Source organism: Cervus canadensis, chromosome 8, assembly GCF_019320065.1.
Source record: "Cervus canadensis isolate Bull #8, Minnesota chromosome 8, ASM1932006v1, whole genome shotgun sequence".
Classification (NCBI taxonomy): domain Eukaryota; kingdom Metazoa; phylum Chordata; class Mammalia; order Artiodactyla; family Cervidae; genus Cervus; species Cervus canadensis.
Window position 1 is genome coordinate 85252751 of NC_057393.1, and position 288358 is coordinate 85541108.

Sequence of the window (288358 nt, forward strand, 5' to 3'; positions counted from 1 at the left end):
TCCCGTATGAGATTCAGTTCCATGTTCGTGGAGAATTTACCACGTAGGAAGCCTGTGGTGGTCATAGAAAAGAAACTAGTGTTGATGCCTCAAACGCCAGGGGAAAAAAATTTAACGTGCTGAATCGTAAGGCAGAATGAAAGTAAACGCAGTAATAGAAAAAGGAAATTCCATAGACATGTTAATTTCTAACAGTTTTCTCATGTATCAAGAGTTGTGAAGATCAAATGCTGCTGCTGCTAAGTCGCTTTAGTCGTGTCCGACTCTGTGCGACCCCATAGACGGCAGCCCACCAGGCTCCTCCGGCCATGGGGTTTTCCAGGCAAGAGTACTGGAGTGGGGTGCTATTGCCTTCTCCGGAAGACCAAATGAGATGACGGATATATAAACGTTTCCCCGTCGCGGAGTCTGGTACATGATTAAAGCGTATCATGTCCACAGTATAGTTATTGCTTTTAAAAGGCCTTTATTCCAACCAAAGTGAAACTGAATAACACTTCAGGGAGGTAGCCTTCAAGCTGAATGTCAAAATTAAACAATTTCAACACATAGAGATGCCCCTTATGAAGCTGTAAAAACTGCTTTTGTTGATTAATGAAAGGACATAGGTTAAGAAACCTTGTTCCAAAAACAAACTTTCAGAAGCTTTGTTGTATGAAATCACATCAGTAATCATGGAATATCGTATGTCTGCCTGGCAGAGCTGAGTCCTGGGGATCATTCTGACACTTTGCCAACCCAGGCATACTGCTTCAAATAAGGTATTTTCAAATGTAACATTCCACTTTTAACTTTATATTAATAGTTTTCGAGAACACATGACCTTGGAGTCAACTTCATAGCTCAGTCTTGAGCCTGCTTAATTCTTATCTACACTCCACCAAATTCTATGCTATGTCTGCTTCTGCCTGTTTTCCCCCCTCCCCTTTTTGTGAGTTAAACTCCTCCAATTCCTCTGGTGTGTGGTTTCCCTTATTTCAGCAACTTAATAAATTTTGTTAGACTACAGGTTTGACACAGATGACTTTATCAGATAGGCTTTATCACTGTTTATTTTGATTAAGCCTCCTGCACCCATGAAGGTTGGAGGACACCATTGACCCCAATTTAGACAAAAACTGAAGCAGAATAAAGATAAGTTATTTACTGACATTCATCTGTGTCCTGAGAAGAGCTGTGCCCTTTTTAAACTTGAGAGTTTTAAGTTATCTTTTGGTAGAGAATGACCACAGTTTTTGAAAATTATTGGCATCCACCAAATTCAAACCAGCCCCATGGATATAGAAGCATGCATATTCCTTTTCTTTGTAAAATATTTCCTGTCTCCACTGAGCTGCGACAATAGTTGGCTGGTTTTGCCTAGAATGAAAGAATGACATGTCTCTGCCTTCAGTCCCTTTCTCTAGACAGTGACCCTATACACTGCTCCCTCAACCATGTTATCTTTTTGAAATGTTTTCTCTGCTAAATTTTCCCCTGAAAGAGATCTCTACATTCTGTCTCTCATTCCTCACCCTCCTCTCACTTTAATCCTTTTTAGCCTGGCCTTCTGGCTGCTCTTTTCCCTCCAGTTCTTCCACAGCTATCTTTCAAATATCAACACTAACTTCAGGTCGTCAAGGTGATTTTTTAGTCCTCATATCCCTTGATTTCTCAATAGAATAGATTGATACAGTTACTTACCCACCTTTGCTGTATAAATCATATTTAAAGCACTGTATCAAAAAAGCGCAAACTTAAAATATAAAATCTTTGCAATGCAATTCATTTTGAGTGTCATCATTCATGCATCAAGTCAGCAAGTGCCAGTTCTGCACCAAGCACTATTTTTAGACACTCCAGGTCTAGCAGAGAAAAAGAGATGCAATGTTCCAGTCCTGGGGAAAAAAATGCATGTCTTAATGATATGAGGCAAATGACACATAAATAAAAAGAATAAGACAATTTCAGATTGTGTGAGGTGCAATTTAAAAAAAAAATAGATGGTTCAATGATAATGTTAGCAACCAAAAGTAGGAAAGGAAGAGGAGGATAACTTTCAAGGTGACATTTGAACTGACAAATGCAAGATAAGAAGGATCAAACAAGGTAAAAAAAGAAAAAATAATCTGAAAGATCCTTCTAGTTCTATAGGATAACAGGAGTGGGAGGCAGGGTTGAGGGAGGGTTAAGAGGGTCATTCACGGGGAATTTCCTTGTGGTCAATGGTTAGGACTTGGTGCTTTCACTGCCGGAGCCTGGGTTACATCTCATGATGGAGAACTAAGATCTTGCAAGCTGCACGGCCAAAAAAAAAAAGGGGGGGGGGGGAGGAGGAGTCACTTATGGGCTATTGTAGTCATTTCATCTAGGGCACAAAAGGAAATGGTGGCTTAAGCCAGAAAAGTTGAAGCAGACTGGAAGACTGTGGAGTCACAGCTACTGAGAAGTCATATAAGATGAGAAGACAGAACTATTCACTAGATTTCACAAAATAAATGTCAGTGTCACTGACAAGAGCAGTTTTGGTAGAGTAGTGGCCTCAGAAGCCAGACTGCAGTGGAAAGGAGGTTGAGTGAGCACAGTTCAATGACCATTCAAAGAAGAGACCTTCTAATTGCCTACTGATTGAACATTTTTCCGTTAATATCCTATTGGGTATCTCTGCTGCACTATAGCAATACTATAATGGTTCACTTCTTGAAACCACATAGTTTCTTTCCAGTGGTTATTTTTTCCTTTTTCTTTTCTTTGTTGATGTTGTTTCTATTGTTGACAGGGAGTGAAAAGTCACTTTGGAAATCTGATGACAGCTATCCACATACGTGTAAATTTTGCATATAGTTTCAGGGAGTTAATTAATCCTTTGAAGATTGTTAATGGGCCCCAGAGAAGACCATAGAGTGCAGATTAAGAATGTCAACTAGCTGTTCTCTTCTTCCTTCATGGTTTCCTCATTCCATTAACTGCTCCCTCCTTGATAACTGTCCTTATGGTACATACTCTCTCAGTGACTACATCTACTTTCTTGATCTTTTTATTGGGACCATGATACCTATTTTACTTTCAAAAAAAAATGACTGAACTAAAGTTGATTTACAATGTTAATTTCTGTGTACGGCAAAGTGATTCACTTCTACACACACACACATATATATATACATTCTTTTTCGTATTCTTTCCCATTATGGTTTATCACAGGATATTGAACATAGTTCCCTGTGCTAGACAGTAGGACTTTGTTGTTTATCAGTTCTGCATATAATAGTTTGCATCTGCTAATCCCAAACTCCCAATCCAGCCCTCTACCAGCTTCCCTTCTCCTTGGCAACCACAAGTCTGTTCAGTCCGTGGATCTGTTTCTATGCTGTAGACAAGTTCATTTGTGTCATTTTAGATTCCACATATGTGATATCATACAGAATTTATCTTTCTCTTTCTGACTTACTTCACTTAGTATGATAATCTATAGACCCATCCACGTTGCTGTAAATACATGGTCCATTCTTTTTATGACTGAGTAGTATTCCATTGTGTATATATGCCACATTTTCTATACCCATTCATCCGTTGATTCACACTTAGGTTGCTTCCATGTCTTGGCTATTGAAAACAGTGCTGCCATGAACACTGGGTGAATGTAGCTTTTTTCCTTTCTTTTTTTGGCCATGCCACAAGCCTTGTGGGATCTTAGTTCCCTGACCAGGGGCTGAACCCTGCTACAGCAGTGAAGTACCAAGTCCTAATCACTGCATGCCAGGAAATTCCGAACATTTAGTTTTTGAGGAACCTCTGTACTGTTTTGCATATTGGCTACACCAGTTTACAATCCCACCAAGAGTAGATGAGTTCCCCTTTCTCCACAGCTTCTCTAGCATCTATTATTTGGAGATTTTAATGATGGCCATTCTGCCCAGAGTGAGGTACCTCACTGTAGTTTCGATTTGCATTTCCCTAATAATTAGCGCTGTTTTATGTACCTGCCGGCTATCTATATGCATGACACCTACTTTAGTACAGAAGCCCCTTAGAGTTGTGGGGTAACTTAAGAGAAAATCAAGATCAGTTAAACCCACTCAATAGCCATAGATTTATTTGATTTCACAGTGTCTAACTGGACACCATAGGAGTTGAGGCTGTAAGTAATTGCTCATAAGGACATCCTGAAAAAGATTTTTATAAGAAAAATAAAATAAAAGGCTAGTACTTTTCCTGTAACATTTTACAATCTTCTTCCATATCTGTCTTCCTCACAGCTCTATCACAAGGAAGTCAGATTTCCACTGGGAACTTCACAGTGGCAGATGTGTACCATGCAAAGTTCCCTCCAGCCTTCTTCCTTCCTTCCTTCCTTTGGTACCTCCTAACATGCAGCTTCTCATCCTAGCAAGTAGTTGTGAAGGTTAATTTTATATGTCCTCTTGGCTAGGCCATTGGACCCAGATATTTCTTCTAACACCAGTCTCCATTTTGCTGTGAAGGTATGTCTTAGATGAGACCAACTGTTAAATCAGTACACTCTGAGTCAAGGAGATTGCCCTCCATAATGTGGGTGAGCCTCACCCAATCTGTTGAAGAACTTATGTGATGAAAACTAAGCTCCCTCATGTGTGCATGCTAAGCTGCGTCAGTCAAGTCTGACTCTTTGCAACACTATAGAGGTAACCCACCAGGCTCCTCTTCTATGGTATTCTCCAGGAAAGAATACTGGAGTGGGTTGTGATGTCCTCCTCCAGGCGATCTTCCCAACCCAGGGATCGAACCCGTGTCTCTTATGTCTTCTGCATTGGCAGGTGGGCCCTTTACTACTAGTGCTACCTGGGAAGCCCCCTCAAAGAAAAGAGAATTCTGTTTTCCCTGAAACACATGGCCATGCAACATGGGGAAAATATCAGGGCTCTTTTCATAAGGAAGAATTGAGTAATGACTGTTGAGTAGATAAACAACAACTCTGCCATAGATTCAATTCAGTGTCTTCTCAAATCTCTCCAATGATATTACTTACAGATTATGGTTTGTCTTATTTTGTTTTAAGGTGTTTTCTGCTTCCTTAATTGTTCCTGTTTCCTCTAAATTAAGTTTTTCTGTGTTTTTCTTGTTCTGTTTTTGCTTGTTTTTTTTTTTTTTTTTGGCTGCAGACTACAGCATATGGGATCTTAGTTCCCCACCCAGGTATTGAACCTGCATACCCTGCATTGCAAGGCAGATTCTTAACTACTGGACCACCAGAAAAGTCCCTTTCTTTTTTTTTATCTTGGTCTTTCTCTGTCATACTTCAGGTATTCTATAAATACGTAGGCCTTTCTGATTGTCCATTTATGTTTTAGATAGAATGAGGCAGGAGGAATGCTAAGCATGAACTAATGGGAACTCAGCTTATGCAGGCAGAGCTGGCTGGCTGACTAGTTAAGTTTCAATGTCATGTGAGTGGGAAGAGAGCAGCCATCATGCTCCAGGAAGGCTACCAAATGCCAGGACAGAAGAATGTAGCTCTTTGGCATCAATACCTTCCCTATTTACTCAAATTCTTCCTATAAACTTAACTTGTAGTTCTCTAAAAAGATAAACATCTGACAGTGATGATGTAGTTTGCCCACTGGAGTATAACAAAGAGGTAGTGTAAGGGGATATACCCTTCAATTTACAGACTATCAGTTAATTTCTGTTTTCGTCCACATTTATCACTCCAGCAAGTACAGAGCTGTTCCAGTTAGTTTCCTGCTACCACAATCTTAGTAGCTTAAAACAACATCTATTTATTATATAGAGTTCTGGAGAAGCCCATCACTTCTCAAGGTCTCAGCAGGGCTATGTTCCCTTCTGGAGACTCCAAGGGAGAAACTGCTTCCTTGCCTTTAGTTTCTAGGAGCTGCCTGCATTCTGTGGCTTATGGTCCCCTTCTTCCATATCCAGCGGTGGGAGGGGAGATCGGGATGGGGAATACGTGTAAATCTATTGCTGATTCATGTCAATGTATGACAAAACCCACTGAAAAACTAAATAAATTAATTAAAAAAAAACAACAACAAAAAAACAAAGTTAGAAATGATGGGTTCAGTCCTTCTTATCACACCACTCTGTCTTTGGTTCCAACCTCACATCTCATTCTCTGATTCTCCTCTTCTTCCTCCTCCTTCCACTTTGAAGAAACTTGTAGTTACTGATGGGTCCACCTGAATAATTCAGGATAATCTCCCTATTTTGAGGTCATCACTTACCAACAAAAATTTCTCTCCAAACTTATTGCTCCTTTGCCATATAACCTAAAATATTAATCATTTCTGGGGGTGAGGATGTGAACATCACTGGGGGGAGGGACCCTTATTCTGCCAAGCACTTCTGGTTCTCCTGAGCCTGCTGGGTCCACAACCCCTTCTCTACATAGCCTTAGCTCGGACCATATCCCCACAGCTTTCATCAGTCAGCAGACTTTCTGCTTTCTGTTTTCCACATATTTTTTTTTAAATTTCTCATCCATTAATAAAGTCCTTCCATTATCAATGGTATTTTGATATTTTAGTCTTTATATTCTCTTCCTTTCCTTTCGGTATTCTCCCAAGAGGGAGAAAAGATAACCATATACTCAGTCCAGCATCTTGAAAAGGATGAATGTTCTTTTGGAACTTCCTTTTTCAGGGCTAGAAGAAAATTTAATCTCGGTCAGTGTTGGCACCTCCTTACCTCTCATAGTTAGAGCAGCTTCTAGGAGATTTAAGAGGTGCCTGAGGGCATCTCGACTCCAGGCATCATAGACACCATTGGTTGGTTTATTGTTGAAGCCCATAATGATCCCTCAAAGCCTGGCACCTTTCTGCTGCCTGTCACAGGAAGAGAGGGGAAATGTTACTGTCTAGTTCATCTTCTGTGAAGTATTGTTTACCTACTTGAATACCATCCCATTACATGGGAACTTCTGGCTTTTTGTTCCCTTCCCAGCAATCTCTCCTCTCTCCTCTATTCTGTTTGCCCTTATAGTCTCTGCTCCTTTCCTTTGTGTCTCCCTCCAGTACACCTAGCCTGATCTCTTTAACAGGCTCAGGTTGTAGAAAAATTAATTCAGAAAGGGAAGTGTCTTACAAGAGACTTCTTTTAGCTTTATCACCATAATATTTCCCTGAGGCAAGAAAGCACAAAGTGGCTTGAATACCTTTCTACAACTAAAGATGAAAAAATAGAGGAAAATGGTGGTCCAGTGGTTAAGGCTCCATAGGTTTGATCCCTGGTCAGGGAACTAAGATCCCACATACCACACAACGTGGCTAAAAAAAAAAAAAAAAAGAGGGAGAAAAAAAATCTTAAAAATTAGTTTGCTACTATACATACATACTATACAGTTGGTTTTGCCAGAGTAAATCACTGAAGTGTGATTTAATCAATTACCTGTTGCTACTCAGTCGCTGAGTCGTGTCTGACTCTTCACCATCCCATGGGCTGTAGCACGCTGGGCTTTCCTGTCCCTCACCCTCCTTGAGTTTGCCCAAGTTCATGTCCGTTGAGTTGGTGGTGCCATCCAACTGACTCATCCTCTGTTGCCCTCTTCTCCTTCTGCCTTCAATCCTTCCCAGCATCAGGGTCTTTTCCAATGAATCCACTGTTCACATCAGGTGGCCAAAGTACTGGAGCTTCAGCTTCATCATCAGTCCTTCTAAAGAGTATGCAGGGTTGATTTCCTTCCAGATTGACTGGTTTGGTCTCCCTGCTTTCCAAGGGACTCTCAAGAGTCTTCTGCAGAACCACAGTTCAGCACTCTGGCTTCTTTCTTGTCCAGCTCTCACATCCGCATATGACTACTGGAAAGACCCTGACTATATGGACCTTTGTTGGCAAAGTGATGTCTTTGCTTTTTAGTACACTGTCTAGGTTTGTTATAGGTTTCCTGCCAAAAAGCAATCATCTTCTAATCTCATGGCTGCAGTCACCATTGGCAGTGATTTTGGAGCCCAAGAAGAGGAAATCGCTCACTGCTTCCACCTTTTCTCCTTCTATTTGCCATGAAGTGATGGGACCGGATGACATGATGCTAGTTTTTTTAATATTGAATTTTAAACTGGTTTTTTCACTCTCCTCCTTCACCCTCATCAAGAGGTTCTTTGGTTCCTCTTCGCTTTCTGTCATTAGGGTGGTATCATCCGCATATCTGAGGTTGTTGATATTTCTCCCAGCGATCTTGATTTGAGCTTGTAACTCAACCAGCCTGGCCTTTCACATGATGTGCTCTGGTATAAATAAACAGGAAAACAATAAACAGCCTTGTTATACTCCTTTCTCAATCCTGAACCAGTCAGTCGTTTCATACAGGGTTCTAACTCTTGCTTCTTGTCCCGCACACATGTTTCTTAGGAGACAGTTCAGATGGTCTGGTATTCCCATCTCTGTAAGAGTTATCCACAGTTTCTTATGATCCACAAAGTCAAAGTCTTTAGTGCAGTCAATGAAACTGAAGTAGATGATTTTCTGGAATTCCCTTGCTTTCTCTGTGATCCAGAAAATGTTGGCCATTTTATCTCTGGTTCCTCTGCCTTTTCTAAACTCAGCCTGAACACCTGAAAGTTGTCGGTTCATATAATGCTGAAGCATAACTTGGAGGATTTTGAGCATAACCTTACTAGCGTGGGCGATGACTGCAATTGTCCAGAGGTCTGAACGTTCTTTCATACTGTCCTTCTTGGGAATTGGAATGAGGATTGACCTCTTCCAGTCCTATGGAACAAATGTACCATACGACTCAGCTGAGTATTTAACTTTCTTAGTTGGCTTGGGTTGCTGTAATAAAATACACAGATTGAGTGGATTTTAAAACAGATATATATATTTTTTTCTCACAGCATATTTTTTTTCCCTCTGGAATCTGAAATTCCAGAAAAACATCTACTTCTGTTTCATTGACTATGCTACAGCCTTTGACTGTGGATCATAACAAACTGTGGATGACTCTCAGAGAGAAGGGGATACCAGGCGGTCTGGTTCCTGGTGACAGCTCTCTTCCTGGTTTGCGGTGGCTGCCTTCTTTGTGTGTCCTCGCATGGTGTAAAGAGAAGAGGGCTCTCTGAGTCTCTTCTTATAAGAAAATTAATTCAACTGGATCAGATCCTCACCCTTACGACCTCATTTAGCCTTAATTACTTACATGAAGATCCTATCTCTAAATACAGAAATACTGAGGGTTGAGGCTTAAACATATAAATTTGGGGGGGACACAACCTTTCAGCCCATAATATTACCCAAGAGAAACGAAAATACACATCCACAGAAAAACTCATACACAAATGTTCATAGCAGCATTACTTATAAAAACCAAAAGTAAAAATAACTTAAAGGTCCACCAACTGATGAATAGATAAGACAAAATATGGTATTTTCATACAATAAACTAATTCAGGCTTAAAAACGATTGAAGTTATGGTATAGTATGGATGAATCTTGAAAACATTACGCTAAGTGAAAGCAGCCAGTCACAAAAGGTCATATAGTGTATGATTCCATTTATATGAAACATGCAGAACAGGCAACTCTATAGACACAAAAAGTAGATTAGTGGCTGCCTGCCTAGTGTGGACATTGGGGCTTCCCTGGTGGCTCAGACGGTAAAGAATCCGCCTGCAATGTGGGAGACCTAGGTTCAGTCCCTAGGTTGGGAAGATCTCCTGGAGGAGGGCATGCAACGCACTCCAGTATTCTTGCCTGGAGAATCCCTATGGACAGAGGAGCCTGGCAGGCTATACAGTCCATGGAGTCGCAAAGCGTCGGACACGACTGAACAACTAAGCATTGCACAGAGTGGGCGTTAAGGACGGAGACAGGGAAATGGGGAGAGAATGCTAATAGTGATGGAGGTTTCCTTTAGGGGAAGCAAAAATGTTATAAAATTAGATTGTGGTGACGGTTGCTTAACCCCATGAATATGCTGCTGCTGCTGCTAAGTCGCTTCAGTCGTGTCCGACTCTGTGCGACCCCACAGACAGCAGCCCACCAGGCTCCCCCGTCCCTGGGATTCTCCAGGCAAGAATACTGGAGTGGGTTGCCATATCCTTCTCCAAAGCATGAAAGTGAAAAGTGAAAGCAAAGTCGCTCAGTCGTGTCCGGCTTGTAGCGACCCCACGGACTGCAGCCTACCAGCCTCCTCCGTCCACAGGATTGTCCAGGGAAGAATACTTGAGTGGGATGCCATTGCCTTCTCCGATGAATATACTAAAACCCACTGAATTGTATACTTTAAAAAATTTGTGACGTGTGAATCAATACAGCTGTTTCCAAAAAACAGGAGTAGCAGTGCCCAGGAACCAGTGCTGACCCCCTTCTTTTCCTTATTCACACACTATCCGTAGGTGGTGAGCTTATTCAATCCTATGACTTCATGTCAGTGGCTCACAAATCCAGCTTCCAGCCTTTCTTGATCTCTTCTCTGAACCCTATCTAAGTCTGTGCCTGCAGATACCTTCTTGACATCTCTCTAGGATATCTCATAGCCATCTCTAATTCCCCTCTAAAAGTTGTTTCTCCCCTGCCTTTCTAAATCTATGATATTACTATTTAATAGCTTAAAAAAAATCTAGCAGTCATCCTTGATTCCTCTTTTTATTAACTCTATTTTGTACCCACCAGTGATTCCTATCAGCTCCACTTTGAAAATCGTCTCCAGCTGAACCTCTTCACATTGTGTCCTGTGCTATAATCCTTGTTTCAGCTACCATCACCTCTCATGGGATATTCTAACACCCTCCTTATAGGTCTCTTCACCTCTTCTCCTTGCCCTCTATAAACCCATCCTCTACTCAGATGCCAGAACAATCTTTCATAAAGGTAAATTAAATCCAGTTACTCCCTTTCTTGAAACCTTCCACTGGCTTCCCAATTGTACTTAATTAAAGCCCCAAATCCTTACTCAAGTGCTTTCCTACCTTGAGATCTTTGGATTCCTTTTGCTTTGATTGCTGTTCACCAGGATTGTGGTATAGCCTTTTTTTTTGTTTTTTTTTTTTAATCACTCAGAGCTTAACTTACATCTGCTTCCTCAGAGAGGTCATCCTTTAACACCGAATGCTAAGTAGCCACCTTTGAAAAATTATCTGCTTAAGACTTTCCGATAGTTCTTGCTTATTGCTTTTGACTTAAAAAATGTTCAATATTTGAATATATAATACAGCCCCAAGCTTCAAAAGTCAAAAGCAGTCAATAGGTGTACAGTGAAAAGTCACTCTTGCTACTCTGATTTTCAGTCTCTGTCCCTCAGTTCCTACCCTAGAGATAATCTATGCAAATACTTTTCCTTTATTCCATTTTCACACAGTTGGTAACTTACTATAGTCTCTTAAACAACCTTGTGTTTTCTTTTCTCTTCCTATACCTTGGAAGGTTTAGTTGCTCAGTCATGTCCAATTCTTTGAGACCCCATGGACTGTAGCCCACCAGGCTCTCTGCCCATGGGATTCTCCAGGCAAGAATATTGGATTGAGTTGCCATTTCCTTCTCCAGGAGATCTTCCTGACCCAGGGATGGAACCCGGGTCTCCTGCATTGCAGGCAGATTCTTTACCATTGGAGCCACCAGGGAAACCCCCATAAGCTGGAGATCTGTCTAATTTAAGAACAAAGGGGACATATTGGGAGGATACTGGATAGCTCACAGTGTAACAGGTGGGTTGGAGCACCAGGCTCAGGTTTAGGACAAAGAACCAAGATAGAACTAGAAGAAGATAGAACCAAGAACTGGAACAAGACAGAACAAGAACTGGACAAGAACCAAAACAGCAGGTACTATTTAGTTGCTTGGTCAGATTCCTAGCAGGTGAGTGAACTCCAGCAGTTTTTTCCACTCAAGAATGGAGACAAAAAAAAAAAAAAAAGAATGGAGACAGAATCCAGCTGGTTAGGATTAGGTCATGTTCAATTCAGTTCAGTTGCTCAGTCACGTCTGACTCTTTGCGACCCCATGGATTGCAGCATGCCAGGCTTCCCTGTCCATCACCAACTCCTGGAGCTTGCTCAAACTCATGTCCATTAAGTTGGTGATGCCATCCAACCATCTCATCCTCTGTTGTCCCCTTCTCCTCCTGCCTTCAATCTTTCCTAGCATCAGGGTCTTCACCAATGAGTCAGTTCTTCGAATTAGGTGGCCAAAGTATTGACGTTTTGGCTTCAGCATCAGTCTGTCCAATGAATATTAAGGACTGATTTCCTTTACGGTTGACTGGTTTGATCTCAATCAAATGGTCATGCATCACCTTTCAACTATAGCTAGGCAGTGAGCAGAAGGAGACAGCAACCTCCTAAGATCCTTTGGCTTCCATATTCGAAGGCAGGGTACCTTGGCTGTAAACAGCTGGCAAGACATAATTCCCCAAAATGAAACAGGAATATGATCAGGTACAATTAGGATAGGAGAATGGCTAATTAACAACAAAGGTGCCCCTGGTAGCAGCTTATGATTTGACACACATAACAGTCCAACATGCTTCCCTGGTGACTCAGTGGTCCTAAGTCTAATCCTGCCCACAATACAGGATATGGGTCCAGTCCCTGGGTTGGGAAGATCACCTGGAGGAGGAAATGGCAACCTACTCCAGTATTCTGGCCAGGGCAATCCCAAGGACAGAGAAGCCTGGCAGGCTACAGTCTGTGGGGTCACAGAGTCAGACATGTTTGAGCACACAACAGTGTTAACAAAAATAACCTAGGTCAAAAGTAGAGGCCCAGGATAATTTTCCTTTAAAGGAGATGGTATAGTATTCAAGTTGGAGAAACACTGTTACATATCTCTTTTAAAGAAATGTTTTCCTGCTGCCCCCCAGAGGAGTCAGCACCTCACTCGCTATAGGAGAGCAATGGGTCTGCTGAGAGTAACAAAAGGACTTTATTGAGTCAATCATACGCCGTTTAGTGGCTATTTATTAACTTAATTAATGACCACGTTTAAGCTTCGCTTTAGAGGATCTCTACTAAGTACTTCGCTAAGGCCATCCTCTGACTCATTTTTTATCTGAATGGTGGGAGTGGCTTGTTTCATCTATTGGCATTTTTAATTAGTATAAAGACATTTTGATTTGGAACAAAAATCTTCAGTTAGGCTTTCAGGGATAGAGCAGATTTAATGGGTGGCAGGGGGACATTTCAGAAACAAGTATATGAGTACAAGGATGAAGGTGGGAATGTGTTTAATGTTAGTAGGCAAGAATGAACAGTCAGGCTTAACTGAAGTGAAGGGATAGTGGGAGATAAGATGAGAAACAGATCATAGGGAGCTTTGACTGTGAAACTAAAGTGTTTATTCTATAAGGAAGTGATTTATGAACAGAGGCACAAAATGAAAGCAAATTAAGATTACTTTGGCAGTTGTGTGCAACATGGACTGAAAGAAGAGGGGATTCCAGTAAAACAAGCTGGCAACATTAATTATCCGTATATGCTACGATGATACTCCAAGGCAAGAGGAAATTATTGGTTTGATCTTTTGTTTGTTGCAGCATTCACTAGCTAAATGATACACCTGTCTCAGTCATGTAACACAGTAAACTGCACTAAATTCTCCCAACGACGTCCTCATTAAATTGATAATCATAGGTGACTTGTGGCCTCAATAAATTGAGAATTTCTCCTAAATAACAGTCTTTATGGTGCTGAATCCTTAGTTCCTTCTGAACTATCAGCAATTATACTCAAATTTTTTCTAAGCTTTATAAGTGTCTAAAATTGTGCATTTTATACCTTTACTGCTAAGTCATGTAGTGAATGTTATTTTATTTTTGTTCATCTCAATTCAGAGCTTTGCAAAATTAAATGGCCAAGTTTCAAGATGCAATAAATTGAACAAACTTTAAAAAATCACACTTTCAGGACTTCCTTGTTGGTTCAGTGGTTGCGAGTCCATGCTCCCACTTTAGGGGAGCACGGGTTCTATCCCTGGTAGGGGAACTAAGATCTCACATGTTGCACAGTGCAGCCAAAAAAGAAAAGAAAAAAATTACACTTCCATGTCTGTTATCAAATCACAAATGCATGTTCATAAAATGTATTAGAAAATTTGTTAGTTTGTCTCCTGGAATAGCTAGTTTGCCTTGTTTCAATAATCTTCTGCTTCATTTTCAGGTTCTTTTGGTTTTGTCTAACTCTTTGTGGTTAATTGACTTAATCTGTCAACTTCAATAAATCCTTTATTTCTTGTAAAATATGGACAGCTGTTAGAATTTACTAAAGCTAAATCTCTTTACATTTTTACTTTTCAAATATTTAACTATTCCAAATTTACACTTCCTACTATGTGACTTCACGTTTTGTTGAGATTTATAAATTACTTTGGCAGCTTACCATTAGTACTACTTTGCCCATTGAGATCTAAATATCTTCATTATACCAATTTTCCAATCTTCAGATATATTTTTGTGTACAGTAAGAAATAGAGAGCAAAGGTAATAAACTGGTCATTCTCCTAAAGCAGAGTGCTTTATATGTGCATGCCATGGCAGGTAGTACTGCAAATGCTTCCCAGATATCTCTATGACAAGATGCCCATTAAACATTCTACACAATTAACTTTAACTAATGGGCTAATATTGAAATTTCTATTTCTATTGAAAACTCTAATGGGTTAAACCTTTGCTTATTGCACTATTACAGCATCTACCCAGAGTATTGTAAAATTCTGCCATACAACTGTAAGGTCCAATATATTCAATCACATAAAACCTGAGGTTGCATTATTCTAAGACTTAATCAAATAACTTAATCAAATAATAACAGTAAGTTTGCAGTTAGCCAAACTGGAGGTGGTGGGAGCTTAGGGAGCCAAATGCCAATTGTATTATGTCTGAGTTCATATTATTATGGGGTTCATCATCATGAGTTATTTTCTGTAGTCCAACCAACAGATATCAGCCCTGCATGAATGGCAATAAAGGTTGTTGTAAGTGCCATAGTGAAAATGAAAAGGAAGTGAAAACGCAGAGCTAGAAAAGAGACATCTCAAAGGACAAGTCTTGGGAGGACTTGGCAAGGCTAAGGAGGCAAGGCTAAGGAATAAATCAAAGATACTACTGGATCACTTTAAGAATGACAATAGTGGACTTGCCTGGTGAGTCAGTTGTTAAGATTCTGCACTTACACTGCAGGTGGCCTGAGTTCAATTCTTGGTCGGGGAACTAAGGCCAAAAAGCGGGGGTAGGGTGGGGGGTGAGGGTATTAAAAAAAAAAATGACAATGGTGACAGAAAAGGCAGAGGTAGAAGCAGTTTCATTCCATCATTTTGGTTGGTAAAGGGATAAGAAGGGAGGTCTAAGTTGATTTTAAATATGTTGATTTCAAGCTAACAGAAAACTCAGATGAATAGGTACTTTAAAAATATAGGACTTGAATATAAGGTCAGGGTTCTGACACAATGGTAATTATGGACAGAACTGAAAGTAAACAGTCTAGAAATGCTTTCAGAAGGAAAAACATTCAGTAAGAATCATTAGAGGAAGAATTAGAAGTAGAAGAACCACATTAACATAAAAGCTAACATTTGAAGTTTATAGTATCTTTTCACATACATATTTAATGGAACCCTTGAGAGGTGGGAGTTTCAAGTTGATTTATTCATTCATAAATATTTATTAAGTGCTACTGAGAATAGGAGGGCGAATCAGTCACAGTTCTTGCCCTTAATGAGTTTCTAATCCAATGGGAGAAGCAGACATGTAAAGTAATTAGGGGCTCTGATTCCAACACTAACAATACTGTTTAGTAATTGGCTATTTACTTTCCAGTCTCCATTACAGGAAAATCACATGAGGCTAAGCGATAGTATGTGTCACTCTTCTATCTCCAAAGCCTAACAAAAGATCTAACTCATAGGCACTCAAGAAATATTCTAAATGAACTGAATGAAAAACAGGAGTATCTCAACAATGATGAGCATTATTTTCTGGCAGAGAATGTGTGTGGGGAGAGTAAAATATTAGAAAATATGGGTAAAGTTGGCTGGAGAGATCAGATTTTGGAAAACCTTATATGCCAAGGAATTTATAGATGGCAGTATTGGGGATTCAGAGAATTTAATACATGGGAATGATACAATCACATTTGTGTTTTGGAAAGACAGCTTCGGAGTGTACTGGATAGACTAGAGTGGGTAGAGGTTATAGGAAGGGAACTGTTTAGTACTTTAATACAATGGATCAGTGCTTTCTAAACTTAAAACATATTTACGTGTGCATACAGAATGGGAAGCCAACAGAAGAGCAAAGTGCTTTGATCTGTATTCAAGGCCCTGGCTCTGTTCAGTAAATGCTCCAGGAGAAAAACATAAAACAGGGGGTATCTAGTAGAAACTTCACAAATGGACATTTTCTTCTTTCTTTCCTCTCAGTATCATGTTTAAAAAAGAGCCAATGGATAAATCTTGAGGATATAAAGTAGGGAATGAAACAGGCCCTCAAGAGACAGAAAAGGAGGGAATGAAGAACAGGAGAGCTTGTTTGGCTGAGGGCAGGAGGACAAACAACTTCTCTTGAGATGAAGGCAGACTATTTGAAGACATACCTGAACTAGTACAGTGGAGGCAAGTCAAGAAGAGTTTATATTTAAATGGGAGAACGCAGAAGCTGGGGTGCTAGACTGAGATTTTAAATCTTCATCAGGATTAGATGGAAAATAAAAGGGCTCTTGAGGCTTTAATATATTCACTTGCAATGGCTGCAATAGTGGTTTTGAAAACATCCTCCTAGTAGCACTAGGCAACATGGGAAGGGCAAAGCATGAGAACCTTGGATTCATCCTAGGAACTGGCAGGATAGGCAGGGCCTAAAGAAAGGAGGAAGGTGATTGAAGAAAGCTCTTGAAAAGGTCCCTGAAGTGAATGACTACAAAGTATAGGTTAGGAAGAGAAGTCGTCAACTCAGGAAGCTGACAGTGAGAAGAACTGATGTATTTAAAACCTTGCTGAGATCAGAAAGTCATTTCTGTCAACCTAACTAGCCTTCATTCTTTTGCTTTTGCCAACAAATAAAGTCAATTTCGTTTTCTTGTGTTAACCATCTTGACTACAGTTCAAGTGAAAAAAATTTTTGATTATTTAATACACAACTCTTTGCCAAGCATTTCTGTCACACTGAAAAGCAAGATAAAAATGACAAAAGAATCATGAGTTGTACCAGGCCAAAATTAATTTGATTAGGTAAGGAATAACCTACCTAAGCAATCTTTATACTTACAGGTAATTTGTCGATACAGTTAGCATTAGATCTTTCTGAGTAATCCAGTTTAAGTTATAGGTTCATAAAAATAAAGTTCAAACATCTGTAGGGTAGCACAAATATGATTTTCAGAAGAGGCTTCCTTGGATCAATTAAAATGGAAGATTCAAATTTTAAGTTAGTAAAGGCAATACCCAACTTTTTCAAAAAAAGACTTAGGTTGAGTGCTTTGGTGAGTCTCTTTCACACAAGTATATGGTAATTTGACCTGACATAACATATTGCACAACAAATCAAGCAAAATGTAATGTTACTGAGAAAGACAAACTTTGGGATGTCAGTGACACCTCTTACTACAGAAACTAGAGTCTCTTTTTCTTCATAGCTCTTGGGCCACAAGATTGCTCCAGGAGCTTAGGGTTTAAAATGAAACAAAGGGATAGTCATGGTTAAAGCACTATAAAGCTAATTGTGCCTGAGTCTAGCCTTTGAATACTCTGGCTCTCAGGTTAACTCTTTTCTTTCCTTTAATCATAGAGATTAAAGATGCCTACTTCCTTTTTCCATTCAAGCAACTGATTGCCTTGTGGCGGGGCAGGCGGGGGTGGCGGGGAGGGGGTTAGTGATGTGTGTGGGAAGGAAAAGGTCAGTTCCCCCAGCTTTTCACTTGAGGTGAGCCAACAACTCTTTTATGGTTTTTACTACAAGGAAAGGTTTAAAGACTCCTTCCTAAAATACTTTCTGCATGTACCTTTTCTTTTTTCCCAAATGGAAAGACACCGCTATAACCAGACACTAGTTTTGAGGCGGGAGTTATATTAGGGCTTCCCTGTTGGCTCAGTGGGAAGGAATCTGCTTGCAACGCAGGAAATGCAGGAGACTCAGGTTTGATCCCTGGGTCAGGAAGATCCCTTGAAGAGGAAATGGCAAGCCACTCCAGTATTCTTGCCTGGAAAATTTCATGGGCAGAGAAGCCTGGCAGGCTACAACCCCTAGACTTGCAAAGAGTCAAGACATGACAGAGCACTGAGCACGTGTCTGTGTAGCAAGTTACATTAGAAGGAAAAAGGTATCTGGGCTAGTGTGTAAACTTCATTCAGTGAAGACTCCTTGGTTAAAACAGCAGAATTTGCTGGATAGGGAGGAAGGAAAAAACGAGTTGAAACAAAGGGCCAGAATGCTGACTCTCACGGTCAGCTTCTGCATGGAAGTAAGGGAATTTCCAGGGAGGAGAATGAGTTATTCTAAGCAATGACATTTAGGAAGAAAGAAGAGTTCCTGTGATCTTTGGGCCAGTGAGCTATAGAAACTGGTCCCAAGTAGTTGATGGCTCAGAAATGGGGTAGATGAATTGTGAACTGCCCATGTAGTACAGTTAGGAAGTATGTGGATAAAAGTTCCTGGAAGCTGAAGTCTTCTTTTATTGACAGAATCTACACATGTGAGGCAGAGTTGGCCACAAGGTCCCAACATAGCACATTCTGACATTCAAATTAGACTTATTTAAATGTGGCTCCTTTTGATTCCTACAACTTTGTACTATGATGATTATCTGTACATAGGGATTCTAAATTGAAACAACTTTACTCACATAGTCATCATCACTCAATTTTTGGAGACTAACAGCTTGGTCCAATTTTTTTAAAAGGTAATAGGCTAAAAGACAAAAAAAGTCAACTAAGTATCAGGCCTAGTCGAGAATGGCTTAACATTACTCATTCTCTTCTTTGAACATTTTACTCAAGTGTTTTATTAGAGCTACTAGCTCGGGGTTCCCACCACGAGCATCAATTTGTTTATAGGCTTTAGATTCAAGCTCTTTAAGAGTATTCCGAGTGTATTCGAAGGAACCTACATTCTCAAGGTAATGTACACAGTATTTTTTAATATCTATGTTTTCGGTTCTCTGGCGCAAGATATTCTGCACCTGGGTGCTTTCCGGCCTCGACCAGATAGCATGAATAGTAGGGAATGAGAACTTTCCCTCTGTTAGATCTTCACAAAAGCTTTTGTTTTCACTGTATTCTTTGGAGTGTAGATTAGCGTAATCATCCCTGATTTGGAAAAAGAGCCCAAGTGTATCAAGTAGTGGTTTTAAATCTTCTTTGTAATCAGAGAACAACTGCATGAGACCTACTGCTAATCCAAATAGTCCACCTGTCTTTTGCAGCACCATTGCTTTATATTCTTCTTCAGTGGGACAAGTGTAATTATCCCTCCAGTAGATATCTAGGCCTTGTCCCTGATGGAGTTCTAAAAGCTGGCGGGTAAAGAGCTTTACTGCATCCGGGTGATCGAGGGTTAAGACTTTCTCTAGGCCAAGAAAATATACATAATTTGCAGAATTGATGACAGATGGAATTCCATAGATACTGTGTGCCACTGGAAAGCCACGTCGGAGTTTTGAGTTGTCTTCAATATCATCGATGAGTAAACTGGCATTATGCAACATTTCTGTCACTTCAATGATGATCTAGTAAAAAATACAATTGGAAAATTTCATTTTATTTGAATTATTCAACAGAGCTTATCAATACTTATTATATAACAGATTATCAGTGTCAGGTATCTTAGTTTTTGCAATTAATTACTATCTAGAGACCTCAATAGAAATAGTGTATGATCATTAAACTGAGTTAAGAGCTAAGAGTATTTTTACATCTATCTATTAATTTCTTGGGATTAAGAATGAGGTTAGAGAAACTTTCCTGGTGGTCCAGTGGTTAAGAATATTTCAATTCAGGATACGTGTGCTCAGTTCCTGGTCAGGGAACTAGGATCCCACATGATGCGGGGCAACTAAGCCTATGCCACAACTGGAGAGACCACATTCTGCAGCAAAGATGCTGTGTGCCACAACCAAGACCCGATGCACCCAAAAATAAATAAATACTAAAAAAAAATGGAAGTTATAATCGCCTAAATACCTGTAGCTTGTCTTCTGGAACTTTTAGCCAATGATTAAACGCCTGTGAAAGTTTGGTTCTTACTTGTTTACCTGCATTTAAAGAATACAATTTGGCAATAAATTAATACTTTAATTATAAGAAACACATTCACAAACTTCTAAAACTAGTAAGACTTGATAAATCCAGCCCCACCAATCCATTACCTACTATAGAGCTTAACTTCTACTGCTGGGTCCCTACTGCCAAAACTCATATCCTAAAGACACATAACCTTTTAAAATTAAGGCAGGTGAAAGAGATTTATAGTACTCCAGTGGCCCATCACTGAGCCCACTCCTTTCATCTTAACTTATATCAACAATTTTGAAATGGAATGACTTTTAAGGAATTATGATCTAATTCATTCCTTTCTTGAAAAGGGAGACAGTCTAGTTAGTGGCAGTTAATTAGCCTATTTCACAGACTACAGGTATTTATTTAATTGAAATATAGTGGATTTATAATGTGTTACCTTTCTACTGTACTGCAAAGTGATTATTATACATATATATATTCTCTTTTTTAATATTCTTTTCCATTATGGTTTATCATAGGATACTGAATATAGTTCCCTGAGCTATATACCAGGACCTTGTTGTTTATCCATCCCTTACATAACTATAGGTATTTCTAAGTAAAGGTACTTTGCTACTGAATTACCTTATAAAATGACCTCTTAAAATTATCTACCTTTCCTTTAAGATTTTAGAGACTGGACAGCTCTGTTTCTTTTCAAGCAAAAAGTAAGATTACCATCCCATGAAGTATTCTTTTTTAACATCTTGAACTTAGTCAAAAGTTAATTTCTTTATTTTGACTAGGGCCTTTAGTTTTTCAATATTATCTTTTTCTTTTTCTTTCACACGCATTTTATTCAAAACTCTTTCTCACCAGTGTCCCCAGGTAAGAACTGATGCTAGGCAAGGACTTTCTTAACCTTTACTCAAATTCCATTCTGAAATGTATCACTTCCCATTGGGCTCAAATCTGATCAAACTCTGAAAGTCAAGACCCCTGATAGCTCTCTTTTCTGCATTCTTTGATATGTATAATAGGGCAACAGCATATTAAAAAGCTGAGACATCACTTTGCCCACAAAGGTCCACATAGTCAAAGCTATGGTTCCTCCAGCAGTCATGCACGGATGTGAGAGTTGTACCACAAAGAAGGCCGAACGCCCAAGAACTGATGCTCCAGAACTGTGGTAGTGGAGAAGACTCCCGAGAGTCCCCCGAACTGTAAGGAAATCAAAGCAGTTCAGTTCAGGCACTCAGTCGTGTCCGACTCTTTGGACCACAGCACACCAGGCCTCCCTGTCCATCAAGTCGGTGATGTCATCCAACCATCTCATCCTCTGTCCTCCTTTTCTCCTCCTGCTCTCAATCTTTCCCAGCATCAGGGTCTTTTCCAATGAGTCAGCTCATGGCATCAGGTGGCCAAAGTACTGGAGTTTCAGCTTCAACATCAGTCCTTCCAATGAACACCCAGGACTGATCTCCTTTAGGATGGAGTGGTTGGATCTCCTTGCAGTCCAAGGGACTCTCAAGAGTCTTCTCCAACACCACAGCTCAAAAGCATCAATTCTACGGTGCTCAGCCTTCTCCATACTCCAAATCCCACATCCGTACATGACCACTGGAAAAACCATAACCTCGACTAGACGGACCCTCGTTGGCAAAGTAACATCTCTGCCCCGCCAATATGCTGTCTAGGTTGGTCAAAACTTTCCTTCCAAGGAGTATGAATCTTTTAATTTCATGGCTGGAGTCACCATCTGCAATGATTTTGGAGCCCAGAAAATAAAGTCAGCCACTGTTTCCACTGTTTCCCCATCTATTTGCCATGAAGTGATGGGACCGGATGCCATGATCTTAGCTTTCTGAATGTTGAGCTTTAAGCCAACTTCTTCACTCTCCTCTTTCACTTTCATCAAGAGGCTCTTTAGTTCTTCACTTTTATCTTTTTCTTACACAGAAAGCTCAAGAGAGGTCTTTGGTTAATAGTCACCTGTAGAAGCTGTTTAGCCCAGATATAAAGGAATGGTAGCTAAAAACCACAATCAGTTCATTTAATGAAAATGTTCTATGAGCTTCCTGCTAAAGTGAATGGACAGTAACATCCTAATTTCAGATTAGGCTTCAGGGAAATAGTTACATAAAAAGTTTCAGTAAACAAAACAGTATTTTCTGAGTCCTATCTGTTTTTCTCTGCACCAATCATCCAAACAAGTGGATACATACACCCTCATCACATACCCAAATGGAAAAAAGTTTCACTTTCTGTGAGAAGTCTAAAAGGGAAGGCTCTCTTAGAGTTCTGGAAGTAGTATCCTCTATTAACCCTTAAGGTGAACATGGTCTGAGTAGCAATTATACCCCTAACTTCTGATGTATTTTCCAGTTTGACAAAGGTCAATCTGGGCTACAACGAGAATGCACAATTGTGCAAAGAAACTTGATCACTTTAAAAAACCAAGCTTCAAAAAAAAAGAAAAACAAAACAAAACAAAACAAAAACAACAACCAAGCTTCATTTTCATTAGAAAATGAACAGAGCAATGTACAGTCACATTTCTGCTTTCATTTCAGAATGTATTTGGAAAACAGTCAAATGAAGGGCTTAATTTACACATACTCAAGTTTTGTTTTCAGGTTTTAATATTACAATAATGACTATTTCCTCTTTAAGACCATAACATTACTGACTCCCTTTCTGCACGCTTACTTCTTCCTCAGCTTCCAACCGCAAAGGCCTGGGGACCTACACTTCTGCACAGGTAAATAAACAAATATAAATACAAGTCATTCTATTAATACTTCACTAATTTCAGAAATCCTAATGTCAACAATTATTATTACAACCTTTTATTAGTAAGAGTAAGGTTACAATAAGTGGTCTCACCCACCTTTAAGTCACTTTAGTAACTCTGAAGCTCTCTGTGAAAAATACTTTATGCATAACATAGTTTCCTATTTCTTTAGGAAAATCTTTTCAGATTATATTCTACCATGAATGCAAGAGTGTATTTGATTAAAAAAAAAAGACAGGATAGCTCAGTTCAGCTCAGTTCAGTCGCTCAGTCATATCCGACTCTTTGCAACCCCATGAATCACAGCACGCCAGGCATCCCTGTCCATCACCAACTCCCGGAGTTTACTCAAACTCATGTCCATCGAGTCGGTGATGCCATCCAGCCATCTCATCCTCTGTCGTCCCCTTCTCTTCCTGCCCTCAATCCCTCCTAGCATCAGGGTCTTTTCCAATGAGTCAACTCTTTGCATGAGATGGCCAAAGTACTGGAGTTTCAGCTTCAGCATCAGTCCTTCCAGTGAACACACAGGACTGATCGCCTTTAGGATGGACTGGTTGGATCTCCTTGCAGTCCAAGGGACTCTCAAGAGTCTTCTCCAACACCACAGTTCAAAGGCATCAATTCTTCGGTGCTCAGCTTTCTTCACAGTCCAGCTCTCACATCCATAAATGACCACTGGAAAAACCATAGCCTTGACTACTTACTTTGTTGGCAAAGTAATGTCTCTGCTTTTTAATATGCTGTCTAGGTTGGTCATAACTTTCCTTCCAAGGAGTAAGCGTTTTTTAATTTCACAGCTGCAATCACCATCTGCAGTTATTTTGGAGCCCCAAAAAATAAAGTCTGACACTGCTTCCACTGTCTCCCCATCTATTTGCCATGAAGTGATGGGACCAGATGCCATGATATTAGTTTTCGGAATGTTGAGCTTTAAGCCAACTTTTTCACTCTCCTCTTTCACCTTCATCAAGAGGCTTTTTAGTTCCTCTTCACTTTCTGCCATAAGGGTGGTGTCATCTGCATATCTGAGGTTATTGATACTTCTCCCGGCAATCTTGATTCCAGTTTGTGCTTCTTCCAGCCCAGCGTTTCTCATGATGTACTCTGCATATAAGTTAAATAAGCAGGGTGACAATATACAGCCTTGACGTACTCCTTTTCCTATTTGGAACCAGTCTGTTGTTCCATGTCCAGTTCTAACTGTTGCTTCCTGACCTGCATACAGGTTTCTCAAGAGGTGGGTCATGTGGTCTGGTATTCCCATCTCTTCCAGAATTTTCCACAGGTTATTGTGATCCACATAGTCAAAGGCTTTGGCATAGTCAATAAAGCAGAAAGATGTTTTTCTGGAACTCTCTTGCTTTTTTGATGATCCAGCCGATATTGGCAATTTGATCTCTGATTCCTCTGTCTTTTCTAAAACCAGCTTGAACATCGTTGGAAGTTCACAGTTCACGGGATAGCTGTGAGTCTTAAATGAGTCTTAAATATGTTATCTAAAGGCCTAAAACATTTCTTCTGAATAATGAGGATTAAAACAAAGCTACTGAAGTAGTTCATTAGGTAGATAAGCATTATTATTAAAATGTAATTACAGGCAGTTCTTGCTTTGTACAGTAGTGGAGTGGGAGACACTGGGTGATGCTAGTTAAGATTCTTATCATCACTGATAACTGGCATATTTTACGGTAGCCCAGTTCCAACCAGTGTTTGCCAGCTTATAACAAAATAAGCCCAGCAACAGGCGGGGAGAGTTCAGGAGCAACAGTGTGACCTTTCTCAAATCGAGACCCTAACATAAGTGAAGCTACTGGCAGCTGAATAAATGTCACCCAAAAGCAGGCTCTTGGCTTTTTCTTGAACAGTTGGCAATGTTCCCTTGCTTTCTCCACTTGTCTCTCCCCCATGCTTCTGAAGCATTGACATTAGCAAGTGTGTCTCCATTACGGTCTGCTAGAGTAGAAATATCACTCATCACGATGGTTTCCAAGGTGGAGGTAGAGCTACCACTCTTCTGGCTTAGGACAACCACACTTACCCTCCCCCGGCTCATAAAGAATAGAAATGCCCTAATTCCCACTGAGGTATGCTCATCAAGAAAAGTGTGCGCTTTATTCATTTTAAAATGTTTATTTATTTTTGGCTGTGCCGGGTCTTTGTTGCTGCGTGAGCTGTTCTCCAGTTGTGGTGAGTGGGGGCTACTCTAGTTATGGTGTGCGGGCTTCTCACTGTGTTGACCCCTCCTGCTGCTGAGCATGGGCTCTCGGCCACGAGGGCTTCAGGAGCTGCAGTTACAGCACAGGCTCAATGGTTCTGGCACATGGGCTTAGCTGCTCTGCGGCAGTCAGTTATCTTCCTAGATCAGGGATCGAGCCCACATCTCCTGCACTGGCAAGTGGATTCTTTACCACTGAGCACCAGGGAAGCCCAAGTGTGCACTCTGGAACAGAAATAAAAAGTCTTAACTGTGACTAAGTTGAGGTCATCACTACACTATAGCTGAGACACAGTGTGAGCTAAATACATCTTCCTATGGTTGTCAACTTATCACCTTATTTTTTTTTTGGCCACACTGCACGGCTTGTGGGATGTCAGGGAGTAAACCCAGGGCCTTGGCAGTGAAAGTGCAGAATCCCAACGGCGGGATTGCCAGGGAATTCCCAACTTTTCACCTGTGAGTAACTGGTTTGAATTTTTATTGAGAAGCCACATTTATCAAATGCATACATTTTTACTTGCTACTATCACTTCTCAGAAAAGCTAAGGAAAAAAAATTAGCAAAATAAAACACACACATATATATGATTAAGCCGTGTCCAAGTGACTCATCTTTGTAGAGGAATAATTTAGGTTATGGTTCCAAGTAATGTGCTTTGAATGTTTTGCTATTTGTCTCTTACAGGAAGTAGTAGTGTAAGAAATGCTGTCTGGGGTTTCCCTGGTGGTCTGTGGCCAAGGATCCATCTCGCCATGCAGGGAATACTGGTTCAGTCCTTCGTCGGGCAAGATTCCACATGCCATGGAGCAACTAAACTCATATGAGGGCCACAACTGCTGAGCTTGTTCATCTAGAGTCTGTGCTCTGCAACAAGAGAAGCCACTGCAGTCAGAGGCCTGCACCTCACAGAGGCCCTGCTCGTTGCAACTGGAGAAAGCCCACGTGCTGCAACGAGGACCCACCACAGGCAAAAAATAAAAAGTTAAGTGTAGCTTTTTGTTGTCATACAAATTGGCATAACACCCCCTAATATCAAAACAGTAGGGAATAAAAATGTGTCGCATCCATAAAGGATAAAATTTCTAATGAGATACTCAAATGTTTTAAGTATTTTTATTTTTAGTTATGTTATAAAATTGGATATTTTTAAAGAGGTGCCTTAAAAACGTCCCTTTTAAGAAAAAAAAATTGTAAAAGTTTATAATTATTTTCCTTATATGTATCTCCTTAAATAGAAAGTCTCAAGAGCTGACAATTCTAACCTTTTCTGTATGTTAATATTTAAATGACCACTACTCTATATAAATGACCCTATATGTATTATGACTAAACTATTACCTGGTAACTGAAGTAAGTACTTGTAAGGTTCTAGAAGAATTCGTTGGACCGTTTCTTGAGTCTTCTCCATTGTTTTTAAATTTCAAAGCTGATCTGTAAAAAAGGAGAATCATAAAGATGAAGTAATTCAGTATCAAAAGTGGGAAGGAGTTTGTATTTCAAGATGTTTTAGTAAACTTTCAGTTGGGTTTTAAGTGAAAATTCTACACCTATGAAACCTTAAAAACAAAACCATAGAATTAGATACTTCTATATTTGACTGATCATATAAATTAGAAAACATACTTTTTTTCCCAAGAGCATTAAAATGAGTATGTTTTATACATGTGACCCTTAAACAACACTGGGGTTTGAGGCACCAACACCCTCCCCTCTGCAGTTGAAAATCTTGAGTGCTATCAATACTTCACAGTTGAACCTCAGTATCCCTGGTTCTGCATGCACAGATTCAAGTCTAACCACAAATCACGTAATACTGTAGTATATATTATAAAAAGAAATATGAGCATAAGTGGAATCTGAGCAGTTCAAACTCACATTGTTCAAGGGTCACATTATATTTAAAACATAAGGAGAATATAAGGAGAAAATTCTTTTATGCATTTTCTTCACAATCCATTTTAGACACTCTGATTAAGACATGCACTAACGAGCGCAATTACAAAAGAAGTCTTTCAAAAATTAGTTAATTTATTAATTTTGGCTGTGCTGGGTCTTCGCTGTTGTGCGTGGACTTTCTCTAGTTGTGCCAAGTGGGGGATACTCTTCCTTGGTACATGGCTTCTCACTGTGGGGGCTTCTCTTGTTGTGGAGGACAGGCCTCAGGGCATGTGGGTTTAGTTGTGGTGCATGGGCTGTTGCCCTCTGGCATGTGTGATCGTCTTGGACCAGGGATGGAATCAGTGTCCCCTGCACTGGTGGGCAGATTCTTATCCACGTACCACCAGGGAAGTCCCTTGAGTGCAATTATATTAAAAATATTCCCCGGAGGAGACTTATTATTCTGAATTTTATATTTACTTCAATATTTCCTAAAAATGCACTCACAATTTTATTGGAATCCTCCTTTACTGTTCAATCTCCACCAGCTCTTTATAAATATCTATTGCTACTTTTGTCCTCTTATTAGGAATTTTCATTTCTGTTTTTGTTTTTTTCTGTTTCTTTTCTTTGGGCGGGGAAGTCTTCATTTTTAATCTGGACATTTCAGAAGGTTTCTCACCTTTGTCTACCTTCGTTTCTTGGGACAATGATTTGGTCCCAAGGATCATGCTAAAGGATTGAAAGGTGTGTTTTCTGTAGTCTACTCTTAAATATCTAGGTGAAATGATCATAAAAATCTGCACTTCCCAAAGGACATCCTTTTAGCAATATGAATCCAAAGAGAAAACTTCCACACAGAAAACTGCTACATCTGCTTTGAACAACAATTAATGTTAAGTATGTCCCAAGGCAAAAAAAGTTCAGAAAATACTTTGAAATAATCCAAATACCAGTTTGGTAACCTGATGTGTGCTAAGTCATGTCTGATTCTCTTGACCCCACGGACTGCAGCCGGCCAGTCCACGGAATTTTCCAGGCAGGTATACTGGAGTGGGTTGCCATTTCTTTCTCCAGGGGATCTTGCCTACCCAGGGTCTGACCCTGTCTCCTGCATCTCCTGCATCGGCAGGCTGATTCTTTACCCCTGTATCACCTGGAAGTAATCTAATAACACCTATACTGTTTAAAGTCTGACAAAGATTATCTTATTCTTAAGAGATTAAAAAAGAAGATGATACGCAGGAAGAATAATCACTTAGGTAAAAGATTACTGAACAGAATTAAAAGTAGAATTTTAAAAATGTACCACATATATGTATTTTAACCAATTTTATTTAAATAAAATACTTTATTTAAACCAATATTTTATTTAAACCAATTAGTAGCCATCTCTTCTCAACTAGGTTGAAAACAAAAATTCTGTTTTATCTTTTTTGCAGCCTCCAGAACACATAATTTAAAAATCAACATGGACTTCCCTGGTGGTCCAGTAGTTAAGAAACCATACTTCCAATGCAGGGGATAGGGTCTGGATTTCTGGTTGGGGAACTAAAATCCCACATGCCATGCGGTGTGGCCAAAAGAAAAAAAAAACCTGTAAGACCAACTTTGAATAATTCTGTTTTGTTTCTGTCTAGTTTAGTAGCAACTATACACTGCTGGATAGATATCAGAGCTAACCTGTTTCAATTCTGTGGGTTTTGGTTTCTTCAACTTAAAATATCAGTTATGAATCTTTAAAAAAATCCTTTCCTTTGATCATTCAAGAAAGTTTAAGAATACTCACCAAACAAATAAGTCAATTAATGTTCCTTCCCTGGTGGCTCAGCCGGTAAAGCATCTGCCTACAATGTGAGAGACCCGGGTTCAATCCCTGGGTTTGGGAAGATCTCCTGGAGAAGGAAATGGCAACCCACTCCAGTGGTCTTGCCTGGAAAATCCCATGGACGGAGGAACCTGGTAGGCTACAGTCTATGGGGTTGCAAAGAGTCAGACACGCCTGAGCGACTTCACTTTTCCCAAAAAACGTTTATTTGAAAGTATTCTCAACAGTGGGAAAACATAGAAGCCTCAATTTTTCTAGGTCCTGAAAACCAGTCTGTTTCTTGTCTTGTGTAGTTTAACTGTTGCTACCCTACAACCCTGTGGCAATACTTATTACAGTGGCAATACTCTGACTGACCTTTTTCTTTACCCAAAAGACTGCAATTTATCACACCTAGAAATTTTAGCTGTCACATAGGAGACCTGAATATAAAGAGGCATTACTGTGTTACATGAACTCTACTAATTTTTAAAATATTTTATTGATGTACAGTTCATTACAATCTTGTGCCTAATTTACTTTCAGAGTGAACAACCACCACAGAATGCCTCTGTTCAGAGTCCAAAACTACTCATTTTCACAACTGGGAAGCTGCCTTAAATTTGTTCAAACAATATATGATGAATATTAATTAACAAAATCAAATTCTCTTCTCCCTGGAGACAATAACCCCCAGGTTGGACTCCCTGGTACCTGTCCCTCTCATCTAGTCCTCTACTCTTCACCCTGTGACCTTTTCTAAATTCAAATCTGGTCCTATCTCCTCTCGGATTGGGAACCTTAGACGTTATCCCACAGCTCTTAAACAAGAACAAAACTCCCTAACAAAGCGTGTCACGTTCGGACAGTCAAACCCCCAGCTCTCCAGCCTCAGTTCTTCATATTTTAAAAAGCTCCCCGCTGGCACAAGGCTTCCCAACATGATACCGTTTCTGTCTGGAATGTTCTTTCCTTAGTTAACTCCTGGTAAACCTTCTGCTCTCAGCTCGATCTTCACTTGCTCGGGAAAGCCTTCCCTCATTTCCTTAAAGCAAATTCCCTATTTCCAATTCTCATATCACCGTGACACTCTCTTTCGTAGCAATCACACCTGTTGCAATTTCACACTGACGTGTGTGTCCATCCTAGTTAATGCTCCTGTCTTATGCTCCGATTCAGGAAGGCAGGGGCCATACCAGTTTTTTCACATGGTAGGCGCTCAAATATGTGAAATGAACGACGGAACCAACGGCAAGTGCCTTCCAACGCGTTAGAGGTTAAACTCAAGGCACACTCCCGCATTGAAAAGTGAAAATATGCAAAGTGTTTTTTTTTTTTTCTTTTCTTTAAAGGGAAGGATCTGGTTTCAGTATTGCCAAATCGACATACAAATATAAGGGCGGCTGCGGAGCGCAGAGCGCATCCGTCCAAACTCCGGGAGATGACGGATGGGTCTGAAGAAAACTGCCGGAGAGATACAGGGAGGAAATTTAAATAACTTCGAGTCAGATTTTTAACACAGGCTTGGCAGAAGAGCTTCAGACGTCGACTCCCCTAGCACAGGGTCGGTGAGGTGCCTGCTTCCTCCCCGCCCACAGGGCCCCTTCCGTCCTGCTGGGTCCCTTGCGGCTCCTCCCCTTCTCCAGCCAAAGGATGGAAAATTCATACACAATCCGGTTCAGCATCCGGGTCCTCACCCTCCTTTCTTTCTTCCGTCTCAGCTCCGCCTCCCAGCCTCCCCCACCCACCTCCCCATCCGGGTTCCCCCCCAGCCGCCACCACAGCCACTCACAGTTCGAGGATGATATCACAACTTTCACGCCGCGGGTCCGGGACTAAGCTGTACCCAGTATCAGCTTCCCACCTTATAGTTCAGAGTAAGGATCCCTCCGATGCCTACATGAATACTTCCCCCTATTTCATCGCAGAACTCTCCGCCCTCCTCGGCCACCGGCGACACCGCATTACTCGGTGCAATAAAATGCGCCATCCCGGTCACACTGCGCAGGCGTCGTTGCCGCCTCCCCTCTGCTTTGTTGCTCCTCCCCCTTTCGTTTCCCCCCCGCCCGTTTCACGGAGGCGCGGGGCATTGCGGGTCTTGCAGTTCTCTGCGGGAGAGGCCTCGCGCATTGGCCCGAAAGGCTGGACTACATTTCCCGGGGAGCTTTGAGGCGTAACTTTCTGTTTCCATAGAACTGGTGGGAAAATGGCGTCGTTGTTTGTATCGCGGGGACCAATAGGAACAGGGTATAGGCGGGTTCTAAAGAAGCCTAACCAATCCGAGGTCGACTAAGTAGCCATCCGGGAAAGAGGTAGGGGAGGGGGAAAAAAGTCTAGGGGAGGGGAGAAAGGAGGGAAGGGGGGGACTTGGGGTGGGGGGGGAAGCGATGTTTGCCCGTCAGTCGAGTCCGGAGTGAGGAGCTCGGGCGCCGGAGCGGAGGGAGACTTTTCAGCTTAAGCTTGCCGCTGCCACGGCCACCGCTTGGACTTTTGCTCGGAGGGAGCCGCAGAGGGTCTGACGCCGCCGTCCTCTGGAGGGCAGCGCGACTGGGGGCCCAGACCTCCAGTCGGGGAGAGATTTTTCGTCGTCCCCCCTCCCCCCAGCGAGGGAGCCCGAGCGGCCGCCAAACAAAGGTACCAGTCGCCGCCGCGGGAGGAGGAGGAGCCGGAGCTTCAGCCTCAGCAACCGCTGGACCCGCCGCCCTTCTTCCCCCATCTCTCCCCCGGGCCTGCTGGTTTTGGGGGGGAGCAGGGGAGGGGACTCTGGACGTGCCGGGGTCGGAGCTCGCCTCCGAGGAAGGTAGGGACATTTTCTGAGGCTTTCGCGGTCTCGTAAGGGGGTCTTTAAGGGAGTCACTGGGCCCGGCCGAGGAGCCGGGGGAAGGTCGCCCTGGTGGTCTCCCCGGGCACCGAAATTCGGGGCCTCGGCCTCCGTGGAGCTCCCCCCGCCCCCCGCAGTTGCCGAGTCCGAGTCGCCCCCCAGCCTGGCGGCCGCACACTCAGCGCTTTAGCGTCCCTCGGCCGCGGTGGGGGGCCCGGGTCGGTGGGGGAGCTCTGTCGCCTCCTGGCCCCTCGGCGCTCTCGCCGTCCCCTCGGATCCCGCTCCCACTTGTCGGGTGTCCGTCTCGGAGCGGGACGTGAGCTGAGGCTCTGCGGCGGGTCGGTGCAGCTCGCGGCCCTCCGGACCTCCCGGCCCATCCGCCGCCCCTGCTGTGCTCCCCCAGGCCCGGCTCACGCCCGCTTGGACTTGGGGTGCGCGGCCCTTTCGAGGGGGAGCTGCCGGAACGGCGCGGAGGCCCTCGGGCAGGAGGGCGGCCGGCCCCGCGCCGGCCCCCAGGCTTGTTGTGAGTTTCTTCTCTGACAGAAATGGCGTCATTGTCGGAGACGGGAAACTCCGTCGGGTCCCGACAATGGGGACGGGAAGCTGTCGAGCTGTGTAGGTGGCAGGGTTTGCGGGGATGGCGGGGCCAGAGGGGACCCTGGATCGGCGTTTGGTGGTTTGGGGGCTGACGCCTCCTTGAGTCCCTTTTCGGCGTGCAGGCTTCGCTGGAGTCCCTCCGCCTCCGCCAGTGCAGAGGGGTGCCCGTGATGTTGACGGGGTGTCTTTTGTTTCTTCTCCAGGTGCAGGTGAATCTGGTATTTTCGGGGAGTTCGCGGCCCCAGGATCATCATGAAGGTAAGATCACCTCCAGAAGACGAGCCTCGGGGGCTAGAGAATCTAGGAAGTGGGGGCTTTGATCGAGTTCGGGTAGGGGGCCCCTCCGAGTTTTCCCGAGGAAGGTGTGTGTGGTGGCTTGGGGCCCAAGCTCGTCCCCGGAGACGACGAGGGTCAGCTGGTGTGGTTATCGGTGGGCTTTTCTGTGGAGTCGGAGCCGGTTATAGGATATCTCGCTGAGGATGATTTTTCCCTTGTAGAACCTCTCTTTTTGCGGGGAATGAGAGAAATAGCTGCGTGAATTTAAGTGTTTTAAAAAGCAGGTCAAGTAATCTGACTCTAGGAACTGAACTGTATTGTGGTTCTATCGGTTACACTGATGAAAGAACATCTCATTTATTGTGTGAACAGTATTGTGAATTTTTAACAGAAGACCTCCTTGCTTAGGGAAGTTAAATATAATCTTAATTGAAAGATTTTTTGAAGAGAATGTTGGTGATCTTTACATAATTCAGAGATAGCAGTTTTTCCTTGTATTTCCGGGGATTTAGGATTATATGGTGTGTTTTCCTCTGCTGATCCATTAGGTCTATAAGTTATCAGATGCTGTATTGCATTGTGATAAAACCTATGGCCAGGTTCTTTTTAAATGTAAACATGTTAACTGAACGGAGGATATTGTCTAAAAGAGTACAGTTTGCTTAAATGGTTGAAGAAATTATAGTCATAAACTTAGTACAGATTGTTTTTTCACTTTAGAGAATATGTGATTGAATGTTGTCATATTTTTTAACGCACTTTAGGATGAAAAGCCTTAGATATCTGAAATGTTCAGATTCAACTGGTGGAACTTAGAGACTTGCAGGTATTTTTCATCCACTACAAATTCAGAAGAGCTTGAAAAGAGTAGAGGGTTTTCACAAGGATAGAAATGCAACAGTTAGTATGTTAAAATGTAAATGACATCTACTTTTGACAGTCCTTTGAATTATGTTTTTAAAATTTTAATTCTCTTCAGAATCAGGACCACTTTTATAGTACTGCATCCAAATTAAGATTTGCAGTACTTGTTCATGGTAGAAAGTGAAAGCCATGACTACTTAAATATTTATCAGTTATACAAAGTAGTTAAATTCAGTCCAGTTATTTTTTTTTAGGTTTTTTTTTCTTTTTGAGTTTGAGGTGCTATAAACTCCTACATGAAATAGTTTAAATCTGCTGAATTACTATTTCACCTTCATATAAATAAAAAAACAATCAGTGATGTTTCAGAAATGAATCCCTTTTGTTAATCACAGATGCTAGCTCGGTCACCTTCTGTCTGACCTGTGTGAAACAGTGACAAGTAAATTTTTTAGAAAAAATTATGTTTTTGGCATTGGACAGCAATTTCTGTAGAAAAGTGTTGGGTTGAATGATTTAAGTTTATAGAGTGAATAATAACAGGAGTTAGTTTGGAATAAATGTTGTAGTCTGTCAAAGTTTCCAGTGGCGTGCCTGGCACATCTAGGGTACTATGTTAATTTTTGGTTAAAGGAAATGTAGTAAGTTGAAGGTCTTTTAGATTTTCTTTTACTCTCTTCCTTTCATTTTCTTTTTTTTTTTTAACCTGTTAAAAAAATGAAAGTACGTTGGAAACTTCAGCTTGAAAGTTTCATAGTATTAGGCAAATGCAATTTTTTGGTGTTATTTTAGAACTACTCATTTTAAAGATTCAGCATTTCCATTATTACTGCCTATAAAGTTACTAGTAATGTTAAAAGGAAAGAATTGTTAAAATAATCTTCTAATTTTATACAAGAACTGTTTTTATCAGTACAATAAGTCCTGTCTTTGGGACTCTACTAGTAATCATAAGTTCTAAAAACTTAGCTTATTTCTTTCAACTTAAAAAGTTGAGAGGCTGCTCATGATTGGTATTTGCTTTAACAAAATTGTAATTCAGAAAGTATGTGGTATTGATTATATTAGACTTTAGATTTTTTCTTATGTGTGTTCCCAGTCTCTATATTGTAATGACAACTAAGCCATGGAAGGATTTAGGCCAATTATCAGATCTCCCAAAGAAATTTGTACTTTGTAGCAAGCTTTTAAATTTGTATTATTTGTCCTCCTAGTCACAGATTTAAATTTTATTAAGTGACAGCATATTGAGGTAACTGAAAAAGTGTGTAGTAATACACTTTTTTGGTTGTTGCTTTAAAGTCCCAAGGCAAGAAAAAAATAGACCCATCATTTTAAATGTTGTATGTTTTAGAAGCAATTTTCCTGTAGTACTAACTTTAAGAATTTATTTAAATAAATAAAGTCTCTTTACCATATCTCGTGGTTCTGCCCGGTGTGTTTTTGAGAAATATGGCTATAGTATAAAAGCGGTTTTGTGCTTTAACATAGATCATGACATTGGTGTTACATTGGGTTTACTTTTCATACTTGTGATAAACCTTTCAATGTCATTGATAGCACATTGTGAGGAAATGATAGATTATTGAAGTCTGTAAATAATTCTAAGACTTAATTATGTCAGATAGATTTTCTGTTTTTTTCTAAATTTTTAATTTTTTTTTGCTTTATTTCCTGCATGTTATTAACATTTCTCTTTACACTGCAGTAAATTTTCAAGTGGAAATGAAACAGAGTAGACATTTCAGAATCTTTAGGGGATAAGTGATTCAGATGGTTGTGCTTAGGATCTGGGGAGATAGACTTTTTCAGATGTACCATTCTCTCCTCAGTAATCACTGTCTGAGACCACATAAAAATAATGGATTGATTGCACGTCCCTTTTGAAATATCCTTTGTTTGTGTGAGTGTTCTTAGTCCCTCTCTCCCCACCCCACCCTTCTCCTTTCCTCTCTTTGGCTCCTTCTCTCCCTCCCTCTTGCCCTTCTACCTTTTCTTCCTCTCTGGTTTTTTTCCCTTCCTCCCTCTCCCCATCTACCCTTTTCTCTCTCCCCGTTTTATAAATCATTCAATTAACAACAACCTCTTCCATGTGTCAGGGAGTTTGACATGAAGGTAAATAACATTGTCAGTCCTGTTCTCAAGGAGCTCATAATTTAGTTGAAGATACAGAAAAAAAATAAAGCAAACAGTACATATTGAATTATACAAGTATTTTTTGCTGTACAGTATTTGTGATAAGTGTGATGGGAGGACAGAAGAGGACATCTAAAGCAGAGAGCCATGGAAAGTTCTCTGGTGGACTTGGCATCTAAGCTGAAAGTTAAGGCTTTCGCTAGGTAAGAAGAGTAGAAAAGAGTGTTTCAGAGAGGGAACAACATACTGGAAAATAAAGGAAAAAAACAAGATGATGTATCTGGAAACTGAGTAGTTCACTGTGGCTGAGGTTAACATAAAGTGTGATGTATTTGGGGTAGGAATAGGATGGGCAGTGATGGGAGATGAAAGTAAGTCAGGGAGCTGAAAAATTTCTGGAAAGCTACATGGAACCACTGAAGGTAAGGATACTGGGTTTATACTGTAGAGAGATCACTTTGGTGGTGTTACAGTGAAATATCTAAAGGGAAATCCGAATGGAAAATCTGGAAATTCCAGGTGATAAGTCAAAGTGAGACGTGAATAAGGAGCTGATTCATGGGAGACTTAGTTTCAGGTGATAAATCAAAGAAAGAAGTGAATAAGGAGCTAATTCCATGGGAGTAGAACAGAGGGAATAGATCTGAAATATTCAGGAAGTAAAATTGAGGACTAGTAACTCACCCTGGGATAGAAGGAAGATGGAGGTTTCTGTCTTGGAGCATGAGATAGATGTTATTTTATTCTGAATTAGGCTGTGACTGGAGTAAACATGAATAAGGTTTTGAGTATTCAGGGGACCTATAGGAGGTCCGAATCCAAGTGGACTTAACTAATTATTAAGAGTAAGGGAAAAAAAAAAAAAAAGAGTAAGGGAGCAGGTAGAATGAAATCGGAGGCTTGGTTAATCCAGTGTGAACGTCAACCTCATAGTTAATATTTATGGTATTTCAGGGTACTTGGACCCATATTACAGCAAATGTATTTTGTGCTATAAACTTGTGATCTTTTTGATGAATAGATAATTTTGTAAAACACTGACTTGTTTTCTGTCAAATTTCTAATCCTTTGCTTATGGTAATTTTTTAAAATGTGGTACATATATCATGAAAGAATGTGTTTTTGCTAACTTACCTTGTAAATTCAGTCACTGAGGAGATACCATGTGTCTTGTTTATACTAGATGTGACTGTCGGTATTGAGGATACAGCAGTAAACAAAACAAGAATTCTTAAGCCTTGTGGACTTTACTGTCTACAGTTGATGCTTGACCTGCACTTATACATGGGTTTTTGATAAATACATGTATATGTAGTGTAAATGTATTTCTTCTTTCTTATGATCTTAATAATAATTCCTTTTCTCTGGCTTACTTTATTGTAAGAATACAGTGTAAAATACATATACAAAATATGTGTTTATCGACTTTGTATGTTATTGGTAAGGCTTTTGGTTAACTTTGAACTATTAGTGGTTAAATGTGGGGGGAGTCTGAAGTTATACATGGATTTTCCACTGCATGGGGAGAGTGGGGCCCCTAACCTTTGTGGTGTTCAAGGGTCAACTGTATTAGGGTGGATAGACACCAAACCAAAAGAAAAAAGTGGTAAGTTCTATGAAGGGAGATGAGGCAAAATCAGGATAAAAGGGTAGAGTAACCGAGAGTGTGACTTTAGGTTAGATTGTTTGATCTTGCAATGTTTAAGGAGCAGGAAGGTGTCCTTTAGGGCTGAAGTGGGAGGAGATGAGGCTTGAGAGCTCAGGAGGGCCAGAAAAATGTAGGGCGGTGTAGGCCATGGTAAAGACTTAAAGTCTGAGTGTGCTAGGAAGTCACTGAAGAGTCTCAAGCCAGAGAGTGAAGTGATTGAGTAGGGAGTCAGCTGCAGGGGAGTGGGCGTGGAAGTAGGGAGGTGAGTTGCAAGTCAGTTTGATGAGAGATGGAGGTAGACTAGGGGTGGGAAATGGTTGTATTGAAGGTGGGGATATAGGAGTGTAATGAATTGGGCATGAGCTTTCTGCTTGCTGCTGTTTATAGATGACTAACCCTCCCATCCCCAGTCCCTTTAAAAAGATCTTTTTGCTGTGATTTGTTGGAGAATAGATTCTTGGAACTGAGTACAGCCAAGGAGCCATTCCCAACCCTTTGTTGTTGTTCAGTCACTCAGTCGTGTCCGACTCTTTGCGACTCCATGACTGGAGCACGCCAGGCTTCCCTGTCCTTCACTGTCTCCCAGAGTTTGCTCAAACTCATGTCCATGGAATCGGTGATGCCATCCAACCATCTCATCCTCTGTCACCTGTTCTCTTCCTGCCCTCAGTCTTTCTCAGCATCAGGTCTTTTCCAGTGATTTGGCTCTGTGCATCAGGTGGCCAAAGTATTGAGGCTCCCAACTCTCAGCCTCCCATCGTTAGTGGGCAGTGAACATTGAACTGAGCCGTCCTTTCTGTTATTTTGTTTTGCTTCTGAATTTTAGGAAATGAGGTAAAATTCACCCTTTAAGAAGGTATTTATTTATAAGTTTTGTTAGGCCAGGTCTCAGTTGCAGCATTGCAAGGTCTTCAGTTGCAGCGTGCCGTATCTAGTCCCTGACCAGGGATTGAACCCAGGCCTCCTGCACTGGTAATGCAATCTTAACCTCAGGAGCACCAGGGAAGTCCCGAAACTCATCCTTCTACAGTATACAATTCAGTACCTTCCACAGACTGTTTCCGTCACTACTGTCTTAACTCCAGAACATTTTCATCTTCCCCAGAGAGACCTGTTATCCGTTAGTAGTCACTCTTTCTTCTCCCTTCCCTCCATCCTTCCTCTGGCAATCACTAATCTACTTCCTGTCTTTAAGAATTTGCCTATTCTTGACATTTTCTAGCAATGGAGTCATTTAATACGTGACCTTTTGTGTCTGACTTGTTTCACCTATCATAATATTCTCAGAATTCATTCATTTTGGTATATGTCAATATTTCATTCCTTTTAATTGCTGAATAATATTCCATTTCCCTGGATAGATCACATTTTGCTGCTTCATTTATTTCTACTTTTGCCTATTATGAATAATGTTGGTGTTAACATTTGTTTCAGACTTGTGTGTGAACATACATTTTCCATTTTGGGGGTTCTTAGGAGTGGACCTTTCAGTTTTCAGAGTAGTGATACTACCTCTGGTAACCCTATTGAGAGCTGAGTGTTTTGTGTTGTAGAAAGTGGCCACTAAAGAGTTGGCCATTTAAAAAATTCACTCAACATTTATTGAATCCTTGCATGCTAGTCTCCAGTCTAGCCATTTAGGATATATCCAGCGAACAAAACAGGTAGAAAGTCCTGGCCCTGTGGATCTTACCTTTTAAGATGAGGTGAGGGGCAGACAAGTAAGAATAAACATAATAAATCAATTATCTAATTTGTTAGGTGGTCAGTAGTAGAGAAATACGAGGGGAGCTTGGTAAGGAGGACAGGGAATATGAAGTGGATAGGTTGTAGCTTGAAGTCAGGTGGTCAGGTAGGGTTCATTGAGAAGATGTGTGTGTGAATACTTGACAGAAGGATGTAAGGGAGTTAGTTAGTCATGTGGCCTCAAAGGCAGCTGGGTGTGTTCGGTGACCTGCACAGAGGCCGGGGAGCTGGAGTGGATGAAGGAAGGAAGGAGATCAGAAGTGGATGGGGTCAGACAGGTAAAGGGGGTGCACGCTGGGGATGGAGCACATCAGAGCTGATCACCTGGGCCCTTGAAGGCCTTTGTAAAGATTTTAACTTTCACTCTGATAGAAATAGGGAGCAGTTGTGGGTTTTGAACAGAAGAATGATGCAGTCTCATTAGAGAGTGGCCAATTTTCCTTATATTTTAAAGGATCACTAACTGCTGTGTTAAAAACAGGCTGTGGGCAAGTCTACAAGATGGAAACCGACCAGTTAAAAGCTCTAGTCATAAAGAATGGTGGCTGCCCCAATGAGGGAGGTGTGGAGTGGTCAGCTTCTAGGTGTGGTTTGAAGATGGAGTCGAAAGAAGTTCTTGTTGGATTGAATGTAGAGGAAGGTCAAGGAGGGTACCAAGATGTTGTAGATGAATAACTGGAAAACTGGGATTTTATGAGGAAATTAGGGCTGCATAATTTTTGGAAATAAACAATTATATTGAATACGTTTATAAAATATATTTTACATTTGTGGGAAGTGCTGACTGGTATATTGCTTGGTGAAATATGACTAAACTCAAAATATGGATATGCTGTATGGTGGACCCTTGAGTAACATGGGTTTGAACTGCTTGGGTCCACTTACACAAGAAGTTTTTTCAACAAATAATACAGTCATACTATACAGTGCATGGGTAGCTGAATCAAAGAATGTGGGTCTGCAGATACAGAAGGCAGCCTGTAAAGTTATATCAGGATTTTCAGCTGTCCCTCCAGTCCCCCCACCAGTGTTGCTTAAGAGTCGACTCTATTAGGTTTTTAGTTACAAATACTTGAAAACTTTGCCGACTTCCCTTTCTGATGAGTTGTGTACAAACAGGACTGCTGGTGCCTTCATTAGGTGTTACAGGACAAGGGTGTTGCTGCCTCACGCGGAGCAGGCTCTCTGTTCTGTGGGAGATGACACGAGCAGTCATCTGTGGGGCAGAATTATTTAAATATTGCAGGTTCTAGAAGGTGTGGATTTTGATAAGGCACATATTACAAGTAGGATTACTTAAAATTTTTTATTGATACCTAAGTGCAGAGCATTACTTTTTAGCTTGTGACTTACTTTGAATACAGGAGACAAAAGAAAATACTAAAAAAAGTCTGTTTCTTTCAGAAAAAGAAAGGAAAAAGAAACTTTTGGGACTTCTTTACACCTAGTGGACATTAAATGAAACATGAACTGTAAATAACAAGCTTTTGTTCCCAAGATGACTGAAATATTTTCATTTAATTACTTTACATGAAAATAAGTCAGTATATTTGTTACCTCTTAAACTGCTAATTAGTATGTTTAATTTTAAGAGAGAGCTTTTGTTAAATAAATTGAGGAGTGCAGGAAATCTTAATGGTCACATTTCCCATGGAAGATAATGTGTTTCTAGAAATTTGATAATTTTCATACTAAAATTGGAGACAGCATTCAAGTTTGGGGAGGAAAAGTGAGTTTAAATAAGTATGTAAAGTTTAGCAGAAAGTAAAAGACAAATCTACTAGGGTCAGTTCACAGAGACAGAGAAACCAAACTTCCTGTTCACCTCACATACTAACAATCATGTTTTAGGTTGGTTAATAGGACTAAGGGACAAAATAAAAGAGGCAGAAAAGAAGTTTTAAAACAACGCTTGGCTTAATGAGGATAATATCTAACTGTGAGTAACTAGATGTACTGAGTGTTAGGACAGTTGAAGATAAAGCTACAATTCTGCATTACTCTGCCTGCTGTATCTTTCCAGCTTAACACTGGTGTCGGCAGTCTGGTGGGCAGTCTGGTAGTAGACACGTTGATTCTTTGCGGCAATTACTGTCATTTGAAGGAAGAAAATCTTTACAGAAAGTAATTTAGCTGTCACTTGAGAGAATAATAATTAGTGCATAGTCTTTTACTATTGAAATGTGTCAGAAAACAGTCTATATGGGACAGTGAGATAGATACTTTATGTAGACTTTTCTTACTTAAGCCATTTTTTTCCCCTTAATTTATAGATGGGTTTTTGGCAGTGTGACTTAACTCTAGGAAATCTGAAGTCCTATGTCAAGGTTTTGACAAACAATGGACTGCTGTCTCCTAATTTGATAATCTTGCAGGGCATGCTTGCATAGAAGAGTGTCACTGGTAACTTTTAGTAAGTTTCACTTAAAGTCACACTAATTTCTTATCATTTTCTTTAATAGCAGAAATGAAGATTATAAGTCGTCAAATCTTAGACCAAATGGCATTTAAAGAAAAGACTCACCTTATACTGATAGTAAAAGTTATACTTGAAAATGACTATGAAAGCCACCTTTTTTTAGTGTAAGTGCCCAGGAAATAGTGTAGCTTAGTGATTAAGAGCATATGGCTTGGAAAGAGAGAGGTCTTGTTCCCAGGCCTGTCTTTCTGTGTTCTGGCTGTTGAAGTTTGGGGAAAGTTATTTATTTTTGAAGTGAAAGTAAACATCAGATTCATTTTCTTGCAAAGTGGGGTGGTAACATTGATAGTTACCTTACAAGGTTGTGTAAGTACTAAACGAAATAACATTTAACTTAAACTGTACGTGTTCTGAGTAGTCAGTGCGTGGTAGCTGCATTATTCTGGTAAAGGCTGTCACTTCTTTTATAAATGGGTAGAGTGAGGGTTCTTTCATTGAGACTGCTTGGGATTAAATTGGGACTCTCATGCTTGCCAAGTTGTGGGCAGTTTTCTTTAACTTTCTAGGAAGGCTGGTGTCCTTGTCTTAGATGAGGAACGGTGGTAGCGCTTACCTCATGGGGCTGTTAGGGGTGACTCAGTGTAATAACAGGATCTACTCCATAGTAAGTTCTCACTAAATTGGAGCTGTTATTGTTAGTTCATGGAAAGAATGTGTAAATGCTTATGAGTTTAAATGCTTTGGGGGTGATAGAGTGACTCTAGTCTCTTTTAACTTAAAGGTTGATTTGGAAGTTGGGGGAAGAAGTTATAGTTTTGTGATTAAGATTGAAGCCTGTTATTACTGCCTTTGTGAAATCCTTAAAAAGACTGTTCAAGGGAAAGTGAAAACCAGATTTCTTTATTCCAAGAACTCTGCCTCCATTTCAGACCTTTATTTATTCTAGCCCTTCCTGATGCAGAATCTTCTCTTAGTAAATACTGGCCCTCTCTTCTAATTTGCTGCTGGCTTGCCTAGGTGGGATTCTTTCAAGGGAAAAGTAAATTTTACTTCCAAGCCTAGAGGTTTTTTGTTGGATTAGGTGAGCCACTGGAGATGTTCATTTTCTAGGCAAGCATCCACATCCAGCCTTGCTTATATAGGGAAACGTCTTTTTCCTTCTCACGATCTGATCTGATCACTGTTCGGATGTGGCGGTTAGTCACCTGAAGCTGCTCTGCCGTGGCAGAGCTGTGGGGGTGGGGTGTACGAGGCCTGGGGCCCTGCCAAGCCTGAGTCTGTCTCTGCCCGGGAGAGTAAAAGGAAAACTGAACAGGCTCAACGACAAAGAGCTACTATTGCTGTCAGAGTTTAAATGAGGCAGCTTGGCTTTTACCTCTTTGGGAGTTTTAAAAAATTTAGCTTTTTATATTTTCAGTTTTATCTTGCTAAGTGTATCTCATCCAAGGTCCCATTTCATTTTTTTTAATCTGAATATCCTTGTTGAAAGTTGTTCAGTGATTTCTTTTTTTCTTGTCTGGGCTGCTTGGCTTGTGGCATCTTAGTTCCCGGTCCCGGGATTGAACCCTGACCTCCTGCAGTGAAAACGCAGAGTCCTAACCACTGGACTAAGAGGGCAGCCCTAAGTTCAGTGATTTTTTAAAAAAGCTGTTCAGTGTCAGAGGGCCTCACACTTAGTAAGTCAGCTAATTTTGCTTTGCCTCAATTTGGAGAAATACTTTTCTAAACTAATCTGTCCTGTTCCTAGCAAAATTAAAGAATTTTTTTTTTGTTAAGTATAAAAGCAGTTGCAGTTTGCTGTAAATGTTAAAAAATTACAGAAAATGTGTACAGTGAATAGTAAAAGTCATTACCTTCTTCCTGTTGGTAACTTGATTTAAAAGTTTGGGGTATATTCTTCCGTAACTTTTTCCTTGCACGTATAAACTTATATATGAGTATTTTTTGATATGTATGGTTTTACAAAAATGGGCTTATACTTTGCATATTGTTCTGTGGCTGTTTTTACATCTTCCTATATCAGTTTATAACAGGTCTATGTCATTCTTTTTTGATGCCCTCAGAAACATTTTATTTGTGTTCAGTATGCTATCTTCTCTACTACCAAATGATTTACTTAGGGCAGTGCCATGTTTCGTTCGCTTTGCGTTAATGGCAGAGAAGTGTAGGCCCTGCTTAGCGGTGTTTAGCACTCAGACGTGCAGTGCATGCGTGCTCGGTTGTGTCCAAGTCTTTGCGACCCCATGGCCTGCAGCTGGCCAGTCCCCTCTGCCCAAGGGACTTTCCAGGCAGCAGTACTGGAGTGGCTTGCCACTTTCTCCTCCAGAGGGTCTTCCTGACTCAGGTTTCGAACCTTCGTCTCTTGCATTGGCAGATGGGTTCTTTAACGTTGAGCCGCCTGGGAAGCCCAAGGACTCAGTAGGTGTTATTAATTTATTTGAGTATCTAGTACTACGAGGTGGTGAATAGACCCAGTCATCTGTAACATTTATGATACTCTCTCATAACTCTATAGATTATTATTACAGCTACTGTTAGTGAAATCTGATTGCATGAGATTGCTCTTAAAAGGTAAGCCGTGGGAGGTAGTGAGGGAACATCCCGTCCTATATGGCTGTTTCTGAAGAAGCTAATGTTGTTCTTGGGATCTCTAGTAGCGTTTATTAGAAAGGTTACTTTGGGACAGACCACTCTAGGTAATGACCCCAGCAGATGCTTAGTCAGAACATGTGGTTTGTATAGTATTTTTTTTTTTAAGCACTATAGTTAGGTTTTTAAATGGCACATTACGTCTGTAAAATTTCTTAATCATTAGTTATTTTTTACAACATCCCTTTGAGGCAGGTCAGCAGCATTTTTCCTTTTATATGGTTGAAGAAGCAGATGCAAAGATGTTGAGTGATTTGCCCACGGGCACACTAAACTTATGGCAGAATCTGTTCTTCTGTTAGTAAACTGAACCATGCTGCTTTCTGCTAGGTGTGTGTGAGTTATAAAGGTGTTATCATTTTGTGACCTTTTGATGAGTTTATGTAATAGCAAGTATAGCTTAGAAACCATTTCTTACTTTGATCGAAAGGAACAGTTTTCAGGCTAAAACTTAATTTGCATTATGATATTAAATATTTTAGGGAAATTTATCCTATTCTCTTAAATGTAGAAGAAATTATATGAAAATATATTAAAATGAACTACAGTGGACTTAGTTTTTCTGGGAGAGCCTAGTCTAGCTTGAAATTGTAAGTAAGAGGAAAATAGTGTGGGCTTGAAGATATTTTAAAGTAGGAGAAAAATGAATTGTCAGGTTATATTTTCATGAGTAATTTGAGTTGAAACACTATGGCTCATAGAGTCAGAAGAGATTTTTAAAGATCATTTGGACCTGTGGATTTAGATCCCAACTCTCCTGCCATGTAACAGCATGGAAGGTTGTCTAGGCTAAAAAAGTGTCCTACATCTTCCTTACTCATGCCCACCCAAAAACAGTATCTATAATTTTGGTAGCATTCCTTAAGTTATAAGTTCGCTTGTCTGAAATATCCTCTATTTACTTGTTAGGACTTGATTCTATTGTTCCATAAATTGCTGGTGTATTTTTATTTTATTTTATTTTTTTTTGCTGGTGTATTTTTAAAAAATATTAAAAAATTCAGAATTAATTCCTATGTATTTTTTTTTTTAAGATGTCAAGAAACTATTATGTAAGAGTTTACAAGTTGAATTTTGAAGCATTGAACAAGACAGAGGAAACAATCACTGCTAAATTTTACTTCTACTACCTGTGTTGTTCACAAACTTTAGCAAATTCTTGCAGAATGGTGACAGATTTAGGCTGTATTTGTTTCATATTGCTGCTGTAACAAGTTGCTAAATATTTAGTGACTTAAAACAACACAGAGTTATTATTTTATAGTTCTGTATGTCAGAAATCTGAACTGGGTCTCACTGAACTGAATTCCTTCCTTGGTCTCTCCGGGAGAATGTTCCTTGCTATCTCCAGCCTCTGGGGGCTGTACACATACTATTGGTTGTGTTGGCGCCTCTATCTTCTAAGCCAGCAGCTAATATCTTCAAATCTCTCTGGCTTTGACACTACTTCTACTCCCCTCTTTCATTTATATTAGGGCCCTTGTGATCTCATTGGGCCCATTCAGATAATCCAGGATAATCTTCCCATTTCAACGTCAGTTGGTTAGTAACCTTAATTCTGTCTGCAACCTTAATTCCCTCTTGCTATTTAACAGCAGTTTCACAGATTCAGGGAATTAGGATACAGACATTTTTGGGGAGGCCATTATTCTGCCTACTACAGACTTCTTAGTTCAGCAGGATCTATTTAACCTTTTAGGCTGTCCCATGAAATGAGATTAATATTTACTGTTTGCTACAAGGAAATTTTATGGAAATGGAAATTATATGCCATTGCAGACAGACCATGCATAGAATACACTCAGAAATATTAACTGATGCTTTCTGGTTGGTCTTTTGTATTATGTAGATGCTTAACTTGTGGATAGGTCGTCTCCACGGTAAGCAGTGAGTGGGCTTGGTAAACTCCAATCTGAATACCTGGAGTTACACTTGGCCTCTGGAAGCAGAACAGGGTGTCAGTGACTCACAGGCTTTCCAGAGAATGAGCCTTCCCTACTGTTGTTTACATTTAATTTGACTTTTATAAAGGCAGGCTTTTGTCTTAGAATTCAGCTTTTCCAGACCTTTGTTTGTTGAGGATAGTGTTAATTTATAGCATAGGGTTGAAAAAAAGATGAATGCTTAACTGTAATTTGTTTTATGGTTTGAAGCTGTTTCAGTCTCAAAGATACAACACATTTTTTTAAGCAGTATGCTTTTCTACTTGCTAGGATTTTTCAAAGAAAGTTATGACAATAATTAATGGAGAGGCCTTGAGTAATTGTAGTTTTAAATCTCAGCTCCTGGTGATTGATTGTTTTGTATGTGCCAACTTGATATTCTTTTTTGAAGTTAAACTTGAATAATTGCTGTGTTTAGTGTTGTCATTTCCTGAATTTTCTTTTGAGTCTTCCAGCTCTCAAAACTGTAGTGCTGTGAGGCAGGATTCGCAGAGCGGAGTAGTAGATAGTGGGAATGGCTGTTAGAAAACCATTTCTAAAGTCGAAGGGAATTTTAAGGGTAGATATGTCATCTCTGTTATTTCTGTCTCCAGGTTAAAATTTGAGTTACATTTATCTAGGGGCTCCCCTGGTAGCTCGGCTGGTAAAGAATCCTGCAGTTCAGGAGATCCTGGTGCAATTCCTGGGTTGGGAAGAAGGGTTCCTTGAAGAAGGGATAGGCTACCTACTCCATTATACTTGGGCCTCCCTGATGTCTCAGCTGGTAAAGAAGCCACCTGCAATGTGGGCGACCTGGGTTCGATCCCTGGGTGGGGAAGATCCCCTGGAGGAGAGCATGGCAACCCACTCCAGTATTCTTGCCTGGAGAATCCCCATGGACAGAGGGGCCTAGTGGGCTGCAGTCCATGGGGCTGCAAAGAGTTGGACACGACTGAGTGAGCACACAGCACAGCTCTAGAATGAACATAACAAAACATTCCTGTGTGATCATTCACTAGGTTATCTTGTAGATATAGATGGAAAGAGGAATCCACTGATTGTCTTATTGCAAATATGTTTCAAGGAAGAAATTGAAATTTTCTCAGTTCTGTGGTAGGAATAAGTTGGTTTTTCTCTGCATTGCATTATCATGTATTTCTTTGCACACATAGCTGCTGATTGAGTATGATTTAAGTTAGAATGTGTCTAAAGATATGAGTTGTAACCAGTCATTTGGTTCTTCTAGCATTAGAGGATCCTCTGATTCTAACTAACCCTTCTATCCTTTGTCCTCTTGTTATCCTCTACATAGTTCTAGCAGTGTCCTCATCACACTCTAATGACAGACAGGCAGTAAATCCTGGGCAATTATTTATTTTCATACATGCATCAGTACAAAATAACTTGCACAAAGTTCTGTCCGCCCTGAGTTGTAAATTTATTCTCTCAAAGTTTCTATTTTACACATAGCAACTATTTCTGTTTTATAAATATCGAATAGTGTTTTTTAGAATGTAGATAAATGAATGATTTGAGTTTGGTAGCACATATGGTACTATATTCAAATTATCTAGCTTTTTAAAAATTAAGTGTCAGCACCTCATTTTAATGAAGGTGATAAATTCAAGCACCACCCTTCATTCTCAGACGTCATTACAGGTGTGTTAGAAGCAAACAAGCACGTGTTTCAGGATGTGCTGTTGCCTGCCTCACCACCCTCATGATGGAGTAGCAGTGGAATGGAGTTGTTAGGTTTAAATTCGGCACTGCCCCTTAACTAGTTGCAAGACCTTTGGCAGTTATGAAAAGTGGGGAGAACAGTATTTGTTCCAGACACATCATACATTTAAGAACTGTGAGGGACTCTCAAGACTTCTCCTGGTCCTAAAAGAAGCCTTAGACTCCTTTGCAAGCTAAGGCTTTAGGCAGCTACCACCTATGGATAAGAATTATGAATTCAATCTGGTGTAGACCTGCCTCCTTACTTGAATCTCTTGACTCATAATCCAGTGTTCCTTTCCATTATATTGTAGAGAACTGCTCTACTGAGAAAATAACTCCTTGATGTGTTAGTGTCTGATGTTAATTTTTGACGAGACTGAACTCTCAGGATTTGTTATCGTTATTAGGATATTAAACTTGGAAATTTTAAAAACAGAGTTTATCCCCTTGAAGAACACTAAAAGCTTCTTATGTATATAAACTTGGATTAAGTTCAAACTTTAAGATGTACAATGAGAGACTTACAAGACTGCGGTTTTCAATGAATGAAATGCCTCTGTGTGTGGATCCAAGCCAGCTTTCTTGGTAAGTATGAACAGTGTGGTTTAGTTCCCCATCTCCATGCGCGTCCAGTTACAACTCAAATTGCCTTTATTGCATATTAGCTCAATTAAGTGTTGATGAAACAAATACAGGGTCCTAATTAAGCACAATGAAGATCTTACATTAGTGAAGCAGTGTATTACCTAAGCGCAGATCTGCTAAACAAATATTTAACCAGTCCAGTGGATAGGCACAGTGACCATCATGTAGGTAGTAATTTACATGCATGTTTAATATGATGTAGTAATTGGCATTTGGATTAATATAAATATGTTATTTGAAACAGTATTTTTATTTTTTGGAAAATTGAATGATATTCAATCTGGGGACTCTAATAAAAACAAGATTGTTAGAGATGAATACACTTGAGGGTAGCAAGCACACTGGTGATACACAGCTTTAAAACTTTATTACGGAAACTTAAAACATGCTAAAATGAGGTTCAGTCAGTTTTCCCCTCCTCAGCCTCAGCCGTTGTCAACGTTTTGCCATTCTTGTTTTTGCCTTTGTACTCTGCTGCTCCTTCTCTCCGCTCCCCATCACACATGGGATTTTACAGCAAATTCCAAGTATCATTTCACAGATATCTTTATCCAAACATAGGTACAATGCTGTTGTCACAACTAATAATATTAACAGTTTCCTAATGCTGTCCTATAGTTAGAAATTTTCAGATTTCTCTGTTTCCAAAATGTTTTTCACAGTTGGATTGTTTGCATTAGGTTCCAGATAAACTTCTTATGTTGCAATTGAAAGTTATGTCTCTTAAGCCGAGTCATTTATTCTGTAAAGTCTCCTCCCTTTTCATGCCTTACATTTGATGAAGGATCCATGTCATTTAATCTTTCTTTCATTCTTTGTTTGGCTCATTGCATCTTTTTGATTTTGTTTAACCCCTAACTTTCCTGTAAGCTGGTCATTAGTTCTAGAGGCTTTTTTAGTGAACATTCTTCATAGTAGGTGCGGCATTCTCTCTACTGCGTATCATCAGGATACTGGGTTGATTCACTGTTACTAACGCTGTGATTGGTCGGTGATTTTAGGTGTTGTCAGTCTTATCTGGCTACTATAAACATCCTGTCAGCTTTCACCCAGTGACTTTAGTCCCTACTAGTGATTGTTGCCTGCTCCATTGTATAAGGATTACAAAATAGTTTTTTAATTATATCACTCCTACTACATTTATTAGTTGAAATTCTTTATATTTAGTGACTCTGCAATACAGAAATGCAGAATAAATGATCATTTCCCCCTGACTTTGCTGGTGTTTAGAATAATAGGTTGGTGCTACAGGAACCTCTTAAAATGACCAATGAAGTATTTTGTTTGTTTTTGTTTAGTTGTTTTAGTGTCATGGATTTTTGTGTATTATTTGTGTGTTCACCCATTGTAGTTGCTGTTGGTGATACTTTTAGTTGTCTCATCTTTGGGCGTTTGGGGTCTCTTCAAATGGACTCCTATGTTCTTTTGATAACTTCATTACTTTCTGTCACAAGGAATCTCAGGTTCATTTTGTACATTTCTTGTCTCAGACTTGGAATCAGATGTTTGTTTAGGAAGCCCTGGTTTCTTCAAGCAAGAAACGGTTTTTAGAAATCACAGTCAGGATATTAGGGGCATTACTTGCTACTGGTTTTGTTATTGCTTTTAGATATTTTTAGTGCTTAGGCTCAGGAAATGATTGTTTTTTGTTTGTTTTTAAAGAGGAGAAATAGATTACTTTTACTGATATTTCCAATTTCCATAAAAATTACAGACTTTAAATATATATATATTTTATTTATTTACTTTTGATTAGGAAAGTTATGACCAACCTAGATAGCATATTGAAAAGCAGAGACATTACTTTGCCAACAAAGGTCCGTCTGGTCAAGGCTATGGTTTTTCCAGTGGTCATGTATGGATGTGAGAGTTGGACTATAAAGAAAGCTGAGCGCCGAAGAATTGATGCTTTTTGAACTGTGGTGTTGGAGAAGACTCTTGAGAGTCCCTTGGACTGCAAGGAGATCCAACCAGTCCATCCTAAAGGACATCAGTCCTGGGTGTTCATTGGAAGGACTGATGCTGAAGCTCCAGTCCTTTGGCCACCTCATGCGAAGAGTTGACTCATTGGAAAGGACCCTGATGCTGGGAGGGATTGGGGGCAGGAAGAGAAGGGGACGACAGAGGATGAGATGGCTGGATGGCATCACCGACTCACTGGGCATGAGTTTGAGTAAACTCCGGGAGTTTGTGATGGACAGGGAGGCCTGGCGTGCTGCGATTCACGGGGTAGCAAAGAGTCGGACACGACTGAGCGACTGAACTGAACTGATGTTGGGTTTTTGTTGCTGTACAGGCTTTTTTCTCTAGTTCTGGCCAACAGGGGCTGCTGTACTGGGGCCAAGTGGGGTGTTGGGCTTCTCATTGCAATGTCTTCTTTTGTTGTGGGGCGTGGGCTCTAGGCTGTGTGGGCTTAGTAGCTGTGACTCCTGGGCAGCAGAGCACGGGCTCAGCAGTTGTGGCTCATGGACTTTGTTGCTCCAGAGCATGTGGCATTTTCCTGGGCCAGGAATTGAACCCACATCTCTGCATTGGCAGGTGGATTCTTTTTTTTTTTAATTCATCTGTATTTGTTACAGAATGTGACTTGAGCACTGAGCCACCAGGGAAGCCCCAGACTTTTGATTTTGACTTATTTTATGTTTGTATCTTTTTATTTTATGCTGAAAATCCTTTATGCTAAAAATATTCCTAACAATTTAAGCATATATTGCATATAACATGTATACATTTTTTTTACATGTATACATTTTGAAATAATACCAGTCTTACTAGTCATAAGAAGACTAATTAATGCAACTTAAGATTCATTTATGTTATTTTTGTCCTTAGGCTATATTACTCCACTAGGAATATAAGAACAGAATACTTACTTTAAATTGGCTTGAAATAATTGTTCCTATGTGCTTATCCTGCCAACTTGAAAAACAGGTCATTTACTTCATTTTGCTTTTGCTGTTTCAGGAATACTCTAATTTTTCCTTATTAATTTTTTGATATAAAATATTTACATTGTTTCAAAATGCTAGGGGTATTTTTTTAAAAGATGCTGCTGTTTGACACATCATAATTCTCCCCATATTCTATCACTAACTAAAGAAATGTATTGTTTTATCGTACGTTTTAAAATTTAATGTCTGCTTGTATGAGTTTTTAAGGTTCAAATTTAAAAGTCCAGTGTAAATTTCCCAAGTCATCAGATGGCTGCTAGATGGCAGTAAATAGTTCTTGTTTATATATTGCTTCTTAGAATTTCCAGTGTTTTACTGGATTTTGTCATGAGAAGGCAAATGGATATATAATTGCTTAAAAGTTGTGATTGTGATGTTTCCAGATAATCAGTAGATAATTCAACCCCTCCCTCCCTAGTCAAGTAACAACTATTTAAAGATGTTTTACAGGCTGATGTATTGAAATCACAACATAGATTCAAACTTTTAGATTATGTGGCTTAAATTTGCCAGACTGGGTACTTTCCTATCGGAAGAGAAAGAAGAAATCTTACCCCAAAAGTTTTTTGTATGTATAATTTTGCTGAATTCCTAGCTGCCATGGAAATAGATGTTAAAATGAGCTCTTGAGTAGGTAGGTGGTGACAAAACTGGCTGTGCTGGGCTGCTGGACTGTATTTGGCCCTGTCTCCTCGCGCCCTTCCTCTGGGTCTTGTTTGTTTTTTCAGGATCTGTGCTTTTTAGAATATTCTGTGTGCTGGCTTACATAAGTTCCATGAGTGGTTTGCTTTTGCTTACATTGGTACTATTTAGATAAGTAAGATATTTTATCTCATAGGTTATTGAATTGGCTTGTTTTGTTTTTTTTTAATGTAAATTCTTACTGATTTACTATGGTTAAGGGGTATAGAGACTGGTATATTGATGGTGTTGGGTTTTTTTTTTTTAATTTTAAACAGTTTTATTGAAGTAGGCACATTAGGTGTTAATGCTTCTTGGAAAAGGTCTGGAAGGACCTGTATCAAGTTGTTAATGTTGGTGGGAGTAAAGAAAATGTTTAGTGTCTACTTCGTATTGTTAAAATGTTTGATTTTTTTTTTAATCAAATGTGTACTGCTTCATTAACTGTAAAAATTTTCCACTTCCAAAAAATTTGTTAATGATCAGTAATACAAATGTATAAAAATCTGAGGAAAAGTAGAAATCCTCTGTTATTGCATATATTTATTTATTTGGCCTTGACTCTGACAGTGAATTGTGTAATGTTGGTCCTTAGTTACTGTACTTAGATAACAAGGCTGACATTGCTTACGTCACAGTGTTGTCATGAGGTTAATGGGATAATATTACTGAAGCATAATGCCCGGCACATGAGGAGTGAGCAGAGGAGTCTTCGTAGATGCTCTGTAGGTCTTAGGAGGGATGGAGCTGTGTACATATGAGGAGTGTATTGTGGAATCTTACAAGAACTTTGTCTTCATTTGAACTAACAGCCTTCTCTTGGCACTTCAACTTTTCTTCCCTGTATGTATGTTCCCAGAGGACTCATTTCCAGTTTTTCTGCCCAAGAGAGATTTTGGGTCCACTTTGTACCTATTGTGTTACTGTTACCTACAAATAGGTATATTCATTTATCTTGCTCAGTAAAATGTAAGAAGTCAGAATTCAGGTTTTATAGGTATCCTTGATGAATTGACCTCCTCAATATCAAACTGGGTCGTGTGATTTTAAAAAAGGATTTTTTGGTTTGTTTCTTCCAGATGTCACTGTAGATATAACCTGGGAAGTTTGGAATTTTCAAGAGCCTTTGTCTATACGTAAATCAACAGCTTTAGAAATGAATGTTTGGAACCACTCCCAGAATATTAAGGATATGAGGTTTTTGTAGGCATATGTCTACAAACACTTCACAAAAGCAGACTCTTGGAGATAATTAGGATGACTGCAAAACTATATTGCATGTAATATGTAATGAAATATAGAAACATATAACTTATTTGGGGATATAATATTCATATTGTTGAAGTCCAAATATCTATTTTTTTCATTTAATTTTCCTAATGGTTAAAACACTTACATGGCTGATAAGTTTTTAAAAATATATAAAGTGATATAGTAAAAAAAACTTGCATCCCATCTTTTCCCTCCATTTTTTGAATTTCCTTTTTTCTGCTATTGTTTATCATGCATCATCATCATTCCAGTATTTCCTATGCAGAGAAAAACACACACAGACTTGCCTTCTCATTCCTCTCTCTCTTCTTGCTTTTTACCTTCAGTTTTTAAATCATACATACTATTCTGCACTTTTCAGTTTTGTCACTTAACACATTTGGGAAATGTTTCTCTACCAGTACATAGAGAGTGCCCTCATTCATGTGTTCCCTTATCACTTTTTTGAGGTATAATTTTTACACCAAAAAAGTAAACCATTATAGATGTAAAAACCAATGATTTTGAAATAAATGCATGGGGTTATGTGTTCATCACCACAGTCCAGTTTTAGAACATTTTTATCACCCCTAAAAAGTTACTTCCTGCCCACGTGCAGTCATTGCTTACTCCCATCTTTAGCCTCTTTAACCACTCTTTAAGAAAAAAGTCCGAAATGCAGTATTTGGATGCAATCTCAAAATGACAGAATGATCTCTGTTCATTTCTAAGGCAAACCATTCAATATCACGGTAATACAAGTCTATGCCCTGACCAGTAATGCTGAAGAAGCTGAAGTTGAATGGTTCTATGAAGACCTACAAGACCTGCTAGAACTAACACCCAAAAAAGATGTCCTTTTCATTATAAGGGCCTGGAATGCAAAAGTAGGAAGTCAAGAAACACCTGGAGTCAGTGGCAGATTTGGCCTTGGAGTACGGAATGAAGCAGGGCAAAGGCTAACAGAGTTCTGCCAAGAGAACGCACTGGTCATAGCAGACACCCTCTTCCAACAACACAGAAGAAGACTCTACACATGGACATCACCAGATGGTCAACACCAAAATTAGATTGATTATATTCTTTGCAGCCAAAGATGGAGAAGCTCTATACAGTCAGCAAAAACAAGACCGGGAGCTGACTGTGGCTCAGATCATGAACTCCTTATTGCAAATTCAGACTGAAATTGAAGAACTGGGGAAAACCACTAGACCATTCAGGTATGACCTAAATCAAATCCCTTATGATTATACAGTGGAAGTGAGAAATAGATTTAAGGGACTAGATCTGATAGACAGAGTGCCTGATGAACTATGGACAGAGGTTTGGGACATTGTACACGAGACAGGGAGCAAGACCATCCCCAAGAAAAAGAAATGCAAAAAAGCAAAATGGCTGTCTGAGGAGGCCTTACAAATAGCTGTGAAAAGAAGGGAAGCGAAAAGCAAAGGAGAAAAGGAAAGAGATTCCCATTTGAATGCAGAGTTCCAAAGAATAGCAAGGAGAGATAAGAAAGCCTTCCTCATTGATCAGTGCAAAGAAATAGAGGAAAACAAGAGAATGGGAAAGACTAGAGATCTCTTCAAGAAAATTAGAGATACCAAGGGAACATTCATGCAAAGATGGCTCAATAAAGGACAGAGATGGTATGGACCTAACAGAAGCAGAAGATATTAAGAAGAGGTGGCAAGAATACACAGAAGAACTGTACAAAAAAGATGTTCACAACCCAGATAATCGCAAAGGTGTGATCACTCACACTCAACTAGAGCCTGACATCCTTGCATGTGAAGTGAAGTGGGCCTTAGGAAGCATCACTACGATCAAAGCTATTGGAAGTGATGGAATTCCAGTTGAACTATTTCAAATCCTGAAAGATGATGCTGTGAAAGTGCTGCACTCAATATATCAGCAAATTTGGAAAACTCGGTAGTGGCCACAGGACTGGAAAAGGTCAGTTTTCATTCCAATCCCTAAGAAAGGCAATCCCAAAGAATGCTCAAACTACCGCACAGTTACACTCACCTCACACGCTAGTCAAGTAATGCTCGAAATTCTCCAAGCCAGGCTTCAGCAATATGTGAACCATGAACTTCCAGATGTTCAAGCTGGATTTAGAAAAGGCAGAGGAACCAGAGATCAAATTGTCAACATCTGCTGGATCATTGAAAAAGCAAGAGAGTTCCAGAAAAATATCTATTTCTCCTTTATTGACTATGCCAAAGCCCTTGACTGTGTGGATCACAATAAACTGTGGAAAATTCTGAAAGAGATGGGAATACCAGACCACCTGACCTGCCTCTTGAGAAACCTATATGCAGGTCAGGAAGCAACAGTTAGAACTGGACATGTAACAACAGACTGGTTCCAAATAGGAAAAGGAGTACGTCAAGGCTGTATATTGTCACCCTGCTTATTTAACTTATATGCAGAGTACATCATGAGAAACGCTGGCCTAGAGGAAGCACAAGCTGGAATCAAGATTGCTGGAAGAAATATCAGTAACCTCAGATATGCAGATGGCAGAAAGTGAAGAAGAACTAAAGAGCCTCTTGATGAAAGTGAAAGAGGAGAGTGAAAAAGTTGGCTTAAAGCTTAATTCAGATGTCTTAATTCAGAAAATTAAGATCATGGCGTCCAGTCCTATCACTTCATGGCAAATACATGGGGAAACAGTGGAAACAGTGGCTGACTTTATTTTTCTGGGCTCCAAAATCATTGCAGATGGTGATTGTAGAAATGAAATTAAAAGATACTTGCTCCTTGGAAGAAAAGTTATGACCAACCTAGACAGCATATTAAAAAGCAGAGACATAACTTTGCCAACAAAGGTCTGTCTAGTCAAGGCTGTGGTTTTTCCAGTGGTCATGTGTGGATGTGAGAGTTGGGACTATAAAGAAAGCTAAGCACTGAAGAATTGATGCTTTTGAACTGTGGTGTTGGAGAAGACTCTTGAGAGTCCCTTGAACTGCAAGGAGATCCACCCAGTCCATCCTAAAGGAGATCAGTCCTGGGTGTTCATTAGAGGGACTGATGTTGAAGCTGAAACTCCAATAGTTTGGCCACCTGATCCGGAGAGCTGACTCATCGGAAAAGACCCTGATGCTGGGAAAGATTGAGGGCAGGAGGAGAAGGGACGACGGAGTATGAAATGGTTTGATGGCGTCACTGACACAATGGACATGGGTTTGGGTGGACTCCTGGAGTTGGTGATGGATAGGGAGGCCTGGCGTGCTGTGGTTCATGGGGTCGCAAACAGTTGGACACGACTGAGTGACTGGACTGAACTATGGCCTCAGGTAACTCTGGAGCTCCACACTTGTTTTTGCCAGCTCTGTGCTAGTCAGTTTTATGGATGTGATGTAGCTTTTTAAAACCACTCCCCTGTATTTGGATGTTTGGGTTGCTGTTGACCTTTTGCTTTTACAAACAGTTCTGAGATAAGGTAACTTTGTACATGCATTATTTCATACCTGTGCAAGAGTGTGTATAGGATAAGTTTCCAGGAGTTGGGTTACTGATTTAAAGGGTGTATATACATTTTTTATTTTGATAATTATTGCAGGTTTTCCCATGTATAGGTTATACAGACTTATATTCTCCCCTGCAGCATAATTGTTTGTTTTCCCAAACATTACCATCCAAGTATGTTACTAGATTTCTGAACTTCTGCCAGTCTGCTATGGGAGAATGGTATCTTGGAGTCATTTTATTTGCATTTCTCTTATGAATGACTTTAATCTTCTTTTTATACGTTTAAGGGCCATTTACTTGTATTTATTTTTATGTCAACTCTCTCTTCTTATAATATGTTCATTTTTCTGTTGAGTAGTTAGTCCTTTTAAAAGTGACTCATTTCTAGGTGTTCTTTAAAATCAGAGATTAACTCTTTGTAGAGATAAGAATTATAATCCTTTTATTTATTTATTTATTTTTTTAATTATTACATCAATGTGCATTTAATTGCTTAGTTGTTAGTTATGTAAAACTGAATTCTTGAACAAACTTAATCCTTTTAGAGTTTGTCATTTGTGTTTCGATTTGCTTGCTCTGTGTAGTTTTTGTTTGTCATGTAGTTTTTTATTGCTAAATTTATCAATATTTCCTTTTATAGCTTCTGAACTTTGAGTTTATTAATTATTTAAAGTAAGGCCTATATTGAATATCCTTCCAAGGTCATTAACTCATCATGAGTTTGAATTAAGTTAGAGATTTAGCCAGATCTTCTGACTTGCATCTGTGACAAATACCTTTGAACATGGCATCTGACAGGTATACAAGTATATCTGTTGGATAAATTTTGGTTTATATTCTTGGGCCTGTGGATATGCATGTTTTTTAAAATTTTGACAGTTACCATCACACTGAATACATGTTTTTTCCAAGACCATTAAGACACATAATTGCAAATAAGTGGTGAGGAAATTAATGGTGGTTTGTGTTCAAGGTGCCAGATTGTGAAACTCCTGCAGTACTACTAGAAAAGCGGTGGTCAAAAATAGAATGTGACAGTGTGAAATTGTTAGTTGCTCAGTCATGTCTGACTCTTTGCCACCTTATGGACTGACTGTAGCCCATCAGGCTCCTCTGTGCATTGGATTCTCCAGGCCAGAATACTGGAGTGGGTTGCCATGCCCTCTTCCAGGGGATCGTGTTGGACTAGTGTCTCTTACATCACCTGCATTGGCAGGCAGGTTCTTTACCACTAGTGCCACCTGGGAAGCCACCCAGAATAGTATACTAGGCTGTAAATAATAATCTCTTTTCATTATGTATTGATCTGCAAGGCAACAGAATTAAATTTCAGAAATTCTTGAAGAATTTCCATTATCTCTTAAAGTACCAGTTGCGCATCGTCCTTCCTGCCATTTGCCCCGGAGCGCCACTTGCACGGGTGCAGGAGGAAGCACGTGCTAACCACGCTTATTGCGGCCGGTTTGTGACAGTGACAAACTGGACACCACCTGCGTCACTAGTGGAAAAGGGGACCCTGGCACATCCCTGCAGTGATCACACCACAAAAGTGATTTGATAGTGTTTACTGATTGGAAAGATCGCCAGCGCGTTTTTTCTGTGAAAGAGACAAATTTGAAAGGCAATGTGTTAAATATAGTACCAATTATGAAAAATATTTTCACAGAAATCCTATATATGGACACACAGGCATGTATATAAATGGAAAATTCTGGATAAAATCTGGAAAGACATATCCCCAAATGATAAAAATGATTACCAGTGGGAAGTGGTTTGGGATTGTGTATGGTAATTTAGAACTCTCTTTAAAGTTTTATCATTTATACAAGGATAAGATATTCATAGATTGTGTAACTAAAAGCTAATTTTACGCATACTTTGGCAATAAAAGTATGTTGTATTGTACATGTATCCTTATAAATGCAGAGTAAGGGGCCTGGAAGGATATTATGAATAGAAGACAGTAGTCGTATTGATGAGGGATGTAAGAAGAGGAATGAAGAAAAACTGCGTGTACTTTTGTGTACTTCTGAATTTTCATAAAGCAAATGATGAATTCATGTATTAATGTCTGTGATGGAAAAAGGACTAAATTCTTTGATACCAAGAATGCATATGAGAATATGATTTCCTTTTGTCAGGCTCATTTAGTAGTTCTTAATGAAAATACTAGCTGCTAGTTGAATCACTAGGTAGAAAATAAAGATATATGTTACTAGTTTGCTGATTTATTTATTTGATGTGTTTTCATCACTTTAGGGCAAATACAAGAATAAAAATGAGTAAACCTTTTCCCGTATGCCATCATGAATACTAGTTGTTTCTAACGTCATGCAGGATGGTAAATACAGAGTTGTTCTCTTCAGTTATATCCTCTGAAATTTTCTTTTCTTCTCCCCTTTTCTTCCACAACTTCTCCTACAGTCTGGATATCTCTCTAGTTCGGTTTTCTTTATTTACTGGCCCAGGATCAGATCTATTCTTATGAAATGGGAATTAGCAGTGATGTTTCCAGTCAGTCCTTCTTTCTCTATCTACTTTATATTTCGTTCCAGCTTATGGCAAGAAATACCTGGAGTAACAGGCAAATTTGGCCTTGGAGTACAAAATGAAACAGGGCAAAGGCTAACAGAGTTTTGCCAAGAGAATGCACTGGTCATAACAGACACCTTCTTCCAACAACACAAGAGAAGACTCTACACATGGACATCACCAGATGGTCAATACCGAAATCAGATTGATTATGTTCTTTGCAGCCAAAGATGGAGAAGCTCTATACAGTTAGGAAAAACAAGACGGGGAGCTGACTGTGGCTCAGATCATGAACTCCTTATTGCCAAATTCAGACTGAAATTGAAGAAACTGGGGAAAACCACTTGACCATTCAGGTATGACCTAAATCAAATCCCTTAAAATTATACACTGGAAGTAACAAATAGATTAAAGGGATTAGACCTGATAGAGTGCCTGAAGAACTGTGGAGACAGAGTTTTGTGACATTGTACAGGAGGCAGGGATCAAGACCATCCTCATGGAAAAGAAATGCAAAATGGCTGTCTGAGGAGGCCTTACAAATAGCTGTGAAAAGAAGAGAAGTGAAAGGCAAAGGAGAAAAGGAAAGATATACCCATTCGAATGCAGAGTTCCAAAGAATATCGAGGAGAGATAAAAAAGCCTTCTTCAGTGATCAATGCAAAGAAATGGAGGAAGACAATAGAATGGGAAAGACTAGAGATCTCTTCAGGAAAGTTAGAGATACCAAGGGAACATTTCATGCAAAGAAATGATATGGGCCTAACAGAAGCAGAAGATATTAAGAAGAGATGGCAAGAATACATGGAAGAAATGTACAAAAAAGATCTTCACGACCCAGATAATCACAATGGTGTGATTTCTCACCGAAAGCCAGACATCTTGGAATGTGAAGGCAAATGGGCCTTAGGAAGCATCACTACAAACAAAGCTAGTGGAGGTGATGGAATTCCAGTTGAGCTATTTCAAATCCTGAAAGATGATGCTGTGAAAGTGCTGCACTCAATATGCCAGCAAATTTGGAAAACTCGGCAGTGGACACAGGACTGGAAAGGGTCAATTTTCATTCCAGTCCCAAAGAAAGGCAATGCCAAAGAATGCTCAAACTACCACACAATTGCACTCATCTCACACACTAGCAATGTAATACTCAAAATTCTCCAAGCCAGGCTTCAACAGTACGTGAACTGTGAACTTCCAGATGTTCAAGCTGGATTTAGAAAAGGCAAAGGGACCAGAGATCAAATTGTCAACATCTGTTGGATCATCGAAAAAGCAAGAGAATTCCAGGAAAACATCTACTTCTGCTTTATTGACTATGCCAAAGCCTTTGACTGTGTGGGTCACAACAAACGGTGGAAGATTCTTAAAGAAATGGGAATACCAGACCACCTGATCTGCCTCTTGAGAAATCCGTTTGCAGGTCAAGAAGCAACAGTGAGAACTGGACATGGAACAACAGACTGGTTCCAAATCGGAAAAGAAGTACGTCAAGGCTGTTTATTGTCACTCTACCTTTTTAACTTATATGGAGAGTACATCATGAGAAATGCTGGGCTGGATGAAGCACAAGCTGGAATCAAGATTGCCGGGAGAAATATCAGTAACCTCAGATATGCAGATGACACCACACTTATGGTAGAAAGCGAAGAACTGAAGAGCTCTTGATGAAGGTGAAAGAGGAGAGTGAAAAGGTTGGCTTAAGACTCAACATTCAGAAAACTAAGACAATGGCATGTGGTCCCATCACTTCATGGCAAATAGTTGGGGAAACAGTGAGAAACTTTATTTGTTTGAGCTCCAAAATCACTGCAGATGGTGACTACAGGCATGAAATTAAAAAACGCTTGCTCCTTGGAAGAAAAGTTATGACCAACCTAAGACAGCATATTAAAAAGCAGAGACGTTACTTTGCCAACAAAGGTCCATCTAGTCAAGGCTATGATTTTTCCAGTGGTCATGTATGGATGTGAGAGTTGGACCATAAAGAAAGCTAAGCACTGAAGAATTGATGCTTTTGAACTGTGGTGTTGGAGAAGACTCTTGGGAGTCCCTTGAACTGCAAGCAGATCTAACCAGTCCATCCTAAAGGAGACTGGTCCTGAGTGTTCATTGGAAGGACTGATGTTGAAGCTGAAACTCCAATACTTTGGCCACCTGATGCGAAGAGCTGACTCATTGGAAAAGACCCTGATGCTGGGAGGGATTGGGGGCAGGAGGAGAAGGGGGATGACAGAGGATGAGATGGTTGGATGGCATCACCGACTCAACGGACGTGAGTTTGAATTAACTCTGGGAGTTGGTGATGGACAGGGAGGCCTGGCGTGCTGCAGTCCATGGGGTCACAAAGAGTCAGACACGACTGAGCGACTGAACTGAACTGAATGGTCTTTCGATTCTGTGTTGTGTTCTTCTAGTCCATTTTCCACATGGCAGCCACAGTGATCTAAGACCTAAATCAGATTATGTCAATCCTATGCAAAAAATTTTGTAATGGTTCTGTTGCTTTCAGGTCTTGCTTGTCCGTTGGTGGTCAAAATGCTTCTCTATATGATCATTAATAATTACAACTTCTGTATTGCCACATTTCACCTGCACTCCAGCTCTCCAGACTGTATTTCTCATTTCAGACTGTCTGAACATCTTGGTTCCTTTTCCTTGACCACCTTCCCTGATACCCTAAGACTGATTCATCTCCCTTTATACAGAACGAGTCATCTATGTGCTGTAATTGCTCACTTGGTTAACTGATGCCTCCACTAGACTTCACCTCAGATTGTGAACCCCGTTCCTATACAGTTCCTGCATATTATCAGCTTTAGGTCAAATATGTGAATCAGTGAATGGTTAATCTTATTATGCATGCCCCTCTCAGCCGTTTTCTTCTTACCCTTGTCTTGTTCTTTCTCTAGCTAGCAATAGAGGGAGTAGAGGAAATTAGGAAAGGGGCAGAGGTAAAAGGAAACTTAGGAAAAGAGAAGGAAAGTTTGCTGCTGGGTTCTTGTATTCTATACCTAATCCTTTTTTTCCCTCACAATCCAAGGATAAAATAATCTATTATCATTATTACAAAGAATGGACAGTTGCTATTTCAGTTTCAGATTTCTGGGCAAGTGATGTGGTTTTTAGTTTGAAAACTAAAAAGGCAATATACGTATGCTGAAATATTAAGAGAAATTGTGCTGATGCCTGCCATTTACTTTAAATTCCCTGACCGAGAATTCCAGCATCTGCTGCAGGTGAGTCAGGTTCTGATACATGGTCTCTTTCTTCAAACCCGGTTAGCATGCTTTGTAATTTATATTAAAGGCTGACATGATGTACTGGGTAAAAGGAGCTGAGGCCTTTAATAGGTGGGTTTATGTTTATTGTATAAAAGCTAAACTGTGTTTACTTTTGGCATAGCTGTAGATGTCAGGCTAAAATTTCCTTTGGTGTCCTTGCTTTTGTCTTTGGGTTTTCCTAGAGATTTCATAAGTGAGTTTGATATATGCAGTTCTTTCATTTGTAATGTGCTGTTACTATGCAGGAGTTCTACAGATATCAGCCAAGGTGTCGGGGGAGGAGACGCGTTCCATAGCCCTGTGATCAGGTCTCATTCTTTGGTGCACTGGTGTCCCTTGGCTATGACCTTAGGTGCTTCTCCTTAGATGAGACTGGAAGGCTTGAGGGGGCTGGAGTTGGGTATTTTACTTACCCAGGTGAGTTAGGCTCTGGTAAAACCCAAATAGATTAGGCTCTGATCATTTCTCTTGAGGGCAAGTTTTGTTAAGAATAGAATGCTTTGGACATGTTTCAAAACGGGTAAAAAAGTTCTGTCTCTCTCCCTGCCAGAGCATCAGGCAGATTTTTCTCTGATCTTCTCTGTGAGAACCTCATTCCTCTGTGAGTCCTCATTTCAAGTGCCTGAAAGCGTGGGGGCTCCCTGCATACTGAGTCCCCTTGGAGGTTTTCACTCTGACGATGCCCACAGTGGGCCTGCAGCACTCCCATCACCGACACCTGACGAGCTCCCCAGGGGTCTCTTTGCCGGCACTCCTGCCCCTCTGATAAATGGTGGTTTTCTGTATTTGCCTGTGTGTCTCTCCAGCTTTGGGCGCAGTGGTTGCTTCTGTCACTTCGGTTCTCTAATGGGTCTGAGAAGACTTGCTATTTAGTTTGGTTTTTTTCTTGTGGGAATGGGAGTGATGACTACTGATCTCCTTACAGGCTAGATGGGAAACTGCAAGTCTTTAGCCATTTTCTTTAAATATGAGTGGTTCACAGATAGGTGGAGGGATGGTGGAAAGATATATCATGAAGTAAGTAGAGTAAAAAAAACACTGGTGGGAGAATCTGTGTGCTCTGACCAACAAAAGGTAAGACCAATACAGAACATTGTCTAGAAACTCAGAAAAGCCTTTATATTTGAGCAGAACTTTGTCAAATGAATAGGAGTTTCCGGATGGAAAACTAGAAGGCGGGATGCTCCAGGGTCAGATAACACCGCGGCCAGAGGCCCTCTGCACTGGGAGAATTGGAAGTGGTGAAAGCCTGGCATGACTGGAGCACAGGGCCTGTTCCTGCCCGATTCTTGCTTCGGAATATTTGATTAGAATTACACTTCCCAGTACCCACACCTCTCTAGTTCCTTGCTTCAGGGCCAGTACTTGCAGTTGGAGTGCTCATCTTTTACTTTGGTCTAACCCTCAGCCGTGCATCTTGGTGTGGGGTTTTCATTATGAAAAAAAATGTTCCAGGGGTTTTATAATACAGTATAAAAGACTTTCAAACTATTTTTGAACACAAATTTTGTGTAACAGCCCCATATATACATGCATAAACAATGGAAACACACATTTCACAAAATCATAATTATGCCATGTTTATTTCACTCTGGTATTTTCTGATCTTTTCTACTTCATCTTTACAGTGAGGACCCACCAGATTCCATTCACAGTCCGTTAAGAGGGTTTGACTCATAGTTTGAAAATCACTTGTGTAAGGAAATCTTGATACATCAGGTAGTACTCAGAATGAGAACTTTCATCTTCTGCCAGAATTATCCCCCAATTTTTTATTCAATTGTAAATGGTATCATTTTAAGATTTTAGTTTCTGATTGTTTTGTATATAGGAATACAATTGATTTAGCTATGTTGATTATGAACCCTGTGATCTTGCTAAAACCACTTATTATTAGTTCCATGGGTTTTTTCTGTAGATTATCATTTCTGTTTTAAATGTTTCATAGACTTCACCACTGAAGCTCTTTGGGTGTAGTTTCCTTTGTGAGAAAGTTTTACACTGCAGATTGAATTTTTAAAATAGATCATCTGTTTCAGTTTTCATTTCTTACCGAGTGTGCTGCTGTTACAGTTTCTGTCTTTCAAGGGATTTGTTCATTTTCTCTAAATTTTTGAATTTACTGACATGAAACTGATCATAATATTCCTTATTATCCTTTTAATGTTTGTACACTCTGTAGTGATATCACTTCCTTTATTCCTGATAATGGTAACTTGCATCTTTCCTCTTTTTTTCATGATCCATTTGTCTAGATTAGCAGTTTTGTTGATCTCAAGAAGTCAGATTTTGTTTCTTGATTTTCTCTATTTTTCTATTTTCGTTAATATTCATGTTAACTTTTATATCTTCTACTTACTTCTGCTTTAATTTGTTGTTTTCTTCCTAGTTTCGTAAGGTACAAGTTGAAGGTCATTGATTTGAAAAGTTCCTTTTTTTATGTACCTGTTTAGTGCTATAAATATACGCCTAAGTGCTGCTTTAGCAATGTCCCACACTTTGCAGTGTGTTGTGTTTTTGTTTTCATTCTGTTCAGAATACTTTTTAATTTTCCTTTTTATTTCTTCTTATACTCATGGGTTATTTTGACACATGTTACTAAATTTCCAAATGCTTGTAGACTTTTCAGAGATCTTTCTGTTACTGGTTTCTAAATTAATTCCATTTTGGTCATACTTTGTGTAACTTAAATGCTTTCAAACTTATTTGATAGTTAATTGTGACTCAGAATGTATTCATGGTAAATGTTTTGTGTGCGTTTGAAGAGAATGTATATTTTCTTTGTGTTGGATTCAGGTTGAGTTTATTGATAGCGTTATTTACTTTTGCTTGGGATTTGTTGAACTTCTTGGATCTCTACCTACATTTATAGTTTTCGTTTAGTTTGGAAACAATTTGGCTATGATTTCTTGAAAAATTCTTTATTTTTTTTCTCTTTCTTTAGGGACTCCAGCAACATGTTTGTTAGACTTTTGAAAGTTGTGCGGCACCTTCCTCATGCTCTTCTCATTTTTTGCAGAGAGGTGGGGGTTCTTTTTTCTTTATATTTTGAATAGTTTCTGTTACCGTGTCTTCAAGTTCACTGATCTTTTCCTCATCTAGTGTTTTTTAATCTCAGACTTTGTAGTTTTCATATCTAGAAGTTTGAGTCCTTTAAAAATAGTTTCCATTGTCTCTGTTTGACTTTTTGAACATTTGGAATACACTTAAAAGTAATTGATGCCTTAGGTGCTAATTCTGACGTTTGTGACAGTTCTGGATCAGTGGATCATGTTTCCCTACCTCTTATGCCTTTTAATCTTTGATCGGATGCCAGATATTGTGAATTTTGCCATGTTGGGTACTGGATATTTCTACAGTTCTATAAATCTTCCTGGACTTTTTCTTAGGATATAGTTAAGTTACTTGGATACTGTTTGATCTTTTGGGATCTTGCTTTTAAAATGTGTTAGGCAGGTCAGGAGCTCAGACAAGGGTTATTTAATTATTCTCTGCTACTAAGATAAGATGTTGGGTACACTACCCAGTGTCCCATAAATTATGAGTCTTTTTAGTCTGGCTGGCAGGAACAAACACTTTTTTTGGCTCCATGCAAACACCAGGCACTGTTCCATCTAATCCTTTCTGGTGGTTCTTTGCATGGCCTTGGTTGGTTTCCTCCTGTGCATGTGCTGGTAAGTCCTCTGCTGAATTGTTGAGGGCGACTCTTTGCCATTTCCAGGATGCTCTTTCTGTGCAGCATTCTCCTTCCTGGTAGTCTGTTTTATGAATTCTGGCTACTTTGGTCTCCCTAGACTCTTATCTCTGCTTCTTCAAAGAAATCTTAGACTTTTGCCTCAGTTCCCTCTCATTGTTCCATGGCCTGCTAGCTCCCAGGGCAGTAAAGTAAAAAAGTGAAAGTCGCTCAGTCGTGTCTGACGCCTTGTGATCCAGGCCAGAATACTGGATTGGGTAGCCGTTCCCTTCTCCAGGGTATCTTCCCAGCCCAGGGATTGAACCCAGGTCTCCTGCATTGAAGGCAGATTCTACCGTCTGAGCCACCAGGGAGACTTTTACTCACCTTATTTGTTTTTTCTGTCTTTTGAAGAATCTCTGTCCTTTTTTGCCTGAGGTTCAGTGACTTGAAAGCAGTGTGTTTAAAGAATTTTGTTTGTTTTTTGTGTTAGGCCGGAGAGTGAATCTGGTTGCTTGTTACTCCATTTTGGCTGAAAGAGGAGACTAATAAGTTCTTTAAAAGAAAATATCTTATACATTAAAAAAAAAAAAAATCAGTAAGTCAGGATTCCAGAAACCACAGAAATGGTGCATCAAAATTTATGCCGAGTGCCCGTTGAAGAAATTATCAGTTTAGGGTATTCTATTTGTGGGATTGGGGCTGATAATATTAAGTTTGTGAGTTAGACAAAAGATCAGGTTGTCATTAAGAGTTTCATTCCTTTATCTTTTTATTCCTCTGTTTACTTGTACCTTCTTTTACATTATCTCATTGAGACTATGGAAACATTTAGGTTAGTGTCATAAATGTTACTTTAGTATTTTATGCTGATTATAGTTAATAGAAGGTTTGCATTTTTTGGTAATAATTTGAATAGCTGACAGAGGATGAGATGGTTGGATGACATCCCCGACTTGATGGACATGAGTTTGAATAAGCTCCGGGAGTTGGTGATGGACAGGGAAGCCTGGCGTGCTGCAGTCCATGGGGTTGCAAAGAGTTGGACACGACAGAGGACTGAACTGTACTGTACTGAATAGCTGTATTACTTGAGGATACTGTAAAACTTAGGTTTTGGGGCACTTTTGGGAAAAGTGAGTGACTTCTAGATACTCAGTACATTTTGTACCTTTTGCTAACGTCAGGCCTTAAAATTTTTGACTGGAACTCTTAAAAAATGTCTTGGTATTTCAGTATTGTCTAAAAGATTGTTGTAAACTTAATTTAACCCTATTCTTGATGATAGTGACTGTACTATTGATAAACCTTCGTGCCCACTTAAATCTGAGATGTAAGAGTAAATACAGTAGTATTTATACATTGCCTGTTCTCTGGTTAACCAAATATAGCATTTTAATCTTTGTGGAAGAAGTGTAATTACTTTCTTTTGATAACCAGGGTAATAACAAATGGGCCTGTTGACAATAGGGCTAATGACAGTAGGTTATGCAGTAAATAGGGAAATTTTGGCAAAGTTAAGGTAAAAACCAAGTTGAGGTGAAAATGTAAGTCATTTACAATTAAATCACTTAGTATTTAGTTAAAATAATGAGCAATAGTCACATTATATTTTTAAAGATATTCTTGTCATGTAAGTATGAAGAGGTGAGAAAGTCAGTGAAATAACTAATTGAATTTCACTATCAGATCAGTTTATTACATTGCACCTTAAGATGATTTTACATTGTACTTGGAGATAGAGTGTTAGGCCTTATAGTATTAATGGGGGATTCATTTAAAATACGGGATTAATTTCATTTCCTTAGAGTCTAACTTAATTTTTTTTTAAGAAAGTACAGTGTTGACAAGAAAATGCATAATTGATAACCTTAAATTAAACATTAAATACTAAAGTTTGATGTTTATAACTATAATAAAATAAACATTTCACTTGGTTTCTGGTTATTATAAAAATCTCAAAGAAAATATGGAAAATTTAGAAAAGTAGACAGAAAAAAGATTACTCATAATTCAGACATTGTAGAGATAACTGCTATTAACATGTAATTATATCCTTTTAAGCCTTTACCTGTGTTTGTGTCTGTGTGTATTTAGAATGGTTGTTAGTAATAATTTTTCTTTTAACCATTTTCAACGGTGACTCCTAAATGAGTAGATAATTTTAATTTATATATTAGTTATAGATAAATTTTCAAATGTTGGTAGATTGTTATTACCTGATAGCACAGAATGACATTGAGTAAAAATCTGAATTTAAGCTCTGATTAGCTGTGACCTTAAAACCACTTAAAGTTCTGCCTCTGTCTGCTTTATTATATCAGTGGGTAATAGTAATTTTCCTATTTGCCTACATAAAGAAAGTGAAAGCATTAGTCATCCAGTCATGTCTGACTCTTTGTGACCCCATGGACTGTCGCCCGCCAGGTTCCTCTATCCATGGAATTTTCCAGGCCAGCATACTAGAGTGGGTAGCCATTTCCTTCTTCAGGGGTTCTTTTCAACCCAGGGATCGAACCAGGTCTCCTGCATTGCAGGCAGATTCTTTACTGTCTGAGGCATCAGGGAAGCTGACGTTTGCCTACAGAGGTTTTGTTTTTGTTTTTTGATGGAAATAAAAGTGCTTTTAAAAGATGTGTTGTCAAATGTGTTATTTTGTTATAATATTGAATAATATCTAGGTAGTAAATATTTCTATATCTGGTTAAATCTGATTAACTTTGAGGTTTTCTTGTTCTCTCCCTTTCTCCCATTTTAATTAGGTAATCTTTTTGAAAAACCATGCCAAAATAGAAATTCGTAGACTTTTTAAAGTCTCTTGGAAGCACAAGCTTTACTGTGTCTATGTATGTATCTATCTAAAAATACGTTCATATATGTGTATATACATACACACACACACACACACATGTATATATATAGGTATATCTATATATTTGTAAAAATTCTGTCTTTAATTGCAGGGTTTTCAGAGACCTACAGAAACACTTTTGTGACTTTCAGGATAACTATCCCTGTATATAAAGTAGTCTTCATCCATTGTTTACAGCATCTTTGTTTACCTGCTTGTGCTTCCAAAATCTGACACATCCATTGAACTAATTTTCTGTTGACTAAATTTACATACTGTTATCCCAAAGTCTAAAGAGCAGAAGGTTGCTGTTTGCTGGTTGTATCCTCTGGAGTAATCTAGAGCAAAATACTACCTTCTGTGAGTTAGAGACAGCAATGAGGGATAAAATCAGTGCAGAGCTAAAGTAAGGTCTTAGATTTACTAGACCTTGTTAAAAAAATCTTCGTTTGTTGAGAATATGAATACGTAAAGTCAGGGATGTGAGCAGTTTCACGTGATGTCACGGTGTTAAGGGCAGACCCTTGTTAAGTACCATTATGCTTTACGTAGTGATTGTGTTTTTGATGACTTTAATTCCTAACATGCCACAAATTCTAGTATTTCAGTGTTTGTCTTTATTTTATACTAGATCCCCTTTCCTCAATTGTGTATATCTATCCCAAGGCTATTATTTTACCCGAATAGGAAAGTTTTTTTTTTGTGTGTGTGAGGCAAGAATATATATTTTAAAAGGCATTGTAAACTGCAGTGCATTGGGAAAATAGAAGATAATTTATCTTCAGTAAATAGTAAAACTCAATAAATGGTTTTTCACCTTAAGTTTCTGATATATGTGGCACAGAGAATCTGCAGTTCCCATGTCAGCTTTACTAGGAATACACACAATATCTAGCTTTATTTTCATCTTGAAGTCTGCACATAAAACCTTCTGGACTTCCCTGGTTGTAATGCCAGTGACTTCTTCAAATCCTGCCTGCTCAGGCAGGTTCATTGGGTACCGAATTAAAGGTTTGTTGACACCTAGAAACAGAGGTTTGGGAATACTGGAGGTCAGGTCTGTCATCCCAGTCCCTCTCCAACTGCCATTACTACTGCTTGAAATTTCATTTTTACAAACTTGAGGCCCCGTGTGCCATGCCACCACCACTTCCCCCAAATAGGAAAGTTTTAAGGATCATTTTTGTGCCTGAGAATTATTCCCTTATTGACAATATTGATACATAGCAGGATTAGTAATATATTACTTTCTCTTCATTTATGTCTAGCTCTAATATTTAAAACATTTCTCCTTGGTCTTTAAATGATAGAAAGAAAAGATGTGTTAGATATCAGCCAGCTTTCCTAGAGTTGCTGACCGCTGAATTAAATATAAGAAACTCCTGCTTGCCTTGTGGCATGCTGTATAGGGTTGTCTTGGTGAGAAGTAGTCTGGTGGCAAGTTATCCCTTCAGTCTGTAGAGTCTGTGACTTTTTATTCTGGGCCCACATTTTATATTATTAATGCATCAAGTAAGAATAATATAAACATGGCAGATTTGTTGGTCTGGTCAGTGTTTTTAACCCTGTTACGTGACTGTCAGAGAACTCTGAATTGAAGTAAGAGTGTATTGGAAATCCTCAAGGCCACCCTCAGGTTTGGTAATTGGTTGAGAGAACTCACAGGACTTGGTGTATAGTTGTACTTAGGCTTAAGGATACAAAGCGTAATCAGCAAAAGGAAAGGATGCTTGGGGCGAAGTGTTGGGGAAGCCAGGTACAGGCTTCCAGTCCAGTAGTCACAGGACGCAGGTAATTCTTCTAGCAGTGAATTGTGCCAACATATCGCAACTGTTGCCAACGGGAAAGCTTGTTGGAGACACAGCACCTAGGTTTTTTTACCGGGGACTAGTCACTTAAAAAGCCCATACCGGGCACATACTGGAATCAAAGCAGATGTTTAGCACAAACTATTGTTTGTACATACTGTTTAGGTGCAGTGAGCCACTCTTATCAATTAATTGTGAGAACCGTCTGGAAATTCAGGTTCCCACAACCTCCCAGATGCCATCCAAGGGCCAACCTTGAAAGTAGGCCAAAAATAGCAGTCAGGCCTGCTGTATTAACTTTTCATAGAGATGTCTTAACTTTCACTTTTCTTAGCCTTTTCTTTTTACATTGATAACTTCATCTCAGTTTCTGATTTCTTCACTAGAATCTTCTTAAGCCATTTGTCTATACTCTGCTATTTGTTTATTGTTTGGTCACGCCATGCCATGCAGCACATGGGACCTTAGTTCCCAACAGAGGGATAACACCCATGCCCCCTGCAGTGGAAGGAGGGAGACTTAGCCACTGGACCACCAGCGAAGCCCTGATGTTATATTATTTTAAATGCATATTTACATTGCGTCATTTCATTCTGTGTCTGTGTTAGCTGTTTTTTTTTTTTTTTTTTTCATTATCACCATCATGGCATCTCTCAAGTCTTTAAAGTGTTAGTTCCTCAGTTGTGTCTGACTTTTTGTGACCCTGTGGACTGTAGCCCGCCAGGCTCCTCTGTCCATGGAATTCTGCAGGCAAGAATAGTGGAGTGGGTAGCCATTTCCTTCTCCAGGGATTCTTCCTGATCCAGGGATCGAATCTGGATATCCTGCATTGCAGGTGGAGTCTTTACCACTGAGCTGCCTGGGAAGCCCCAAGTCTTTAAATGGTAGCTGTAATTTCCCAAATTGCTTTCACCTTGGGTGTTCCTCCCATGTTACCTCATACTGTATTAGTCAGGAAACCAAGTAGAGAGTCTGTTAAGTTGCTGAATATATCTAGTACAAGTTCCTAGAGAAATAACCTCTAGATCAAACTGTGGGACATCTGAGTTCTCTGGAAAATTTGTTAAAACACAGATTGCTGATTCCGTCCCCCAGAGTTTCTGATTCAGGATGCCTAGAGTGGGGCCTGAGACTTTGCATTTCTCACAAGTTCCTGGGTGATGTCAGTGATGTTGGTCTTGGTGACACACTTTTAAAACCTCTTTTCTAGCTTATGATAAAATGTAAACTCGTGTGAACAAGCATACTGTAATCTGTAGAATTTCTACGTGTGAGCATACCTAACGGTGTGGGAAAGTGAGTGGGCAGTTGATGGCACTGTTGTCAACCTGTGTGTGTTGTGCACCTGCTGCTTTTCTTTCAAGATGTTCCTAGGACACATGCTCATGTAGATCAACGTAAGGAATGGTTATTAGAAAAGCATACCTTCTTATCTGTTTTTAAGGTAAATAATAGAGCCCTTATTTTTTTATGTGCTCAGGGAATCTTCCCCACATCACTTGGAATTTATCATGTCACCTGGGTAATTACAGTCCAGTGGATTCTTTCTTCAGTATTTTCTTGGGGACAATCGATTAGCAAGGGAAGTGCTAGAATCTAAGAGCCCTGTTGGCTTCCCTCTCCAGTTGGGAATGCTTTATGGAAGGGAGTGCCATTGGAATGTTTTTCATGACTTCAGTCGTGTCCGAGGATCATAAAGTGGCAGAGTTTAGCTGGTGACAGGATGGGCATGGTCATCATAAAAGACAGCAAGGCGGGTTTCTTAATGAAATCCTGAGAATGTACTGATCCAGCTGGGGTCTTATTTTCACTGCGATCTATCAGAATTGTGAATCAGATTAGTTTGAGGTTTCTGAGATTTTAATTTGAAAGTTTTGGCAGCTCCCCAGCCCCCATCCAAATCTTGCTGTCTGCAGTAAATGACATTAAATGTGTCCAGTTAGTCGTCTCACTGTCACAGCCCTTGAAGAGTTACTTTAAAAAAAAATTCTTTTTGACAACATTGCTGAACTTGGAGAGCATTGTACTAAGTCAGATAAACCTAACATTTATTAGATATTATCACTTAAGGGTTAGAATATTTTTAAAAAGTAAGTAAATATATAGATTAATTTGAACTTGTAGGGGGGAAATTCTTTTGTCTTTAAACATTGATTTATTCTTTTGCTCATTGTGTCCAATGGGATAATGAATTTTTGAAGACAGGAAAAATATATTTTGTTTTTTGTATATTCTGGGCACCTCACCAGGAACTGCCTACTGGTAATTCAGTTTTGATCTGGTTTGATTGATTGATCAGTTCATTCATTCACTTAACTAGTATTTTATTGAGTAGTTATTATTCCTACTTTATTTTTTTTGCACAGCTTGTGGGGTCTTAGTGCTCCAACCAAGTATCAAACCCAGGCCCCGGCTGTGAGAGCACCGAGTCCTAACTGTGGGACCGCCAGGGAATTCTCTGTTCCTTACTTATTCTTGATTAGTGCTCTGTTTCTTTCTTCTGATTTGGTAAGATATTCTAAGTTTTCAAAAGTGTGACTGGAAAAAGGAGAAAAGTCTGTTGAAATTGGAAACTGTTGTTTTTTAGTATAAATATATTTTTAATAAGTTAATAAGAGTCTAGAGCCAGACCTACAAAGGCCTTTCAGTTGATTTTTAAAAATCAAAGTCCAGAAGTTGTGTTTTAGTGCTGGCTTCTAATGCTGCTGTAATAATGACTGATGACTCTCAATAACTTTTTAAAATGTTTTTGCCACAGGAAAGATAACCTAAATGCACATAATAGTGGTGTCCTTGTAGAGGAAGCAGGGTCAGTGGTGTTGGGAGTTTTATAGTTGGTGGTAATCTCAAGAGATGTTTTATTATGTTTTTTTCACATCTTAAACATTCATGACAAATATTCTCATATTAAATAATAAAGTTAAAATGACCATAAAAAATCTGGTGTTTTACTTTGTATATCCATTATTTCATTATTCCTTATTGGTCTTCTATAATTTTATATATTGTGACAATTTTACTTAAAATTTGAAACTGGAATTGGTTTCCTATTTGTATGAATAGGCTCTAAGTCCTAAATAGCCCAGGACGTTATGGATGCTTAGTAAATGTAGACTTGATACTACATTTTGTGTCGTCTTTCTGATGTGTTTAGCTAAGGCTATTTTGGTTACAGTAATAGAAAGCATCTGAGATTATTGAAAGCCGAAAAGAGAGTTTATTTTATGGATACTGAGTGCCTGCAAGTAGAGAGTCCAGTCATGTTTGAGGAGAGATTTAACTTTGGGAACGCTGGCAGAAACTGAGTCTAGTGGTTCTCTCAGTCACTGAGCGGACACACGCGCTCACCTGTGTCCCTTATTTTCTCTGTATGTCTGTCCTTTTTCTTTATTACTGTTTCTCTTTCTTTGCAGACTGGTTTTCTCTCCTCCCTACACATGCCAGAAAATGGCTAACACAGGTTTTTATCACCTTGCTCTACTGAAAAATTGACAAGTCTTTCAGTTTTGAATTCTTAACAGGGAGAACCTGCTTGGCACACTTTGGATCAGATTGCTGACAATCAGTATAATCAAATTCTTGATGGCAAAGCGTATGGCCAGAACATACCTGTTTTGTTAAGAGAAATAATCTGATAATTGATGCTTGTCACATTAGCAGCTTATTCTTTGTAAAACTATATGGACTCTTTTTAACAGTAAAAATTTGATAATCTCATAAGTTATAAACTACATTTTAGATTTACCAGCATATGACAATTTTATGTGCAATAGGTAATTTTATTATGTGTTTCTATATTATATAATTTATTTATAAAATATATAAATACATGTCATATGTTTACTTTATTACTGTTATCAATTCCACTTTACAAATGTGAAATTAGGCTCAGAGAAGTTAAATAACATGTCTCAAAGGTCACATGCGGGCTTCTCTGGTGGCTCAGTTGTAAGGAATCCACCTGCTAATGCAGGAGACCCAGGTTCAATCCCTGGTCGAGAAAGATCCTTTGGAGAAGGAAATGGCAACCCACTCCGGTATTCTTGCCTGGGAAATCCCATGGACAGAGGAGCCTGGAGGGCTACTGTCCATGGGGCTGCAAAAGAGCTGGACAGGACTTAGCAGCTAAACAGCAACAACAGAGGTCACATGGATGAGGAGTTTGAACCCAGATACTGTTGATTCCAGAGCTCATGCTTTTGATCTCTTAGTATATACGATTCCTCCCAATTTATGTGACCTTTGTTTTTGAAATGTGAATAATTTTTACCTTAAGAAAAATACCGTTTAGCAGTGCTTAACTAATGTCTAACTTCTGTGGTTCAATAAATGATTACTGAATTCTCTTGTATATAGGTACAATTCTAGGGCTGGGATATCTGAAGATAAATATATAAGATGCTGTTTCTGTTTTAAGTTCCTCAATCTAGGAGAGAAGACAGACAGAAATCACTAAAATACAGTGTGAAATGTGCATCTTCACAGAATGTCCGTACCCGTTTGGGCCAAGCGCAGCCAGTGTGTGGTGTGGCGGGGAGTGTTGCAGCGCCGGTTTCCGAAAGGGCTGCCTTGGCTCTGAAGTTAGAGTGCGCTCGTAGCCTGAGAGTTCTGTCTGCCGTGCGTTACGTGGTTCAGTTCCTTTTGCTCACTAGACAATGGATAGATTTTTCAAGCGATCAGAGATTATGGTTTGCTTTTGATGGTTTCTTTCAAGGTCGTGTCTATCTGTGTGTCTGTCCATCTGTATTTTTTTTTTTTTTTTTTGGCTATGCTGTGTGACTTGTGAAAGCACAAAGTGCTAACCATTGGACTTCCGGGGAATTCCCAAGGTCGTATTCTTGAGAACATAAAAGCGGACAGAAACGTGGTTGGTGAACCAGACAGCCATCAGGTGGGAAAATAGCTATAGCTTCATTAGTGGTGTAACGAGTCCACCGTTGGTTGGCCCAGGACCTAGGTCTCTGTGTGAGGCCCAGTTCTCCGGCAGCAGGAGTTGACATACAGAGGTGGAGTCCTGCAAGCTCCAGAATGATCCGTCCTGCAAAACTCTTGTCTTGCGCATGAATAGAGCAGAAACTGTGTCTGAGCGGCTTGTGGAACAGGACTGTTTTGTTTCTTGGGTGTTGGTCTGTGGTTTCCCAGCTGCTTAAAGGAAGTGGAGAAAATCAGTATGAGATTGAACCTAATATAAAATTGCCAATATTTGACCTTTTTTGATTTAAGAAAAATAGCAATTTCATATGGCTTCATCTGGTATTTGCTAAGTGTTTTACTCAGGACCTGTCAGTCTCCAAAAGTTTCTGAACATGCTACCTAATTTAAAACTCTCAAGCACCCTACAAGATCAGTCTACAGAGAGGAAACCAAAAATCAAAGTGGTGGGGTGACATACACCCAAAGATATACCCAAAGTTATTCAGTAAATGAATTGCAGTCTCTCGTTCCAAAACCAGAGTGTTCAAATTTGCCAGTGTCTTAATCTGTATATTCAGTAGTTCAAGTAGACAGCAACCATTTTAAAATCAGATAACAAATAAGTGATGGCTTGTATCCAGAGAGCTAGTGAACCAAGACCCAAACCCCAAATCCACATGGCCAGATGTAAATTATTACAGTGCCAGTTTATGGTTTTTCTTTGTGCTTCTGATTTTTGAACTGGCTGTAACCTTCGCTTTTAAGCTGTTGTGTAAGAGAAGACTCTTGAGAGTCCCTTGAACTGCAAGGAGATCCAACCAGTCCATCCTAAAGATCAGTCCTGAGTGTTCATTGAAAGGACTGATGTTGAAGCTGAAACTCCAGTACTTTGGCCACCTGATGCGAAGAGCTGACTCATTGGAAAAGATCCTGATGCTGGGAAAGATTGAGGGCAGGAGGAGAACGGGACGACAGAGGATGAGATGGTTGGATGGCATCACCGGCTCAATGGATATGGGTTTGGGTGGACTCTGGGAGTTGGTGGTGGACAGGGAGGCCTGGTGTGCTGCCATTCATGGGGTTGCAAAGAGTCGGACATGACTGAGTGACTGAACTGAACTGAACCTTCGAGATTATTAAAGTTTAAACATTATAAATAAGCATGGTATGTTCTGAGTGATGTTATGCTAACGTAGATTCATTTGAATAAGGTTTCGATTTCACTAGCAAGATAACAGATAAGTTTAACTACTCTGAGGGCAAAATAAATTGTTTGCCTTTATGTTACATGGAGAAAGTGCCTTTGCTTTTTGGCGCGTAGAATAATGTCTTAAATACAGGTGGCACTTAATAAATGTCCTTCCCAGTATATTTCTCTCTTACCTCTTTGCAGATGATGAGCATTCTAGTTAGAATGTCTTTTTTGAGTTATTTAAGTTTCCAGGAATATGCAGACACCCCTCTGAATATGTAGGTCTCTCTCTGGTTAATAGACATGGGCCTAAAATTTACTTATAAATAATTTGTGGTTCCATCTCACAAGGTAACCTAAATTTTAGGAAGAAAATTAATAAATATAAATATGTACCATCCAGAGGATTCTTGTGCTTGGAGGAAAGTGTTAAAATTTTCTTTTAATATGGAAGAACTTTTACAGTTCAGTTTTTAAAAAAATGAGTAACTCAGATAAAGAACATGTATGAGCAGTTCCTAGAAAAAATATACAAATACCCAATAAATACATACTGTTTAAAAATAATTTTTTTCATATATTTCAATTTTATAGTACACAGAATTCATAGAATCTCTATACATGTATACATATATTGGGTTGGCAGAAAAGTTCTTTCAGATTTTTCCATAACATCTTACTGCTATCTTCAGACTTTGAGAGCAAGCTGCAGACATGATGTCCTTTCATCCCTAAATACTGCAGAGCATAATCCCCCCAAAAAAGGACACTCTTCTCCTTATTGTGCATTCAACTGTCTAAATTGGAAAATCAGCATTGGTATGATACTACCATCCTAGTCTCGAGCCCGTTTCAGAGTTCACCAACTTTCCTAATTAGTCTTTTGCCTTTTCTGGCCCATGCTCAGTTCAGGAATACATGGTACATTTGGTTATTACGTCTCTTCAGAGTGCTTCAATTTGAAAGTCTTTCTCAGTTTTCACTGTATTTCATGTCCTTTAGAGTGTTAAGGAATACAGACCTTACATTCTATGCATCTAATTTTTCTCATCGTCAAAATCATTCTTGGCATGTATATCACAGAAAGGATGCGCTTTTATTCTCAGTGCATGACATCATTCTACTACTGATAATTGAATCATATGCCAGGAATATGTCAATATCCCGTTCTTTATCACACCTTCACTCATCAGTTTAGGATCTATTGACAACTCTTATGAAATCAATCACCTTCATGATGGTTGCTAGAAGATAATTCTGTTTCTATCATTCCTGCTACGTTTATTAACATTTTACTGTAAGGAAGAGCTTTCCTCTTTCTATATTTTTTTATTTATTCATCATTCATTCATTTCCTTGTCAATATGGAATCATAGATGGAAGTTTTACTGAGTGGGTTTTAATTTTTTACCTGAATATAATTTACTTACACATCTTAAGTCATTCAATTTTGACATATGCATATATCCCTAACAAGATTATGGGACAGCCAATACTTATTGGCTGATGCTGATGGTTTCCCTCATTTGGCCAGTAGGAGCCCCTTCAAGGTGGCTCCTGTGTCCCTTTGAAATGTTCCAATTATTCACTGAGCATTTCTTTACTTATCTGGCAGAAGATGTTTTAGATTCTTCTTGTACTTTCTCTGCCCAACTTTGCAATTAGCTGTTTCTCCAAGGATCCTTGGTACCTTTTGATGTAGGATGGGTTCATCTGTTTGAATTATCTCTGTTATTGTTTTAATGCCTCTTTGAGATTGTTGCATATAAAAAGATGGTTTTCATAGATTTATTATCATACTGTGTGTTTAAATACATTATTCACTGAGAATTTTAGTATCAAATTTAATATCTTGATTCTCTTGGCTACACTGGCACTGCCTTAGTAATCAATTTGAATGCTTACTGTTTTTAAAAAATCTACCTCAATAAAATGTCATCTAGCATGTTTTCCTTTTTGAAAAATACATCTTGAGTAACTGAGTATTTCTTAGGCAGTGTCAACATTAGTCATTTGGAGCATTGATTAAACTGTTATCTTTCTGAAACTTACATATATCGTGTACTGTAGCCCAAGGCACATAAGAGATTACTGTTGATTCATTTGAGTACTTATATATTTCCATGGCATTTTAACTTCTTGAAGGATTATTATCCACCAGTAGCTAATTTAAAATTTGCTTATGCTTTTTAGTGTTTCCATGGAATTTAATGGTTTTTAGGTGCCAGTTAGGACACTTGGTAGATTGACTAGAAAAATAATTCTTTAAGCAGTGCTGAGATAACTGTGAGGTAGCTGTTGCCTTGACAACTGGAAAACTGTTCTGTTTGCTAAACAAAGGGATGGTAATTTAGTCATTTAATTTCCTTTTTGGCATGGAGGTAGTATAGAAATACATTTTGTTTTAGCCTCTGAGATGGTCTGTATTTTTTTACCAAAAGCAGCAAAAGAGAACAAAAAAAGAAGGTAAGAGGTTTTTTTTTTTTTTTTTTTCTGGTGATATACATTGTACACCTAACACGGTTGGTGTTTGTCAAAGGTATCTTGGTAAATCTGCTGACATGCTTCTTTGTATATCTCTGCTTTGGATCAAAGTACAGTAGCCTCAAAAGAGAGGTGTATAATCTTGGTAATCTTCCTGCTACGCTAAAGGACTTTGATAGACTTTTTCTAGCATCCACACAAACACTTAACCTCTCCTTCTACTAGAATTCAACATGATGACTTTATTTCTGAATTAAACAGGGGGATACTATTTTAAAGACCCCTTCTCCATATACACAGTTATACTGGAATCTGTTTTATTTATGTGGGATCTCTTTTGTATAGGACTTAAAAACATTTTTTAAAAAAAACATTTTTTAAACTGATTGTATCTCCAGAATATTGAGTAATAATAACAACCTTTATTTGGTATTGTATGCTGGGTCCTGTTCTAATAAGTACTTTAAATGTAGCATTTCAAGCTTCTCCCTGTGAGATAGTCACTATTTATTGTGTCTAGAGGCAAGGTTATCTGGCTGCTCAGTGGTAGATTTGAATGTAAGCAAGAGCCTGTGCTCTTAATTACTGTATTATACTGATTCTCATTAATAGAGTCATTCTAAACACACTGGAGAATATAGACATTAGTAAGAATGTTCAAAATAACCCCTCTTCCCAGTGACCAACAGATTATAATATTTTGAGTATTATAGTTGAGTTGATAATTGTGGGAGCCAGATTATAAGGGAGAGTTATCACACAGTTATGTCTTTTTTTTATATGTGTGAAATGTTCCTTACTATGTATATTAAAAAGTAAAGAGCTACATGCCAAATGTAAAAAACAAAAAAGAAACTTTTTTTTAGAGCAAAACAGGAAAACATACTTTGAATAAAGTATTTTCATTTCTATATACCTCCTTTCCAGTCCCTTTCTCATAGGTTAATCCCTCTTTAATAGTTGTTTTTAGCTTTAATGTGCATGTTTTTCTGTGTGTATATTGTATCAAATGTATCTTTGATTATTCCTGCATTTCTAGAAGCATAAAAAGTATAATAGTTTAAAGACATGTACATATTACGAGTTACTCTGTACTGTGTTCTCATTGGATTGAATGCTAAAGAAATGCTATATTCTGAGGAGTAGTGACACTGGTTGAAAAAGTGAGAAAAGTGGTTTAACTTTCTCTTTGCACTTATTTATGATGAGCAGTAATTTAAAATGAGGTTTTGCCTCTCCCATTTTAAAAAGAAAAACAAGGAGGGGGGTGCCAAATTCGAATTTACATTGGTTTAATGACTTGTTTGCCCACACACACAGTGTTTCATAATAGTAATTGTGAATAGTTAAGTACTTTCGGCATCATAACTGAGTACTTTTAGTACTAGCCCTATTTTTCTGATATGGATAGACACTGAAGTTTAGGGAGGTTCGGAAGCCTATAAAGATGCACCTATGTAGCATGATGAATAGAGCTGGGATTAAGACTGTGTCTTCTGCTTTGAGAACCTGTGCTATTAGTCTCATATCACACTAATTATAGAGTGATAATTTGTGCTAAAATTACATACGGGCTTCCCTGGTAGTTCAGTGATAAAGATCTGTCTGCCAGTGCAGGAGACGGGAGTTCAATTCCTGCGTTGGAAAGATCCCCTGGAGAAGGAAATGGCAACCCACTCCATATTCTTGCCTGGGAAATCCCATGGAGAGAGAAAAGCCTGGTGGGCTACAGTCCATGCGTTCAGAAAGAGTCAGGCACAACTTAGTGACTAAACAGCAAAATTACGTATACAAATCTGACCATGTACATTGTGAGTTTCATTTGTTTTTCTGTAGAAATTCATATTCTGGTTAGCATAGTTTCACTTCTAGACAGTTAATGTGTTTCAGAGTATCCCATTCTGACCATCTGTGTTGCTCCAACCTGTGTTAAAACGCAGGCTTGCTGAACAAATATATACAGAATTCAGATTATTCATCTGAATAATTAAGAGAAATTAGAGACAAAAAAGTAACTTACCTATGATGATACAAAAAAAAAGAGAGACAAATTAAAATCAGGGCATAGATCTTTGCTTTTCTTATGCCTGTTTGAGAAATTAACATTGTCCTAACAATGTATTTAGCAAGGTTTTTTAAACTTTGACTTTTCTTTGCAAGTATTTTTCTAACAGACATTTTCTTTATGTACTTTGCTAATTCCATTTCCTGTGTTCTAGTGTGAAGGAAGGAAAATATTACTCCCTAAAAATAATAATTTGCCCTTATGAAATCTGAGCTAATTATTACTCTTTTCTATCTACATGGATTTCCATGTTGGTTACAGTGTGGGATGGGCTTTGATTTGGAGGAAAAAATCACCTTTCTCAGATTCAAGTTGAATAAATCTGCTCAGTAAGCATAGTTATTGTTTGCTAATGTTGGAATGTGACCAGTGTTTGATATGAACATTAGTGAAAAGAATACTTAAATGAGTTTATATATACTAGTAGTCTAAATAATATTACTGTTCTATCCACCCCCCCTTTTTGGTTTAAAATTGTTTATAATAAAAGTATCTAAAAAGCTTATCATTTCTTAAGTATTTATTTGTTCCTGATTGGGCACGAACATGCACTTTTAGATGACCTCTCATTCTTTTCTATATTTCACAATTTCTAGTTCCTCATTAATTTTTATTGAACCAAACTATTTGTCTATGAAAATAAAATTTTACTGGCTAATGAGGCAGGAAGTATTAATGGGAGAGGTTGAGAGTTATGGAGGTTAATGGGCCTTATGGTCATGAAGCAGCCCCTTTATCTGGGCTTCTCTGGCAATAACACAAAATTTATCAATTGAATTGATGTCGTTTTGACAATTTCTGAGTGAAGTGCTGCAAATCCTTTTCATATTCTTGCTAAAATAAAGCCACTAGCCTGTCTGAAATTAAATCAAAATTTTGAGCAAGAAAGATGATATTTTAATAGGGCTAAGCCATAAAGTAGAAATGCATTTATTAAATTTAGGTGCAAGACTAGTACAGAGTTATCAAATTGTAGTTCATGGTATCAGCATATTTTAAAAATAACCATGCAGAAATGATTATCTTTCTAGTGAGGGTACACTTCTGCTATAGCATAAATTGAAATATAGGCATTTTCTTAAGTAGATTTAGGAAATCATATACTAGGTATGTTTTAAGGGTTTTTTTAAAAATATGTGAGGCAAATGGCCATTAAGGAGGGTGACCTGATATGTTTAGTTGTAACCCCTTTTTTTGGTTTCTGATACCTCCCCACCTTTCAAAAAGTTAAAATTGTTTGCTATCTTTATGATAATTTTTGTTATACCATTAGAATATTTTTTTAGAGATAGATCTCTTCTATGTGTATTAGCCACAACTGTTAGGGGTAAATTTATTTTAAGATCCAAATGAAATTGATCTTCTCATTGGTTATTGCTATATAATAGTATTTTTCCACCTTGTATTCTTTGGAATTTCTGCAGGATGTTAATAGATGTTAATTTTAAAAAAGGGTTCTTTGGACAAATAGACTGGGAAATGATGAGACAGAATGGGAATTCATTCAATAAACTGATTTTCCCAGACTCCCAGCTCTTTTTTTTTTCTGGTGGCACATCTTGGTATATTAGTATTTCTTGTAAAACATTTTGGGAGAAGTTACTTGTATAATCTTTCTTTGTCTGTGGAATTGATTAATGTAAGTAGAACCCGTTAGAACTGTAGATCCTGTGCAGAAAAAAAACCTGATTATTAAAAAACAGCTAGATTAGGACTATTAAAAATTAAATCACAGTGAGAAAGCTTAGAATAATATTTATTGTAGATGGGAAGTAAGCACTGAATTCATGCCAAAGCAGTTGAGACATTTTGGCTCATTTTTACTTGAGATTTTTCAAATTGCATTTCTTCATACAGTTTTCCCCAGTAGTTTGAATCCATGTGGTTTTCCCTGCCCCTTTTATACTGTTCTACTTTAGAGGCATCTTGATAGGGGGCTGTTCTGAATTTGGGTGGCTGCCAAGATAATAGCCTAAATACGAAAAGATATTTTCTTTGAGCTTTAAGGATGTTCCTTTTCTTTCAGTGGTTATTTAGTAAAAAAAAAAAATTTGAATAAAAGGGTGGATAGAATGATACATACTTGTGATTGAGCTAATTCATATCATGGACCATGTGTGTTTTATGTAGAGAAAAAAGATGCCTTTGTATCTTCTTTGATGTATATTTTGGTACGTGTAAATAGACCTTATGATATATATTTTACTTATTTTTAAGTTAGAGTATTTTATAGATTGTTCTTGTTAACAATACATTCTTGTATTTTAACTTTTATAGCTGAAACAGGACATTAGATCTGCCATTCTGAAGTCTGATTGGGGGAAAGAACTCGAAAGTTTAAATCTAATGATAAGTTTTTGCATTTTTAGGCGCTTGATGAACCTCCCTATTTGACAGTGGGCACTGATGTGAGTGCTAAATACAGAGGAGCCTTTTGTGAAGCCAAGATCAAGACAGCAAAAAGACTTGTCAAAGTCAAGGTACAGTATATGTAGATGTTATAAATTATATATTTAGTATTTGATATCTGAACTTTTATTTGGTGAATGTATTAAGAATTTTTTCTTCTGCAAGTTGAGTTTAGTTTCTAAGAGTAAAGATTGTAAGAATAACTGAAAACAAAGAATTATTTGTGATTCTTAAGTGTTCTAACTGGAATGAAATTAGATGATCATAATTGGTATTTTGAATGCCATTTCACTACAGACATGGTATTGTTTGTATTGTTAGCCTTTTAGAACTGGAAAGGACCTTAGAAGTCATGTAGTTTAATTTCTTAATTTTATCCTAAGGAAAATGAGGCTCAATAAAAGGTCAGTGATTTGTCCAGGGTCATTCTGGAAAATTAGTGACAGAATGGGAATTAGAATAGTACATCAGTTTTAAGACCCTTCCCCATTTTAACCATGAAATTGAGATGTGGTTTATAACTGATGATGGTGGATCTAGTTGTTGATTCCTTATCTTCTACTTTTCTTGAAAAAATCTTGCTAATAATTATTTATTGAGTTGCAAACTGTGCAGGTGGGAAGGAAGATGGGGATATGAGAATAACCTCATCTCTTTTCAAGAGATTTATAATCTAGGTTAGCAGATACTCTATAAAATATTGTTTTGAACATCACCAGGAAAACAGCCATAGAGGTGTTATACTTGAGCTATCAGAGCTTCTTCCATGCTTGTGTGCCTTGGTTCTTTCCTTATGCATGGCTGTGTTGAAAAAAGCTTCGGGGGTGATTCTAATTTACGCTGCTAGTTAAGAGCCGTTGTGACAGGGCCTTTAAATTAACTGTAAGCCTGTAGGATGTCGATTTTGTCTCCCTCCCCACCTTCCGGTTTCGCATGCTTGGTGTCCCTAAGCTCCTGTAGTGGCTTTTCCTGCTCTAACTTCACATGCTGGCGTTCTCTGAGCACTCATTTTTGCCATTACTATCTTGTAGATGAAGAGAAAGTTTTTTTTTTTTTTCATCAGTTTTCTCACTCTTTCAGACAGAGCTACTGAGAGCACACGTAATACCTTAGTGTGAATTAGACCGGAATCTCTCCCTTTGGAGAGAGGTGGACCTTCTCCTCAGCAGAACTTGACCTCCAGATAAGCACCTTCTAAGCTGTGCTGGTTAGAAAAGGTGTTCCTTTGGGCAGGAGCCGTGTGTTACTGCAGGAACCTGCTTCACTGGCATTCAGCTGTGATCTGTACTGTCACCTGGGTGTCTCTGTAATATATGAACCTGCAAAATGACACGCAGTAGTTCTGCCATTTCTTGCTGCCGGTGGAAGGAGGAAAGCAGTCCGTGCTCCTTGTGCTGACAGCACAGGGTCCCAGCGACACCTTGTGTCTTACAAGTAGTGGCTGTCTAAAATCTGTTCTTAGTTCTTTAGACTGCTCTAAAAATCTGTTTATAAATCAAAGCTAATGATTTTCTCAACAGATACTGTAGTATATTTCTGTATCAATTTGTTTATGATTCAGAGTTAATACATTTTCAACAATTTGTTGGTACACTTCTTCCCCCATCAGTTTTTATTTATCGAACATTTATTACATGCTAAGCATTGTATCAGGTATTGAAACTCTAGTATTAAGACCTTATCTCCATTCTTAAGTGGTTTACTGTCTAAGTGAATGACACAGATGTGTAAACACATAATTTAAATAAAGTGTAGTAGTGCCATTGTGAGACAGAAATGTATGGTATGCTGTCAGTACAGGGCAGCTCCTTTCATAGCTGGTCTGTGAGCCTGTTTCGTAATTGATAACCACACACGCCAGGTAAGACCACAGTAATGGTTCAGTCCTTGGAAGCTCTTGCTTTATATAGGGAAAACCACCTTTTTTATACTGAGTACTGGAAGCTATTTTGTTTTTACTAACTAATTAAATATTTAAACTTGATCCCTTTATTTTAACATCTAGTGTCCCATTCTCTGATGTCTGTACTAACAGAATACAGTAAAGTTCTGGATCCGGATGGCCTGAGTTTGAATCTCAGCTCTACCATGTACTAGTTCTGTGATCTTGGACCAGTTGCTTACACTTTGTGTTCCTCTGTTTTCTTACCAACAAAATGGGAATAGTCACACCTACCTAATAAAGTTTTTGTGAAGATTATAGGTTCAATGCTTGAGCTTGATGCTTGACTCTTAGCAAATGTTTGTTGCTACTGCTTGTGAACCAAGGGCTTCACAAAATGGTAGAATACCTAATAAACTAAGATCACCACCTCCTTTTTCCTCATTTTTTAGGAAAACAAATTATATGATTAAACTCATAATTAATAGTATTGAATAAACTATAATAAGTGAATCATCAAGTAAATTAGTCTGGGAGTTGTCTGTTAAATAGTAAGTCTTTCAGTTAATCTACTTAGGGATTGAGATTTTGTATAAACTAGGCAGTCATTTGTTTAGATCACTTATTAAAAGAATTCATGCATAATGAGCTTGTGCTGCTTTTTTTTCTTTTTTGGTGGCTAATTAAATTTATAATCTCTAGGTAACATTTAGACATGATTCTTCAACAGTGGAAGTTCAGGATGACCACATAAAGGGCCCACTAAAGGTAATTCATTTATTCATAATTTATTCATAATTACTGTTTCCCACTGAAGCACTAGAAGTAATAATCTTGATCTTTTAAAAAATTCATTGGTTACTTTGCTATTCAGTTGATAAATATGTAATTCTAAGTAGGAAAAAAGTAGACTTAATGTGCCATAAAACCTTTGTGACAGTAAAACTTGTGTTCAGAAGTGAAATGAACATCAAGGAAAGATTGATTGCTTTTTATTCACTCATCTGTTTTAGTCTCACCATGTTTCACTTATTAAAAGGGTGGAGTTTCCAAAAATACAAAGTGGTAAACTAGGGATTGAGTGATATGAGTTCCATGATGATGTGAAAAGTGAGAAAACAAAACATAACAAAACAAATCTTCAGAGCTTTCAATTCTTTGAAGCAACTACTGGCCTATGAAGTTTTGTAAGGATCATTAGGCAGTTATAAGTGATAAGCATGTTCGTACATACATGTGGAGAGTTTAATGTCCTTGCATTAGTTTTCCTCCATCGGCCAGCTGTGACTTGAGCGCTGCTTTACTGCCCACTGGTGAGCAGGCCTAAAGGAGACACGTTGGGCAGCCGCCAGGTGCCGCTCAGCCGTTCTGAATGTCTGAAATGGGCATTGGCCTAGCTGGGCAAATTTTAAGAAATGCTAACATAATTGAAAAAACATTTGTAGATGCAAGAAAAATCCTTTCCTAATGAAACAGTACTTTTCAGAGAATTTGCTAGATGTCTGTATCTGCCAGTTTTTGTTGGTGGTTGATTTGAAAACTTTTAATTGAATCCTCAGGGCATTAGTACCTTGCTTATATAGTAGGCACTGTGGAAGACTAAGGGCTTCCCAAACAGCACCAGTGGTAAAGAACCCACCTGCCAATGCAAGAGATGTGGGTTTGATCCATGCATTGGGAAGATCCCCTGGAGTAGGAAATGGCAACCCACTCCAGTATTCTTGCCTGGAAAATTCCATGGACAGAGGAGCCTGGTGGACTACAGTCCACGCGGTCGCAAAGTCAGACACGACTGAGCGTATCTGCACATGGAAGACTAACCTTGTAAGGTTTAATATTGCCTTGTGAGAATTATTTTCCACTTTTTCTGTTTTATAGGTGCCCTCTTTAATGTTATATGCACATGTGTATCACTTGTAGGGATAAAAGGACAAAGACATGCACATGTATAATTTGATGTTGGGTTTCCCTGGTGGCTTAGATGGTAAAGAATCTCTGTGCAGTCCGGAGACTTGGTTCGATCCCTGGGTTAGAAAGATCCCCTGGAGAAGGAAATTGCAATCCATACCAGTATTCTTGCCTGGAGAATTCCATGGACAGAGGAGCCTGGTGGGCTGCAGTCCATGGGGTCACAAAGAGTCAGACATAACTGAGGGACTGACACACACAGTTTGATGTTAACTGCCATTCATTTACATTTAGTATGTGTCAGTACTGTGCTGATTCCTCTGCTCATATTATCTTATATAGTCCTCATAACAACTCTTTAGAGATGAGGAGGTTGGAGGGAGATGGGAGGTAATGTAATCTGGCACAAGGTCTTACAGCCAGTAATGAGATGGCAAAAATAAAAATTCTCATGGACTCACAGCCTGTAGTTTTGAGCATTCTGCCCACTGGATGATCAGAACACACACATCTCTATGCCTTATTTGTATTTTTGCCTTATGAGCACACCAGTTAGCTCTTCACTACCTGACTACCTTGTTCACCTGGCACATGCTAGCTGGTACCAGTTACAAAAAATGCTCAGTGTTGTGGGGATAGGAGAGACAATTTGAATCCTCAAGTCATCTCTCCTTTTGGTTCAGCCTGTTTGATTGTGGCATAGTTGGTTTAGTTTGCTTGTTTGATTTGTCTTATTAAAATTTTCTTTGTTTTTGATTAGGCTTGGGATCATTTTGATTTTGACATAGTCAAGTGTATTAAATTACAGTCTCGAAATTGTTGAAATATTTCTCTTGCTTATGGATTTTTTTTTTGTATGAAGATTTTCAGTTGTTTCCTAATATACTTTGTAGCTTTCTATCAGCTGATAGAGAGGATTAGCATTTGGATAAATGTTTCTCCTAGAGAAAATAAACTTCCTATAGTGGTGGTTATTTGATTTCAGTATATTTTCAGTGAGTTGACATGAAAACAGTACTGGAACATTTGAGTATTCTATTTTAAAAAATGCACCATGTATTTATTGACGGTAGTCTCTGGTGGTCCACTGGTTGGGACTGTGCAGTTGTACTGCAGGGGGCTTGCGCTTCATCTCTGGTTTGGGAACTAGAAGAGAGAGAGAGAGTTTCCTTCCCTTTTTTGGGCATCGTGTGGGGCTGACACTCTAAACAAATTTAGTTTTGTTATCACTGTAAAGATCATAGACATTTTCTTTTAATTGAGATAAAACTAATATTATTACTAGTTTCAGTATACAGCATAATGGTTCAATATTTGTGGATCACCACATAAGTCTAGTTAACATTTGTCACCATACATGGTTGTAAACAGGCTTCCCAGGTGGTGCTAGTGGTAAAGAACCCATCTGCCAGGGCAGGAGACATAAGAGTCTTGTGCCCGATCTTTGAGTCGAGAAGATCCCCTGGAGGAGGACATGGCAACCCACTCCAGTATTCTTGCCTGGAGAATTCCATAGACAGAGGAACCTGAAGGTCTACAGTCCATAGGGTCACAAAGAGTTGGACACTACTGAAGCAACTTAGCACACACGGTTGTAAAAAATTTTTTTTCTTGCGGTGAGGGCTTTTAAGACTTAGCCTCTATTTTCGATCTTATTCTCTGTATCTTATAAAGTTGGCTTTCTGTTTTGTGTTTTAGACTTCATGTATAAGTGATATCATATGGTAATTGGCTTTTTCTATATGACTAATTTCACATGGCATAATGCCCTCAATGTCTGCCCATGTTGTTGCAGATGACAAGATTTCATTTTTTTTTTTTTTTTGGTAGTTTTATTTTATTTATTTATTTATTTATTTTTTCCATTTATTTTTATTAGTTGGAGGCTAATTACTTTACAATATTGTAGTGGTTTTTGCCATACACTGACTTGAATCAGCCATGGATTTACATGGCCGATCCCCCTTCCTACCTCCCTGTTTTCATTCTTTTTAATGGCTGAATTATGTGAGCGTGTGTGCGCACATGCACACATCTTTATCTGTCATCCATTGATGGATACTTAGCTTCTTTTCATATCTTTGCCATTGTAAATAATGCTTCAGTGAACTTGGGGGTGCATATATCCTTTCAAATCAGTGTTTTCATTTCCTTCAGATAAATACCCACAAGTGAAATGACTGGGTCATGTGGTAGTTCTCTGTTGAATCTTTCTGAAGCCCTGCATTCTGTTTTCCATAGTGCTGTATCAGTTTACATTCCTACCAGCAGTGCACAGAGGTTTCCTTCTCCACATCCTGGTCAGCACATTATTTCTTGTCTTTTGATGATAATAAGCCGTTCTCAGTAGGTGTCAGGAGATACCTAATTGTGGGTTTGATTTGCATTTCTCTGTTGATTAGTGATAGTGAGCATATTTCCATGTACCTGTTTGCTGTCTGTATGTCTTCTTTGGAAACATGTCTATTCAGGTCTTCTGCTCATTTTATAAATGGAGCTTTTTGCTTCTTTGGATATTAATTTTGTGAGCTGTTTATATATTTTAGATTTTAACCCCTTGTCATTTGCACCATTTGCACATATTTTCTCCCATTCAGTAGATTCTATTTTTGTTTTGTCAATGATTTCCTTTACTGTGCAAAAGATTTAAGTTTAATTAGGTCCCATTTATTTATTTTTGCTTTTGTTTCCTTTGCCTTAGAAGACAGATCCAAAAAAAAACACTGCTACAATTTATGTCCAAGAGTGTTCTGCTTGTGTTTTCTTCTAGCAGTTTTATGGTTTCCAGTTTTACATGCAAGACTTTAATCCATTTTGAGTTTATTTTTGTGTATGGAATGAGAACCTTTGCCAATTTTTCAATTGGATTGTTTGATGATTCTTCTCTTTTTCTGTTGCATTGTATGAATTCTTTATGTATTTTGGTTTTTAACCCCTTATCAGATAATGTGATTTGCAAATGTATTTTCTCCCATTCTGTAGGTTGCCTTTTCAAATTGTTGACAATTTTTTTTGCTGTGTAGAAGTGTTTTAGTATGATGTGTACACACACACACACACACACACACACACACACACACAGACACACACTTATAAAGACCATATACATTTATAAACCATATAAACTATCAGCATTTTCTTGATCAGGTGAAAATATTTCGAATGATTTTCATTATTGGCACATTATAACTTAAGGAGAACCTCAGGATTATTTGTTAATTTTCCCCCAGCATCCTTTAAAGAAGAGTTGTAATATGAGGCAAAGATATGCAATTTCACAGGCAGGGATCCCCAGACCTGTGAGAGTTCCCTCAGAGAGGTTGTAAGGACAAAACTATATATTTTCGTAACAGTACTTAGATATTACTTGCTTTGTTCATTATGTTGATATTCTCACTGATGATACAGAAGCAGTCGTGAGTAAAGTTGCTGGCCCTTTAAGACAAAGCAGTAGTTACTTTATTCTTCACCATCATGAAATCAATTTGTCAAAAAACAGCCAGGTTTTAGTTCGTTCATTTCTCTTCTAAAAGTTTTTCTAACTTTTTTTTTTTTTTAATACTTTAGGTTGGGGCTATTGTGGAAGTGAAGAATCTTGATGGTGCATATCAGGAAGCTGTAATCAATAAGTTAACAGATGCTAGTTGGTACACTGTAGGTAAGGGAATACATATTCTTCTTAAAATGTATTTTCAATGATGATACAAATTAGACAGAGTTTTTTCTTGATTTACTTCTTCTCATAGTTGCCATAGTTGTTACTACTATTAATAGTTTTTATCTTTCCAGATCTTTAAAATCTTTATTTCATAAATATGTACATAATGTATAATTTAAACTTAGTGTATATATTATACAATGGATTTCTAGCTTTTCACTTCAAAGTGTATTTTAGAGTATTTTCTTTCATCTTAACCATTTTTAAGTGTGCATTACAGTAGCATTCCGTAAATTCATGTTGTCATGCAACAGATAAATTTTTTAAACTAATATTCTTGCTGATGATGTTGCCAGTTTTCTTGGTGTTACATAGTAAATTACTATATTATGGATTGAATGTTTTTTGTACATGGACATTATTGTAGTATTTCGCTAGTGTGTGCATTGAGAACTAGGCATAGATTGAAGGGAAATGTCCTTTTAAAACTTCAGTAGGTTATGAAAACCACTTTCCTAAAAGACTGTTAATTTACACTCCCATAAACAGTAGTGTATGAATATACTTGTTTTCCCAACCCTTGTCAAATTTGATGTTACTAGTATTTTTAAATTTGTGCCCATCTGGACGCAAAATAGTATCTCAATTTGGTTTTAATTCGCTTCTCCCATGATTAGTAGTGAGATTGGACGTATTTTCATACATTTATTGAAAGGAACATTATTTCTGTTATATTTTCTGTCTTCAATTGCCAATGTATAGTGTCTTCCCAGTCCCATCTTTTCCTCTTGGAAATGTTGTCATCTTATTTTTAGGATATGAGTTTATATATTTAAATAAAAAAGGGATTGTTAAACCTTTCCCTCTTCAGTTGCAGGTACTGTCCTATTGCTGTACTCTTATCTCAGCTGTCAGTTTTCATATGATAGTTCTCCTGTGGTTGCCTTTTCCTTTGCAGTTTTAGTTTGAATCTTGTTTAAGGAGGCTTTCCTGCTTCATCTGGTCCAAAATGTTAGTAGTGCTGAGATTGAGATTAGAGGAATTTATAAGGGCAATCTGAATATATAAATTTATATTCTTCTTTTTTGTTTCTTAAATTTGTCATCATTTACCAATAGAAAAGCTTCCTTTTTCTCTACCCCATTGAGAAGGATTAATCAGCATTTAAAAGTTTTCTTTCTGAAATGCTAACTTCTTTTCATTTGGTGTTTTCTGTACCAGGGTAGATGTTTTCATTATATTTTTTTTTCCCTAGAAATTGGATAAGATACTCTGCATTTGAAGTTGTTTGTTACAAAACTTAAAATGTATACTTAATGTCAGATCTAATCTTTTAAAGCAGTAGCTCTCTTTGCACTGATAAAGTTAAATGATAACTTATGTCATTTTGTTAATCTTTGAAAATCCCTTCAGTAGTTTCCTTTTCTACCTCTTCTCACAGTCTTTGATGATGGTGATGAGAAAACGTTGAGACGATCCTCACTGTGCCTAAAAGGAGAGAGGCATTTTGCAGAGAGTGAAGTAAGTAATCACTTAATGAACAAACATGTCGGAGTATTTTGTATTGGGGGTGGCAAAGTTTTGCTTTCTTATTCAAGCAACTTACTTGTTCATCAGGAAAACTTATTAATACATAAAAGTATTAGCATATAGTCTGAGAAAACGTTAGGGCCTTGTGTTTGAGTTCCATATGCCTTTTTTTTAATGTATTTTAGCAATTAGCGTTTGTCCATGAAGAAAATACAGTGGAATTGTTTATTATCCTTAGGCAACTTTCATATAGAGTCCTTTAATTTATAAATAATTATAGAATAGAGATTCCTCATTTGTAACCTACTTGAACCCCCATAATTGTTAAAGGGACCTCCTAACTACTCTTAACTACTGCAAACACCTCCTAACTACTGCTGCTGCCAGCAGCTGACGTTTATTATAGCCTCTCTTTGGAGAAGGCTTGCCTGACTGCTCTTTCCAAAACGGACGCTTCCATTCCTCATAATCTTCTCAGGTTAATTTAATTCTCTTTATAGCACATACCTAGCTCACCACTGTGTTTATGTGCTTGTTTACTGTCTGCCTTCCTCACTGCGGGGTGTGTGTCTCAGCGGCAGAGGCTGTGTGTGTCTTCTGCACCATTGTGTTCCCCATTCCTGCAACAGTGCCCGGCACAGAGCAGGATCTGAATGAATGTTGGCTGGGTGAATAACTGAAGTGCTTATCTCTGCCAGGGACTTTGCTTAGTGCTTTACATACATCCTCACATGTACAGCATTATGAGAGAGATATAGTTCTTGTTTTTAGCTTACAGTTGATGAAATTGATGGTCAGAACCATTTCTCAAACCAGCACTTCCTAGTACCAAAATCATACTCTAAAATTGAAAGATGTTTTAATAAATGTGGAGGCTTCACAAAGTTTTGAAAATCAATAACTTGCAATTCAAAATTTTTTTCATGGACATATTGTTACAAATAGTGTTATATTCTATAACACTATAAATATTAGTTAATACACAGTGTGACCAAACCAAGATTTCTTTTTTCTAATAACTATTTAGAATGATGTTATCGTGGGGAATTTTAGTATTTCTGTTAAATTATTAGACTTTATTTTTTTTGTTGTTATTTTTCCTTTCCCTTAAATGATTGACTTCCCATTTCAATTCCGAATTTGGGACAGATTCTCTGTGTAATAATTCTGGCCTATCTTTTCAGTCTCATGCTTTATTATTGCCCTGTACTTCTCATTTGTAAGACTTTCAGATTATGGTTCATACTTCCTTTTCTTGGTTTCTTCTGAGCCCTGTTCCTCTCAAGACCATGAGAAATGCTTCCTCCTTCATGATGTCTTTCATGAGCTCTCTAACCAATTTTGATCTCAGTATTCTTTGATCCTTTTCCACTTCTCTTACTTTTTTTTTATGGTATTTTTTTTTTTTTTTGGTTACTTTTATCATTTTTCTCTTTAAAATTGTAAGCTGTTTTGGCGGAATAGCCAAATTTTTGTCATCTTGATGAATTCTTCTTTTCCTAGTAGTGTTTTCTACACAAAAGCCTCAGTAACCATTTGGTGAATTAATTGTGAAGGTTTAAATATAGGAAATACATATAACTTTGGGACAAGTACAGTGAATTTGGCTTCTTTGACTGATGACATTAACAGAATTCTGAGTTTATGGAGTTCCTAGAAATAATTTCATTTTCCTTAGAATATGTGATAATTATAGTCTATGGCCATACCACCCTGAATGTGTCTGATCTCAGAAGCTAAGCAGGGTCTGGCCTGGTTAGTACTTGGATGGGAATACCGGGTGCTGTAGGCTTTTATGAGTTTGAGTAAACTCTGGGAGTTGGTGACGGACAGGGAGGCCTGACGTGCTGTGATTCATGGGGTCGCAAAGAGTCGGACACGACTGACCGACTGAACTGAACTGAATGATTATGAGAACTTGAACACTTGATTTTTCACCTAAGTGAAGGTATATGTTTTATTTACTCATTCCAGTGAAGTATCTTAAGGAACTAATTTTGTCTTTGCCAGGAGAATTTTAAATTGGGATAATTTTTAAGATAGTTGTGGTATGAAAGCCGAAGCAGTGATATCTAGTAGCTCAGTGTGTCCACCTTAATTTCAGGAGGCATCAGTTTTAGTCTATGTACCTCAGCATGTTAAATTTCATGTTTTGCTAGAGGATATTAGATGACTGGTTTATTATTCCCTACCCACTGCCACTCGCAGATGCTCTGCTGGGTACATGGGTAAGTTAGGCAGACATGGAATTTATCCTTGGCATCTGTTACAGTGGGTATTTCTGTAGAGCATTCATAATTGGAATAATATTCCAAAGTAGTTTTATCAACTGGCATTCTCTTTGTGCATTTACTACATGGAATTGAAAACGCTGAAGAAAGTTTAGATGAAATCCTATCTCCATATTTCCTGCAGCCCATTTTAGATAACAGGGCTATCAGCATGTTTCCCCTATGCCTGTGGAATTTTCTTCAGCATTTAATATAGCCAGGAGTTTCTGGTTTTGCTCTTCAAGTATTTCTTGTAGTTGTTTAGTTGCTAAGTCATGTCTGAAGGCATGAGGAGATGGGGACGACAGAGGAGAAGATGGTTGGATGGCATCACCGACTCGATGGACATGAGCTTGAGCAAGCTTGGGGAGATGGTGATGGACAGGGAAGCCTGGTCTGCTGCAGTCCATGGGGTCGCAAAGAGTCGGACACGAGTGAATGACTGAACTGAAGTCATGTCTGACTCTTTTGCTACCCCATGGACTGTAGCCTGCCAGGCTCCTCTGTCTATGGAATTTTCCAGGCAAGAATACTGGAGTGGGTAGCCATTTCTGTCTCCAGTTCCTGACCTGGGATCGAACCTGCATCTCCTACACAGGTAGGCAGATTCTTTACTACTGAGCTACCAGGGAAGCCCTCTTAATTCTGACCGTCCTTTATTCTTTTGTGTAAAGTGAGATAAAAGGGCTCCTGCTTTCCAGGATTGAGGCCAGGGACACAGGTCTGCTTTTAACAATAAGACAATTGCTTCTTATTGTTCTAATTTTTTTTTAAATACTAGGGAGAGATTGTGGTTTATTTGGGTATTCCTATATGTGAATCCTAGATAACTTTTCAGAAATCTGGATATTTTCTTTCTTAAACCAAGTAAAATAACTAGCCGATACTTAAAATAGAAATAAAATAGAAAACTGATAGTTAAAGTTGCTCAGTGGCTTCCAACTCTTTGCAACCCCATGGACTATGTTCCACAGTTATATATATATATTCCACAGTTTGTGGAATTCTTCAGGCCAGAATACTGGAGTGGGTAGCCTTTACCTTCTCCAGGGGATCTTTGTCTACTTTTAAGAGAGTGGCCAATCTTAGGGGAAGGGCATTTAATTCTTCTGTTAGCTTAGGAGAAACTGAGCCAAAATAATTTATTTTCCCTATTTACCAAATAGAGTGCTTTGAAATTTTCACACTTGGGAAGCATAATTAGGAGTTAATGACAGGTTACTTCTGAAGAGATTTTGTCTGGCATATTATTGTATTTGGGCAAGTTTTTGTCTTCAAATATTTTTTTAAATGCATGACTTACAAGCTACATATGAAAGATTTATATTTTTAGCCGTATAAAAGTGACGATTTTTGTCTATCATTTCAAGGAATCAGTTTTTATTTAATGCTTTGTGGCTAGTGCCTTTTTACTATACTGTATTCTTCATTGTTGGACACGTGTGTGTGTGTGTGTGTGTGTGTGTGTGTATGTATCCCTAGAGGAGGAAATGGCAACCCACTCCAATATTATTGCTTGGAGAATTCCATGGACAGAGGAGCCTGGCAGGCTATAGTCCACAGGATCACAAAGAGTCGGACACAACTGAGCAGTTATCACGTGTGTGTGTATGTGTGTTGGTGTGTGTACCTTAAACATATTTACATATATTCTAACAAATTATGTAAATGAATTAATATACATCCTCCTTTCATGTTTTAGTTCACTGTTTCAACAAAATTATCTCAGTTTTAAAAATAAAAGTTCAAATTTTTCTTTTAAATATTGACATTAGTTTATATTTAAATATCTGATCTTAAAGGTAATGGACACCCTTTCATATAACATTCTTGTTTGTAACTTTGAGACTTTTTATCATAACTAGTTCCTTGCCCTCACTTCCACTGTGACAGTTTTCCTGGGATCTTTTATTCCCCTTGTGTTCATAAAAGTATCTGAAATAACAAAGATTCTATTGGAGGGATAAAAGGAACAGTAACTGTGGAAAATCTTTAAGATGCTGAAAAAGTTTGATTATTATCAAAATGATATTCAGAGAATTAAGTCAGTTGGGATAACATCTTCAGATTGATACTTTAACTTTTTAGATATATAAACCTTTTAAGGAATTAATGGCACAAAACAACCCAAGAAGTCTCTGATATGGGGAAACGAAGGAATTTCAAATTCCCTTTTTTCACTGTGCTTTTAACCAACAACCAGTTCCTTCTCTGGAAATCAGTTTTTTTTTGAGCAGGGTGAGAGACATGAATTGCCAGTTGATAACAAGAAGGAAGTGTTCACTTATTGATTATTGTCTTCATAGCAAGAATTGAATGTTGCTATATTAAAAAGAAAGGGAAAATTAAAATACTAACTTTAGAAAAACTAATGTTTACATTTTCTTTAAAAGTAGGATTTATTGCAGGGAATTCCCTGCAGGGAGTCCCAGTGAGCAGGACTTTGCGCTTTCACTGCCAGGGCCTGGGTTTGATCCCTGATTGGGGAAATAAGATCCTGCCAAGTGCACGGGGGTCGGGGTGTAGGGGGGTGCGGTTTACAGAAAATGTTTGCAGAGTCATAATGTCACCTATCTGAAGCCCTTTTTTCAGGTAATTGATGCTTATCCTGATAATTTAGTTTCCATTACTTACTAAGAATTCTGTTTTGTAGATTTTGATTCCCTAAATGCAAAGAAAAATTTGAGATACAATTGGCCTCAGTCTAGGGATTAGGTACTTACACATAGATTTCTCATCTCTCAAATCTCTGTTTCCACTGAGCTGTATTTGTTTTGTTTTATATTTTAATCACTCTTAGAAGTCTGTCAACCCTCAAGTAGATAATGAAATTATCTAGAGAGAACACTAAATTTCTTTTCCTTTTTTGCAGTTATGAGCTCATTCATCTTTTAATAATTCTTTGAAGTGAAAGTTTTTAATCTTTAGGAAAGTTGTATTTTTGTCTCCCTTGGGAAGTTTTAAATCTAAAAATCTAAGGATATTCTTAAATTGATTTGATTTAAACAGTAAAAAAAAGAATGTGCAACTTAATAACTTTTGATGGGTTTATGTTCCTACCCACAGACATTAGACCAGCTCCCACTCACCAACCCTGAACATTTTGGCACTCCCGTCATAGGAAAGAAAACAAATAGAGGAAGAAGATCTAATCATATGTAAGTCCATTTCCATAACTGTTAGTTGAACCTGAATTCATTTCTCCTTCTAGTGTTGTTTTATAGTTGTCAATTTTAAACTGTAATTTTAAATTTAAATGCTAACTGAATCTTAAGAGTAACTTCAGACTCTCCTTGGCATGGGTGCTTGAGGGTCTCCTTGCTCAGCCAGCCTTAACAGCTATATTATTTATCTGCCTCCTGGTTCTCCTGACATGTATCTTATGCCAGAGTCAAAATGGATTTAGTCAATATTTCCTGAGTATCCTGAGTAATACATCCTCTGTTTTCCTGATACCATGTTTTTTATTCATGCTGTTTTTTCCTTGTCTTAAATGCCACCCTTCCATGCCACTGGCTCATTCATTCTTCAGTTCTCAGCCAGAAATGCCCAACCTTCCTGTGAACCATTTTATGCCTCCCCTCTCTTTCCTTGGGCTTTGCTGGTGGCTCAGCTGGTAAGAATTCACCTTCAATGCGGGAGACCTGGGTTCGATCCGTGGGTTGACAGACATGTTTTCTTCTCTGCTGAATCCTCTAAATTCTTTGCATTTATCTAATGTCATAGACAATATTTCACCTGTTACTATCATTGTCATGTTTGCTTTTCCTTCCTAATAATTTAAATCCTCCTGACAACGGAACTATCTTACTTGTTTTTATGTCTTCTTACTGTTGTGACACATACTGTACATATTTAACAAATTACTTTCAATGAAATATGCTTAGGTTCTTAAAGGCTTTAAATTAAAAGGGATCACAGGATCAAGGAGTCATGAAACTTCAGGTCATCAGAGATAAAGAAACAACCTTCTAACAGTTCCAGAAAGAAAAAGTAGTTTATTGCTAAGGACTGAGAAGCAGAATGGCAGGCATCAGACTTCTCAGTAGTAACATTAGATGCTAGTGGTCAGTAGACTGCAGAGTGGAGAAAGGAAAATTGCTATTAAAGGGAGGACTTGCTCTCTCCTATGATGGAACATTAGGGGGAAATTAAAGATAACAATGGTAACAGATGGAAAAAAATAACAAAGGCATTAAGTTACTCCTCTCAAAAATTATATTAGGAAGAAACACTGCATTAGTAGGATGGAGGGTAGAGAAGTTGCTTAAATACAAAAGTCAAGTCCTTACAACAATGGGAAATAGATAGAATAGTGTCTTAAAAGTATAAATATAGTGGGATAAGAATATTACTTAGCGATGAGGTTTTAACTGTCAGAGCTAAAAGAGTTAAAATTAAAAGCAGTTGTCTCGGCAGAAGAAAATGGGAAAGGATGCGGCAGGAAAAAGTTTTTAATTTATTCTATTGGAGGTTAAATTGTTTAAAAATAGTTTTGAATATTTTACTTGGATAAAATTTTTAAAATATTAATGTGCCTGAGCTAAGTATTATCAGAGTAGGTATGAAAAATACTGAGTTGAATTATTGTCTTTTAAATGGAAATGAATGCTTTCATTCAAAATATAGAGTCAGGTATTAAGTCTAATAGTGGCTAAGCTTTGGCAATAAAAATTGGGTAAACATGCTCTCTCATATAGCTTAGTTTCAGCCTGACAGCAAACTCATAAAGGTAGGTATTATTTTTATCCCTGTTAAAAACTGGGAAAACTGGCCTCCAAGACAGTAACTAATCCAAGAAACACAGGAAGGAAAGGACCATGTTGCATAGTCCTTTTCCCATTCAGTTGATTGACTCTTTCTTGTTTAGAGTATCACAGTTAATTTTCCAAATGAATTTTAACAGGAAATGAATAAGGACTCATTTGAGGGAGGAAATGAAAAGACAAATCCTTGCATTGAAAAGATATTTAGTATTGATTATTTTGCTACTAATGATTTGGGCCATGCATTTCTTTTTCTTCCTTAACTCTTTGAATCTTTTAGAAAATGTTTTCTCAATTAATAGGTGAAAATTTCTCTTACTTGTGATATAGCTTGCTGGTGACTTGATTATTTTTAGGATACTGAGTTTGTGATTATTATTTACTCTTTGTGTAACATTTAAAATATGAGTATTCTACCTAGAGAGAAAAATAAGTAAAAAATGTACAATGACATTATCAGCTTAGAAGAGTCCTGTTGTGATTAATAAATGTTACTGTGATCTGATACTGTTTTCAGGTTTTTCAGAGGGCTATTATTTGCCCTAACATATTCACTGAAGCACTTATAAGTTAAATATTTTGATATCATTTGAAAATTAATAATTTCAATTGTGAATTAAAATTTTATCTATCATTGATCATTATAGTCTTCCCATGCTTTATAGTCAACTCTTAATTAACTGTGATTGATGATGTTGAAGTAGTGAGGTGTGGGTGTATTTAATGTAAAATTACTTGATTAGCAAAGATTTTCCACTTTTCTAGCTCTTAAGAGTGGAAGTGTGGCTGAGTTGAGAGTGTGAACAGTGGAAACTTTATTGGTGGTCCAGTGGTTAAGACTCCGTACTTCCACTGAAGGGGGCAAGGGTTCAATGCCTGGTCAGGGAACTAAGATCCAGCATGTCTCGAGGTGTGGCCAAGAAAAAACAAAAAGAGAGCGATCTTAAGTGGGAACAGTGAAGCACAATAGCATGGGTTTGAATCCTGCTTCTGCCACTTCCTTGCTGTCTGACTTTGGGCAGCATGCTCAGTCTTTGCACACCTTAATTTTCTCATCTGTAAAATTGAGGTAATAGCATTCCCTGACTCTTAAGAGTTTAGTTTCAAAGAAAGAAAGTGAAGTTAGTCGTGTCCAACTCTTTGCGACCCCATGACTATAGCCTGCCAGGCTCCTCCGTCCATGAGATTCTCCAGGCAAGAATACTGGAGTGGGTTGCCATTTCCTTTCCCAGGGGATCTTCCCAACCCAGGGATCGAACCCAGGTCTCGCACACTCCAGGCAGACTCTTTACTGAGCCACCGGGGAAGCCCACAGAGTTGTTTCAAAGGTGAAATGAATTCACACCCTTAAAAGGTTTATATAGTAATTACTATAATCACATAGCAATCCCTAAGACTTCCCTGTAGCTCGCATGGTAAAGAATCTGCCTGCAACACAGGAGACCCAGGTTCGATCCCTGGGTCGGGAAGATCCCCTGGAGAAGGAAATGGCAACCCACTCCGCTATTCTTGCCTGGAGAATCCCATGAGAGGAGCCTGGCCGGCAGTAGTCCATGGAGTCGTAAAGAGTCGGACATGACTAAGTGACTAACACACACACACATATATGTACTAGATATCATCATCATGTATTGGATGAAAAAACTTTCATGAAATATCAGTATGTAACATGACTTCATTTACATACAAAATTTATTTTTTAAGTATGTAAAAATTCTGCTTACTAGTGTTTATGTCTGGCAGGAAGGACTGTTTGGGGCTCTATTTTGTGAATTTAAAAACATCATTCCTTTGTTTTATATTATGTACATACTCTAGGGAAAAATGTTTTTGAATCAAGAATCCTTTTAATTTTGAAACAAATTTCATCTAATATTTAGACAGTATTTTACTTTTCTACAGATGTCATCCAGAAGTGTAAAAATATTTTAAAATAAGGTAATTTATGGACTATCACATAGATTGATGTACAAAAATGATCAAAAAGGAATTCCCGAGGGCCCAGATCCAGTTGAGAAACTTGAGATTCCACAAGCTGCGCAGTAGACACACACACACACACACACACACACACACACACACACACACACACACACACACACACACACACACACACACACACACACACACACACACACACACACACACACACACACACACACACACACACACACACCCAACAGACCAAAAACTATAGTATATTAAAATATCTGTTATGATTTTTGGCTGAGGTCTCCCTTTCTTGTATATGAGAAGAAAGCATGCGGTTGTCACTGAGCAAATTGATTTTTGTTTTCTAAAGACTTCAGCAGACATTGAGTTAGTGATTTTCCTGTTGAGAATCTGTGTACAATGAAAGATTTGCTGTAAATACGTGAAGTGTGAAGGCAGAACAAAGGTCGAGAATTACTGCTGCAGGAGATGAAGTGCTGTCTGTCTGCAGTCTTACTTCACTTGCTGCTCCTTCCGTCTCACCACTGTGGTCATTCTTAGCGCCTCCTTGGTGCTCTGAGCATTGGCTTGTAAGCACCACAGGTTAAAATGCCCAACTCCTTAAATTACACTTCCTTGAAGGTCTTTCTTCCCTTTCTTTAGAGTGATTTTCTGCAACAAAATCTGGGACCTGCATCTTAAGGTCATTTATCTGACCTTCATTTCCTCTTCCATTACTCAATTTGAAAAGGTCTTCATTATGGTTCTCTGATTGCCATTTAAAATTTGTACAAAGATAAATAAGGTTATCCTTCCCAGGACTCCCAGGACTCCATTGTTGCAGTGATATATCACTACCTTTGTTTTCTTTTTAAGAACTGTTAATCCACATACCGGTTAATCGGCCTTTAGTTATTCCAAAATTGATTGTTTTTGATACCTTCCTTTAATTATTTTATTTATAGTCTGCTTTTAATCCTAGTATATTCAGATATGTTTGAAAGATTATCATCCTCTAGCTTAATTTTTTAAAAGCAAGTTATTGATCCTTTTGATAATGTATAACGTGAGTGAATTTTCCCCTTATAATTTATATTGTATGCAGAAGTTTTCTTTGATTCTACCTAAAGAATAGAATTCTGAAATTATAGAAATATTTGTGCTCCTCCAAAAGTTTTTTCCAGTAACGTGGCCAGAGTATATATGTAACACTCTGTAGCAAAGCACTCTAGGCTGTTACCCTTCAGAAAAAGAATAAAGCATAATAAGGCTTGTGATGATACTTGTTAGTATTATTTGTGGGTAGTTTCTACCCAGTAACATTGCTAAGATTTACCCAATAAACCAGTGATTTGTACCTGATATTTACTGGTCTGCAGATCGATCTTGAATAATATTTTATTGAGATATAATTCACATATAAAGTTCACCCTTTTAAAGTATTCAGTTTTCAGTGTTTTTTAGTGCATTCACAAAATTTTACAACCAGCACCACTACCTAGGTCCAAAAGTTCTTTTTATTATTCACTGCTTTATTTTGATATGAGAATTTAATTCTAGTTTCCTTCTTGATAAAAACTGGGAAAAAATCTTTCATTGATTGAGTTCATACACGTTCGTATGATCTGTATATTTTAATCTCTTAAGAGGCTACACATTTTCAGTCTTCCTGATACTAATACAGATTTTGAATTTGCAGTACAAAATTTGAAGCTGAGTTAGTTGTTTGAAAGAATAAGGATCACTGAAGTCCAAATTGCATTTTAAAGATTGAGCCTCTGAAATTTCTGGCTCAGTTTTCTATTTGTACCTCATCATATGATATTCTTTGGCACATGTCTAAGTTGCCAAATTCTTACTTGATTTACAATTAATTTATAATTAAGATCGATGTGTGATCAGCTTTAAGTGACTAGCTGTTCGTTTGTTTGGTAAACATCCCCATGTAATTAGCATTGTTTCCAGTGGCATCGTCACATGTTAATTCAGCAACACTAGTTATTTTGTTGTGGCTCTATAAACACATACCTGGTACCAGAGAAGCAACAGTGTCAGAGGGGGGTAAACACTAAGCAGATTCTCTGCTTATTCCATCTTTGCTCCCTTAAAATATTTCCGATGCTCATTTATTTTGTGTATCATTTTATTGAGTACTCATCTTATATAAACAATTTCCTGGCTACATTCCACTATGAGGAAAAATTAAAGGAGTCTTAGGTATAAAGGTATGGTTTAAACTGGTTGTATACATTATGTTGATTGTATACATTATGTAATTTCAGGAGAAATAGAAATCAGAAGTACCACAGTAGAAAGAAATAAACCAGAGAAGGAAATGGCAACGCACTCCAGTATTCTTGCCTAGAAGACTCCATGGACAGAGGAGCCTGGCGGGCTGCAGTCCATGGGGTTACATGACTGAGCATGTGTGCATGAGGGTGGAGGGAGGTGGGTTCGTAGCAATAAAGTAGTAGAGCTAAAAAAAAAAAAAGAAATAAACCTATCTAGTTCACTTACTTAGTCAGCAAATATTTATTGAGCATCTGTGTTGTGCCAGCACTGTTCAAGTCCATGGGATATATCTGTGAACAAAACAGGCATTCATAAAGTCTCTGGGAGACTTCCCTTGTGGTCCAGTGGTTAAGGCTCCACACTTCTAATGCATTGGACATGGATTCCATCCCTGGTCAGAGAATTAAAATCCCACATGCCATGTGGTGCAGCCAAAACACCTCCTATACCTTTCATTCTCTCATATGGAGAGAGATGGGCAATACAGAAAAAAGAAGAATTAAGTAAGTTACATAGTATGGTAGATTTGTCAGTGCTGTGGAAGTAATAAAATAAGATTGGGGGATTGGGATGGGCAGGTTGTAAATTTGAATAAGGTGATCGTAATTGAAATGACATTTGAACAGAGACTTAGAGGAGGTGAAAAAGTTTCTAAGTGTCTGGGGATAAAGCATTCCAGGCTGTTTCTCTTCAAAGAAGAGTAGTAGCTGGTGGAGAAAGTGAGGTCAGCGGACCTTGTGTGTGTTTTTTTTAAGTGGAGGAAGTAACAGCATTTTCTTAGAAATTACAGTGCTAGTAGGACTCAAACTAGTAGAGGTAGAAAAACTGATAGAGGGGAGAGGTAGGAACATTGCTGGAACAATCCTCAAGTGTGAGAGTGGAGAAAGGGTGTCTAGTCCATGAGTGGGGAATGGTTTTGGAGTAGAACCTAGACAGTAAAGTGGATGGATGTTCTATGTAGCCAGTCAGTTTATAGTAGATAGATAACTTTCTCCTGTCTGAAGTCTTCACATTTAAGTCTTATGAAAGAAATTAGAACTTTTATACTACCGCAGATGATTGTGTTAACTGAGTAAAGCCCATTTTTCTCTTTCTGTGTTTTACAGATTTGATTAATGTTATTTGTGACATTGTGATTTTGTCCTGCTAATGATAATGGCATAGAGGACATCCATAGCTGAATATGTCCTCTGTGACTATTTTGAAAAAAACAATAATTATAATTTTAAATTTGGTTGTGTTCTATAATCATTAGAAAGTGGAGAAATAAAAGTCCTTGTCTGTGAGAAGTTCTTCTAATCAGGTAGAAATCAGACTTGTGAAGGTCTGTTATTACTATTCCAAGCTGTGTGCCTATTTGTAAGGTTTTACGCTCCGCTAATATGAAAATATGTTGGTTTTTCCTGCTGCCTATTACCTGCTTTCTAAGTAGGGGTTGATCTGCTTTAAGTGCCATTTGAAGTACAGTATTCTCAGTAGCAAACTTTGACGATGTGCTTTGTTTTTTATCGAGGGACAATTTTTAGGTTAATTGAATGATCACTGGAATCAAATCATGATATTCCTGTTACCACTATAAAATGTTTAACAGTGTTATAATAGATTTTGCTTCCTTTACATTTATGTTGGAATGTATAGATATAATGAAAAAGGAAATGGCAACCCACTCCAGTATTCTTGCAGGGAAAATCTCATGGACAGAGGAGCATGGAGGGCCAGAGTCCATGGGATTGCAAAGAGTCGGACGTGGCTAAGCACGCAGCACATATAAATATGAGGGGATGACATTTATATTGTCATGCTTTTTATTTTACAAAAATAGCATATGTTTTTATTTCTCATTTTGTTGCAGTCTATTTATTCCACATTTCTTAATTCTTTATTCTGGGCATTTTGAACATAGTAATTAGAATAAATTTCTTTTAATTGAAGTATAATTGCTTTACAATGTTGTGTTAATTTCAGCTGTACAACAGAGTGAATCAGCCATTTGTATACACATGTCCCCTTCCCTCCAAGCCTCTGACCCATCCCCCCATTAGAATCCGTTTTCTTTACTACTGACGGTGGGTTTTTTTAAAACCAGATTGAGAAATTTGTTTTGTGTGTTTGTGATTTTTTTCCCCCTCTCTTTTTAAGTTTTATTTTTTACTATACTTCCCTCTAACATCAAATGGATGGTTTTGAGTTCCTTTTTCTTCTTTTTAATTTATTCAGAATACAGTGTAACTGAAAGGAATTTTTCACATAATACAAAAGAACCATATTGTACATCTTATGAATACTTAGTTTTTATGTATCTGATATTAAGCATGGCAATGGTGATGTCTTATCAGATTGTCTCCTCTCTCTACCCTGACCCTCTGTTAGTAAAGATGTCCCTTCCCCCTTTTAAAATTTGTTTTGAACTGGGAAAGCATTACCATTTCTAGAATTCCTTTAATCTGAGAGGGGAATGTAGTATATTTTAGTTCAGTCCTCGGATACTTAAAATGGGGCCTTCAGGTTTTGAGAATTTGGGAACCAGTACTATTCTGTTTTGATCTTCCCTGTAATCTTTTAAAATAGCACTAAATAAATTCAGGACATTTTTAGGAAAATGCTGTGCTTTTCCTCTAGTGATAACCTTTTTTTAAAAAATTATTCTTTAGCAATTTAGAAAACTATTAAAAAATTTAATTTAGCGATTTTGTAGGGTGTAGGAAACAGGATAGGATTTCTAGAAAACCTGTATTCATCAACTTGGCATGTTTATTCTTTGTGAAGATAAATAGGAATATCTCATTTTTTCTCTCCCTAGACCAGAGGAAGAGTCGTCTTCATCCTCCAGTGATGAAGATGAGGATGATAGGAAACAGATTGATGAGCTTCTGGGAAAAGTTGTATGTGTAGATTACGTTAGTTTGGATAAAAAGAAAGCACTGTGGTTTCCTGCATTGGTGAGTAACTTCAGTATAAGAGTTTAATTTTCAACTATGTAAGTTCATGAAGAAAGCAGTTGATTATCTTAAAAATCAGTATTTTTCATAGGCACAGAATGGGAAGTGGGTTTAGCATCATTCAGTTCACACAGAATTACTTTGAAAATTGTTTCTGAGTATAAAGAACTTTCTAATTCATCCATGAAAAGCAAAATTATGGTAATTTTAGAGGCTTGGTATATTACACTGCTGAATTTTGGATAAAAAATTCCTTGTGCAAACTTTTAAAACTTCTAAATCTACCATGCAGAAGACTGCTAAAGAAGAACGGAATCTTGTTTTGTACTATTGTCTGCAAATGGCATCTATTTGTCATCATTTTGTTGAACGTTTTGTATTCTGTATCCTGAGTATTAAAAGTGTTTTGCACAAAATAAGTGCCCAATAAATGTCAGCTCTTATAATTTAAACTAATGAGGGCAATTATTTTCATAAACGTAAATATTGTATAATACCTTTGTACCTCTTCGTATGTCCATCTATCCATTCCTCATTTATTGGATGCCTGCTGTGTGTAAGGATTGTGCTAAGATCTTTTGAGGATTATGAGGTATGTATTATTTATCCTCATTTAAAGATAAGGAAACTCAGAGTTAGAAGGGTTAAATAACTTTACAAGCTTTGGGTTAATGGTAAGCGGAAAGCTTAAGTCAGTGTATGTGGTCATTTCTTATTTCCTAAAGCTCTAAGATTCTTTGTGAGCATTTCTTTTGAAAACATGTTTTAAAAGAGCTTCGTGTGTCTTTTTCTAAAACAACAGGAACATTAAAATTTTCACTTTAGTATTTTCAATATTGATTTAACATTCTCATCATCATTTCTAAATAGTTTCCTGATGATGAGGAAAAGATTTACGATACCAAAAGGTTAGTAATCTGCTTAGTCAACCATTTCATTATTATTTTTAACATCTTAGCATTATTGATACGTGTTATCCTCCACGCAAATTGAAGATCTCTTGGACAGTAATGGATAATTTTTATCAACTAGAGTGTGAAATTATGTTCTGAATCAAACAACCTTGACATAATTACATAAAATATTTGCATTTCTATTTTTGAAAGAGTTTATAAATTGAGTAATGTTAACAAGTGTCTGATAATGTCATGTTAGAAAACAATTGCATACTCTTAGGAACAATAAATAGCTACCAGGTTTTGAGTACTTCCCCTGGCCAGGCAGTGTGCTAACTTGTTAAGGTAAGTGCACAGTCTCATTTCATCCTAATTGAGGCTGAAACATAAGTGATATTTACTCCTATTTTAAGGGATGGAAATCTTAGCTTCCCTGATTCACACTGTCCTGTTTTCAGTTTCCGTCATCATTTTTCCTCTAACTGAGCTTTAAATGTTGTTGTTTAGGGTTCCGAATATATCACTCTATGTTTTTTCAGCATGATCTCATCCCCTTTAATAACATTGGTTGCAGAGGTAATAAACTGAAATGTCTTAAGGACCGAGAAAATCAGATGCATGGGTAAATGGGATAAAATATGGATTTTAATTCCTGTAACAGAATGGAGAGTGGACCCGCTTACTTACACACAATGTCAGCAAAGTCTGTCATGTTTGTTTTTCAAAATCCAATCTCATGAGAAAGAAAAAAGTGGGTGATTTGGCTCACAGTTTGAGACCTCTATTTAGGCTGTTTACTCCCAAGTTTATATCTTAGCATTCAGACCTCTACTCTGGAGCTCTAGACCTGAGTATCTGTCTATTCAGTATCTCTACTTGGTTGTCCTTTAGTCACCTGAAAACTTAACAAGCTTAATAAGCCTAAATTTACTCTCTCCTCCCTGTATTCCCAAACTTGACCCCTCTCCATTGTTTCCTTTGCCTGTGAACGACACCATTTTCACAAGGTAGAAATGTAAGCATCCTTTTCTCTCTCACCTCTTCACTTTCCTAATTTTCTCTAATACTTCTCATTCCTTTAACCTGCCATCGCCACCACTTTATATGCAGGTCACCGTCTCTCACCTGGATGATTTGCAGTAGCTTAATCTCTTTCAACTCCTGCCCTTCTCTGGCCCATTTTCTTTATGACAGCCAAAAGTCATTTTAAAAAAGGCGATTCTGCTATGACATTGTCTTGCTTCAGATCCTTCCCTGAGAGACTTTAGAGTTCTGTCCTCAGAATTGACATGGCTTACAAAATGGACAAATCTAAGCTCTGCTTGTCTTTCTTACTCAGCCCAGGCAGAAAGTTAGCCACGTTGACCTTCTACTTCCTAGACTGGGTTTCACTGCTTGCTGTGTCAGGCCCTTCCCATAATGTTTCCTCTTCTCACAGTGCAGCCTGGCCTGCAGACATGTGTATATACATCCATCCTTTGTCACATCAGTTACTACTCAGTTTACAAAGCTTAGTGTAAATGTTGTGTCCTCAAAGAAGTGGTTTCTGACCACCTAGATAGTAGCAGTTAAATACACGTGCACATAACTTGGTTAGTGCTTGTCTTCCCAGTTAGAATACAGGCTCACTGTGGGGAGAAACTAGGGCATAGAGGCCAAGTGACTGTCTTGGCCTCTATGCCCTAGTACACAGTACCTTGATGAAATAGTTTGTATTTGTAGAGTGACTGGATGAATGAATGGACAGATTAAGTATTTACTTCAGGACCCTTTTGAAATGATAGGAAAGTTTTCCTAGATGCTAATACATGTAAAAGCCTTTTCTTAGTGAATTATTTCATAATGCCATCAACATTTAAGCAACGCTTAATGCAGTGCAGTTACAATTATGGAAATTGTTAACCTTTTAGAGACTGAATTAGGTGAATTCCCTATGCTATCCAGTGGTTAGGACCAGTGCTTCCACTGCGGGAGGAATGTTCAGTCATTGGTTGAGAAACTGAGATCCTACGTAACACACGATGCAGCCAAAACATTAAAAAATAAATTAGAAAAAAAAGTGAATTAAAGACTGAATTAGAACTTACATATTTCTGGCTCCTCTCAAACCTGTAGTGAGAATACATGCATTTAAGTACCGTTCTGGCATTTTTCAGAGCTAATGAGACAATCCTTAAATCCGTCATACTTATTTAGCCCATTTTTTTTTTCATAAAAAAGCCAAACTAGGATGTTGTTCTTGGTATATATAGTGAACTCTCTTGGAATTAAAATAACAACAATTTATAGGTGTCTTGAATTAATATTATCTTTGAGAAGGCATGCCTTAGCCTTACTTTCAGTAATAGCTGGAGTGACTTCAAATAAAATCTTTTATTTTGGTAGTAGTAAATGTTACGTGGATTCCAGGAAAGTACTCACTTTAAAATTATTTATTTTCAGAATGGATAGTATTATGGAGAAATTTTAGTGTTATTAACATACATGTTTAGATGTAAATAATAAGCAGCACATCATCTCTGTCTTTTTTAAGATAGAGGCTGCTCTGATTAAGATTCTGATACCCCGCTTTGGTCCCTGCCGTTCTCCCAGCGCTGCTGCAGACCTTCTGTTAAGCCTGGCTCTCCCCCCCCCGCCCCCGCGCCACTCTCATCCAGTTTTCTGTTTCTGCCTAGACTTGGTCCATAGCATCAGTCTAGTCAGAGCCATGATTGTGCTCTCAACATCATGCCTGTGTCAAAGAATAACGTGGATAATCCAGAGAGCTGGAAGGATATAGAAAATAAAATTACTTGTGTGCATTCCCACATATGTGTGTGTGTGTTTTAGGATATAAACTTTAAATTGCTTGTGTATATTGTTACACATGTGTATGTTTTTTTACCCTCAAACTAAAATTAGTTTTTAAATTTTAAGCTGAAACTATTTTTTAAGATTTAAATAATTGATACTTACGTAACTATCTATAAACAGTGCTTTTAGTTATAATAGTTTCATACTTTTTTTTAAAAAGGTGGTATGTCCTGATTGTAGTGATGAAATTGCTGTGAAAAAGGATAATATTCTTGTTCGATCTTTCAAAGATGGCAAATTGTAAGTATAATTCACTTGGTATGAAAAATAGGCTGCTTTTCCAAATTAGGATGATAAATTATAAATTAGTTATTTCCAGTGATGTTCTGCTTTTCCTTTTTATATCATTCAGAGTGTTTTAAAGCATGATCATCTTTCATATTGTCATTAAGTCTAGTAGCCTTAAAATATGTCTTGTTCAGTTGGTCTTTTCTAAGCTGTACTCTCAATGCTAATTTATCAATATTTGCCTATATAATAACTGATGGTTTATTGAGGAAAATTCAATAAATCTACCACATCTAATACTTCATGGATATATTAATTGATATATATTTATTGTTTTGAATATCTAATTAGGATTTTCTAACATTTTAAATTATTTCTAAATGAGTGTGGTAATACCTGTTTTGTAACGTTTGAATTTTGCGGTAGTCTTAAGGATTAAAATGAGTTACTATAAATATATGTTGGGTATTAAGATAATGAATTTTCATGTAGAGCTTTTCTAAAACTGAGTTATCAATTTCTGTGGGTGTTTTTTCCCTTTAAGAATTGTGTGACTAGAAAATCCATGTATTTTATGTTGATATTTTGCCTTATCGGGTGAGTGCTTTAAAAAGATCATCATACTTTAAGATTGGTTTTTGGATTTTCAAGTTCTGAAACATGACTTAAAAATAATCTATGTGAAACCCACTTTCACAAAAGTTTGAGCACTGAAATTGAATACTAGTTTGTTGATATTAAGAAATTACTATGAATTTTTAAATGTGTGATGATAGGATTGTATTTTCAAAAGAATAAAATATTATAAATTATATTATATAATGTCTGAGATTTGCTTTAAAATAATCCACTTGGTGTGGGAAGAGGTAGATAGGGGTGTAAATGAGACACTGACTCAGTTAATGATTGTTGTAGTTGGATGATGGATTCGTGGGAGTTCATTTTATAGTTATACTTCTGTATATATGTGAAATCTTTAAAGTTAAAGTTTAAAAAGAGGCAGGCTGAAAAATGTATTTGGAATAGTTTTTAGACTTCTGTGGATTGGTTGAAACAAACCAAGTGCAGAAAAGCTTTAATAAGATGATAAATAATGATTTATTCATGTTAAGTAAGAAATAAATGTGACATATATGATAAAATGACCTCTCCCAGTTGCTTGCATCCAAACCCTTCTTATAGTTTCTACATGAGAGAACTTCAATTGTATATTAGAAGTTTGCTTTGAACCTAGGATTCAGTTTACACAAAATTGTTGAACATTTTACATTATAAAATAGTACATTTTCTTCCAATCTTAAATTTATTTATTTCTTGAGATTATCTTAAGATGACGGCAAATGCTTGCTATTTAACTTATTTTTTTTATTGGATTGATGCATTCTGCTATGTAAACATTTTAATTGATTATTTTCAGAGTTTCGATATTTTTAGTATTGCATTTAACCAGTTACTCTGAGAATTCTTATAAAACATCTGATTAAGGTGGGGTCCTCTTGGAGATGATTCCGTTTTTAATGTCCTGCCTAGTATTTTGTTTGAGACTTGCAACCCTGTGTGCAGTCATTTCCATCAGTGTTCCCATGTTTTCAGTATCTTTCTTGTGGTAGGTAATTGGACTGTTAATTAATCTTTGTTGTATTTTTGTGGGTTTTTTCCTTTAAAATTAAAAATAACACAGTACTTCAGTACCAAGAAAGGATGTCCATGAAATTACTAGTGACACTGTACCAAAGCCTGACGCTGTGTTAAAACAAGGTAAGGATACTTTTGGATTTATACTTAATTTAAATTTATACTTAATTTAAAAACTGATGAGGCATGCCCTGGTGGTCCATTATGGACTCTGCGCTTTCACTGCTGGCGCTTTCACTGCTGGAGTTCTGGTCAGGGAACTAAGATCTCGTAGGTCGCACAGTGTGGCCAAACAGAGAGAAAAGAGAAACTAATGAAGTGTTTCTGAAGATTAAATATTCTTTTGGTCTTAAAAAAATTTTTTTTTAAATGAAGTTTTTGAAGTTACCTTTGGTCCCATGCGACCTCTGGTTTTGTAAACCAAAGTGTCTTTTGTTATCATAGTATTCTCTTTTTTTTTTTTAGTTTATAATTGGGACAGTAATCTAAAAAAGATCAAGAACAAGATCATCAGCTATCACTGTAGTCTGGCCTAGTAAATAAAATATCAGTTCCTGAGGATGGTAAAAACAGGAATCAAAGTAGTCTTGATTTTTGTCATTTCTTGTACCAGTAGTTATATTTTATTGGGGAATATGCTGTCATTACATCTCTTACTTGATTTTTGGCACTGTAAAGAACTATTTTTTCTTTGCTCATGTTTACCAAATTAGATAATACACTATATAGACTGGTTAAAAATCATTAAGATTTATGGTTGAGAATTTATTTCTCTGTATTGTAAAGTGAGAATAACTGTGTCTAGGTATTTATAGTTATTATCATTAATTTTATAGTTATAATCATTAATTTTAATTCAGAGTTAACTGAAAATGTAGAGTACATATTTATAGTATATTTTCAGATACTTGTAAGTTACTACAGTGGCTCTGTGCCTGTTACATAATACTGTTTAATAATTTTTTGATAAAATGATTATAAAGGTTTAATGTTTACTAGATTTACTTCAATGTTTAATGTTTACTATTCATTCTTAATTTTTGTTTAAAAGAATATATCTGCCCCTTTTCTTGTCTTTGTTTGAACCTAAGTCACCTGAGTTTTGCCATCTATAAAATAGATACCTAATGCCTAAGACTGTTAAGATTAATGGGTTGCTACACCGAAAAGCAGTTAGCCCAATGCCTAGCCCAGTGCAACCGCTTCATAAATGTCAGTGGTGGCAGCACAGTAGTTTTTATTTCCTTATCCTGTTAATATTTTTAGACAAATCAGTTCTTAATTTCTCCAGTTGATAGTTTATGACCTCTTTCCAGCCTTTGATCAGGCACTTGAATTTCACAAAAGTAGAACTATTCCTGCTAACTGGAAGACTGAATTGAAAGAAGATAGTTCTAGCAGCGAAGCAGAGGAAGAAGAGGAGGAGGAAGATGATGAAAAAGAAAAGGAGGATAACAGCAGCGAAGAAGAGGTGAGTAAAAAGAGTTAATGCCTTTTACAGTGAAAACCAGTTGAGTTCCCTTTGGGATTTGGCATGAAGTCATTAATCACTTAAATATTTTTAGTATCAGAAGTATTTCATAATACAATTGTTGTTGTGTATTCATCATAATCAAATAGTTTGCTTACTTATCCTTAAAATAGAAATATGGTTTTGTGAAATTAAAAATACTAAGTGTAGTTATTCCTCTAACCTCAAAAATATTTCTTAATCTTCAGTCCATAATGTATATAAATGTCAAATCAATATGTCATACACCTGAAATTGATACAGTATTGTGTGTCATCTATATTTCAATTAAAAAAAGGGAAAAAGTGTTTCTTAATACAGCAAAACTCTACTTTCATATGCTTTTTACCATCACGTAGACAGTTGTGACCTCATACTGTGTGTACATCTGCATATTTTATTACAGTATCTCATAAAGAATAAAATGTCTTTTATCTAATGTTAAAGGAATAGTCAGCATAAAAGTCAAGATTAATATCTTTGATTCAAAGAATCAATACAAAGATTTTTGTATTAGATTTTATCAGATACAAAATAAGACATCTGTGAATTTATGTGGATCAAGGAGCTAAATTTAGATTTTATTGTAGCTGGTACTTTAGGTCCATCAATGACATGTACTGACAAAATTGCCCATAACATTACTAGTGACAGTGCGCCACTGTGCTCTTTAATGGTTTGCCGAATGGCTTTATGAAAGTTATTGGGGGAATAATGATGCAGATAATGATCGCTGCAATACATGACCATTGTATTTAGTGTTTTCAGGAAACATCAAAGATAAGTTAATGTCAATATGTAATATTTTAGGTAAGTTATGAAATTTTTCCATGTAACTGCAGTAAACAACTATTGATGAAGTAGGAGCATTTTTTAAGGTTTGTGTTTTATAATATAGTGATCTATAATGACAGTGTGTAGTGTGAAAGCTTCCCTGGTATCAGTCATCTCCATTGCTTTCTATTTAAAATGTTAAGAATAAGCCATCAGTCCCTTGCTTCTCAGGTGGCACAGTGGTAAAGAGTCTGCCTGCAGTGCGAGACGTAAGAGGGCAGGTTTGATCTCCTGGGTCAGGAATCCCTTGGATTAGGAAATGGCAACCCACTCTAGTATTCTTGCCTGAAAATCCCTTGGACTGGCAGGCTACAATCCGTCTGAGTTATTACTCTGGAAGTCAGGCTTTACTTTCAGAACCTCCCTTTATAGCCCAACCTGTGCTCTCTTTTTTCCCATCACTTCTTCTGGTATATTCTCCTACTTTATTTTTTTGTTTATTTGTTTTTGGTGGTACCACATGGCTTTCCAGATCTTAGTTCCCCAACCAGGTGTTGAACCCGGGCCTTTGGCAGTGAAAGTGTGAATTTCTAACATTGGCCCTCCAGGGAATTCCCTGCCCTCCTACTTTGAACTAGGTTGTAGCAACATCGAATTACAAACCTTTTGTTTCTACTCACTTCTGTACAAACCAATACCTTTCTGTGCAGTGCCCTTCCCCACCCCGCCCTTTGTCAGCATGACACACTCCTGTTGAGTTTTTTAAACCTTACTAACCTGTTTTCTCTGTAAAGGAGAGAACCATCACCTTCTGCAAGAAAAGTTAATCACTCCATTTGATAATCTAAACAGATACCACCCCTTGTAGAAATTTTTGCCTACATGTATACATGGCATTCGGAGAAGGCAGTGGCACCCCACTCCAGTCCTCTTGCCTGGAAAATCCCATGGACGGAGGAGCCTGGTAGGCTGCGGTCCATGGGGTCGCTGAGAGTCAGACACGACTGAGCGACTTCACTTTCACTTTTCACTTTCATGCATTGGAGAAGGAAATGACAACCCACTCCAGTGTTCTTGCCTGGAGAATCCCAGGGACAGAGGAGCCTGATGGGCTGCCGTCTAGGGGGTCGCACAGAGGCGGACAGGACTGAAGTGACTTAGCAGCAGCAGCAGCAGCATACATGCATTACATATGTGCATGTATTTATTTTCTATTTGTTTTTTGCCCTGCTAATCAGTAAGCTCGTCAAGGGTCAGGAGTCCATCTTACTTGTACTCATACTCATAGTGTCTGTAATAGTGGGTAACATGCAACAGATGATCAGTAAATATTAGTTACCAAAACTTTTGTTACTTAGATTTATGTTTTACAGATGTTTTCATAAAAGCAAATCTGGTTTCCAGTTTAAACATTTTTTTTTAAGTTAAATACAAACTTCACTTAAAATTTTGGCAGTAGGAAAAAATTTGGTGATTTATGAAAGTCACATATTGTACCATGGGGGCATTTAAGAAAATACCTAGAAAACAGTATTCCTTAGACTTAGGTCTGACTGCCTTACCAAAATGCAGTGCATTGGATCATGTTTAGGTTGAGAAAAACAAATTTTATCATAAGCAAACTAATAATTGTCATTTATTCTACTCTGCCCAATTATTAGCAAGCATAGTAGTTTTATCGATACAAGTTTTTGTTGTCTTTAACTTCCTTTTTTCTGCTTGCTTTTAAGATAGAGGCAAATCTCACTCCAGCAGTGATTTTGGACACATGATTTTTAAAATTAGAATGATATATTTAGGCTATCAGTTGAAAAGTATTCTCCTGGCTTTTACCACTTGGAATACTTTTGTTTCAACCAGAGTAACTGTGAGGCCTCAGTGTGTATTTTGAATCGCTTCCTCTGCAGTTACTGCTGATCATGCTCTGTGATGGCAGGCACCATCGCTTGTTTCTCTCTGGACTCAGCACCTTGCGTAGTGCCTACACTCACTGGTGCTCATTAAATGTTTGTTGATGGTCACTGAATTGATGAGTTCCTCCATCTCACCTACTACCCTGCTCCTTGCAGGTTGCTTCAGGACCAGCTCCCTACTGCCACAGCCCCTGGCCACAGCAGCAAGAAGCTAGTCCCTCCCTTGTAATTGATAAATCGGGGAACTATTTTATTACTTGAAGATTTCCCTAAGTCTGAATCTTCAGGTATTGTAGATCAAGTTTGTTCCCCACTTTACTGATTTTATAAGTTTGAAGTACTATACTGTGGGGCCGAATATAATGAAGGATAATTTTAGTTGCAGCTGATGGGGCCTTCACTTGTTTAGTTCCTGGAGGAGCGAGAGTAGAGTCAGTTTCAATGTTAAGCCCTGACCCAATTTAATATAAGTGAGAGTAGGTCTTCTTGAGCCTGTGACCGTGATTTAAAGACTAGATCTCTGATGTGGTAAAAAGTTCATGAACCATCTTGTTGGTCTCATTTCTTATATGAGCATTTACATTTGGGATTGTCACTACTGAGATAACCTTTTAGGACTTATTTCTCTGTAAAGCATAAAATGTCTAGACTTTCTGGTTTTGAATAGCTTAGTGTTAAGTAATGTTTTTCTTTTTTTTTTTGGTAAAGAGCCTTTGAAATATTCTAGTGAGTATTAGTCTTTGCTGTTGGTAGGAAATCTGCTTGTGTTATTAAAATGCTTAACTGAGGAAAATAATATTTTATTCTTCTGTAACTAAAATTAGGAAGAAATAGAACCATTTCCAGAGGAAAGGGAGAACTTTCTTCAGCAATTGTACAAATTTATGGAAGACAGAGGTGAGTGTTTTTTCTTTGATTCTTTATTAATGTAGCTAGCAGATAATATCTTAAAAATAAGAATTCTGTTTATTAAGGTGCGTGTCACTGGTAGTCATGGCTATCATTTTGATTACCAGTGTCACCAGCATCCTAGTGTAATGTCTGTCACGTAGCAAGTAGAATGTGGGATTTGACAGTATTTTGATGGATGTTATGGCCATGGACCTGTAAATAACTGTGTTCTGTCCTGTCTATCCCACCACTTCTTTGGGGGACCCCAAAGAACCCTTATATTAGAAAACAGTAACAGAATGGGAATCATAGCATCATTTTATTTGAGCCTCCCTGCATGCCTGTAGAAAAGCCTCTTCTCTAAAATCACTGCCAGCCGCAAGTTGTATGTGTTTGTGTATGTGAGTAAGAGAGAGACACACAGACAGACACGGCATTCGTTCTGAGATGGGCCATAAGTCTTCTTATGACTTAGCCACGTAAAACTAAGAACAACATTAAATCAAGTGTAGAGAAAGGTGACCAAGTCTCAAGGTGAGCCTTGTCTTAGCTTTTTGAATATGCCTCTGTGGTTCAAGAAATATGAGCATGGGTAATTAGCACTAACTTTTATTTATTTATTTATTTTTTGTTTTGGAAGGAAACTTTATTTTTTTTTTCCCATTTATTTTTATTAGTTGGAGGCTAATTACTTTACAATATTGTAGTGGTTTTTGCCATGCATTGACACGAATCAGCCATAGATTTACATGTGTTCCCCATGCTGAACCCCCTTCCCACCTCCCTCCCCACCCCATCCCTCTGGGTCTTCCCAGTGCACCAGCCCTGAGCACTTGTCTCATGCATCCAACCTGGACTGGCAATCTGTTTCACACTTGATAATATACATGTTTCGATGCTGTTCTCTTAGATCATCCTCGCCTTCTCCCATAGAGTCCAAAAGTCTGTTCTGTACATCTGTGTGTCTTTTTCTGTCTTGCATATAGGGTTATCGTTACCATCTTTCTAAATTCCATATGTATGCGTTAGTATACTGTATTGCTGTTTATCTTTCTGGCTTACTTCACTCTGTATGACGGGCTCCAGTTTTATCCATCTCATTAGAACTGATTCAAATGTATTTTTTTTAATGGCTGAGTAATATTCCATTGTGTATATGTACCATAGCTTTCTTATCCATTTGTCTGCTGATGGGCATCTAGGTTGCTTCCATGTCCTGGCTGTTATAAACAGCGCTGCAATGCACATTGGGGTGCACGTGTATCTCTTTCAGATCTGGTTTCCTCGGTGTTAACACGAACTTTTAACTTGCAGTGATCTAGTCATCTAGTAACTGTGGCCCTGTTTCTTTCTTACCTGCTGTTATGAGTATAGTTTCTCCTTTCCTGTAAAGATGCTAGCAAGGTAGAGGGCAGAGGCTGAAAGCTTTCTGACTTGAAGAAAAAGACAAAATGAATGAATGACACTTAGAAGTGCTATTATGCTTTGTGAATTCATGTTTTTTTAATCCAGTTTTGTATTGTTGATGAGTAGCTGCAGGCTTGGTCTTCTTTTTGCTGTCATAAAGCATAGTGGCTACTACAATATAGTTATCTTTTTATTCTTCAGTACAAAATGTCCTTGATTTATGTGTTTATTTGTATGCATGGAGGCTTGGCCTAAGAAGGCAGGCTATTTCTTAAGCTTTTTTTATATAAGCTAAATTAAAAAGTGAAGAAAATGAATAAAATCTAATATATGTTTTTTGGAAAGGGCAATAGATTGTGTATCTCTATCCTGTTACTTTCTCTTATCACATTCTAACAGTCTGATAGTTTTAGTATTGTACTTTTTTACATCCTAGAATAAACAACACTATAACTTTACTCTAGAATTACTTACTTTGTATAATAGTAGTAAATTAGTAAAATACAAAGAAAATAAAAGGTAATTCCCATTGTGACGCAGTTGCCCATCAATTATCTCAACACTGTTTTCAGTTCTACCAAACATTGTTACACTGATGTTTTAAAATTTTTTGTTGGTGTTTTATTTTGCTTCATTTACTGTTTATTCTTTTGCTCATCAGGGGAGTGAAAGTGAAATAAAATATAAATAAAGTTTCAAAAATCTGATATAGGAAAAAAGTTTTTGATAAAACGAATTTAAGTAGATATATTTTTTATTAACCAGGGCTGTTTTTCTCATATAGACACAGATTGCACTGTACATATTTGATGGTAATGTTTGAATCTTTTCAAAATTTAAGTAAATATGAAGCATGGTTCTTACATATTCGTGTTTTCTTTAATAGGCACACCTATTAACAAACGACCTGTGCTTGGATATCGAAATTTGAATCTCTTTAAGTTATTCAGACTTGTACACAAACTTGGAGGATTTGATAATGTAAGTATTACGATCAGAAGTGAAACATGTTCTTCATACATGTTTTCTCATCTAAAAATCATCTAAAATAGTGTCTATTAACAAAAACTTAAGAATAAAAGGAAAAGAAAATGAAGAGTACAAGTTAGAAATTTGGTCTTCCTCAGACCAAATTTAAATTTGAAGATTTTTAATTTACTATTAAGTTTGTCAAACTTTCATAAGCTATCTGAGTCATAACACAACCATGTTAGTGGAAATTCTTTCTGTGTCTCTTTTCCATTAGACTGTAAGATCAGTAAGAGCAGGGATCTGTCTTAATATTCTTTATATCCTTGATCTCTACCACTGTGCCTTACATATATAGAAAACATTATTTGCATATATATGTGTGCATATATGCAGAAAGTCTCTGTTGAACTGAAGAAATTATCTTAAGGTTGCCATGATGTATGGTACTCATCCAGTTAAGATTATTTTGGGGGGAGAAAGGTACGTTGTGTTACTAGGATTCATGAAACGACTTTATTAGCTTATAGGAAATCATACGTCATGGAAAATTTTTTATCTGCCATTTCATTAAGATTTTGATTCAGGAATGTAGATGTTTTCTTATTTACCATAGCAGGGTTTATTTAAACGTCAAATGGGGACTTCCCTGGCTATCCGGTGGTTAAAACTCTGAACTTCCCCTGTAGGGGAAGCAAGCTTGATCCCTGGTCAGGGAGCTGGGAACTGCATGCCTTGAGGCATGGCTAAAAAGGTAAAACGTCAAATGACCTAGGATTTCAGCATTTATAATTCTCTGAGATTTGTTAGAATACCAAAACTTACTTAAAAACATTGCTGTAAACCAGATTATTTTATTTAGAATTTATCAAAATTGGTATTTTTCATTCCTTGAGACTAGAAACAACAAATATAGAACTACATAATACACAGACAAACACAAGCACACACATTTGGTATTTATCAAAGTTTTATCATATTCCCTACCTTTTAATTTTTGAATTTTCATTTTACTCTGTCAGATTGAAAGCGGGGCTGTTTGGAAACAAGTTTACCAAGATCTTGGAATCCCTGTCTTAAATTCAGCTGCAGGATACAATGTTAAATGTGCTTATAAAAAGTAAGTCCGTGCACTCGATATAGCTATGTTCAACAGCATTTTACCTAGAAAGCAGGATGGAATTTACCATATCACTGAGGCTAGTAATTTCAAGGAAGGTTTACTAGAGTAATCACTCTATGATAGCATTTTCTAGAGTGTGGTCTATGAATATTCAGTTCAGTCGCTCAGTCGTGTCCAACTCTTTGCGACCCCATGGACTGCAGCACACCAGGCCTCGCTGTCTGTCACCAGCTCCCGGAGTTTACTCAAACTCAGGTCCATTGAGTCGATGATACAATCCAACCATCTTCATCCTCTGTTGTCCCCTTCTTCTCCCGCCTTCAATCTTTCCCAGCATCGGGGTCTTTTCACATGAATCAGTTCTTTGCATCAGGTGGCCAAAGTATTGGAGTTTCAGCTTCAGCATCAGTCCTTCCAATGAATATTCAGGACTGATTTCCATGAATATTAGATCTGTGAGATAATCTGTGAAGAAAGTTTTTGTGCTCAAGCAAATTTGGAAAGTATTGTGTAGAAGTTAAAATGCCAAAGTTTTAAAGTCACACAAACCCAGGTTCGAATCCTGGTTCTGCCAGTTACTTGTTGTTTATGCCCTTCGGCCATTTATTTGTTCTTTTAGACCTTGATTTTCTTGTTTTTAAAATGAGATAATACTATTTGTCTCATAGTAATGATTAGTCTGATCAGCTAGTGAAATTTTACATATACTCAGAGGTCCAGTACCTGATGTATAAATAAATGCTATTACTAGTTCTTCTAATAGCTACTATTACTACAGTTACTGCATTTAAGATGATGACTTTCTTTTCACTTTTAGCATTTTTTTAATGAAGTTTTTTTCTTTGAAAAAAGTTTTTATTTGAGTAAAAAGATTGTAAAGAACTGAACTAGAATAAGCTAGAGTATTAAGGTAGCTCAATATCTGAGAACTTAGAAGAAGTGCACACATATTTTAAAAACCACAACTCTACAATAACATTTCAAAATGTTTTCCCAAATATAACTTCTTTCCATGTTTCCAGATACTTATATGGTTTTGAGGAGTACTGTAGGTCGGCCAATATTGAATTTCAGATGGCACTGCCAGAGAAGGTTGTTAACAAGCCTTGTAAGGAGTGTGAAAATGTAAAAGAAATAAAAGTTAAGGAAGAAAATGAGCCAGAAATCAAAGAAATAAAGACTGAAGAGGAAGCGAATATAATACCAAAGGAAGAAAAGCCTCTTGAAGAGGGTATTGAAAGAAAGGAGAATACTCAGCCCTCTCAGGTAAATAGGGTACTGTTAACAGTCCTTTGTTTTCTCTGGTACATTGTTTCCATCCTCTCTAAAGATTCCTTATTTAATTTATCTTATAAATTTTATTGTTCATGCATTTTCTTTATTACATACTATTTTTGTGTTTGAAATAGCCGTTAGCTATTTTTGCCATTGTTTTAGGGATGGCAGAAGATTGTTAAAATAACTTTCTCAGTACTGGTTGGTACCTCCTGTGCTAGTAATTAGATAATGGAATTAGGTTGACAGTTTTTACTTTTGTTGGTTTAGTTCCTCTGATCTTTTTCTAGGGGAGTAAAAAGAATTTATTAGAATCTGTGCCTCCACAATCTGAACAGGAAAAAGAAGTTAACATGAAAAAAACAGAAGAAAATGAAAATCTGGAAGATAAAGATGGTGAGACAACAGGAGCAGATGAATCCCTCAGCATAAAGGTAGAAGCTGAAGAAGAAAAAGCAAAATCTGGGTAAGAAATCTGTTTTTGGTTGAGATGCGTTTTATAGCTGAATGAATTCTTGTAATTTGCTCTGTGTGTTTGTATGAATCTAAATGTGATTGACAAAATAAATGAGTGATTTTAATTTGTATTTATTATGCAGATAGCATTTGCCTCCTTCAGAGACCCTACTAATGCAAATTTGTAGAAAAAGATCATATTTCTGATCCATTATTCTTGCTCTCATCATGGAAATTTATGAAATCTTGAGCTAGAGAAGAACAGTTCTTACTGCATTAGCCTCTGCTGCATAACTAGATAATACAAATTTGGGAAGATGGCTTTCTCCAGTGTTTTGTAGATGGTATGTTGGGTATAGATTTTGAGAGTTGTAATCATTTTTTAAGCAAAAAATAAGAATGGAAAACTGCTAGTACTTAGTTTATAAAAAGTCAAAATTGTTATGTTGCATTTTACGTGATAGTAGCATTTACTTGGTTTGGTCAGTTTGAGAATTATTTAGCAATGTATCAATAATACCTATACTGACAGTGGACCCTGCATTTTATAGGTGATCTTTGGCATTTCATCTTGTTTCTGAGGCTTAAAAAAAATCTAAACATCCCCATTGTTAGTGATTCTTTTAAATAAGTACAACTATATATTTTTTTGATCATTTTCGTATTTTCTAAAATTTGGCCACAGCATGCTGACAAGCAAGGAAGAGGGAAAAACGATGCTTAGATGACTATAGTAAAATGTGTTTATTACAGTTTGTAATATATATGTCTCTCTGGTGTACAAATGTGTATTTCAAGTACTCCTTAGTGATACTGGAAATTATTTCTACTTTTAAGAAACTTGGTATCTTTTTGCTTAAAATCTCTTGCTCATTTTGGTGGTGGTTGGTGGTTTAGCCACTAAGTTGTGTCCGACTCTTATGACCCCATGGCTGTAGCCTGCCAGGCTCCTCCGTCCATGGGATTCTCCAGGCAAGAATACTGGAGTGGGTTGCTGTTTCCTTCTCCAGGGGATCTTCCTGACCCAGGGATTGAACTCCTGTTTCCTGCATTGCAGGCATATTCTTTATCGACTGAGCCATTTTAGTGTTATTTTAAAATTTTGACCACAACATGCAAATAAACATGGAAAAATGAAACAAAACTGGCTTTAGATGAATATAGTTTGTTTGTTTATTATACTTAGTTATGTTTCTGTGTGTGTTAAATGTATATTTGAAGTACTCTTGCTGCTACTTGAAGACTACGTCAGCTATTAAGAAATTTTGTAAGGATTCAGCTTTTTGCCTAAAAATCAGATTTATAAATATGCATCTATTTCTGGAGCATTTACTGTGTGGAAAGCCCTGTAATAAGCCTGTATTTTCTCCTTGTGACTAATAATTGTCTTAATTTTTCACGTGGGTACTTCAGCTTATTTTATGGTATAAACTATATTTTGTAGGTTTTTTTGAATTCTTCAGCTATATGGCTTATGTATTTATTTATTAAATTTTTAACATTTTTACACACTTTTTTAAAGTTTAAGTTTTTGTTTTTGATGCGTCAGGTCTTGGTTGTGGCACCCAGGCCCCTCTAGCTGCAGTGCGTGGGCTCCTGAGCGCGGGCCCAGCAGTTGCGGCGCACAGGCAGAGTTGCCCTGTGGCGTGTGGGGTCTCAGTTGCTTGACCAGGGATTCAACCTGTGTTGCCCGTACTGCAAGGACCACCAGGAAAATTCCTATGGCTTTTTTATTTACTGCAGGTATTTATAAATGTATCATACCACAAACACCTTTTCCTGATGTGGCTGCTGTAGAAGATTATGGGTTATAAATATCCAAAACTCATCTCTGAATTTTATTAGATCAGTGCAACAGAAAATTTTGTGATTGTAAAGAATTCATATATAAATACTTACCTAGTATATAAACTGTCTCTGAGTAATTAGCTGGTACAAGACCTTTCAGTGTCCTTTCTTTGTAGTTCAGGTGTGGAAGATTAAATAATTAAATTTATGTAAAATATCTGGTTCAGTGCCTGGCCCATAGTAGGTACTAATAAACTATAGTAGTTATTTTGTTCTTAATTTTGGTCTATTGTAAGGAATGTGATCTCAAACTTGGGAAATTTGATATTTGTGAGTTCAGATGAAAAAGTCCTTGTGGATACATTTGGTTTCCCAAAATGTAAAAGATAACTGATGCAATATGTGTGTGTTTTGTGTTTATGTTTGTATGTAATGCATACATCTGCTTAGTATACTGGCTACATTTTATCTTTGAAAGGCTCTCTTTCTTGGCATTCTGTGTCCTGTTTGGTGTGTCTACCTCTGATTTTGCCACTGAGCAGAGAAAGAGGGGGAGAATATTTGCTTCAGCTGACAGCCAGTAATTTTGTTGTGTGCCTTTTTGTAGTTCAGTGTGCTATTGAGTGACTCATTTGGTTTGTGTCTGAGGATGACATTAAATGAGAAATTCTAATTTTTAATTGCTTTTAAAAATTGATACAGAGTATTAGGTTTTTATTCCAGATTTCATAAAAGATTGCGCTGGCTACCACCTACAGTAGGACTGTACTAGCTGTTACTGGCGTTTGCCGGTTGGCTTCAGTGCTGCGTGTGCCTGTGTGCTCAATCGCTCAGTTGTGTCTGACTCTTTGAGACCCCATGGACTGTAGCCCACCAGGCGGCTCTGTCCATGGGATTCTCTAGGGAAGAGTACTGGAATGGGTTGCCGTTTCCTCCTCCAGGGCATCTTCCTGACCCAGGGATTGAATCTGTGTCTCCTGCCTTGGCAGGTGGATTCTTTACCCTTGAGACTCCAGGGAAGCCCTCGGTCCTATATAGTTTTGGCTTAATAATGTAATGTACAGTTTAGAGTTAGTTTTCATTTAAAACATTTTAGACTTTTAATCGTCTTATATCTCTTTTATGTTTTGTACAGTGATTCTGAGATGCATGATAAATCTCTTTGGTGTATGATCCATCTTTGTTGTATCTACCATAATATACTTCCTTTTCTCCCTGATGAGCAGTGATATAATCTTCTGATTAAACAAGTAGTATTCTTTCTGAAAAAGCATTGCTGTTTTAATTTTACATGTTTATTACATATATATAAATCAATTAAAGTTAATAGTTTATCTGATGGTTTCCTAGGTTATTTCAGCCTTTCTGATAGTTTCTTAAATATTTCAGCCTTACTTACAATTTTTTCATTATAGAAATGTTAATAGATTTTCAATAGTAGAGTTCATATTTTTTATCTCAGATTACAGCTGGATTCATTTGATTTTTAAGTACCTATTCGACTATAAACAAGTCTTTAAAATAGGAGTAATTCTTAAGAATCTTTGTAGACTTTGTGATGCATTTCAGAGAAAATTGACTCATTTGGTACTTTTGTGAACTCAGACTTAATTTCATAAGTGTATTAAGCTTCCCTTCATCCCTGCTTGCCTCACTGTATAGAAGGAAAGGGGTAGGAGAATAAAAAAGCCTTATAGTTCTACTTGTGACACTATTTCTAGTTTATTTTTTGTTGCTACATAATTGTGTAATTAGGAATGATAAAGCATGTTATTGCTAAAAAAGTTTGCATATAAGAATATAAAACTAAAATTATTAGTGGAGGAAGATTTTTTTTATCTACATATTATACCCATTAACTTTTAAGGGTTAGTTACTTATCTGTCTTATGGTTCTATTTTATGACATTTATTCATTTGTCAGCTATAAAGTGATGGATTCTTTTTGAGAGCAAACTGTTGTAATAAGGATAGACATACTGCAGAGTAAATTAAAACTAGTTGAAGTTTTTTAAAAATAAATCTAGTACTTGGAAAATTTATAATTTAGGATTTTCCTCCAATTTATTGAATACAAATTTGTGGTCAATATAAAATGAATATGATTGTTTTAGAAAGTATATGATATTGAGAAGACCAGAAGCACTGCTGCTTCTAGAATGCAAATGACTTTCAGTTTCATATTTGCAACTGGTCTCTCATATGCCTGTTTCTTCAGAACTTTAAAGTTCAGAGAATTGGTAGAAGAGGACTTGTGGTAAATATGGAGAAAAGAGAGCAGAAATTGTGTTGAAGTTTAGAAGAACAGAAAGAAAAAACTTGATGTGATTTTAATGTGAACTTAGTAGGATATTCCTATAAAAGGTGAAATAATATTTAATACAACTTCAGAAAATCTGGTTGAAATTATTTTAATTATTAAGACTAGCCATTGGCTAGTAAAAACTTGTTTAAACATCTGGAGGTTGGAAATATTTGAATGAAAAATATTTTTTAGTCAGAAAATGGCTATGAGGTACAATGATTTTTGTTTTTAGCTGAGTTATAAAAAACTTCTACAATAAAACATGAGAAAAATGTTAGCGTCAACCTTACTAGCTAGTTTGTTGCTGATCAGCACAACTTCTGTTCTTCTGCCTGTTGGACATTTTCTTTTAATACACTTACTTTTCAGTTTTCATTTTCTCTGAATATATCTTTCTGTAATCATCCATGGTCATCTTATGCAGTTTTAGTTTTTAATATTAAATTGAAACTCAGAGAATATCATACGCTTGGAACCTGCTATTCCCGGAACAATCACAGCCACGATTTTTATCAATTTATGTGGTTTGGAACTGAAAAGCTTATGAAGTGTCTTTTATTAACTGCAGTTTTTTAAACCTTTCAAGAGATGAAACGAATAAAGAGGAAGAGGAAGATGATGAAGAAGTAGAGGAGGAGGAGGAGGAGGAGGAGGAAGAGGATGAAGAGGATGATGACCACAATGAGGAAGAGGAGTTTGAGTGCTATCCACCAGGCATGAAAGTCCAAGTGCGGTATGGACGAGGGAAAAATCAAAAAGTGTATGAAGCTAGTATTAAGGATTCTGATGTCGAAGGTGGAGAGGTCCTTTACTTGGTGCATTACTGCGGATGGAATGTGAGGTAACTTGAGTTTCAGCTGGTGATTGCTACCTGAAAAGTCTCGTACGGTGATTTCCTGTTTTAAAATTGAACGAATTACAGATTTATTAGTATTCCAATTGAGGCCATAGTATACCGTATAAAAAACGTGGGGTTTTCGCGTAAATACATCTCTCTCAGTGACTTCCTCCTTACTTTTCAGTACTTCAAAGATAGCCTTAGTGTCTAGAAAACTAAAGTCTGTGTAGTTGATTTTAATGTTATGCATGTAGATTAATAGGGGCAACATTGTTGGTAAAATGATAGAAAATTTTCTTTAAAAGTTAAAAGGAATTTGAGCTTCTTGAGGTCTACAAGCCAATTATGAGGCTTCTGACTCTCTTGCATTTTCATCTACCTTTCCATGGTAACCTCTTCCTTGTTATCTTCTTAAATCATCACATTTCTTTCCTTTAGTAGGCAGGATTTTAAAGTGTGATTTCTTAGGAAGCTTTAGCTATTTCAGAAAGGCCTTATCTCCTCGTTAGCAGCTCTTGCATTACACCTTGTTCAGAAGCCTCAGAAATTAATTTTTATGTTTGAAGCAGTGATTGAAATATTATGAGCAAGTCTGCTTGACTGAAATAGGGCGCATGGTCCAACTCTACTTACCTAGGGAACTGAAAAGCGGGACTGAGTTTTCTTCTTATACAGGTTTCCTTTGGTAATATCTGAATTTTATCCAACGTTGACAAGCTAGTTTTGGGATCTGAGCAGCTAGATATCTTTGAGAAAAACCTTATTTATTTTGGAATGTCTGATACTGTATTTGGAGTAGCCTGTGATGAGTTGTAGCTTTTGAAAAGGTTGCCATTGGAGTTTTCAGTGGTGGTGGTATGGTGTGCCTAGCGTTTTCAAGGAGGAACACAGTTCTCATGATTTATGTTTACATTGTATTCTGTGGTTTGGAATGTGATTAAGAAAACATCATCTCCAGAGTGTCTGTTTCTTAAAAAAAATACACTCTCTGTTTCTTAAAAGTATAATTTGTGTTGTCCTTTTGCAGCAGTAGGAAGCTTTGGAAGCATGTCTAATCTGATTACCTTTCCTAATTTGAGAATGGTGCAGTTTTGTTCCATCCTGAAGCTTGGAAGAAAATAGCACTTAAGTCATAAGGAAATGTGTGTAGGAGTTTTGTTTAGGACGTTTTTCTTTTATTACTTCTAACCAGAAAGATTAACAAAGTTTTGGATTTTAAGAATGCCTATCAGTATTGTTCTGATGAAACATAAGCTTCTCCAGAGACCACTTTTTAACATGTGTGTAATTTATCCTTTTGACTGTCGGTTCTTGTGCTGTCTCTGTGGTGCCTGACTTCCCTCACCTGAAGGGCTGACTATTAATATCATGTTCAAAGGAAGATACTTGAGATTACTGAGCTGCTATCAGAATATTTTGCTGTCTGTGATATTTAATTATTTTGATTTTATTAAATATAAATGTAGAGGGAGTTCCACTTTGACCCAGGATGTAAATGTTAAATATGTTAGTTTAAAATTGGGAAGGAAAGATTGCATCAGTGAAAATCAATAACTACTGTGTAAGGCCCACAAGATAGGTAATCTTAGATACATCATCTTTTATGGTTTTTTGTTTGTTTCCAGTTCTTCTAGTTATTCTGCTAGGTTATATAATGAGGCAGTTTTCCTGGTAGTCTTTATAAAATGCTTTAATTCTGTGACCAGTGGGTAGAATTTAAGCATTCTCCAAGTTTAACTATAATGCAGACTTGATTATTTTCTGCTAATTATTTCATTAAACAGAAGAGGCATAGATAAAATTGAAACATTCATGAAATTATTCTGCAGTTAAGTTGCAACTTTGGTTTGTTAAGAAAAGATTGAGTAAAAGTAAGAATAATCCTATCCTAGGAGCAGTTGGATTTTAGAGGATAGAAGGAATGTTTGGTGCTTGTGCTTTGAAGTAGATGGAGAGTTGGGTAGAGTAAGGGAAGATTTTAAATTGAGGCATTCAAGTTTTTAATAACATAGCAAAGAAAAATGAGACCTAGTTCAACAAGACAAACTTGAATTAATGAGAAGGATGTCATCTACTCCTGACAACTGACACATTTGTATGGTATGAACTTTGAAAAGAAGAAAACCTTACCATCTTGATGAAGACCTGTAGAGTGGATCTCTACAGACTCCAGCATCATAGAGAAAACAGTTGTACTTCAGTAGATTAAGCAGTTATTTTTTTATAGTCAGTGTTGTAGTATTTCCATTTCTCGCTGGAATAATACCCAAAGAGTCTGTCTTATGGATGAATAAGAAACTGTGAGTTTTGCCGCTCCTTTACATCTGAAGCTAATCTGATGAGGACCTCAACAAATCCTCATCAGCTCTACAACTGTCTTCCTGTTACTTGGGAGAGCTCCAGCTTGATTTCTCAATTTAAACTTGAGTTGTGCAATTAGAAGTGAAGATTTATGCATGAAGTTTCATGAAAATAGTTTTATTTTCACTGGCAGTCATTCATTACAGTAGCAATTTAGGAAATTTTGTATGGAACTGTTTGAGTTTTGTTTGGTAGGAAACATTTTCCAGAAAGCAGATTTTTCTTAAGGAAAATAATATCTTTCTTAGTTAGAAAAATACTGTTTTCTTAAGATTTCTACATTTTTCTTTTTTATGAAGTCCTATATAAACCTTTATGTTAATTTTCATTTATATCCCTATTTCATAACTGAAAGTGTCGCTTTTTTTGTTTTTTACATAAGATAGTGTTTGGGTCAATTTGTTTTTAACTACTACGATGAGAAAAAAGACATTTTAATGTGCTCACATCAAATTTATGAGAAATCGCCAGAATTCTGATCCTTAACCACATGTGCTTCAGTGCTAAGTTACCTGAGTTGTGTGTGACTCTTCCCGACCCCACAGACTGTAGTCCGCCAGGTTCTCTGTCCATGGGATTCTCCAGGCAGGAATACTGTAGTGGCTTGTCATTCCCTCTTCCAGGGGAATCTTCCTGACCCAGGGATCCAACCCAAGTCTCTTAATGTCTCCTGCATTGGCAGCCAGGTTCTTTACCACTAGCACCACCTGGGAAGCCCAGAATGGTAAAACACAGCTACAGAATTTTTCAGATATGATGACCCATATGTAAGACTATTTTCCAGTGTTATATATAGTATTTACTAGTTCACCACATGCTTGTTTACAGAATTTTAAAAACTCATCCAAAAGTCGCATTCAATAGGAAAATACATAAAAGAAAGATAAGATTACTCTTTTGTATTGTAGTGTTCTCTTTTAGTCTTTTAAAAAATATATCTCCGTACATTAAAAAACTTACACTTCAGTAGTTTTAATAGTAGGCTCACTGTTATATTTGTTTTAATTTCTCAGTGATGTTAATATTTTATAGATTTTTTTTTAGTTTTATTAGCTAATTGATCCTTTTCACTCTCAGGTTTCTAGGTCGTGCTGTAAAACATGGGATTGATGTTTGAAAATAAAGTTACAGTTTGGAATTCATTGGCCATAACTTTGAGTGTGTTGGATTTATCTTTGTTCAGTAGCAAATATCCTTGTTCAGTAATATTTACAACCTTGTGTGTTAGAACTATCTAGACTGCTTGGCATGGGATTTAAAACACATCAATATTCTATCATGTATTGGTGCTGATTTATTTTTCTCCATTTCCACCTTGACTTTCTATAACCATGGATTTGGAAATTTGACTAGAGAGTTTATTTTTTATGTTGATGATTACCAACTACATTAAAGAATACCCCAACTAAAAATAAGAGACACTGTAAATTTCAACTGTAACTCAAATAACAAGTTATTTCTAGTCCATATTATGTTACAGAAAACTGAAAATAAGGTAAATTATTCTTGAATATATTATTTGAAATGAAGATGTGTCTCATTTAAAAAACACCACATTTTTGGAAGCAAATTGGCACCTCCTTGTAGGGAATAGGTGGAGTAAAAAGCTTTCACGAACCAGTTGATTTAATCACATTTTTGTGAGCACGCACCCACTGTTTATCAAACATGTTTCTTTGTTTGGCAAACATAAATTCAACATCTATGAGCCAATATTGTGCTTTGCACTAAAGGTACAAAAAAATATTCCCTATCGAGGAATTTGTCCAGGTGAGGGAAGTATCCCACCAGGATTTACAAACCCCTAATGCCCTCAACCTCTCCTTATGTTGCTTATATTTTTCAATCATTTATTATAATTTTTTTAATACCCCTGTATTCTTCTGTTGCTCTTGTGTTGCTTTGCAGCACCTGCTTGACAGAACTGCAAGAATCCTGATTCAGCCTTAATACTCCTCCTCCCCCTCCTGGCCTGCACCTGTGCAGTTGATGAGCAACCACAGTGATCGGTCTTATTTTAAAGTTAGGGCTGTGAACTTCAAGTGGGCACTGTGTGTCCTCCTCCCAGGCCCTTTCTGCTTTCTCAGCCTGTTTTATTTTTTAATGGCATAATCTTTAGTTATTACTGTAATTTTTATTGGTATCATTAACAGGTAATATTATATTCAGGTGTACAATATAACAGTTTGATATTTGTATATATTACACAGTGATCACCGCAGTAAGTGTAATTCATTCACATTCATCACTGTACAGTTATAGAAATCTTTCTTTTTTATATTCTTTCTTCCCTCCTTAAAGCCCCAGCAACTCTCCCCATCCCCACTTTCAGCAGGTGACCTCATTGAAAAATTGAAAGAAGAAAATTTATACAGAATTCCACTACATGACCTTCTTACCTATACATGATGCTTGCTGTATTTTATGCCTTCTCATCTTTCACCTTAGGTGAACAAGCATGCTGCTATCTAAAACCCATCTTCTAACTGCCATGCCTTCTGCCAAAATCAGAGTTAATGGGCCCAGAAATTCTCCTCTTTTTTTTCCTCTATATTTTGTTTCTTGTTCTGTTCTAAACCATTCCCATCTGTATATAGACCTGCAGTTACTTCTTTGATCTCAAAGAACACTCCTTTGAGCTTACCCTGCGTTTTCTACTGTGCTGTTTCTTTGCTCCATTTCCATCCGGCAAAAATGATTTGAGTTATTTACACTTGTTATCCACTTTTTCTTTGTTTTTGTGTAAACCCAACCCAGTAAGGCTTATGCCACACTGCACCTGCAGAACTGTCAACTGTTCAACCTTGTTTCTTAACTTCTTACTCGCCTTACCTGTGTGACTGACTCAGTTGATCACTCTGTGACACTTTTTACCTGAGCTCCAACAGCTGCAGCTGCAGTTACTTTTCTTGTTTATTTTTCTTTTCTGCCTTTCTCAAAATTAAAAAACCACTTCTCAGTTATTTTATCTTTTCTGCCTTATTTCTTGTCTTTATGTGTTTTCTCCACTTTAATTGTTACCTTCTTTCATTCTTCTGGTATACATTTTAACTTAATTTACACTGTATTTCTGTTTTTCCAGTTTTGATTTGAGTCACTTTTTTGATGTTGAATTTTTTAAAATTATTTTTTGGAGCCAAATTTTTTTTGCCCATTTTTGAATTGGTTGTTTTTTTGTTGATGTTAAAGAGTTGTCGGAGTTCTTTATGTATTCTGTATACTAATCCCTTATCGGAGATGTAATTTGCGTATATTTTCTCCTGTGAACCCACAGAGTTGTCTTTTCACCCTTGGTATTGTCATTTGTTGTACAGAAGTTTTTAATTTTGATAAAGTCCAGTTTGTCTATTTTTTTTCTCTGTTGCTCGTGCTTTTGGTTTGTATCCTAGAAAACGTTGCCAAATTCAGTGTCATGAAAACATCCCTATTTTCTTATGAGAGTTTTATAGTTTTAGCTTTAATATTTAGCATTTTGGTCCATCTTGAGTTAATTTTTATCTTTGATTGTGGTATTCAACTTTTTTAATGACCTCTTTGGGTGATACACAGAGCCCATCTCCTAATTCACAGATAAAATGGGGTTGAGAGTTAGAGACTTGAATAGACTGGAAGTGCCCAATCCTGTGACTTTTCTTCCACTCCTTGTTAAGTTAAAGAACTGTAAATGAAGGCCGTTTGACAGTGGTCTCCAAGTAAATAACTGTCAGTCTGTTTTAAGGAGAGAAGGGGAACATGGCCCATATCTTTGTCTCTAAGCCTCCTTACTCTTTGTGCACACCTCCTCTTGTGTGCCCTTCTTCATTTCACTTCATTTCATACCTCACTGCCATCTCCAAACTCTTGTCTCCATAAACCCTTCTGTCCTAGCCTAGTCACTTATGTTTATGATCCAAAGCATTAAAATGGAAAACTACTATAGAAGTCAAGGGCTGTATGTTACTGCTCATGTGAAAAATTGTTTTGCACCATGTAAAATGCTTTATATCAGACAGTCCTTCATGTAGAGAAATTTAAATGAAAGCTTATAAGCAGTGAGTAAAGTGAACATAAATATAATTTCTCTTTAGAAAAATGACTTTTGAGTTGGTTAGCTTTTCAGTACAAGTGAAAATAAACATTTCCTTTGTGAAAAAGATTAACAAACTCAGGTATTTTTGCACTCAAATGGCTTTTCTCGGAGTGTTTATTTAATTGGACCTGTTCTATCAGTATTTTTTATAGATTGGTAGGTATATTTACTGTAAAGCATTAACTTGGACATATTCCATTTCATAGCTTTATAGATTGGCAGGTACATCAGTATGTTTGTCTAAATGTGCACAAAAATACTAACCTCCTAAACTTATCAAATATTCATAAAACAAACTTTGAGGATTCTTTTAGAAGTCAGTAGCTGCATCACAACATACAATGAGTGCCAGAGTTGTTAACCATTTACAGTGATCTTTATAGTCCTGGTACAATGTTCTGTGATGTGTTGTTAATACTATATACTGCCTCTGCCTGAAGACCTTTGTTTCATTTTACACAGTTAAATTTTCTAGGAAACCAGATCTATAGTATTGTAATGCCATTCTCTTATACTGTTTATGTCTTTAATATGATGATGCAGTAATATTAATGTTTTTATCATTCTGCTTTTCTCTATTATGATGAAACCATTCCTGCTTTTTTTGGTGTGACTTGAACAGTGTTACATGGGATGGAAATATGAAATGTTAAGAGCATGCTTAGGATTTTATTTTTTCAATAATATGCTTTTATTTTTGTTTTATCTTTTTAAGTTTATTTTAAAACTTTTTTGGCTGCACAGGCTCTTCATTGTTGCACATGGGCTTTCTCTAGTTGTGGTCAGGGGGGCTGCGCTCTAGTTGCGGTGCGCAGGCTTCTCACCGTGGTGCTTCTCTCTTTGCAGAGCACAGGCTCCAGGGCTCATGGGCTCAGGAGCTGCAGCACTCGGGCTCCAGCGCTCAGACTCAGTAGTTGTGGTGTACAGGCTTAGTTGCTCTGTAGCATGTGGGATCTTCCTGGACCAGGGATCAAACCCATGTCCCTGCATTGCAAGGTGGATTATTAGTCACTGTACCATCAGGGAAGCCCTGTTTTAAGTTCATGACTAAAGGCATTAAATGGTCCTCAGTAGGTCTCTTTATAAATTTTGCTTTAGGTATTTTCTCACGTTAAAAATAAATGTCTGAATTGAGATTATTATAGAAAATTCATGAAGTAGGTAACCTGGTTAAATTGCTTATAAAGTTTGTAATTGATAACTAGTGCTGCTTTTCTCATAACTTGGCCTTTTTTTTCTCTTACAACATATTTTCCCCCATATTTTCTTACTCAGTTTAAGTGGGGAAATTCCTTTCCTGCTAAGAGGGCCTAAATTTTCATCTCAGATGTGAGGTTTTTAAAGCTAAGTTAGTTTTATGATGTATGTTATCTTTTTGCATGTAGATAGGCAAGATACAAAGTACTTAATTGTTCAGCAATTGCTAAATGAGTCTCTCCTTTACAGAAAAAGCACAGATGATTTTAATATTTCATTTATATTAATGGTTGGTTACTAGATTTTTATCTTTTACAATCTGTATGTGTATTTTAAATAATGAGTTTTAAAATATTTTGTCAGTTCAGCTTTGCTTTCGCAGTTATTTGTACATTATTCTGCATGTAATTATTGGTGTGGGTACATGTAAACACATGACTGATAATATTTCTTTGAAAGTGGTTTAGTTGGGTTTAAACAGAACCAAAATCTGAATTATTGTGGGCACAGTAACCATTTTGGTATCTTATGTCTGGTTGACGAATGCTCTTTTCCATTTTTATTGTTGCTAAATGATTTCTTAGATGATTTGCCAACACATCCAAACAAAAATCAAAACGTTTTCTTTTTAGAACTATTTATTTTTCTCTGGTGAGAGCAAGTATGTTATGGTCTCTGAATGGTTCCTTTTAGCTTTGTATAAGTATTTTAATTCAACACATTAGAATTTCAAATATTCTGTAGCTGCTTTTTTGGGAAGGTTCAGAAGATTGGTATTGTTGCCGTGTAATGGCTGACTGCTGTTGTCCTCTGTGTTAAGTTGTAAGCTCCTTGAGAAGATGCTGTGGTGCTTTCATTACCCAGCGCCTCGTGCAGAGCCTGTCACGACAGGTGCCTAACAAGTATTTGTCCAGTGAACAAGCCCTTGTGCAGACTTCTAGTCTGGGGTTTCGTTCGAGTTTTTAATTTGGGGGATCATCTGTTCTACTTTTCTTCATTTTATGTAGGTCAGGGAGCCAACTGCTGGAAATTGAATGGGTTGCCCACGCTCTGTTCTTTCATGTTTATTCCATGAGTTGAACGTTAGATGATCCCAGCAGATTTTCCCAAGTCAGTATATTCTTTGAAAATATTTTCTTTAGTACTTTAAATATCAGATGAGATACTTATCTAGGCTCCACACGTTAATTACAAAGAGTGTATTGATAACTGAGTTGAAAAAGTATGGTCTAATCACTAACAGGTTTAGTCTTCATTTTTGTATTCAGTGTTTGTTCATATTTGTTTCAGTATTTGTTTTTCTTGGTTTTTTAATATTTGTTGTTTAATGAAAGTAGTAATCTTCGTTTCCTTGTGCTCTTGCAAGCTATATTTCCTTTTGTCATGAACAGGCCAATTGCTCTCTTCAGTTCATAATTTCTAAATTTAAAGTTCCAATTATAGGCAGTACTGGAGAAGGAAGTGGCAACCGACTCCAGTATTCTTGCCTGGAGGATACCATGGACAGAGGAACTTGGCGGGCTACAGTCTCTAGGGTCGCAATGAGTCGGACATGACTGAAGTAACTTAGCATGCATGCATGTAGGCGGTACAGTTTTTGTCAATAATCTAGAGTACCTGATTTTTCTCAGACATTCTCATAAAACTCTGTTGCTTGAATTAAAGTTGCAAGTTATTTTGTTCATAGGCCAACCGCTTAGCTTCAATTTCTTTTCTAGTTTTCAAGCTGTATCATCACAAAACATGGTAGCTGACAGCAATGGGCCTGCTATCCTTGGGGGAAAATCTAGGTATTTAGCAATGAAGTGGTTTCTTGGAGTATCTGTTGCCCTGAATAGCTGTTAAGAGTGTTCTTCATTCACAGTTGAGAGCCCCCATCAGAGCATGCATTCTGCTGTCTTGATTCCCTTTGTGGTATTTAAAGCAGAATCAAGAATACTGGAGAGCCACTGGAACAGGATGACCACTATGGCTGAGGGATGAAAGCATGTTCATATATTTGGGAATGTTTGAGAGAAGGAGGAAAGATCTTAAAACCAGAAAATTTATATTTGACTTAGTTTTAAAAATTCCTGTTTTCTTTAAAGAAGTTATGTTTTATTTATTTATTTATTTTTAACAGAAGTATATTTGCTTTATAGAATTTTGTTGTTTTCTGTCAAACCTCAACAGGAATGAGCCATAGGTATACGAACATCCCCTCCCCTTTGAGCCTCCCTCCCGTCTCCCTCCCACCCCACCCCTCTAGGTTGATACAGGGCCCCTGTTTGAGTTTCCTGAGCCACACAGCAGATTCCCGTTGGCTATCTATTTTACACATGGTGATGTAAGTTTCCATGTTACTCTTTCCATACATCTCACCCTCTCCTCCCCTCTCCCCATGTCCATGAGTCTATTCTCTATGTCTGTGTCTCCATTGCTGCCCTGTTAATAAATTCTTCAGTACCATTTTTCTAGATTCTGTATATATGTGTTAGAATATGATATTTATCTTTCTCTTTCTGACTTACTTCACTCTGTATAATAGGTTCTAGGTTCATCCACCTCATAAAGAGGTTATTTTGAAGGATGAATCAATATCCTACTTGGTATGATGCCCTGAGGAGACATTGAGACATGTTTTATGGTCTCTTTTTTTTTTTAAGCTACAATTTTATGCTCTTTGCCACCTCCCCATTATTTCATTTTTTTAATGCAAGATATTTAAATTTGAACTAATTTTCCTATATTCTGTCTTCTTGGACTACATACTTATGCCTAAAGTAAATATGTTGTAATCTCTTTTTAATAAATATTAAATATACTACATAAAAAGTTTTAAGTTCATATAGAATAAACAGATTCAGTGACAGCTTTTTTTGTAGTTCTGATCTTAATTCTCTTTATTTTACTCAAATCTTCATTCTTGGTATTTGATAGGGAATCAGAGATCTTAATCCATGAGTATTACCTCCTTTATTTAAATTAACAAACACTAGTAAAATAAAAATTAAACTGGCCTAACTCTGTCTTACATAATTTAATGTCAGTAGTAATTTTGGGGAATATCAGTTTGCTTTTTTCTCCTGCATGAATTTCTTTTTCTCTCCTTTATGTTCTTTGAAAGTATTCTGTAAAGAAAATAGAACTCTTGAATAATACTCTAATGAGTAATTACATAACGGGCAAGAGCATTACAGAACTCTTGAATAATACTCTAATGAGTAATTACATAACGGGCAAGAGCATTTCTTTATACTTAAAATACAGTGATTAGTTATGACATCAGTTTATTTTCTGGTCATTTTTTTCCCCTTGTAAGATTAGTCAGGCAACTAAAGTGATATTTAGAACCTCATTACATTCTGAAACGTTTGTCTGTTAATGTTTACATCGGTGGTCTCAACCTCAGGGCTCCCCTAGTAGCTCAGCTGGTAAAGAATCCGCCTGCAGTGTAGGAGACCCGGCTTTGACTCCTGGGTCAGGAAGATCCCCTGGAGAAGGGATAGGCTACCCACTCCAGTATTCTTGGGCTTCCCTGGTGGCTCAGTGGTAAAGAATGTGCCTGCAATGCAGGAGACCTGGGTTGGGAAGATCCCCCCGAGAAGAGAATGTCTACTCACTCTAGTATTCTGGCCTAGAGAATTACATGGTCTGTACAGTCCATGGGGTCACAAAGAGTCAGTTATGACTCGGCGACTTTTCACTTTTCTCAGCCTCTATGTGGGGTAAGGGCATTTGTAATTTGAAACAGCTACCTTAACGAAAATTCTCATACACTGTTTTCACCTGTTCTCCCTCCTCACGGGTTCATTCCTACTTGGCATCCTTAAGGAGGCTTTTTAGTTGCTGGTCTGGACTCTTCTGTATGCTTGATCAGAATAGGACCTGGCACACTTTGTCATTCTAGTGTCACATTGTTTAACAGGCCCATTTCCCATTCTTCTCAAACTCTTCACATAGTACTTTCTGGCAAGTCTATACTTTGAACAATCAGTTCACTTCCATGGTTTGAGTTTCTTAATCTGTGAAATAAATTCATTGATAGATTTTTTAAGGCATGTTCTAGTTCTGAAGGATATTAGTTATAACAACACTAACAATACTGTTATTATTACATTTTATGAAAAGAGCATAAACCTGACTGAAAAGTGAAAGTTAGTTTCACAGTTATGTGACTCTTTGCGATCCCGTGGACTGTAGCCTGCCAGGCTCCTCTGTCCATGGAATTCTCCAGGCAAGAGTACTGGAGTGGGCTGCCACTTCCTTCTCCAAAATCTGACTGAGAAAAGACAAAATCTAAAAGAATAGTATTAGAACAAAGGAATGCCTAAACAAACAGAAAGCATGAAGAAAATGGAATAGAAGGGGGCAAATAATAATGGGGTCATGTAATATTAGCTAATACTTACGGAACCATATATTACCATATAATTACTCTAGTAGGAAACATATCTAAAGAATTTTTCAAGGAATCGCCTAAAGCTGTGAAGAATGATCAGTAACTTAAAAAATGATTGTTACATAGTTTAGTTAAGACTATAGTGTTTAATGACTACTATTCAAATATTTTAGAAGCATGTATAGTTTGTTTCATCTAATTCCAGAACCTTTCTCTTTAGCTTTTTTCCTGACTCAACTTTGCTTCCACCCCCAGATTCATTACTCAAGGTCTGATAACCAGTCCTCTGATACCATCCTTAGTTTATATTTGAGGAGAGGAGAAAATGTTTACCATATAGCATCTGTACTCTAGTGGTGCTTAGGTAGCAAGCATCAGCCTGTGCCATATGGAGTAGCCATTATTTTATTTATGTATAGGTTTCTCCTCCCTTGTTCCTAAGAAATTTTAAGCAACATACTTTATCTCTTAAGTCATAAAGAAATCATTTTCACAGTGCACATTGTACTATGAAGACAGTGACTATTTTTTGCTTGTTTGATGTGTTTGATGCTCCATATAAAATATACAAGGGTACAGTGTCTTGGTGATATTCTTACACTGAAAGCTACTGTTTTATCCTAATTTGAAATTTATCCTAATTTGACATATAATTCATGTCAAAAATCCAAGTCGAATTGAGTAGTACACTTACTGGTAGTCAAAATGCCTCGCATTACAAAATTAACTATACAGCAGAGTCTTGGGTTAAGAAAGGTTAAAATACTATTATATCTTTGTTTAGCTTATGTTGATGGTATGTGTATCCATCATGAACTATTTTTAGTTTTTCTCATAAGAAAACAGTGTGTTGTGTTTCTTTTTTTTAAAGTACATAGCAAAAAAATAAAATTAAATAAATAAATAAATAAAGTACATAGCATTAATTTCCATAACTATATTCTAATGAGGGCAGTTTCTAGAAGTTCACATCCAACTTTGCAGAGGGTGGAGGTATTTTCTGTGTATTCTTCACCTTCACTCTCTAATATTGTTAGGGAGGGGCTAAATTGCTTTCTTCTCAAGCATAATGCAGTTTTTAGCATTAATGGGAGAATGTTAAATATGTATACATACAGGTAGGTGCTAATGTGCCAGTATACATACCAGAGGAGTGTTTTTAGTAGAAGAATAATATTTGCTTTATACCGAATAAACTTAAGTCTGAGGTTGGGAATGTCTTGACCACATAGCTAGTCAGCAGGGATTATGTAAAGACTTCTCTAGAACTCACTCCAGCCTTTTCTCATCCTTTCTGATTACCACTGTGGCCCTCACCAGCTTCCGGCAGACAGCAGCCTAGCCCTTGTGGGGTTGAGCTGTCAGCGTCGCTGCAGGCCATAGTTTGCACCAGCAGTCTGGCTCTGCCTGGGAGTCCTTAGAGATACTTGCTAACCTATTCTGGGGCTTCCCAGCTGGCGCTAGTGGTAAAGAACCTGCCTGCCGATGCAGGAAATGTAAGAGACATAGGCTTGATCCCTGGGTTGGGACGATCCCCTGGAGGAGGGCAAAGCAACCCACTCCAGTATTCTTGCCCAGACAATCCTGTGGACAGAGGAGCCTGGTGGGCTACACTCCATAGGGTCGAGAAGAGTTGGACACATCTGAAGGGACTTAACATGTATGTACCCAGGCCTACTCTAGAGCAAGAATATAATTTACTAGTAAGGTAGTGACCTAAATCATTTACTTACTGACTCAGGGTCTTTCTTACTTCACTTAATGTCTCTAATAATGAGGACATTTTAATGTAAAAGCTCATTTTAAGTTTTTCATGTTCTCGAGTTAAAAATGTCAAATCAGTTTTCCATTTTCCAGAATAAATGTATGTAACTTTCAAACGTAAAAAGAGGTTTAATGTTTCTTCTTTCTAGCTGAGTTTGTTACAAAATTAAACCCCCCCACCCCCCCTTAAACAAATAGATTTATTGCAGTCAGTAGTAGCTTGTGCCCTGTGAACTCCGAAGACAGCCAGCACGGAGTGGAGAACCCATCACAACTGTTGATTCTCAGCCATCTGTATACGTAGGCAGCAACTCCAAAGCCTGAAAACTTGGCAGTCATGCTTCCCCTTAGCTTCCTGATATGTTTAGGGGAAAATGAACTACTTGCTGCTTAAGAAAAGAACAAAGTAAACCAAAAAAAATATAGGAAATACTGTGAGCGCTCTTAATGGTTATTGTACAGCTTTGGTTTCTCTTTGGTATAACAGGAAGTAGTGCTGGTCCAGGAATCCAGAGACCTAGCTGAGCATTGGCTCAGCTAGTAGCTGAAAGTATGCCCTGGGACAGGCCACTACATCTCTCTTTGAGCCTTGGTAACTTTGTTCCTTAAACCAGAAGGTTGAACTTAGTGGCCCCCAAGGTTTTACAATATTATGATTCTATTTATGAGTTTCTCTTTAATATGGCATAGTTCCTTCTATAGTATGTGTTTTGTATATTTATGTTAATTTCCTTTGATTTTAGGTATGATGAATGGATTAAAGCAGATAAAATAGTAAGACCTGCTGATAAAAATGTGCCCAAGATAAAACATCGCAAGAAAATAAAGGTAATAAAAGCAAAATATATTTTGCTGTATATTATAGCTCTTAATTAAGGAACCTTTCCTCCAGATGAGAGAGTGAGAGAGAGTGTGTGTGTGTGTGTGTTGATAGAGTTGGGAATACTCTCTTAAAATAGCCAGTTTATCAAATACTAGATTTGGGTACAATTAATATTGTCAGCTTATGGAAAGACATTTTGAAAACAGTACTAAGCGATCTTTGACGCTTTTTTAGTCCCAACGTTGTGTAAGTCCACTTACCCAAGATCTCACTTACGCATTTCAACTGGTTCATGCACCTCTGGTCTCCAGCTGGGAGCCATGAAGTAGTGTGTAGCTGGGAACTCTGGGGTTACTGTAATAGCTGTAAACCATTCAGAGGCGGAGAAGAAGGAGCCTGAAGGCACAGGAGAGCCTAGCTGCAGCTCTTTTTTTCTTCATCTTTCTGGCACTACAGATAGTGCCTTAGAATGTGTTCACGAGACCCCAGGAGGCACACACTGCATAGATACCATGGGGAATCTATTAATAATGCGCTCGTATGGAAATTAATGTTAGTTTTATGTGGAATTAGGAATTAGTCTTGTTCATTCTAAGATTAAATCTTTTTAATGTTTTATTAGAAAGCAGACCATTCACTAGGTTTTAGAATATTTTTTATCTCTTAATAGCTTTTTGCTACTTTGAATGGTATATATAGTTGAAGTGTTTAATAGTCCTCCTGAAATTCAATTTTCATTTTAAAAGTGAGGCGCTATTTACTCTCTGGCTAAATGATACCTTAGTGGCCCTATGTACGAAATTTTTCCCCTAAAGTGATTATTCTTTTCTCACAATAAAACTGGGTTCATATTTTTAAAGTTTTGGTTTGGCAACTCACTAGCTACAATTCAGGACACTCTTGGTCTTTACTGGGAGGTGTGGAAGTCATGCTGCTGCTCCTAAGCTACTAGAGGAATTTGGTGTGTGTGGCAGTAAAAAGCCTGTTTCCTTGCACAGAGCAAGTTTTAGGAGGAGTATTTCTCAGGTAGAGGATAGGGTAGGGGTAGGAGAAGCAATATTAGAATATTACTTGGGGGATTTTTCCTAAATATTTATTTATGTCTCAGTTTAGTTCTAGGCCCCTCCCAGGCATTTAAAATGTTCATCATTAGGGAAGAGACATGTGAATTTTGGAAAAGCTTCCTAAAAATTATTTAATAATAGTATACCCATCCCTTGATCTCATCTGGCTCTGAGAACCACTGTTTTCAAGCTGTTCTCTGACAGCCATTAAAGGCCATATTTGAACTTTGCATGGCGTAGACTATTTCTGCCTTCAAACTGCATGATATATTATGATCTCTGGTAGAAACTGATGAAAAGGCTGGCAAGAATAGGAAAATTAGAACAGCACTAATCATTGATAAGCTTTGGTACACATAAGCCTTTTGAGTGCTTCCAGAATCTTCAGCTCAGATGCTTTAAGTTAGTGGATCTCACACTTAAGCATGTGTCACAGTCACCTGGAGAAACTTGGTGAAACTCAGATTGCTTGTTCCCATCCCCAGTGATCATGGTTCACTGGATCTGAGTCTGGTTCGAGGAGTTTTCACTTAAATTGCCAGGAGGTGCTAAGGTCTCTGGGCCCATGGTCCATACTTGGACAACCACTATCCTAAATAGAATTAACTTCTATGTATCCAGAATGATACCAGCTCTGTACCGTCTATGGGAGAACTGTGAAAATAGTCACTCAGCAATCTATACTATGATTAAATCTTTTTAATGTTTTGAAACATTACAGTCCTGTTTAACAGGACTTCAGAATTGTTTCCTGCTGCGTCATGCTCTACAATATCACTTAGAAGCTTGTCTAAATTATTTTTTCTATAAATTATTTTAAAAGCAAATTTTAAAAAAGTTTCCAGGAAATATATTAGCCCCTGCCCATCTATTCATAAATAGAGAATTTGGAAAATTTCTCATTTTTTCATGAAACATTAATTTATCAATGATGCAGGAAGGATGTCCCACTGACTTGACTTTATAGCAAGTCATTTGTTTCTTTCCAGTTGTCAACTGAAGATAACTGAAATTTTATCATTCCCAACCCTCATTTTATATTGAGAATCTTCCAGGTTTTAAAACTACCAGATTGAAATTGTGTTTCTTTTTTAAAAAATAAATATTTAAGCCTATTGTGATTTCATTTTTATAGAATTTATAACATCAATTATTAGCAGAATGGAGGTTTGCTTTTCTTAATTGCCTATCTGATTGCTAATTTATTTCCATTATTAAAATATAAATAGTAGAAACTTTATTTCTCATCCTATAGTATTTGTTAGATAAGTTTGAAAAAACATCTCTGACTGTTTTTCTTTATATTCTTTTTATGTTTTTTAGTAATGTAGTCTACAGCTTTGAGTTAAAAATGAGTTTTAGCATTGATACTAATGAATGCTTCATGATAAATTATGACTAACATAGGATACCTTTTTTCCCTTAACTTAGAATAAATTAGACAAAGAAAAAGACAAAGATGAAAAATATTCTCCTAAAAACTGTAAACTCCGGCGCTTGTCAAAACCACCATTTCAGACAAATCCATCTCCTGAAATGGTATCCAAATTGGATCTTACTGATGCCAAGAACTCTGATACAGCTCATATTAAGTCCATAGAAATCACTTCTATCCTTAATGGACTTCAAGGTAAACACAACGAGCATCCTGTTGCATGCAAGTATTTGTTTTAAATGTTTAAATGTTTTTGACTTTTATAAATCAAATGCTATAAAGGTAATTCAGTAACATTATGAAGTTCTCTTTTTTAATTGAACTGTAACTTTGTTGACTCTGTTATTATTTGAAATCAGCCATTAATTTTACTTTTTTTACAACTGTATTAAACCTGTTTATATTCCTAAAGAGGATATTATTTACTTTTTTAAAAACTTTGGCAAACATAAACCTAACTATGTAAAAAAAGACAGTATTTCCACTTTAATGAAGGCTCATCTGAATAGAGTTTCCAGGTCATATTCAGCTTCGTTGTCAGTCTACAAAGACCTCTGTAAGGTAATTCAGTGGGGCAAGGTTATTAGGGCCTTCTGGGAAACATCAGGGCTCTCAGGAATATCTCTTCGGAATTATCTCTCAGGAATTATGCTCTCCATTCTCTAGCAGATGTTAAGAACAAGTGAGTAAGATGGAAGATAAATTTTTAGAGACTGTCCACATTTGAAAATATATTATTTATGGTCTATCAGGGTTGGAAGTTTTTCCTTAATTATTTTATTGGCATTGTTCAGCTGTATTTTTCCTTCAGTGTTCTATGTGAAGTCCAGAGCTCTTGGCCCTGATTCTTTGTGGGTGACTTGTTTTATGGCTTGTTTTTTGCCTTCCTTTCTCTGAAATCTTGAATCTCTGTTTTTAATGTCTTCAGATTGCACAGAGATTACCCCTTTTGTGGATGTATTTTCATCTATTGTAATGTGTACTTGCTAAGCTGCTTCATTCTAGAAACTTGTATCTTTCTGTTTTGGATAGTTTTCTTGAAATATTTTGTTTATTTTTCTCCTCTACACTTCCATATTCTTTCCCCTACCCTCCTTTGCTCCCTTTCTCTCTTTTGAACCCTGCCATTATATTAATATTGAACCTTCTGCAGTATACTCTTAATATAGTTACCTTTTCTCAGAGACACATTATTGATTGTTCTGTCTTCTAGTTTCTTAGAAATTTTCTTGATTTTATCTTTTAATCCTTTTACTGTTTGGTACTGTAATGCTTATTGACAGCTGTAGTGTTTTTACTTTTTAAGAACTCTTTGTTTTCTGCAATGCTTCATATGATTCTGTTCTTATAAAATGGGTGGGTGCAATATCTTGTTTCTGATTTCATTCTTTTTTATTGTAGTAGAGTTGATTAACAGTGCTGTGTTAGTTTCTGGTATATAGCAAAGTGGTTCAGTTATATATGTAGTCTTTTTTCATACTCTTTTCCTTTATGGTTTATTACAAAATTTTGAATAGAATTCCCTGTGCTATAAACCTTGTTGTTTATTTTACATATAGTAGTTTGTATCTGCTAATCCCAAACTCCTAACTTACCCTCTCCACTCCTTTTCCCCTTTGTTAATCATAAGTTTGTTTTCTATGTCTTCGAGTCTGTTTCTGTTTCATAAATAATTTGTGTCATAGTTAAGATTCCACATGTCAGTGATGATATATGGTATTTGCTTTCTCTGATTTAACTTCGTTTAGCGTGATAATCTCTAGATCCGTCCATGTTGCTTCAAATGGCCTCGTTTCCTTCTTTTTGTATGGCTGAGTAGTATCTCATTGTATATATGTACCACATCTTATTTATCCGTTTATCTGTCAGTGGCCATTTAGGGTTGCTTCCATGTCTTGGCTATTATAAATACTGCTGCTATGAACATTGGGATACATGTATCTTTTCAAATTATAGTTTTTTCCAGATGTCCCAGGAGTGGGATTGTTGAATCATATAGCAAGAAAGACAAAAACTCTGTTTATAGCTTTTTTTAGGAGCCTCCATACTCTTTTCCACAGTGGCTGCACCAGTTTACTTCCCCACCAGCAGTGTACGAGGGTCCCCTTTTCTCCACATCTTCTCCAGCATTTGTTATTAGGAAACTTTTTAATGATGGCCATTCTGACTGGTGCCTCACTGTAGTTTTGATTTGCATTTCTCTGATACTTAGTGATGTTGAGCATCTTTTCGTGTGCCTGTTGGCCATCTGTCTGTCTGCTTTTTAGGTCTTCTGCCCATTTTTCAGTTGGATTGTTTGTTCTTTTTTTGTTGTTGTTGAGTTGTATGAGCAATTTGTATATTTTGGAAATTAAGCCTTGTCAGTTGCATTGTTTGCAAATATTTTCTCTCAGTCCATAGGTTGTGATTTCCTTTGTAGTGCAAAATCTTAACTAATTTGATTAGGTCACATTTGTTTATTTTTGCTTTTATTTCTAGTGCCTTGGGAGATGAACCCAAGAAAACATTGGTACAATTTATGTCAGAGAATGTTTTGTCTGTGGTCTCTTCTAGGAGATTTAGGGTGTCATGTCTTATACTTAACTCAGCTGTTTTGAGTGTATTTTTGTGTATGGTCTGCGGGTATGTTCTGACTTCATTGATTTACATTTAACAGTCCAGCTTTTCCAACACCACTTATATACAAAGTGTGGCAGAAGGGGACAGAGGTATTAATAAGAAAATTCTCATTGCTTATATATATATCAACAAATAGTATATTATTAAGAGATGATGATAGTAACTATGGATAGAAATAGTTATGAGATTTTGGAATCTGTGGAAGGAAGAAAAGAGGAGCCGTTGGTGTTTTGTTATGAGAGTAAATTAGTTTTCACTGTGTATATGTATTACTTGCTCCTTCATTGATCACAGCCTTGCCATAGTGAAGAGGCTTGCATAACTCAGTGAAGCTATGAGCCATGCTGTGTGGGGCCATCCAAGGTGGACGGGTCACAGTGGAGAGTTCTGAAAAAGTGATGTGGTCCACTGAAGGGGAGAATGGCAGACCGCTCCAGTACTCTTCCCATGAACAGTATGAAAAGGCAAAAAGATACGACACCTGAAGATGAGCCACCCAGATCAGAAAATGTCCAGTATGCTACCGGGGAAGAGCAGACGGCAATTATTAGTAGCTCCAGAAAGAATGAAGGAGCTACGCCAAAGTGGAAATGACACTCAGTTGTGGATGTGTCTGGTGTGAAAGTAAAGTCTAATGCTGTGCAGAACAATATGGAATAGGAACCCAGAATGTTAGGTCCATGAATCAAGGTAAATTGGACGTGGTCAAGAAGGAGATGGCAAGAGTGAACATTGACATCTTAGAAATCAGTGAACTAAAATGGACAGGAATGGGCAAATTTAATTCAGATGACCTATTATATCTACTAGTGCAGGCAAGAATCCCTTAGAAGAAATGGAATAGCCCTAATACCCAACAGAAGAGTCTGAAATGCAGTACTTGGGTGCAGTCTCAAAAATGACAGAGTGATCTCAATTCATTTCCAAGGCAAACCATTCAACATCACAGTAATCCAAGTCTGTGCCCAACCACTAATGCTGAAGTGCCTGAAGTTGACTTATTTATGAAGGCCTACAAGACCTAGAACTAACACCAAAAAAAAAAAAAGTCCTTTTCATCATAGGGGATTGGAATGCAAAAGTAGTAGGAAGTGAAGAGGTACCTGGAATAACTGACAAGTTTGGCCTTGGAGTACAAAATGAAGCAGGGCAAAGGCTAACAGAGTTTTGTCAAGAAAACACTCTGGTCATAGCAAACACCCTTTTCCAACAACACAAGAGACGACTCTGTACATGGACATCCCCAGATGGTCAATACCGAAATCAAATTGATTATATTCTTTTCAGCCAAAGATGGAGAAGCTCTATACAGTCAGCAAAAACAACACCCGGAGCTGACTGTGGCTCAGATCATGAGCTTCTTATTGCAAAATAGAGGCTTAAATTGAAGAAAGTGGGGAAAACCTCTAAGCCATTCAGGTACGCCCTAAATCAAATCCCTTATGATTATACACCAGAGGTGATGAATAGATTCAAGGGATTAGATCTTGTAGACAGAGTGCCTGAAGAACTATGGATGGAGGTTTGTAACAATTGTATGGGAGGCAGTGACCAGAACCATCCGTGAGAAAAGAAATGCAAGAAGCAAAGTGGTTGTCTGAGGAGGCTTTACAAATAGCTGAGAAAAGAAGACAAGTGAAAGGCAAGGGAGAACGGGAAAGATACGCTCAACTGAATGCAGACTTCCCAAGAATAGCAAGGAGAGATAAGAAAGCTTTCCTCAGTGATCAGTGCAAAGAAATAGAGGAATATAATTGAATGGGAAAGACTAGAGATCTCTTCAAGAAAACTGGAAATAGCAAGGGAACATTTCATGCAAGAATGGGCATGATAAAGGAGAGAAATGGTAAGGACCTAATAAAAGAAGAAGAGATTAAGAAAGGTGGCAAGAATATCCAGAACTGTACAAAAAAAGTCTTAATGGCCTGGATAACCATGATGGTGTTAGAGCCATACATCCTGGAGTGTGATGTCACATGAGCCTTAGGAAGCATCATTGTGAAAAAAGCTAGTGGAGGAGGTGGAATTCCAGCTGAACTATCAAATCCTAAAAGATGATGCTGTTAAAGTGCTACATTCAGTATGCCAGCAAATTTGGAAACCTCAGCAGTGGCCACAGGATTAGAAAAGGTCGGTATTTATTCCAGTCTCAAAGAAGGGCAATGCCACGGAATGTTCCAACTACTGTACTCGTTTCACATGCTAATAAAGGTTATGTTCAAAATCCTTCAAGCTAGGCTTTAATAGTACGTGAACTTCCAAATGTACAAGCTGGGTTTAGAAAAGGCAGAGGAACCAGAGATCAAATAACCAACATTTATTGGATCATAAAGAAAGCGAGGGAATTCCAGAAAAACATCTGCTTCCTTGACTATGCTAAAGCCTTTGACTGTGTGGATCATAACAAACTGTGGAAAATTCTTAGAGAGATGAGAATACCAGACCACCTTACTTGCCTCTTGAGAAACCTGTATGCAGATCAAGAAGCAATAGTTAGAACCAGACATGATACAACAGACTGGTTCAAAATTGGGAAAGGGGTATGACAAGGCTGCATACTGTCACCCTGCTTATTTAACTTCTATGCAGAGTGCATGCTAAGTCACCAGTCGTGTCCGACTCTGTGAGACCCTATGGACTGTAGTCTGTCAGGCTCCTCTGTCCATGGCATTCTCTAGGCAAGAATACTGGATTGGGTTGCCATGCCCTCCTCCAGGGAATCTTCCCAACCCAGGGATGGAACCCGTGTCTCTTTCATTCCCTGCATTGGCAGGCAGGTCCTTTATCACTCGCGCTGCCCGGGAAGCCCTTTATACAGAGTCCTTCATGGGAAATGCTGAGCGGGTGAGTCACAAGCTGGGATCAGGACTGCTGGGAGAGAGATCTGGAACCTCAGATACACAGATAATACCACTCTAATGGCAGAAAGCGAAGAGGAACTAAAAGGCCTCTTGTTGAGCATGAAAGAGGAGAGTGAAAAAGCTGGCTTAAAAAACATTCAAACAATGAAGATCATGGGATCTGATCCTATCAGATCATGACAAATAGATGGGGAAAAACTGGAAACCGATAGATTTTATTTTCTTGGGCTCCAAAATCACTGCAGACGGTGACTGCAGCCATGATATTAAAAGGTGCTTGCTCCTTGATAGAAAAACTATGACAAACCTAGACAGCATATTAAAAAACAGAGACATCCCTTTGTTGACTAAGGTCCATATAGTCAAAGCTGTGGTTTTTCCAGTAGTCATTAATGGATGCGAAAGTTGGACCATAAAAGGCTCAGTGCGAAAGAATTGATGCTTTCAAATTGTGGTGCTGGAGAAGACTCTTGAGAGTCCCATGGACAGCAAGGAGATCAAACCAGTCAATCCTAAACGAGTAAATCAACCCTAAATATTCATTGGAAGGACTGATACTGAGGCTGAAGCTCCAATACTATGGTCACATAATTCGAAGAGCCAACTATTGGAAAAGATTGACGGCAAAAGGAGAAAGAGGGTGCAGAGGATGAGATGGTTAGATAGCATCACCAACTCAGTGGGCATGAGTTTGAGCAAACTCAGTTATTTCAGATTCAGTTATTTAGGAACACATTGAAAAGATTAAATATCTTTAACCATCTTAATTGTACCCATTCTTTCTTATGTTTAACAAACTTAGGGAAGGATACATATGGATATCTCAGTAGAGTGTAGTATAGTTAAGCCCTAAATTCTGGAATCAGGGAACTGAGATTTAAATTTGATCTTGATTTATTTTAGCTCTGGGGTGGTTTACTAGCCTCTCTAAATCCTAGTATCTTAAAGTATAAAATGAGGCTCATAACAGATGCTCATAGGATTGTGAGATTGAATGAGATGATCTGTACAAAGCATTTCATAGTACCTGGTATATAACAGTTTATCAGTAAATGTTATATTAAAGTCATAATAAAAGCTATTATTATTATACTTTGCTAAAAGGAACATTTAAGGAATAAATTGTATAGATATGTTTTTATATTTCTCCCAGCAAAAAAGATTGCTGGGAGAAATATCATTAACCTCAGATATGCAGATGACACCACCGTTATGGCAGAAAGTGAAGAAGAACTAAAGAGCCTCTTGATGAAAGTGAAAGAGGAGAGGAAAAAGTTGACTTAAAGCTCAACATTCAGAAAACTAAGATCATGGCCTCCAGTCCCATCGCTTCATGGCAAATAGATGGTGAAACAGTGGAAACAGTGTCAGGCTTTATTTTGGGGGGCTCCAAAATCACTGCAGATGGTGACTGCAGCCATGAAATTAAAAGACGCTTAATCCTTGGAAGGAAAGTTATGACCAACCTAGACAGCATATTAAAAAGCAGAGATATTACTTTGCCAGCAAAGCTGTCTAGTCAAGGCTGTGGTTTTTCCAGTGGTCATGTAAGGATGTGAGAGTTGGACTATAAAGAAAGCTGAGCGCCGAAGAATTGATGCTTTTGGATTATGGTGTTGGAGAAGACTCTTGAGAGTCCCTTGGACTACAAGGAGAGCCAGCCTTTCCATCCTAAAGGTAATCAGTCCTGAATATTCATTGGAAGGACTGATGTTGAAACTCCAGTACTTTGGCCACCTGATGCGAAGAACGGACTTATTTGATGGAAAAGATTGAAGGCGGGAGAAGGGGACGACAGGATGAGATGGTTGGATGGCATCATCGACTCAAGGGACATGAGTATGGGTAAACTCCGGGAGTTGGTGATGGACAGGAAAGCCTGGCTTGCTGCAGTCCATGGGGTTGCAAAAAGTTGGACATGACTGAGTAACTGAACTGAACTGAATGGATGTTTGTGTAAAGTTAATTGTGGTGTTCTCTAAAGCATCTATGGTAGAAATACATTGCTTAAAAAATTTTTGAGTTGTCATTGCTACATTGAAAGTGAAGACTGCACTTTTATAAGAATATACACTTTGGAGTTTGAACATCCTGGAACTACATCCTGACTCCACTATGTTCTGCTCATAAATTTGGAAAAGATGCTTTCTTTTTTATAATCTGCTTTATTGAGGTATAATTTACAAATGATGAAAGTCCCGAGTTTTATGTTTACAATATGATGAGTTTGACAAAAGTATACAGTAGTGTCGCTCCCACTGTAGTCATGATACAAAACGTTTTCATCATTGGGTGAATGTCTTCTCTCTGAAGCTCAGTTTCCTTAGTTGTAAAATGAGGATAAACCCTAGCAACCTGGAGTGGCTATAAACATATGGGCTAATACTTGTGTATATAAGTGGGCCCAGAGAAGACGTCGCTGGTATTCTTAGAATACTCATTGTTTTTTCTTTCTCTTCTAGCTTCTGAAAGTTCTGCTGAAGACAGTGAGCAAGAGGATGAAACAGGTATTCAAGACTTAGATAATCATGGCAAGGAGGAATCTAAGATTGATCATTTGACCCACAACAGAAATGATCTTACATCCAAAGAGGAACAGAACAGTTCATCTTTGCTTGAAGAAAACAAAGTCCACGCAGATTTGGTAGTAGCCAAACCCTTGTCGAAATCTCCAGAAAGCTTAAGAAAAGATATGGAAGCATTATCTGAAGATACTGATTATGAAGAAGAAGATGAAGTCACAAAAAAGAGAAAGGATGTCAAAAAGGACGCTGCTGATAAATCTTCAAAGCCACCAGTGAAACGTGGTAAAAGAAGGTACTGCAATACTGAGGAGTGTTTAAAAAGCGGCTCCCCCAGTAAAAAGGAGGATAAAGCCAAGAACAAAGAAACCCTTTGCATAGAAAATAGTAGCAATAGCTCCTCAGATGAGGACGAAGAAGAAAAGTCCAAAGCCAAGGTGACACCCACTAAGAAGTACAATGGTTTGGAGGAGAAACGAAAGTCTCTACGGACAACTGGTTTCTATTCAGGATTTTCAGAAGTGGCCGAAAAAAGGATAAAACTTTTAAATAACTCTGATGAAAGACTTCAGAACAGCAGAGCAAAAGATCGAAAAGATGTCTGGTCAAGTATTCAGGGTCAGTGGCCTAAAAAAACGCTGAAGGAGCTTTTCTCAGACTCTGACACTGAGGCCGCTGCCTCCCCACCCCATCCTGCCGCAGAAGAGGGGCCGGCTGAGGGGTCCCTGCAGACTGTGGCCGAGGAGGAGAGCTGCTCCAACACCGATCTGGCCGCCCCGCCCTTGGCCGGTGCAGAGGGCAAGCCCACTGAGGAGAAGCCAGCGGAGGTCAATGACAAAAAGTCGGAATTTCCGAGCAGCGGCAGCAATTCAGTGCTCAATACCCCTCCCACGACACCCGAGTCCCCTTCCTCAGTCACCGTGACGGAAGCCAGTCGGCAGCCACCTTCTGTAACAGTGTCAGAGCCGCTGGCCCCAAACCACGAAGAAGTCCGCAGCATCAAGAGTGAGACCGACAGCACAATCGAAGTGGACAGTGTCGCTGGGGAGCTCCAGGACCTGCAGTCAGAAGGGAACAGCTCACCCACGGGCTTTGATGCCAGCGTGAGCTCCAGCAGCAGCAATCAGCCTGAGGCAGAGCATCCTGAGAAAGGTGAGGCCGTAGGCCCCAGTGTCGTGGCTTAAGATTCTTCCCCCCTTACAGTTTCAGGGGTTTCATGTCCCTCATTACAACATGAGGTGTTCACGTGGAGTACTTGTGTGAACATGGTGAAAATGGCAATGTGAAAGGTAATCTGGGTAATGGAGGGTGGGATGCATTTACCAGCTTGAGAATTGAGTGTTTTTTCCACTTCAGCCACCAGTGACATTTCACAGTGGACCAGATCATGTGCTTTTTAATAGAAAATGCACCCAGGCCCAAATCCAGACCTGTTTGAAAACTCATTATATACTGGTTGACTGCCTGGCATGAGCAGCTTAGATATATTTCTGTAACATTGTTTTTGCAGTTGTCCCACGCATTTTCTCACTAACATTCTGATTTACTGATGGACTCGTCCACTCTTAGCCAGAGTGCTCTATGTAGGGGTTTGGAGCACCCACCTGTCCATGCCGGTCTCTCCTCAGATAGCCATGTCAGACTGATTCTCGAGCCTGACTGTCGTGTGAGGGTTTGTAATGGCATTTGGTGCTTCCTTGGTTGCCTAGCTTCCAGTTTGAAGGACCAGTGTCTATGCTGTACTTCCCTAAAGTCTTAGTGCCTTTTTATTGGTGCCATAGCTGTACTTCTGACATCATTCTTCTCATAAACCACTTCATTCAGGTGTCTTTAAATCAGTATACTGTAAGCTGACACTTGGCTTTGAAACACACTTTGCCAGTGTGAAGCACTAGGCTATGTATGTTATATAACATACCAGATTTTATTATACTGATTTCAGGTTTTTAGGTAAACTTAAAGAGATACAGTCTAGATCAAATTAGTTAGCTTTAGGCTATAGTATGTTATATAACATACCAGATTTTATTATACTGATTTCAGGTTTTTAGGTAAACTTAAAGAGATACAGTCTAGATCAAATTAGTTAGCTTTAAGTTTTCTCTCATAAACCTTTTTTTCCCCCTGTTTCTTGTTTCCCTGAGATATAATTGACATAACTATCATACAAATAATTTTGTCTTAAAACATTTTTCAAAAAATATTAAGTAAAAAAGATAGTTGCAATAGATTTCAATGATCTTTCTTTTTTTATTTAAACATTTGCACACATAGCTACTGTGATTATGTTTGTGTGTCGTACTGTCTCCCGGAATTGAATTATCCAGGCATAAATATCCTCAAAATGAAAGAAGCATTTATTGCAGATGATTAGAGAAGCTTTCAATATAATATAATGAACTTTTAATCATAATTCTGAAGAGGTTGCATCCTCACCATGCTCCTCATATCTTATGAAAGATTGAGATATGTTTTCGACAAGAAATATGATAGCTTGTCTTCTGATAGACTATGTCAGTATTGCCCTTTTGAATCTTAATCTTGACTGGGTTAAAAAGTAAGCAATTTGAGAACTTCATTTAGGGTATATCTGTCTTATCAAATCAAAGCATATTACAGAATTTTTTAGAATTTGTATCTTTAAAAATAAATTCTTAAGCACCTGTTTCATATGGCTCCTTTTGTCTGCACAAGGAGTAAATTTGTCTGCAGATATTGAAGACTTGACTTTATATTAAAAGTAAAAATGTAAGTTTTATAATTTAGATTTAAGATTGCCTTCCAGGTTAGCCTACAGTAAGCTTTTTATGTCTTGGAGACGAAAGTTTCAGAATTAAACTCTTTTGGAGAGAAATTTGGCCATTATTGTTAAGATTCTGTACTTTAATATAGATAATATCTAAATCACTTTCTTTATGGGTCACCTTGTTATATTAAAATAGCCTTAGGAAAAGTTATCAATTATATGTAACCCATTAAAAAAACAACTAAAAAGTTGCAAACAAAACATTTAAAATAGCTTGTTCCATTTTTTTACCAACAAAGTCATGTCTTGTATATGTTACCATTGTAACAGGATTAAGAAACATTTTTTCTAACAAACATGGCATAATTTTATCATAGTATTGATTGTATTGTCATTATATTAATAGTATCTGACACTGCAGTGGAATAGAGATAAGACTTTATAAATCTCAGGAAAAAGAGATTACTATATAGTCTGAGAAACAATACATATAATTACAAAGCTAGAAACACAGCAGATGCTGAGGATCCTATTAGAAGTAGAGAGACTATAGTTGGGAGTAGCAGTTAATCATTGAAGCCTGGGCCTCAGGGAAGGTAGGACTTGGGCTAATCCTTGAGGAAAAGGGAGCCTTTATAATAGTTTGGAATGACTTCTTACCAAGAAGTAGTTGTTTAGAGCTACTGTGCTGGATTTGTACGTGGTGTACATGTTAACCATTGCCCAGGAAGGACGTGCACACTTGCCTGGTTTCTGTGTGTGTGTTTATTTGTGGTTGTGCCGCGTCTTTGTTGCTGAGCAGGCTTCTCTCCAGGTGCGGTCAGCAGGGCCGCTCTTGGTTGCGCTGTGCAGGCTTCTCATTTCAGTGGCTTCTCTTGTTGCCCAGCCTGGATTCCAGGGCACAAGGACCTCGGTAGTTGCGACTCCCTGAGTCTAGAGCGTGGGCTCAGTAGTTGTGGCACACAGGCTTAGTTGTTCTGCGGCATGTAGGATCTTCCCAGATCAGGGATAGAACCCATGTCTCTTGCATTGGCAGGCAGATTCTTTACCACTCAGCCACCAGGGAAGTGCTTTATTTGCTTCTTTACAAAACTCTAGTTTTATTATGTGTAATAAATCAGTTCATTAATGACTTTTAAAAATTCTAATAATTTCTATGATAACTTATAAATCTCAGCATGTATAGTTTCAGAATTGGTCTATTCTTCTAAAATGTGGAATGAATTTATACCTGGGGACAAGCTTGATTTTATTTTGTGTTACTTAATAGTTTTCTTTTCCCCATCAAAGCCTGTACAGGTCAGAAAAGAGTGAAAGAAGCTCAGGGAGGAGGAAATTCATCAAAAAAGCAGAAACGAAGCCATAAATCTACAGTGGTAAACAACAAAAAGAAGGGAAAAGGCAGTAAGTGTGAGATCTCTGATTTTTTAAATGTAAAGATAATGGTGGATATGGTTTTTTCTCCCTTTAAGAAAAGGGTATTTAGGATATGCGATAGGTAATGTTTTGATTGTTGTCTCTACCCCTGCAAAAATCACACAGAAGTCTCTTGACTGTAGGTAGATTCTAGGATTGAGCAATTTGCTGTTATTCAGCAGTGGTATTGATTGCTGATGAATGATCAGGTAATCTTTTTAAAAAATAATAGTATAATATAAACACCAACATTTTTGTTAGTTTTATGTGCAAATTCTTTTGCATTATATATATTATATATTGTGAAATGCTTGAATTATATATTCTTTTTATTACAGTGAAACTGATTGCTTTGTAATCCTTTCAGGCAAAATCAGCCTAGAAGAGAACAATCAAGATAGCTTTAGAGCTGTAATTCCAATAGCTGCAGCCTACTATCTTTATCTTCGATATCCTGAACTGTGTGTTCAAGAGCAGCTCTAAGAATACTTGGGTTAAATATGTGCTAACTAATGACTTTAGCAGTGATTCTTATTTATCAGTCTACAGGAATATATATATTGTATTTCTCCTGAGAGCTGCACGTTTTTTCTCTCTCTCGTAGACAAAGTACGAAGCAGAAAATATGTAAAGAATTTTTTTTCAGGTGCCCCACACTGACCTCCTGCTGCTCTTCCAGGAGATTCCTGCCACCTCCACTGCCTGACCTTTGCTATCGGCCGGCTTGGCTGCACTTCAGTGCAGAAAAGGGTTTTGCGGCCAGCTCCCCGCGGTTCTGCTGAGCCCATATGACTTCCAGGCGGTGAATATGGCATCCTTCGGGGCCCCGGGCGGCTGTGTTCAGCGAGGCCATGAAAGCCGAGCTGAGGCAGACCACTGCATCCGAGTGGGGCCAAGCCTTGGGTGGCTGAGCTAGGAGTTGCCTGGGGTTCCAGAGCAGCAGTGGGGGGACTGGGAAGGGATTCTTTTAAGACATGTACGAAAGAGTGGTGGAGTTTCTTTACTCCCGAACACCACAGTGGGGAGGAGTTGTTGTGTCTTTCCTGTCTGGAATACTTTTCAGTTTTTTAGAGTTTAACTATATTTTTTGGAGGGTAGCTATTGTTAATGAAGAATTGATAAAAGAAAATGGATAAATTTGAATGCCAGATTGATGCCACATTTGAAGTAACTGAAAGGATATTCAAGACTTTTTTAATTACACTGTAATGTTTTTATCTTTAAGACTTTTAAATGACATTCTCGAAGAGGGCTCATTTTCAACAAGTCAGTTGACATATTCATATAATTATGAGCTATAGCAGTTGATCATATATTCTTCCATTTTAATTATTGGACTTATATCTTGGTAAATCAGAATGAGGAAACAGTTCTCTGAGAATAATTTAGTCAAATGAATTAACTCTCATAGAATCTACAGTAATGCTTTGTATCCAGAAAGAGGTAATTTATGGAAATAGCAGTTCCATAACATGTCAAGTTCTTTAACATGTCAAGATGTTAAAGATTTCCATTCTGGTACTGAGGCTTTGGGCTTCCCAGGTGACACAGTGATAAAGAACCTGTCTACCAATGCAGGAGATAACAGAGACACAGGTTCGATCCCTGGGTCGGGAAGATGCCTTGAAGTAGGAAATGGCCACCCACACCAGTATTGTTGCCTGGGAAATTCCATGTACAGGGGAGCCTGGCAGGCTACAGTCCATAAAGTCACAGAGAGCCGGACACGACTGAGCGCGTGTACGCGCGTGCATGCACACACACTCAGTCTCTCTCACACACATACACACACACTCGCACACACTTTGTTGAGGTTTTAATCAACAAAGGCAGATGTAACATTATTGCATAGACTTCTGAATTCTTCATAAATTACTGAATATATTTATCAGGGTAAAACCTATGATTTATTTTAGTCAACAGGTTATAATACAGGAGTTTCTCAAGAAATCATTGTATATATTAAAATTTAGAATTTATTTTCAAAGAATTCTTTATTGAATGTAATGATAGTGCATCATTGATTTGGCCAGAGAAGTAGGAAAGTGTTGCATGTACACAATTTAAAATATGAAATTAAGAAGTTTTCATATGATTCATTTTAAAAAATGCTGTATTCTACTGTCTATCTATATATATTTTAATATAGTAGAGTTAAAAGCTATTTAAATAATTACCACATTTTTGGCAATCTACCAGATATAATGAAAGATTGAGTATTTTTTAAAAATACATTATTGGCGATTCAGGTAAGAAGAGTTTTTGTTTTCCTTAACTGATGTGCTGCTGTGTTTATACTTGATGATTTTCCAAGTTTTTAGGCAGGGTCTGTAAAGCAAGTTGTTTACTGTAGTAGTGAACTGAAATGGTTAATTTTTAAATTGTCCACTAAAATCTGTAACAGATTATGATTACTTTTCTGTTTACTAATGCTTAAAAAAAATTTTTTTTTTTTTTTTTCAGCAAATAGTAGTGATAGTGAAGAACTTTCTGCTGGTGAAAGTGTAACTAAGACTCAGCCCATCAAATCAGTTTCCACTGGGATGAAGGCTCATGGTACCAAATCTCCTGCTAGGACGCAGTCTCCAGGAAAATGCGGAAAGAATGGCGATAAAGATCCTGACCTCAAGGAACCCAGTAATCGATTACCCAAAGTTTACAAATGGAGTTTTCAGATGTGTAAGTGGCATATGCTAAGTCAGAGGTGAAGCAATAGAAACTTCTTCCCAGTAATTTTTTTTCGCCTTGTTAGTTATCCATTTTAAATATAGCAGTGTGTACATGTCCCCCAAATTCCCTAACTATCCCTTCCCACCATCCTTCTCCCACCAGCAACCATAAGATTGTTCTCTGTCAGTCTTTTTCTGTTTTATAAGTTCATTTGTCATCATTTTTTAGATTCCATATATAAACGATGTCATATAATATTTCCCCTTTGTCTGGCTTACTTTACTCAGTATGTTAAGGCATTTGAGGCACATATCAACATTGACTAGATATTTCTGATATAATGTCAGAAATTTACTATAAAAAATCTAGTGTTGCTCCTGGGAAGTGGATTGTTTAGGGTTTACATGAGACAGAATTTACAATAAATTGCTAATTATTGAAGCTGATTAATATATGTGACTCTGTTATACTACTCCTTGTACCTTTGTATACCTGAAAAATAGCCATTACAAGTTACTATTTTTTTTTTTTCTTTTTAAAAAGAGACTACTTCAGAGTTTCTCATGCAAGGAAATATTCTTAGGAGATTGAAAATTGCTTCAGAGCATTTGAAAATTTTTCTAACAATTTCAGAGTTATGCATACTTATTAAAAAATCAAAAAAAGAACAAAAAAGAAGATGAGAAAACATTTTGTTCAGAGTTGTAACATTCAAAAATATATGCAGTTTAAACATTTTGGTGTCTTTCCAATCTTATTTCTAAGTATAATTTTTAATGATGTACTATGGCGATGTTGTACACATATGTGGGTTTTTTGGGGGGTGGGGCACAAATGTGGAAATTTTAACATCCGTGTTTATTTAGGTCATAAGGTCTTTAATTCTACACATTCACTCAAAAATTACCTTGCATGTATTAGTGCTGGGCAGTCTTTTAGGCTGGGGAGAAAACAACTTAGGCAAACTATTTATAAGCCTTTTTCTAAAGTTTCTCTGTCTTGACCTCATTCTGTGACCACACTATATATTCTCTTATATATTAAAATTTTGTTCACAAATGCATACTAATGAAAGTTTTAAATTCACAGCGGACCTGGAAAATATGACAAGTGCTGAACGCATCACAATTCTTCAAGAAAAACTACAGGAAATCAGAAAACATTATCTATCATTAAAATCTGAAGTAGCTTCCATAGATCGGAGGAGAAAGCGTTTAAAGAAGAAAGAAAGAGAAAGTAAGTGTTACTTTTACTAAGTGTTACTTTACCTAAACACAAAGGAATTTTGACTCGACAGTTGGGCTCATGTGAACTGTGTCTGTGACTTTTCAGGCAGTAACTGCTCTGGCTTATTTTCTTCATCTATAAAATGGAAAAACTTTATCTAAAACAATTATCTCAAACCATAATATTCATTTTCATGGAGCTTACCATCTGCTTCCCCCCAAAAAACTAGTAATATATCAGACAGTACAAAGCACTGTGAACAGAGTAGAGCAATGGTAAGGCAGTGATCGGGTGGGTTGTGTTAGATTCAGAGTGGCTGTAACATTTTCATTGAACCCGAAGGACCAGAGGCGTGAGAGAGGTTAAAATCTGAGGGAAGGGGGTTATTTTAGTCTGTCGGGGCGCCGGCCTACTTCCAAGATGTCGGTTCGTTTCCGCACTGTCACAGAAGAGCAAATGTCACAACAACATGTGCCATAGGAATTTCTTTGGTTTTCTAGTGCATATGAAAGTTATATTTACACTGTACTATAGTCTGTTAAGTGTGCAATAGCATCATGTCCCAAAGAAGAATAAACGTACCTCAGTTGAAAATACTTAATTGCTAAAAATGCTAGCTATCATCTGAACCTTCATTGTGATCATTTTGCTGGTGGAGGGTTTGCCTTGATATTGATGGGTGGTGACTGCTGAAGGTTAGCGTGTCTGTGGCAGTTTCTTTAACACGAGACTACATTGTAGTACTCTGAAGTTTACGCTACCAATTGACTTTTCCTTTCATGAACGATTTCTCTGCAATGTTGTTTGATGGCAAATTACTCACAATAAAACTTCTTTCAGAATTGAAGTTAGTTTTCTCAAACCCTGCTGCTGTTCCATCAACTTAAGTTTTTGTTTTATTCTAAGTCCTTTGTTATTATTTTAGTAATCAAAAAGTTCACTGTCTTTTATAATATTGGGCATGGTTCATGACATCCCAAAGCAATTGTGATAGTAACATCAAAACTCACTGCTCCCACCACCGTAACAAATATAATAACATTGAGAAAGTTTGAAATATTGTGAGAATTATCAAAATGTGACACATACACAAAGTGAGCAATACTGTTGGAAACAATGGTGCCGATAGACTTGCTGGATGCAAGAGTGCTGAAAACCTTCAGTTTGTAAACAACAGTATCTTTGAAGCACAGTGAAGCAAAGCACAATAAACTGAAGTAGGTGGACCACAGGCCCAGGTATCTTGGGAAATGGTTTGACTGTGTCTTTGGACAACTAGCTACCTCCAATTCTAAGAATGGGTCCCAAAGGAAGAATATGTGACCACAAAGAAGTTTGTTATGGTAGTATTTATAGGAGCAGATAGAAATTATTAAATTGTATTCTCCAATAATATATTTAAATAAACACTTAAATTTTTATTTATAATGCTCTTAAGTATTCATTCGTTGTTGGTAACAGCAAAAAGGAATTAAAGTAGTTGCGGTTCATAAATATAATGGAAAACTATTAAGCTTTGAAAAGAAAAAGGTAAATCTGTATATGTACTGATAAGGAACATCTCAGATTGCTAAGTGTAAAAACCTAGTTAGACTCTGTACTATGCTTCCACTTGCAATTTTAAAAACAAAGTTACTAGTGTTTTCATTTTAAATGTGCATGTCATGTGTCTAGATTCTACTGATAAAATTCCTCTAGAACTGGGGTTGCACACATTTTCTATAGAGACACGTAATAAATATTTTGGGCTTTGTGGACCTTGTAGTCTCTTTAGAACTACTGGACCCTATCATTGTATGTATGAAATCTGCTATAAGCTAGATCTAAACAAATAGGCATAGTTGTGTTCCAGTCAGATTTTCTTAACAACAAAAAAACAGGCAGTAATTTACCAGTCCCTCTTGTGGCATTGTAAAGATGGTGACACAGTTGGTAACAGCGGGGGTGACACTGGGGAGGGGAATTTGGAAGACTAGGAGGGTCCTGAATCAGAGGAAGATTCACATTTCCCTCTTATCTCCCATCTCTGAGCGATTTTTTTTTTTAACCTTGTGCATCTAAAGTTTTCAAATGCTGATTTATAACACTGAGAGAATTTCTTTGAGGAAAATAATAATATGTCATTTGCTTTGTAAACCAAGTGGAGTAAAAGGCAGTAGTTAGGCTGTGATGTGTAGTAGTAGTAATTTTTCCCAAGTTCAAAAAGCAATTAGCCTTCCATCCTCATCACCATTTAATTTCATAAGGAACTCCAGAAGCAGAAAGATATAGAAATTGGAAGGGGAAAAGATTTGGAGATAGATTACAGATTTTCCTATTGAATTCCAAGATCTTTTTGACATTTGTTTCATTATTACTGAAAGTCTACCCTTTATTTTATTTCCACATCTCCGTGGACTGAGCCCAGCTTACTTTCCTTTAAACAGTGCGGGAACGTTCCCTGGTCCCGTCTTTGTTGTTACTTCCTGTAGTTTGGCAGTGTCTCCTTACCTGAGATGCCCTAGATTTTCCTTTGTGTACATTATGGTATCATAAAAATCGACTGCTCTTGTAAGCTAAATGATTCTGGAGACTCCAGCAGAACCTCGGTTTGGAGGACTAGTGTGTTACTTCCTTCTGCGGTCATTAAGCTCTTGGTTTCCCTTTCGCTCAGGTGCTGCTACATCCTCGTCGTCGTCGTCTCCTTCATCCAGCTCCATAACGGCTGCTGTTATGTTAACGTTAGCTGACCCGTCAATGTCCGGCGCATCACAGAACGGAATGTCAGTTGAGTGCAGGTGACAGCAGGACTTGCTAAGGCACTTTGCACTTAATGGCTGTTGAGGGCCACGTCTTTTTTTATACTGCACAGTGGCACAAAAAAAAAATCAGACAAGCACTATTTTATATTTAAAAATTGTTTCTTGACAAGCTGACTTGGCACTTAAGTGCACTTTTTTTATGAAGAAAAAGTACAATGGACTGCTTTTCCTCAAGCAATAATTGTTTCCAACTTGTCTGGGAATTGTGTGTCTGGTAACTTGAAGGCCTTCCACTGTGGCAAATGGAGGCTTTTCACTGCCTGTAGAGACAATACAGTAAGCGTAGTCATTGGGTGGCCAGAACATGTTAAGAAAACTTACTGTATATGTATTCCCTTGTATTTTGTTAAAGCTGGAACATTTGATATTTTTCCATTTATTTATGAAAAAATATGAACCTATTTTCATTTGTACAAGCTAATTGTTTTTTAAAGCAAGTCACCTTAGGGTGGCTTTAATTGTATAAGTCAAGCACATGTAATAAATTCAAAACCTGCAGTTAACAGGATGTTAGACATCAATCCTGATAACCAAATATTGAAGATTCTCTTTAAAAAAGACTGAACATGTTTACAGGTTTGAATTAGGCTAAAAGGTCTTGCAGTGGCTTTTCATGCCCCTTCAAATTGGAATGGAACTACTGTACTTCGCCATTTTTCTATAAATCAGTATTTTTTTTTAATTTTGATATAATACATTGTGTGAAAAAGAAAATGGCTAATAAACTGTATTAAATCTTAAACAATGTATAAAGATTGTACTTAGCCAGTTCAAAGTGTATATTTATTCATAATGAATTATAACAGTTATATTTTTGTGTTTTCTTGTAAATGTTTCTTTTTCCTTAAATACAGATAATTCATTTGTATTGCTTATTTTATTATGAGCTACAACAAGAGGACTTCAGGAACAAGTAAACTTTATTAGTATGGTTCAAGGCTGTTGCTACGAACTGTCTCAAAAGGATGGTTGTTATTTTGAGTATAAATAGCTAATTGGGGTGGTAGGCCTATAAAAATTAAATGCCTTGTATAAAATCCAAAATGAACGCAAAATTGTTTTCACTTGTATTGACTTTATGTTGTATGATTCCAATCTCTGTTCTGTTTGGCACTTGTATTTAATTCTACACCTTTGTAAGACATTTGTATATCGCGGATGTGTTCATTCAAGCTATTTAATACCTGGCACTGTTCATACGCAGTACTTTACTGTACAGACTGTTTTACTGCTTTAATTGTAGTTCTGTGTACTTTTTTTGGGTGGAGCTGGCATGTTTTGTTTGTTTTCTGGCAATACGACATGTGAGAATTTCGAAGCGTTCTGTTGTAGATGCTAACGTGTCAGAATCCTTTACATTCAACTTTTCTAAGAAAAGCATTTTCAGTCTTGTAGTGTGTGCTTACAGTAACTAATTTTGTTGAAAATGGTTTCAAGTTATTCAAATTTGTACAGGACTGTAAAGATTTGTTGACAGCAAAACCTTGAAGAAAAGCTTATAGAATAAAAGCTATAAAGTATATATTAGGATCTGCAAACAATGAAGAATTATGTAATATATTGTACAAATGTAAGCAAAGGCTCTGAAATAAAATGCCATAGTTTGTGAATCCTTGATTTTGTTTCTAAAAGGTTAAGTAATTTTAGTTCATTTCTGTATGAGAACTGACTGAAACATATTTTTTCCAGCATATGTGATCAGAAAGGATAATTTTTTTTTTTTAAAGGAGAATATTCTGCCTGCAGGAATTGAAAGTCCATTAACCAGATTTATGTACAGGAGTTCTTAGGCATTCTTATATCTTTGCATACACTTTTCAGCTTGAGTCTGAACATGAATACTTATGACTTGGAGGTTTGTCTAAAGAAGAAAATCAAAAAAGCTTTTTCTTATAACACTTGAAACCATTATTATTAGCTTTGTTTTTCCCTTGTCTTTTAATGTAAGTAGACCTTTGTGACTCCCTTAAGCGTTTAGTGTACTCTACCCCATTAATACATCTTGGAGTCATCTGGGCATTGTTAAAACAATAGTCAGTACTCAGGGTCCACCCTCAAAAAGTCATACTTAATTGGTCTGGGATGATACCTGGATATTGATTTTTTTTTTTTTTTTTTTTTAAGGTGGTGGACAGTGACTTTAGTATGCATCTAGGTTGAGAACCACTGTATTACTCCAGACCTTTAAAATCAGTAATTAGGGTTTTTTGCCCCATTTAATGACCTTTCCACTAAGAGAAAATCCTTTCTTTAAAACAAAAAGAAACTTTTTTATGGCCCCCAAAGCCCAAACGTTTATTTTTGACTCACTTTTGTGATGACCCTTTTCACAGAAGTTAATTTAACACTCTAGGGATGAGTGTTTAAATCTATAGAACAACGCTTCTCAAAAATGAGATTCTGGAGTACTAGTCCCTGGTATTCCTGGAATTTCCCTGGAAATGCTCTGGGAATTTGTTATCAAATATATTTCGGAAATGCTTATATATAGCACATTTCCTTCTTAGAGCTTCAGTGTGTGTGCTTAACCACTCAGTCATGTCCACCTCTTTTAGACCCCATGGACTGTAGCCCTCCAGGCTCCTCTGTCCATGGGATTCTCCAGGCAAGAAAACCGAAGTGTGTTGCCATTTCCTCTTCCAGGGCACCTTCCCAACCCAAGGATGGAACCCAGGTCTCTTGGGTCTCCTGCATTAGCAGGTAGATTCTTTACTATTGTGCCACCTGGGAAGCCCTTAGAGCTATAATATTAGCATATTTTAAACTTTAGGAAAGTGTTTTCCTTAACCTACTGTTTTTAGTTTTACCTGATCATGAAACCCTGTTTTTCAAGGAACTCCCAATATCATCTACTTGGTGTGTTAGAGAAAGAGTGCCCTAAAGGACAATGATGATCAGCTTTGGAATTGATGTTTTGTATCGGTGGGTTTTTCTGCCCTCTTGCTTGCCTATTTCTTCCCAGCTTCTCCAGAGAGTTTGAGAATTTCATGGCATTTCTGGAATTTGACTTTTTTTCCCACTGATCAGCTAAACTACATTTTACCAAACTAGTTTACAATCTCAGATAAAGTTAAGATGCTACATTTTTTACAGTGTTCTCCAAAACCTTTTTTTCTACTGAAATAACCTGAGGGTGAGATCTTGGTAATTTTAATAACCTGGGGAGATTAGGGACAGTGGAGTAGATTTCATGAAACCCCTATCGTTTTTTTAAAAATGTTAATTTTTTAATGAAAAGAGCCCTTGTAAGTTTAAGAAGCTATTCAAAGGCATTGGTGATCTCTAAATGGTTAAAAAAAAAAAAAAAAAAAACAGTTCTTAATAGCAGTGTGGATCATTTTTTAACTATCTCCAACCAATGTCTCTTTCATACTTAACCATTTTCCTTCTGAAGTGTGGGCTGCCTTTCATTCTTTGTTGAAATTCAAAAGGCCATTTCTCCACCTTTTGTCTAAACTTAAGCTACTATTTAGGGAATTTTGTCTAACATTGTATGATGGGTTTTGTATGTATAAGAGGTAAATTTCCCAGAGGAATAGTTTCATGATTTAATTGTGGAAGTAATATATACTTCTTGTTATTGTTTAGTCCCTAAGTCATGTCTGACTCTGAGACTTCATGGACTGTAGCCCGCCATGGGGTTTCCCAGACAAGGATACTGGATCATTTTGCCATTTCTTTCTCCAGGGAATCTTCCCGAAACAGGGATTGAACCTGTGTCTCCAGCTTGGCAGGTGGATTCTTTACCATTGGCCACCTGGGTAGCCTATATATATATATATATATATATATATATATATGATCATAAAATTAGGCACTAAATTATATGGTTGAGGAAAACATGTGCATAAGAGCTTTAACGAGGGCAGCATATGAGCATACAAGAAATGCGATGACCGGTGTGATGGTGACATAGAGGAGATGCAAATCTTAATTTAGCATTTAACAGATTGATCTGGAAGTGGAATGCGTAGGCTAGTGTGGAGAGGTAGTGTCAGGAAGGCCAGATTCAGTGAGGTTACGGTGCTTCAGATAGGAAGTGATTCTTGGAATGTTAGAGTGAGGGAGGAATCTGATTGGAAGACATTCTGAAAGAAAATTGAATATCTTCATTGGACAGTATAGAATAGATGGAGATGCTCGGGTTGCAGATATGGACAGTTTTTCTCTCTTTTTGAGATACTACAAGGTCACAACTATGGGAAGTCAAACTGAGGGACTCAAAGCAAAACCAGGGCCAAGCAAATAAATAATGCTTTTCCATCATGTTATCTGATGTGGACTATAAAAAAGGTCACATACATTCCCAGTGACTTGTTAAGCAGCTCTCCAAAAATAGCAAGTCTGTCCCCAAAGATTCAAGGTCGCTTGCTTTCACCACCCAAACTACTAAGTCAATGATTTACCTAATGATAATCTAATATTTATCTCAAAGTCTGTTTGCCACATATTCACTAGGTCTGGTGAGTGGGGATACAGAATACAGGATGAATAAGACACCAATTTGTATCTAGAGACACTATTTCATCTCTACTGAAAATAGCAGGGAATTTTCCCAAATGAGTTGAGCCTTGAAGGATGGGTACAATTTTGCTGGTGGCAATGAGGGGTAAAGAGGAGGGCAATAGTGGAGGAAGGCATAACAAAAATAAGGAATGACAGAAGCTTGTGGAATAACGAGGTGGTGGGAAAAAGCAGGCTTTGGAGGCTTGGACCTAGGAGATGGGGGCTTCCCAGATGGCGCTAGTGGTAAAAGAATTCGCTTGCCAATACAGCTGACAAAGACGTGTGAGTAGGGAAGATCCCCTGGAGGAGGGCATGGCAACCCACTCCAATATTCTTGCCTGGAGAATCCCATGGACAGGGACTCCTGGCAGGCTACAGTCCATAGGATGGCACAGTCGGACACAACTGAAGCGACTTACCACGCACGCTGAGTTGGTTGAGAAAATCGCATTAGCTTTGAGAGCCAATTCAGTGAGCTTAGTCGCGCAGTTGTGTCCGACTCTTTGCGACCCAAGGGATGTAACCCGCCAGATTCCTCTGTCCATGGGATTCTTCAGGCTTTGAGAGCCAAGGATCTCCTTTTCCTGGTATGATAACGCCGAGCAGGTTAGAGCTGTGCGTATGCTCCGCTTAGTCGCTCAGTCCTGTCCGACTCTTTGAGACCCCATGGACTGTAGCCCGCTAGGCTCCGTCTGCCCATGGCAAGAGTACTGGAGTGGGTAGCCATGCCCTCCTCCAGGGGATCTTCTCAATCCAGGGATCGAACCCAGGTCTCCCGCGTTGCAGGCAGATTACCGTCTGAGCCACAAGCGAAGCCCAGGTTAGAGCTGTGGTCTCCCACAATTTCTTCTCAATTTTACTTTGAAATAATGTCAGATTTCAGAAAAGTTGCAAGAGCAGCACAAAGGAGCCCCATGTATCCTTCACACCGATTCATCATTTGTTAATACTGACTGACGTACATCTTTGTAACCTCATTTCCTGACAAACCGCCTCTGTCTTTGACAACGCAGAGATTCTCGTTTGTGTTTTCCCTCTGCTTGGATTGATACCCCACTCGCAGCCTGGCTGATTCTTATTCCTACTTCAGACCTGACCTACTCTCATAGGTCTTAGCCAGAGAGAGAGAGGTGCGAACCGATTCGAAAGTCTGGCTTCGACCGGGAGGCTCGCTGTGTCCGCCCCCATCCGCTATCTCCGCCCCTTCGCCTGCTGTCTCCGCCCCTAGCGCGTCCACAGAGACTCCTGGGGCGGAAGGGGCGTGGCTCCGAGAGCCGAGCAGCCGAGACCCGGAAGTGCGGGCTCACGTGCTGCTGCTGCAGGCTGGGAGGCTTTTAGGTGAAGGATGGCCCTGAAAGGGAAAAACGAACGGGAGAAAAAGCAGAGTGCTCAGGAGAGGTGAGTGGCTCGTGGCTCGTCTGCCTGGGCGGGAATGCGTTTGGGAGCTCGGGGCGTGAGGGGTGGGGCGTGGAATCTTGTCGTTGAGTCTGTGGCGTCTGTGTCTAGAGGGAACCCGGACGGTGGCGCTTGTGGGAATCTGGAAGGAGACTATGAGGTTGGACAAGTCGCCAATAGTTTATTCCGCGGCAAGCAACCCTCCAGGGGCAGTACGGGTCGGCTGGCTTCCCTCTTCGGCTCTGTGAAGCCTCAGCTTCAACCCGTGTACGTGCCTGTGCCTAAAGTAAGTCACTGCGTTCTACTCCGAATGGCCCATTAGAACAACTTTAAAACACCCTACCTACCTTGCAGGGGATGCTTTGTAAACTGGGGCAGATAGGATCAATTTTCAGTAACTTTCCATTACTGGATGTACCAGTGAGAGAGAAAAGATGCTACTTTAGAAAGACCACTAAATGATGAGGTCTCAAACATAACTTGAAACTTTTAAAAGGAAGCCATCAAAAAAAGGAAACGAGATGAGGAGGAAGAAAGTTCACCCCAAATCCAAAGGCCACTTTTGCAAGAACCTGCCAAAAAAATGAAAGTGAAGAAGAAACTTTCTGATGCAGAGAAGAAGTTGGCAAACAGGTTGGTGAAATTCTTTTAAGTTGATGGTAAAGAAATCAGATGGTAACTAAATTGAGATTCTTATACTGGTAATATTCATTTCAGTTTTTTTCCTCACTTTATAGTTCTCTTTAAAATGTTTTTATTATGTTAAGTCCCATACATTTTCAAAAATTGAAAAGAGTAAAGAACCCCATGTACCCAGCATCAGCAGTAATTAATACTTGGCAAATCTTGTTTCATCTTTACCCTGTTCATATCTTCCTCATTGTTTGGAAGCAAACCTAACACTTAGGTTTCATCTGTAAATATTACTGCATGTATATAGAAGGTGAGTTTGGTTTTCTTAAACTTACTCAGTCAGAGATCAGATTCCTCCATTAGCTCAATTTTTTTAAAAACAGTTTATTTGAATTGAGATCCATATAACAGTACCAAATACATTTCTAGTTAACGTTCCTCAGTCTCTCAGACCACCACGCTTTTTATATCTCTGTTGTCTGTTGGCAGGTGATCTTGTTACCTATTCTGAGAGTTATGAATTGCTAACAGTTGTGAATTACTCCTTTCATCCTCCTCCTGATTGCAGCTATGCACATTTTTAGTTTCTTCCCCTTTTAGAGAAGGGTGTCTTACTCCCTGTCCAAGATTACTGCAGTCACCTGTACTGTTTATATATACCACGTACCTCTTCTGCCTTCTCAGAGGTTATGCCATCAGATACCTACATCCATTTCTCCTCTTTCCTATGTCTGATCTGTCCACTCAACATTCTCTTAAAGATTCTCATCTTAAAGGAATCCAACAAACCCCTGTCCACAGACATATGTGAACCCCAAATCTGTCTTTCATCATTGAGCTTTTAGAAAAAGAAGTCTCTACTTGCTCTCTCTTCCTTTTCTTGATCTATCTTCTCTTCCACACACTGGCACTCTGGTTGTTAATTTTTCATTTGATCTGACCATACTTCTGAAACAGTGCTCAAGGAAGCCATTCTGACCTAGGTGCCCCATTTAATAGGGAGCACTGCCTCTAACTGTAGCCCTCTCTTTTACATGTCACGTGGTTGCTATTCTTCTTGAAGCTATTGCATTCTTTGATGGCAACCTCTTCCAAGTCTCCAGTTCTCTGTCTGTTCCTTCTCACTGTTATCTCAGGCACCTTTCCTTCTGACTCTTCCTTCCTTAAATGTTCATTTCGCTTGGGGTTCTGTTCTGGGTCATCTCATGATTCTTTTTTATACCCATCTATCTGGGCAGTCTCCCAGTCTCTGTGGCTCTAGCATTTTGATCTTGCTGTCTCTTTTTAAAACATAGATTTATTTGACTGAGCCAGGTCTTAGTTGTCACATGAGGGGTCTTTTGGTTGCAGCACGTGGGATATAATTCTCTGACCAGGGATGGAAAATGGCCTCCCTGCCTTGGGAGCGCTGAGTCTTAGCCACTGGTGAAAGTGAAAGTGAGAGTTGCTCAGACGTGTCCAACTCTTTGCGACTGCATGGACTGTAACCCTCCAGGCTCCTCTGTCCATGAGATTTTCCAGGCGAGAATACTGGAGTGGGTTGCCGTTTCCTTCTCCAGGGGATCTTCCCGACCCAGGGATTGAACCCAGGTCTCCCGCGTTGAGGGCAGATTTTTTACTGTCTGATCACAAGGGAAGCCCACTGGACCATCAGGGAAATCCCCTGATCTCTGTTGCTTGATCTGTAAACCTGTATGTCTGTTTGTCAGCCTGTTCATTGTTCTTGTTTGTTCAGTTGCTCAGTGGTGTCCGACTCTTTGCAACCCCGCGGACTGCAGCACGCCAGCTTCCCTGTCTTTAACCATCTTCGGGAGTTTGCTCAAACTAATGTCCATTGAGTTGGTAATGCCATCCATCATCTCATCTTCTGTCGTCCCCTTCTCCTGCCCTCAATCTTTCCAAGCACCAGGGTCTTTTCCAGTGAGTCGGCTCTTTTCATCAGATGGCCAATATATTGGAGCTTCAGCCTCAGCATCAGTCCTTCCAATGAATATTCAGAGTTGATTTCCTTTAAGATTGACTGGTTGGATCTCCTTGTAATCCAAGGGGCTCTCAAAAGTCTTCAACACCACAGTTTGAAAGCATCAATTCTTTGGCAGTGTCAAATCATGCGATGCTCTGCTGCCCATTGGCTTATTCATATACACCTCAAATTCAGGATGCTTCAAACTGATCTCATTATCCTCATCATACCTGTTTCTCTGCATGAGTGGTGCCATCAGCCTTCCAGTTGCCTGAGCCTGTGACTTGGGAGTCATCTTAGACTCCTTCTTTTCCCTACATATCTCATAAGTTGCCAAGTCCTCATGATGCTATCTTTTAATTATCTCTTATAATCCGCTTTCCCTTTCCACCACCTCTCTTGCTCTGGTGGGTTTGTTGTCTTCTGAGATGCCTGCAGTTGTAACTGTCTCCTTACTGGTCTCCCTTACCCAGCCTTGCCACATTCATAACTATCTTCTGCTCTGCTGCCCATAATGTGAAATGCCAGACTGAATGAATCACAAGCTGGAATCAAGACTATCAGGAGAAATACCAGCAACCTCAGATACGCAGATAGTACTTTAATGGCAGAAAGTAAAGAGGAACTAAAGAGCCTCTTGATGAGGGTGAAAGAGGAGAGTGAAAAAGCTGGCTTAAACCTTAGTATTCAAAAAACTAAGATCATGGCATCTGGTCCCATCACTTCATGGCAAATAAATGGGGGAAAAGTGGAAACAGTGACAGACTTTTTTTTCTTGGGCGTCAGAATCACTGCAGATGGTGACTGCAGCCATGAAATTAAAAGACTGCTCCTTGGAAGAAAAGCTATGATAAACATAGATAGCGTATTAAAAATCAGACATCACTTTGCTCTGCTATAGTCAAAGCTATGGTGTTTGCAGTGGTCAGGTGCAGATGTGAGAGTTGGACCATAAAGAAGGCTGTGTGCTGAAGAATTGATGCTTTCAAACTATGGTGCTGGAAAAGACTCTTGAGAGTCGCTTGGACTGCAAGGAGATCAAACCAGTCAATCTTAAAGGAAATCAGTCCTGAATATTCACTGGAAAGACATGCTGAAGCTCCAATATTTTGGCTACCTGATGCGAAGAACCGATTCATTGGAAAAGACCCTGGTGCTGGGAGAGATTGAGGGCAGAAGGGCACGACAGAGAATGAGATATTTGGGTGGCATCACCAACTCAATGCACATGAATTTAAGCAAACTCCAGGAGATAGTAAAGGGCAGGGAAGCCTCCTGGCATGCTGCAGTCCATGGGGTCCCAAAGAATCGACACGACTGAGTGACTGAAGAGCAGCTGCTGCCCAAATGACGTTTTTCAGGCACCTTCAGGGTCTTCAGGGGTTCCTCATCTTCTGTGGGATAAAATCTAAGCACTTTTGCATAACAGGCATGGTCCTTCTTGATCTGCTGCTACTGCTGCTGCTGCTGCTAAGTCACTTCAGTTGTGTCCGACTCTTAGCGACCCCATGGACCACAGCCTACCAGGCTCCTCCATCCATGGGATTTTCCAGGCAAGAGTACTGGAGTGGGGTGCCATTGCCTTCTCCAACTTTACAATACTGGTAGAATTTATTGGATTGGCCAAAAAGTTCGTTCAGGTTTTTCTATAACATCTTATGGAAAGACCCAAATGACCTTTTTGGGCAAGCCAATAATTTTGATAAGCAGTCCTTTAAATATTGCAGTAGGAAATCTGGTCTCTCCTGTTAGTCAGATTGGTTTTACAAAGTTAAGTACTTTGCTGATCTATTAACCTTAATAGAGCACCTGGGAGTGCTGCAGTAACTCTAGAATTCTAGAACAGAGAATGAAATTAGGCATTGGTAGTCAGTCAGTTCAGTCGCTCAGTTGTGTCCGACTCTTTGCATGAACCACAGCACACCAGGCCTCCCTGTCCATCACCAACTCCCCAAGTCTACCCAAACTCATGTCCATTGAGTCGGTGATGCCATCCAACCATCCCATCTTCCCTTGTCCCCTTCTCCTCCTGCCTTCAATCCTTCCCAATGTCAGGGTCTTTTCAAATGAGTCAACTCTTTGCATCAGGTGGCCAAAATACTGGAGTTTCAGCTTCAGCATTACTCCTTCCAGTGAACACCCAGGACTGATCTCCTTTAGGATGGACTGGTTGGATCTCCTTGCAGTCCAAGGGACTTTGAAGAGTCTTCTCCAAAACCACAGTTCAAAAGCATCAATTTTTCTGCACTCAGCTTTCTTTATAGTCCAACTCTCAGGTCCATACGTGACTACTGGAAAAACCTTAGCCTTGACTAGATGGACCTTTGTTGACACTGGTAGAAGGTAAACTAAATCCCCAAGAGCTTCACGTGAACCAGCTTTTGTTTGAGTGATCTTTTGTTACTTTATTAGTTGGCAGTTTTAACCTATCTTCAGAAATTGACCTTAACTTTTGCTAACTCTTGAGTTTCCTAAAGATACAAGTCACATTTTGATAATGCTGTTTAAATGTAGATGTAATTATGAATGGTAAGTTTATGTATAGGAAAGCCAGAAGGAGGTGGGAAGTATTCCTAATCTGTGCTTTGTCAGATGCTAGACCTGACTTCCATGCCCTCTTTTTTTTTGGCTTAAAAAGAGAAGATGCTTTAGCAAGCGCTGATTTAGAAGAAGAAATTCACCAGAAACAAGGACAGAAAAGGAAAAATTCTCAACCTGGTGTTACAGTCGCAGATAAAAAAGTACTTGATGATGTAGATGAGACAGTTGTAAATCGAAGAAAGAAAATTCAGATCAACCAAGAAGAAGAGAGATTAAAGAATGAGAGAACTGTGTTTGTTGGGAATCTGCCTGTCACCTGTAATAAGAAGGTGAGTGTATAGTCTGTATGTTATAAACATGCAGAGAAATTATTAATTCATAATTCTGTTTTTGTGTTTGTGTGTTACGGGCTCAGTCATGTCCGGCTTTGCAAACCCATGGACTGCGGTCCATGAGGTTCCTCTGTCTGTGCAAATTTCCAGGCAAGAATACTGGAAAGGGTTGCCATTTCCTCCTCCAAGGAATCTTCTCAACCCGGGGGACTGAACCCAAGTCTCCCACATTGCAGGCAGGTTCCTTATGGTCTGAGCCGCCCGAGAAGGCCATTATCACTTTATGGAATAAGCACATAATTAATAAGTCACTAATATATAATTTCATTATAAGTGACTGTGTAAATCACTTGATAGGTTCATTCCAGCATCCACCTGCTCCTTTCCATTCCCAGAGTCTCTGCTCTAATTCAGGCTTTTGCAAATCTTGTCTGAACTGTCGCAGTGCTCTCCTCCCTGGTTTTTTCCTCCAGCTTTCTCTTCTGTTGCATGTCACAAGAACAGAAGCGCGGTGTGTGCAGTGATGCTTATTTTTCTTCTTCACTTCTCTGTCACTAGCACTTGAAACAGTGTCTGGTGTGAATGCATCCTTCCTAAGTGTCCTCCATTATGTGGAGTTTGCTCAACCAAGACATGCCCTGTTCTTTGTGTGTGTTCATGTGATAGTCACCCTGATGGCAATCCCTTGGGTCAAAATCCTGCTTATCTTTTGAGGAACAGTTTCAGTTCCGCTTTCTTAAAACAGTACAAGAAGCTTACTTTCTGATTTTTCCCTTTCCCCTTTGGCCTTTTGTCTCCTAGCTTTTGATGTGTGGTTATTTTGTAGAATATAATCCATTTTCCATAGTAGCATAGTTTCGGTTTGGTTACTTATCTTCGTGTTAGATTATAAGGGCTCAAGGGAAGAGAGTGTTTGTGGAGCTTTACATGTTAAATAAGTTATTTTTGAATTAAAGTTGCTTATAGACATTATTGTGTGAGCTGTCAAATATACACATTCTTCACATCCTGAGCCAGTCAAAAGAATAATGTATACAATTACCCAAAGGTTTTTCTTGAATCTGATGGTCTCAGTTCCAGACAATTGGGAAATTTCCCATAGTGACATAAGCATCCTTAAAATCCATTTCTGGTTTAAATAAGCCAATGTGAAAAGATGGCAGAATCTGGGGAGCACATAATGCTAGTTTACATGTAGTAAAAGATTATGAAAGATTGAAAGGCAGAAATGTGTATTTCAGGGATAGTAACATGACCTGTGTTTTTTATATATATAAGTTTCAGTAAAAACTTTTGTCTTCTAACTGAATAGTTACTTACTTTTCCTGAAATATTCTTGAAATGTGATAGGAAAAGATTATCCAACCATTTTACTTAATTCTGTTTCATGGTACTTATTTGATTTTCTTAAAATGGACTAAAATATATGTATCTTTTTTTTTTTATTTTAGAAGCTGAAGTCATTTTTTAAAGAGTATGGACAGATAGAATCTGTACGATTTCGTTCTCTGGTATGTTTTCCTTCCTTGAAAGTACATCATCTGAAAATGTATTGCATGTGAATCAGACTTTTTCATGTGTTGGTTTTAGTGAGATGAAGGAGCCCTTGACTTTAACCTTCAGAATCAACAGGCTCAAATCGAGCGCCAAAGCAGAGTCACACTTGCTGTCTATTACTGACCCTTGGACTTTGTTAGGTAATTTAATGAGTTCACATAGTAAAGTGATATCCTTCCTAAGTATTGGAGGGTGCATCTGTGACTTTTGTTTGTGAGTCAGTTGAACAGGTGGAGACGTTCAACCTATTGAGTAGCATTTCTGGAATCACAGCTGTTCATATGGGGGGTTTGCCTGACTCTGCAGAGCAGTACTTATGCTCTGACATAGAAAGATAAAGTATGTTTAATCAGTTTAATGTTAAAACTTTATGGAAGTAAATGGTATCTGATTTCACCAATTGAGTGCTCTGTAGACCAGTTATAGCCATGTTCCTTGGTACATGAAGAAGCATCATTCATAGATTTTTTTTTAATATAATTAATATGTATTAGAATATAAGAAATGTTTATTCCTTGTTTCAAACTGCTCTTTCTCAGCGTGGTTCCCTAAAATGGGGTTTCTCAACCTTGATACCATTGACATTTGATGCTGGATAATTATGTGTTGTTGGGCCCTGGCCTGTGCAATACAGCATCCCTGGCCTCTACCCGCTAGGTGCCGGTAGCATCCTTCCCACCCAGTGGTAACAGCCAATTGCCAGACGTCCCCAGCAGGCAGAACTGCCCACTTCTCTAAAAGTGGACCTTTCTTAAGGTTTTGGCACAGTCTCCATGATTACTCTCATGGTGATGGTTTCTCCCGTTTATCACGTGTGTCTTCTGTCAGCCCTTTTGAGTCCTGTCTCCTCGGGTCAGATCCTTGCCTGCCACATCCACGGGGTTGTCCTGCCAGCACCCCGTTTTCAGCCCTCTGTGCTCACCTCACCCGCATCGCTCCCGTACCCCGTTCCATGCCATCTGCTGATTATCTGTTCTTTAGTACCGCTCAGACTGCCGGCCTTGGACTCTCTTCTTTAGCCCATCCCGCCTGCTGCTTGTCATCTCTGCCTGGGTTTCAGCTGTGGTTTCTTCTGAAAATGAGTCATTCCTTTCTTTTTCCATTGTCCCCCCTAAGTTTTCACTTCTTGCCAAAATAGTTGGAGAGGCCTATTAGAGTTCCTGCTTTCAGTCTGCCTCACATGTATCCAACACACCTCTGTCTACTTAATCTTCCTAAAGCGCTTCTTCCTGGAACTCCTAACCCGAAATCCCTCTCCTCCACCTCCCCTCCCGTGAACATCACACACACACACCCCTGCCTCGGCTTGGTGTTCTCCTTGAGGAGCCAGCCCGGCTTCTTCAGTATCCCTGAATCCCTGGTGAGTGAGGTGAGCCTGCCACCTGCCCTCCGGCCCCCGGCACCTCACTGCGGTCCTTAGGAGGCGGCCGTGACATTGTGATGCTGCTCCTGCTCCCCCAGGCTGTGAGCCCAACTGCCCCTGGGGTCACCAGCACCTAGTTCACATCAAATATGTATGGAGGTGCCTAAAATCTTGTCATTTTTCTAGCTGTTCGTTCTTCCCGACATCCTGACGGTCTGCGCGGGGTGGCCCTGGCGCCCTGCACTCTTCCCCTCGTGACCTGCCTGCAGCCTGGGCGCTGCGCTTGCAGCAGATCATATCCACCCTCGGCCTTTTGCTCAGTTCTTTGTTTTTTAACTTAGGTAAAATTGGTATGTGACGTTATGTTAATTTCAGGTGTTAATGTAACAGTCAGCGTCTGTTTACACTACGGAGTGGTCCCCACAATGAGTCCAGTCACCGTCTCTCACTGTGCACTTGGCCCCTTCACTCATTTTGCCCACTCTCTACGCCCTTCTCTCTGGGTCTCCACCAGTCTGTTCTCTGTATCTCTTGAGTTTTATTTTGTTTTTTAATTTGGTCGTATTGTGAGGCTTGTAGGATTTTAGTCTCCCAACCAGGGATCAAACCTGCGCCCTTGGCAGTGAGAGCACCGTGTGCTAACCACTGGACCACTGGGGAATTCCCTGTTTTGTTTTTTATTTTTTTGTTTTGTTTTTTAGATTGCACGTATAAGTGACATCATAGGGTATTTGTCTTTATTTCCCTTAGTGTACCCTCAGCATGTATCCATGTTGTTGCAAATGGCAAGATTTCCTTCTCTTTTATGGCTGAGTAGTATTTCACTGAGAGTATACATTGCCATGGATATTCTGGCAATCCTTCTTAAACTCTCATTTTGCCCATCAAGATAATATGTATTTTTCAGAAGGCATTTAAGATGTCACTTATTCAAGGCTTTTTGATAACTTTATAACATCAAGTGGTATTTCTTCCCTCTGAATCCCTTTTGTAATTTACTGCCCTCTGCTCTGTCTGTCCATGCTTTCCTCTGATAGCAGGCCACAGGCCCCCGAGAGCTCCTGGAATGCACCAAGCAGATGTGCTTTGATGCCTGGCATTCACACGTTGGTTATTCATGAGGGCATTTCTCACGTCTTGTGCTGTATTTCTGTCTATATTCTGAGAGTTTTACCATTTGTTAGTTTGAGCAAGACAAACTCAGAAGTAGTAGTTGAAATTTCTTACTTTTACTATGTGAACTATCAAATGACTAAAAGACAAGTTTTCCAGAGGAGATTTATAGTGCCTGCCCTAAATGAGATGGGCATTTATAGATACCCCTGGACTGTGAGCCTGGCAGTTTGTATCTTTTTACCTTCCTGCTCACAGTACCTGGTGGTATCTGGCACATTGCTGTTAGGCACCGTTGTTGACTGGGATTCCCACCTTCTCCGTAAAGTTTTCCCTACCTGTTCCCATCACTCTTAGGTACTATGTATGACTGAAAATAGCATGATCCTGAAAAAAGGCAGATTCCATTATTTGTCCAAGGACAGATACTGAAGGGTTTTGCTTTGTTTTTGCCAGTTGACTTACATAAACTCTTAGAGATATGAGTGAAGTCATGTTTTCTTATATTATTTATCAATTAAGTTAGACATATTTAAAATCATATAGCATATTCAATAAAATGTCAACTTAGAAATATCTTTTTTCCATGATCACTTTATAAAACAATTTTCCTTAACACTGTTCACATGTGTCTTCAGCAACATTGTCCCCTCATATGACCAGCAACTCCTTCAAGTCATCCGTTATTTCCGCCTCGTTTGAGAGTCGCTGCCTATGAAATCTGAATATGGCAGTGTCGTTGGAAGTGTTTGTCCTCAGCCACAAGGACCCATTCATGCAGCGCTAGGACAGTTGTTTCTGATCCAGTGTTTCCTTAGTTTTTAATTCCATATCGGAGTTAGGTATTTGTAATTCAATTAATTAAAATATAATTATTTTGAAATAATGTCAAATGATGTCTTTCCTGTAATACTTCTTTTTTTCTCTTAAAGATTCCAGCAGAGGGAACTTTGTCCAAAAAGTTGGCGGCAATAAAGTAAGTTTATAATTAGAGAAAGGGAGTACTTATAAATTCTCTTCCATTTTGGTGAAAAATGAGATAATTTCTTAACCTCACAGATGTTTATATTTGGATGAACCATCATGGTTTATTGTTTCTGATGTCTATAATAACATATAAATTTGTCAGATGTGTGTCTTCAAGCCTCAATGTAAGTTGTAGAGTCACAGAAAGAATTGCAGAATAACTTAAAATGATTCATGAGCAATGAGAAATTTCTGAGATGTTTAATCAGACATAGTGTGTGAAGAGAATAAGATAGTTTTGCAAAAAAAAAAAAGGAAAAGAAAGTTTTGCATCTAAATATTCTATTATAAATCACAAGCATCACATTTCATCAGTGCTAAGGCACACATTTCCTGTACCTTAACATTTTTAAGCTCAAAATGCATCTTCAAATCAGAGGTGCCTCATGATTGCTATTGGCTGGCCAGGTTTTTCCAGGGGAATTCTTTAGGTCAAACTATAAGATAAATGGGGAATCAGATTAAACAGGATTCTAAAGACTTTTCAAGTGGAAAACTGTACAAAACCAAAGTATGTCTCGGGGTCGACACTTGGGTGATAAAAGCACATAGACAGGCAGGGAAGTAGTTCCTATAAAGGTGGGCGCGGTGGTTGCCTTTGAAGGGGAAGGGCTGTGGTTGTTGGGGCCACAGAGAGGCTAAGGGGGTGCTAAGCGCTTCGTTGTTTCAGTCGTGTCCGACTCTTGGCGACCCCATGGACTGCAGCCCGCCAGCTTCCTCTGTCCACGGGATTCTCCAGGCAAGAATACTGGAGTGGGTTGCTATTTGGGTATTACCCTGTTAATGGTTTCCTTAGCTGTACACGTTTACAGGTTTGCACAGCTTTTATTTTACAGTAAAAAGGAAAAGGCAAGTTGTTTTTCCCATTTGTGTGTGTATTAGATCCAGAGCTGCAGCTAAGGTGACAGTTCGTGATGAGGTGGGATTGCCTGGGGTGGGCTCCCGCTTTCTGACAGTGATGACCGGGAAGAGGGCATGGGTCACGTGTTCCACCATTATCTGTACCAGTTGTGTGTTAGTTTTTGGGTTATTACTAAATGTTTATGAAAAGAATATATGAAAATCCTCCCAGAAATTCTTGTCATAGGTGTTGATTGAGAATGTAAAACGAGCTGTATTTATTTTAGTGACTTTGGGATTAGCAAATTTTACAGTCTTTTTTTTTTTTTTTAATGTAGGCGTAAAATTCATCCCGATCAGAAAAATATTAATGCTTATGTTGTGTTTAAGGATGAGAGTGCTGCTACAAAAGCACTGGAAAGGTAATTTCGTCTCTTTGATGTTTGAGCAGAATTATTCCAAGTATGAGTCCATTCTGTCTTTATTCTTTGGATTCACTTCAGATTAAATACCCCAGTAGCTCAGTGCCTGCTTTTAATAACCATTTTCCCTTCATATTTATAATAGAAATGGGGCCCAGTTTGCAGAAGGATTTCGTGTTAGAGTGGATCTTGCAACCGAGACCTCCTCCGTAAGTAGTTCTTGCCCTGTCTGAAGAACATTTTCTTCTGAGCTTGTGCTGGGAGAGGAGTGGGTTAGCCGGGAGCGTGAGGGAATTAGAGGAAACCGCCTCTGCCCTCTGTGGTCTCAGCGTGGGCACCTGGGGTGGGCGAGGGCTTAAGTCAGCATTGCTCATTCCTGCTTATGCTCAGCCACTTCAGTCGTGTCCGACTCTTTGTAGCCCCATGGACTCTAGCCCGCCAGGCTCCTCTGTCCATGGGATTTCCCAGGCAAGAACACTGGAGCGGGTTGCCATTTCTCCTCCAGGGGATCTTCTCAAGCCAGGGATGGAACCCACATCTCCTGCATTGACAGGTGGATTCTTTACACTAAACCACCTGGGAATCCTCTAGCTTTTGATTTTTTTTTTCTTTTTGGTTGTGCCATGCGGCAGTAGGATCTTAGTTCCCCAAACCAGGGATTGAACCTGCACTCCTTACATTGGAAGCATAGAGTCTTAACCATTGGACTACCAGGGAAGTCCAAGTCAGCATTAGCTTCAAGAAAGTGGTTCCCCAGACTTTTGGACTCAGTGGGAGAAGGCGAGGGTGGGATGATTTGAGAGAATAGCATTGAAACATGTATATTATCATATGTGAAACAGATCGCCAGTCCAGGTTCGATGCATGAGACAGGGTGCTCAGAGCTGGTGCACTGGGATGACCCAGAGGGATGGGGTGGGGAGGGAGGTAGGAAGGAGGTTTGGGATGGGGGACACATGTACACCCATGGCTTATTCATGTCAATGTCTGGCAAAAACCACCACAATATTGTAAAGTAATTAGCCTCCAATTAAAATAATTCATTAAAAGAAAGTGGTTCCCACTCCTACGTCAGATCCAATAATCCTAGAGAGTGTGGCTGGAAGGTATATTAAAGAGCATCGGAGCCAGCACCTTATTTATAGACTAAGGTCTGGAGTTAAATTACTCATTAACAGTGTTTAGTTCCTGCTCTGTGTCAGGGGTTCAGTGCTGAGACACAGTCTCAGTTGTCTAGGAGTTCGCAGTGTAAAGGTACAGGTGAGCAGATGGGCTGACCATGGCACTGTTTTATGATAAATTCTGTCATAAACATCAGCTCAGGAATGGGCACTCAGTGTGGGAGGTTGCCAGCAAGAAGGGACAAAGGAGGGTTTCCTGGAGAACAGGTGTTCTATCAGTGTTGCATGGGCAAAAAAATTTTGAACACTGTGAATGGTGGGACCAAAACCTAATCCTTTGTGGGCGTTCCAAGAGCTCGATGAAGTTATTAGTGGGTAGAGTGTGAAGAGAGGCCACAGAGTTGCTGTTGGAGGAATAGGTGGAGGGCAGTCATGATGACCCCGGCCTGCCACGTCGAGGAGTCTGGGTTTTGTTCAGAAGCTTTTCCTTGGGGTCTCTTAAAATGAATGAAGCATGAGTTGGTAAGAACTCACTGCAGAGACAGAATGTGTTACTGTCGGTGTCAGGGTGGCTAGGTGAGAAATGACCAAGGCCTGGCTGACTGTCCTGGCTTTGATGGTGGACCTGGCACCAAATAGCAAACTGGCCTGAGGGGCCCAATGTTTGCTCCCCGTTTTTGTGAATAAAGTTTTATTGCTACACAACCATACCCATTACGAGCTCAGCCATGTCCGACTCTCTGCAACCCCGTGGACTGTAGCCCGCCAGCTCCTCTGTGTGGGATTCTTCAGGCAAGAACACGAGTGGGTTGCCATTTCCTCCTCTAGGGACTCTTTCTGACCCAGGAATCGAACCCAGATCTCTTGCATTGGCAGGCGGATGCTTTACCACTGACCCACCTGGGAAGCCCATTAGTTCTGTGTTATTTTGCTTTAACAGCAGAGGCAAGGGGTACAGCAGAGACTGCCTGAAATAGTCGCTTTCTGGCCCTTATAGAAGAGGCGTGCCCACCCCCAGAGGAGCAGGCCTTCCTCGAGCACCGCCACGTTGGCCGTGCCAGCCGTGAGCAGAAGCCACTTTTCGGTCTGGGGCTCATGCCCCTGCAGGAAGGATGGCAAAAGCCGAGTCCACCGGGGGCCTGAGAGGCAGGGGAGCCAGGAGGTGGAGCCCCGTCAGACCTGTGCGGTGAGGGAAGGAGTGGACTTCGTGGTGACTTCCGTTTCCTCTTTCATGACTGACACTTTTATTTTGTGTTTCAGAGGGACAAGAGGTCCGTATTTGTGGGGAATCTCCCATACAGTAAGTTTGTTTAAATAAAAAAGTATCTGTCTGTCACTGAAGTAATGCAGATAACACCTGAGTGGTCGCTCAGTGTTTTGCTCTAAGACTAACTTTAGAAAGTGTGGAGTGTAACTTGACTAATTACTGCGAGGCTGTGCTTACCTTGATATATGATTAAACATCTCGAACTTCCTGAGACCATGCCAAGTCCTCACTTCCCCTTTGCTTGAACCTGTTTTTAGAAGTTGAAGAATCTGCGGTTGAGAAGCACTTTTTGGCCTGTGGGAACGTAGTGGCTGTGAGGATTGTGCGGGATCAAGTTACTGGAGTCGGCAGAGGCTTTGGCTACGTGCTCTTTGAGGTACGGAGGTTAATGTGTCGTCTCTGTCCTTGAAGTATGTTGGGGGAGGCTGTCCCATCATTCAGCCGTAGCTCTTACTGTTACCCTCAAATTGCACCTTAAGTAAATTCATAACCTGCCATAATAGAGCACTGTTTCTAAAACTGCATCTAACCATGTGATGTCCTGGTTGTTTCTCCATATTGATGTCATGAAATAATGTTTTATTTATTGATTGATGTTGACTTTTGTATCTTTCTTATTTATTCCTAACTGGAGGATAATTGCTTCACAGTACTCTGTTGGTTTTGCCATTCCTCAGCATGAATCAGCTACAGGTGTATACATGTCCCCTGCTTCCTGAAGCTCTGCCACCTCCCACCCATCCCGCCCCTCTAGGTTTTCACAGAGCACCAACTCTGTGCCCCCTGCATCATACAGCAAATTCCCACTGGCTGGCTATTTTACATGTGTTAGTATGTTTCCAGGTAGTATGTTTCTCTCAATTCAGGCCCTCTCTTTCCCCCACTGCATCCATAACTCTGTTCTCTATGTCTGCATTTCCACTGCTGCCCTGAAAATAGGTTCATCAGTACAATCTTTCTAGATTCCATATATATGTATTAATATGCTCTATTGTTTTTCTCTTTCTGACATACTTTGTATAATAGACTCTATTTTAATCCACCTCATTAAAACTGACTCAGATGGCTTTCTTTCTATGGCTGAGTAATATTCCATTGTGTACATGTACCACAACTTCTTCACCCAGTCATCTGCCGATGGACATCTGGGTTGCTTCCCTGTCCTAGCTATGGTAAATAGTGCTGCACTGAACATTAGGGTACACGCATCTTTTTCGGTTATGGTTTCTTCGGGGCTTATGCCCAGTGGTGGGGTTGTTGGGTCAAATGGTAGGTTTATTCCTAGTCTTTCAAGGAATCTCCCTATCATTCTCCATAGTGGCTGCATCAATTTACATTCCCAACAGTTGCCATTTGTTGCAAAGAGGTTGCCATTTGTCCACACCCTGTCCAGCATTTATTGTTTGTAGACTTTTTGATGATGACCATTCTGACCAGTTGAAGGGATAGCTCATTGTAGTTTGATTTGCATTTCTCTAATAGTGAGGGTTGTTGGGCATCTTTTCATGTGTTTATTAGCCATCTGTATGTCTTTGGAGAAATGTGTGCTAGGTCTTCCGCCTACTTTTTGTTTGGGTTGTTTTTCTGGTATTGAACTGCATGAGCTGCTTGTATATTTTGGAAGTTAATCCTTTGTCAGTTGTTTCATTAAATAATGTTTTAGATGCTGGCTTTTGAAAGTACTGGGCTTCCCTGGTGGCTCAGCAGGACAGAATCCACCTGCTGTGCAGGAGATGCAGGTTCGGTCCCTGGATTGGGGAAAATCCCCTAGAGAAGGAAATGGCAACCCACTCTAGTTTTTGCCTGGGAAATCCCACAGACAGAGGAGCCTGGTGGGCTACAATTCACAGGGTCTCCAAGAGTCAGACACAACTTAGTGACTAAACAACAACATTAAAGGTATTAAAGCTCCAAACCTCTACCTTCTGTAAAAGGAGAAAATTGACTATTCACTCAGCTAGAAGAAAATTGTAGTTTTTGTTACACAGTTTATGTTTCGTTTGCTAAACATTAGCCAGTACCTTGTGTCTGAAATTACTGGAATACATGTACAACCCAAAGGCACTTAAGTTTTTCTTCCCTCTGCAATCACCCCTTCACACATTTCCTCTCGGTGTTTACCTCTGCTTTTTTTTTTTTTTCACCTCTGCCTTTTTATGGTCATACTTAATGCTTGTGAACATAAGGTTCTGTAACCTGCCTTTATGCTGTTCTCTGTTGTGTAAGTATGTTCCATTGAGGGATGTAACATAATTTATACTGTCTTCCCTAGTGTTTCCCGAATGTCACACATACGTACTGTCTTCTCTTTTTCCCTATAATAATGAAATTGGAGTGATTGTTTTTTCCTTCGAATGTTTGCCTCCATTTTTGGATTACTTCTTTAGGAAAGTTCCCCAGTGGGTTATCACTAACCAGATCAAGACATGTGACTGTTTTTAAGGCTCTGTGTATGTGGGACCAGAGGGGTTTGAAGGAAGGGACTCACAGCCTGATGCTTCCATCATGACTGTGGTGTAACAATCTCACTGTCTCTCTGCTCTCTGTCTTCTGACTACTAATAAGTTTGTAAACCCCTATCACCAACATGTCATGAATATTTAGAGTTGTTAACACTGAGTTAGAATGAAAGAGTAACAGTATTTGGGGTTTAAAATGGCACCCTGAAGGCATCTAGTCTGACATCTCTGTTCTCAAATGAACCAGTACAGCGGGGGCTTTGCAGGAAGAGACTCGTGAGGAGGAGCTTCACTGGTTTAAAAGGCCACATAGGGTTGATCTACTTAGTTGAAAGCTCATTTTTCATTGAGAAAAATGAAGCCTCTTTGATTGTGGCCTTACCTGGTCATTTGAGAAGGCAGCCTAAGTGCTTCTTGGGAGAAACACATGAGGGTGCATGATTAAACTGCAAGCACAGCTGCTGAAACACTGGGGCTTGGACTTCCTACCTGTGGAAGTGAGCGGGGTTTCCACTTTTTCTTTCTTTGGCCACACCGAGGCAGGTGAGATCGTTGTTCCCAGCGAGGGATGGAACCTGTGCCCCCTGCAGTGGAAACACAGAATTCTAACCACTGAAAACTGCCAGGGAATTCCCGACAGGGGTTTCTGTATTATAAGCTTGAAAATTATTCTAATCCATAAAAGTTGTAATTTTGCTAGATTCTTTGCAGATGAGTTTCTGTAAAATGTAATAAATTGATTTTTATTACAGAATACAGATGCTGTTCATCTTGCTCTGAAATTAAATAATTCTGAATTGATGGGAAGAAAACTTAGAGTCATGCCTTCTGTCCATAAAGAAAAGTTAAAACAAAATTCAAGTCCTAGTTTGAAGAATGTCAGTAAACCTAAGCGGGGACTTAACTGTGCTTCAAAAAGTGTGCAAAATTCTAAAGGTTTGTTTATTGGAGAAAAAGCTGTTCTCATGAAGAAGAAGAAAAAAGGACAGAAGAAAAGTAGACACACTAAGACACAGAAAAAGCAGAAGTAACAACCCGAAGCTTTTTTTTTTTCTTTCACTAACTACTGGTAATAAAATTGTGATAAATCCATGTACTGAGTTTCGGAATTTTTTATATATGTGAAAGATGGACACTTTTTCAGTTATTCATGTTGTAATACTACCTTTGAAGCAACTATTTTAAGATGCAGCAGTTCAGTCATCATGTAATACTGCTGATGGTATGAGAGATGATTTTAAGTGTAGGGTGAACATTTAGAATTTTAGTGGTTATGTATTATTCTACCATAGGTTGCAAATATACAATACCTGTCATTTTAAAGAATTACTTGGGATGAGACTAAATTTAAAAGTGAGTAAATTTAAAGGAAAATGAAACAACCATAATACTTATTGTACCTAGACAAAGTATCTAAATAAAAGTGGGAATACTGATTGATCTGAGGTCAAATGATAATCCCTAAGAAATAAAGTTTTGAGGGCTGGTATATGATAGCTAGTCATTTTTCTTCCTTTCTTTTGCACTTACAATAAGTGGAGTTCTAGGTTTTAATTTCATTTCATCAACCTAATAACTAAACAGGAATTTTATATCAAATGTAGGTCTGATTTCTTAATTGGTGATTAGATTGGTTATTGCAGTCCTTGGTAAATTTGCTCTAAGGCAGATTTTTACTTTCTAATTTTTTTTAAAGTTTATTTATCTTTGGCTGCACTGAGTCTTGGCCCTTTCTCTGGTTGCAGCAAGCGGGTTGTGGTGAGCAGGCTAAAGGGCGCATGGACTCTAGTTGTGGCGCATGAGGTTAGCTGCCCGACAACACGTGGGATCATCCTGGGGCAGGGATCAGACCTGTGTCCCCTGCATTGGCAGGCGGATTCTTAACTACTGGACAGTCCCACTTCTATTTTTAATTTGAAAAATATTCTCCCAGGAAAACTTGTGATACTTAATGTCACCCAATAGAATGAAACTATTTTTAAAAAATCATATTTAGGGACTTCCCAAGGACTGTTGGACTTCCTTGGTGGCAAGGTAAAGAATCTGCCTGCAGTGGGGAGACCTGGTTTTGATCCGTGGGTGGGGAAGATCCCCTGGAGAAGGGAATGGCTACCCATTCTGGTATTCTTGCCTGAAGAATCCCATGGACAGAGAAGCCTGGTGGGCTACAGTCCATGGGATTGCAGAGTCAGACATGACTGAGCGACTAAGACTTTCACTTTTCATTTTCTGAACTGGAAGCCATCTGATGTGAAGAGCCGACTCATTGGAAAAGACTCAAATACTGGGAAAGATAGAAGGCAAGAGGAGAAGGGTGTGGCAGAGGATGAGATGATTAGACAGCATCACTGACTCAGTGGACATGAATCTGAGCAAACTCTGGGAGATAGTGGAGGACAGAGAAGCCTGGTGTGCTGCAGTCGGGGTCGGAAAGAGTCAGACTTGACTTTAGTGACTAAAAAAAAACAACAACAAGAAAACAACCCAGTGGTCCAGGGGTTAAGACCACTTTCCAATGTTGGGGGCGCAGGTTTTGACCCCTGGTCAGGGAACCAAGATCCTACATGCCACACAGTGTGACCAAAAAATAAGTTTAAAAAAATCATAGAAACAATTTCCTGGAAAAGTATGGTACTGAAGTCACAAAGTGTAAAGTTCAACCGGGGGAAAGAATAGCATTGCATTCTGTTGAGATTTACCCTTATGACATATAGCTGGTGCCCCTGCTCACAAGTCTTACCAAGCTGAAGCTGTGTCCTGGAGGGAGGAGTGGGAGTGAACGGGGGAGCTGATCTGAGGCAGGCTCATCTGTGATACGTGCAACTGATTACTTACAAGTGGGTAAGGGAATTGGAGGACAGTGAGTTATTACTCATTATTTTGAAAATTTTGTCTTTCAGGCATTGCACAAGGAAAACCTAAATAGGTCTTTAAAATGTAGCTCTGTGGAAAGCAGAAAGCTCCATTTTCAGATATCCAAAGACTGGATATTTTATGCTTAGGATCTTCTATGGCACTTTGAACCTTGCTTTTCAATATTTATTTATTTGATTGTGCCAGGCCTTAGTTGTGGCTTGTGGGATCTAGTTTCCTGACTAGGGATTGAACCTGGGTCCCCTGCATTGGGAGTGCAGTCTTAGCCACTGGACCATTAGGGAAGTTCGTTTGTTTTTCCTAAGTATGGTTCAGTTAATATTTATCCCTTGATAGCTCTTGAACATTTCTGCATATATTTTCAGTTAAATATCTATAAAGATGCCTTATCTGTAGACTACATACACTTACCTCTTTAATTGCACTGTATTTTCTTTAAAGTATATATTTTATTGTATATTATTGTATATGCTTTTTAGTGTATATAAATTTATGTAATTTTAGTGTCCTTAACATAGAGTGTTGGTCTTTAGGTTTTCATGTAAGGAGCCCTGGACTAGGGTGTAGGGACATCTGATCCTTGACCCAGTCCTCTGGCTGTATGTGCATGACCTTGGACAAACCTCAACCTCTTTATCTAAATATCTTGACTGAGAAAACTAGATCAGTGGTTTCCCACTTTTTTGACTATGATCTGTGATAGTCTTTACTTTTTCATTGTGATCAGCACAGACATAGGTATGTTTATCTGACACACAAGTTTCACATGACAGTACCAGTCCTTGTCACCCATGTTGCCCTCTGATAACTTTTCATTCTGTTCACAACACTGGTGATGATCCACTAAGGTCAACCCACAACCCATCAAAGATACCACTTACAAGCAACATGCCTCAGGGATTTACAGTCTGTTTCTGTTTGAGGATTCTATGCTTATAGATGTTTTACAAGTGAAGAAAAAAAGTATGAAAAACTGTAGTGGTTGAGAGATTCAGAGGCACAGGAGTTGCACTAACTGTTCTTTGTATCAACAGGTTGTATCAATGGTTTATCTTATCTCATAGCAATGACCTTCCACTTACATGGCATTCTGTAATGCACCCACAGGGATACCAGAACAGCATGTTCCTTTCTTAGTGTCCTAAGGTAATGGACAAATCTCAGATTGCCCCAGGTCAAGTTCTAGACCTCAGGTCATCTGTGTGGCCTTACAAGTCTTTCTGTTCCACCTGTGGCTCAGGACATACCTCTATCAACTGATAGAGGTGCACTGTTAAGGCTAGGAAGAATCTGTGTGTGTGCATGATATAAGGAAAAGCTTTTTTTCTGTTGTGTGCAATCCCCTGATAGCAGTCATTTGCTTTGCTGTGATACATATGCACCTTCACATCTCACCCCAGTCCAGGCAGTGTACATGTACCTTTGATCAAATTTCCAGTCTTACAGGATCTCAGGTTCCCAGGTGGCACAAGTGGTAAAGAAACTGCCTGCCAATGCAGGAGGCATACGAGACTCAGGTTCGATCCCTGGGTTGGGAAGATCCCCTGGAGGGAGGGCATGGCAACTCAGTCCAGTGCTCGCTCTTTGCCTGGAGAATCCCATAGACAGAGGAGCCTGGAGGGTTCACATGGTCACAGAGAGTCAGACACGACCGAAGTGACTTAGCATGCACAGGTTCATTATCACTCAAGCAAAAGGGCTTTCCCAAGCTCTTGGACTAGGTTAGGAATGTCAGCTAAATGTCTCCATAAGTGCCCTGCAATACACACCATCCACCCTAGAGGTGAGCCAGACTTCGTGCTATGGGGACAGTCCCCTACAAGATGGCTGTATGAGAATACACCAGCCACAAATACGGGGGGAGACGTGTCTCCAGGCGACTCTTCTGACCAGCCAGCCAGTAATTTGGAGGTTCCTGCTACCTCTCAGGTTCACCATAAGCAATCACAGAACTCAAGAACATGTTATACTTATGATTACAGTTTTTATTACAGCAAAAGGATATCAATAAAATGCAGCCAGGGAATTCCCTGGTAGTCCAGTGGTTAGGACTCAGCACCTCCACTGCTGAAGTCCTGGGTTCAACCTTTGGTCAGGGAACTAAGATTTCACAAGCCTTGCTGTGCAGCCAAAAAAGAAAAAAACCAAAACGGGCCAAAGGGAAAGAGGAGCGGTATGCACAAGGGAAAGGTATGGGAGAGCCCCAGATTCAAAGCTTCTGTTGTTCCCTCCCTGAACACCTCCCAGAAGACAGAACACCTCACCCTCCAGGTACATGGCACATTGATTCCTAGGTAGACAGAGTACTGCCAACCTTGGAAGTGCACATGCTTCCGTGTCCAGAGCCTTCATTTGGGCTTCCCTATGTAGGTCATGGGGTCGGAAAGAGTGGGACACAACTGAGCGACTGAACTGAACTGAACTGAACTGAATGTAGGTCATGATGGAGAAGGCAACGGCAATACACTCCAGTACTCTTGCCTGGAAAATCCCATAGACGGAGGATCCTGGTAGGCTGCAGTCCAAGGGGTCGCGAAGAGTCGGACACGACTGAGCGACTTCACTTTCACTTTTCACTTTCATGCATTGGAGAAGGAAATAGCAACCCACTCCAGTATTCTTGCCTGGAGAGTCCCAGGGATGGAGGAGCCTGGTGGGCTGCCGTCTATGAGGTCGCACTGAGTCGGTCATGACTGAAGCAACGTAGTAGCAGCAGCAGCGTGTAGGTCATGAAGCTGAACTCCATCAAGTTGTTCTCCAGCCTCCTTCCCCTCTTTCCCCCAGAAATAGGGCTGATACTACCCAGATCAAAGTCCCAACCCTCTAATCACAATCCTGGTCTTTCAGGGTAGCCCCATCATGAACCATCTCCTTAGCGTAAAGTGTCAGAACACTACAGTCTATAATAAACATTCCTATCACCCCAAAGGTTTCAGAGGATCCCATCTATGTCTTTTCAAATTTAAACTACACACATAATGTCTTCAGTGGGTATGACAACTTGACAACTCAACCTTTTTTTTTCCATTGTGTCTCTTACCCGTTATCCTTTTCCAGGGATCGCCCCATTTAATTTTCTTCCACTCCTGAGACTATACCATAACAATCTTTTGAAATCGAATCACTAGATATGGTCCTTGCTGCAAAACAGATTGTGACTGAGCTTGAAAACCAAATGAAACTGAATTCAAACAAGAGTTACAGGGTGCCTGAATAACATAAAAAGATGAAGCATTTGCTTCCATCTTTGACACAAGCAAGGAAGTCAGCTACACACAATTTGGAGTGTGCGCACGACGGCCACGTGCCGCCCTCATTACGTCAAGCTCAAAGGCTCTTAAGGACGTGCGCGACCTCGCGCAAAATCTCGACTCCGACGCGAACAGGGCAGTTGAAGCACCTGTGCAGGCGCAGAGGCGGCGCGGGGGCCTCCGCTCAGGCACTGCTGCGGACATCCCCGGGGGCCTCGGCGACAGGGGCCGGAAGTGACGCATGTTCCGCCTTTCCGCGTCCCTCGCGGCGGGCGTCGGGGCTGAGCCGCGCACTCGGATCCGAGGCTTCGCGGTCAACGGCTTGTTTGCGGGCCCCGCCGCAGCCGACCCGGCTCTTCGGGTGGAGAGACGATGGTGGGCCGGAACAGCGCCATCGCCGCCGGCGTGTGCGGGGCCCTTTTCATCGGTTACTGCATTTATTTCGACCGCAAGAGACGGAGTGACCCCAACTTCAAGAACAGGCTGCGAGAACGTGAGTGGGTCTCCGGTTCCCTGGGCCTCCCTCCCCCTCCCCCCGCGGCGCCCTTGTCCCCTGCTTCCCGCCGGCCGACCCGCCGCGTGCTGGGCGGCCGCGTGGTGCTGCAGGGTCTCGGGCCCTGAGCGCACACGCCCTCTCGAGAAAGGTGATGGCGCAGCTCCCAGGGTTGCTCCCGGCCCGTGTGCCAGCGAACGAGTCCCTCCATTTTGGAGGAACGGTTTTTCCCATTTTGTTTTTCCTAAACATGTACCGTGTAAGTGCAGATTCGTTTGTATTATAATTTAGGGGGTTGTGGCTCTTTTTTGCTGTTTATCTGTTTTCACCTCATCCGAACTCGAAAGTCGGGGGGTGTTTTTTTGGGGTTTTTGTTGTGGGTTTGTTTTTTTTTTTTATTTTACGAATTTGTGCTTAGACTGAACCTGCAAATCCAACTCAGTATCATTCTCAAACGATGAGGTTGCATGCATTCTTAAACCCTCTTGGTAGCTCCACTGTAAAGGCTTCCAAGATATGAGTGAATGCTATAGAAATCGCAGGGGCGTCCAAAAGGCTGTACGTTTCCTGTGGCTCAGTCTTATTTCATACCTGCGACATCTTTTAAAAGAGATTTACAAGAAGGAAATCGTGTCGCCGAAACCTTTCGTGATCTTTGAATTTCGGAGGTATGCTCGTTCGCAGCAACGGAAGAGAAAATTTGTTGCATTAAGAAATAATTTTGTAATCTACCTGGGTTGCTCGGTCAGAATAGTTCCTGAAACTAGAATGTATAGGTCAATTACTAAAGCCCAGAAAAATACAAAGAAATGATTAGCCTTTCACGTGTAGTTGGGTCACACGTGGCTAGGACTACCTTACTGGAAACTGCTGCTCTTACACCATCTGCAATATGATATCTGATTCCGGCTCTCTTGTGTCTCAGGAAGAAAGGATATAGAGGTGATTTTTTTTATTTATGGTTAGGTAGACTAATGGAAATAATGCTGCTTTGGATTCAGACACTGAGTTTCCTGACCCAGGTTAGTCACAGATTAACAGTATGATCTTGGGTTTTCTGAGTCTTAATTTTCTTAGCTGGCAAAATCAGGTATTGCCTCTTGTTGGTTTTGTGAGGATTAAAATGTTTGATGTGCTCGCCACCATTCTTGACATGGAGACGGTCCTGTAAACTCCTGCTGTAAATGTAATTATTGGAATTTTTATCATTTTCCTGTAGCTTCCAAGAAATAGTTGGGCAGTGGTGGTGTGGTAGTAGATCTCTGTAAAGAATGGATTAACCCTTCCTTTGGAATCGTTGGAATCCTGTTACTGAAAACCTTGAGAAAACTAATTTTTGGTTGAAGAAATAATAAAAGGTGTCATTTTGAACAAATTGAGAAATCTGTTATTTTCACGTTTGTTTTTTTTAATCATCCATGAATTTCTAGTTTCAGTAGTAGCCTAATAAAGTGTTCAGGCTTGAATTAGTAGCTGGATAATCTTGGGCAACAAATTTCAAGCTTTACTTTCCTTCTTTAAAAAGAAAAATTATAATGTAGAATTTAGTATAGTACCTGACACATGGTAATTGATGAATGCTAAAGATTGTTTATGAATATAATTGTTATTTTGTATTTTCTTTAGCAAGTAAAGAGTGATTTTGCAGTCTATTTAAAGTCTGTATGGTTGACTCATTTTAAGAACTTGAGGGTATTTTGTATTTGTGGGATGTAATTGATTTCAGTTTAGTTAATTTAGTTAATTTTTCATTTTCTTAGCTTAATTTCTAATAGAATATTTATATCTGTAATGCTGTTCATGGGGTTCTCAAGGCAAGAATACTGAAGTGGTTTGCCATTCCCTTCTCTAGTGGACCACATTTTGTCAAAACTTTACCGTGGCCCTATGGCTCATAGTTTCATTGAGTTGGACAGGGCTGTGATCCACAGTTTGTTGCGAGATCAGTTTGGTTAGTTTTCTGTAATTGTGGTTTCCATTCTGTCTGCCCTCTAGATAAGGATAAAAGGCTTGTGGAAGCTTCCTGTTGAGAGAGACTAACTGGGGGGAATCTGGGTCTTGTTCAGTGAATCTTTAATCCAATTTTCTGTTGATGGGTGGGACTGTGTTCCCTCTAGGTAGTTTGACCTATGATAGGGGTAATGATGGCCTCCTTCAAAAGGACTTAGGCCAGGACTGTTGTATTCAGTGCCCCGACCCCACAGCAGGCCACGCCTATGCAGAAGACTCCTGGACACTCAATGGGCAAGTCTGGCTCAGTCTCTTGTGGGGTTTCTGCTCCTTTCTTCTGGGTCCTGGTAAGCACAAGGTTTTGTTTGTGTCTTCCAAGAGTCTGTTTCCCCAGTCCTGTGGAAGTTTTGTAATCAAATCCCACTGGCCTCCAGAATCAAATTCCCCCGGGCTTCTCAGTTCCTTTGCAGGATCCCCACATTGGGAAATCTTTTGCAGACCCTAGAACTTTCCCAACAGGGCAAGAGCTTCTTTGGTATACTTGTTGTCCAGTTTGTGTGTTGTCTGCTCAGTGGCTTTGTGGTGGGGCTTACACACCCTACCTTCATTGGAAGGACTGATGCTGAAGCTCCAGCTCCAATACTTGGCCACCTGATGCAAAGAACTGACTCATGGGGAAAGACCCTGATGCTGGAAAATATTGAAGAAAGGAGAAGGGGGGGAGAGAAGGGGGGACAGAGGATAAGATGGTTAGATGGCATCACCGACTAGATGGACGTGAGTTTGAGCAAGCTCTGGGAGTTGGTGACGGACAGGGAAGCCTGGCGTGCTGCAGTTCATGGGGTCTCAAAAGACTCGGACTGAGCTGCGAACTGAGTGACATCTGTAAAAAGAGGACAGAGTTTTTCAAATCAGTGTTTCTGAAGGTTTTTTGGTTTCGTTTTTAGGAAAAGAGATTTAGGCTGTTTAAAATAGGTTTGAAGTTAAATCAAGACTAATTTATTCAATTTTTTTTCTTACCTTCCATTAGTGTGAGATTACCAGAAACTCCTACAGCATAATTTTTATCTAAATAATCACTAATAAATGAAAAGTAACCTACAGAATACCAACTACAGATGTTTTTCATTTTACAGCACTGTATGAAATGATTCGTTTTAAAATATATGAAGTAACCTCCTTTAAATGATGGCTTTAGATTGGGGACTTTTTGTATTTTATGTGTAGTTTTTGGGTCTGTTTTAACTTGTTAGGTTTACGCAGAGACACTTGGACTGATTTATCGCAAATATTGTGTCAGTCTGCTGATTGAATATGTAGTAGCTCCTTGATTTTTCAGTCTGTTATCTGCCCATTTGTCAGAGATACTATTTGATAAATAAGTTGATGTAAAAAGTTAATTGTCTTAGGAAAGTAAAGTGAGAATAATCTTATTGCTGTAAATTTAAAGCAGCTAAGCAAGCTTAAAATTTGGTAACTACCAAGCATTCAGCAACAATAATACGTTCTTCTCCACTCCATTAAAAAACCACACACATATATATATATATGTGTGTGTGTGTGTGTGTGTGTGTGTTTGGAAGTCAGGCTTTTTTCTACTATTATCACTTTTGTCATTTTCTGTAAATTCTGACGTAGCAAATTGTATATCTCTGTTTATTCCACAAACTTGCCATGTTTCTTTCTGAGATGCCTTTTATATTGATGGGCATATCCTCACTTCTCTGCAGTGTAATGTTTGAGCACATGTGTGCTGAAATCCTGCTGCCTGTTTGGGTCGCCACTCCACCACCCATTAGTTGTGATCTTGGTAAATTATCTCTGTGATAACATGGTGATAATACTAGTACCTGTCCTCCTGTTGCTGTGAGGCTAAATAAGCTCTTTAGTAACATGTAGGATAGTGTCTCTTGAATCTAAAACAAGTGCTTATCTTTAACATCAAGTGTTCCATGTCCAATCTTAGTAATCTTCCTAGCACGTTTGTATCATGATCTTATAGTAACTAGTTAATATAGTCTGGTGTCATTCTGCCAAAAGAGAGCTGAACCTTAATTGAGGTTATATATTCTGTTTCTCCACAGTTGCCTAATGATGAACAAAATAATAGTAAGATCAGCTTTAACCTATATATGTATTTTTGAAAGTGCTAAGGCCTTAGAGTTGTAGCACTTTATGTAATCTGGGGGCTAGAGTTGCTAGAGATACTGGTGGTAAACCTAGTTTGTAAATACAAGTTAGAAAAGGTTCCCTGACCAGAGTAAATTAACCATTTGTGTGCACCTCTCTACTCATGCATTGAAAATTGGATTTATAGAATGCTTTAAGGTTTTAAGAGGATGTTTGCTTGTTTTATGACTTTTGTTTCTCACAGTAATAAAGTATGTCTGATCTTTTGAGAGTTGATATTTATTTGCTGAAGATCCCGGTAATAAGTATTAGAGCTTTACCTTTCTTAGCCACATAGTGCCTTTGCTAATTTTTACTGGTTAATGAAACGAACCTAATTACTTAGCATAGTACAACTCCTTAGCTGAGGAGTTGGTTGGTATTGAGCTCAGTCCTGAGTGCTTATATCTCAATAGTGCCAACCAGGCACTGAAAATACAGTAACTCATTTAATCCTCATATCAACTCTGAAGCAGGTATTGTTCTTAAACCAGGTTTACATGAGGAGAAAGAGAGGCATAGTAAGTTAACTGTAAGTTGTCCAAGGTCACACTGCTAGTCAGTGGATGATCTGGGGTATAAAGGAAACCCAAGCTTCCTTGTGCCAGCACCCTTTCTCATGGAGTATACAATTAAAGTGAAAGTCACTCAGTTGTGTCCAACTCTTTGCTACCCCATGGACTTCTCCAGGCCAGAATACTGGAGTGGGTAGCCATTCCCTTGTCCAGGTGATCTTCCCAACCCAGGGATTGGACCCAGGTCTCCTGCATTGCAGGCGGATTCTTTACCAGCTGAGCCACCAGGGAAGCCCAAGAATACTGGAGTGGGTAGCCTATCCCTTCTCCTGGGGATCTTCCTGACCCAGGAATGGAACTGGGGTCTCCTGCACTGCGGGTGGATTCTTTACCTGCTGAGCTACTAGGAAAGCCCAGGCAATTAAACAGCAGCTTAAAATATTGTTAGTGTCTTACTACTGATTTGATTTTAAAGGTTGACTAATTGATTTAAACAATGTCACTTACTCCTGAGTTTGTAGTATTACTGTTTCATGTCAAAAACAAAAACAACCTACCGACTGTAGGGCGAAGGTTTTTTCCCTTTAACTGGCAGTAATTATTTGAGTGCTGCCTTTCTTCGCCCTTACCTTTGCCACATGCATAAATACTGTGCTCTTTTTCTAAAGAAAGCTTTTTCAAATGCTGTTTTTTTAAAATTCTTTTCTTATTTAATAATCCCAGATAGTTTTCAGAATTTAGTAAAGACAGGGCCAGTTATATTTCAGTAATAAAACTCCATCATAACAACAGAGGCTTGATTCTTGGTCATGTTTCCTGTCCTTTGGAGGTGGTGGAGAGAGACTTTCTCTACTTACGATGGTTCCAACAGCTGAGTCTCTTAATTATCTCTATTTTTCGAACTGCCGATCCTGGTACCCCAGAGGGAAGGACAAAGCTTCTGTCTAGGAATGTCCCATTGCCGGTAGCTGACCTGAACTATTTTTATGACCCTGACAAATCACTAGAGGAAAAGCCTGAGTTGGTCCTGTTTTGCAAATAGAATGAGTACCACAGCAATTAGACTTCTTTTGATTCCCATTTTAATAATAATAAAATGAAAATATTCCCTTTTTTGCAGGAAGAAAGAAACAAAAGCTTGCCAAGGAGAGAGCTGGGCTTTCCAAGGTAATAATCTGTTTTTTTAATAGTCTGCTTCAAATATATATTTTGAGAAAGCTAATTGGTATCAGACATTGATTTTATGTTTTAAAATACAATGTCTTTCTTTTTTTTTAATACAATTTCTTTATAAGAATAGTTACTAGATCTGTTCCCCTGCAGATTTTCCAGTCCTTCCTTATTTCCCCTTTGTCAGCCTCAGCAGACAACTTACTGTGTGAACAATATTTGAGGGCGGTAAGATGATAGGCTCTGAAGACACTTAGCAGAAGTTCAAACTTTTTCACTTAGCTGCTCCCAAATAACAAAACATTTGTTACTAATTTAATTTTCTTTCCTCCAAACTTTCTTTAGAAGAACCACTTTACTCATTTTGAAAGTTACATAAGATTATTCACACCCACTGATCCACAATCCCACTGCCTGTCAAATTTTTACCTTGTAATATGTAAATGTAGATGTAAGTCTTACTCATTTTTTTCTTTTCATAGATCCTATGTTCATGATTATTTTTAATGACTACATAGATTTATTTATTTTATAAAGAGCGTTATGTGATATGTATAGGTAAATGTTAATTATTGGGCATATAGCTTTTTTTTTTAATTGAAATTAGTTCCATCATCTGTATATCCAGGACTTTGACCTACTGGATCAGTAGTAGTTCTTTTTAAAGCAAGTTGAAGCAGTGAAAAGATTAGATCAGTTTACATTTATGTACATATGTAACAAATGTCCATAATGTAACATTTGAGTAATTAACACAGCTAACTGACTTGATAATGGTAATAGCAAGGTGAAACTGGGAGGCAGCCACTTTGTTTCCCTGTTATGTCCAAACTATGGAATGTATTCATTATGTTTTCAGTAGTCTTTTCTTTCTAAGGATATAGAAAATGGATGTATTACGGGTATAATTCAAAGATATTTCTGGTTTGGTTCCAGACCACTGCCGTAAAGCGACTTTGTGAATTTTTTGGTTTCCTGGTCCATATAATAGTTGTATTTACACTGTACTGTGTACATAGCATGGTGTCTGATAACTGTGCACACCTGTAATAAGAGTGTATATGATAATACTCAAGGACCAGAAACTTCCATTAGTAGTCTAGGTTTTTAAATAAAAAGGGACTTTGTAAATACTTGGTTTACATTTTTTACAAAGATAATGCATGTAGCGACTTTATATATTGTAATCATTCAGTTTGGTAATATATAACAAACCACAAAACAAAAACACAGGCACAGTTATTTAAATCAAGCTGCTTGTTTGAAATAGCAAAAAATCAGAAGCAGCTCAAATGCCCAACAAATAGATCATGATTATACAGTTATATATTCCTCAATATAGTTATATAAAAATCTATGAAAAAAAAAAACTATGATAATGGCCATGAAAAAATAATGTAAGTTTTAAAGTTCATATTTTGTGGTAAAGATATATCTGTACTCTCTTTTTACTTGAGGTTTGATTCACAGTTTTCTAAGAACTGTTCAAACACCAGTTTTATCAAAAAGGACTTTTTCTTGCATTTATTTGAAAGTAGATATTAAACTCCTATCCTTGAGTGTTGTTGAAGAGTAAATTTCTTTTTGTCAGCTTTCATAATGAGCTGGTTTTTTAATGGCATAATTTTTTTGTGTTGTGTATATCCCTGGAGTAAACCAGTTACTAAATATTCTATTTCCAAACAGTTACCTGACCTTAAAGATGCTGAAGCCGTTCAGAAATTCTTTCTAGAAGAAATACAGCTTGGTGAAGAATTACTAGCTCAAGGTAATTAATAGTCATTGAAAGACTAGGAAAATAGATAAAAATCTTCACACTAAATTTATGGTAATAAGGGGCTTTTTTTGGTGCAGTGTAGCTAGTTTTAAAAAATAGTCTTAAAATTTCTGGGACGGGGGATAATTAGGGAGTTTGGGTTGGACATGTACACACTGCTATGTTAAAAATGGATAACTGACAAGAACCTACTGGATAGCACATGGAACTCTGCTCATGTTATGTGGCTGCTTGAATGGGAAGGGAGTTGGAGGGGTGAATACATGTGTGTGTGGCTGAGTCCCTCCACTGTTCATTTGGGACCATCCCAACATTGTTAGTCAGCTATACTTCAATACAAATGTTTTTTAAAGGGATATTCTAAATATTTCAAGAAAAGCTTTTAGGCATTTAATAATAATATGAGGCTTTTAATAATGCAAGGAAAATAAGTAATCTTTACAAATGAGGTTGCTTTTAAAGTAGTTTAAAAGAATATGGTCAATTGTAATACGTAAACAGTAACGGAGAGAAATATCTGGGAATATAATTTCCTCAACTCCTTCATCTGATCTTCAGATCTTTCCCAGTACCTATAGGAAGGAATGACTAATATAATACATCCCAGAGAAGGTTAGTTTGCCAGTTCAAGGTGATTTTCAGAAACCGCAGCGATCTAAATCTGATCCAAAATTTAGGCTTTAGGCTTTGTGCTTTATGTGTTCCATCAATAGAATTAAGAATTCTTTCTAAAAAATTATGAAATTCAAATGATCATTTTTCAAATTTGAGAACCATAATTCATTCAATAATTGAGTGTCTTAAATGTATTTATATTTTTATTGTCATAATAGCTTTTATCACAAAAGTAGCTTTGAAACAGTTGCTGTCGTTAGTAGAAGTGGTATTGAGTGTTAACTTGTTTTTCTTCTTCTCACCCTTGTATTATAATAGATTTTGACATTATTGAACTACATGGTGCAGGTCGTTTGTAGATTTTTAATCATTGGGCAAAGTAAAGCACTTAAGTCCTCATAAAGATCATTTGAGAGACTATAATTTCATTACTTTAATATCGAAAGAAAAAGCATGTATAATGATATCTGTGTCTAAGGATAGAGATTGTAATATTTCAGTTTATGGAAAGATACTGTCAGTATTTTTACATATTCATAAAGATGTCAGTTTATGACTATCAAATTTTCCTTCTAGCCTCCAAAATTAACATAATGTAAGAAAAATTTATCTAAGCTACTGTAATGCTCTCCCAATTACTTGACTATCTAACGGCCACTTAGTGTGGCCGTTTCTCTTTGATTTGAGCTGTTAGATCTATACTGACAAGAACAGTTAACTCATGGTGAGGGAAGTGAGGGGGTCAGGAAAGGATAGGGAAGTGTTTTTCGTTCTTTATTTCAAGCTTATATTCCACATTTCAGCCTGGCACACCCCCAAGAGTTATGTAACTCAGCTGCCAAGCTGCCTTTATTCTGGTGGAATCCACCGAACCGGCCTGAGGTTAGAATTGGGGAAAGGTAAGCCATGAGAAAGCATAAGCAGTTAGACAGTGAGCCTCATTGCTTGACACGGCCTCCCTTGTGCGGGTGTCTTCATCTGTAATAACTGAGCAGTATCTCGGGTAGGTGAGGAGGACCAAGGCTGCAGTGGGGAGAGGAAATTGTTTCATTTCTGAACTAAATTGCTGTGATTGTTCGTAAACGGTTTCCAGTGTGTTTAGAAGTTTTAGGAGGTGTCTCAACTGAGGATCCCCTGGGTTCTACACATGCCACTCTGGTAGCAGCTCCATTTATTTCCATTTAATAATCAGAATTAATATTCTCAGACAATACTGTGAGTTCCTCTATTGCCTATAAATTCAGTGGCCTGAGGATTCGGTGGCCATTGGGGCATCTTAATTTCCAAATCAGTGGAGCTATTGTGTCCCTGATGGAGGTCCAGTCCTATGTGGAAGACCTGTGCCTTATATTTTCCGTTTTTAATGCTGCTTTGTAGAACTAAAGCTTTCTTCAATTTGAGTAGTTTAAATCAAAATGTTAGGTAGCAGACAGTTTCTCTTCATTTACCAGTCCCTTATTTGGTCCCATTTGTACTCAGGATTGGAAAACTTTTGTGTTTACTGGTTTATTATAAATAATACTATTCAGGAGTAACCAGCTGCAGGAGATGCACAGGGTTAGGGGGTGGAGAACTTTTATGCCTTCTCTGGAGGTGCCACCCTCCTAGTCTTGGATATATTTACCGCCCCAGAATCCTAAGGAATAATTTTTTGACATAATTAGAATTTGTTTATTTTCACCTAAAGAGTTAGAAATGGTCCAGTCCCTACATTAAATTACTTAGCAAGCCTAGAAAGATCAACACTCAATGAATAAGAGAATCAGTGAAACTGTGTATAACAAGTGTAGGAGAACATGAGATGAACCAGGGAAACATTTTCAGGTCTCCTTCAGGCTGCACTTTGAATTTCCTGAGAGAGAGCCTAGGCATTGAGGAAAAGGAGAGCATTCTGCCCAGCAGAGGAGCGGATGGTGACTTTCATCTTGTAACACTTGGTTTGATCTTGCTCTGCTATGTCCTAAGTGGATTAAATTCTGCTTTCTATGCTGTTTCTCAAGGTACCACTTGAGACCTGGCCATCCAGTCAACAGAAGTTTTATGAAAGTTGTAGCAACATTCCATGTGAAGGAAGCTCAAGATGACAGGTTGACCACTATTGAGGTTGTGTCATTGTATCAGTGTATTCTGGATATACAGGATTCTTAGGCTTTGCTTGCTGTTGGATCTGAAGAGAGGATGGCCGCCAATGATGACTAGGTTCAGAAGAGATTAAAGGCCTTTAGGTGTCTACTTGCATGTGGTAATATTCACATAGTATAAGGGGTTAGTTTAAAGTGAAATTGGGCCTGTCCACCTCAGTCCCCCAGTCTTCCCAGTTCTCTCTCCTCATAAAAATGTGCTGTTTCATTGTTAGCAACTTAAGTAATCTTTGAGAAATAGCCAGTATATATCTAGTAATAAACTTAGACATTTCTGTACCTTAATTTCTCCCCCTTTGAAAGTGTTGTTGAAATCCCTTCGTACACATAATCTGACTTATTCTTGTTGGTGGCTTCTTAGTTATACGCGTGTACTATATTTTCTAGATTTTACCTGCGTGATGTTTTTGGTCATTATCACTTGGAGTTATAGTGAAGACTTTAGGGTTGAATTTTGGATAAAGGCAAAGGCTCTTCCAGTTACACAGTATTTTTATGTAAATCTTGCAGGTGAATATGAGAAGGGTGTGGACCATCTGACAAATGCAATTGCTGTGTGTGGACAGCCACAGCAGTTACTGCAAGTGTTGCAACAAACTCTTCCACCACCAGTGTTCCAGATGCTTCTGACTAAGCTCCCAACAATTAGTCAGGTAAAGATTTGAACTGTTACATAAGTGAGTAGAATCTGAGGGTTTGGCATTTAAAAATGAGCCTAGTGAATATTGATGACATGAGACTCTCCTCGTGTAATGAAAATAGTACTAGAGATGTCAGTGCTTGACTAATAGAAAAACATCCAAACTAAGGGGCATAAAATCTAGTGATCGTGCCCAGGAGGATGATTGGAAGTAAGTCTCTTTAGTGCTAAATCTCACGCCTTGATGTTCAGATCCCCAAATTGAGATCATTCCCAGCTGCTTTCTAAACCTAGTTTTCTGCCGCCTCTTTTGTGAGGCCTCTCGGTTAAGTGGCAAAGGACAAAGGAGCCAAGATGGCATAGCCTAGAAATCAGATCCTTGAAGGCCTGTGGCTCCCTCAGACTTCACTTAGCTGAAGGCCTCAGTGTCTCTGCTAATACTGAGTTGGGCTTTGAGTTTAAGGAGCTGTTCGGATACATCCTTATTGATACAATAGGTTAAACATAACTTACAAGTTGATTAAAACACATCCCATTCATTTTAAATACTCAAGGAGCCCCAATGACTCTACTTTTTGGAATATTATGTCTATTAAATGAATTTTCATGGTTGATATAATTGAAAATTAATAAAAATGACTGGTTAATTCTTTAAACTGAACTTTTACTCATCTGGATTGGAAAAAGACTGAGAAGAAAAAGGTCCCAAAGATCTAAAGGAAAGAATTGAAAGGGCAAGAAACTGGATTTTGATCCTTTTTATTTTATTTTTTGATCCTAATGAATGTGGTTTCCAGTCTGTTGTCAGAATCCTCTTAACATTATTCACCTTTTGAAAGACAGCATAGCATAGTGCTTTTGGAAGATTGACCTGAGGATGATGTCTTTTGAAATATGGGTGATTTCAGGATGAACCTTGAATTCTTCAATAAGAATGGCCTCTTTTAACTTAGTTCACTTGTGCCGTGTTACGTGGCAGTATTTTCAAAATACTAATATTTCGGAATACTGTATTCCTTCTTTGTATAATGACTGACGATTTACAGGCCAGAAAGGGAAACGTTTGGAGGATAGAATGGTCACTAAAACACTAATCATTATTTTTAGTTCATATGGGAGTGAATAGAAATCTTAAATTCTTTTTTTAGTTAAAAAATTGACTAACATAACACAATATAATGTTACGCTTCCTTTATTTTATTGACTTGAATTTTGAGATGGGGCTGACAAAGATTATTTTCTTAAGTAAAAATGGTGTATGAAGTGTTAAATATTGACATTTTAATATGGGTAAACTTCAGTGAGATTTGATTGAGATCAAAAAAGCATTTTATGTTGAACTTAGAATTCTGGTTAAATGCTTATAAAAATTTAAAAGTATAAATTTATAAATATTTTCTCTTTCAGAGAATTGTAAGTGCTCAGAGCTTGGCTGAAGATGATGTGGAATAAGAAACAAATATCAACATAATGATATCAATTAAAACATATTTTTAAAATCTTAACTCGGAAGATGATCGGCTCTGGGGGAGTAAGGGCAGATGAGCTTGTTATGGACTGTCCTCCACAGTGAAGTCTACCAAAGTTAATTTTTACTTTGTGTAGATCCATTTGTCTGTTTTATTTATTTTTCCCAGTGAAAAGTGTATTTTGATAGAGAGCTTTTCATTTTATAAATACACTATGAATTACTGAAACATGCATTTTGTTTATTCCTAAAATGTGTAATTAGAATGTACATATAACATCCCATTACTTACATTAAAAATACCCAGTGCTCAGTTTTGAAAGATAGGCCCAAAAAAGTGTAGAAGAAAACTGAAGAATATACTTGTTTTGCTCTTCATCAGAAAGTTGGCTGGAAACTTGTGTTGATCAAAACTGAGCATTAAAATAAGAGATTATTTCTTTCCATTTAATCTCTTAAATATGTGTAATGTGCTGCTATGCTATAATAACAACTTCACCCCCACCCTTGAAATGTTTTCTTTAAATCAGTGGGTTTGATGTGTTCTGGATATTTATCTCGTTGTATTTTAGATACATGTAGTTGCAGATAGCACCAGGAATTAGACGTCTGTACATTCTTAATCTGGCTGAGTAAGCTTTACCAGTTAATGTCTGCCCACTTGCCTCCTATATAAACTGAGGAAATGGGTCTGCTAATTCAGCTTCTAATTCCTTTGGTTCTGTGCAGCGTTTTCAGATCCCTCTTTCTGAGGGAAATACCTGTTTGGGCCGCCAGCCCTTGCATTTTTTTATACTCTGAATTTTGCATGCTTGCCTGACTTAGTATTTCTGAATTGGTTTTTTAAAAGGTATAACGTGTTGATTTTCACTGAAATCATGGTTCTGTCACTACTTTTGTAAGTTAACCTGAAACGTAACCTTCACGGTAACTGGGACGATATGCTTGTAAAAGTGTTTGTTCCCTTTTGCTTTTCTCCTCAGTGTACCTCCTTAATCCCCTCCCAGCCCTTATCTTGTGTGAGAATAAGGTATAACTTTGTGGCTGAAGACTTGAATGAAGATAATGGGACCTTTTATTCTCTAAATAGTGACGTATTATCTGCAGCCACAGATTGAATATCAGACCTAAGAATAAAGATCCTTGGTACTTAGTGGTGTCTGTTGAGTGGCATTTCTCATTGTACAGATTGCCTTTATTCTGTCTGAAAGTCTGTGGAGAGACCTTTTCTATGTACTCGACATTTTTTCTTAATAGGGTTTTGTGGTGGTTGTGATATAGCAGAAAGAGTTTGGAGGATGGTTTTAGCTTCCGCATCTGGACAGTCACCTAGCCTTGGGCAAGTCCATGTTACGTCTCTGGACTCCGATATTCTCATCTGGGCAGTAAGAACATCAGACTAGGCCACTCACACTTCCTGGTAACTCTTCCTCAGGAACCTTTCAGGCTTGTGATCCTGAACCCTTAAACAGTGCTTGTTTTCACTGACAACCCTGCATGCTCTTTGGGGGGTGAGGTGGGATGAGGTGAACACTACAATCCTGTTGATCGGTTCATTTTCCTAGTAGGATCCCAAATCCAAAATAGTCCAGTGGTGCTCAGTCAGTGATTGGCCATGCAACTAGGAAGTGGTGTTCTGTCCTGCATTTGCCAAAAGGGGATGGACTGGGACAGTCAGGGGTTACAGGTGAGGAAAGAGCAAGGGGCAGACAGCTGGCCAAGAGAGGAGGAGGGGCCGGCCTAGGTTTTATTTTAGGAGGGGATGCTTCCTGTATGCCTTTGTGAACCCTCATGCAGCCCAAGCTAGGTGTCACTTGGCTTTATGGAAAATAATCAGCTTTGCTTAATGCTTACTGCAGAGGCAGTAAAGTGCTTACAGTAGAGCTGATTTTGCCCAGTACATCTTAATTAAATGACAGTTTTGGTGCTTTAAAAATTGTTCAGTCACTTAAGTTGTGTCCGACTCTTTGTGACCCCATGGACTACAGACTACAGACTTCCCTGTCTTTCACTATCTCCCGGAGTTCATGCAAACTCATGTCCGTTGAGTCAGTGATGCTGTCTAACCATCTCATCCTCTGCCTCTCCCTTCTCCTTTTGCCTTCAGTCTTTCCCAGCATTAGGGTCTTTTCCAGTGAGTCGGCTCTTCGCATCAAATGGCCGAAGTGTTGGAACTTCAGCTTCATTCAGCACTGGTCCTACCAGTGAATGTTCAGGGCTGATCTCCTCTAGGATTGATTGGTTTGACCTCCCTGCAGTCCAGTGGACTCTGAAGAGTCTTCTCCAGCACTACAGTTCAAAAGTATCAGTTCTTTGGTGCTCAGCCTTTTTCATGGTCTAGTTCTCACATCTGTACGTGACTACTGGAAAAACCAGGCCTTTGTTGGCAAAGTGATGTCTCTGCTTTTTCATACGCTGTCTAGGTTTGCCATGGGTTATTTTGAAGCCCAAGAAAATGAGTCACTCCCCACTTTTACCCCTTCTGTTTGGCATGAAAAATTAGATACCACTTTTGAAAGCTGTAGCTAATATATTGTGTTAAAAACTACTGCTGGTACCAAAAGTTTTTTTCCTTCTAGACACATAATTGCTGAACATTCACATAGTGATGGAAACAGGCAATGGTGGGGATGCTGGCTAAATGGGGCTCAACCCAAGATTTAAGTCAAGTGGAATAGCTTGGATGTTGTCATTTGTTAAAGTTGCATTTGCGTCTTTGGAAATGAAAATGTTAGTGCACATGGGCATGCTTCCTTGGACATGCCTTTGGTTCCACAGTTTGTACTTAGAGTCTTCAACTCTTACTTGGTTGCTCTGTATATTTTCTCTTTGCTGAAAACTTCTTGAAATCTCACTGGGCGTCCATTTCCCGAGTTCGTGGATCACCTTTACAGCCATTACTCTGAACGCTTTCCGGTCGGCTGGCCACTGACCACCTCCGCTTCACTTAGTTCTCTGGGTTTTATGTTGTTTTATTTTTTTCCTTCATCTGGAACCTGCTGTGTGGCCATCTCATTTTTAAATTTCTGTTTGTATTTTTGTCTGTGTAGTAGCGTAGTTAGGCTTCTTGAAGAAGTGGCCCTCTGCAGATGTTCTGTGTCCCAGCAGTACACTTCCCTCTAGTCACCTAGGGGCCGAGGACCCGGGTGGGTTCTGGTCAGTGATTGCTAGTTGCCTTGCTTCTGGTGTTTGCCGCTTGGTGGGCAAGGCTGGTCTAGAGGTTTGTTTCAGGCTTCTTGGTGGGAGGTGCTGGCCCACGCCTACTCGTGGGTGGAGCTGGGTCTTGGCCCTCTAGTGGGCAGGGACGTGTCTAAAGGTGGTGTGGGGCTCTGTTCCTGCCCTGTGGGTTGTTTGGCCTGTGAGTCCCAGCATAGGAGCCCACAGGTTGTCGGGCGGGGCCAGGTCTCACAGCCAAAGATGGAAAAAAATGTCTGCTAGATGGAGTTAACATAGGTCCCAGCTGTGTCTGCCGCCAGCTTATATGACCCCAGAGAGCCACAGCTGCTCCCCACCTGCCCAGGAGACCCTCGAAGACCAGCAGGTAGGTCTGGTCCAGTCTTGTGGGGTTGCCGCTTTTGTTACCTGCTGGACATTGTGTGCACCCTCCCGGAGTGAAATCTCCTTTTCCCCCAGTGCTGGGGGTTCCTGTGACCAAGCCCTACTGGCCTTCAAGGCCAGATGCTGTGGGGGTTCCTCTAATTGCTGGACCCCCAGTCTGGGGAGCCTGGTATGGGGCTCATTATGTCTTTGCCTGGAGAGTATCTTTTTGTAGATTCCAGCCTTTTTAATTGACAGATCAGCAGTTGTGATTTTGATGTCCTCATGAGAGAAGGTACGCTCAGGTTCTCCACCGTTGTCTCCACAGTTTGTACTTAAAGAGCATTTAAAACGGGGGCTTACCTGGTAGTATCAGTGCTGTTCTGTTAAGATAAATAGAACTTAGGTTCACGTCTCATGTAAAGTGTGTGAAGCCTGGTTCCAATTGTGTGGTAGGCAGTCAGTAAACATTTGAATCCTTTTACTCCTCAGTTAAGTTCAGGAGTTTATCATTTACCTGCCTTTCTGACCTTGTTGAATCGGCCTGTAGACCAGAGTGTTTGTTAATGTTACTGCAAGAGATTTTTGAGAAAATTGGTCTATGCAAGAGATTTTTGAGAAAATTGGTCTACCATACAAAAAAATTTTTTCTGTAACAAAAAATGGAGTTTTTATTATTGTTTGTGCCACAACTGTTTAAGTGCTATTAAGGCTTGGAGAATATCTTGGCATATATTTGCAGAAGTGAATTCTGCTGAGTTTGGTGATTCAAAGCTGAATTCAGTTTCTTGGTCGGCATTCCTTTGAGAAGGTTGACACCTGTGCAGCTTCTCCCCAGTTGGCATTTATTTGTGTTCAACTTAAGAGCATTCACAGATCCCAGGTTAAGAACCCCTCCCTGCTTTCATGTCAGCAAGTGAGGATTAGGTAGTAATGATGTTTTCCCAGCTTGAGATGTATCAGAATCACATGGAAGCCTTGTTAACAGCAGATTGCTGGGCAACAAATCTGGGCAGGAACATGTATGAATCAGCATTTCTAGCAAGTTCCCTGGTTTTGGTGATATTGCTGGTGTTGGAGTCAGGAGTGTGACACAGACAGTGATGCTCAGTGGTGAAGTGGAAAATGTGAATAGGAAATGCTCATAGAGAAGAACTTAAGCTGTGTTAAGGTCACAGATGATGTACTATAGCATTCTAAAAATGAGATATGCTTAAAGCTGCCCCCTGTAGTGGAACGTGATGGGAGCCCCCCATACAGGCCATCACTTACCAGGCTGCGTTCAAGCCACTAGATGTATTTCAGGAATTTTGGGGGGGAAATAAATTCAACTAAGCAGAAATTACATCCTCTAAGCACTCTAGTTGTGCATTTTTAAGTTTTTACTCCACATTTATATCTTGGAGTGAATCAGATGGATTTTCCCCCCTTTTTAGATTGAGGTTGTCTGGGACATTATATGTATAATGTTTAAATACATAATTATATTAACTAAGTTATATGTTTATGTGATGAATTGTACCATATAATTTTTGAGGTAGTAAATCCTGGTTTAATTCCCACTAAGAACTGATAAGGGAGTCAAGTACTTTGACGTAGTACTGACAGGCTAGAGGTGGGGAGTGAAGCGGGGCAAAGGCAGAGGCCGTGGCTCACCTGGGCCTTGATCTGAGAAGCGGCGTGGTGCCCGATGCGCTGCACACGCCTCTGTCGTGTGGCCTGCACGTTCAGGGGCAGCAGCTAGGTCCCGCTGGGATTCCGCAGAAGTCCTCAAACCCAGCTGACCCTGCCTTTTGTCACATCAGAAAGCAGACATACTGCGCTGGCCTTTCCATTGTTCCCTTGGTCAAGCAGACACCTTTGAAGTTTTTAAATCAGAACGTCTCAGTTTACCCCGAGGAACACAGCCCTGGACCCGTAGAGGCTGAAGGTACTACTCTGACCTCTGCGCGGTGTTCGCACACAGTTGCTCTCCCTACTTACTGTTTGAAGAGGATAACTTTGTAGTTGTCGGCGGAGACTGATTTTTTATAGACCATTTTTCTTTCTTTCTTTCTCGGGGGTGTGGGGGAGACATGTAATGAGGCTTGTGGGAATCTTAGTTCCCCTCCCAGGGGTCACACCTGGGCACCAGCAGTGAAAGCATGGCGTCCTCGCTGGACCATTAGGAAATTTCTTACCAGTTTGATCCATATCCCATTCCTGTGGAGCGCTGCAGTGGTTTTCAAAGGCTTCCTTTGCAGTTCTCTGTATGAATTAGGACCCTAGTAGCAGGTATGGAAACCCAACTTGAATTAGCTTAAGAAACAGTAGCATTTGTTAGCTTTTCAGGGAGACCGTTCTGATTAGAACCTGGATATCCTTCCGTCTCTGCTTCTCACTGTGCTTCTTTCATTTTGACAAAGAGGAGGCTGGAGCTCTGTGCTCTGGCAGCTGCAGACGTGAGTGTGATGACAGTCTCACTTCCCGAGCTCTGGTGCTGGTGGTGTAGTCACCCCATCGTGTCCAACTCTTTTGCAACCATAGGCTCCTCTGTCCATGGGATTTCCCAGGCAAGAAAAATGGGAGTGGGTTGCCATTTCCTTCGCCAGCCGATCTTCCCAACCTAGGGATCGAACCTGGGTCTCCTGCGTTGGCAAGCAGATTCTTTACCACTCGGGCCACCTGGGAAGCCCTTTCTGAGCTCTGGAATGAATTAACTTAGAATAAATCCTCACTATTTTACAAGGTATGCCCAATGTTTCATGGTAAGTGGAAGATTGAGGGATTTTTTTTTCCCGTGGTCTTAATTGAGATGTGATTTACAAATGAAAATTGTATATGTATTTTGAATTAAATATATGTACAGTGTGACATCTGATGTATGTGGCCATTGTGAGATTAAGTGAGATCATGTGGTATTTGTCTTTCTGTGTCTGGCTTTCTTCTGTTAGCATAATGTTCCCAGTTCATTTATGTTGTTGGAAACGGCAGAATTTCCTTTTACAAAGGTGACTGGTTCATTGTGTGTGAATGTGTATCACATTTATCGATTCATCCACTGACAGGTTATTGCCATATCTTGAGTCTTATGAATAATGTGGCTTATGAACATGAGGATGCAGATACCTTTTTGAGATAGCAGTTTCATTTCCTTTGGATGTATACCCAGAAGTGGGACTCTTGGTCGGCTAGCATTATTTTTAGTTTTCTGAGGAACCTCCATGCTGTTTTCTGTGTGGCTGCACCAGTTTACATTCCCACGAGCAGTGCATGGGGGTCCCCTTTCCACACCCTCACCAGCATAGCTTCTTGATGAGAGGTGTGGTGCTCACTGGGACTTTGATGACTTTCCCACATGACTAGTGGTGTTGAGCACTTTTTCACGTGCTTGTTGGTCATTTGACTGACTTTGGAAAAAGTGTCTGTCTAAGCTGTTTGCCCATTTTTAAATTGGATTATTATTCTTAAATTGTATGAATTGCTTATATTTTGGGGGGGTTAACCATAGTTGCATTTTCATTTTGTTTTCTTTGCTATGCAAAGGGAAAAAAAGCAGAAGCTTTTTGGTTTAATGTAGTCCCACTTGTTTATTTTTTATTGTGTTGGCTGTACATTTGGAGTCAAAAATCACCAAGACTGATGTCAGGGAGCTTCTCCCCTAATTTCACTTCTGGTAGTTTTATAGTTTCAGATGTATATGTAAGTCCTTAATCCTTTTTGTGTTAGTTTCTGCATCTGGTGTAAGGTAAGGGTGTGATTTCATTTTTTTTACATGTGAGTATCCGGTTTTCCTAACACCATTTATTAAAGAGACTCTTCTCATTGTGTATTCTTGCACTTTTGTTGAAGGTTAGTTGACTGTAAGATTTCGGACTTGAATTAAGAAGGGTAACTTCTGCTGTACTTGGCTACCTTACGTATTTGATAGGATGAAGGCATTAGGGATATTTTTGTTGATGTTTTTAAAGAATGGGGGTACTTTTTACCAAAGATGAGAGACACATGGTCACTATATAACTCAAGTTGCACATAGAATGCCTGCCCATTTCTAGTGAGAACGGAGCCTGAGAAGTTAAAAACATGACACATCATTGAAATCTTACATCTTTTGAAATTTTTATTTATTTTTATTTTGGCTGTCCTGGATCTTTGCTGCTACACACAGGCTTTCTCTAGCTGTGGTGGGCAGGGGCTGTTCTTCATTGTGGCGCGGTGACTTCGCATTGTGATGGCTCTGCATTGCTGCAGCTTGTTTCGGAGCAAGGGCTCTAGAATCATCACAGCATGTGGGATCTTCCCAGACCAGGGATCAAACCTGTGTCTCCTGCATTGACAGGCGAATTCCCAACCACTGGACCACCAGGGAAGTCCCTTATACCTTTTGTAAAATGAGACTTTTTTGGTGTGCTTTCTGCTTTATAATTTTGCAGTGTCTAACAAAAATCTCCCAAGTTACTGAAATAAAGGTAATGCTTTAGGAATGAACGTTGCTGTGACTTCTGAGCTTCTGTCACAGACTGGACCAGATAAATGGGACCAGAGGCTGGAGAGCAGATCAGTTAGGGGGCTGAGGACTGGGCTGAAGTTGGGCGAGACCGGAGGCCCTGGGAGCTGGCACTCGGGGCAGGTGGTGAACCCCTGCCGGAACTTGATCCTCTCTTTGAGTCTCCTGGAAATTCTCCTGGGTGATTTTATCCTTTCTGGCTTCAGTGGCACTGGCACCTGATGAGCCCTCCTGAGCCCAGGTGGGTCTGGCTCTCTGCGCAGCATCACGCGGATGTCCTCAGGCGCCTCCGGTGACATGTGGATGATTGAATTCATTCCCTTGAATCTGCCTCCTCTTAACTGCCCTCTCCCTGGCTGTTACCTGCTCACCACATTCCATCAATGTCCATACTTCCCCCTCCTCTTGTTCCCATGTCCCCAATCCATTCACTTCTCTCAGGCCTCACTATCACTCCTGTGGGCCAGTTATCTGTATAAATGCACAGCCTCATCCCCTTGGATCCATTCTGCTGCCTAAAGAATTGTTTGGAAACATTTTGTCCTTTGTGCGGTGCCCAAGCCCCTTAAAATCTGACCTGATTAACTCGCTAACAGTTTTCCTCTGGGAAATCCCATGGACGGAGGGGCCTGGCAGGCTACAGTCAGTGGGGTCATGAGAGTCGAACACCATTTAGTGACTACACCACCACCACGACATCATTCCTCGTATGTCCTCCTCCCTGCCCAAACAGAAACCCAAGTCCTGGTCAAATCAAACTAATCCCCCAGAAGTGCCTTCCTTTCCAGCTATGATCCTATCTGTTGCCTCAGGGCTTTTGCATGTGACAGGTGTCCTATGCTATGGGCCAGAGTCTATGCCAGGCACCACCAAAGATCTCTGGACAGACAAGACAGTCCCTGGCCCCCCGATTTTACCATTGGGTTGAAAAAAGCCTTCCTGGGTGCCAGAGTAGGTGCCCTTTGTTGGAGATTCTTTAAGACCCTGGAATGTTCTAACCATAGCACCGACCAAAGTTGCTGTAATTCCTTGGTAACTTGTCCCTCTTTCCCTCCAGACCACTTCTAAGGACGTGTCTTTTTTTTTTTTTTTTTAAGCACTTAATTTGAGAAGACTCCTTATTTTTATTATTGCTATTCTCATTTCTGTTTTCGGCTGTGCCGGGCCTGCACTGCTGCGCTGTCCCTAGCTGGGCTGAGTGGGCCCCTCTAGTGGCCATGTGCAGGCTTCTCAGGCGGTGGCTCCTCTGGTCGCTGAGCACAGGCTCAGCTGCTGCAGCCCAAGGGAGCCCCCCAACATGGGACACTCCCTGGACCAGGGATCACACCCGTGTCTCCTGCATGGGCAGGCAGATTCCCCATCACTGGATCGCCAGTGAAGTCCAGAACACAGGTCTTACTGACCATTGGGTTTCCCAGCATAAAGCATACTTAAATGCTGAGTAAATAATGGATGAATGGTGATTCGAATGGGCAGAAGTCAGTTGGGAATTTTTCACAGTGAAATTAAAGATTCTTTGACATGACACATGCAGGATAAGTGGAAGGGAAAAAGTATGACTGTGAGGCGTGAAGAGGTCTGTTTTAAAAGCTGCTTACTAAGTCACTGGATTAGAAATAACACAGTTTGAGAATAGATGGGAACATACTTGGTTTTCTCGTATTTCTTCACAGCCTCCTGGCTTAAGAAAAGGCCAAAAAAATTTTGAAAAGCAGATCTGGCAGACATTGAAGTAGCATTTATAAGATTATAAAAAGCAACTAAGAGTCATTCCAAACTATTTTGTCCTTTTGTTAAAATCTTGTCAAATGTGGGGTGAATTATGTGGAGTCATCACTTGAATCTGCTGTTCTGTGGACAGTCCAAACTCTGACCGGTGCCTTAGAAAGGACAGGATTTTTTTTTTTTTTTTTTTTTTACCTATCCTTAGAACAAGAAGAACTTGACACAGCAGTCCGGAGTTGCACCTCGTACAGAACTTGGAAGACTTGAAATCTAACCTACTTTAATAGATGACTCATTTTGAAATTCACTTTATATTCAGGAAAAGTTACTAGCTAAAATGACCATGTCTTCACTAAATATTTGATGACAAAAGACGTTACAAATTTTCTTTAACTTCCTAGGTGCTACATTAGATATTCAGCAAGCTCAATTTAAATAATAATTACTACTACTAATATTTTGAGTGACTGTAGGCTCCGTCATAGACATTGTTTGTCATGTACTGGCTGTCTGATCTTGGGTACTTCATTACTTAGAAATACTTTCTTAGCCTTGGGTTCTCATGAGTAAAATGGAGAAAAAGTAAAATGATACAATAATTTGCTTGTATGTTTTCTCTCCTGATGGACCAGGAGTTTTCTTGATACAGAGCTAGATCTTATTTTTCTTTGGATCCTCATTGTCTACTCTGGCTTGTCAATGGCAGATAGTACATATTTATTTAACTGAAATCAGGGCAAATGGACCTGTTAACTTGGCCTGAACTAAAATATTCTTAACACCTGACAAAGATGGCTTTCCTTTCTGGGCTAGGCCTTACAGTGATTCTTTTAATTAAATAGAGACAGAAGTTTCAGGATGGGATAAAGAAGTCAGCCAAAATGTTTTTACTACCCCCTTTATTTTACCAAAGAGAACGTCAAGCAAAATTCAGATATTTCTGTTAATCTTCTCAGGTCTCTGTTAAACTTGAGATTTTTTCCCTAATGCCCTTGGACCCAGAGTTTCCTTGATTTTGAGAGTAGACACAAGTATTTATTTTAGGCTCACACCAAACTTGCATCGAGTAGAGGAGGTGGAAGGGGAGGTGTCCTAATGTTTAATTTCCTTGCAGAGAAATTGTTGGCCCATGGTCCTTTCATTTGGGCTTGTGAGGAGCAGGAGGGTGCCGTGTATTTCTCCTGTTTGTCAGGAGAAACACAGAATGGCCAGCCAGTCTGCTTTCTAAATAAAGAAGGACTTTGAACTGGAAATATATATGCAGGATTTACAGTCTTTCTTTTGCTATGTGTAAGTTCTCTTCTGCAAAAGGGCATACAGATTTTGCTGTGCTCAAGAAAAATAGAATTAATATTCTATCTGTTTCCTATGAAAAAAGAAAACTCAGTCCCTGTGAAGCCTGTCGCTGGTGGGGTTAACTGTCAGGATGCATGCCGAGGGGAGGAAGCTGAAAGCACTGAACCTTGTGGGTGGGCGCGGGGGTGGGGCTGTCACTCAGCTCCAAGGGTTCTTTCTGTGGGACGCCCGGCGGGCGCCACAGCCTTCCACACCACATCTTCAGGCTCCATCTTGTCTTCTCTGTGCATCTCACATTCACCACAGCTCCTGGGAGAGGCTCTGGGTTGTCCAGTGTTGGAGAGTCCCCAAAGGCAAGAGGCCATCCGCAGGGGACTTGAGCTTTGTCAAATCAGCGCTGTTGGGGCTGGCAAGGCTGGTTTTCATTCTCCATGTTTGGGTGAGCCAGTCCTTTTCTGCAGAAGATCTGCCTAAAGCCACTCTCCAAGGGAGTCTACTACCTGGAGGACACCTAAACCTCATGGGTTTAGAAAAAAAAAAGCTCATGGGTTCATGGGTTTCTTTTCAGGGCTGACAACGTGCCTCAATTCTGATCCCTTTAAGAGAGATTTATAAGAGCTGAAAGTAAATGATACCTTCTGTTGGAGGGAGTTCTGGCCTAATCTTACATGTCTTTTGACTGATTTTAAGAATCACCAGTAAAAAAAAAAAAAAAAAAAAATCACCAGTAATCAAGTGTTCCCTTATTTTAGCTTATCTTATGCTCTGTTTAAATACTGTATCATAACGTAAAGGACATAAATCTGCATTTGTGTAATGTTTGTACAGCTCTGGATGTTTTATCATTGAATTCTTGAAGCTGTGAGGAAGGCAGCATGTTACCAGAGGGTATTAACAGGCACAGAACTGTGAGGTGCGTTGTTCTGAATCACCTGAGTTAGTGGTTAAAATGAGTTTGGGCTTATCTTCCTGGTTTGTACCTAAGCCATGTGAACCACGGATGATCATGCTTCGTCATGATGCTTTGAGGACAGTAAGTTAGTAAGTATCTTGACAGGATGCATGGCTAAAAACTTGATGGTCTCTGGTAGGAGAGGAACACAGCACTGTTGTGTTTTTGTTTTTTTTTTTTTTTTTTTACTATTTTGGTTCGTTGCTATATCCCCAGTGCCTAGAATAGTTTCTGGCACAAGATGGACACCTCAATAAAAGCTAAAAGAGTTCATTAAAGAGACATAGGTTCCACACAAAAATGTATGGGGTTGGACAGAAAAGGCTGTTATTAGTAAATAATAATAACAGAGGGAACTTATTAATGGGTTCCCAGGGGTGCTAATCAATATGAAATACTTCTCATAGTAAAGGTGACATCTCCTCAATTATATTATACCCTTTTACCTCTGCTATCATTTCCCCAAGCAAAGATACTCAGATCAACTCCTTCCTCAGAGTGACTTAAGATGTGTGATAAAAATTATTCCAGGAAATATCTAAGCCAGCCCTGCAAACATCAGCTCTAGATCTACAGTATGCCTGGAAGACTCCTATCATAAATAATATACTCTGACTATAAAACAGTTTATGATGAAAAATTTTTAGTTTATTCCATGCTGAAAAGCACTTGGCAGATACACTCTCAAGTCAGGAAAAAGCATCTCCCTTAACCAATTGTCAAAGGGGTCTGAAAAAGTGACAATCGCGCTCACTCCTGTCGGACTCTGCGACCCCACAAACTGTACAGTCCAAGGAAATCTCCAGGCCAGAATACTAGAGTGGGTAGCCTTTGCCTTCTTCACGGGATCTTCCCAACCCAGGGGCCAGGTGTCCCGCATGGCAGGTGGATTCTTTACCAGCTGAGCCACAAGGGAAGCCCAGGAATACTAGGGTGGGTAGTCTATCCCTTCCTCAGCAGATCTTCCCAACCCAGGAGTCGGACCAGGGTCTCCTGCATTACAGGTGGATTCTTTACCAACTGAGCTATGAGGGAAGCCCTCTGGGTGGGGGCGTGGGAGTTGGGGGGTGCGCTCTAGGTTGGTTTAATTGCAGATAATATTCAGGGAGCTCTTTCACCTAACTTGTCTCAGTGATGAGTTTTTCAAGGATGGACTTGTCAACTACAGACTGCTGTTTTAAGTGTCTGTAAGCTGGTCTTTCGGGCAGTGGTGGCGTGTCACCATGGAACAAAAGAAGTAACAGGTGAGCTCATCTGAAGACGATTTAGCAGCCATCAGCTGCTCCACAGGGGAAATCAAGTACCTCTTCCTGCCTTCTCCCTACATCCACCGACTCCTGCGCTACCCTTGGCCCAGTGATCCCGCTCGCAGAGAAAGACGCCGGCCTGATCGAGTCGGGAGGAGGGAGAGGACCACTGGCGGCGCGCTCGGGGTCCCCGCCGGGGCGGGGGCCTTGGACCCGGGATAGGAAGCCACCCGCGGCCTGCGGGGGCTGAGTGATGCGCAGCGCCGGGAGAATCCTGTGGAGGTGGAAGCGGAGGCGAAGGAGCGCTCTGGCGCCACCTGGTGGCCGCGTCTCTGCCGGCGGCCAAAGCACTCGACCATGCCCTGTCCCGGGCCCGGTGGTCCTCCTGGGGAGTTGTGCCACCCGCTAGCCGGGGACCTGGAGTAAATCGCCGCAGAGCCTCTGGGCTCGGGCCCTCGGCGTCCCCTTGCACGGAAATGTGACTCAATAATGTATGTGCCGTGCTTAGTCGCTCAGTCGTGTCCGACTCTATGTGACCCCACGGACTGAAGCCCGCCAGGCTCCTCTGACCATGAAATTCTCCAGGCAAGAATGCTGGAGTGGGTTGCCATGCCCTCCTCCAGGGGATCTTCCCGATCCAGGGATGGAACCAGGGTCTCCTGCATTGCAGGCGGGTTCTTTACCGTCTGAGCTCCCAGGGAAGCCCTCCATAATGTATAGCGATCACCAAGAGCGAAAGGAAAATGCTAGGACATTTAGACAGGGAAGAGTTCATCCTGGAAAATGTACCAGGATGACATTTTGTCAAGTCTTATTTTAGATCCCCATAAGTTAAAATTTTATATGGGAACATGCCAAATGAATAAGATGAGACAGGGATTTTCTTAAACTCCCAATTCTGTATAATCAATGTGCAAAAACATAGATTTTAGAGTCAGAGACCTGGGCTTGAGTCCCAGATCTGCCACTTACTAGGGACTTTATCTTCTGTGAGGCTCAATTGCCTTATTTCTTTTTAGAAAACTATTTATGTGGCTGTTCCAGTCTTAGTTGTGGCATTCAGAATCTTTAGTGCAGCAAACTCCTAGTTCCCTTATCAGGTATCGAACCTGGGTCCCCTGCATTGGGACTATGGAGTCTTAGCCACTGGACCACCAGGGAGGTCCCTCAGTTGCCTCCTATCCAAAAAGGACGATAGTGTCTTCTTAAAAGGAGAATTTAGAAAGAGAATTAAGACTATGGCGTCTGTGCTCATACTATTGCCTTCCCCCTCTTCCTGGAGGTAAGCTGTCTACACTGCTCTGATGTCCATTTTTCTGGATCACTCGTGGACTTTACCCAGCAGGACTTCTGCGTCCTCAGTTTCCCCTCTCCGCTCCTTAACTTGATTGGCACACAGACATGGTATAATTTCTCTCATCTTACAAAAAATCTGACTCCTCATGCCCTGTAGCCAGCTCCCCATTTTTCTTCTCACATTTGTATCATAGAAAACATCTCTCAAGTGCTGTCCTTACCCACTGCCTTTGCTTCTCCTGTTCTGGTGACTATCAGACTTCTTCCCCTGGCCCATTCACCAAGGCTGCTCTTGCCAAGGAAAGCAGTGGCCTCCTCCTGCTGAATCCTGGTGTTGGTTCTCAGGCTTTATCTCTGCTGCCCATCGACAGCATTTGACGCGCTCATTCCCTTCTCCCTTTGTCCTCCCGGCCATGAGACGCTGCACCAGCAGTTTCCCAGTCTCTAGGACTCAGCTCTTGGATGTCTTTTCTAGCTAATCGAACTTCACTGATGTCATCCAGTCTCAAGGCTGAAAACGCCATCTATGTATTCTGAGTGTTTTTGAGTAGCATCACCAGCCTGGACCTCACCCCTGACCTTTTTTTTTTTTTGGGCCACACCCTGTGGTTTGTGGGAGCTTAGTTTGTGCTCCTTGAGTTGGAAGGTGGAGTCTTAACCACTGGCCTGTGGGGAAGTCCCTGCCCTGAACTTTTGACCCTCCCTTCCAGGTCTGTTCTCTTTGGGATCATCTCTACTCTGGTTAATAGTTTCTTCAGCCACCTGATTGCTTAGGCCAAACATTTTGGAGCCATTCTTGAGCCCTCTTTTTCTCTCACCCCTCACATCCCATCTGTCAGGAAATCCTATTGACGCTCTCTTCCTAGTGTATGCAGAACCCATCATTTCTCACCCCATCAACTATCACTGTGGTCCTTTCTCCAAAGCCCATATGTATACTATATATTTTTGTTTCTTATTTATCTATTTTATGCCCATCTCCTCCACAAAAATGTAAACTCCGTGAGGGCTGGCTTCCCCTTGCACCTTAGTTTTATTCATTACTATGTCCCCAAGGTTTCAAACCTAATTTTGTGTGTGCTCAGTCACTCAGTTGTGTCTGACTCTGTGAACCCGTAGACGGTAGCCCACCAGGCTCCTCTGTCCATGGGATTCTCCAGGCAAGAACACTGGAGTGGGTTGCCATTTCCTTCTCCAGGGGATCTTCCCGACCCAGGGATAGACTGTGTCTCTTGTGTCTTCTGCATTGGCAGGTGGATTCTTTACACTGTACCACCTGGGAAGCCCTCAAGGCTAATTGGTCCTCAATAAATATTTGCAAATGAGTGAATGAACAAAGCCATTGGCAAATAGCAAGTGTTTAATAACTGAATAAATGGTGGTGGCAATAGTGATTTAGTCAGAGTCGTGTCTGACTCTTGGGACCCCATGGATGTAGCCCACCAGGCCCCTCTGTCCATAGGATTTCCCAGGTAAGAATACTGGAGTGGGTTGCCATTTCTTTCTCCAGGGGATCTTCCTGACCCAAGGATGGAACCCAGGTTTCCTGCACTGTAGCTGGATTTTTTTGCCAACTGAATCACCAGGGCTCTAAATGGATAAATGGTAGCTATTATTTTACATTAGCCTTCTTAGGTGTCTAATGTGAACAGGAAATTAAAAGAACAAAATGCACTCTGAAGGAGCCATCAGACACATCTAGAGATGGGATATTTTACTTGACCAGTTTCTTCAAATAGTCAATATCTTTAAGAAAGAGGCTGGTTGGAGGTGGGAAAGTCCTGGATGAAAATATATTTAAGAATTATCATATGTGAAATAGATCGCCAGCCCAGGTTCGATGTATGGGACAGGGTGCTCAGGGCTGGTGCACTGGGATGACCCTGAGGGATGGGATGGGGAGGGAGGTGGGAGGGGAGTTCAGGATGGGGGACACATGTACACCCGTGGCTGATTTATGTCAATGTATGGCAAAAACCACCACAATATTGTAAAGTAATTAGCCTCCAATTAAAATAAAAAATATATATATATATTTAAGAGATGGAATTCCCTGGTAGTCTAGTGATTAGGACTCTGTGCTTCCACTGCAGCGGGGAGGAGTTCAATCTCGGATCCCACAAGGAGTGTGGCACAGTCAAAAAAAAGAAAAAGAAAGAAAAGAGATAAAACACCAAATACATTGTATGGTCCTTGATTATTTGAACAAAACAGCTTTAAAGGAAAATGTTGTACTATTTGGAGAAATTTGAATATGAACTGGATATTTGACAATTTTGAAAATTATTTTTATTAGCTGTTTTAATATATAATTGGGATTATTATGATAACCATTTCATTTTATATAAATCTACATATATATCCATATATATGAAATTTAATTTTTAGAGGTGAAATAGGATGTTTATAATTTACTTCAGCAAGAAGAGAAATAGATGAAGCAAAGTTGGCACAATGTTAATTGTGAAATTGAAGCAGGGCACACGTGAGTGTCTGCTACACTATTCTCTCTATTCTCTCTGTACATTTGAAAATGTTAATAATAATGGACTTCCCTGGTGGGCCGTGGTTAAGAATTTGCTTTGCAATACAGGGGATGCAAGTTTGATCCCTGCTTGGGAAACTAAGCTCCCACATCCCGGGGGCAACTAAGCCTGCGCCCTGCAACTAGAGAAAGCCCAGCACTAGTTATCGTGATAACTAGTGGCAGCAGGACTCTGACGGTGTTATTGATTCAGTCACCTGGGCCTGGACTCTTGGCAAGGGCCCCACAGCTTACCTGCCAGGGCTGTGCAAAGATGCATCGCAGCAGCTTGGCAAGCTCAGCACCGCCTCCACGCCGATTCCAAAGGAAGCCAGCTGCTGCTGGGAGGCAGGCAGCCCTCAATCAGCTCAGCTGTTGTAGCAAAATGCCTTTGGTGCTTGGCCAAACCGGAGTCGGGAGCATCTCCGACACCATGTGTCTGGTTTCCAGAAGCACAGATTTATGGCTTTGGGATTTGGAAGGTGGAAATATTTCTTAAATCCAAGTCAAAGCCCTGCTCGGACAATCCTCTAAAGCTAAACAGAGCTGGGCAAAAATCTCTCCTTGTATGACTCTTCTTTTTTGGCCAGGTGGCGCATTAGCTCCAAAACCAAGGATACAACTCGTGTCCCCTGTTGTCTAAGTGCAGAATCCTAACCACTGCACCACCAGGAAAGTCCCATCCCTGTGTGCGGTTTAAATGTGATAACTCCATGAGTGCATGCTAAGCAGCTTCAGTCGTGTGGCCCCAAGCTTGACTCTTTGTGACCCCATGGATAGTAGCCCGCCAGACTCCTGTCCATGGAATTCTCTCGGCAAGAATACTGGAGTGGGTTGCCATGTCCTCCTACAGGGGATCTTCCCCATCCAGGGATCGAACCTGGGTCTCCTGCATTGCAGGCAGATTCTTTACTGCTGAGCCACCAGGGAAGCTTGAAGGTGCTCAGGGATGGTGGTTTTCCCCTGTCTTCAAAGTAAATTTAGGGGATAGTCCATTAACTCATCATCTCGAAGTTATGGGGTTTGGGGTGATTTTTTTTTCTTATTTATACTCTTTGTGACCCCATAGACAGTTGCCCGTCAGACTCCTCTGTCCATGGGATTCTCCAGGCAAGAATACTGGAGTGGGTTGCCATGCCCTCCTCCAGGAGATCTTCCCGACCTGTTCTGCTGTGACTAAGTCCAGATCACACTGTAGTGCATGGGGAATTTGTGGCTTCCCAAGCAGGGGTGGATGCTGGCTACCGAAGGGCCTGGGGGTCTTTCTCTCTCTCATCCAGCAGGTCTCCCTCTTGAGTGGGCTCCACTTTCAGGCAGATGCTCCCTTGTGGTCACAGCACAGCTGTGGCGGCTTTAGACTTGCATCTTTCCAACATCAGCTCTAGTGGGAACGATTTCTGGTCCATGATTGCTGGCAAAATGTTCTTTGCATCTTCTTGGCTCACACACTCCCCTCAAAACCAAAGCTGGGGTGAGAAGGATAGAGCAGCTGATCTGTTCGTGTTCCCTGAGATGGAGGTGGGAACTGAGCACATGGATTAGGAGGAGAGGTGGTTTCTGAGAGGTAATTTGATGCCTGTTTAACGGAAGAGGGAAATAGATGGAGCATAACCAGAAAATCATTTGTGCTCTGGCCTCCTCCTCTCAGAAAGGATTAGCAATGATGCAGGAAGCAATATCCTTTGGTTGAAGAAAGCTGCTCTAGTTAAACCCAGATTTTGGTTCTGAGGTTCCTGGCAGCCAGAGCAAAAAGGGACAGGTTAACTCATCAGGATTTAACAGCAAGTTAGGATCAACAACTCTGATGATAAAACTTTCCTGAGGGTCCAATGCTCAGTTAAAACTGTGTTCTTCCACTCTTTTATCTCTCCACCTCCAATATTTCTTACTGTTTCACTTTTTTTGGGGGGGGGGGGCCACATTGTGCAGCTTGTGGGATTTAAGTTCCCTGACCAGGGATTGAACCTGGGCACTTGGCAGTGAGAAGCTGAGTCCTAACCTCTGGACCACCAGGGAACTCCCTGTTTCACTTTTTGTCTTTCTTGGGCAATCTTTACCTTTTTTCTCATGCTGCTAAGACATGTCCTTCCTTGTTCCTGTCCCTGCCTGAAGCCACCATATGGGCTGTTGACCTTTCTTTACATAGTCGGTGGAGTTGGAAACCATTAGGACCTCCAGGGGCTTGGACTAGTGCGGTGATAACTTTTCTGTATGCTGGTGGAGAGAGGGGTTCACCTTAAAACTAAAGGCTAAAAATCCACCACCCCTGGAGGGCCAACCAGAGGCAAAGGGTCAAGAGACCTGGAGTTTAGTCCAGTTTCTCTTTCGACTCACCTACCCTCCCTGGACTTTTACAGAAGGACGCACTGGGTCGGCCGCCAGCACCCCCGAGGCTGCAGGAAGCACGTGACGCGGCGGGGAAGGAGGATTCCTCTCCCTGGGCCCCGCGGCCCAGTGTCTTTTGCATCAAAACGATTTTCAGGGATTTTCTGCCCAGACCACATAGTTTCTCACAGATCCCGAGCGTTTCACACTCCCTCCTTTTTCCTGTGCTGACAGCCGGAGGAAGACCATCTGCCCGGGGTGGGCGTGGTGCTGGCGTCCGTGCCGGTTCTCCCGGTTCTCCCGGTTCTCCCGGGGCCGCGGCTGCAGATGTGCGGGGCGGGGGGCGCCCGGCGGCGGCCTGGGTAACGAGCCGCCCCGGTGCCTGCTTCCCATTAGCCTTCGGTTTCCAGGGTAGCACCACGCGGGGCAGCGAGGGCCACCTTTTGGCCTTAACTCCTGCTTGGGCCCTGTTCTCTCCTAGACGTGCCCTTTCTATTTGGTCGTTATTATTTACTCGCGCTGTTGATTTATGTATTTTTGGCTGTGCTGGGCCTCTGTCGCTGCTCAGGCTTTTCTCTGGTTGCGGCGAGAGCGGGCCGCTCTCCCGTTGTGGGGTGCGGGCTTCTCATCGCGGTGGCCCCAATTGTTGCGGAGCATGGGCTCCAGAGCATAGGCTCAGTAGCAGACGCTGGTCTGAAGAAGCCCGTGGACAGAGGAACCTGGCGGGCTGCAGTCCATGCGGAGGCAAAGAGTCGGACACGACTGAGCGACCAGCACTTTCCGGGGCTAAATTGCTTCAGCCTGTGTCTCCTGCATTGGCAGGGGGATTCTTTGCCGCTGAGCCGCCAGGGAAGACTTTGCACCTTTTTAATTGCCAGTTTTTTGTTTCCTGGAAAAGCCAGATAGGGGAACAATTTGACAATGAAAATGGAATGATTTGGAACCATTACTGGATCATCTGTCAAGTGTGTTGCTCTTTTTTAAAAAAACATTTAATGTATTTATTTGGCTGTGCCGAGTTTTAGTTGCAGCAAGTGGGATCTTTAGTTGTGGCATGTGGGAACTAGTTCCCTGACCAGGGATCAAACCCAAGCCCCCTGCTTTGGTAGCATGGAGTCTTAGCTACTGGACCACAGCGAAGTCCTTGTGTTATTATTATAGTCTGGATTTTAGTATTTTAACTTGGAGTTGTATGGTCTGTCGAGGATCTATTCATTTTACTTCAGAGAATGGATGTGATAGGGCAATAGTCACCTTCACCTCCGGAGAGAACCGTTGCTCAGAACTGGTCTCGGCCTTATTTCAGTCTTTATTGTCTGTTTTGTTTTTTACAACCCCAGACTCCCAGTCCATCTTTCTGTCTCCCCCATCCTCCTTAACCACAGGTCTGTTCTCTATGTCTGTGAGTCTGTTTTCATAGATAAGCTTATTTGTGCCGTATTTTAGATTCCACATATAAGTGATATCATATAGTATTTGTCTTTTTCGGGCTGGCTTCACTTAGTATGATAATCTCTAGTTGCATCCATGTTGCTGCAAATGGTATTTCATCCATTTTTGTGGCTGAGTAGTATTCCATGCATATGTAGCACTTCTTTATCCATTGCTCTGTTGATGGACATTCAGGTTACTTCCATGTCTTGGCTATTGCACTGAACATTAGGATGCATGTATCTTTTCAAATTATGTGTCTTTTCTCTGGTATATGCCCAGAAGGGGGATTGCTGGATTACATGGCAATTCAATGAACATAAATTTGGGCGAACTCTGGGAAATAGTGAAGGACAGGGAAGCCTGGCGTGCTGCAGTCCCTGGGGTCACGAAGGGTTGGACACTGCTGAGTGGCTGAACAACAAACAACAAATGGCAATTCTATTTTTAGTTTTCTGAGGAACCTCCCTACTGTTTTCGATAGTGTATTTCAGTCTGTTCTTGGGGGATCATACATAACACTATGCCTAGGTTGTGTGTTGTGATAGAAGGGCATCCCCACTATACAGAACCTTTTCTCTGCTGTCTTATCCATTCTCACCCAGGTGGACCAAGGGACAGGCCACAGTGGCTTTCTTTCAAGACAGAAGCCCCACTAGCTCACTAATGGTATCTGTCAGAAGTCTTATTTTAAAAATTGGATGGCAAAGTAGAGTTTATCTCATTTGATTTAACATGGTTTTTTACCCCAGTGATTTTTAATGAGTCTATTGCACATGGGCAATTTTCACTTTAAATAAAATATCTTTTATTGGGCTGACAATGTATGAACACTGGTTTTTTCTGAGAAGAGTTGTTTAAAAATACCAATACAGAAGGATCATGAGTGATTTTACTGATGGCAGAACCATTTGCAGTTTTATGGTGAAAGAAAATAATTTTGCAGCTAAAGTGAGTTTGTGTCTCACCTAACAAGAGGTCATTTATGAAACTGCTGAGCCTGGGTCTCCACCCTGCACTTGCCTTCAGTAGAGAGGTTATAACGATCACACTGAACGCAGGAGACTTCCTTTAAACAAGCAAATGTTTCCAGTTGACAACAGGAAGGTAAACGTGACTCCGTTTAGTGAATTTGCTCATAGAGCTTTCCTAGCTGGGGATTTTAGCTTTGAGCAGCTGAGAGAGTGAACTTTCTCCTTGGTCTTCCCACTTACTCATCTCCAATTAAATTTCTTACAGTCAATTCACAGGCTTTTAGGGATTATCAACTAATTCTTAAACCTTGACTGAAAATTTTCAAATAGTATACTCAAGCCCCGTAGGTTAGGATGGCGCCCCCAGACAGTTAGCTTATAACCACTGTCATGGTTCATATTCCGAGCATTGCTTTCTCTGGAGGGGTGGGGTCCCTGCAGGAAAAACACATTGGTCAGTCTAAACTTTGGATTTGGGGAGGAGAGGAAACAGGTCTTTATTCCAGCACTTTGCATTCATTGAGAGAGAGGCAGGTCTCCATGCAAGGTCACAGCCACTCTGGACCAACAGTTCAAAGAGTATTATGTGGTGATTAATGTTATGTGTCAGTTAGAAGGTGTTTTGGATGAAATTAGCATTTAAATGGGTGAACTTTGAGTAAAGCAGATTGCTCTCTGTATGTGGGTGGGCCACACCCAATCAGTTGAAGTCCTGGATAGAACAAGAAGACCTGACTCCCTAAGCTGGAAGGAGTGTCCGCCTGGTGGCTTTAAAAATATATATATATTTATTTGTGTAGCTCCTTCAGGCCTTAGTTGTGATATGCAGGCTCTTTTAGTTGTGGCATGTGGCCTCTTAGTTGCAGCATGTGGGATCTAGTTCCCTGACCAGGGATGGAACCCGGGCCCCCTGCATTGAGAGCATGGAGTCTTAGCCTCTGGACGACCAGGCACGTCCTCAGCTGATGGCCTTTGAAATTCATCTGCACTTTTGGCTCTCCTGGGTCTTCAGCTTGTCAGCCCACACTGCAGATTTTGGACTTGGCAACCTCTACAGTTGCAGGGGACAATTTCTTATAATAAATCCATTTCTATACATAGCCTACTGGTTCTGTTTCTCTGGAGAACCCTGATTAATACACTATGTCCTACTGAGACTGGATCATTTATGCAAGCTTACTGCTATTCAGTTAAGGGGACCTGCCACAGTCTTCTTTAAAACCCCTGGACCAGGCTTCCCTGGTGGCTTAGTGGTGAAGAATTCTCTGCCAGTGCAGGGGACATCGGTTTGATCCCTGGTCTGGAAAGATCCCACATCTGGTGGGACAGCTAAGCCTATGTGCCACAACTACTGAGCCAGTGCTCTAGAGCCCGTTAGCCACAGCTGCTGAAGCCCAGGCACCTAGAGCCCATGCTCTGCAACAGAGGAATGACTGCAATGAGAAGCCTGCACACACAATTAAAGATCAGCCCCCCTGCCATGGCTAGAGAAAGCCTGTGCGCAGTAGCAAAGACCCAGCGCAGCCGAAAATAAACAAATGAATGATTTCTAAAAAAATAAAAAGAGAGAAATACATCAAAAAAAGAAAAAAAAAAAAAAAAAACCTCTCCACCAAACCAAACCAAACCCAAACCCCACACCTCCCACCTGTCTCAGAAGCATCTTCTTGGTGAGCTTGGGTTCCATCTAGTGCCAGATTTAGGTACTGCACCTCCATCACCGATTTAATGCCCTGAGTACAAAGGTGGCTCAGAGGTAAGGAATCTGCCTGCCAATGCAGGAGACTCAGGAGACGCAGTTTCAGTCCCTGGATCGGAAAGATCCCCTGAAGGAGGAAATGGCAACCCACACCAGTATACTGGCCTGAAAAATCCCATGGACAGAGGAGCCTGGCAGGCTACAGTCCATGGGCTCGCAGAGTTGGACGTGGCTGAGCACACACGCACATATTAATAGACCTCTATACTCAGGTACATCACTGCTTGTTTTATTCACTTAGCAAACATTGAGAGAAGGCTTGCTTGTACCCAAGTCATTGCAGCAAGTGGTCTCTCTCCTTCACGGAGCTCGGAGCCCAGCTGGAGACACGGAAGAGAAGCAGATGATCGTAGTCACACGTGCCCAGGGCCAAGAGAGAAACATGCTCAAGGAGCTAAGGGGTGAACAAGGAAGATTTGAGGGTCACCACTGTGAGACCGAGCGTTGGCTCTGGACAGGCCGGGTCACGGCCACTTCCCTCCAGCAGCTGTGGGCCTTCTGGACCATTCTCCTCCCCTGCTGGCTTCCTTCACCACGGCTGCATCCTATGGCGGGCGTGGCTGGGAGCTCAGCTGGGTCTCCTTCCGTCTCCTTACTTTACGCTTGAGGCAAGGTGGCCGCAGAGAGGCCCTTAGTCCCACAGGGAGGACAGCGGGCTTTGGAGACAGAAGGTCTAGAAGCAGATCCGAGCTCTGGAGACCTTGCCTTCATTTGCTTATGTGTGAAATGCAAAAAATAGTATTGTTCAGGTAGGCTTGCTGTGGGAGCTTGTTATGGGAATCCAGTGTGGTAACATGCTTGACTTGTCTGAGTTTTTCGTTGTGAACATCAAAAATCAAACCTGGTTAACGTAAGTGGAAAAAGGAGTTTCTTGGGAAAATGTCAGAAAGCTCACAGAGATGCGGGTGGATGTAGAAGTGTTTCTATCAATTTTTGCTGTCTCTCTCAGCTCATTGTTTAAAAACTCAAAGTATAGTTGATTTACAATATTGTATTACTTTCAGGTATACAGCAAAGTGATTCTGTTATGCATATATACACACACACATATATATTCTTTTTCAGATTCGTTTCCATTATAGGTTATCACAAGACATTGGTTATTGTGACCTGTGCTGTACAGTTGGTCCTTATTGCTCACCTGCCTTATATATAGCAGTGTGTGTCTGCTAATCCCAAACTCCTAACTTATTCCCCTACACAGTTATCCTCTTCGGTAACCATAAGTTTGTTTTCTATGGCTGTGAATCTATTTCTGTTTTGTAAATGAGTTCGTTTGTATCATTTTTTTTTTAGCATCCACATATTAGTGATATTGTATGGTATTTGTCTTTCTCTGTCTGGTTTACTTCACTTGGTATGATAATCTCCAGGTCCATCCGTGTTGATACAAAAGGCATTATTTCATTCTAATTTATGGCTGAGCAGTATTCCACCCCTCAGCTCTTATGCTGGCAGCAGCTTTGTTCCGGCCTGTCACTGCAGAAAGACTGTCGGTTCCACAGTCTCCGGGGAGGATGGCAGGACCGCTCACAGCTTCAAGCTCCCACGAGGTCTGTTGGTCCTCTGGGGGAGACCATATCTCTCAACAAGTCGGGCTCGTGGGCAGGGATGCTGAGCAGCCCAGCTCTGAGCCGGTGTGGGCTCCGGGTGCCCTTGCGCTGTCCCCGCGGTGAGGCTGGACAGAAGGGCAGGGCTGCGGAGGAGGCTCCCCGGGGCGGCCCTGGTGTGGGTCAGCGTGGCGGGAGCGGGGGGCTCCCCTCTGGTCCCTTTGGGCTAGTTCTGGAAGTCCACCCTGAGATGAGGGAGCTGGGCATCGTGGAGGGTCCGCTCTGCTTCCTGGCAGAGACCCGAGTCTTTCTGGAAGTCTCCATGGCTGTTGGCAGCTTCTTCCCCGCTTTGCCCATCAGAACCTCCTGCTGGGCCACAGTCCTGCCTTCCAGTCTCATTCCTCAGCAGCAGGCCTTGGAGCCCTGGCCCCGCAGGGGGCCGCCCTGCCTTGCCCCTGGTGGTGACCTTCCTCCTGTTCCCCGCAGGCCTGGCCTCAGTCCTGCTTGGACTTGACATCTTGTAAACAAAGGACACGTGGGCGTGTCCTCCAGGCGCTGGGCTGACTTCCTTGCATCTGCCAGCGTGTGGCAGTGGTTCTGTAGAGGTCGGGCTGGCGCTCCTGAGTGCCCACGATAAGGGGGGGAGCTCTCGGGAAGGGGGGTGTCCCTGAGGAACCAGGATGTGGGGTGGGTGGGGGCTGGACCCGAGGTGGGCGACCCCTGCCCCCTCTCCTCATCTGCCCTGGCAGGATGGATGGCGAGGGGTTCGGAGGAAGCCTCCTGCGTTCTCTGCTCCCTGGCAGGGTCCCTGCCACCCCCCGTCAGACCGCCCGAGGTCACCCCTCTCCCTCACACGGCCCCCCACCTCCCGCGGTGAACTCCCAGGTGCTGACTGAGTGTCCCTGAGGCTCCAGGGGTGCTCTTTCAAGCAAGACGTGTCGGCATCGCCTCACTGGAGAAACCGCCTTAAGCCGCTAGTAATTCATTACTTAAATTTTGTTTTTGGCTGCCCTGGGTCTTCATCGCTTGGAGGGCTTTCTCTGGTTGCGGCGAGAGGGGCCACTCTTTGTCGCGATTCTCAGGCTGCTCGCTGTGGGGGCGTCTCTGGTTGTGGAGCGCAGGCTCCTGGGCCCCCGGGCTTGCGCGGTTGCAGCTGCTGGGCTCCAGGGCACAGGGTCAGTAGCTATGGCGCACAGGCTTAGTTGTTCCACGGCAGGCGGGATCTTCCCCAGAAATGGAACATGTGTCCCGCATTGGTAGCACATTCTTAACCACTGGCCCAGCAGGCTGTGCAGCATGAACACTTATGATCACCTGCTGCGTGCAGGAAGCTGTGCGGGGCGCTTTCCCTAGGATGGTGTTGGCTCTGATGCCTGGGCACTGCTGGGTCCTCTGGTCCTCACTTTGCAGGTGTGGCGGTTGGTACACACGGTAGGGCTTGTTCTCTGAGGCCAGATAAGTGTGAGCAGCAGACCGAGGCTCACCTGGTCCCGGGCTCGTCCCACTTGTCTACCTGCTGCTGGAGAACCCCAGATCAATTCAGGCATCATAGACTGGTCCCCCAGCAGGGGGTGATGAGGGGTGAGGGAGGTGGGGCTCCCGAGCCTATGCTCCCCTCTTCGGAGATCCACTCTCCACCCCAGGGCGGGATGACTTGCTTACCTCTTTCATTGTCTCAGGCCTCACGAGGGGCCTGTGTCCGCCTCTCGCATCCATTCCCTACTCAGACTGACTGTGCTAGACGCCGAGCCTCCCATCAGGAAGATGCTGTCCTGTGCTGACCTGTGGTCTGGGGGGACCCAAGTGGTACCCCCACACTCAGGCGTGTTCAGTGGATGGACCTGTCTCTTGCAGGCGGCTGAGGGCTGCCAGCCTGCCAGTCGCCTGTGAGTGCTAGATACCAGATCCTGTAGAGTAAAATATATCCTCATCTCGCTCCTCATGTTATTCTATGATAAGATGACTTTTCAGTGAATTCACTGGGAAACCTGACTTTGGGAGAACCAGAGGTGTGGAGATGATCTGGACTTGGCTGTGTGTGGGTCTGGACCATGGAGAGACAGGCTGTGGACCTCACTCAGGGCAAGCAACTGAACCGAGCTCAGCTTATATTCTGAAAGAGTATTCAACCCCTTTTCCTTGGAAACCCATCCCCAGGCCACGTACATTGAATGATTCATTTGCCACATTGCTTCTCCTAGATGGGGACACATGGCTTCCTGAGAGCCAGGAGCAGGTGGTCCCTGATCTTCAGAGGGTCTACTCTGCTGTGGTTCCTTATTCTTCTTTTTAATAGTTAATGTTTATTTGACTGCTCTTGGTCTTTGTTGAGGCATGCTTAATCTGACCAGGGAGGCAGGCAGAGTGGGGCTGGAGCCCTGGCTTCCCCATTGTGGTACAAGGGGCACCCCCACCCAGCGGATGAGGGGCTCTGAGAGGCCAGAGTGGCCCTTGTTCTCTGGAGGGGCCGATGTGGGTGGTGGAATTGAGTGACAAACCTGGCCTTCCATGTGGGGAAGTACAGAGTCGTGGGGCCCCCTGCTCTGAGCAAGGCTGGGGGTGTCCTCAGACCGGGACCCCAGGTCTGGGTCAGCTGGGTCTGCCACGTCCTCGGTGCAGATCAGCAGCTCCTGCCCATCCCCAGGCCCAGACAGTAGATCTTCTGTGAGTCAGTAACATTCGCCCAGCTATCCCCCCGGGACCACATAAATCTTCTCGTTTTTGCCATATCACTGGCTCTCGTGACAGCTCAAGATGTTTTTCTGCTTCTGAGTATCCCTTTTATTAAAAGGCTCTGGAGCCCCGCAGACGTGTTAACCAGCGGCCCCTCTGGCGCCCCTGGCCTCTCGGTTTTCTCAGCTCAGCTTTTCCCTCTTCGCTGCTCCCACAAGTCTTTCACATCATTCATTTTGACATTTAAAAGTTTCCAAGCTTGATCTGAGATGCCACAAACACTGCCATTGTTATTTGGTGGGCTCTGGAATGCTGAGAATCCCAGGACTGGGGCGGGGGGCGGGGTGGGGGGTGGGGGAGGGCGGGCCTGCCTGCCTTGTCCGGATGCAGGGAGCTCAGTCTTTTCTGGGAGGTGGGCTTCCGTCCTGGGGCTGTGGCCGCTCCCGCCGTCTGCAGGGTCTACTTGCCTTTCAGGCTTCTTTCCTTCTCACCAGGCCAGTCCCTGCTTTTGTTTTTCTCGAGGATCGTAGAATCCTAATGCTCCACTTTTTCAGGAAAGTCACTCCTATTACCCAGGGGCGTGATTTCGTCACCTCCCTGGTTCCTGCTCATAACAGGCCCTCCCCGTTTCAGGAGAGGGTGTCAGAGAAAGCAAACCTGGACATGTTTGTGTCTCAGGCCATGGAGGCGTCATCTTCTGATGGTTCTTGGTGGTGGTGGTTTCATTACCAAGTAGAGTTAGACTCTTGTGAGGGCATGGACTGAAGCCTGCCAGGCTCCTCTGTCTGTGGGATTCTCCAGGCAAGAATACTGGAGTGGATTGCCAGGCCCTCCTCCAGGGGATCTGCTCGACCCAGGACTCAGAACGTCATCTCTTGTATCACCTGCTGCTCCCATATCTCCTGCCCGGTCGGTGCTCCTTTGCCGCCACCTGAGAAGCCCCTGATGCTTTTTGTGCGGCGCCGTGCTGAGTCACTCAGTCTTATCTGACTCTTTGCGACCCCACGAAATGTAGCCCGCCAGGCTCCTCTGTTCTTGGGATTGCCCAGGCAAGAATACTGGAGTGCGGTGCCATTTCCAACTCCAGGGGATCTTCCCTACCCAGGGATTGAACCAGTATCTCTGTGTCTCCTGCCTTGGAAGGCAGATTCTTTACCACTAGCGCCACCTTGGGTTCATGGGGTAGGAAAAATGATGACAAAAAGTCAGGCCTTGTTACCCAAGTTTTATTTTTGTCTGCTAAACACATGAAACAAAACAGAACTATATCCACCATCACAATCACCTTCATTTCCTAAAACGTAGGAAGGGAATAAAATCAGAGTGAAACACAGTTCTTGCCAACAAAGGACAAATTTCACACTGGACCAGTGAAAATTCTAGCAAAGCTAAGTGTCAGTTAAAGGGGACCAGTATTTCCAAATCAGAGCTCCTCAAACTTTAAATGCATGCATGGGGGACTTCCCTAGCAGTCTGGGGGTTAAGATTCTGTGCTTTCAACACAGGGGTGGGGTTCCATCCCTAGTCAGGGAACTAAGATCCCACATGCCTCTTGGCCAGGCCAAAAGTAAAAAAAAAAAAAAAAAAAAATTAGACGCATGCACAAATCTCCAGGCCCTTGTTAAAATGCAGAGTCTTATTTATTGAGTTGCAATGGGGCTTGGAAGTCTTTTTAATAAGCTCTCCAGTGAGGCCCAGCTCCCAGTTCCAGGTCTTGAGTAGTAAGGGTCTGCCCTGTATTGAGCCCCAAACAAAACTGAGGTTCCATCACACTTTTGAAGAATAAAATTAGGTAAAATGTTGTTTTGTACCACGTAAACCAAAACATCACTTATCAGCTGGATTCTCTGCTATACCATGGCCATAGCAGCTACCACAGACTCCTGTATGGCTATACGTTTCATAAATAATGTCAGAGGACTGAATCATGGCTACTGGATAGCTTCAGTCATCCAGGCCAAGCGTCAGCTGGACCAAAAGTGACCCGGGCTTTCAAGCCTGGCTTTCTAGACTCTGGCAATCTCTCTGGCCACCTGCCCCATCTGCCACCCCCCAACCCACAGTGAGAGGTGCATTTGGTATCATCACCCTGCACTGAAATCAGGTTTTCCATAGCAATACTTAGCCTTATTGCATCTGAAACATTCTAGTTTAAAAAATATATAAAATGCTCATTCCTATAGACTCAATGGATTTTAGGGTCCACCATTAGGTTGTGACCCAGAGTCTGACAAATACATGTGCTCCTTGAAAGCCTTTTTACAGATTGATGTTATGTGAGTTTTTGATCTCTTGTGGAGGAAGACACAGGTCTTCTGTAGTGTAAGAAGACCTAATTTAGGAAATACTGACTTAAAGTTATAGTCAAAGCTGTGATTTTTCCAGTAGTCATGTATGGATATGAGTGTTGGACCATAAAAATGACTGAGTCCTGAAGAATTGATGCTTTTGAACTGTGGTGCTGGAGAAGGCTCTTGAGAGCCCCTTGGACAACAAGGAGATCAAACCAGTCAATCCTGAAGGAAATCGGCCCTGAATATTCACTGGAGATATATATATATATATCATATATATATATATATATCATATATATGATGTATATATAATATTCAGAATAATATCAGCTTCACTGATGCTGAAGCTGAAACTCCCATTCTTTGGCCACCTGATTCGAAGAGCCGACTCATTGGGGAAGACCCTGATGCTGGGAAAGATTGAAGGCAGAAGAAGAGGACAACAGAGGATGAGATGGTTGGATGACATCACTGACTCAATGGAAATGAATTTGAGCAAACTCCGGGAGATGGTGAAGGACAGGGAAGCCTGGTGTGCTGCAGAGTCTGTGGGGCCGCGAAGAATTGGACATGACTTAGTGACTGAACAGCAAACACAGCGCTTAAAATTATGATTTCTTCATATTATATACCCTGTCAGCTCTGTTTTAAAGTTTTTTCTTACTTTTTCAACCCAACGATTTTTTTGAAAAGTTTAACATTTATTTATTTTATCTATGTTATGTACTTATTTGGTTGTGCTGGGTCTTAGTTGTGGCATGTGGGATCTCGTTCCTTGATCCCGGGTTGAACCCAGAGCCTTGTATTGGGAGCATGGAGTCTTAGCCACGGACCACCAGGGAAGTCCCTTTTATTTTTTTAAATCTAATTTTTATTTTATATTGGGGTATAGTTGATTTACAGTGCTGTGTTAGTTTCAGATGTACAGCAAGGTGGATCAGTTACACGTACACACACATCCACTCTTCTGATTCTCCTCCTATTTAGGTTATTACAGAATATTGAGTAGAGTTCCATGTGTTACACAGTAAGTCCTTGTTGGCTATCTATTTTATATATAGTAGTGTGTAAATGTTAATCCCAAACTCCTAAATTTACCCTTCCCCACCCCCACATTTCCCTTTTGGTGACCATAAGTTTGTTTTAAAAGTCTGTTCTGTGGTGACCCAAGGACAAAAGAGCAGATAAAACCAAGGAGGGTCTTGGAATGCAGGAACCTGACCCTCGTCGTCCTTCCCTCCCCCACGTTGTAACTACTATGGAAAAGTGTAACCTGTCTCCCCTCCTACTCCGTAGGGAGAAGGTATTTGCCTTACTCTTGCCCCACCCAGGATACATGCCTCCTCCAATCAGCAAATGCCCCACAAGACCCCCTTTCCGACTCCTTGTACCCTGGGTATAAAAGTGGACTAAGGACCCTGTTCAACGTTGCTTCTCCCTTGAGCTGGCCTGCCGTGCTCAGAGTGTCTCCATCTCATAAACTTTATTTTCCTCTCATTCTGCCTCATGTCTGGAAATTCTTTTCCAACCTGCGCACGGACCACGACATGTTATTCTGTTTCTGTTTTGTAAGTAAGCTTATTTTTATCGTCTTTAAAATAAAGATTCCACATATAAGTGATATCATATGGTATTTGTCTTTGTCTGACTGACTTAGTATGATAATCTCTAGGTTCATCCATGTTGCTGAAAATGACATTATTTCATTTCTACCCTATAAGCTCCTACTGAAGAAATTTTTGCCATCTATTTCTTTGGTAAATCTCAGAGTAAACTCATCTTGAATTTCATCTTGGTAAATTCATCTAAGAAAATGGATGAATAAATGAATTAGCATATTTATAGATACATAAGTCCTTGGATAGAAGATTTCAGGACTAATAAATTTTGAAATGTGTTATCAGTAATGCGGTCTGAGAACATAAGAACAACAAAATGTTTTTGAAATTAAAATGTATAGCAGCAGAAAAATGATTGATTTATAAATGACTTTTGAATATACTAATCACAGAGGCAATGATAATGTTGCTTTGTACTGAGTCATTATTTGCCTACTGCAGTAAACATTTTAGTTCATAAAATTACAAAGTCTATTTAGAAACTGCCCTTTTTTTATCTTTCTTGGCTTTGTCTTGCGGCATGTGGAATCTTAGCTCCCTGAGCAGGAATTGAACCTGCACCTCCTGCAGTGGAAGCACAGAATCTTAACCACTGGGCCACCAGGGAAGTCCCAGAAACTGCACTTAAAAAAGAAAAGGCCAAAACCAGCATGTGTCTCCGGGGAGATGCGGTGTGTTGCACTGGGCTGGGTGATCTCGCTTTTTCTTAGAGACAGGAAGAAGCTTTTAGAGGATCCCGTCTAGAGCTTTTAAAGCTTTTAATAGGGGACGTTTCCTGAAGGGGGACACGGCAGCTTTTAACGGGGGACGTTGTGTGCTGAAGGGGGACGTGGGGGGAGGGGGTGGGAACCCCCCGGGGAGTGGAGAGCTGCTCAGGGCTCCTCCCTCCCCTAATCCCAGACACCCACTCCCCGTTGGCCACCTCAGCTCTGACGGAAGACTGACTTGGACCCAGGCTGACCCACTTTCAAATTCTGGGGAGGAAGAACCAGACTGGGTCACCTGGGACAGCTGTCCATCTCTTGGGTAGTCAGTCATCCTCTGGGTATGCAGTCATGATGTACAGACATGGTGTCAGGGCGTCTGCCAGCGTGGTGGGGGGTCATGAGACGGGGGTCTGGGCAAGAACCTCAAAAGTGCCCATGAAGAGACTTCTCTGGTGGTCCTTCTCTGCTGGTGGCTGGGACTCTGTACTCCCAATGTAGAGAGTCCAGTTTTGATCCTAGGTTGCAGAACTAGATTCTGCATCCCACAATCAAGAACCGGTGCAGCCAAATAAAATCAAAAGTAAAATAAAATAAAATAAAATGAAAAATTAAAAAAAATCGGCTATGGCACTGTGGAACCCTTTGTTCATATAAGATCTTTTTTTTTTTCTTTTCAATAGTAGAAGACGTTTATCAGTTTTCACAATCGATAGCCAGACAAAAAATAAAAAATCATTACGGTTGCAAGCCATAATGGAAACATGATTAAACTAACAATATAAAATAATTGCATACAATTTGGGGGCCAAGCAGAGTTATGCGGTAAGTGGAAGTGCATCCAGGCGCTTGTTTTCATCTGCCCAGTCATTCTATGTCTTTTGTGCATTTAATCCATTTACATTTAAGGTAGTTATCGATATGTAGGATCCTATTACCATTTCCTTAATTGTTTTGGGTTTATTTTGTGTAGGTTTTTTTTTTTTCCTTCTCTTGGGTTTCCTGCTTAGAGAAGTTCCTTTAGCATTTGTTGTAAAGCTGATTTAGTGGTGCTGAATTCTCCTAACTTTTGTAAGATCGTACCTAGCAGCCAACTATGAAAAAAAATGGACAAAGGCTGAGTTGTTCTGGTAAAGGAGATGGTAACCAAAGTCTCACCAAATTGATATCCCTCTGCTAGTACTGAGGAGTGAGTTTTGAAAGCTCTGGATCTAACTGTATCTCCTGTTTTTTTAGAACAGGATCAGATGGTAAAGAATCTGCCTGCAATGCAGGAGAGCTGGGTTTGATCCCTGAGTGGGGAAGACCCCCTGGAAGAGGGCATGGCAACCCACTCCAGTATTCATGCCTGGAGAATCCCATGGACAGAGGAACCTGGAGGGTTACAGTCTATGGGGTCACAAGAGCCGGATACAACTGAGCACAGAAGCTAGTGCATAAGGTCACTGCCTCAGAGGTTCACAGCAGCTGAGTGTCAGGGTGTGATGAGCATCAGGGCCTTGGACTCCCAGGGGAACGTTCTTACTGAGTTCCACTTGCTCCTCGATTCCAGGTACCAAATACACGATGGCTGGCAAAGTCTCCTGTTTCAGTAAAATGCCTCTTTAGAAAGAAAACTATTTGTGGAGCTCTAAGCCAAATTGATTTTGATTTATAGGGTTGAAAAAAGAAAAAAAAAAGAAAGCAACTACAGTTAAGTGAAATGCCAGGAGATTTGTGTCCTGAGCTGGAAGTTTAGTCTGATTAGGTTTCCCTAGGTGCGCTCACCTTGCCTCGTCTCGCTCAGCATCCTTCTGCCCTCTCTCTCCCTTGAACATAGACGAGGGTCTGATGGCCCAGATAGGCTTGCTCTGGTCACTGACCACTTTTCCGGTTGCAAATGTGCTTTGGTGCCTCTCATGGGATAACGCCTCCAGGCGACACCTGTGTGTGTGTGGGCAGAAGCAGGATCCTGGTAAGCTTGGTTGCCCCTATCCATTTGGGTTATTTTATTTTTTTAAGAAGAAGCTCATCTTATTTGTCCTTCAGGAAACACAATTTGTGTTTTATCTATTTATTTATTTATTTGGCTGCATCACAGCACACTGGGTCTCTGATCTTCCTTGTGGCATGTGAAATCTTTAGATGCAGTATGTGGGATCTAGTTCCCTGACCAGGGAAGGAAGCTGGGACCCCTGCATTGGGACTGCAGGGTCTTAGCCACTGGACCACCAGGGAAGTCCCTCCACTGGGGTTTTTAAGGGTGCACTTGAGGAGCTCTCTTGGCTGTGTCCTTGCAAACCATTCTAGGGAAAGGGGTTCGGCTATGCGGCTGGAGGCCGGCCCCCGGCCATCAGCTGGGCGCCCCTTGAAAGTCCGGCAGCTCCTCTCTCCACAGGGCCTGCGGGGGCTGTCCAGAGGCTCTACTCTGAGCCTCTGTCCTGCGCCTGCTCACTTAGCCACTTGATGGCACTGTTAGAACTGGAGAAAAGAGGCTTCCTCCCCTGAAACCGTTTTCCCTCATTCTAATCCTCTCCAAACTGTCGTTTCCACCCACCTCCTTCCAAACAGAACAGAACAAAACCGTTTCATAGCCTGTTCCTGCCGCTCTGCCCCCAACCAGTCCGCCCTGTCCATCCCTGGCTGTCTGCAAAGATGAGCAGCCCCTCTGCCTCCTTTTCTGCCCTCAGGTCCCCTCTGTCCATCCGATTTTTGCATCTTTGTCCTTCTATGTGTGGTGAGGGGGCCTCTAAGAGTTTCAGGCAATCTAGGGAAGTAGCAAGGGCCATGAAAGACTTATAAGGACCTGGGGGCCTAACAGAGAAAGCAGAAGTGCCTGCAATCCTTCTGGTCGCATGACTTGTGTTCTAGAAGAAAGAGAAACTAGGGCTGCATGCACAGAGGCAGCGTGGAGCAGGGTCACTGGGAGAAGGTGCTGGAAGAGGGAACGGGGCGGGAGAAGAATGTGCAGAGTGCAGGAAATGGGCTCTCGGCAGTGGAATCTTGGCGTCCACTTGGCCAGTCAAAGGCTTTCTTTTCTTGGCTTCTGAGCTGCTGCTGTGTCAAAACCTCCTCCGCCGGGTCAAGGGTGGGCGGGGGCGCGGTCCTGCGCGACCCTCGCCCTCCTGCACTGGTTTGGACCCCTGCTTCCCAGTTCTGGCTGCCGCTTCCTCTTCCTGTGAGAGGTAAGCAGGGAGCAGACTGAGAGGAAAACATAGCTGTCCCCCACCTTGGCACCCCTGTCTCAGGTCCCCCAGGCTGCCTGTCGCTGCTGCCTCAGCTCGTTTCCCTCTCAGGGGAGGCGAAAACAACATTTCTTGGGAGGAATTTGCTGTGAGAAAAGCATTTTCCCCTAACAATGACCAGGAAATCCTGTCTTGACTGATATTCTCAAGGTGTGCTGGCCTCTTGGCAGACTCATTTGAAGGCTTATTTATTCAACCATGCAAACGCCCATGAGACACGGTTCCCAAACTCGGTGGAGGCGTGCTGGCCACACCCCTCGCCTTGGCCAACCCTGACCTTGAGCAGGGAGCCGGCCAGCTCGCCCAGCCTGCCTGCAGGTGGGAGGTCTCTCTGCTGACTCAGGCCCAGACTGGGTCAGGTGCCTGCCTTCAGTCCCATGAGTAATACCCTGCCTGTCCTCTGCAAAGGGCCTTCCCAGGATTAACCAATTAGTCACCCCCGGGAGAGCGAGGGAGCAGGGTATGGTCATCCTCATTAAGGCCGTGCCTCATAAGGCCTGCCTCAGGCCAGCGAGCGTCTGGATGTGGGTGCAGGCGGACCGTGGCTCAGGGTGTCCCAGGGCGCCCTCCAGGGCGCAGGGGAGGCTGGAGCTTCTCACTGGGCAGCCGGGGGCTTCACCCGCTGAGGGCCGAGGGGAGAGGACTGGACAGTCTCAGGTCCATGTGAGAAGATGCAGACAGTTTGACACAGGCTCAGCCACGCAGTTCCCCAGTCTGCTCTGAACAATTCAGAAACTGACGCCGATGGGCCTCCCACTGCTCTGCCCCTCCAAGCGGGCCGTCCAGATATTTATGAAATGTGCCTCAGAACACTTTCCTTTCTGTGTCTGCATGGGGATTTCAAGTGACTAAAAGTGATAAGGCACAGGTCACTACAGGACCTTGCAAAACAAAAGTGTGCAAGGGAGCGTAGGGGCCCCACATCCCTCTGGGTCACGGGGCCCCCAAAGAGGTTTGTCCTCTTTCGGGAGCAGGACACAGGTGAGAGAGTTTTAGGAGGTAAGAATGTGTCCTGATGACAGAGCTAGGACCCAAGCACCTTCTGGAAGCCAGACAGCAGAGCAATCCTTTCGGTCAACCCTGTCTGCAGCTGCTTTTTATAAACTTGGCATAAATACGTGCTTGGAAATGCCCGGGCAGTGTATCTGGAAAATATTTTCTACCATTCGAAAACACACACACACATATACATGCTTAGAAAGGAAAAAAAAAAAAACAACAGAAATTGTGCATATTACAGAGTGGCTTCACTTGTGGTTTTTTTCCATTACTTCCTCAGTTCATTTTTCTGCTGCCAATTTTAGAAGGCCATAAGTCATAGTTGTTGTTAAACTTTGTCAGTTAAAATGTAACTCTAAGAACAAGTCATATGATACACTGGAGCCAAATGGCCTTTTGGAAAGCGTGGTGGTGGGAGGCAGGAGAGCCAGTCCCGGGTTCTTGGCCCTTCTCTGCTGTGTGTTACGTGTCCCGCCCACGAGAAAACAGAGTCCCCCGTTGGTGGCCTCTGCTCCCAAAGGCCACTGACCCGAGGGAGGGAGGCTTTTCAACGTTTATTCCGTGTGACCCAGGAATGGAACATAATCTTGTTTTTTGAAGTGCTCATGTGTGCTAAGTCGCTTCAGTCATGTCCAACTCTGTGTGACCCTATGGACTGTAGCCCGCCAGGCTCCTCTGTCCATGGAATCTCCAGGCCAGAATACTGGAGTGGGTTGCCATGCCCTCCTCCAGGGGATCTTCTGGACCCAGGGATCGAACCTGCGTCTCTTACGTCTCCTGCATTGGCAGGCAGGTTCTTTACCACTAGCGCCGCCTGAGGAGTCCTTAGTCTTGCACAATAATGAAATTCTCGATTGTTGAGGGAGACTTGTATATATAGCAGCTTTTTTTTTTTAAATGTAGACACTTACTTATTTATTTTATTTATGGCTGTGCCGGGTCTTGTTAACAGTTGTGGCATGCAGGTTCTTCTGCCTCTGCTGTAGCATGTGGAATTTGGTTCCCTGACCAGCAGTCGAACCTGGGCCCTCTGCATCTGGAGTGTGGAGTCTTAATCAACTGGACTACCAGGGAAGTCCCTTCCTCGTGGAGGGTTTATTCTAGAGGGATCGATGGAGAGACAGACACGGGCTGACGCACCCCCACAGTGCCTTTTGCACATGAGGCTGGCTACAGCCCTGAAGCAGAGTGACGGAGGGCCAAGAGAACCACCAGGAAAGACTCTGCCTTTATCACAGGCAGAGCGGGACACCCTTGGGTCTGCTGTGTGCTCTCCAGAGCCTTCCCGCCTTTCCTGTGGAGTGGGCACAATGCCACTGCTCACAGGGTGAGAAAACATGTGAAAAGCACGTTTGTTGTTGTTGTTAAGTCACTACGTCGTGTCCGATTCTTTGCGACCCCGTGAACTGCGGAACAACTGACTGGTTCAGAATTGGGAAAGGAGTACGTCAAGGCTGTATACTGTCACCCTGCTTATTTAACTTACATGCAGAGTACATCATGCGAAATGCTGGGCTGGATGAATCACAAGCTGGAATCAAGATTGCCAGGAAAAATATCAATAACCTCAGATATGCAGAGGATACCACTCTAATGGCAGAAAGCAAAGAGGAACTAAAGAGCCACTTGATGAGAGAGAATGAGGAGAGTGAGAAAACTGACCTGAAAGTCAACATTTAAAAACTAAGATCATATCACTTCATGGCAAATAGAAAGGGAAAAAGGAGAAGCAGTGACAGATTTTGTTTTCTTGGGTTCCAAAGTCACTGTGGACGGTGACAGGTGTTGGCAGCTCCCATAACCCTCTCCTGGGTCCCTGATTATCAGGTCCATTTTCTGCCTTGTCCTTTGAATAAACTGATTGAATCATCCAACCTTCCCTGGACAAACAGACCCTTTCCAAAACAGCTGGTCTGAATGACGTTTGTCGGGACCTGCTCCCCCAGGTCCTTCCATGGCCCCTCAGCGCTGAGTTTCCCAGCCGCTGGCCCTTAACGAACATGGGCGGGGGCCGAGCTCCCCTCTGCGCCCTGTGTGTGCTACGGCCCTGCATTCTCTCTGCCTTTGGCCACAGCTTCTCGATGCTCTGTCTACGGAGAAACGTTTCAAAGACTCAGGAAATGAACTCACTTTTTTCCCCCCTCCCCCTCCTTTTCCAAAACAGTGCCGCCTTCCTGGAAGAAAGCAAACAAAACAAGTGTGACTATTTAAAAAATTATTGGAAAATGCCTTCTTCATGAATGCTTCGGCTCCTCTGGGCGGATGTGTCACCTTGGGTTCCCTTTGCTGCTCAGCCCCTGGTGCATGTGGTGGGGAGGGGCCAGGGCAGCCTTGGAGGAGGAGGAGGAGCTGATGGGGCCTGATACACAGTCCCCTCCAAACAACCACATGCACCTCGCACACTCGGATGTGGAGGTGAGTGCACATGTGTGTGTGGGGCCCATGTCCAGCTGAAATTAGCCCAGTGGTCTGCCTTCCTCCCAAGTGTGGACTGGCTTCTGCTGGGCGTGGGGCTGACTATTTTGGGTTTCTAGGTGTTGTTATAAATAACATCATGGGCTGTATGGGGGATTGAAGACGAAGCCTTTTCCTTTTGGCCATCTGGGCAGGATGCTTTTCCTTTGATGAGGGAAAAAAAAAAAACGTTAGCTGTGTTTCAGCTGGAAAACTGCCTCCCAATTAAGGTGACAGCAGACACTGAATGGCCCTGTCTTTGCAGGAACGAGAGCAGGCTCTGTCCAGTGTGGGAGGCAGGGCGGGGGAGGCCCTTCTGTTGCTCGGGTCCTGACTTGAGGGGACCCGCGGCCAGGAGAGCCCCCTTGAGGTGTTCAGCAGCGTGGCTGTCTTGGCTCAGGCTTTTCCATTATCAGGCTGTGACAGCCACGCATGACAGACACCCTCCAGAGATATCTCTCTGCTTTCATAACACTGAAGGATTTTTTTTTTTTCTGACTCATCGTCAGAAGATCCCCCTCCCCCTCATCCTTTGAAAATAAATATAATTAGTGACAGGCAGACATACTGTATATAGCCAGCCCTTCCTATCCAGGAGAGTTATAATTAAATGTACACGCTGTCTGTTGTTCACTGTCTGCTAAATGCTCCGCCACCCGCTTTAGGGAAGCGGCAGCCCCCCGGGTGGCTGTTGCAGGCAGAGAGAGCGGGTGGGGCTGAGTGCAGTGTCCCGCAGAACGCAAAGGCCGGAGTGCTGGCGGAGTGGCACGTATGCCCCCTGTCCGTCGCACTGCCCGCCTCTCTGCCTTTCTCCATCGTCAACCTTGAGTGACTCCAGGAAACGCCTGGTCAGTTCTGGGGACCGTCCCTCCCGGGAGGCAGAGAGATGGTTGCCAAGCCTGGTTGTCATGGCAACACGGTGGCTGCTGCTCCTGCAGCTGGTGAGGTGCACCTGAGCAGGTGCAGGTTGGTGTGATCTGCCCTCCCCAGGCCAGGGGCCAAGACCGTCGCGTTCGTCTGTTCCTGGCTCCTGGCCTGCGAGGCTGGCACCCAGGCCGTGGCCCCGAGCTCAGGCAGGTTATCCCCAGGTAACCCTGGACTCGCCTTCCTGACACCAGGGTGGGCTGGGTGCTCGGTGGCCACTGTCCAGGCCCTGGGAGAGGTCATATTCTGCTGAAATCAGTGGGTCAGGTGGCTCCGGGAATGCACACGCACCTCGTGGACATATTCTGGGACCACAGCACGGCCAGCAGGCTTGGCGACGCTGGGCCTGGCAACACAGGAGAGGCGGTGTCCCTCCTGTCCCTCGGGCAGCTGAGGAGGTCACCGGATGACGAGCTGGCCTGGCCCTCCCTGGCCCGGACTGAATACAGCAGCGTCATCTGAGCCACGGGCACCTTTACCCGAGTTGCTCTCAGAGTGTTTTCCAAGCAAATAGTAGTTTCATAACACCCGTGAGAAGTAGGTGGGGTGACAAAGCATTCTTTGTCCCTGTCTTATAGATGGGGAAATGGCAGGGCTGGCTTGGCCAGCTGGCAAGGCCAAGAAGGGGAGGTGGGTGCCCTCCCCTCCCCGGGGACTCTGGGGTGCGAGGGGCCAGGGTCTGCTGGCTCATGGTCTCAAGCCCAGCTCCTGGGGGGTAGGGGGAGACCCCTCCGGGACGGAGGCCAGGAGTGGAGGCAGTGCAGGGCTTCTCGGGACTGACCAGCCTTGGTGGCCAAACTGGGAACTTGGTCACGTCCCTGTGGTCTGAGGTGCTGACCCCGGCCGTGGGTGACCCCAGCAAGTGTCAGCGGGCTGTGCCGAGCCCAAACTGCTTGAAGTTACTGGACTCTTGGAAGTGGTGATTAAGTACTTTTTGAGCAGCCCGTGCTGGTAATACTTCCAGGTGCCAGGGCTATGGTGGTGATGTGGCCCCTGTGGCTTGTGGGGCTCTCAGGAGACAGAGAGTCACCACATCAAATGAAGAGGAAAATAAAAATGCACGATGTAGCAGAGACGGGCTGGAGGGGAGGCTGGGGGAGGAGGCCAACTTTAGGGAGGGGAGCAGAGCAGGAGTCTGTAGGAGCTAATCCCAAATGATGGGGAGAAGCTGGACTGGGGATGAGCATGCCAGAGGGAAGGGCCAGTGGTGCAGAGGCCCGGACAGGGGAATGAAGGTGGCCTGCTCAGAGGTTAGGGAGAAGGACGTTGCAGGAGATGATGCTGGGAGTAAGCAAGCATTATGTGACCCCGGATTTCTTGGAGAGGCGGTACCAACATAATTTTCTGATGGACCGGATACGGGGCATGAAGGAGGGGAGAGTGAAGGATGACCTCTGAGTGTTTGCTTGAGCTGGAGAGTAGAGCGGCAGATTGAGATGGGGAGGGCTTAGAGCATGCGGAGGTGGGAAACGAAGAGGATCGTCTTGGACACGGGTGTTTGAGATGCTGCCTTCCGGCTGGCCGCAAATGAAGCTTGAGTATCAGCCTTTTTTAGGCTCTCCTTCTGAGATCATGGAGAAGAAAGATGGAAAGTTGGGACTACCCTGGTGGTCCAGTGGTTAAGACTCTGAGCTTCCAGTGCAGAAGGCAGGTTCGATCCCTGCTTGGGTAACTAAGATCCTGCATGCTGCATGGCCAAAAAAAAGTGGCGAGTTGTATGCCAGTTGGGTTTTAAATTCACTGGGGCCTTCCAGGTGAAGCCTCACGTCCCATATTTTTCAAGGAGGATTATACTCCTACTTTCTGAGTTGGGGGAGATCTCTTCTACTGTAGGGGAAGGATACCAGCCAAGATGGCATGTACCATATGGTGAACAGCCTTCTGCAGACCCAGCCTGCTTGTCCCTTCCTGTCTAGCCCATCTTGTCCCTTCCTGTTCAAAGCCAAGTCCTTGGTCATTTGTCCTTGGGCATCGCAGTTAGACTGAACTTGTCGCCTGTGGGTGAGGAAGGACTGGAGCCTTATCTCTCATTTGGTTGATTAAATGGAATGGTGAAGGTTTAGCCATTTCTTCTGAGAAGAGGCATTTGAAGAGCTGTGAGCAGCAACGTCATTGGCCAGAGAGGGGTCTGCTGAGTAGCAGGGCCGGGATCCCTTGTACCTCTTCAAAGCATGTAGTTTAGAAGAACTTCTTCATTGTTCTCTTGTAGCATAAATTGGAAACTATAGAAAGACTTGATATTGGGGCTCACCTACTATATGTCACTGCAAGGTCAATTTATAGCCAGTAGTACCATGGAAGCTCCAATTCTGGGTCTCCAGGGACTTATTTTAGCGCAAAGGATTTATTATGATATTTACATATATGGGAATCTCCTGACATCTTAGCATAAAGCTTTACAATGTGGCATGGAGTGTATATTTTGGATTTTACCCTGGAAGTTTACTTGCTGATTATTAAAGACATTGAAGTGGATTTGGGGATATCAGTTCTCATACCCCAAGGACTCCTTGGGTAAAAAGTCAGAAGTTCATCTATTAGGATCAGTTTTTCAACCAGACAGAATGACTATCACTGGTGGTGTGCTCGCCAACTCACAAAGTGCTTTCACGGCCATTTCCTCATCCAATTCTCCCCACAGTTCATATGTGGATATAGAGGCAGCAGCTCAGAGAGGTTGAGTCATTTGTCTAAAGTCACACAGCAAAGGGAGAGCTGGGAATGAGTCCCAGTTCTCTGGCCTCTACCTGCCCAAAGCCCTGCTGTTGCATCTTTGGTGGAAAAGGGGCAGGGTGGTTCTGGCACCTGGACCGACCATGTGATAATGAGTTTGGTAAGCCCAGCCTGGGAGGTGTTTGAAATTTCCTGAGCTGGCACCTGGGAACTAGTTCTTTCCAGAAGGCTGTGTTGCAATGTGACCAAGAAGGTTGAGACTGAAAGCCATTACTTCACCCATGTGAGTCAAGGTCACTCGTCACACCAGGAAGTGCCCGGAGCTGCAACGTTTAGGAGGGAGGTGAGCTGCTCCTGAGTGAAGCCTTGGTGTGGCCTGGCACCCTTCCACGTGGTGGGGAGAAGGGGAGCTTCTGGAAGGGAGGATGTGCTAGGCAGCTCGGCCTGGGAGCCCAGAGTCCCCTGGGACTCTGGCCACACCCGAACCAGCCCTTCTTCTGAGAATGCTAAGTGGGGGTTGCACCCACAAACAGGAGGGATGCTGGTTCACAGGAGCCGGCTGAGGCCTTTTGCGTCCTGTGATGGGCATGACTGGAGGGTCATCTGGGGAAATCTGAGCAACTGCGAGTTACCTGAGTGTCCTTGCATGGATGGCCTCTCTTCCTAGTTGAGCAGGTCATGCTTGCTTTCTTGTCTGAGAAGTCCAGAGTATCCCACCTGCACTGGTGTCCATGGAAGTCCTGTGCCTCAGAGTTGGGCGGGGGGCGCAGACAGAGTCCTGAACACATTTGCACATGTTCCTGCAGTGAGCGCCTGTATATATTTTGGCCACGGGATCTTAATTCCCCGGCCAGGAATCGAATTCATGACTCCTGCAGTGGAAGCTTGGGGCCCTGACCACCGGACTAGCAAGGGAAGTGCCGGGCACCTGTAACTGATGAACTAGGCTAGTGCTGGGGCCTCCAGCCTCACACCTGTGACCTGGCTCTCCATCACGGCTCCTTTTTGGCCTCTCCTGATGAGGGCCCAGGGCTGAAATGTTCTTGAAAGTCACCACTCAGGCGTCAGGTTGGTGTCCCTTCTTCAGAGAGGCTTTCCTGACATTAACACCCATGCCCCCAACAACCTGGGTGCTTCCCACGGCACATGTCACCACTGGAAACTGGCTTCTCTATTTGTTTGCTTCTCACGTCTCTTCTCACGCAAAGGTAAACTCCATCAGAGATGGCACTGTACCTGGTGTGCCTCCTATCACACCCTCAGCACCTGGCAGAGCCTGGTGCTGGCACACACGATATCAATACCCCAAATGAATGAATGCAACCGAGTAGCTGACACGAAGGTGGGCTGGAGTGGGGGGCAGGTTCAGCTGAGCAGACGGCCCATGAGCACCCTCGAGGAAGCTCTGGGCTCCAGCAGCAGGCAAACTTTGTTCTCCTGGACCCCTGCAACGCTCTCTCCGGGGCTGAGCTGGAGGAGCGTCCTAAGAGCATGGTTACTCCCTGATGGATGAGTTGGTTATACGGAGGAGTAAACCCAGGGACTGGCCAGAGGTCAGGGGTCATTCAGCCTCAGAAACTGCACATGTCAATAGCATTGAGGCACCCAGGAATGTGGTTTTGGTTGATGTAAACTTGCTGCAATAGACCACACCTGCTTCTCAGCCCAGGGACGTGGGAAAGAGAAAGACACGGCTTGTTTTGGTGGTGTCGGAGGAACTGGTAATAGTAGAAGCATGCCCTCCGTCTGACTCAGAGTGGGTACCCTGCCATCGCCTAAGGACCTTAGCGAGCTTTGTCCAGGGCTTCTTGCCCCGCCTCGTCAGCGCTCGGCAAGCCACGTGTTCCAACAAGTACTGGCTTAGGGGATGGAACAGCCTGCCTTTTGTCCAAATTTTTCCTTTGAACTTAAGGTGTACAAAACGCCTTTCGAAGAGGAACATAATGGGATTGGGATGGGAGGATTGCCTCACTTGGACACTCATGTCCTCAGCTCCGCCCAGAGGGTTTCTGTCATCTGCTCCTCTGTCGCCCAGTCTTTGGGCTTCCAGCCTGGCCAGCATCCATGGTCTCCTTCCTGGGAGGCAATCACATTCCTCGAATCTTCTTCTTTTCCTCTCCCCGCCCCCAGTTATTCTGCTAAGAGGATGTGGCAGTTGAAGAGTGAGCTTCTGGAGTCGGAAGCCGGCCTGCAGACCCTGCTTCCATCCCCAAAACTCTTGAGGCAGAGAAGGCATGACAGGTGAGAAGCACAGCCAGAGAGTGACTCGCAGAAGGGGTAGGTTTCACTCCAGGGGATTCTCCTGGCGCCAGGGAACACGCTCAGCCCTCTCCCCTCCAGTCTTTTCTCTTGCCCATGAGCTGCTGGTGGGAGGTATGACCTCCTTTTCTCAGGCAGTGGGAGGGCCTACCTTACTCGGGTCAGGACCACAGCCTTTATCCCTCACAGCGCCCCTGTGTGGCAGATGCTGTAACTGCCTTGCAATTCATCCTGGAGTGTGACCCCAGGGTGCTGGGACCTGAGTCTGAAAAGTGCCTGCACCATACTTTGCAGAGAGGGGCATTTGACAGATGGGGCCAAAACGTGGACCCGACACCCACCCACTCACACACCTTATACCTTCTGTATGAGTCCTGTTCTCAGCAAGTGGTGGTTTAAAAGCCCATAGCCATGGTGATCCACTTTGGATTCAAGCTACATCCTGAGGCTTTTGTAAGTCTCCCCTTGGTCAAATGAGCAGTTTGATGCCTTGGTTCTTTAAAATGCTGGAAATGTTTATTTCTTCTTGCCTGTTGTTCTTTCAAGCTTGAAATTTCTCTGCACATCAAAGTCTTCAAAATGCCCTCAAACTTGTCTCCAAAGGCATTTTCACTTGGCTCTGGGTGATGGCAGATGTTCTTCCTTTGGGAGGCTGAAGCTTGTGTTCTGTTCTCCAGTTTGGTGATGTTTAGAAGACCAGATACTGAGACAGACAGCCTTTTTCTCAGATGAGCAGAAATTTGTGTTTTGTTTTCTTAGACTTTGATGATTCTAAGTAGGGGTAGCTGAAATCCACACGGTGTTTGATGTGCAGTGGTTTTACCTGCTGCAATCTAGGTTTTTATGGTTTTACAGCATCTTAGTACAATACATCAGTGTTGCCATATCCAAGAGGACTTTTTTCCACCATTATACTTGGTATGTCATGAATGTATGTGTATACCTTACAGACAGATCTGACCATATATCGCTCAGAATTCATTTATCTTTCTAAAGATTCTCTTACCTAGTCATTAAAAAATGCAATCTAATTACCTAGGTAACTTTTTCATTAAGCCCATTAAAAACTGTATTTATTTATTTGGTTGCACCGGGTCCTAGTTACGGCACATGGCATCTTCGATCTTCGTTACAGCATGCTGAATCTTTAGTTGTGGCATGCGGGATCTAGTTCCCTGATCAGGGATCGAACCCAGGCCCCCTGCATTGGGAGCGCAAAGTCTTAGCCACTGGACCACCAAGGAAGTGCCAGGCCTGTTTGTGTGTTTGTTTAAATAGAGGAGAACAACAACATTATGGTTCTTGATTTTTTGTCCCTCTTTGTCCCAACTTACCAAGTGATATCTGTCCTCACACGTCTGTCTCTTGCTCTCTCCAGGAACTGGAAGTACACTGCCCTTTCCTATTCCTGGCCACCCATCTGCATGTCTGTCTGCATCCTGGCCCCACAGCCCACCCCTCACTCCCTCCAGCTCTCTCGCATCCTAGGGAAGTCAATTCTGTTACCCTGAAGAATTCTGATTTTCCTGCTCTTTATCCTTAGCTTCACTCATTCAGGACTTATCTATACTCTTGCTTTCACTTCCTCACGGCTCCTTATGAACCCACAGACGACACGCTTGCTAAGGTCACTCATCTGCACTCTTTCGCACTCATTGCCAGGAGCACAGGGGCACCTTGAGGGAATGGTCCCACAGACGTCTCAAGCTCAAGGCGGCCAGGAATGAATGTGCCATCCTCCTCTCCAAGTCCGCTTAGCTCCTGGTATTTTCCGTGTCAGCTGGGGATGCTGACTCATCCAGGTGCTCAAGACAGAACACCTGTGAGGTAACGTCCTTATCCCACCTCACCTCCCCTGTTCTAGTCTATTGGTTGACTTTACTTTCTGACTCCTGTCTCCTGGGTCAGTCTGCCCTTCAGCACTTGGCAGCCCCACTGGGCCCACATCTCTCTTGCCTGGACTATGACAATAGCTGATCTCTTAGTCTCTTTGCTTCTCCTTTGAAACTCCAAACTGTGAGTAGAGTAACCATTGACAGTGGGACTATGGCCATGCACTCCTGGTCTTTTTTGCCCATGTGTTTTACCACAGGATATTGAATATAGTTCCCTGTGCTGTATCATAGGACCTGCTTGTTTATCCATCCTACACATAGTAGATTGTATCTCCTAATCCCAGATTTCCAATCCAGCCTTCCCCCGCCTCCCTTCCCACTTGGCCACCTCAAATCTCTTCTCTGATGGTGAGTCTGTTTCTGTTTCATAGGTTAATTCATTTATTTCATATTTCAGATTCCACATATAAGTGATATCATATGGTATTGGTCTTTCTTTTTAAAAACTTTATTATGTACTTATTTATTTGGCTGGGCTGGGTCTTAGTTGTGACATGCAGGATTGCGGCATGCCAGATCTAGTTTCCTGACCAAGGATTGAACCCAGGACCCCTGCATTGTGAGTGTGGAATCTTAACTGTTGGACCAGCAGGGAAGTTCCTGTCTTTCTCTTTCTGACTTATGTTTCTTAGTGTGATAATCTCTAGGTTCATCCGTGTTGCTGCAAATGGCATTGTTTCATTCTTTTTTATGGCTGAGTAATATTCCATTGTATGTATCTATTTATGTGCTTACATGACTGCTGATTAGTTGTGGGTCACATACAAGCTCTTAGCCTGGCATGCAAACCTGGACCCTGTTTATATTTTTGGCCTCATTTCCTGATACTCTATGCTCTAGAAGTACTGAGCATAGAACGCTGTCCTCCACGATCTCCCGGAATCTGCTCAAACTCATGTCCATTGAGTCGGTGATGCCATCCAACCATCTCACCCTATGCCTCCCTCTTCTACTGCCTTCAATCTTTCCGAACATCAGGGTTCCCGCCCCCCCCTCCCAATGAGTCAGCTCTTCACATTAGGTGGCCAAAGTATTAGAACTTCAGCTTCAGCATCAGTCCTTCCAATGACTATTTAGGATTGATTTCCTTTAGGATTAACAGGTTTGATCTCCTTGCTGTCCAAGGGAATCTTAAGAGTCTTCTCCAGAACCACAGTTTGAAGGCCTCAATTCTTCGATCCTCAGTCTTTTTTGTTGTCCAGCTCTCACATCTGTACATGACTACCATAGCTTTGACTATATGGACCTTTGTCACAAAGTAATGCAGACCTTTGTTGGCAAATATTCTAGGAAAGTACAAACAAAAGTCCTTGGTCCCGGTCCTCAGGCCTCTTCAAGGCTAATACAGTTCAAAGAAAAACAGCTGGCAGGGCCTCGAGAGACATCACAGAGCTCGTCCCCCCTGTCTGGGGTGGCCGACTGCTCTCACATCGCCTTTTTTGGTCAGAAGACTTGAGCCTGATTTGGCTTTGTCATTTACTGATGCTGAAACTCTCCGAGCTTCAGTTTGCTAAAGGAGGCAAGGATTTGCTAGGATAACGCAGCTCAGAGCCTTCTGTGAACCTGGGGGCTGCTACAGAGTTCTCTTCCTGCCATCAGGCATCTGGGCTTGCATCTCACCTACACGCACGACGGGCATGTGTGCCCCCAGCCTGTGCGCAACGCTGTTTATAAAGGTCGATGCGCCGGCAGGGATGTGGCTGCAGCTGACAATGGTCTAGTACGTTAGCAGCTGTGTTCCCTTATGGGGGCGACGGCTGGGGAAGGTATCATAGCCGTGCTGTTTGGGGTCATCTAAGGTTGGACAATGTGATGGAGCCAGAGAGTCAAGGCTGTCGAGTGGCTCTGTTCTGACTCAGCACCTTTATCTGCAACTCCTGGGAGGGAATGGCTGGTGGGGATTTGGTGGGAGTGGGTGGGAATGGGGGATGGGGCCTGGGCGTGAGTGGGAGTGGAGGTGGGGATTGAGAAGGGCCAGCAGGTGCAGGCGGCGTCACACGAGGGGAGCCCAGTGATGGTCATGGCCATCAGCTGTGGGCACAAGCCCCGCCACGGCATCCGGGGTGTGGCTCAGATGCCCGCCCCCGCCCCGGGCAGCATTTGACACACACACTCATCGGTGAGGGGACTTGAGCCCTGCACTGCAGTTGGCCTTCATCATACTGGTCCTGAGTGCCAGCTGCATAGGCTAGACCTTGGCGCCAGTGTGTGTAACTCCTGGCATTAGCTACCCAGGTTGGGCATTGCTGACACTTTCCCAGTTCTCCTTTTTTGCCCTAGGAAGATCCCTCGATTCTAGTCATACAAGATGCCACATGTTTTGTGCCAGATTCCTCAGCAGATATATGCCTCTCCCTGCACGTTCAGGCAGCCACAGGCAGCGGCCCTCTTCTGCTGACTGTCCTCACCTGGTGGGGTTTCTCTGGGGGCCTCAGCCTCCTCCCATGACCGGCTCTCTCTCCAAGAGCTAGACTTTGTTTTTCTGCCCATTCCTACACACCTTCACCCACTCACTTCTGCCCCAGTGCTACCGTATGTGTGCGTGAGTCACTCAGTTGTGTCTGACTCTTCGTGACCCGACCCCATGGACTGTAGCCCACCAGGCTCCTCTGTCCATGGGATTCTCCAGGCAAGAATACTGGAGTGGGCAGCCACTTCCTCCTCCAGGGGATCTTCCCGGCCCAAGGATGGAACCTGAGTCTCCTGCATTGGCAGGTGGATTCTTTACCCCATGCCACCTGGGAAGCACCCTGCCCCAGGGCCACTGAGCACTCTAAGCCAGCTGCCCCGCTCAGCCCAGGTATAGAAACAGGACAGGCTCAGTTCTGCCCTCCAGAGCTTGTGAGACCCAACGACAGAGTGAACTAAGTGCTCTGAGATCAGATCCTGGGGCCCTCAGCAGGGTTATCAGCACAGCACCTTTGGGGAGAAAATAGTGGCGTCTGTAAATACAAAATACATGCTACTTATGAATGAACGTGTGTGCTCAGTCTGTCTGACTCTTTCTGATCGCATGGAGTGTGGCCCACCAGTCTCCTCTGCCTATGGACTTCTCCAGGCAAGAATACTACAGTCGGTTGTCATTCCCTTCTCCAGGGAATCTTCCTGACCCAGGGGTCAAACCCGTGTCTCCTGCATTGGCAGGCAGACTCTTTACCACTGAACCACCTGGGAGTATGAACTATGTATGAACATAGATAGCACCATGAAGCGTCTTCCAGGACAGGTGCTCTCTAGACGTGAAACTCTTGGTGTCCTTATTATAATCAAGTCACTCAGTGACAATCCACACGTATGAAGGGCTTCCCCTGTGGCACTAGCGGTAAAGAACCCCTCTGCTGATGTAAGAGACTTAAGAGACATGGGTTCGACCCCTGGGTTGGGAAGATCCCCTGGAGGAGGGCATGGCAATCCACTCCAGTATCCTTGCCTGGAGAATCCCATAGACAGAGGAGCCTGGAGGGCTACAGTGCCTAGGGTTGCAAAAAGTCAGACACGACTGAAGTGACTTAGCACGCATGTACACACACGTGTGAATACAGACATAATTAGTTTTGAGGGGATTAAAACATGGCTCAGAGAAAGATTTTTGGAGATGGGCCATGTTTGCAAGCAGAACTTTCTTTCAAAACCCTCTTGGGCAGAGGCAAGGCACAGGAATCCAGGGATAAAGGTGAAGCTCCGAATGGAACCCACACCCGGTGTGCCTCTCACCAGGCACCTCACCTGGGTAAACACACATTTGCATATCAATGTACGGATTAGGGTGCTTCCTTCTCTCAGAGCTAGTCGGTGCTCTGTTACACACAGAGGCGGACAAATAGGCAGTGATCTTTCAAATTCCTTGCAATATGAGAATAGAGGACTCAGGTCTTCAGAGCCCAAGCCTGAGCCATTTAGTGATTTCTTTACACTCTCCCTGAATGCAAGTGATGCTGTTTGGTAACTGGTCCTGCCTTCAGAAGTGGGCCTGGCCTGCACTGTGGTGTGCTAAGTCGCTTAGCGCCCGACTCTTTGCGACCCTATGGACCGTAGCCCCCCAGGCTTCTCTGTCCATGGGATTCTCCAGGCAAAAATATGGGAGTGGGTTGCCATGCCCTTCTTCAGGGAATCTTCTCCACCCAGGGATCGAACCCTTACTCTCCTGCACTGACAGGAGGGTTCTTTACCACTAGCGCCACCTGGGAGGCCCCGACCTGCACTAGCCAGCCAAAAATTGAAATTCCACTGGGAGCCAGTCATTATAGGAAGCCTGGAACTTGGAGAGGAAGAAAGGTGGCTTTGATGGCTATTGATGAGTTCACTAGGTACAGATGGAAGTTTTCAAAGAGACCTAATGAAATGCCAGGTCCCCAGCTTGTGTCCTCATGTTGCTGCCGCCACGAGGAGCAGGTGGGAAGGCCCCGGAGTATCGGATGTGTCAAGTACAGGTGAACAGGTAACTGGATCACTGCCGGGCCCTGAGGCGGCCAGGGCACCGCAGGTGATCCCTCAAGGGAAGCGGTGTCCTGGGGCAAAGCCGAGCCCCTCCCACCTGTTGGCCGAGGGACTCAGAGGTTAACCTCAGCCTGTTCCCACAGGACTGACATTGACAGGTTCCAGTTGATGGAAGCTGATGCAAATCAGTGCCATTTCCTCTGCAGCAATAATTAACCCGCCGCAACCTTGTAGGAGCAGGTAGTTTTGGGAGAATGGTGGGGAGATGTTGGAGGCAGATTAGCATTTTTCAGCTCTCATGGTGATTTGTGCTGAATTTCAGTGTGTGTGCACGCGGTTCCAACTCATTACCATAAAAGAACCTCATAAATTCAATTGCTAGGCAGGGAAAATCGACTGCTTAGACAGAGGGCCTGGGATGCTAGTCTGCTCTGAGGGACTATGGGAGGCCTGGTCCCCACCTGAGTGTCCTCAATTTCCTGATCTGACCTCTAGAATTTGTCCAGCCCAGGGACCTACGATCCTATTCACTGTAACGAATCAGAGGCCTGCCTTGGGCCCGAGGAAGCATCTAGCCTGCCTGTCTGAGCAGTCGCCAATAGACGACACGTGATCTTCATTTCCTGTCACTTGGAAGACAGCAGTGCCTCCTTGGGCCCTCTGCACATGAGCAGCTGCCCTGTGATTATGTGTGGTGGGCTTTCTTTGGGGGGATCGGGTGGCCCAGTGAACTGATTACTTGCAGGGGTGGGGCTCTCTGTTTTGGTCATTTTGATCCCAGCATTTAGCACAAGGCACTCAAGACCCAAGAACCATTCATGAAAAGAGTGAAGGAAGACCAGAGGGAAGAAAATTTCCCCAGAAATCCTTCCTTATGTTGGAACCAAATCCTACCACCATCAGCTCAAGTCACGTTCTCTGTAGCTTACTCTTTTTTCCATCAAGCATTTAGACACATCTTTAATTGGTTCTTAACACTTCTCAAGAATACCAATGAGAGACATCAGCTCTGTTATCTGCATTTCATTGATCAGGCGGGCAGGCAGAGAGCAGAGACAGCTGCTCTGCCATCCCCCATGGCAGTGGGGTCTGGATGGGAGCTTGGTTTACCCATGTGCCTTTCCCCTTCTTGGAGGGTGTGCTTGGAAGGGGTCAGTTAGGCCAATCCTCAGGGCCCACTGTCCCTGGTCGGGCTTCTAGAAACCTAGCCCTGACTCTGGTTTCCAGAACGGTGAGCGTGTATTTCCTTTTGGGGTTCCTCCAGCTGAGAGTGTGATGAGCATACATCTAGGTGCCTGAAGACACAAAAACAGATGCCATGTGTAATTATTATCTTTTATTTACTTTGAGGTTGAGTTTCATAGGAAAAGAGTGTTGTTTCATTTGCATTTAAGCCTATGTTTAACTGTGGGACGAAAGGCTGGCTTTCCTTTACAGGAATTTCAAGTGGTAGATGTCACCTGGTCCTATGGACTGCACGTGTGTGTCTCCCGAAATTCAGATATTGAAACCTAACCTCCCGTGAGATGGTATTAGTGGTGGGACCTTTGGGAGGTAAGCAGGTCAAGAGGGTAGAGCCCTTTTATACGAGAGACCCTGGAAGCTCCCTCAGCCCTCTGCCCTGTGAGGACACCATGAGAAGATGTTGTCTGTGAGCCGGAAGCAGGCCTTCATCAGACACTGATCCTGCTGGTGCCTTGATCTTGGACTTCCAGCCTCTTCTGCTGTGAGAAATTAATGTTGGTTATTAACAAACCACATCGTTTATGGTCATTTTGTTATAGTGGCCTGAATGGCGTAAGACACAGCCCTAGCAAACTGACGCAGTGTTTCTAAGAGATGTAGATTTAAACAAATGCTCACAGAGGCCATTAACGTGTGTGCGCGCGCACGTGTGTATCAAAAAGTGTGTGGTGGTGGCATCTCTGTGTGTCAATGGAAGACATACTTTGTCATCCTCTGTGTAGTCTGGGAAAGGAATTTGATAAAATGCAGAACTTTGAGGGCATTCCCTGGTGGTCCAGTGGTTAGGACTCTGGGCTTCCACAGCAGGGGGCACAGTTGGATCCCCGGTCAGGGAAATAAGATGCTGCATGCTATGAGGCATGGCCAAAACCATAAACAAATAAACACATCAATATTTTAAAAAGAGAGAGGGAAAAAAAGAACGTCATACTCTTGTTTCTGTGTTTTGCCTCAGAATGCTTGAGGGCCTTCCCAGCTGTTCTGGGTTCGGGTCTGGCTCTCAGGCCTGGACACAGAGGGTGCAGAGGGTGACTGGAACCAGTCCTGGGTTTCTCTGAGCCCCTCAGGGAACACTCTGAGTGCATAAGAAACCATCTGTGTGCTCCCTGCAGCGTAGCCATGCTGCTGAAGAACAATAGCATGAATTAAGAAGGAAAATTCTCAGCTTAAAGTTAACCCCACTCTCTACCAGCGTGTACAGTTAACTGATATTTGACAGGAAAACCAAGAACACCCAATGAAGAAAGGATGGTCTCTTCAACAATGATGTTGAGAATAATGGATAAACACACGTAGAAAAATGAAACTGGACCCCTATCTTATACCATTTACAAAAATTAACTCAAAATGGATCAAAAAGACTTAAATGTAAGACCTGGTACTCCTAGAACAAAACAGAAAATAAGCTCCTTTAACTTGGCATTAGCAAAGATTTTCTGGATGTGATACCAAAAGCACAAAAAACAAAAGCAAGTGTCAACAGGTGGGACCACATCAGGCTTAAAAGCTTCTGCACAGCAACAGAAAAAATCAACAAAATGCAAAGGCAAAGTATAGGACGGGAGAAATATTTGCAAACCATGTATCTCATAAGGGGTTAGTATCCAAAATAACAAAAACCCCCAAACAATTTGATTTTAAAAAAATAGGCAGAGAATAAATAGACATTTTTTTTCCCAGAGAACGTATCCAAATGGCCAGTGGGTACCTGAAAAGATGATCAGCATCACTAATCCTCGGGGAAATGCAAATCAAAGCCAAAATGAGCTGTGAGAGTGGCTTTCATTAAGAAGACGAGATGAGTGTTGGTGAGGAGGTGGAAAAAAGGGAACCCCTGTGTACTGTTGGTAAAATGTAAATCGCTATAGCCACAACCGAAAACAATATAGAAGTTCCTCAAAAAATAAAAAATAGAACTGCCATATGACCCAGCAAATTCATTTCTGGGTATATGCCCAAGGGAAATGAAATGAAAACAGGATAGTGAAGAGTGACATGCACTCCCGTGGGTATTGCAGCATTATTCACAAAAGCTAAGATATGGAAACAGCCGAAGCACCCACCAACAGATGAATGCATAAGAAGATGTGGTGTATATATACAGTGGAATATTACTCAGCCACGAGAAAGAAGGACATCCTGCCATTTGGAACAACATGGAGGGACCTTGCGGACATTAGCCTAAATGAGTCAGATGGAGAGAGACAAATACCACTTGTATCACTTGTATGTGGAACCTATTATAAAAAAGCCAAACTTGCACAAATAGTGAGTAAAACAGTGGTTTCCATGGGTTAGGGTATGGGGGACTATGTGTGCTATTTAAGGATACGAGCTTGCAACTAGTAGATAAATGAGCTTTGGAGGTCTAATACACAATATAGTGAATATATACAGCAATACTGTATTCATCAAATTTGCTAAGAGACTATATCTTAGTTAGTCCCACCACAAAAAGCAATGATAGGGGCTTCCCTGGTGGTCTGGTGTTTAAGGTTCTGTGCTTCCAATACAGGGGGCACAAGAGCATCAGAGAGTGGGGCTCGGTAGTTATGGCATGCAGGCTTAGTTGTTTGGAGGCCTGTGGGATCTTATTTCCCTGACCAGGGATCAAACCCGTGCCACCTGCATTGTAGGCAGACTTAACGCTGGACCACCAGGGAAGCCCCAGCTTTGCTCTTTAGCTTTGCTGGCTCTCCAAAGCTCTTTCTGGGATCAGCCTCACCGTTTATAGCTGAAGTTTCAAACCAGCAACTTGGGCAGAATCTAACCGTCCATGTTTTGTTTGGCTGGCAGGATGTTAATAAAAACAATTTAGTTAATTTAAAAAAATCAGGAGCTCTCACGTAGAAATCTAAAATTCCAACATTTTTTTTTTCTCACTTAAAAAAAATCATTTTGACTGTGCAGGGTCTTTGTTGCGTTGTGGCCAGCAGGGGCTACTCTCTGGTTGCAGATTGAGGGCTTCTCTTGTTGCAGAGTACGTCTAGAGCCAGTGGGCTTCAGTAGCTGTGGTGCATGGGCTCAGTAATTGTTAGTTGCTATGTGGCACGTGTGATCTCAGTTCCCCTACCAGGGATTTAACCTATATCCCCAGCGTTGGGGATGGACCACTGGACCAATAGGGAAGACCCTAAATTTCCAACATTCTTAAAAAGCCTTAGGGAGGACGTACACTCACCAGTTTGTCCTGTCCTCATGATTCCTGGTGTTTATATCCATCCCACTTATTCACTCCTACCTACCCAGCCCCTACAGACACTGAGTTTTTGTCTCTTGATTTATGTATACCATATACTAGCAAGTTTCCGTCTTCTTGTAGAGACAGCAAAAGTACCAAGAGTCTTCAGTGCAGTGGCTCCACCCATTTCTCCATTTTACTGCATCTCCCTCCCTGAACCCTTCCTCCACGGGCTGATGCTCATGCACTGGCTGCCAATCACGTCCTCTCCCCATGGCTCAGGGTGTCCCTTCCCCTAGGAATGTCAACCTGACTTCTGAAGGCCAGCTCATGGTCATGGTTTCCTTCCTCCACTATTAAAGCCCTCTGAAGCACACTCAGAATCACATTGCCATTTGGCTAAATTTTTTCCTCTTCCATTATGGTTTATTACAGAGTATTGAATATAGTTTCCTGTGCTATACAGTAGGATCTTGTTGTTTATCCATCCTATATGTAATAGTTTGCATCTGCTAACTCCAAACTCCCAATCCATCTCTCCTTTACCACTGTTCCCCCTTGGCAACATGAGTTTGTTCTCTATGTCTGTGACCCTGTTTCTGTTTTGTAGATAAGTTCATTTGTGTCATATTTTAGATTCTACATATAAATGATATCATGTTGTATTTGTCTTTCTCTGTCTGACTTACTTTACTCAGTATGATAATCTCTGTGTCCATTCATATTGCTGCAAATGACATTATTTCATTCTTTTTTATGACTGAGTAGTATTCCATTGTGTGTGTATATGTGTGTATGTATGTATGTATATACATGCTGTGAACACTGGGGCCTACATGTCTTTTTGAATTAGAGTTTTCTCCTGATATATGCCCAGGAGTGGGATTGCTGGATCATATGGCAACTCTATTTTTAGTTTTTTGAGGCACCGTCATACTGTTTTCCATAGCGACTGTACCAATTTACATTCCTGCCAACAGTGTAGGAGGGTTCCCTTTTCTCTACACCCTCGCTTGGCTGAGTTTCTTTACTGTACAGATTAAGAAATGGAAAATGTGACTCTCAAGGATTGTGCACAAGTAAAACTGTGTAAAACTGTGAGTCGAATGCAGGCGACTGGGAAGTGGGACTTTCTCACCAAACCACGTGCTCTTCCTGCAGATCCAGCCTGAGTGATCTCAGCGTCTCCAGCATCACGTGCTTAGTGAATTTTCTCTGACTGATTGATTACTAAAACAGTCAGTGCTCCTGGCAAAGCAATTCTCACTCTGTGAAACACATTATCTTGACGTACAACTGTCTCTAGAGCTTAGATTGGGGGAGCTCAGTATAATCTTCAGATCATTTAGCAATGTCTCGGAGCTACTGGACATGAGATAAAGATCTAGGAAAAGTGCCTGCTATTGGCAAGTGGAAAGGAGGACGGGTGACTTGCTTTAGGGGATTTCAGGTTTGTTTTCCAATCTAAAGCAAGGGTGGGCAAATTACTACCTGCAGGTCAAATCTTGCCCACTGCTTGTTTTTATAAATAAAGTTTTATTGGGACATAACGGTCCTCATGTCAGTATGGTCTATGGATGCTCTCATGATACATTGGCAGGGTTGAGTAGTTGCAACAGGAACTGTATGGCTTTCCGAACCAAAAATGTTTACTGTCTGGTTCTTTAGAGAAAATTTTCTGGTCCTCCTGCATGTAAACCATTCAAGAGCCCTCCAGGTCAGATGTTATTATTCCCAATTGCTTGCTCCTCTGGATCCCCAATCTCACTACCCACAGTATGTGTGGGGGATGGAACTCAACTATTTGACTCCAAAACTCATCGTCCTTTGACCAAATGTGCACAGGACAAAGTCGCAGTTCCCTAGCATGGAACAAACTCATCCGACTCTCCCCTCCTGTAAGTCCCTCAGACCGATGGCTTTGAACTCCTTGCTGATTTCCAAACATGCCTTGCATGTATGTATGTATTGAGATCTTTGTGCTTTGGAATTGTGGTGCTGGAGAAGACTCTTGAGAGTCCCTTGGACAGCAAGGAGATCAAACCATTCAATCCTAAAGGATATCAACCCTGCATATTCATTGGAAGAACTGATGCTGAAGCTCCAATACTTTAGCCACGTGAGGTGAAGAGCTGACTCATTGGAAAAGACCTTGATACTGGGAAATATTGAGGGCAAGAGGAAAAGAGGGCAGCAGAGCATGAGATGGTTGGATGGAACCACTGAATCAATGGATATGAGTTTGAGCAAACTCCAGGAGATAGTGGAAGACAGAGGAGCCTGGCGAGCTACAGTCCACGGGGTTGCAAAGAATTGGACATGACTTAGTGACAGAACAACAAGATGAGCTCTTTGTGAGTGACATACCCTTTTCACCAAATCCCTGGTTCTCCTTCCTAAGTCCTGATGTATCCTATATATATATATATATTAGATATTTTTTGCATGTGAACCATTTTTAAAGTCTTTATTGAACTTATTTAATTTGTTACAATATTGTTTCTATTTTATATGTCTTGTTTTGTTTTGTTTTTTTTGCTCCGAGGCATGTGGGATCTTAGTTCCTCAAGCAGGGATAGAACACGTACCCACACCACTCTGCATTGGGAGGCCAAGTCTTAATCACTGGACCACGAGGGAAGTCCTAGTCCTGATACATCTAAAATCTTACCTTCTCTGTGGCAGTTTCTCTGAGTTTGTCAGTTGAGTGAATAAGAATGAAAGCTAATATTACTGAGGGTGTCTCTGGTAGCTCAGATGGTAAAGAATCTGCCTGCAATGCAGGAGACCTGAGTGTGATCTCTGGGTCAGGAAGATCCCCTGGAGAAGGGAACGGTTACCCACTTCAGTACTTTTGCCTGGAGAATTCCATGGGTAGAGGAGCCTGGTGTGCTATAGTCCCTGGGGTCGCAAAGAGTCTCACATGACTTAATGGCTAACGCTTTCAACTGGGTATTTTCTTCAAGTTGTGGACTAGGTCGTATGTTCTATTTGATCGTTTTAGCATGGCCCTCAGAAGTGGACACCGATATTCTCATTTCAAAGGGGCATGAGCAGGTTGAGACAGCTTCAGTACCTTGGCCACAGTCCCAGAGTTAACAGGTTCGATTCCAGGGCTTGGCCCTGGTCTGCTTGGTATTTGAGTTGAGCTGTTACCACCAGGCTCCATCCGCATCCCCTTTCTGCTCTCCCTGCTCCTCCAGCCCCATCGGTATAGCATTTGCTCAGTCTCGCGTGACAGTATCTCCTGGAAGCTGGGGACTTCTGGGGGACAGTGAGCCCGTCTCCTTACCATGGTGACCCGACACATGAAGTGACTCAGTGAAGTGTTTGCTGAGGGAATGACAGCATCGTGACTTCAACATGCCAGCCTTGAATTTCATCTAATTGCTCCATCCGTAGTATTTCAATAGCACTTAGCAGTTTGGGGGAAATAAGTTCCCTGAATTCCTTCCGTTAGTGCCACCATCTCCCTGCCTCGGGTTGGATCATGCTCAGTGAACAACCCCGGCCTCGTCCCCACGCGGTGTTTCCATTTTTACTGTGGTCACTTGGTACCCACTCCTTTCTTAGCATTTCAAAAAGGTTCTTATGTTTCCTCCATAACTGAGTAAAGGTTTGCAGCTGTGAATAAAGGATTGATTAAAAGTAACAACAGCAAAAATAACTCCCTTTTCAGCCCGCCCTCCTCCAGAATATCCCCCAACTCTGATGAGACAATGCAGGCAGTCTGTGATGTTTAAATCCACAGCATCTTATGGGTTTACTCAGATTCCAGAAAGGGAAACATGGCTATTTATTGTAACAGTCAGTCACCCACATATGAATGCGTTCCATTCCAAGAGCGAGTTCGTAAGTCCAGTTTGTTCATAAGTCCAATGAAGTTAGCCTAGGTACCCAACTAATGCAATTGGCTATATAGTACTGTACTGTAACAGGTTTATAATACTTTTCACACAAGTGATACATAAAAAACAAACACAAGAAATAAAACATTTTTAATCTTGCAGTAGAGCACCTTGAAAAGCACAGTAGTACAGGATACCAGCTGGCATACAGGGCCTGGCATTGAGTGAACAGGCAAGAAGAGTTACTGCCTGGAGGAGGGAGTGGGGGTTGGGAGATGGTAGAGCCGAAGGATTGTCTGCGATAGGAGACAGAGGACAAGCTGCAATGTCAGGCAGGACAAGCTGCCTGATATTGATGGAATGCATGTTTGCACCTTTGAAAGTTTGCAACTAGAAGGTTTGTAGGTAAGGGACTCACTGTACTCGATGAATAACAACAATAATAACATCTTGACTCTTTTTCTGAAGTTGGCACACTTCATTTTGCATTTTATGTGTTGGGTTTAGAGGGACATGGTCCCCGCGGTCCCATGGCTCACAGCCAATGGGGGAAATGCCACAGCCCCCTGCGGCCAATCGTGATTAGGGAGGTGATCTCAGATAAGGGTCCCACCCATCCGGGGTGGGAGGCACAGGGGAGACTCCCCCCACCTCTCCGGGAGAGGGTAGAGGGAAGGGAGCAGAAGCTGGACCTCCAGTGTTGGTTGGAGCTTGACGCGGTGTCTGGACCAAAGCTGCTGTGTGTAGAATAAGAGATGGAGTGGGGAAGATTCCGGCTGAGGTCTCTGATGGCTCTGAATTCAGAGGGACGGTGGAGTGGGGTTTACCTCGGGGCACACCAGGTCCCTGCTGAGAGTATCTAAAGGCCACAGAGAGGTGTGACCATGCATCCCAGCCCTCCACTAGACCCCGATTCCTGCTCTCACATACCTTCTCTCACCCAGCTCACTGCCTTAGTTGATCTTGCTCGATCAATCATGTCTGACTCTTTGTGACCCTATGGACTGTAGCCCACCAGGCTCCTCTGTTCGTGGGATTCTCCAGGCAAGAATACTGGAGTGGGTTGCCATGCCCTCCTCCAGAGGATCTTCCCGACCCAGGGATTGAACCTGTCTCTCCTGCATTGCAGGCGGATTCCTTATTGCTGAACCACTGGGGAAGCCCCACTGCCTTAGCTAGGGAAGATCATGTCTTCCTGTGTGGTGTCTGACTCTTTGTGACCCCATGGACTATAGCCTGCCGAGCTCCCCCATCCATGGGATTTTCCAGGCAAGAATAGTGGAGTCCGTTGCCATTCCTTCTCCAGGGGATCTTCCTGACCCGTGGATTGAATGCGCATCTCCTGCACTGCAGGCAGATTCTTTACCACTGAGACACCAGGGAAGCCTATGTCTTCCTGTGACTAAACAAATGAAAGGGATAAAGAATCTACTTGCCTCTATTGCATTTTAATGGAGGCTCCAAACCACCGTTACCTAAAGGATGTGTCTGAGCAGCATGACGGAAGATGTGGGATCATCTAACCAGCTTAACAAAAAAGATCCATCCACAAAGATTTCTGCAGAACTGGCTATGTGCTGCAGGAACCTTCTCAGCTGGACTTTGTCTGCCTGAGTCTTCTCCTGGGTGCTGGAACGGGCCAGAAAGTTCAAGATAGAGAGTTGGGATCTTGGCTGCAGTTTCAGCTGGAGTGCTTGGTGGGGGAATATGACGATCAGCCTTGCCACCACAAACACCAGTCCTGCCACAACCCTGCGAGAAGCCAGGGAGCTGGTTTCACATTTCGCTTCGCTGGTATTTTGTCATGAGACCAGAGGCAAGGGGTCCTCTTCCAGGGGTAGGTAGCCCTGTCTCACTCACATGTGTAAGGACAAAGCATCTTGGTGCACATGACCATGATTTGAAGTGTGTTATAGATCCTTTGCCTCTTGTTTCAGGAGAAAGGAAAGGAGGCAATGACCCAGGTCTGGGCTGGGTCCCAGCTGATGCGTCATCCTGCGTCTGGCCTCCCTCTGGGGTTTTCTCCTTGGTTTGGAGAGGGGACTAAGCATTTTTTGTTCAGTGTTCCTGGTCCCAGTGATAACAGGGGCTGTGAATTATGGACGCAGCAGCAAATGTTTTTAATCTTCCATGAAACAAAACCAGCGTGTGTTCTGCACCAGGGGCCGAAGCTGAGGGAGGAAGCCAACAGCTGCTCGGATCTGGCTAACTCGGGCTGACGTCAATGCGAGTCCGTCAAGGCCAAGGGCTCCACGCAGGAAGCTTCACAGTGATACCGAAAACAAATTTGCATTTTTTCCTTTCACGGGAACTCAGCGATGCTCTGTTCCACTGAGATGTTTTCACCAGCCCTTGCAACTAGTGTGTTGAATAAACCTGGCTTGTGGTGGACTGGGGGCTGCAACTTCAGGGTCTGTTTGCTCTTGCCCCTTTAAAATGTGTTCAGCGAGATTAATGTACCCTGGCTTGGGATGAAAACGCTGGCAGTTGCTGCCTTTTCTGCTCCTCTTAGGAAATAGTCTGTCCTAAGGTCGCTTTAAATGGAAAACAGTCTCAATTTGGAATTTGAAGGTCCAGGCCAAGATATTAGTCAAAACTCTCAACTTTGACATCCCATTCTTTTCCTGGCTCCAGTTTAGCTTGCTTAGGCCTGGAGGCTTGCTTTGGAAGTGGAGCTCCTCTGCTGGACTTCTGTGCCCCCCCACCACACCTCCCCGAGGTGGAAGCTGGGGTTCAGGGCAAGTAGCAGGCATAGGAGAGCTCTTACTTGAGTGGATGCTGTGGGAGCCCGTTATGGTTTAAGCTGACCTTTCTCCTGGTGGAATTCTTTTAAGGCTCTGTACCTCTTTGACCTTAGAAGAGGGGAGATGTCCCTCTTCTGAGTGGTTCCTTGGGACATTTCCCTTAGGCTTTACCTCCCACTTCTTGCTGCTGGGGTCTCTGCCAGATGACTTTGGAATGAGGCCATCCTGGTTCCCTCCCTGTGTGGTCCACACCTAGCTCTAACCTTCACACATCATCTGCCCTGAAAACTCTTGAGGTGGAAGGTGACCCCAACCCAGGTGCTTGCTCCTGCTGCCACCACCTAAGCAGAAGTCACCTTGTCTATTCATTAGTTCTCAGTGGGTACTGTAAAGACTTACCACTTGATGGCTTAAAAGAAATGTGATCTTCCACAATTCTGAGGACAGAAGTCTGAAGTCAGTTTGTGTGTGGGCATGCTCAGTTGCTTTAGCTGTGTCTGACTCTTTGCGACCCTGTGGACTATAGTCAGCCAGGCTCCTCTGTCCAAGGGGTTCTCCAGGCGAGAATACTGGAGTGAGTGGCCGTGTCCTCCTCCAGGGATCTTCCTGACCCAGGGATTGAACCCAGGTCTCCCGCATTGCAGGCAGATTCTTTACCACTGAGCCACTAGGGAAGTCCCTGAAGTCAGTTTACCGAGCTGAAATCCAGTGTCAGGAAGGCTGAGCTCTTTCTGGAGGCTATGGGAGAAAATTTGCTCTTTGCCTCCCTGGCTACCTGGCAGCTGCCAGCATTCCATGGCTTGTGGCCCCAGCACACCAATCTTGGCTTCTCTGGTCACATGACCAATTACGTCTCCCTCTGCTCCCTCTCATAAGGATACATGTAATTGCATTCAGGGCTCATCTGAATAATACAGAATCACCTTTCCAGCTCAAGAGCCTTAACTTAATCATACCTGCAAAGACTTTTTCCAAATAAGGTCACAGTTATAGGTTCCAAGAATTAGACCTGACATCTGAGAGGGACTCACATGGTAAACTCACCAAGTAGTTGGTGGAAACCCCCAACATGTTTGAAATGAGGGGCAGGTCCCCACCTGACCTTCAAGAAACACTTTGTGCTTTCTCCAAAGTTACACTTCTCAGAAAACCCTCTCTTCAAAATCCTGTCTCTCAATGAGCTGACGGGTTATATTCTCAGGGTCAGTAGGCTCACATGCTGTGAACCTTGAGTGTTTCCTGTGAACACTTCTTGCTTTGGAATTTTACAGCAAAAGTAGTTTGGCCTTCAAAGTGTCACTTTTAACATTCTGTTACCTTTGTGATGGAATCACAAAGTCGTTCTTGCTGCCTGGGGCCGTGGCCTTCAAGGCTGCCCAAAGGGGCTAGAATCTAGCCTGTGCTCTGCCTGACAAGCCTGGCATGGATACCTCCATCTGTGGGGAGCCTGGGGCCCTCTTTGGCAGTTCACGTGGCCGTGGTGTCCATGTTCAGCTCTTAACAGTCCGGGGACTTGCCAGTGGGAGGCGCAGAGATGCCGGGGCTACTACATGGCATGGAACTCTGGTGACAAATGACACAGGTCGCTTCCATCTTTGGGTTTCCAACTTGCAACCGTTGTGCTGAGCTAGAAATTTCCTATTATGTGGGTTAGCAGATTGTCATTTGATAAGGGTTTCATGTTTGTGTGAACTAAGCTGAGATGGACAAGGTGGTCTGGAAAGAAAATGTACTCCTCAGCTCTCAGAAAGTGGGTCCAGCTTTTAGGGGAGACAGTGGAACAGATGTGTTTGGAAGGTTCTGGAATGTTCAGATCATAAATATTTTTATGGCCTTCTTCCACCTTAGCAGTGAGGACAAGCTGCCTGCCTCTTGGCTGCTAGAATAGGGGATGGAAAATCAGAAGTCCTGGTCTAAATTCCTAAAGACTTGGGTTGGCTGGTTAACATGAAACCAGTTGGTTCACAGAGTTACCTGGGAAAACTGCAATTAATAGAAGAAGAAGGTGACAGAGACAATATCCCTGAAGATATTGTTCAGAGACTTCCCTTGAGGTCCAGTGGTTTTAAGACTGTGCTTCCACTCGAGGAGGTGGGGGTTCAATCCGTATTTGGGGAACTAAGATGCCACATGCTGTGCGGTGAGGCCAAAAAGAAAAAAAAAGATATTGTTCAAAATGACAAAGACACCAAAGGTCAAGCTTGCTCAAGGACTAATCAGTGTGCCTTTTTTTTTTTTTTATTACTAAATATTTCTTTCTCCTTTCTCTTCGTTTACCACTGAACCCCTCGTCCCCCCACCCCCCACTGATGATGGTAGAGAATTTGAGTCTTTTCGTATTCTTTTCCAGCTAACCTTATTCTTGATTCTCAGCGGCTCAGAGGAGGGTCTGTTCTGAGCAAGTCCATCTCTTTGGAAAATCCTGGGGGGAAACTGCAGAAGATTTGGGGCAGCCTTGGTAGCCAAGCTTTTGCCAGTGTTATGAGACGTGTTACCTGGTACCTTAGTCTGCCTGGGCTGCCAAAACAAAGTACCAAAGGCTGGGTGGGCATAAATTATGGAAATTCATTGTCTCACAACTCCGGAGGCTGGAAATTTGAGATCAAGTAGTCAGCTGGGCTGCTTCCTCTCGAGGCCTCTCTCCTTGGTCGGCAGATGGCCGTCTCCTTCTTCTGTCTTCATACGATCTTCCCTCTATGTGTGTCTGTGTCCTAATTTCTTCTTTTTTAATATTTATTTTTATCTGTTTATTTGGCTGCACCAGGTCTTAGTTGTGGCACACGGGATCTTTTAGTTGTGGCATGTAGGATCTGGCTCTCTAACCAAGGATTGAACCCAGTCCCCTCGCACTGGGAGCACAGTCTTAGCCACTGGACCACCAGGCAAGTCTTCTAATCTCTTCTTATAAAGACACTGTTCATTTGGGATTAGGGCTGACCTTAATGACCTCATTTAACCTGAATTACTTCTTTCTAAAAAAATTAATTTATTTTTAATCGACAGATAATTGCTTTACAATATTGTGTTGGTTTCTGCCATACATCAACATGAATCAGCCCAAATTACCTCCTTAAAGATCCCATTTCCAAATAGAATCATTTTCTGACCTACTAGGTATTAAGGCATCAACATATCAATGTTGGGGGACACAAATCAGCTCATAACACTTGGGAGCCTCTGGACTCAGCCACTCTAGACCAGACTGGGATTGAATTCCTGAGAAGAAAGGGGCAAGGCCATACAACTCCATTCCTACTCACAGCAGAATTCCACAGGCTTTTTCCTGATTCCTGCTGCAGCCTCCAAGCTGCTCCCCACAGCAGCCCCAAGTCAGAGACAGGCCACTCTGATGCTGAGCATCCTTCTCTGCCCCTTATAGACCCACCTATTCCATAGAGGCCCCCTCCTTCCTAGGAAGAGGGAATCTCTGCCGTCCCTGCCAATAGTCACAGTCAAGTAAAGAATAAATCTGAGGGCTGACCTAGGGGGAAGGAAACACCAGGGCACTGGACAGGGGTGTGAGAAGGAAAGTTTAGGGCTGACTACACTTGGGCATGTGACCCTCTTGCAGTATTTTTAGTGCCAGCTTATAATATACCGCCACCGCTAGCCCTCGTGACTTGTAGCCACCTGGTCCCAGTGGGCAGTGTGGTGCAACGGCCACAGGCCTGGGGGCAGTCAGACCTGGTTTTGACTCATTTCTCTGCCATTGACTAGATGTGTGACCTTGGCCAGTTTACCTAATCTTCTTGGGTCTCGGTTTTATCATATATGAGCGAGAAAGGAATGTTGGCCTCATAGCTTTGCTCAGAGGATTACTTGACAACCATGCCTGAAAGCTCGTGGTATGTACTGAATTGGATCCCCCCCAAATTCATACATTGACACCCTAACCCCAGCAATTCTGAATGTAATGGTATTTGGAGATGGAGCTCTTAAAGAGGTGATTAAGGTAAAATAAGGTCCTTCTGCTGAGCCGTAATCCAACATTAATGATGTCTTTACAAGAAGAGATTAGGACAAAAACACAGAGGGAAATCATGTGAAGACACAGGGAGAAGGTGGCCGTCTATAAGCCAAGGAGAGAGGTCTCAGAAAGAACCAACTGTGCTGACCCCTTGAACTCAGACATCCAGCCTCCAGAACTGTGAGAAAATGAATGTCTATTGTTTAAGCCACCTAGTCTGTGGCACGCGGTTATTGCAGCCCTAGTAGACTAATATTTCTGGTGTATAAACCACTTTCCTCCTTTTCTTCTGGTCCCTGGCCCCCACTGCCCCCAATTGGAGCAGTCTGGGACTAATCCTATCTGCTTTTTTTTTTTTTTTGGTAGTTTTATTTAATTTAATTAATTAATTTATTTCCATTTATTTTTATTATCCTATCTGCTTTGACTGTATAGTTTGTAAACTGTAGATGGGATACACGTGGACAAAGGCTCAGTGTAGAATGAAAGGCACAGATCAAGGGGAAATAGAGGACTATGTTAGAGAAACATCTGGCACTTTAGACAAAAAGCACTTTAAAAATCACCTAAAAATTGGCTCCTTAAAAAGAGATGAAAGCTGTCTGTCTGCCGTGGTTGCTTTCTTGGGTTTTTCAGAAGTTCCCTGTTGAGCCCCTCTGCCTATAGTTCTTTGGATCTGGGGTCCCTGTGGACTAATTAAAGGAAAAAACTTTGCAATATTGATTCTCCTAATTCAGGACATGACACCTCTCTTCATTTGCTTAGTTCTTTAATATCTTTCAATAAAGTCTTAGAATTTTCTTCCCTAAAGACTTACACATCTTTTTATTTCATACTTCTAAGCTTCTTATTTTTTCATACTTTTGGAATTTAAAAAAAATGCATTTTGGTTTTTTGCTGGAGTATAAAAACACAACTGGCTTTTATATTTAGAAGTTGTGTCTAGGATTCTTATTATACTCATTAATTCTAGTAACTTAAATGTAAATTATTTAGTGAGATGCTTCTGTAGAAACCATATCATCTGCAAATAATAACAGAAAGGCTTCCTTTCTAAGCTTCTTACCTTTTATTTCTTTTTCTTGCCTTATTGTGTTGTCTAACATTTCCCACAAATGTTGAAAGCAAGTGGAGTTATCAGGCATCTTTGTCTTATTCCTAGTCTCAGTGGTAAAGCCTTCAACATTTTAGTTTCTTGTGTCTGCTGTAGGTTTTTTGTAAATATACTGTATTAGGTTAGGGATGCCCTTTCTATTTGTAGTTTGCTGAGAATATTTCTATTTTAAAATCATGAACAGATATTGAATTTTAAATAATACTTTTTCTGCATCTATAGAGATAATCAAGATTTTTCCTCCCTTGATTTGCTAATACAGTGAACTACTTTAATTTGTTTTCTAAAGTTAAACCAAACTTGCATTTTTAATTTAAATCCATCTTGGTTATCCTATGTTAGAATTTTCATACATTGTTAGATTTAATTTGCTAATTTTATTTTTTATTTACTTATTTGTTTTAAATATTTACTTATTTGGCTGTGCCAGGGCTTAGTTGTGGCACAGAGGATGTTCAATCTTTGTTGCAGCATGTGGGATCTTTACTTGTGGCATATAGGATCTAATTCCCTACTAGTGGTTGATCCTAGGACCCCTGCATTGGGAAAGTGGAGTCTTAACTACTGGACCATCAGGGAAGTCCTTAATTTGCTAATTTTTTTTTTTTGCTAATTTTTTAAAAAAGATTTAAAATTGAAATTCATGAGCAAGTTTGGCCTGTGATTTGGAGATTTTCTGCGTCCCTTTGCAGATGGGCTCACTGCCAAATGGGACTGCCAGGTATGAGGATATGGGTATCTGCAGTAGCTCTCTGGTTTACAGTTGGGCTGGGTCAAAGGGGAGCCCTGGCAGGACGTGGGGGAGGAAAGTGAGGTCACTACAGCTGGTGGTGTCCTTTGATAGAAGGTCCTCTCAAAGCGGCCTACTCTACTTCACTCTCTGTCTTCTGGGGTTCTGGTAACGTCTCTCTTCCCTGTTTCCTATCCCAGGTACAAATGCCTTGTTGTTTCCCTTCAACCACATGCTGTAAATAAGTCCTCCCCAAATCATCTTATTTCCTGCTGGGGCTTTCACTGATGCAGTTTTATAATCAAGTTTTACAATCAAGGCTATGATAGCTTAATAAAAGAAGGTGAGGGCTCTTCCTTCTTTATCTATACTCTGGAATAGAACTGGTTTCTTGGTAGAAAAAGTTAAAACTTTGGTAGAACTTGCTGGTGAAACCATCTGGGCCTAGTCCTTTCAACTGGGAGAAGAGTTTTACCTGCTCAGTTCAATGTCATTAGTGGTTATTGGACTATTAACTCTTTTCCCCATCTAGGGTCAGTTTGGTAAGTTGGAAATGCATTCATTTGCAAACTTACTTATTTTTTACACTATCTTCTTCTTAACCTTTGTTTTTTCTAGACAACATTTTAATTGTCACCTTAAAAATAATAAACTTTATTATTTTTTAGAGCAATTTTAGGTTCACAGCAAAACTGAGCCAAAAGTACAAAGGGTTCCTATATACCCACTCTCCCCACAATTGCACAGCCTCCGTTCTTATCAGCATCCCTCACCACAGTGGTAGGTTTGTTATAGTTGATGAACCTGCATGGCATCATTGCCACCCGAAGTCTGTAGTTTACACTACAATTCACTCTTGATGTTGTCCCTTCTATGTGTTTTGACAAATGTATAATTACATGTACCCACCATTACAGTAACCCACAGAGTATTTTCACTGCTCTACTAATCTATATTCTGCCTATTTATTAGCATACCTCTCCCCTGCCCAAGCCCCTAGCAACTTCATCACTTTTCATTCTTAATCTTTTTATTTGTATCCTTTCTTTCTTAAGTTTGTCAATTTTATTAATCTTTATAAAACCCAACTATCAGCTTTTAAAATCCTATTGTAATTTGTTTTTTATTTCATTAACTTCTCTTTATTATCTTTTTCTTTTTATTTCTTAGGGCTTATTTTTAACTCTTTTTTTCCTAAGTTGCAAACTTAATTGGTTTTTCTGCCTTCTTTCCTAATGCAAGCATTTAAGACTACAAATTTCTATTTAAGTGGCATTTTAGCTGTGTCTTGCAAAATGCCTTATATTTCTATATGGTGTTTATATTATAGTTTGACTGGAAATATCTCCTAATCTCAGTTTTGATTTCTCTTTTGGTCTATGAGTTATTTAGAAGAACTTCTAAATATTTTAACTTTTCTATTTATCTTTTTATTATTGATTTTTAACTTTATTGCATTCTAGTTAAAGAAGATGGCTTGTAAAATATTAAACTGTTATAATTTGTTGAAATTGGCTCTATGGCTGAGAATGTCATAGATTTTCATAAATGTCATATGTACTTGAAAAAGTTTGTAGTATGTAGTTGTTATGTATAGGTTTTCTTTACAGATCCTTTAGATCAAGCTTGTTAATTGTGCTGTTAAAACATATGTTATGTTTTCTGACTTCTCACTTTTTTATTCTGTGAAAGGATGTGCTAAACCTTCCTACCGTGTTGGTGGTTTTGTCTCTTTCTTGTTATAGTTCATTCCATTTTTCCTTTATACATCTTGAGCCTCTGTTATTAACTAGTTACAAATTCAGATCTGCACCTTTTATCTTTATGTACTAAATCTATCTCTAGCAATTATTTTTTGGCCTTAAAGTCTATTTTAACTCATATTAATTATTAATACATTAGCCTATATTAGGCATGCCTGGAATATTGCATTCTATCTATTTTCTTTTTTTTTTTCAACAGCATCATTTATTACAAATGCTGATTAGACCAGTACACTCTCACTAGAATGTGAAAAGACTGATAACACCAAGTGTTGAAAAGGAGAAGAGCATCTGGAATTCTCATACATTGCTAATGAGACTGAATTTTTACTATAACTGAAAATTGTTTGGTATGAGCTACAAAATCTAATTAGTTTACCTTATGATGGAGCAATTTTTAAATACTTAGGTCCACCATAAGACATGTAAAGAATGTTTGTAGCAGCTTTATTAATAATGCATTAAACTAGACATAATCTAAAAATTCAGCTATGATATAATAAAGTTGTATTATATTAATTAAACAATACTAATAGTAATGAAAAATGGACTACTCATGGATAAATTTCACAGAAAATAAAAGGTCAATAAAAGGAGTACTTTTTCATGTCTATATGTTTTTGATGTACATAAAATTTATTTATTTATTTTTTTAATTAATTAATTAATTAATTTTTTCAGTGGGTTTTATCATACATTGACATGATGAAACCCATTCTATCTATTTTCACTCTTTCTGTATTATTATATTTCAGTTGTATCTCTCTTAAACATCATAAGGCTGAATTCAGTTTCTACTACTCAATCCAACGATCTTTGTCATTTAATGGCAGCATTTAGTTGTTTTTATTTATTGTAATTATAATTCTAGAATTATTTTTTACCATCCTTCTGTGATTCATGTTTGTCTTGCATTTTTCTTTGATTTTTCTATATCTCTTGACTTTTTTTTGATTGAATGAATATTTTTTCTTATTCCATTTATTCTCCCATGCAGGTTTGGATGCTATATTTCTTATTTCCTTTGTGTTAGTAGTTAACCTTACATGTTTAACATGCAAAGTTAATTATTATCTTTTCCTTCCTCTGGAATAATGTGAAACCTTAGAATACCTAAATTTCCATCATTCTCTCCAGATGTATGTGGTATTATTGTCAGGTATTTTAGTTCTGACTTGTTTTACTTTAATTGCACAAATGGAACATAATTATCATTGTTTCACACCATCCCTTTTTATTTAGATTTACCCATGTATGCTTTTGTTGTTCATTTATTCTTGCATTCAGATCTTCCTCTTCCGGGATCATTTTACTTCTCTCTGAAGTGACTGAAAGTCTGCTTGATTTGAACTGTCTAAAAATGCTCTTTTTCCCTCTTCTTCTTGAAAAGTATTTCCCATTTTGGTTGGGCATACAAACAGGAGTGGGTTAAATTTCTTTCCCTCTGTTGACAGAGGAATGGCATTTGGAAACAACTGTTCTTTATCATTTGGGATTTTCTAGGTCAGCATTTAAATGTCTATTTCCTACACAACTCATAAATACATTTTCCTCATTTTTTTCAAACAATAACTGAAATACTGATTGAAATTTTTTTTCACAAATATTTTTTCGCAATTGTTGGAAAAATGCAATCCTGCACTTTATGCAGTTGAAGTTTTTAGACCCTGCTTATCACATTATGACAAGGCTTTATCCACCTTCTCTGTGTGTAGCTTGTTATTTCCATCTTAAAGGTTTATGAGCAGAAGTTAGTAACTTTAGAAGGGAGTGACCAAGATGGCAAACCCTGAGCTCATCTCCTCCCACGTGCACACCAAAATTACAGCTGTTTACAGAGCAACTATTGATGAGAATGACCTGAAGACTAGCAGAAAATATTTTCCACGACTAAAAATATAAAGAAGGAACTACAACAAGAGGGGTAGGAGATGCAATATAGTCAAGGCCACGTCCTGGGTGGGTGACCCACAGATGGGAGGATCATCACAATTGCAGAGGTTCTCGCTGAGGAGCAAGGGGTCTGAGCCCCACGTCAGCATCCCCAGCCCAGGGGTCCTGCACTGAGCAGACAAGTCCCCAGGACATCTGGCTCTGATGGCCCGTGGAGCATGAGTACAGGGTGGGTGGAGGGCTGCGGGAAGCAGAAAGTCACTCTTAAAGGGCACGTGCAAAATCCTTCATGCCCAAAGCCCAGCACAGAGGCAGTCATTTGAGATGAGCCTGGGTCAGACCACCTTGGAGAACCTCCTGGAGAGTCAGGAGGCAACTAGGACTCCCCTGGGGGACAAGTGCTGGCAGCAGCCACTCTGGGGAGCTTGTTCTACCACAAGGAAACTGGCGCTGGCAAACACCATTTTGGAGTCCTCCCACTTGCCTATTGGCTTTCCTTGGTGACTCCGATGGTAAAGAGTTTACCTGCAATGCAGGAAACCCGGGTTCGATCTCTGGGTTGGGAAGATCCCCTGGAGAAGGAAATGGCAACCCACTCCAATATTCTTGGCTGGAGAATCCCATGGACAGAGGAGCCTGGAGTGCTACAGTCTATGGGGTTGCAAAGAATCGGACACAGCTTTTTCTTAACACACACACACATACACAGTTCCCTCTAGCCTATTAGCACCAGAGGCTAATCTTTCCTACAGTTGAGTAGCACCAATTACCAATTCTGGGACCTCTTATGTCAAGAGGTCATCTGTGTGGGGACCCAGCCCTACCCACCAGCAGGCCCAGGATGTTAGCATGCTCACCAATGAGCTGGTACTAGTACTGAGATTCCCAGCCTCTACTGCCAGTCATCCTGGGACCCAACCCCATCCCCCAGCAGGCTGAAACTGGTCTCAGACACCCCCCTCTGCCACCAGGACTCCATAGCCAGTTGCTCTGGGACGTAGCCCTGCCCACCAGTGGGCTGGCATCAGCAGTGAGCTACACAGCCAGCTGCACTGGGACCTGGTCACACTCAGCAGAGTGGTGGAAATCACCCAAGCTCAACAGAAAAATGAAAAAGAATTTAAGAGACCTCTGTTGCTGCTGCTGCTGCTAAGTCGCTTCAGTCGTGTCCGACTCTGTGCAACCCCATAGACGGCAGCCCACCAGGCTCCCCCGTCCCTGGGATTCTCCGGGCAAGAACACTGAAGTGGGTTGCCATTTCCTTCTCCAATGCATGAAAGTGAAAAGTGAGAGTGACGTTGCTCAGTCGTGTCCGACTCCTCGCGACCCCATGGACTGCAGCCCACCAGGCTCCTCCGTCCATGAGATTTTCCAGGCAAGAGTACTGGAGTGGGTTGCCATTGCCTTCTCTGAGTGACCTCTAGGACCACATCAAACATACTAACATTCACATTATAATGGTCCCAGGAGAAGAGAGAGAAAGGGACAGAGAAATTATTTGAATAATAGCTGAAAACGTCCCTAATCTGGGAAAGGAAACAGACATTGAGGCCCAGGAAACAGAGAGAGTCCTGATCAAGAGGTCCACATCAAGAAAGATAATGATTTAAAATGGCATCAATTGGGACTTCCCTGTAGGTGCAGTGGTTAAGACTCCCTGCTTCCATTGCAGGGGGCATGAGTTTGATCCCTGGTTGGGGAACTTAAGATCCTGCATGCCATGCTCTGCTTAGCTGCTTTTTGCAACCCCATGGACTGTAGCCCGCCAGGCTCCTCTGTCCATGTGGATTCTCCAGGCAAGAATAATGGAGTGGGTTGCCATGCTCTCCTCCAGGGAATCTTCCCAACCCAGGGATCGAACCTTGGTCTCCCACATTGCAGACAGATTCTTTACTGTCTGAGCCACTAGGGAAGCCCTGCCATGCCATGCAGTGTGGCCAAAAAACAGGGCAACAATTAAAAATAGAGACTCTTTTCTTTCAAGGAAAAGGCAACTAGTTACATACAAGGGAACTTCCATAAGACTGCAAGCTGACATTTCAGCAGAAAACTTGCAGGCCAGAAATTAATTGTCTCCCAGTTCGGGAGGTCAGGGTGCCTGCAAGTTTGGTTTCTTCTGGGGCCTCCTTGGCTGGCCGATGGCCGTCTTCTCTCTGTGTCCTCACATTGCTTTCCCTCTGTGATGTCTGTGTCCTCCTCTTCTTTTATGAACATGGCTGATAGTATATTAGGGCCAGCTCTCATTACCTTATAATTTAATTATGTCTCTGAAGACCCTACTCCAAATATAGTCATATTTTGAGGTGCTTTGGCTTAGGACTTCAACATATGAAGTTTGGGGGAACATGATTCAGCCCAACCGTTTTCCCTAAATGCTGAATGGAGAAACCAAGACACAAGTCTTGTAAGAAGCTTGTAAACAATATCTGTTGGATTGAAAGCATGAAAATAAAGGGATGGTGCTGGATTGGGTAGGGGTGTGTGTGCATGTGTGTATGCAAGTGTGTGCCTGTGTGTGGGTGTGTGCTCGGGGGTTCCTTCCAAACTAATATGATAGAATTGAGCTGGTACTCAGCATGCAAGAGACCCCTTGAGGTCTGTTATTTGGAGACACACTTTAAAACATACTTTCATTTGCTTAACATTTCCTTTTTAAATAATCGCTAAAAATATTAGCATCCAAATAGGGTAAAACCTGATGTGATCAATTTAATCTTCACACCAATCCCAAACTATTTATTACTGTTATTTTGATTTTATTTTTTAATTAAAAATATTTATTTATTTGATTGCACCAGGTCTTAGTTGTGGCATATGGGATCTTGATCTTCATTGCAGCATGCAATGCTTGTGGCATGTGGGGTCTCATTCCCTGGCCAGGGATTGAGCCCAGGCCCCCTGCTTTGGGAGTGTAGGGTCTTAGCCACCAGATCACCAGGGAAGTCTCCTTTTACTGTTATTTTAAAAAATGTACCAATTGAGTAAGAAGTTAAAGGAATAATATATCAGAGCTGCAATCAAATAGACTTTGGAATAGTCCTTTTTTGCGGTTGGTTATCATAAACAGATCTCTACTGAAAACCTTATTTTGAAACTCAAGTTAGGCAGTCATTAACATATTAATTTTCCTATAATTCATGGAAAATAATCAGTGTACTTCATAGATTATTTCTTTCATTTCCCAAAGGGTCTGTTTTCCTTTATACTTGTGTACTGAGCACTTATTATGCAATAAATACTGTGACATGGTCTTACCCTCAAGAAAGTCAGTCTCATGGGGCAGATAGACAAGGAAGTTGGTGATGAGACAAGTCATGGACATCCCAGGACACAGCCAGAATGCAAAGGAGGGTTTCTTCTCTCCTATCATGGAGGTCAGAGGTGGTTTGGTAAAGAAGGACAGGTAGGAACTGGAAGATAATAGGAGGATGGGAGAGGGTATGGTTTTGGGGGAAGGGGCTGAGGAAAAGGCAGGAGAAGTTATCTCTAGATCCATCTACGTTACTGCAAGTGACATTATTTCATTTTTTCCCATGGCTGAGTAATATTCCGTTGTGTACCTGTACCACTTCTTTATCCATTCATCTGTTGATGGACTTTTTGGTTGCTCCCATGCCTTGGCTGTTGTAAATATTTCTGCAACGCATGTTTGGGTGCCTGTGTCTTTTTGAATTCTGATTTCCTTCAGACATATGCCCAGTTGCAGGATTGCAGTATCATATGGTAGCTCAGTATGATCTTTACCTTTTAAACCCATCTCCATTCTATTCTCTCTAGTGGCCGTTACCAGTTAACATCCCACCAACAGCAAAGAAGGGTTCCCCTTTCAACACCACCTCTCCATCATGGGCTAGCCTGTGTCCAACATTGTACCTGGCAGCTTTTTACCAGGGCCATCGGTTAGTCCTTGACTGTTTTGATCTTCTCTGTGTCTATCCCATTCTTCTGTATCACCTCTAACAGTATCACCTTCCTCAGGTGCTAGGGCAACCTGAGTGTTCAGAACTGGCCACTGAGCATATTCTGATCCCCTGAACCCAGTAAGGGCTGAGCATGGTGACACAAACTGCTTCAATGAGACCCAACCCAAGGCTCTTACTGGAGTGTCTTTCCTCTGGGCTGCTCAGGGGGAATGTGAAGTCACAGGTGAAATCACCTGCTGGAGGCTGGGTCCTGCAGAGCAGACATTTCCGAGGTTGATGGTGAGAAAAGGCCACAGTTGGAAGCTGTGGCTGTGGAAATGAGTGTGTAAGTGGAAATGTGTGTGTAAGAGGAGGGAACAGGGTATCCGGGGTCAGCCTGCGGGCATACTTGGTCGCTCAGTCACGTCTGACTCTTTGCTACCCCATGGACTGTGGCCCACCAGGTTCCTCTGTCCATAGGATTCTCCAGGCCAGAATGCTGGAGTGGGTTGCCATTTCCTCCTCCAGTCTGGAGTCAGAGGCTGCTGCAAAAATACTCTGCAGCTGAACCCAAGTGATTGACACTCCAGGTCCCTCAGCACCCCTTCTTCGCCTTTGACTGCAATGCCCCACAGAGCCCTCTGGCCTCAGATGCCTCCCGCAGGAGAGCAGAGGCTGGGAGGTGCTTGTGCACAAGGACAATAGGAACAAAGGCGGCTTTCAGGCCAGTATTTGCATCTCTGCTTCATCGTCTAAGAGAATTAAAAACAAACCTCCCCAGTTGTTGGAGAGTTGTGTTGCATGACTAAGGCAGTGATTTACCGACCGGGAGAAAACTTCACTAATGGGCTCCAGGGACTTCAGTGCATCAAGAAAGGAAGACTTGCTCCCAAGATCCCCGGTCTTCGTCGGGGAGGCTGTGGTCACATAAACCTCAGTGACCTTCCAGGGGTGTGAGGTGCAGGAGTACTGGCCCCTGAGGGGAGCTGACTCAGGAGCAGGGGAAGGGCCTGGAGCCAGGGAGCTGCTGGGGGTCCTCTTAGCCAGCCTCCCCACCTGGAATATCCAGCTGCTGCTCTTCTGGGGCTCTCCATTTCTCTGGGGCTTTGCCAGCCTGGCCCAAATCTCCGTCTTGGCCTTCCATGACGCAACCAAAGCAATATGCTTTCCATCCCCGCCCCGGGGGTGCCCCGCAGGAGGAATTTGTTCCTGATATTCAGCTGACACCCTCCTTTTCTTTCCATTTCATTCCCATGACGCTTATAGAACTACTACTCCCTGGGGCCACCGCTGACTATTTCCTCTCTCTTTGGGGCCAGCTCCTTCTCCCATGAGCGGTACCCACCCGGCTCTGCCAGTGTGACCCGCCAAGGCCCTCACTTGCTCGTCTAGCTCATTAATCATCTTTGTTGCTTTTCTTGGGAATTTTCTCTGAGTCGTTCGCTAGTTTCCTGGACCTAAGGATACAGCACAGCTGCTACTTTCGCAGGCATAGTAGAGAAGAGGGCTCTTCTGTCTGGTCACAAAACAGCCCCTCCGGAGCACGTCCTGGGTGACTGCACCTGGGGCTGAGCGGAAATGCTCCCAGCTTCCGGGGAACTGTGTCTGCTGGGTCTGTCTGGGATTCTTTCCAAGCCAAAGTTTTACATTTTTTTTCCCCCCAGTATTAAAAAGGGCTTCATTATGCAAAGGTGGCTCAGTGGTAAAGTATCTGCCTGTTAACGCAGGAGACACAAGAGGTGCGGGTTTGATCCCTGGAGGAGGAAATGGCAACCCACTCCAGTATTCTTGCCTGGAAGACTCCATGGATAGAGGAGCCCAGTGGGCTACGGTCCATGGGGTCACGAAGACTTGGACATGACTGAGCTACTGAGCACGCACCTTATAAAGCAGGCCCAGGACAGGGACAAAGGAAACACTGTTGAGAGAAAGCCAAGGGAGTGATAGTGGTCATTCTGCAAGAGATATCTCATCCAAGTCAGGGCCCCAGAGCTAGAACCCTGGGCCAGGGCAGCCAGGGATAGGGAGAACATAGGGCCGCTGTCATGTTTTTTTTTGGTTGTGCGATCTGGCTTGTAGGATCTCAGTTCCCCTGTGTGTGTGCTAAGTCGCTCAGTCATGTCCAATTCTTTGAGACCCTAAGGACTGTAGCCCGACAGGCTCCTCAGTCCACGGGACTCTCCAGGCAAGAATGCTGGAGAGGGTTTTTGTGTCCTCCTCCAGATCTTTCTGCCCAGAGATCAAACCTGCATCTCTTACATCTCCTGCAGTGGCAGGTGTGTTCTCTACCATTAGTACCACCTGGGAAGCCCCTCAGTCTCCCTGCTGCTGCTGCTAAGTCACTTCAGTTGTGTCCGACCCTGTGCGACCCCATAGACGGCAGCCCACCAGGCTCCCCCGTCCCTGGGATTCTCAAGGCAAGAACACTGGAGTAGGTTGCCATTTCCTTCTCCAATGTGCGAAAGTGAAAAGTGAAAGTGAAGTTGCTCAGTCATGTCTGACTCGTAGCTACCTGACGGACTGCAGCCTACCAGGCTCCTCTGTCCATGGGATTTTCCAGGCAAGAGTACTGGAGTGGGGTGCCATTGCCTTCTCCCAGTCCCCCTAGCAGGAATCAAACTTGTACCCCAGCAGTAGTAATGCCGAGTCCTAACCACTGTACCACCAGGGAATTCCCAGGGCCTCCCCTCATCTGACAAGTGCACACAGTGTTTGGGGTTATTTACCCTTAGAGCAGGTTTAATAAAGTAATCAGGGCCTTAGAGTCAGAGTAAATGTGGTGTTGTTACTCACTAGCTATGAGATCCTGGCAAGTCCTTTGGATTCATTGGGCCTTAATGACTTACCAGAAAGGATGGGCAAATATTGATGATGATGGTGGTGATGATGGTTCAATAAATCCAGCGGAAAAGTGACGTCCACTCCCATCTCTCCTTTGCTTGTAGTGGTCTTAGGTGTGCCCATCTGGCCCCGAAGAACAAGACTGAGCGTTCCTTCTCCATCTCACTGGGGTTCCCAAGTCCCACTAGGGCTTACAAATGTCTATGGGATGTTTTGGATAGCTGAGCAATTTGGCACTGAGGTGGGGGGACTGGAAGTCCTAGGAGGAAGCTGATCCAGCTCAGGAGAAGGCAAGGGGTCTCACACTCCATCCTGGTGGGGTTCCTACTAGAGCTGACAGCCTTCCCTTCTCAGAGCTGAGCTTGGCTCTCTGGTCTCGGCTGGCCACTGGTTCAGTTCAGTTCAGTCACTCAGTTGCGTCTGACTCTTTGAGACTCCACGGATGCAGCACACCAGGGCTTCTCTGTCCATCACTGACTCTCAGAGCTTGCTCAAACTCTTGTCCATTGTGTCAGTGATGCCATCCAACCATCTCGTCCTCTGTTGTCCCCTTCTCCTCAAGCCTTCAATCTTTTCCAGCAACAGGGTCTTTTCTAATGAGTCAGTTCTTCATATCAGGTGGCCAGAGTATTGGAGCTTCAGCTTTAGCATCAGTCCTTCCAATGAATATTCAGGACTGATTTCCTTTAGGATGGCCACTAGGACATGCCTCAGACACTTGACCTCATGCTGCTCCTTGTCCCCTGGCACTGCCTTCAGAACTTCCAGGATCCTCAACTATCTCTGGTCCCCCAAACCTGGTGACTGACTCCCCTTTCTCCATCCTAGCTCCCTCCCTTTTCCATGTCTCCCACAACAAAAGCATGTTGTATGGTGCCCACTGTCCACCAGAGTGGCACCTACACCCTGGGCCTATAAAAGCTTGTTTATTTTCTTGGCGGATGAGAAGGCCCTGGTGCACAGTAAGGTCAGGGAGGGGGAGACTGTTGTCATTCTTTCCAAATGCCTCCCTGTCTCCAAGGAGAGACAGAAGAGCTTTGGGCTAAGGGCATGTATATGCCACACTGATCTCACATGGTTTTTGTGAGACTCAGCTGAGATAATATACGTAAAAATGCCTCTTAAGCACACACAAAAAATGACACAAATATGAGTTGCTGTTATTTCTTCAGTACAGAGATACTTAAAAGTAGCCTAGAGCCCTGGGTCCTGCAGCTAAATGCAGTCTGGAATTTATCAGACATTTGTAGGGCTGGTCACAAAAGAATTAGGACCTTCTTTTGAGCGGTGGTAAAAGAGGAAAAGTGCCATTTTTTCCAAAGTGTATAACGTAGGTCTCTGCTGGTCTTGTGGTGGGATTTGTCTGGGTGTGGAATGCACAGTACTGGTCTCAACACCCTTGTGACTGACAAGAGTCCTGAATTATGAAAGGTTGTCTAAACATTGCTTTTGTGCTTAACGTAATTGTGTTGCTTCACATAAGGGAGCCTTTTTCTAATACTTGGAAATTTTTACTATTTAGAGTTGTAGATATTTTTTATGGCATTGTTTACAATGGAATGTGATTTACAGGCTAGAAAAGAAGACTTGTGCTCCTGTTAATATCTGTCTTAAATTCATTTCTATTTTCTCCACTCTGTGATTTTTAAAGACTTGTCTGCAAAATCCGACTCTGGTATCACCAGCAGCCATTTGGATGGCTGGTCTCAGCTGGCTTCTCCCAAACACACCCTTTGTTTTTAGATAGTTTGCTTCTTCCTGGGCGTTATGCGCTCAGTGTCTAGACTGCGGATTCACGGTGGCTTTTCCCCACCGCATACTCCACACTCCATTCCCCGCCCCCTGCCCATGCCCAGTTCTCACAGCCATTCCTTGGATAAATATGCTCTGTCTCCACAGCGGACTCTTTATCCCCTCAATGTCCAAGGAAACTGATTCATCACACTGAGGTTTCTGTCTGGGAACTGCTTCCAGACAACCCAAGCCATGTCCTAGCCTGTGTGTGGGGTCTGAGTTTGGGTCTGGTCCTTCTCTTCCTTTGTTTTGCTTCATTCCATCCCCTCTGGGATGTGGTCCCTGTCTCTTTCTGTCCCATTATTTCACATAATTCCATTCCCAGCTTCAGGTTTACAACAACCCAAATTCTTGTTGGTCATTGCCATGCAAAGCATTTCAAATTCAGTGCGAGGTGTTCAGGCACATGTAACCCTTCTCTGAGTCAAGTGTGCTCAGGCCAAAGGGTGCATCTGTGGGCGTAAATAGGAATAAACCATGGGCAGCTGGATTTCCAGTCATTTGGCTTCCTGTTTCAAGTCAGTGGTATTCAACAATCTTGGTGGCATTTTTAGGGGCTTTGATGATGGAAGGAGAAGCATTTCTTTCCATTTCGGAAAATAACTACTCAGTTCAGTCTGGAATTAATTTTTCCTGTCCAATTATTTTCAATCAAATGGCCTTGTGAAGAAACCACTGTAAACTTGTTTAATAACTCTTCTGTTGTGTCTCTGTGGTTTTTTCAATGTTCAGAGAAGTATTTCATCCCCGTAAGGAGTCCCGACAAGAATTTTCTGAGGATTAACAGGGACCAGGTTGTAAATTGGAGATGGCACATCCATCATGGAGGAGGGGCTGTTGACAGATTTAGAAGCCCTCTTGTAAAGAGGAAACACTGGGTGCTCTTTTTTGTGGAGTCAGGGTCTTATATCCGGTAAAGACTTCTTGATAAATAGTGGAGCAGCTGAGAATTCACATAGCTAGGGGTAGGCAGAGATAGAGCAAGATACTCACAGGTCAACAGAGGAACATTCAGGAGACAATTCTTTCAACAGGCAGCTGGTAGCAAGCTTGGGAAGAATAGCTCAGCTCTGAGAATACATCTTGGACAATACGGCAGTACCCAGGCTCAAAATTCTTTTGATTCTTAGGAGATGAAGGAGATGAAATTAGGAGATGAAGTCTATGTCCCTCTTCTTGACAGACTTGAGACTACTTTAACCAGGATGGTATGGGGTAAGTGACACGGTATGACTTCTGAAGCTGGGTCACAAAATGTGATGTAGCTCTGTTTTGTTTGCTGGGACAATGCTTTTGTATCTCTGTAACCAACTGAAAAGTCTGACTCTTCCGTGGCTGCCATGATGTGAGGAAGCCAACCCACACAGAGGTGGCTTCCACGTGGACACATGTAGACCATAAAGAAGGCTGAGTGCTAAATAATTGATGTTTTCAAACTGTGGTGCTAGAGAAGACTCTCAAGAGTTCCTTGGACTGCAAGGAGATCAAACCAGTTAATCCTAAAGGAAATCAATCCTGAATATTCATTGGAAGGACTGATGATGAAGCTGCAGCTCTAATCCTTTGCCCACCTGATGTGAAGAGCCAAGTCATTGGAAAAGATCCTGATGCTGGCAAAGATTGAAGGCAAAAGGGGTAAGGGGTGGCAGAGGATGAGATGGTTAGATAGCATCACTGACTCAATGGACATGAATTTGAGCAAACTCTGGGAGATAGTGGAGAACAGAGGAGCCTGGCATGCTGTTGTCCATGGGGTTGCAAAGAGTTGGATGTGACTTAGTCACTGAACACACACAAAACCCACAGACCTTCTGGTCCACAGTCCCAGTCTTTGAGATGGACCGAGCCCAGATGCCAGATATATTAATGAAGCATTCAGTTGATTTTAAAGTCTGGTTGTTAAGTCACTATCAACCTCTGAGTCTTCCCTGTTGAGGCCCCAGACATTGTAAAGCATAGACAAGCCATCTTCTCTGTGCGCTATCCAAATTCCAACCCACAGAATCCATGTGCATAATAAGATATTTACACAAAGCCACTAAGTTTTGGGGTAACTTGTTAATGCAGTAATAGAAACTGTAATAGGCAACCTATAAATGGGAGAAAAATAAAGCAGACTAAAGGATGCAGGCTCTAGAGCACAAGGGCTCAGTAGGTGTGGTGCACAGACTTAGTTGCCCCGTGGCATGTGGGATCTTAGTTCCCTGACCAGAGATCGAACCTGTGTCTCCTGCATTTGAAGGTGGATTCTTAGCCACTGGACCCCCAAGGAAGGCCTGTGGGAGGCAGATATTTTGGATAGGATGTCAGAACACGTCTCTGAGGAGCTGACATTTAAGCAGAGAGTGGAATGATGTAGGTGTGCAGGTTCAGAGCTGGGGGGAACAGATCCTGGTCCTAGGAAACAGCGGGTGCAAAGGCCCTGGTTGGGAATGAGACTTCACTAGGGACAGCCGCATGGCCTCAGAGAGCTGAGAGAGTGAGGTGAGCCATAGGAAAGGAAAAGGAGCCACACTTAGGGCTTCACTGGCCATAATGAAAGGTTTGGGTTTTATGGTAAGCCAGTGTGAGGTTTTGAACAGAGGAATATTCTCTACACTCACTATCACATTGATAGTGTCCAGTCTTGTGACTTCAAATAGCTTCTATATGCTAATGATTTCGG

At 40.9% G+C, this 288358-nt stretch overlaps 4 protein-coding genes and 1 non-coding gene across 14 annotated transcripts; 4 read left to right on the forward strand and 1 right to left on the reverse strand.

The window, feature by feature from the left end:
* Positions 1-18540: 18540 nt before the first annotated feature.
* Positions 18541-30822, reverse strand: GGPS1 (geranylgeranyl diphosphate synthase 1). Of its 3 annotated transcripts, XM_043477060.1 has the most exons (5): positions 30599-30822; positions 28789-28846; positions 26460-26552; positions 20071-20141; positions 18541-19616 (listed from the first exon to the last, which is right to left on the reverse strand). In XM_043477060.1, the coding sequence occupies exons 3-5, from the start codon at positions 26527-26529 to the stop codon at positions 18855-18857; spliced, it is 903 nt and encodes a 300-aa protein (XP_043332995.1). In that variant the 5' UTR covers positions 26530-26552; positions 28789-28846; positions 30599-30822; the 3' UTR covers positions 18541-18854. The 3 variants fall into 3 exon arrangements, with proteins under 3 accessions (XP_043332995.1, XP_043332994.1, XP_043332996.1); XM_043477059.1 differs by lacking the exon at positions 28789-28846 and having other exon boundaries at positions 30599-30821; XM_043477061.1 differs by lacking the exons at positions 20071-20141; positions 28789-28846; positions 30599-30822.
* Positions 30823-31184: 362 nt separating this feature from the next.
* ARID4B (AT-rich interaction domain 4B) lies at positions 31185-165423 on the forward strand. Of its 7 annotated transcripts, XM_043477047.1 has the most exons (25): positions 31185-31606; positions 32428-32482; positions 83781-83891; positions 86405-86470; positions 91178-91268; positions 92710-92789; positions 98135-98226; positions 106859-106997; positions 110907-110986; positions 112656-112732; positions 113926-114080; positions 117631-117703; positions 119991-120085; positions 121096-121193; positions 122219-122462; positions 122762-122937; positions 127606-127634; positions 127677-127860; positions 142373-142457; positions 144948-145146; positions 152894-154105; positions 156990-157103; positions 159579-159794; positions 160875-161021; positions 163666-165423. In XM_043477047.1, exons 2-25 carry the CDS (start codon positions 32477-32479, stop codon positions 163791-163793), a joined length of 3897 nt encoding a protein of 1298 aa, XP_043332982.1. In that variant the 5' UTR covers positions 31185-31606; positions 32428-32476; the 3' UTR covers positions 163794-165423. The 7 variants fall into 7 exon arrangements, 6 of the variants coding, with proteins under 6 accessions (XP_043332982.1, XP_043332980.1, XP_043332984.1 ...); XM_043477045.1 differs by having other exon boundaries at positions 127606-127860; XM_043477049.1 differs by having other exon boundaries at positions 127606-127752.
* A 4161-nt stretch (positions 165424-169584) lies between these two features.
* RBM34 (RNA binding motif protein 34) lies at positions 169585-187443 on the forward strand. 2 transcript variants are annotated; one of them, XM_043477056.1, is made up of 11 exons: positions 169585-169717; positions 169826-170000; positions 170211-170347; positions 174949-175180; positions 176635-176694; positions 180149-180192; positions 181421-181504; positions 181650-181713; positions 183886-183925; positions 184150-184268; positions 187104-187443. In XM_043477056.1, exons 1-11 carry the CDS (start codon positions 169665-169667, stop codon positions 187380-187382), a joined length of 1287 nt encoding a protein of 428 aa, XP_043332991.1. In that variant the 5' UTR covers positions 169585-169664; the 3' UTR covers positions 187383-187443. The 2 variants fall into 2 exon arrangements, with proteins under 2 accessions (XP_043332991.1, XP_043332992.1); XM_043477057.1 differs by having other exon boundaries at positions 184150-184302; positions 187104-187242.
* A 5172-nt stretch (positions 187444-192615) lies between these two features.
* TOMM20 (translocase of outer mitochondrial membrane 20) lies at positions 192616-206567 on the forward strand. Its single transcript, XM_043477062.1, has 5 exons — positions 192616-192969; positions 198724-198770; positions 200460-200541; positions 203817-203959; positions 205354-206567. The coding sequence occupies exons 1-5, from the start codon at positions 192849-192851 to the stop codon at positions 205396-205398; spliced, it is 438 nt and encodes a 145-aa protein (XP_043332997.1). The 5' UTR covers positions 192616-192848; the 3' UTR covers positions 205399-206567.
* Positions 193437-193571, forward strand: LOC122446921. The gene has a single exon (XR_006271063.1). It is a non-coding gene; the product is annotated as a small nucleolar RNA SNORA14 (small nucleolar RNA).
* Positions 206568-288358: the final 81791 nt, after the last annotated feature.

What these genes read in the sequence shown, in the direction of transcription:
- RBM34 (XM_043477056.1), top strand. Translation starts at nt 169,665, where the DNA reads ATGGCCCTGAAAGGGAAAAACGAACGGGAGAAAAAGCAGAGTGCTCAG. An exon ending in GCTACAAAAGCACTGGAAAG is followed by an intron (nt 181,505 to 181,649) that starts GTAATTTCGTCT and finishes TATTTATAATAG; the next exon opens with AAATGGGGCCCAGTTTGCAG. An exon ending in TTGCAACCGAGACCTCCTCC is followed by an intron (nt 181,714 to 183,885) that starts GTAAGTAGTTCT and finishes TTTGTGTTTCAG; the next exon opens with AGGGACAAGAGGTCCGTATT.
- GGPS1 (XM_043477060.1), bottom strand. Translation starts at nt 26,529, where the DNA reads ATGGAGAAGACTCAAGAAACGGTCCAACGAATTCTTCTAGAACCTTAC. An exon ending in GTACTTACTTCAGTTACCAG is followed by an intron (nt 20,142 to 26,459) that starts GTAATAGTTTAG and finishes CTTTAAATGCAG; the next exon opens with GTAAACAAGTAAGAACCAAA. An exon ending in TTCCAGAAGACAAGCTACAG is followed by an intron (nt 19,617 to 20,070) that starts GTATTTAGGCGA and finishes ATTTTTTACTAG; the next exon opens with ATCATCATTGAAGTGACAGA.
- TOMM20 (XM_043477062.1), top strand. Translation starts at nt 192,849, where the DNA reads ATGGTGGGCCGGAACAGCGCCATCGCCGCCGGCGTGTGCGGGGCCCTT. An exon ending in AGAGAGCTGGGCTTTCCAAG is followed by an intron (nt 198,771 to 200,459) that starts GTAATAATCTGT and finishes ATTTCCAAACAG; the next exon opens with TTACCTGACCTTAAAGATGC. An exon ending in AGCTCCCAACAATTAGTCAG is followed by an intron (nt 203,960 to 205,353) that starts GTAAAGATTTGA and finishes TTTCTCTTTCAG; the next exon opens with AGAATTGTAAGTGCTCAGAG.
- ARID4B (XM_043477045.1), top strand. An exon ending in TGCTAGTTGGTACACTGTAG is followed by an intron (nt 91,269 to 92,709) that starts GTAAGGGAATAC and finishes CTCTTCTCACAG; the next exon opens with TCTTTGATGATGGTGATGAG. An exon ending in TCTTTCAAAGATGGCAAATT is followed by an intron (nt 110,987 to 112,655) that starts GTAAGTATAATT and finishes AAAATAACACAG; the next exon opens with TACTTCAGTACCAAGAAAGG.